At 44.7% G+C, this 288,358-nt stretch overlaps 11 protein-coding genes and 1 pseudogene across 28 annotated transcripts; 7 read left to right on the top strand and 5 right to left on the bottom strand.

Annotated features, from left to right (window-relative positions):
- Window positions 1–27,871: 27,871 nt before the first annotated feature.
- Window positions 27,872–63,743, bottom strand: LOC135898781 (pancreatic lipase-related protein 2-like). Of its 3 annotated transcripts, none has more exons than XM_065427938.2 (7): window positions 63,337–63,736; window positions 38,229–38,287; window positions 35,809–36,062; window positions 34,942–35,169; window positions 33,697–33,943; window positions 32,901–33,104; window positions 27,872–31,148 (listed from the first exon to the last, which is right to left on the bottom strand). In XM_065427938.2, the coding sequence occupies exons 2-7, from the start codon at window positions 38,260–38,262 to the stop codon at window positions 30,844–30,846; spliced, it is 1,272 nt and encodes a 423-aa protein (XP_065284010.1). In that variant the 5' UTR covers window positions 38,263–38,287; window positions 63,337–63,736; the 3' UTR covers window positions 27,872–30,843. The 3 variants fall into 3 exon arrangements, with proteins under 3 accessions (XP_065284010.1, XP_065284011.1, XP_065284008.1); XM_065427939.1 differs by lacking the exon at window positions 63,337–63,736 and adding an exon at window positions 45,508–45,645; XM_065427936.2 differs by lacking the exon at window positions 38,229–38,287 and having other exon boundaries at window positions 63,337–63,743.
- LOC135898811 (uncharacterized) lies at window positions 38,325–63,208 on the top strand (annotated as a pseudogene).
- A 10,660-nt stretch (window positions 63,744–74,403) lies between the features above and the next one.
- On the top strand, window positions 74,404–76,448 carry HemK2 (HemK methyltransferase 2). Its single transcript, XM_065427820.1, has 6 exons — window positions 74,404–74,590; window positions 74,644–74,730; window positions 74,806–74,896; window positions 75,020–75,103; window positions 76,068–76,212; window positions 76,314–76,448. The coding sequence occupies exons 1-6, from the start codon at window positions 74,466–74,468 to the stop codon at window positions 76,430–76,432; spliced, it is 651 nt and encodes a 216-aa protein (XP_065283892.1). The 5' UTR covers window positions 74,404–74,465; the 3' UTR covers window positions 76,433–76,448.
- Window positions 76,449–81,584: 5,136 nt separating this feature from the next.
- LOC135898778 (tumor protein D52) lies at window positions 81,585–123,457 on the bottom strand. Of its 7 annotated transcripts, XM_065427930.1 has the most exons (9): window positions 109,396–109,856; window positions 106,746–106,879; window positions 103,968–104,116; window positions 95,053–95,112; window positions 94,089–94,121; window positions 92,124–92,225; window positions 88,913–88,973; window positions 84,209–84,350; window positions 81,585–82,227 (listed from the first exon to the last, which is right to left on the bottom strand). In XM_065427930.1, exons 1-8 carry the CDS (start codon window positions 109,589–109,591, stop codon window positions 84,219–84,221), a joined length of 867 nt encoding a protein of 288 aa, XP_065284002.1. In that variant the 5' UTR covers window positions 109,592–109,856; the 3' UTR covers window positions 81,585–82,227; window positions 84,209–84,218. The 7 variants fall into 7 exon arrangements, with proteins under 7 accessions (XP_065284002.1, XP_065284007.1, XP_065284001.1 ...); XM_065427935.1 differs by lacking the exon at window positions 109,396–109,856 and adding an exon at window positions 123,278–123,457 and having other exon boundaries at window positions 81,585–84,350; XM_065427929.1 differs by having other exon boundaries at window positions 81,585–84,350; window positions 109,396–109,854.
- Window positions 123,458–123,602: 145 nt separating this feature from the next.
- Sf3b6 (splicing factor 3b subunit 6) lies at window positions 123,603–131,857 on the top strand. The gene is made up of 4 exons (XM_065427819.1): window positions 123,603–123,730; window positions 123,941–124,059; window positions 127,894–128,032; window positions 131,702–131,857. Exons 1-4 carry the CDS (start codon window positions 123,707–123,709, stop codon window positions 131,780–131,782), a joined length of 363 nt encoding a protein of 120 aa, XP_065283891.1. The 5' UTR covers window positions 123,603–123,706; the 3' UTR covers window positions 131,783–131,857.
- Window positions 131,858–135,550: 3,693 nt separating this feature from the next.
- CRIF (growth arrest and DNA damage-inducible proteins-interacting protein CRIF) lies at window positions 135,551–136,579 on the bottom strand. Its single transcript, XM_065427926.1, has one exon. The coding sequence runs from the start codon at window positions 136,516–136,518 to the stop codon at window positions 135,601–135,603; it is 918 nt and encodes a 305-aa protein (XP_065283998.1). The 5' UTR covers window positions 136,519–136,579; the 3' UTR covers window positions 135,551–135,600.
- A 162-nt stretch (window positions 136,580–136,741) lies between these two features.
- LOC135898777 (dnaJ homolog subfamily C member 27-like) lies at window positions 136,742–141,403 on the top strand. Of its 2 annotated transcripts, XM_065427927.1 has the most exons (7): window positions 136,749–137,095; window positions 137,450–137,532; window positions 137,642–137,711; window positions 137,790–137,951; window positions 138,058–138,174; window positions 138,816–138,976; window positions 141,140–141,403. In XM_065427927.1, exons 1-7 carry the CDS (start codon window positions 137,021–137,023, stop codon window positions 141,273–141,275), a joined length of 804 nt encoding a protein of 267 aa, XP_065283999.1. In that variant the 5' UTR covers window positions 136,749–137,020; the 3' UTR covers window positions 141,276–141,403. The 2 variants fall into 2 exon arrangements, with proteins under 2 accessions (XP_065284000.1, XP_065283999.1); XM_065427928.1 differs by lacking the exon at window positions 138,058–138,174 and having other exon boundaries at window positions 136,742–137,095.
- Window positions 141,404–144,995: 3,592 nt separating this feature from the next.
- Window positions 144,996–206,520, bottom strand: Naprt (nicotinate phosphoribosyltransferase). Of its 4 annotated transcripts, none has more exons than XM_065427921.1 (15): window positions 206,196–206,520; window positions 205,594–205,764; window positions 205,015–205,225; window positions 203,110–203,240; window positions 198,800–198,915; window positions 196,036–196,226; window positions 189,813–190,038; window positions 185,009–185,332; window positions 166,601–166,633; window positions 166,116–166,196; window positions 162,567–162,669; window positions 161,314–161,399; window positions 151,080–151,151; window positions 149,319–149,426; window positions 144,996–148,749 (listed from the first exon to the last, which is right to left on the bottom strand). In XM_065427921.1, the coding sequence occupies exons 1-15, from the start codon at window positions 206,281–206,283 to the stop codon at window positions 148,672–148,674; spliced, it is 2,019 nt and encodes a 672-aa protein (XP_065283993.1). In that variant the 5' UTR covers window positions 206,284–206,520; the 3' UTR covers window positions 144,996–148,671. The 4 variants fall into 4 exon arrangements, with proteins under 4 accessions (XP_065283993.1, XP_065283994.1, XP_065283996.1 ...); XM_065427922.1 differs by lacking the exon at window positions 206,196–206,520 and adding an exon at window positions 205,864–206,161; XM_065427924.1 differs by lacking the exon at window positions 185,009–185,332 and having other exon boundaries at window positions 206,196–206,518.
- Window positions 206,521–215,437: 8,917 nt separating this feature from the next.
- Window positions 215,438–236,287, top strand: LOC135898712 (uncharacterized). Its single transcript, XM_065427818.1, has 9 exons — window positions 215,438–215,702; window positions 215,803–215,866; window positions 218,761–218,805; window positions 221,019–221,104; window positions 225,320–225,379; window positions 226,692–226,820; window positions 227,734–227,793; window positions 233,764–233,817; window positions 235,818–236,287. The coding sequence occupies exons 1-9, from the start codon at window positions 215,652–215,654 to the stop codon at window positions 235,977–235,979; spliced, it is 711 nt and encodes a 236-aa protein (XP_065283890.1). The 5' UTR covers window positions 215,438–215,651; the 3' UTR covers window positions 235,980–236,287.
- Window positions 236,288–237,161: 874 nt separating this feature from the next.
- Window positions 237,162–250,661, top strand: LOC135898711 (uncharacterized). Of its 5 annotated transcripts, none has more exons than XM_065427816.1 (9): window positions 237,162–237,269; window positions 238,621–238,720; window positions 241,534–241,628; window positions 243,507–243,617; window positions 246,069–246,113; window positions 246,940–247,017; window positions 247,106–247,177; window positions 247,736–247,789; window positions 248,913–250,660. In XM_065427816.1, exons 1-9 carry the CDS (start codon window positions 237,261–237,263, stop codon window positions 249,420–249,422), a joined length of 1,074 nt encoding a protein of 357 aa, XP_065283888.1. In that variant the 5' UTR covers window positions 237,162–237,260; the 3' UTR covers window positions 249,423–250,660. The 5 variants fall into 5 exon arrangements, with proteins under 5 accessions (XP_065283888.1, XP_065283889.1, XP_065283887.1 ...); XM_065427817.1 differs by having other exon boundaries at window positions 237,166–237,305; window positions 248,985–250,661; XM_065427815.1 differs by having other exon boundaries at window positions 237,166–237,305; window positions 248,940–250,661.
- A 7,762-nt stretch (window positions 250,662–258,423) lies between these two features.
- LOC135898710 (uncharacterized) lies at window positions 258,424–282,365 on the top strand. 2 transcript variants are annotated; one of them, XM_065427811.1, is made up of 10 exons: window positions 258,424–258,614; window positions 259,329–259,428; window positions 260,757–260,851; window positions 263,387–263,497; window positions 269,585–269,629; window positions 270,334–270,408; window positions 270,526–270,597; window positions 271,062–271,115; window positions 272,384–272,585; window positions 281,631–282,365. In XM_065427811.1, exons 1-10 carry the CDS (start codon window positions 258,528–258,530, stop codon window positions 281,984–281,986), a joined length of 1,197 nt encoding a protein of 398 aa, XP_065283883.1. In that variant the 5' UTR covers window positions 258,424–258,527; the 3' UTR covers window positions 281,987–282,365. The 2 variants fall into 2 exon arrangements, with proteins under 2 accessions (XP_065283883.1, XP_065283882.1); XM_065427810.1 differs by having other exon boundaries at window positions 272,276–272,585.
- On the bottom strand, window positions 275,238–280,045 carry LOC139057078 (uncharacterized). Its single transcript, XM_070534865.1, has 3 exons — window positions 278,425–280,045; window positions 276,313–276,540; window positions 275,238–275,380 (listed from the first exon to the last, which is right to left on the bottom strand). The coding sequence occupies exons 1-3, from the start codon at window positions 280,043–280,045 to the stop codon at window positions 275,238–275,240; spliced, it is 1,992 nt and encodes a 663-aa protein (XP_070390966.1).
- Window positions 282,366–288,358: the final 5,993 nt, after the last annotated feature.

The following is a 288,358-nucleotide window of genomic DNA, read 5'->3' as shown; positions in this document are numbered from 1 at the left end:
GAGGATGGCTGAAAACCTAAAGCCTCAAACAAGGAGGACGACACGCCTTTTTGATCCTTTCAAAGGCATTGCAAAAACAACACAAAAGCAAATAATAAAGAACGATGACACGCCTTTGAGTTGTTATTGCATTCATCATTTTTAGCAATAAGCGCGCCCTTTAGCAAATACCGAATCCGACACGAACAGGCAAGTTTCTGACATTCTTTGGTATCCCTGTACTTTCCAGGTTTGTAGCTTGTGAAAGAAATAGAAGGTACGCACAAAGTTGTAAGCATGAATGAATGGATGATAAAATATTATTTGCAACGGTTCTTCATTCATGACGTCCTCGTCGCCTCGGTGCAACCTAAATGTTTCTCAGCACCGGCAACCCGCATCCTTAACGCTTAACTCTGTTCTTTCATCTTTAACGCTCACAGAGCGAGTGCATAGGGGTTCCCCGCAGCTTTCTTCACTGACTACTTTGAAGCTCCTTCATGACATCACAAAGCAAAAACAAACGCCACATATTTGCTTTTGTTTTGCTAGATGTAGTTATCGCGTTACTTTTCTTTCTTCCCATCGGCAAACACATCATTTACTAGTCACAGTGCTCACACTTTCAAATTGCTAACTGTGAGACCAAGACTGCGGCTCGTTCTCCAAATATTATTCGGTCACTAAAATGTAAAAGTAGACCACGTATCATCACGACATTTGACGGACGAATGACGATTGCAGGGTCAATAAGTTGCACGAGAACAGAACGTGCGCGAGCAACAGGCGGTGACAGTAAAAATCTAGATTTCTCGGTGGCAGTGCCCACAGGCCCGTGTCGCTTTTCTTTACAGAGAAGTTATAGGAAAAGGCTCTGAATATGCGTGCCGTGTGCGTTGTAGACTGTGACTGCCGTCATCCGGTGCAAATGTCGTGGCAATGCATGCACGCGTTAGAAAAATTGATGGAGGCGGGATTAGTTTGGTGTTGCGTGCTGCGTTAATGAGCAGAGGAGTTTTCGCCGAATTTCCTTTCCGAGAAAGTGCATGCAATAAAAGGGGTAGTTACAGCTAGTCGAATGCGTACAACAATCTCTATTTTTTTCTATCGTCAAGTTAATTGTTTCTGGTCGCAGTCTCAAGAAAGTAGTTAAGGATAAATCCTTCACTAACCTGGAGCTACATCTATAGGTTCAATAAATGCGCCTATAATTTCTTTCCCAATTACTGTGCAGTTGTGCACGGAGTATTCTTGGCTAACTTTAATACCTTACATTTCATTATACCTGGAACTACCGAGTATTAACGGGAGCAAGCAGAGCTCAAGCCTGTATTAGCCAAGAAGGCACAGTGTGCTCGGTTCTTTCTTACTTTTTTTTTCAAGAGAATCGCGATATAACTCTTACATCGTGTCCCGTAAATCTTTCGCGCTGTTAACGAAGAGCATTTAGGCCTGCTAAAGAAAGTTTTCTCACGCACGCATGCCCTCCTCATCGGAGCTCTGCGTATACGTACAAGTTCTTTTTTTGTTCGTGCTAGACTACATCGCTTTACGGCGCCGCGCTCAACGTTCGCTTTTACATTCTGGTAGCCGCGATCAAAATTTTCGCCACGGATATCGTCGCAATTTCGCTAAAGCCCCCCCCCCCCCCCCCCCCCCCCATCACCCCGCGTCAAATGACGGCTAAGTAGAGATATCGCGAGTGCGGGCACACGCGCGTGAGATTCGCGCATGCAGGACTCTCTCTCTCTCTCTCTCTCTCTCTCGCTCTCTGCCCGCTCTACACTTTTCACCTGTGTCGAAGAGCCGCCCGTTGCAGCTCTCCGCTTGCAGCCCGTAATCATCGCATAAGCGGTTTCGGAGCATGCATTCGGGCCGTTTATCAAACGCTGTAGATCCAGGCCTAAAATGAACGGGTTTTTCGCATAGGGCCGAGAAATTCGTCTCCGCTTATAGTTCCTGCAACGGCTGCAGCCTGTCGGTGACAACAAAAGAAAAAGAAAAGAAAAAGGAATAGCTCCGGGCCTAAATTAAGGTCCGGTCATCCATTAGTGTTCATTTTTGAACAAGAACGCCGTTACTAAATTGCCGAGAGCGAAAAGAAGAGAGCCAATGAAAAAAAAAAATAAGCCTACGCTATGCAGCAACAATCTTCGTTCTTGCTTCGACCACGAAACTTTGTGCTCATTTCCCCTACGGTGGCGCTTGCATAAATACTACGCCTGCGAGCCCTTTCTTAGAGCAGGAAGAACAAACAAGAACAAAAAAGAGAAAATAAAAACAGGATCAACAACTCTAAGGACAGTTCCGTAAAATGCCGCTCACTTAGGCAGGGGAAATGCAAATAAGCCGTGATGGCTATACTGTCCCGAAAGCCGTTTAAGCTAGACATTGACGTCGTTTATTGAACGCATGGTTCACCAGCTTGTTCCTTTCTTTTTATTCTGAACACAAGGTGACGCGCGGCTGATTAAAATGTCAACCTGCTTTCTAGGCTGCCCCAGCAACCGAACGATGAGACCGGTTCCCAACTTTTCTCGAGCAAGTTCTGTTCTTCCACAGCGTGCACCTAGGTGAGCTACGTTGCTGCCGCGTGAAGTCCGAGTGAGAATGTTAGCTTCTTACTTTTGCCTTATACTGCAAGACTTGTGCGTCACCTCTTAGCAAACGACGTACACGATATCTACCCCCCCCCCCCCGTTTTTTTTCTTCGTAGTTTTAGAACGGGGACTCAGCGGGGAGAAGAATCTTGGGTTGCTAGACGAGTATACGAAGCGCGTTTTCTTGCGATTAATAAAGCCTAAATAAATAGGAAACTTGGTCCCTAATACAAAAGGTTCGTCCTTCGTAAGAACTATTTGCCACCGGAAAGCCGCCATCGATAATTCATAACGTTTTCTGAAACTATGAACCGATACGCCTTCTTACGAACCACTCCAGCGTAAGAATTGTTCACTGAAAATTATCCCTAATTAGAGCGCTTATGCTAAAAAAAGAAAAACACTATCGTTAAATTTTCACGTCGAGGCACCTGACAGCACCGTACCGTAGGTCCAGTTGGCGACAGTAAGAATGCAGTCATAATGAGGGACTGTCACACAGCTGGAAGGGGTGCAGAATATTTGTATACACATAAAGATAAATGCAAAAGGCAGACTCGCGCCATCTATAGAGATAGATAAAAAGTGGGGAGGGGCAAGAGAAGTTGCTTAGGTTTGGGGGGGTAGTTTCTTGCCACGGTGTTATGATTCTGGCCGCATCTTCTCACCACAGGGGAGTGCCCGAGGACAGTGTATACGTATAGACAACGTGAGTAGACGCGCCTTCTCTCGTGCGTTTTCACACGGACATTTGAACTGTTCTAAGGCAGAACAGCTGTTATCATCACGCGGCCTTCCAAGATGGAACCCGCTACTACACTATTGTCCCCATATATCAGGTTAATATGCACAAGGTTTCGGGTTCGTTTCTGACCACGGCCGCCGCATACCGCTGAGCAAGCAAAAATGCACAAGCGAAAAAGGCTTGTGTACAAAGCTCTGGGCGCGGTGTTAATGAAACCTGGCTGATAGTAACTAGTCATAATGTCTATGCTACGGCATCTTTCATAGCTTCCGCGTGTTCGTATGAGACATTAAATCCGATTGAGTTCTGTTGTGGAATCCCGCACAAAGACTGGCCGAGCCCAATGCTGCAGAGATTTGACAAGCAGCGCGGATTCTACTTCACCCTTCCTCTCCCCGAGAGGAATTTCGAAACAACAACCTTCGTTTTGCACTTCGCGTTGTTCTCGGGAATGTATATCTGTTCAACCTCAGGAGGACGAGACTGGGGAGGAGGAAATAAAGAGAGAAGGCAGGGATGCCAACCAGAGATGCCTCTGGTTAGCTACCTACTCTGGGGGACGGGAAATAGGGAAAAGAAAGATGAGATAGAGAAACGGAGGGAAGGGGGAGAAAAGCCGCGGTGAGCTCGCGCACGCACGTGGAGGGCTTGGGCAAGTCAACGCCGTTCAGATATACCAGTCGATCTCAAGAAAGGCAAAGGTGCCCTTACAGCTTCCTGGGCCGACGAGCGATGGGGACGGCCTCCAAGTAACACAACGGCCGATCATCAAGTCGTCTCAATGCGATAGATAATGTTTGTCTTTCCGACTGAAATCGATGACAGTGCCCCAATAAATGTTCGATGTTCTCTTCGCCGCCGCAGATATCGCACGCAGCACTGTCGGCCATTCCAGTCAAAGTAGTGTACGCCTTCGTGAAAGCCACTCCCATCCACAGCCGGTATAGAAGCGATTCCTCACGTCGGCGCAGCCCGGGTGGAGGTCGGAGTTAGAGCGAAGGGTTCAGTTCATGCAACCTGGTGCGTCCTAATTTGTACTGTTCCACTATGTTAAAGTGAGCTTGCGGGCCGGGTGACGAAGCTGTCTTGCAGCGTCTGTCCTGGAAGGAGGAAGGGTACGCTGTGTTCTTCATGTGCCTGTCGGGAAGCTTTGTCTGCTTGATCATATCCACTGCTCCCGCAATGGCCGGGTAGCCACTGGAAAACGATTTCGTGGCCTTTTCGTTTGACATCGTGGTGAAGTTTGACAGTTTCATATGTTGGCTGTGTGTGAGCTCCACATTATAGAATAAGTAAGGGCGCGCTTGTGCGCAAGCCAAAGAAAGGGGACTGATAGAGAGAGAACAGAAAGAAAGAAAAGGCAAGGATGTGCCACCACTATTACACTAAAGTGCGCATGTGACAGCGGGCTATTTAGAACCTAACCTAACCTACATCATCAAACCTGTTCCTCTGCATGAGTTCGCACGATTTAAAGCACGCAGAATATGCTGCACCTTGAGTCCTCCATTCCAGTACATGCATCGCCAATCCTCTTTTAAACAGACAAAAAGGAGCAACACTAGATTAGTTTAGATTTGGTGAATTACTTATTTTAAAGCTCTTTCTTTCATTCATTTTACTGGAAAAGCTTGTTGCTACTATTTAAAGTTAAGGCCAAAGTTCTATTCTCTTTATTTGTGCCAGACCATCTGCTGGTAAGTCACCACCACGAACTTAAATGTACACACACATATATATATATATATATATATATATATATATATATATATATATATATATATATATATATATATATATATATATATATATATAAATCCTCGTATGTGAAGAGTTGCGGAACAAACGTTCTGAGTAATTGATAGGTAGCGTCTTTAACCTTTAATTCGTTCGGAATGCCATGTACACATTCTTTACAATTTAACAATTATCGATTATGCAAAGTTTGACTACACGCTTTTAATAGCTACTACTTCCCGACGAACACGTGCGGAAAACTTAAACTGATGCTTTCGCCCTGTGTTTTTTCTTATTTTTTTGGCGCCTTTCGTCGTTTGCCGATTCTCTGGCCACGCTAAGAGTCCGTTTGCTATTGCACTGACGCAATTTGATAATACAGCTTAACTTAAGCTCCTCCTTTGTGTCCTTTACAAGATGAGCTGAATATAGAAAGCTTTCATAGACATTCGCCACAAAATTTTCTTCATGTCACTTTCTTGAGCAATCAAGTATAAGGTACGACATCACTTCAAGATGGAAAGCGGGACTAAAGCAAAGCTTTTATAGACAGTCACCGCAAAATTTTCTTCATGTCATTTTCTTGTGCAATCAATCATAGGGTACCACATCAGTTGAAGATGGAAAGCGGGGTGAGTTCGCACACATTCATTCATTCATTCATTCATTCATTCATTCATTCATTCATTCATTCATTCATTCATTCATTCATTCATTCATTCATTCATTCATTCATTCATTCATTCATTCATTCAATGTTTGTTTTGAACAACATGGAAAATGCTGTCATAATCACGACTGTACTTGGCCACTCTGGCAAGAAAGCCAAGGTAGTTGCAGCCATAAGGTGAAGGAAGTAGAACACAAAAGGAATCAGGATAGTGATTTGGGGCGAGTTTATAGAAGTCTTTGACGCAAAAGCCGCACAAGGCATAGAAGTGCGGATATAAAACAAATTTCCGGCATGCATTTATTTCTTCTAACTACACAATTTTTTTTTCTCGCACTTCCGCGCTCTGCGATGCTTTTACGTTATGAACAGAAAATGGCATCACACCGGCCATTATACCAGCGCGGACTATAGTGCTAAAGTAAGTCAAATGAGCCCGTCAGGCATGAAATGATATGGCAAGTGAGCTGGCGGGAAAGTTACGCCCCTGCGGTACGGTGGAGAAGGAACGAAATTTATAACGAGGTCATACTCCACCACTCGTATAACTCCTATGGAATTGCTATATGTTCAGATGGTGGCATCCGTACATGCGGTGCCGTAGAGGAACGAAATTTGGCCACAATAATTTGCCCTTCCGGAAGCCGCCATTTATCAAATGGCTTGGCATAAGCAGGCGACCTCTGCGGCACTGCGAGCGAGTGTGCTAAGAGATTTATGGCGAGACTCGCAATTGCGGTAGAGCCGGGGCTTCAACGAGCGTTCGTTATGGCCGCGCTAAGCCGAATAGAAATGGTGGCTTGGAAATGTTGCATGCAAGTGACGTTGCTGGAAGAAAAAAAAAAGGGGGGGGGGGGGTATAACGAAGGAAAGCGAAGGAAGCTGGCGAAATATTAGGCTATATTTTCTGACTCCGGCAAAGTCGGCTGTAGTAGCAGTAGCGTTAAAGCGACAAATTACTTCGTGCTGGGTACAGTGTTGCGAGACTTTGAGAGGAACCGCAACGCTGCGTTGCTTAAGCGCTTTTAAAGCACCCTAAATGCGAATGTTGCCGGCGCGTCACAGCGAAAGTGACGTGACGGCTACAGTGCCGTGCAGGATACTACAAATGTGGAGCCCCGTAGGCACCACTTCGTATTCGGTGAACGAATTGCGAAAACAATCATGAGGATATTTTTGTTATTGTCGGAAACGTATCGACGTTTAACTAAAGCGCCTAGTTCGTGAGAATCCGTGAATGAAAGCAGATATAGTGAATCAGGGCATTAAACGGGATTGACCGAGCTGCACGGTAGGCTTATTATGTTCTGCTTCTGCGCACGAAAGTCATGGGTTAAACTCCCGACGCCAGCTGCGGCATTACTACGGCGGGGGGAACTCGCACGATTTCTCTAGCACCTAGATCATGTGCCATTCACGTGACAACTAACTCCATGCGGTTAAAATAAGTTCTCATCTCCCAAATGCAGGCTAGGTGAGAGAGAGAGAGAGAAGGCAGGGAGGTTAATGAGATATTAGTCTCCGGTTTGCTACCCTAGACGGAGGTTGGACGATAGGGATTAGAAAGAGGGCAGAGAAGAAAGGGTTAAAAAAATCCACACTACACCATAGGTGCAGCTTTGGGTCATAGAAGCTAATGCTAATGACAATCGTCATTATCATATTTGCTGCAAACTATTCACACCACATGTCGATGTGATAAGTTTCCCGCGATTTGCTCCAATGGTGGTTAACTGCCCTTCAACACAACTCCTAGACTTTTCTTTCAGATATATGTTATACCCGACGGCAAGTGTTATTTACTCATTGCGTGAATGAAGATACTTCCAACCACTTTAAGGTAACCATGACCTAATAAGATCTCGTAAGTATTTCTGAATGTGGAAGATTAAGTGTTCCTTGTCTGCGTGTTCTTCCTATAGGCGGGCTCTTTTACCTTTCACTCGAGCAGCATGCTAGGCTTGCGCCAAGGTAAACATCTCCAGTTTCTATTAGGAACATCTGTCTCTGTTTAAAAGTCACAGAAAATACTTGAAATAGGTATTCCATAGCTTTACTGCAAGTGGAAGCATTTCCTGTCATTGTCGCTTGTTAAATTTTGTCACCTCTTTAAGACATTCATACAACGGGAACACTCCATTTTCTCGGGTTGCCCTAGTTGCAGTTCGAGTTGAAGAATGGCACTCGCATTTCTCTTAAAACTGAGAACGCCGCTGCAGATGCGAGAAAGTGGTGCGCGGAAAGCGGTATCTCAAGCCGAAACCGATAATCCGTTAGTGAAGCGAACGGGCCACCGAACGGAGCTCGCAGGATAGACTGTAAGACAGGTTTGAAAAGAACTACAAGGAAGGCAACAAAAGAAGGACTGCAGGATACAGACAGTGCACCAACAACATAGCTCAGCGTCAGGAGGAAAAGAAATGGTCCGCTACCGGAAAAAAAGGGGGGGAGGAAGGACGTGAAGGAGAAGAAAGGAAAGAGTTTACTTTCCTTTCACAGAACACGGCGCGAGTTAGCGCGAGAAGCCTGCAAGCCCGGCGGCCAAGCGAGCGGTCAGACCTGGGCAGAGAGGAGAAGAAGGAGCGGAGCCCTAAAGAGCTCCCTTATCACCGAAGGGGTAATATGGGGATTGATAGGGTGCTCCCGACGCGAGTCGCAGGCGCGGTTCGCCAGCGAGCAGGCTAAGCCCCGGGCCTGGTCTTTTTTCTGAAGCGGAAAGCGAATGGGCACAAACGAGCCGTTGCTCCCGCCGTCGATCCCGAATCCCGAAGAGATAAGGAGGTGAAAGAACACCGCGAAGGTTGCCCGCCGATGGGTGGTACACCTGAGGGCTGGGAAAAGCAGCACAGAGAAACTTTCGGTGTGCCACCGCGATCAAAGCACTTATCCGCGCTTTCTCGCTCTGTGTCTCTCGGCGTCTCGCTCCAATGTCAGGCAAAGAAGAACGGAGTGGCCTCCGGGGATAGTTCTGCGGTCAGTCCGAGCTTTCTTTGGCTTTGATCTCACCTTTTTGGTAATGCGTCCGTCTCGGTGTTTGCAGCAGTACTGCCTTCCGCGGCACGCCCTGCAGATTCTTGGCGCTTCATGATGTTCATTGGCGCGGTTGAATAGAAGCTGCTCCGTGGAAGGGTATATGTATAATTTGTTTGGTATACATGCACCTTGTGGGCGATTCACTCACTCATTCACACAAACGCACAATGTAGTTCGCCTTATTTGTTCTACGTCTCCGTCTTGTGTGTGTATAATTGAGAGTCCAAAGCATTTTCGGCGAATGGGAAGCTGCATTCAATAGGTAATGTACATTTCCTCTCTCATTCGAAGTCGTAGCCACGGTATTGCCAAAGGCGAAAATAGAACAAAAATGGCACTGCGTATTGCGACCCGATACCCACCGGCGATAAGCTTTCAAATCAACCATAGCTGTCAAATCGCCTGTGATACGCGTTAAAGAGCCGTGAATGTACGCGCTTACATGCCGGAGGCGCCCATCGTCGGCGGAGCGCTTTTTCGAAACGCGAAAGCAAGTGTCCATTGTGTTGCTGTCATTGAGCGAAAACGCTTAAAGACGCCTCCGAGAGAAACTTGCCGACAGTTTCATGTCTGTTCGAGGATCGTCTTTTCAATTTAATCAACTCTTCTCATGACAGGCTATATTTACTCTCGTCTTTCTCGTCCTCCTTTGGCAAGCTAACTCTCACTCTATACGGTTCTGCCGCTTCGCTGTAAACATTTCTTTTTTTCCCGCTCCCTCTACGCATCAATGCTAACTCTTTGTTCACTGCTTGTTCGTATTCCTGTTTACTCAGTCCATTCTTGCAGTACTAACGATACTCTTCCTTTGATACCATTCGACGTCGGTTGGCGCTGACGTTTCAATTTTAGCCTACACTTCCCGACCAACCTCGCATCACTTCTCGCGTTCTGTTCTCTCTAGCGTCATTAGCTTCAGGCAAGCCTAACCAGGAACAATGTTGGCTTTGCTGGAGGATCTTCGAGGACCAAAAGTGCGGCGGCACGTTTTTCTCTCTCTCTCTCTCTCGAGTTCGTTGACGTCGTCGACGAGTCTCGGTGATTTTCAACCAAGGCCGAGCGGACACTGGATAGATTGCGGCAATCGAGTCTGAACGCTGCGAGTCTCTAAAACCGTGCAGTTTTGTGAAAGCTAGAACAAGCATTGGCGTATGGGCTGCCTGAATCTCTTAAAACTCATGCTCGCACAGTAATAACTGAGTGAGATTGGCTAACGGCGGCCAGTCGCGACAGTTGACGGTGCTGTTGCCAACATGTCTGACAAAAGAAAGACTCAGTGCATGGCACTTTACGAAATCGTTCGTTTGACCATTGATTGATTGACTGATTGATTGATTGATCGATCGATTGATTGATTGATTGATTGATTGATTGATTGATTGATTGATTGATTGATTGATTGATTGATTGATTGATCGATCGATCGATCGATTGATTGATTGAATTGTGGTAAATTTAAATATTGACAACTGTTGTATTGCCGGCTTCTCCGCAAACAAAACAAAAATAGTCAATGATTAAAGGACGATAACATGATGTCACATGAAAAAACGGTACGGCACTAAAGCACATTTTCCAAACATGCAAACGAAACTAGCTGTTTTGCGGCTTTAGCTGCAAGCACATCCAGCGCGAGACTCGAAGCGGAGTTTAACGCTCTACGCATACGCTGCCCATATCCTTAGTCTAAATATGCCCACAGTTATGCTATAGGCCCGCGATTGCGCAGAGCCCAGAATTACGCCGAGCGAGCTGTACTGACACGTCGGATCAGCAAACACCCTTGCAGCACGCGTAGTCGAGATGTTTCCACTACCTTACACCACGTTGCACGGATTTATTGAGGGTGGATACATATATCTCGGAGAGCACCGGGCTGACGGCTCGATTGCAACACAGCAAGCATTCTTCTCTTTAGACATGCGGCAAAGGAGGCAATGATAAATATTATATATACGCGTATAGGTGCTCTCTGTCGTACACCTCTAAAGAAGGAGGGACGCGCGGACCAGGGCTGCAAGCGCAATGAAAAGTAAGGGAGGCCAGAGACACCGAGGACGGGGTCAGCACACAGGCGACCTCTGAAAGGAGCTCCGCGACCCGAGACTGACTGGCCGCTTCTTTTGTACCGCGTGGACGCGACGGGACGACCACTCAATCTTTTAGAAATGTGATTTCACTCTTTCGAAAAAAGCAGCCCTGCGGCTGTGTCTCTTGCCCCAAGCCGCACATCTTTATGGTCCGTTACGTTTACTGTAAGAACTGTTTTATTCCTATACAACAGTATTCTTTTTCTCTTAATTTTTTTACGCCCCGTGGGCAGTTTCAATGGAGGTTGAAGCAAGAGGGCTGCCATGAAAGGACTTGTGAGAGACAGAAATGGGTCGGGTGCTTTATCTTTCAGGTGATCGACAGCCATACGTAACTTCGGTATTTTTAAGTTCCAGGAGCGGTACACAAAAGCGGCCCTGTCTGAAGCTTTCATAGGTATGGTTCTCTTTTAGTTTCAGTTTCGACGGTTCCAGAAGCCTGCTGGTTTAATTCCCTCCACTTTGTTAGCGCTGACGATGCGATGTGTGTTTTTAAATATTAGCAAATCCTCACACTTTCAGCAAGGGTTAACGTCGGTTGGACACTTTTAAACTTTGTCGCAATATTTGCCTTTCCGAAGCCTTTCTTGTGTTTTGTATTTTTTTTCTTTTTTCGTTCTTCTTTTTGCAACCTCTTTTTTATTTCTATTTCTTTTTTAGCCTTACAGGTCAATGCATGTTTTCAGAGGCGTCACGAAATACATCAGCACAGAGGTCGATAACCGCTTAAGTTTCCTCCGAGGTGCGTTGTTCACGCCTCTGAAGTAGTGGTTAGAGGGAAAAAAGTAGTAACAACATAAAGAAAGTCCATATCTTGTCACCAAGGCCGACGCAGGGGAGAACTCGCTGGCTCAAAGCAAATTTAACACGAGTTGATGGATTCCGCTTATAGTGACACGCGACACGCTGGATGGCAGTTTACCTGCGGACGCAAGCACGAAATAAAGCATGTATTTTCCTTGCTGGCAAACGGCAAGAAATCGATTCTCCCTCGGGCGTTCGCTGAACGAATTAGCACCTGAGCTGCGGCCGCAATATAGAATTGACTTCTCGCAAACCTGCAGGCAGTCGCTGAACGGAATTGGCATTTCTTTCGAAAGACCTGCGTATTTCTTTTTTTTTTCCTCGTCCTCTTCCCTCCCCTTTCCTCTCCCATCGGTTCCGTCCTACTCGGCTCCATGTATCTTATTATGGGTCGCCGATCTGAATTTGCAGTCTTCTTTAGGCTGCTTCACGTGTAGCTCAACGTTTTACCCTATTTCTGTGCTGCGCATGAAACTCGCGTTTGCATGTTTCGCGAGTGCAGATCGAATGTTCCTTATCGCGTACGAATAACACAATTCTTTTTTTTTTCTTTCGCGACCTTGTTTCACGCTTATCGCGAACTCGGCACAGAGCGTACGTGTTCGATTTCCCATGACTTCTTAATGCAGCTGTCGCGACGCGCGTTAACGGGAAGGAAGAACAGAGACGGAACGAAATTTCCTCGCCCGCACGTGTTTCCGACTCTCCGGGTGAAATGTGACGAAGTTATGAAAGGAAGAAGACTAAGGTGAAAGGAAAGAACGCTGTCACGTCAATGCCATGCGACGCGGATAGACTCAAGTTTGAAGCTCGTGGTATAGCTATAAAAAGAACATTGCGTGCCGTTGAACAAATTCGCAAAAAACGGAATAATTAAAACGCATATATGCGTTTTTGTTTCTTTCTTTACTTTCTTTGTTTCCTTCTTTCTTTCTTTTTCCTTTCTTACTTTTTTCTCTTTCCATCTATCTTCCTTCCTTCACTTCTTTCTTTTCAGTCATTAGTTAGATGTCATGTGCCCTTATCCATTGTACGACTTCAACGTGTCCATGCCTTTTTATCATTACTGGTGTTCAAACTGTTATTAATGGCAGTAAAAGACATTACTGCAGCTACATTTCTACACGCTCTCAGGTGAAAGTGTGTGGACAGCAACGCAACAAATCCTGCTTTCTCAGTGAACTGCATCTTAATTAACACTGTCGGCAAACTACATGATTTCCATGGCCCTGCAGCGCCGATCTACGATGAATAGTAGGAAAACATTACTGAATCACGCATTCGAACAATTTTCTACGCTCCGGTGTGTAAGAGCCGCCAGGAAATGGTTCTTAATAATAATAATAATAATAATAATAATAATAATAATAATAATAATAATAATAATAGCAGTACTAGTAAGTTTAATAAGAAGGCACAGTTCACTTAAACGAAAGAATACATAAAATGCATATGAACGGGTTTTAGTTGCGGTAGAGTAACGAGTTTTTTTTTTAAATTATATTGTGGGAGAAAAACAGTGTGTGTATTGCGTACGGTTCTCTGAGTTTCCAGATTCGACAGGTGACAATGTATTTCATATGTTTATTTACTTCTCTACATTTCCGTTTATCTCAAAGTCGCCCAGAAGTGGTGCATTATCGCTTTACTAGAACAAAAAACGCATCAGTTTCTGTATGTTTTACTCGGTTTAGGTGACTGTTGGCGTTAATATATCTGATATTACTTTATCTTGTTACAGGGTGTGTTTTTTTATGGTGACTCAGTCAATATCACTCACTCACTCACTCACTCACTCACTCACTCACTCACTCACTCACTCACTCACTCACTCACTCACTCACTCACTCACTCACTCACTCACTCACTCACTCACTCACTCACTCACTCACTCACTCACTCACTCACTCACTCACTCACTCACTCACTCACTCACTCACTCACTCACTCACTCACTCACTCACTCACTCACTCACTCACTCACTCACTCACTCACCATATTTAAGACCGAGAGGGTCCAACGGTTAGGACAATGATTCGAGACCCTCGGAGAATTACCCTGCAAATAATATGTGAACATATCTTGCTTTTCTTGTTTTTAGTTGTCTCGACGCCCGCCTTAGTCATCGTCTCCTGAATTCTGCAGTTAAGCCCACTTCACCAGGTTGCGATCGTATCAGCGCTCTGAAATCTCAAAGCCGCCGCAAGGCGGCGGCTCGCCTCAACTTTCATCGGCCCCACCAAGTTCGTACTGCGTTGGTACCAGACAGACGAGCAGACCACGTTGCTCACACTACGCCTACCTGCACAAAGTCGATTTACTCCGCATCGAACTGATTACAAGTGCACGGCGCCGCGCGATCGTAACCGCGGGGGAAAAACCCTCGTCGGTGACAAAACACCGTGCTGCGGGAAAGCCGCCGCTGCATGGGTTGAGCGCTTGCTTGCTCACTGGCGAAGACCCGCGAGCCATAACTCCCGACCGAGGGAACCGCCGCGTCCATGGCGGAACTCGGTGCCTTCATTCACGCATTCGTCGAGTGCAGCACGGCGCCGCGCACACCCCGACGGTGCGGCCAAGCGATTTGCCACGGAACGCGAAGCCAAGTGCGAGCGCGCTTTGAGCTGTGGCGGCATCATTAGCCAGGCGAGGTGTGCGTGGCTGGGGAGACGATGCATATGCGTCCAACTGTTCCCCTAATGGCTCTCGCAAATGCGTGGTAGTTTGCGGTCCCAACTGAATTACCTGCTGGACTTCCGCTATACCAGCAATTCCTCGCTAAAAGCTCTCGGCCGCTCAAAAATTGCGCCGCGCGACGGGTTTCCCTAATTCTCCCTGGGAACGGATCGCTGCAGTGCAGGCATTGGATTCATGCGTGAAAACAGGGAGGAAGGGAAAAGGGGAGTTGCGGGGTGTGGCGGAAGGCTGAAAGAGCACGCTAAGCAGATCCTTCACGGATGTGTGAATTTACGCCGCACTACAGGCATAAAATGTGAGCATATGTTGTTGGTATACGTGATACTGGCTATAGGGTGCTGTGTTGATGGAAGCTGGTCCAAGCTGAACGGAATTTCAGGCTGTTAAGGAGGCTTTAACCAATTTTTGGCGACATATTTTGCACGTGTCATTTCCATATTTTGCTTAAAGTCAAATAAAGTCAAACCTATTTATTCTACCTCAGCCAGAATTTGATCCGGCGGGCTTGTCAAATTAGAATGTCAAGAGAGAAAGAGTGCGAGAGAGGAAAGGCAAGGAAGTTAACCACAGGCAAGTTTCCGATTTGCTACTCTGCACTGGGGTGAGAATATACGGGTTGGAAAGAGGACAAAGAGAGAGAGAAAAAAAAAACCAGGAACAGGAACAGGTAGCAGGAAGGGCGTTCCAATCACAGGCGTTCACACAGGCCGGTCGATCTCAAGAATTGCAGTAGCGCTTGCACGGCCTTCTGATGCGATGTTAAGTCGCGTCAACGTTGTAAACTTGCTTTCTTCCGGTGCAGGCTGGTCGTCCAAATGATTCAGCACAACGGAAAGCGATTGTCTTTGCACACTGTACTGCGGGCACTGGCAAAGAACATGAAGAATCGTTTCCGCGTCACCGCAATCGCCACATGTTGCGGTGTCGGCCACCCCTATGCGAAACGACTAGGCATTGGTGAATGCCACGCCCAACCGCAGCCTACACAAAAGAATCGCGTCTCTTCGGAGAAGTCTTGGAAGTCGAAGGCTTAAAGTTGGATCCAGGATGAACTAATGGGCGTGCACAAAATGTGGTTCATTCCACTCTGATGCAGTGCACTGGCGTGCAAGTAGGCGGATCATCCATCCAGCATCTCTCCTAGACAGGGGGTTGATAGGCGGTTGTATTATGAGCAGAATGACCAGCTTGATCTTCACATTCATTGCCGATGGCAACACAGTGACTTTCAGTGACTGAAAATTATGTCATGTCCTTTCTCTGTCAGGTCGTGTACGGACTCTGTGAGTTCGAATACCAACTGTTCATGCGGACGGCGCCGTAAGGCTGACAGCAAACACTGCAGTGCCGGCTTCGAATCGCAGAAAATTGACCATTTGTCTATTGGTTCGTCATTAATAAAGTGTCAAAATAATTTGAATGTCGAAACGCTACTTTAAGTGATGCGCGACGTTATAAATGTATCACTGGCAACTTGACTTAATGAGATCAGTCAAAGCCAATGCACTTTCTTCGGCGAAATAGGTCAAAGAACGGAATAATTAATGCTTTGAAGTCACTTACGATACCTAAAAGCCGCCGTAATGGTTTCAATTCAAACCAATTTAAATTCATCATTTCTTTTTACATAAAAAAATGCAGAACAGTACTATACCCATAGCCTGTGGCTAGTAGGAGATCAGGTACATGAAAGTTGTGTTCCTCTTCGCCGAGCCCAGACCGGCCAGCTTCTGTCACCAGCAAGGCTACACCTCATAAACCCGCAATCATACCCGAGCGCAAAGTGCCCGGCATGCCCTGCCAGAGGTACGGCCGAACATCTTCTGTGGAGCTGCTCTGCCTTTGACACGATCCAAGAAAGGACACCATTCCCTCGGTGGCAACCGACCTGGCACCCTGCAGGAGTGGCTCGACCCGCCATCACATATCGGGCCCAAGGACTCACTCCAGCTTTGGCGCGCTTTTCTGGATTTTTTTTCAAGGAAAAGGAAGGGCCTGGCCGCCTCTTTGCAGAGCCGACCTCGGGACCACTACACCTCGAGGAAGAAGAGAGCACCGGTCCCCCTCCCCCTCCGCCATAGAGCACCCCTTTTCTGCCGCAAGGCTTCGCCTATTAAACGGAGAAATAAAGACGTTTCAAAAAAGTTTGTGCTAGTGCAAGTAAGAAAAAATAGTTTACGAGGCGAATCGGTGCAATAAAGAAACGCAGTTACATATAATTTATAATATCATAGATTTAACAAGTTCTTTAGCAGCATATGAAAGAGAAGAAAAAGATGCGTGTAAGAAAATTAACTACGCAAAATATGAATATAATATATCAAGGGGTTATCTTAACACTTTAATGTTTCCGACAAACACTGATGCACCTTTTTTGTGGCATATTGCGAGTGTAAGCTCTTTCTCTCTCTCGCTGTCTCTTGCGAGTATAAATATTTTATTAGAAAAGTCAGTCGAAACATTATCTACAAAATATTTTCTTATCACAGACGGAAAATGAGAAGCCTATTTCATATGAAGCGACAGTTCATTCCAATGCTTGGCTGCGAGAAACTCCAGGCGCCCTCCTTACACATCATTTGCTAGGGGGCAAGTTAAAGTTTCGAAATGTAACACTTCTGGTGATGCGATCTGAGGGCTCAAATATTGAAACATGAAATTATGGTTGTAATGTAAAATAAAGGTTACGACGGAACTGTTTTCAACTGGCGCAAGGAGCCAAATGTCAGTACCATTAGTTATCAAAGAGAGGTCTGCTGGGATGGTCATGCCCAGAATTTGTAATTATTCTTAGTGCTCGTTTTTAGTATTTTATTACGGGATCGAGATATGTCTTGTATTTCCAACCCCAGGAATCGACGCAGTACGGAAAAGCATTGTGTATGAATGCAAAATTCAGAGTGCGCAATACATCGGCATCAAAGCAATTTCTAGCTTGCAAAAGAATCCAAATATCCAGATGCCACTTCGCACACACATTGTTAATCTCTTCATGCCAATGTAAACGGCACTCCAATGCCACTCCGACAGTGACGCTAAGCTATCATGGGCATAAAAGGGCAGAACGCATACGACATAAAGTAAAAAGCAAGAAAATGATCATCAACAGAGTGGCTGTGTGTAGCAAAAAGAGTGTAGCAATTGACTAAACTTTTTCTGTTTTGCTGTAACAGTCGAGGGAAAAAATCGCCACAAGTTTCACCGTAACGATAACCTTCTTGTTGTATTCGGCAGCAAGTTGCCTATAGGCAGCAGTGTTCTTTATAACGCTACTGCTAATAGGGACAATAAAATAAAAGCTCATTTCACTAGGTAGATTGCCGTAGCTTTCTTCTTCTTTTTCTTTTTCACTCACAATACCTAAATGTAAGCCATTACCACGTTTCATGAGAAAAAAAGAAAGTTAGGCTCATTCAGCATAGAACCTGCAAGCCAAATTCAAAGGAAGCGTTCATTGGAAGACGGTAATAATTGCCGTGAGAGAGAGAGAGAGAGAGAGAGAGAGAGATAAACGGAATGGGAAAGGCAGGGAGGCTGAGCGGATAAGATTCTGGCTTGCTACCCTGCACTGGGGCAAGGGTAAGGGGAAATAACTTAGCGCAGTGGAATGCGGCTAGAAAAACATGAAAATACGAGTTTCATATTTTCCTTTAAAGAGAGTGCCGTACCCTTAATGATCGTCATACATCACAGACGCAAAAAGACAACTAAAAACGTTAACTGCTCCTGAAAGCGGTTTAGGAAGCCAGATAACGAAGAACTTCGCTGCTTCTCTGATGGCACAGATGCCCAAAGCATCCTGACAGGGCGAACGTATAGGACAGCGCATTCTCGCTTATATTGCTGCCAAGCCATATCAGGCATTCAACAGAAGGCGCTATCGTGGGGAGGAGTCGTCTACAGTCGTCGGCATCGGCCTTGCGGTAGTTCGACACCGTTAATGCGCCGAATTATATTAAGGCCTCGTCGAAGGATATTGCAGCCATGTTTAGACATCCCCGAGAAAAGCAGGCGTCGGCTGAGACGAAGCGAAGTTAGGCTCAAAGGTACCTGGCGTTCAAGTTAAACTTCCCTCAAAGCAAAAGAGAAAGGTTGAATCTGGTATCTGCCTCACCCTCTGATGCACCTTACGGCACGCTCTCCTTTTGCTTGAGTTTTGCTTTTAGTAAACCTCGTGGCCAAGCGAACACCGCGATGCATTTTGCGTGCAGGCGACTTTGTGAAGAGAATCTCCCTTATCGTCTTTAACAGCCCAGCTCTTAAGTATGGCATGGGCATTGAAATAATGCTTCTTTTTGTTAGCGCTTCAAAACATCAGAAGACGAAGGCAGTGTTGAGGTGCAAGAATGCAGTGGGAGAAGTGTTATGCGCCTATACAAAAGGCCTGTTGTATATGGAACGCTTGCTTTTGACAACGGGGTGATGTTATGTTACTCGTGAAGATGCTATTGCTTGACGTGAAAGATTCATAGATGGACTAAATTCAGCTAAATAGACAATACAGTTTTCATTCCGCTGCCACAATGGTACATATAATGTAAAAGATAGTAGAGTAGCTTTCATTTTTCTGATTGAAAACATTTTTTTTTTTCGGATAAAAGAAAGGACAACCACAATTATACTTTTATAGAAGCACAGGCAAGACTAAAAGTCGTTTTTCTTATATTCCTGACATGCACAGTGAAGTAATCAGTGCTTGTGTTTGCGATGTTTCAAAATGGCAACGAGCGTGCTTTCACGTGTACACAATGGACACAAGAGCATGTAAAAAAAGCATGTATGTGTTTTTATGTATTGATCAGAAGTTACTTCAAGTAAAATTCATGCCTGGCGTCTGCACAGAAACAGCAGAGAATTCTTCAGCAGCATGTGCTAACGAGTCATCAGAGCGCCTCTGGAATGTTAACTTTGAACGAATATTTCTTATTATGTTCGCCTCGCTCCTTGGGTGCTTTTTTTAGTACAAAAAGAAGTTTTGCGAGTAATACGCAACGAACAATCTATAGAAAACATTGTGCAAGCCCTGCAGTGTTGCATTCGATGTATCTGTCAACACGTCTAAACAGCCTTCAAAACCCACTACTGACTACGGCTACGAAAATCAAAGACAACCGATATAAGAGGATCGCTTTTACTTGCCCTTCAAATGACCTCTGAAAGTTAACCTGAGCCTACGAGAGTTATTCCGCTAAGAAATCTATTGAGAGGTCTTTTAGGTAAGCTCGGCCATTACCAACGAGAGTGCCAGAGTTTCAAATCAACACTCCATTTTTGGCCGGCCTTCCACTACGCGCTGCTTAATATTTCGTATACTCAAGCCCTGAAAGGATTTCGGAATGGCTTTTCTTTTCTGCCGATTCACTCTGATTCCTGCTGAAACTGAGCATTATTGTACAAAAGCAGCTCTCTCCGAATGCCTTCGTATATATCTTTCATTCGCTCACTGAGGAGGCCATTTCATTAAACCGGCACACCCCTCCCAAGAGGCGGGGCACATTTCATATTTAAGGTCGCTGTGCTGAATCGCCGAAGGCTTCTGTCCGAACGTGCGCCAGTGAGGTTAACGGGGACGTGAAAAAAACGAAAGTTAAAGCTCCATTTGATTTTTTTTTATTTGTGTACACAACGCGAGCCACCGAGCAAAAGCAAGAACGAGAGTAACACGTGAACACGTAAGAACTCAGCGAATTCTTTATTTCGACGCGTTGATTTTCTCCTTATCTTTTCCGAAGCTAAGCACACACACACACACACGCGTACACACACGTGCAATAAACGAAAGCTTCTATTTCTGCGACCATTACAGCGCTACGAGCAACGTCCTACGTTGGAGAAATGGATTTTCATAGGCGGAAAGTGTATGCATAAAACATCCACAGCGTACGAAAGACACACGGCCTGGCCAAGCCCCGCAGAAACACAAAAGGCGGCAAGCGACGACAACCGTGCTCGGGGCCAGTTTTGCAAAGTCACGCTTTCTTTCTTCGCTCTCTTCCTTCCATTCTCTTCATCTCTCTCTCTCTCATTCGATTCCTTACCGCGCGCGCACTCATATGCAGGAAACAGAGCACATTTTCGCATGCATAATGTATCCGGCCACAGCCTCGCCCCTCCGAGAAATCACCTCCTCTTTCGCGTGTTTTATTTCTTTCTTTCTTCCAACCATGCGCGCTACAAAGACCACCGCCACCGGCGGCCCACTACACCTCCGCGTCAAGGAGCCACGGTGCAGCCCGCTCTCGGATAAGAACGGAGGGAGAGGAGGTGTCAACGTCGAAGATTGTGCTGACTCGGCCGCTGTTCCTTGCGCGAGCATGCGGCAAAGTAGTAAAATTAGAAAGGCAGAAACGTGATAAATCTACCAGTGTTGCCGCGGGAAAATGAGATCGCGAATCTTGCATGCCCTTGCTCCGCCTGATCGGCTTCCCTCTCTCTAGCTGTCAGTCCCAGTTTGTTTTAAGTTTTATCGTACGGCATCCTACAAACAGAATGTTTTCTGCTGTCCTCACGGTGTGCCGTTTCGTCCGAAAACAACGCGCAATAGAGTGAACGAGGTGCGCCAGCATTTCGCAGTGCGGCTGGGCATAGGGGTCGCGGGAATCCACTACGTACCACCGCACATTTTCCATTTCCATCGCCATCCGCGGTAGAAATGGAAAATGGAAAGCGGCCGCGAAAAACTGTGGCGTAATAAAGTCGATTTCCTCGCCTCTTTAATATTGACGGTGCTGCTGCGCGCTTGTTCAAGCGTCAATAAAAGGTTCAGAGGAAAAATTGTGCGGCAATAATAGCAATAGTATGCGAGGCCTAAGCACGCGTGCTTTTAATGTGTTCGTTTTAGATTCGCATCTTCGTTGCAAGAGGCTTTAACCACAGTTGTTATTACATGCCGAGATTTTCACCGGGTCAGGCCCGGGCGTTGAAGCCCCAGTCAGCAGCAGATGGTCGTCGTTAGAGAGGACACAATCCCTATACATTGCATTCAACTGGAATATTTCTAAAGATAGTTTGCCTTACGGCGTCTATAATTCCTAAGACGTTACTTCGTATCCCTGTTCGCAGAAAGCCCAACCAAATTAGTAATATGGTACATGCATTCAGTGCAGCAAGTCTGGTGGCCACTTCGAATGAACAGCTACGTGGCGCAGATGATGGGCCGTTTGTAAGCTGGGGCACGTCCACAGAAGAAGGCGCAGGTATGCCTCCCGCATTCACGCCAGAAATAACGAAACACTGATCTCCGTACTTGTTCATTCCGAGATCAAGTACACTACAAAGATGTGGTTAGCCGAATGTGGGAAGACGAGCTGCGTAGTGCTGAGCTGGGCGCTGACGACGATGCCAGCATCGAGAAGCCTCGCACCACCGTACTGTGTCGTGGATTTCGCTGCCGCGAACGAAGGAACACAAACAGTCCGTAAATCAATATGCTCAAAAAACAAAATAAGTATTCAGAATAAACAGACCTCAAAGAAACAAACTTAAGGAGAAACACGCCTCTACACTGTTGCGTCTCGGGGTAGCATTTAGGTCAGAAATCCCCCAGGCACAGGGATGAGTACGTCCAGGAGTAGGAGCGAAAAAAGGGGCTTATTTCACATATTTACACTGGCTATAGGAGCTCACTCATCCAGGAGCGCTTTAAATGTCCCAGCTAACTACATGTCTGAGCACACGCATGTCAGCACGTCAGGACACGTCAAGGAACACTCACTGCACCGGAGGTATCCGCTTTTAAAGCAGTCGTGTTCACTAGGTGACTAGACTAGGGAATCTGATGACTGTATCTCGGCCAATCATAATCGTCGAATTGTTCGCGAAACCCCTCCCATTACATCGCACTATTCCGCCGGACTCCGCCTCCAAACTTGCGCGATCGCCCCACATGCGGGGCAACCCCGTGGCAATTTGGGAAATCGAAAACGACGCAGTTCCCACGGAAGTTGACAACGTTGGCCCATTGCATCAATTAGTGGGCTCTCCGTGATGGTCAGCATGTCAGGGTCAGCGGTAGTTACCGCTTCCACGGAGGGCGGCGGCTGTTGTCACCTCGAAGTGAGCTCCTTTGTTTGTGCGTCACAGTCTATGTCGGGCCCCATCACTGTCTGGGCGGGTGCTGACGAAGGAGCGGCCTTGTGGGAAGCACCTAAGGAATGTCCGTTGCCGTTTTGAGATGTAACAGTAGTTAAGCGACTGTATTTATACGACGTACGTAGTTTCTGTAGCTATTTATGAGTCACATATATAGATTGAATATGTGTAGAGGTGATGTGCAGATACAATCATGAAGCGCAGAGTGCATTTCATGTGTGCGCACGCATGTGTCTCTTATGTCCGAGTTCTTCCATGTCGAAAGTATTGCTTCGCAGTACAGTGTTCCATCATAGCTATCTTTCAGCGTGCTTTACTTACGTACCCAGACAACCATCGATTGAATTCTGTGTTCATTGTGATCTGTGTTTCTGTGATCTGTTCTGGTAAACATTGTATTTCGCTGTCTTTCGGGTAAAATGCACAAAATCATCTTTAGCGCTGTAAACTTCTTTCCTGCCTTTAACTCAGGCTTCTTTGCACTACTTATCATATTGTGGCGAAGCACCTCAAAAGACAAAGGTGGTGGTGTGATTTCAGTTCTTCGTTACAACGTGAAAGTACCGTTCAGAACCACGGCATTGCTTCACCCTTTATTTTCCCGGATATCGTTGACTTAAAATTTTCGTCCTTTTCATACACTCACCTATTTTTAAGGAGCAGTACCTTTCTGTGATAGGTGTAGTGTCGATTAGTCTTAGTTAGTTAGTTCAGCAGCTATCCTTTCCACATGATAAATATATGTGGATGATACCTTTCTAAGGAGATCTTTTTCTGCCATTAGCAAATTGAAGAATATTCCGTCAGTGTTGCTTAGTCCCTGAGCCGTTATGGCGCTGAACACGAGGTCGGGGTATGAGATTCACGGCAAAGATGTGCAGCTGGTCAAAATCAATCCGGAGCCCTGCACTGCGGCATCCCTCATAGCCACCGCGTTACTTTTTTGCGCGGAAGCACTCAATCAAAATGATGTATACAGAAAATGCTTCAAGTGAAGTCACAAGCAAACTGGTATTGACAATCATCATAATGCAGTTAACAATACCAGTGCGCCGTAGCAAGAGAGTAAATCGTTACGATGTTCTCCCCACTTCTTGCGCCAGTGAAGACGGTTAGCCTAAGCCAAGGTGTGGAGACGATATGACAAGATTGTAAGAACGGTTCATGCGTACTTTACAAGCACCTGATGACAGGCATTTGAGGACGAGAGCAAATAACCTATCGTGCACAGCACCAGCATAAACGAAGTCATTAGTCAGAGAACGACGCAACCGATGATGCAAACGTCCGTAGACGTTTGCGAGTTTAACCTCTGCCTCACTAAACTCAGTTTGCGTCCGCTTTTCAATGTCGTATGTCTTTTTTAATCTTGTTACGAATTGTCTCCCCCTCATTTTCTCGGAATTCCTTGTGTTGCTGTCATACCAACTGTGGGGATGCGCGACTTTCACTCGTCCCCTGATATGTTTTTTCTCGCATAGCTCCCGTCTCCTGTTGTGCGGCTTCGCCGCGTGGCTTTACCACGGCAGTCGTATGCTTACAGGGTAGTACGAAAGATGGCGCGAGTGTTGCTCGGCTAACGCCACCTAACGGCGGTATTACTTGGGCGCAAAAAGGAGAAGGCTCTTCCTCTTTGGCTCGGCGTCGGCAAGCGGCGCGGGTGTTCTGCGCGTGCGCCGATCCATGTTTCTGCGAGACCGTCTAGCGAGGCCTACCCCATAATGGACGAACACCGTCGTTCGAACGCGCCACCGTTCGCGTGATTGCGCGAACGACCACGCGTTGGTGTCCAGCATGGGGCGAACATGTTCGCTCGTTATCCGGTCGCGGTCAGTCGGACTTCCGCGATCTGTCGCCCGCCCATCGGCATGTTTTGTGGATAGCAACTCGGCTAGCAGGCATTAGTCTATGAAAGGTGTAATAAATGCCCTTGTGATTGTTTTCCCTACTGTGTTGTCGTTCCTTTGTCCCAAGAGCATGGGCAAGAACCCTGCACAACACAGGTATCGCTAAAGGTGCCATAAAGATTGCGCTAGGTGATCGCCACAGCCACCACGGAGGATACGTAAAGGAGCTTTTAGCTCTACATTTCATCGACATCATTGAAAAACGAGGGACACAATAGCGGATATGTGAAATTCTGCAAGGGCACTTCCTTACACATTTATTTTGGCCCGCATTTAGTGGCGGACGTCGCCGTAGAAGTGGAAATAAAGCAGAATTAAGCACACCATGCCTGGAGTCGCTATTCAAGCCACAATGTCCTCCTCAATACATGCTGTTTAGCAAGCCTACCCTGGGCTCATCCATGCCGCGAATAGGAGGTTGGCCATCTAATTCTAATTCTCGCTCAGAACAAATATACTGAAAAGTCCCAGCGAAAAACCATACTTGCTATGGAAAGAAAACTTGCTTATTTCGAATGCAATAACGTGCCGCTACCATTAGTTCAACTCCCACTGGCGTCCCTACATACGCCGTAGTGGTTACTAAAACCTTGAAAACAAGAAATTTAGCAGACTGCGCTGCTGTTTTTATCCGTTTTGATGATTTTGTCAGCACCGACGATATTGTTAACTGTTTATGGGTGATCCACCGACGACGACGCTGTCTCCAACATGACAGTCGACGCTCTTCACCACATGTTGGTTGAGACGCGCTCCAAGAAGAAGCAAATGACATAGACTATTTTAAGCGATAAAAACGATTCGAATTCGTTCATTTTGCAACCGTTTGTTAATTACATTTTGCGGATAACTCGACTAAAACTTGCGATCCCGCAAATATTGAATCAATGGGAGTCGGCTGCAGTGTGAAAAATTCTGCTTTCATTATTTCGAAATTCCGCTTCTGCATTGCTTCAGGGGGCGGAAATTCGTAATGACAATTTTGTTAGTATAATTTACTCATTCTAAGTATTTTGCATTTATTCTAATGAACAGAGAGTGGAGTGAAGTTTTCTTTGCGTTAGACTTTGAGAACCGGATATCATCATAAGTTGGATAAGTATATGTTTAGGCTTCAAGAACCTTCCAGAGTGGGAGGTTATAGGTATTATGGGCATTTTCTACACCGGGGCTCGGGCCCATAGCTAAAGACTGACAACAAGAACGATTTCCCACTTTGTGCGAAGTATATTGCCCATGTGTCTAAACCATGTAATATTTGTTGTTTTCACTGCGTTATTATTCTTGTGGTATAACTCAGGCTTTTCGAGAGCATATTATTTCAATAAAACACGTTGATTCATAGTATTTTTAGTGCTGTTGTCAAAACGTGAAAACATGCGAGCCATAACTTTCTCGCCCCCCCTCCCCCATAAACACTCTCAATCTCTCTCCCTACACACAGCGTTGGACTAGTGGCTATGACATTGCGCTGCTAAGCCCAAGGGTGCAGGATCAAATTCCAGCCGCGGCGGCCGCATTTCAATGGTGGGCGAAATGCACTAACACCTGCTTATCGCGCAAAGGGTGCATGTCAGAGAACCCCAGGTGGTCCAAAATAATCCGGTGCCCCCCGAACACGGCGTGCACCATAATCATATCGAGGTTTTGGCACGTAAAGCTTCAGAATATAACTTTGAAATGGCTCTCATTCATCATTTTCCCCTCATTTTGAAATTCTTGAATAGTGAAGAATAATGTGCAACAGGAAAACGTATCCGATGTTGCGAGCATTTATTCCGCAGACAATATTTCAAGAAGCTAGCGAGCCAACGTGCAAGGTTTCTCGTTTTCTGTCGCTTTGTTAATGTGATCGTTCTATTCTTGCTAAGTTCTGGACCTCTTATTTTTTTAGCTGCTATTCTTCGGGTAGCAGGCTCTTTACTAGAATAACTTTTCCATATTTCCACCTATAATAGAACAATAAGCAGCAGCACGAAATAAGCTGACGTAACAAGACTGCAATTAAATGCAGTTCCACGTCTGTGCTAGAAGCGTAGCAACCTTGCACGCACCGTTAGTGCAAAAGCGTTGTTTGAACACAACAACCGCCATTTTGAACTAACAGCAGCGTTACAGATGAGTTGGCGGAGCGGTGCTCGATGTAGCCCCGTGAATAGAAATACAAGTCAATACCTTTCTTCTCAAGCCTCTCCTCAGAAAGTCCGGCTGGACTCTAAAACGAAGTGAAGCAGCTTTTTTTGCGTCAGCAGTTTCCGCAAAAGCAGCTGTAGAGAAGTTTTGAATTACCAAGGCACTGGCTAAGGGCACTAAAATCAACCTAACATAGCCGCGGACCTTTAGATAACTAGATTTCTTCTTCGTATCAATGTTCAAAGTCGTTGTTCAATTTCATTTTAAAATTACTCTTTAACAAAACTCTTCAAAGGAATATTCAGATCCGGTAACAGTGAAACTTAGCCCTTGTCACAGCAGCCCTTAACACATCGCTTTTATTTAGTAGTCATACAGTTCTCTGAAATCTAACGTTCATGAAGAAACGGCAGCTGAAATGTACAATCTTGCATCACTATGCCACTGTTGGGAGAGCGACTAAATCATACGGTCCTGATTTTCAGTTTACAACGCTTTCTTTCTTTCTTTCTTTCTTATTTTCTTTCTTACTTTCTTTCCTTCTTTCTTTCTTTTTTGACTTCTATTTAGCGACCCAGTTTCGTTAGTTTATGTCCGAAGGTTTCACGAGCCGAAATTAAATTTAACCCGATGTGTCATGAAGCCGGTTATGAATGCGAAAATGAAGAAAAATATTTATTTATTTTTTACCCGCAAAGACAAGGCCTCATCAAAATAGAGGGGTAGGCAGGAGGGGGGGGGGGCAGGGGGGGACTCGGACGTATTGTTTTTCAAACGATTTGCTCTGGCCTGTTATGCCGCTATGGGGACAACTCGGACTATTAATCGACAACATCGGTTGGTGGTTGGTGCTAAATGATGCGTTTTTTTTTTCATAAAAAGTACGCTTGAAAATATAACGAAAATAATTACTAAGAGAACAAAACGGCGATCCAGGAGGACTTCGTAGTTCGTGGCCTCACAATAAAGTTGATCACTAACTGAATAGGAAGCTGGCGCAGTTTGTAACGGCGCGACTGTTGACTCCAGAGCTGGTAAGGAGGAAGTCGGCTCACGTGCAGGTAGCACGACAATAAAACACACTGGCGCGCTCGACCTAGGCGGCCGCGGTACAGTGTAGCCGCGGTATCGGCCGCTCCAGAGATCCCGCAGCGCCATAGCTTTCCGGCCTAAATAAACCGTGACTACGGCGGCTACCTCTTCGCACCGCTTCCCACAAATTGGTGACACGTACGTGTGGTTGGTGACCCAATAGATAAGAAAGGAAAAAGGCAGGGAGGCTAATTAGATATATATACTCCGACTATCTATACTCTATACTGGGGAGAGAAAAAAAAAGGTGCGTTATAGAGAAGTAAGCGAAAGAAAGGAGGAAACACGGGGCTATCTGAGACCATCTGCGTGACCGTTGTCACGCCGAGTTTATTAATGTGCGACACAGTCAGACGCAATCACATGTGTCGCACACAGGAAGATGCGTCACACAGAGACATAAACGTAACACAAAACAGTTTCACACAATCATAATGACATGGAATGTTAAAGCGATAACAGCAGTGCTGATGCACGCACGCACGCACCCACAGCCGGAAATATCTCGCAGTCGTCCGGATTTGACTGCAGTGCCACATCCACTATGACTGCTAGTTCAACGACAAAATATGTACCGAAGCACTGGATCAATACATGTGAAACACAAATACTTCGACATATAAAATAATACTCTATATGACAAGGTATCGTCGAAAAAAGAAAATAAAGGAAGTCGAGAGATGAGCACCTTTTTATCGTTCTCGTGCCGCGATAACCAACAAGAGTTCGCTACGAGTTAGGCATAAATTAGGCTTAACTCGTATAATTAGCTCGAGCACTTTCTGTGCACGCATATGTACAGGCTGAGGGTTTTCTTTTTTTTTTCTGTCTTTTGTCCTAATGTTCTTTTCTATTGTTTTTGTCGTTTCTTTTTTGCAAGTGACAAGTCAATCGAGTTCTGTGAACATGGATTGCAGGAAGCCTCAGCAAGTGTTACAACTCGAATTAAAGTGTTCGGGCAGAAGACGTATATAAGTTCGCGTTCTGAAGCCTAATCAGGCTGAGCGAGTTGCTGAGGATTCACGATCTTAAAGGTATTCGTAAAAAACATGGACAAAGAAGAGATTTTAGTGAAATATCCCCGGATGTTTTCTTCACACCCACGGTGCGCATCGTACGCTATAGCGAAGTATACGCGGGCAAGTTGTCACTTTTCTTTTCTTTCCTTTTTTTGCTTCTAAAGTTATTATATAAAATTTTCAAAATGCTTCTTTGAAAGTAACTAGACCTCTAAGTCCGCAATTCCCCTCTGGCTGTTCCTTCGCGGCCTCGTTCACCAACATCTTTCGCCAACATAGCTCGCTTTTCCTTACGGTTAGTTTTCTTGCGGCGAAACACTTTTATGGCGTAGTTAGAGGTTAGTAGATTAAGGGGCAGCTAGAGGTTGCTTGCTCGGCGCTGGATTTCTAAAAAAGAACATGAGCTTGTTGCGCTAACGACTGTTTGATAGCGGTTAGTGTATATAATGTTCAAGTAAGAACATCTTTCTTTTTTCATCGCCTGACCATTAAAAATCAGATTACACTGAGTGACGCAGTTTTGCTCCCTCAAACACAACTTTACTTTCCTCGATGCCAGTGACGGAAAAGTAACCACAATCTAGTCCAGGCAACCTATGAAATAAAAATGGAAATGACCTTTTCCGCAAATAAATCCCATGAGAAGACATTTGGTCCCATTGCTGTAATTTCGAGCAATCGCGAGAGTGAGTAAAATCGACCGCGAAGTCAAAAACATGCAAAAAAAAACATGTTTTCTAACAACCACGATTCAAACAGTTTACAATTCAGTTTTGTAAAGTAATACTGCTGTTATTCTAACATTTTTTTATATCTCCACGTTATCATTCCCTGAACCGTTGTATAAAAGAAATGGACCAAGGTATGGAAGGTCATTCTGCATATGAGCGGCTTTTCAGCAAGGAAAAAAAAAGTTCAGCTCGTGCATTTTACAGGCTTTTTAAATCAGGGATTAAAAAAACACACATTTCACCCTAGAATAATAAAAGGTGTATAAATGTTACTGCTCACTATTTCTAAATGTGAAAACTGCGGCGAAGATAGTTCTTTGTATCACAGTTGACAAAGGCGACTAGTCCTTCGTGAGCGACAGGTGCTTATGTTAAGCTAACAAGGTTACATGTATAGCTAAAAGCAAGAATTTAACTCATTTAAGCCTCTTAGTTCAACTTGGGGCATTCAGCACTGCCATAATCATGGGAATATACGCGATCCTGCTGCTTCTTTAGAGCAGGACTTGTGGGGGGAAGTAATAACTTCCTTTTTCATATATACAAGTGCGCTGCGATAGTCGAGTCAGTTACTGCAATTCATGTGACCCTGTTATGACTGCATTTCTCACACTTTTCACGAGCTCGTACTACGTGGGCCACATTGATTTATCTGTATGTTTAATTAAGAAATACCGTCAGACAGATGGGTGACAAATAGATGACTTAACCCCGTCGCTATCGATGACAAAGTAACTCGTCTTCACAGCGAGCGTCCTATGGTGCCGACGACGAGTTACCTTGTCCTGAACTTTCCGCCATATTTGCACATGCGTATATCTGCCGTTTCTTGCAATCCTGACAAATAAACTGTAGTCAGTGACGTTTGCTATCTCTTTTTTCAACAAGCATAGTAAAAATGCAATAGGTATCCCTGGTATTATATATATTTTTAAATTGGCGCGATACATGCAGATTTAAAATACTACCGCACTATCAATTATTTTTTTATTTGTCAAGGCAGTTAAGGGGTTAATGTAGGCCGGACTAATTATTACGCTGCTGTCATGTTCTAGTTTTACTTTTTAACCAAACTAGATTGCAGTCGTAAAAATACCGTATTCATCCAGAATTCCTTCCATGGAGAGAAAGTAATAGGCCTGTGGAAACTTTTAATACACCCTGAAAATAAAGCTGGATGGTCACTACATCGCAGTAACGTCGCTGCTTTATCATGAGATGTATCTGAATCCAGTAGACGTCGTTGCAATAACTGGAATCACATTTCCCACCTCTCAAGGCCCCTTCTCATCGTAACAGTGGTGACTCGGCCCTGTCGCGTAATGTTGACGTTGAAATTGACGTTGAGATTGACGTTGAAAATGACGTTGAAAATGACGTTGAAAATGACGTTGAAACTAATGCGACCTGTTTCACTCTCCTAGTCACAGTACGAGCCCTAAAGCTTTACCCCTGCTCCGGCGCATCTACAGCCGCAATGTAAGCCATCGTCGTCTCGCGAACCGTCTCATTGTCTAGCGGTAAATAAACCTCGTGGACATAGTCAAAAACGATGAGAGAACTAGAACCAGAGAAGCGGTTCGTGCCGCCATGGCTCCGCCCGGGCAGTGTGGGTACTGGGAGGACACGCTGAGAAAGTGCCTCCCGCGCAAGTTCGCGCTGGCGTTGTGCCCCATGACACCGCAGGGCGTCCGGTCGCAGGACGTGCACCGGCGGCTCTCGAAGGCGCCGTAGTCGTAGCAAGGCAGCGCCGGGTAGCTGCAGGTGCGGATCGAGTTGGCGTAGTACAATGTGGCACGGGAGTGGGAGCAGTCCAGGCCTTTTTTTTTTGCAGGGAAGAGTGAATTAGGAAAGAGAAAGGAGAAAAGAGAATTAGTTGCGTGGTTTCTCACTGCGTGGTCAGTGAACTCTAGAATAGAGAGAGAAAAGAAAGCACGTGGAGACCAAAGAGAGGCTACCGTACACTGAGTGTGTCGGATAAAGAGGGCATGCAAGGTGAGGGAGTGGTGGAGGGATTTTAAGGCTGAGGCAGAATGCGGACAAGTTTAGCACTTGAATTAGCCCACAAAACACCTTTTAAAAGCAAACAAAAAATATTTGGGGTTCTATCTCTCAAAACATCACACTGGTTATATGACACGCTGGTAATATTTTGACGACCTTGATCTCTTTAGTGTGCGTCTTATCTCGGTTCACGCTTTGAACCTCTTAAACTACTAGACTGGAATGCATCTGTTTGTAAAGAATTTTAGTAAGGGATCGTTTTAGGAGGAAAAAAGGCTGTTGGCAAATGCTCCTATTCGTGCAAAAATTGGGGCGGGTCAGTGTTTAGGAATTTGTCTTTCTTCTTATTTATTTATTTATTTATTTATTTATTTATTTATTTATTTATTTATTTATTTATTTATTTATTTCCTTTCTTATTTTCTACAGGTAGCCAGCCTTCTCAGTATGCGCATCTCATTAGTTTTTAAGCGTACATTGCAGCGTAAACCAAATACGAGGAACTGCAGATTAATATTTTATTAATGGATATCAAAAAATACGAGCACGAGGTTTACTCATCTGTAATTTTGTACCAAAACGGATATCGTACTTCTGTAAATGGCATGTGTTTGATATTCTAAAGCGGCAAGTTGTGTATGATAATTTACAGGTAGCGTGAATTTGTTACAATGTTTGCAAGGGTATTGCGAAGGCCCGACTCACATAATAATGGATATTCTTCAGAGCGGTTTATAACAGGTAAATATTGTCCGCCTTAGATGCATTAATACACGCAGTTCACAGAATTGTGATATCGTTATTCATTGCTGAGTTACAGAGTTGTAAACTTATTAGGTTCTTTTTTTTTCAATATTTTGCGATTTTCAACAACTTTTATAAAAAAGGGTCAAGAATCCTCTTCCTAACGTGACAATATTTAAACCTTTTCTTTTAAATGCAACAAATTTGATCAAAATCACTGGAGTCATTGCCTAGAAAAACTATCTCTACCTTGCAACGTACTTAGATGGGAGCCCCCGAGCTAAATCTTCTCCTTAAAGAGGAAGTATTGCAGTTTCTATCTTGAATTTGTGTTCTTCCTGACCATGTACAGCTCTGTGCCTTTGTTTTTACCCCGCGCCTGAATATTTTATGCGCCGAAAGCGCTCATAAGATTACATATTCCGCGCGCGTTTCCTACATGTAATTTCATTTGCGCACTGTATGCATGCATATACCTAGCGGCAAAGGTTTAAAAAAAATTGTGCATATCCAGCACCCATATGCATTAACACTGTTAATATCCTGCAACACTTTTTTACAGCATAGCAATTTCCGTGCCTGTGGGGCAAACCAGCAACACGCGGGAAGCAGCCAAACAACGCGTCACGTAATCCACGCGACACCACCGATTACACTGCCTCCGAGACCCGCCCACTTTTCATTACACTACCTCCGGAATCGGCAAAGTTCACTTTTGAACAATCGTCCAGGATGGGCCGACTTTACACGGAAAGACGACGCTGATCAAGCAGACACGCAAAATTACCGAACAGAAGGCTTGTAGGCAGCGTCTGAGACTTACGTCCAAGGCTTTTGCAGCCGGGTTGGTGCTTTCCCCCGTTCGGGTAGAAGTCCACGTGTCCCGATTCCGTGGTCATGCCCAGGCGACCGCGGAAGAAATTAAAGCCCATGCCCATGCTGGTGTGGATGATGTCCACAAAGTCGGCGTGCTCTTTGCGCACATAAGCGTCGAAGTACTCGAACAACGGGCCGGCCGGGTCGAGGCCTGCACGCAGGGTATATGCGAAAGCCCGCCACTTCATCGCGCAACCCTTGCGAAAATTGAGCTGTGTGGTGACAGACACGTATCCAAATGTACAGGTTTCTTGTTCACGAGTTATATACACTCTCTGCACTTTAAGAACACTCCGTAGACACTCTATAAATATATATAGTCATGAAAAAAGAAAGTCTATATAATAACGTTATATAGAGTTACAATTTGTTTATGAATAGATTATTAATAAACTGGTTAGGAAATGAACTGATTATGAACAAGTTAGAAAACTAGAAATGAATTTCTGGCAATGCTACTAAACGTGTCGCCGATATTATTTTCCTTTACGATAGAAAATATTTATTTGAAATTTGTTTCACTTAGGTTTAGGGCGGAAAGCCCCTGACCTAAGCATTCATAAGCAACAGATGCCTGCTGAAGTCACTTATCGCCTTTCCCCATATTGCAGTTGTCACAAGGTGTCCTGCAGCCTTTCTTTCTTTTCCTTTCTTTGTTTCTTTCTTCTCACACCATGAGGTAAATTCGCCATAGCAAGACGCACAGTCGCCCATTGGAAACGGCGTCACGCCCACGTACGCACCCGTTATTCTTCCCACTTTGGATCCCGTGAGCGCGAGCACGTCCTGCCCGAAGAATCCCCCCGCCTGAGCACCCAGGCTGTGGCCGATGTAGTGGATGCGCGAGGGGACCAGCACGCCGGCATCCACCAGCGTCTTGACCATGGTGGCCGCGAGCCGTGCCACTGTGCGAGTGCTGCGTGCGGCCAGGCTGTAGTTGGCGACCCGGGAGGCCCGCGACCAGTCCACGACGACCACGGTGGCGTCCTCCTGCGATCGGAGAGCGGGCCGGACAAGAAGTCGAGGGATCGATAAGGTTCTTTTGAGTTGCAAGGTAATGCTTTAACCTGGTCTGAGTATACGCTGATAAATAAATATGTGATTAGGTGACTTACTGTTCATTAAATATATGTAATTAAATTTGAGATTGATCGATCAATTGATTGATTGATTGATTGATTGATTGATTGATTGATTGATTGATTGATTGATTGATTGATTGATTGATTGATTGATTGATTGATTGATTGATTTTTCCGCTATGAGGCATGCCGAAGCGGAGGGCTTCGGATCAATTTTGATCCCTTGTGCTTCTTTAACGCGCACCTGAATCTAAGTACACGAGCGTGTCTTCCCAGCCCGCGTCAATCGGAATGCGGCCGTCGCGGCGGGGAGTTAAACCCGCGATCTTGGTCTCAGCTGCAAAAATATACGTTGGTTGTAGCAAAACTATGGTTCCTAGAATATTTTAGGGACCATAGCGGAAGTGAACGATATATTCAGCCTCTACTTGGAAGAGGGCCAAGCTAGGTTTGCAATAGCAATGAATGTCACCTGGAGCCGTCCTCGGATGATAAATATACTTATTATATTCTTGTGCGTACGATCTACGCATCTTTAGACAGAGAGTAGACGCGTCGATGGATTTTCGAAAGTGGTGGGTTTTATGATTAAGAGACGAGGTGAGCTGGGCACCGTTTTCAACAGCCCAAGGAAGTGAGAAAGCAAAAATACTTATCGAATAATATATTGATAAATACGACGCTCACTGATAACTGGAGGTATAGGTTTAGCTACAGGCTTGGAATTTCATGTGATGACGGCCATTTTCGGTGGCTATTAGACCTGGTTTTGCAGATTTTTCATAAAGAAAGAAAGCTAAGTGAGACAAAATAGTCGTTGTTACTGAAACGGGCTTTTGCTTACGCATAGTCCTCGAATTTTACCGAGAACCACCTGTCAAGCGCGCACGGTAAGTGTATACGTACCACGGCGAGTATTTCGTCCTTGATTCGCTGCACCCAATGCGCGGAGCCCTTGCTGCGGTAGCCATGGACAACGAAATAGAGGGTCTGGTCGCGGCCCAGGTGTTTGGCCACAGCGCCAAAGTCCTCGTCGTGGCGCAAAGTAACCACGGGCTCTCGCGCAGGCTCGTCCGAAGGTCTGACGCTTCCATTTTTGGCGTTCGTGTAGATCAGGAAGCTTGGGTTGACGGCCTAAACGTGGCGGAATCATGCGAAATAGATTGCGCGTAGGGCGGGGGTGATTCCTTTTTATTCAATCAATGTTTTTTAGTGTTTCGGTTCATCGCGATTTGTCTTGTGTATTGCGACCTTCTTACGCTATGCTGCGTTACGTTCCGTACCACCGAGTCGCTTGCGAATCCTAGACGAGGCAATGACATCTGTTTGAAGACAAGTTTTTTAAGCTCCCCGAGACGCTTTGCTGTGACCTGAAGAATGCATGCCATCTCACCATTTCGTGCAATGGTGACTTCCTGTCTCTCACCTGCAACCTTAGCGAGCATTAATTTACGTTCCAGTCGACCGTTAGCAGTGTTTTACATCATTGCTTCTTTTTTTAACCTCTTCACGTTGGGAAGCATTGTTTTTATACAACCCGCTTCAAATTAAGAAAGCAGAAATTATAAACAGAGCGCAGTGGAGGTAAGAACATTACTTTTTTTTTATCTAGGTCATTACAATGCCACTAAAAGCCTTATTTGCTTCAAATTTATTGCAGATCTATGGGGGCTAAAGAATAACCTAAGTAAGGAGTATACGTTGTCTTTGTAATGCAATGCGATATAAGAGCACAGAGTTTCCCGTTTCTTGCACGAGCACACGAGTGTATACCTGGGGTGAGCGCGGCCGCAGGTGAGCCAGGTTCCGGGCAACTTCAAAGACGCCCACCAGACCGGCGATCCTAATGGGAGCTGGCGCTGCACCGTCGTCGCTGGAGTACGCCGCCGCTCCGTCGAGGTAGCGCCTGAAGGCTCTGTTCACGTCTTCGATCTCCGCGGGACTCAGTTCCGCGTACTCGTCCTCGTCCTCGGCAGTGGGGCGCGAAGGTGACGAAGGCTCGCAGCAGGACCGCAGTACGGCGCTCCCTGTTTCCAATGATCAACGAAAGACGCCCGGAACGCGGTAAGTAGGTAAGCCTATAATAGCTTTAGCCGCCCTGCCTATAGCGTTATGTTGGGGCCTGATTGGAGAGATTGGAATCGGCATGCCTCGCCAGTTGCTCCATATCAATTCTACGAAAAAAAAAAACGTTTCTTTTTTAGAAAAATAAGTAAGTAATAAGAGACTTCCGCACATATAAGCGTAACACGTACAAGAATGAAACAAAAAGAAGAGACGAAACATTATCAACAAAGGCGAGTTACTAAACGAAACGTTGCCTATAGTATTTGAGCATACACGGGTACCGTGTGTCCCAGCAACGCTAGCCAAGCTGTTCAACGAATAAAAATATTAGCATAACACCGTGGACACGGTTATATATCCTACAGTGTTTGTTGTCAGATGCCTGACGATCGAACACCGTAGGTCTTAAAATTGCTCCCCCCCCCCCCCAATACTTTTCTGGAGGGGGTGGGGGGCAACACAAAAGAACTGCTCTTGCCGCAAGACGACGCTTGGCAAGCCAGAAAAAGCGCGAAAACGAAACAAGGGTGGCGACGCTGTCTTCAAGTTCCCACACCAACTGGCCCGTGACGTCATGGATTCTGACAGCGTCTGCTCCAGCCTAGCTGAGTTTTTATCGGTAATAACACAAAGTCGACATTCTGAGCGAACAATGGACATATTATGCGTCATGCGTGGGCAAAGTTTTCAGAGAATCAGTTTGTTGTGGGCTTTGGTAAAAACTCATTAAGCAAGTGCTCGAAGGCATTGTACGGCCGTTATCAACTATATTTCTCAATGTCCCGGATAACTCTACGTGCCACCGAGCTTATATTTGATGAAAATAGGGCGCGTGTTAAGTGTAAAGTCTGGCGAAACGTTATCGTTTATGACATAATTCTGAGCTTTGTATACAAATACTCAACCCTCGCTTTCTCCATTTTTTTCACGTGTTATACGAGGTTCGCAGTCGGTTTCCTCTGTGTCGTCAGTGAATTAAACAAGGTGTACGTAACTTCTATTTCGTGAAAATAAGGGAAAGGTTATGGGTAACTTGTAGAAGTACAAAGCATGTAGGTTAATTACGACCTATGCAGTAAACTACACATCCAAGCACTCCGGAACGTTGTAGATGTGTTTTATGAATGCCGCAGAACTTATCCCACTGCACCGACAGAATCGTAACTGCCACCAAGATGGAATTTGGTGAAATTTGGGCAAACGTTACGGCCACTGAGCATGTGAAGTTAAATGTGTGTCGTCAAAGTGCAGACATTGTAAAAACTGCTTCAGCAGATGCTTGAGAACTTGAGAAAGCCGTGTATTCGCTGCTTCCCAGTGTCTTAAGATAAGTGTTCATGACACCAAATTCACATTCACTAGAAATGGGTGCCATAGTCAGAGTAACATCTCTATCTCATGCCCATTTTACATAACCCTCGAATGCCACACGGAATCCGTTATTTTTTCCATCAATACACGTCATGTAAACGCTTGCATTAAAACGGACATGCCTTGAAATAGGTACAAAGGGATAGGCGACATGCACAGTTAGTCCTTGTTTTGCACGCCTCTGTGCTTCTTCAGAATGTGCATTAGTCTGAGAAAGCCAAGTATACTGGTATTGCAAATTGAGCATGCCTTAACGCATAATTTTAAAAAATTATTCAGGTTACAAATAGAATCAGCACCAGCAAGCTATTAACTCACTAGAAAATTCTGAATCACAAAAGCGTTGTTTATAACCGGATACTGCATATTTCCCTGTCAACAATTTTGCATAGATCTCTAAGGTCTAAACCTGAAATCGCAGCTTAGAAGCATTGTCACTGAGTCTGTTCCTGCGTTTGGCGGCCAGCTCTACAGCAGTGCATCGAATAATTTAGTCCGAAATACTCTGTAAAAAGCGCCAGATTCTTCTTCGATTACAAGCAAAGCTAAATCCCTGTCGTCTTTGCCAGCATTGATACCAGTCAGACTTGGGAATAAAAAAACGACATAACGCTTTTATTGCCTCATTACCACGTCCGCATTATAGTCCTCTTCTTTCCTAAAGTAGCCATTTTTTACTCTCTTTTTCTTGCGGTGGTTATATAAATTTATAACGCATTTGATAAGCACGTGCGATAAATTAGCGTGCAACATACCTAATAGTGTGTAAAGTACTGCAAGCACCCTCATGACGTTGCTCGGCAGTGCAGAGTGCCTGAAACAAAATAAGTACGAAGAAGTAACCATATGAAATGGGCACTGTGAGGAACCGGCTATTCATGCATTACACATTGCACGTCTTGTCAACTCAAGCACAGCTGTTTCTGCGGTCTGAAAAAGCAGGCACTCTGCAAGTACGTTAATTAAACCTTTAACGTGAAATTATATCGATCTTCTTTTTGTTGTTGTTGTTGTCAAGTTGATAGCACTGGACCCCCCGCACATTCGAAGCATCTCAGTGCAATGTTGTGATCTTCAAGCATGAGATGCTCGGTAAGCAATGGTGTCTTAAGCTAATTGAGCTGCATCATATATATGTGCTTGGAGTGCCTGGAGTATGCTGATTTTTTTTGACTTGCATTGACTCGGTGCGTTAAACGAAAACACTGTAGTTTCATAAATTATCCTTTCAAGTTTACCTGCCCCCAAAACAAAGCCAGTGGAAAAAAGCGAAAGTCAGGATAGGAAATAGGAGGAAGCAATAGCAGTGTCTCTGTATGCTTCTCCACCATACGGTGGGCGATGCCTACACAAACTAAAACAATTCAGACTAGAGGCATCACTGACTAAATATTCTTCCTCTTTAAAGAAGATTGCTCGCACTGATTTATTCTAATGTTTACTCAAGCCGATATCGCGAGAAGTCTAAGACTTACTGTGCACAGCATTGCTCCAACTATTGAGTCACTGCTTCGTATCATTTGCGAGACTGCAACTTTCTTTTTCTTTAGTTACGACCCCATATGGTCAACCGACAATGAATGCAAGAAAAGCACAAGGGATATCAGCTTTTAAATCTCTATATTATTTCCTTTTCATTTGGTTGTAAAGAATATATACAAAATCAATGCAAAGCACCAAATATATACTACGTAAAGTTCTTATAGCACCGTCTCCGCTGCTACTGCATGCAGTGCTGTCTGCCGGTTGAGTGACGGGGCCCGGCTGAGCGTCACAGAGACGTCTTTTGTCCCGCGTACTCTTAGAAAGAATGATTATCATTTAGGAGCGCGGTTATGGTTCTCACAGGATTCACCTATAATTACATCAACAATAGCATCATATGTCTGATTTCACTTTGAAAAACTACTGGGGCCTTATAACGTAAAACAATTCAAATCCGTTTTTATTCAAACCTCCTGACGTCAAATTTACGTAACCACTAACGTACGTAACCCACAGGGTTGTTTGAAAAACTCAATCAAACGCGCTCCTCGTTTACAGGATGTCACTTTCTTTTGCTTTCAAAGCGAAAAGCATTGCATACATTGAGCACATTTCATTATCAAATTGGCTCACAAGAGGCGAGAAGGAAGCTCAAGGGGAGAAGGGTTCGATGGGGCCTAGCCAAAACAGCAAAGTATAGATAACCGACCGAAGATAATGGTGCCAGAGTCTGCGATTGACCCACTTCTTCTTACCTAGCTTGCAGTGGCTAGTCAGAAATCACGGCGGCGTGCAATGGAACATTAAAAACGCCGCCAGAATGGATCCTCAGCAAAGAAGAGTTGGAAAAGTGATGACGAATACGTGCCGGAAGGGCCCGATAACGTTATACTGCCGTGGAAAAATCTTTGTTATACGCAAATGAATCCATGCTCCCCGGCCGCTCCGAGTAGGTAGTGCCAGAGCAATCGGTGGTTAGCCATCTTCTATTCCTTTCGGAACGGGGCAGTCTTCGGCTATTCAGAGAAAGATTCAGCTTTGATCGACATATTAATGCGTCTTTAACGTGTACTTTGACACGGCGAGTTTTCGCGGTTTTGTGACATCGCGTGAGAGACAGGCGAAGTGAACGCAGCTCGAAAACGTTTGATCAATGGTAGAGTTTTATGGCGAAAAAGGCGTCGAACCAGAAATAATTATTTTTCTTTCGTTCGGTCTAATCCTGCATAATCAATGTGCACACATCATATAATATGGGGTGTTTTCGCCGTTTTCGGGACGTCGCGTGAGAGACAGGCGAAGTCGGGGCGGCCCGAACATTTTTTGACCAATCATGGAGGACTGATTGCGGAATTAGAATAGAAAAGTTTGGAACAGCTTTACGTTATAGCGCCCCTGAACTGAATGTATTTACCTTAGTTTTTCAACATTCGTTTCACTGCCTCTGTGTCACTGAACACAAAAGGGACAGCCAACTCTATAACAGTGCCTCCCGATAAACGTAACTGGCTTCTTGCTTCACACCAGTTATAAACGAACCGCTCAACTAAATTTAGTAGGATGATCTGAATGATGCCTCGTTATCCTTATTGTCAAAATAGTGATCTGCGTCAAAAACACCTGTATATTTATCACTATACTGACGTTTTACTGATAGCGAGATATGCACGAAATTATTTATTCGCCCGGCATGTCGGGAGTTAGAAGGGCATTCACCTCTAGTCAGGACCCATTAGTTGCAATGTGAGTACATACTGCTAAGATAATTGAACTAGCACCCTTTCGTAAGAACACATCTACCGGGTTGCGTTATTGGTGGTGCTTGTTCTAACCCATGCCCACCTTCTCATATGCCAATCTCTCTCTCTCCCACTCTCTCTTCGCACGGCAAGCCTTGGACGTGACACTGTCAGTCGTTCAGACAATGAACGAATAAGCATCAGTGGAAACGAAATCCAGCCACAAGCGACACAGTAAAGTCGGTGAAGTGGCCTCGCAACGCGAGAGTTGGTATACTTGATAGTGAGATTTGATATGAGTGGATATCCTGCTCGAGTGCTGGTATAACGCCCCTCAAAGCACGTTTAGGACCTGCAATGATGGCAAAGAAAATTGCGTGCTCGGCTTACGTCGACAAAACTCGCTCGCACAAGTTGTTGCAGGCACGGGAATGGGTTAAGTTGGGCGCGTCCACTTGAATGAGCAGCGCGACAGACAACGGGAACAATGCGACAGCGTCGAGTGCCGTATGTTTTACGGCCACGCTTTTTGCAATGTTTACCTCACTAGTGGGGGAACCTGTATGCCTTGTTTGGATATTGATAGAGATGGCAAACAATAGCGAACTTACCAGAACGACTCGCTCAAACTCTGCACGTGACCAACAACTCACGCGTGCATCCCACCACAGTACAAATGTAAGATTGAAAAGCGCACCGATGCGGGTTGTACGTCAAGCGAGCTTCATAGCAAAGCTGTTCTGCGAATTCCGATAATGTTGTAGTGGCTGTGAATCGTGGTATCAAGTGAAATTATCTGCAGGAAGATATTGCATCACAAGCCCGTCTCACGAAGAATACCGCCCATTGCTCATTGTTCACTCAGAATATTGTCGGTGGTAATAGTCCTACCTTTTTACCGACATTAACATTCTTGTGAAACATCACCCACTTCTCGGTACGTCTGTATGTGTTAACTGATGCATTTCCAGCGCCTCGGAGGAAACGGAGAAAAATCTTGAGAGTAGAAAAGAACTGGACAGGGAAGACGCTGAAAGCAGAAATCCAACTAGCCCAGTTTTTTGCCGTAAGTCTGTATGTATACGCATGTATGTATGTCCATATCTAACCTCTCTCCCGCCGCTCTTCAATGAAAAACAAATTTTTTATAACTTTTCCGGTACTGAACAGAATCGAACCTGCATCACACAGGCTCCTCAGGCACAGCAGCGTGGTGATTTAGCGCAGCGCCATGAACGCGCGGGCGCAACGAGAGAACAATTCTCAGTGTTCGCACGCACCGGCGCGGCACGCATTTCGAAGGTCCCGCGCGGACTTCGTGGCGGCGCCGCAAGACGGAACTGCCTGTCCAGAGGGAACAATGACCTTAAGACGGAAGCACGTAAGAGGAGTCGGGCTGCAGTACACGCCTCATGCATGACGCGCTTTGGCGGTGGCAATATGGTGTGTCACTACATTGATTTAATGACAATCGCACTAATTTCGACATTCATTGTGAGCTGGGTTCTAGCAAAATATCTTCCACACCGATGTTTCTTTATAAGAATTAGTTGCAATCACCGAGTAACAATTTCATCAGAATGATTATTGAATATCTCGCAAAGGACAGTATACAATGTGAGCTTACATCTAATCACTTACGAGCTAATCACATTGCCATAATACAATATGAACTTCAACAGAGTACACAGTAAAACAAATCGAGACACACATTCCTCGAGTAGCGAGAACTTGCCGAGTTGGTACATGTTCCTGATCTGTCATCGCACCAACTAGGCAAAGACAACAAAGAAAGAGAAGAGAAAGAAGAGACGATCACGGAGACGATCAGTGTCTGTGATCTTCTCTTCTTTTTGGTATTTCTCTAGTTGTTGCTCTTATTCCTGTTTCCATAGTGTTTTAGTAAACCTCATCGCATTTGTGGTAATTGAAACGGCGATTTAAAAAATAGTGCAGTACACTTGACCTAAATTGAATGTTGTGACCAGCGTCACCTCCTTACTATGGTCAGATGAATCCGTGATTTATTTATTTAAATCCTTTCAGAGCCCGTAGGGCGTTACAGAAGAGAATGGGGGCATCAAGCACTGCAAACACAAATATATATACAGCGTGCGCTCCAAGGGCATTTTTAATGTCTGTCGTATCAGTAATAGACACCAAAGAGGTGGGAAAATGGTTGCAGTCACATACCTCGTGGTTACTGATGTCGAAAAAATTCGTTATTAGACCACTAGGCAAACCAGTTCAACGTAAAGAATCTCTAGCGTGAGCTAATTAATTTAACGCTGACTTCAATTAAGTGTTGTCAGTGCGTATTACACAGCCAAATAATGCTTGCAAAGCTGCTGTTATCGTTTTTTTCTTAAGAGCTGAAATGATGGGTTCTCCTGTGGAGTAGGAAAGAAGGACATTTTCATTCAATTTCTAACACAAAGTCGACTAACAAAGAAAATTCCCAACAGTCAATATATATGAACTCAGTTGGCGCTATAAGGAGTGATTTAACAGCACAGTAAATGTTTAACGATGAAAATGTCAGTATACTTGGGTATAAGCGCGCAAGGCAATTAGTGTTAATTTAAAAATATCTGCAAATCAGCGGTCCGCAGCTGCAACGCACTATTTCTGAGTTGAAGCCGTGCTCAAGCACCTTTCTAGGAGAAAATACATCAATATCCTTTCTTTTTCTTTTCCTCGAATATACGAAATTTTAAGAAATGGCTCGTTATAGATAGCGTAATTGTAGTCCTTTAACTAGATTACTCGAAGCGGACTAAGTTACTCGCACGAGAAATCGAAGAGCATAATTGAGTGATTTGGAAAATTCCATCAACTAACTCTTAATTTCCCTACTTTGCGGCACGCATTGGAATTTACGAATTGTAATCGGTTAGCTTGCAAGTTATATCCACTTGCAATGACTTCTATGAATAGCACGGATTTCGAGATATGCACTGTGAAACTGGTGGTAAAAATGCACTATTATTGCACTTACCTTTTCAATAAACCGCCATTTTATGCATTTCAGCACGGAAGTTACTGTAACGCCTGTGTATTTCGTCGCACACTTTCGGAATGACTATGTTGAAACTGGAGTCATCCAGAACATTCTTTATAAGTGGATACGTCTAGCGAACTCACCGGCCACCATTCGTAAATTGCAATATGTGCTGTAAAGTAATTAATGCAAAAATTAAGTAGCGTTTTTCCTAAATAGTTGATTATGCTTTTCGAATTCTCGTGCATGTAATGTCCGCCTCTTTGAGTAATCCAGCTCAATGACTAGATTTGCGCTATAGCTGCCGCAGGTGATTTTTAAAAATTCCGTATGATCTAAAAAAAATAATAAAGCATCCGGCATATCTGAGGCCGCATAACTTCACTAAGTAGCATTTCAATTTCATCAAAAAAATAATAGTTGTAACTCATTCTTCCAATATCTTCCGCACCATCTCATAAGCAACTAAAGCAGCGATAGCCGTTTGCCCCAAGTAAACAGTACACTCGAGTATACACTACATGAAGACTCCATTTCATTTCATGAATTGCATTTCATGGGATTTTAAGGCTTATGGCACGTCATGTTATTCCTTGAAAAACATAATAAAAAACAAAGTGGTGGCTGCTTCATGTAAGTGTTTTAAGGGGATGCGGAGTTATCTAAAAAAATATCACCGGCGATTACAATACTCCCTAGTGCGAAATTTGAGCGCAGCTGTGTGCTTTCATATCGCGATATATTGGCTGGCTCGGACAATTTGTCTCGTGCGGCACGTTGCAAACGGAGCTAACTGTGAGCTAACTGCCTCGCTAATCGCGAGATCGCGATAGGAAGCGCGTGGGTGACGCGTCGGCGCGATTCACAGCAGCCGCTGCAGACGACCTCCGCTCATGCAGCTCTTTGTTTCCATACAGACGATGCGCGCTACTCTGGAGCTATCTGGTAGCCATCACCGCAAAGCGCCTCGTGAGCAGCAATATGCTTCTCTTCTCACTCTTTCGCCATACCCTCCCCCTCCTGCGTCCTCATGGCTCTGCTGCGCCCTCCTCCTCGCACTCTCTTCCCTCTCGCAGTTTTATTCATCTACCCACTAGGCTTCGCGTTCGCTCTCATCTTTCGCTGGGCTCGTTCGCTCGGTTACGCCGACGCTCGCGGCGTAACCACTGAATCACTCGGAAATGCCGGTCTTGATGCCTTTTGGCAAAAGCGCAACAGTTGCTGCAATACTGAGTATTACAGTCACCTATAACTCCAGAAACAACACCTTCAGTTTATTTTCAGATTGGTATACACACAACGCACCAATCTACGGCCCGAGCCCATAATCAGTCACCTGTCATGAAGTTCAGCGCCACTAGTCCGCGATAAGGTAACCAGCAAATACTTACAATGATTAAAAGCGTGTCGTATGAAAGAAAGGAAGAAAGAAAATATTTAGTTCAGAAATACCTACAAATGAGTTCATTTTCACTATTGTAGGTTCAAGACATACATTTTGACGGAAGTACACATAGCTCCAATATACCTCAGGCTACATAACTTCACGCAGTGATAATGAATTTTCATCAAAAAATAATTATGACGATTTCTTCAGTATCTTCTGCAGCCTCTCATTACGAAAGGAAGGAAGAAAGAAATATCGCCTTGTTTTCTTCTTATTGAAAGCAGTGGTTCAACTCTCTAGTTGTATCTCCATATCTCTGTGCCCTTGACAAATATTTGGCGTTGCGAGACAGGATGAGAGGACAGCAACCTTAGCACGGTTTAGCCGCGTGGTTTTGCAGCAGCAGCAAGCGTACAACTTACGTGGAAAGAGAAACGAGGATCCGTCGGAGAGGCTATTCGCTTCCTTCGCTCATCGCGGACCACGGCGACTCGCCGAAACCGGCGCAAGCATACACACTGGCTCTCCTCGATAACGCAGCATCGGCAACGGGGCTGATAATAGGTCACACCTGGCGTTCTTATCGGCACTTATCTCAACACTTTTGGCACGTGTGTGTGCTCACTGTGCAGGAAAAACTCGGCACGCAATATTGCCTGGAATTTTATGAATAGCTGCCCGACTATAGTTCCTGAATGAGCTAGAAGGGTATATATGAAGTACGAAGGTATTACCGAACTTGAAAATTTTAGTCATGTTAAGGGGTTAAACGTCCCGAAGCTGCACAGTAAGTTATGAAGAACGCCGTTTATAGTGGAAGGCTCCGATTTAATTTTGACCACCTGGTGTTCCAGATAACGTGCTCCCAAAGTAGGGCAGACGTGCATTTATACGTTCCGCCCCCATTCCAATACGGCCGCAACGTGTGGGATGCGAACCCGCGATGTCGTGCTCAGCAGAGCAACGTCATAGCCACTGAGCCACTAAACTCCTGCATTAAAAGCTGCTTACAGTTCTTCAGTGCTCCTTGGAGTACATTCTGAAGTGACACGTTCTTCCAGACATATGTGCCTTTGGGTGCTTGGGTTGTCCCGTGGTGCGTCATCTAGCGCATTTGTACGTGCCCGCAGGATCGACATAGTTTGGTTATTACATGCACATGCCAGTGTTCAGATTGCGGTTTGGCCGGTCACCCCTGTGGGCATGGGTGGGCAACATGTTGGTCAGTCATTAGTCAGGAACGCAGCAGCGGACTCTTCATCGTTAGCGCGATGATGCACTCAACTAAAAGCAAAGTTAGGATTGAATCTGTTGAACCCAACTTGGCTGGCAATGGCTTCAGCGATCCGCGTAGAATCTGTGACAGGGCGCGATGCCTCGAACACAGAAGGGGCAACGACGAATTTGCGGTTTGCAGCAATATCCAAAATGATGTATCTGTGTGTTCTCTCGCAGAATCAATGACGCGCGAAAGCCTTCGCGCGTCGCTGTCGTAAAAAATCAGCTGGGGAGATGAGGAATGGAAGCCACCACTTGTCTTGAAGATCTAAGAAACGAAACCGTGCTCAGAGGTTATGAAGTATAGAACATTACTGCGACGTCAGCATGTTTCCCACACAAAGAGCTACCAATTTCTGAATGTCACTTGTGTGGGGTGGTTTCTAACGGTGAACGCCTTTTTGTTCCTCTACATAAAACCAAGTCTTCTGCCGTCAGGACGAACCTAGTATAGGCTTAGCGATATGCCGACCGAGATGACACCAAAGTGCTTTGCCCTCCTCGCAAAATGTACCACGAATGACGATGCTGGATCAATCATCAAGCTCAATATATTGACAGGCGCCGTAATCGACTCTTCTTTTTCTGATAGTAGCGGTTCTGTGACCAAACTTCACGACACTTAGCGTGGCAGCGCAGAGAGCATGCATCCACGCATGGAGGTCCTTTACACTCACCGTTGCCTCGAAGCCTTGCCCCTTACTCGCCAACTTGCTCCTTGACCCCATTCACCATGCATCCATGGAATAATAAAAAGGCAATGTTCTTCGTAGTGCGCTTCCATACACTCCACGCAGGGACCACTTCACCCGATAACAGTGTATCACCATTCCCCTGCTGCAATCGACCGCTGTGACCACCCCTGGCTACGGGGCTCGTTTTCTGGGTCTGTCTCTAAGGAAAGCACACTGCAGCACGTGCAGTGGACCGGCGTTTTCCCAACACATGCTGTGGGAGTGCCCGGATTTTGATCAAGCGCGGGAAGTGGCTCTAAGGGCTCTTCCTGCTTTCATCCTCTCGACCAGCTACCACACTTGCATAATGCCAGAAAACGTTGGCAGCACAGAAGGACACATGAATGTGGTTAGGTCCCTCCCCCTCACCCTGTTGGTTGAGCAGGTACGCAAATTCTGTGACGCAAGAGGCGCGAAAAAAGCGCGATAGAGGCGGCACGCGCCACGTGAACAGAGACGAATCAGTAAGCCACTGCTGGTGGACAGGGGACACCTGCGGCTTCGCAAACGCTGTTTCAGCAAAGCAGTGGACTCCCAAAATTTCCCCAATATGCACACATCTGTTTTGAGCTACCTGCGCGCAGCACAAACAACCCCAACGCATAGGCGGTGTTACGATTCACACCTCGCCAAAAACGCGGTCTCCAGGGCAAGCACATCGGAGCAGTACAAGAGAAAGCAGCGGACAAGAAAACGGCGTTCGGAGTCGACCCTCGGCACGGCCCGGGCGACCTGTCGCGAGAGCGATGTCCGAGCAAGGAGATGATGAATATGAGACGGATGTCTGCGATGTTTCGATGTCCGTCAGCAAGCAGAGCCACGTGTCTGTTGTTAAACCATCATTGCCAATGCCCACTAACGACATAGAGAAGCAAGTCGGACAAGCACGTGGCCGCTTCCAACCAAGCCTAAGCAGCTATCCCCAAACAGAAATGAATAATCACAAAGGCAGCTTTTGTGCACAGTGGCTTGCGAAGTTTAGCTGGCTTGAGCACAGACCAGAAGAAAAGATGCCGCGTCTTGCTCTTGTTGTCGGTCGTTCCCGCCGGGAGGTGGTATTCCGAAGGTGCATTAGGACCCGTCATTTATTGTGGACCCCAAATCAGAAGAATATTGGCACGAGCTAGTTACGCGAGCTGTCGAGGAAGAAGTGTGCGTGGTAGCTGCTGCGAAAACAAACTGTAAACGGCCGTTCGCTTAGAACTGTCTGACTGGCTTTTCCTCTCGTGACAAACTGGTGGACGTGCTGGGTACGCATCCATCGTATGCCTACGGGTCCTCAACCAGAAGCTACCGACGCCAGTACCTCGGGGACGGCAGAAATCTATCGAAGCAGCCGTCGCCTCCAAGGTCTTCCACCGTGTCAAGAATGGCGAGTTGCGCCACAAGATTGCCACCTTGCCACCCGATTACGACAAGGGGTGCAAGACGCGCACCTCTCCCTCTCCGTCGCCGCAGCTGGGAGGCGTTCAAAGAAGCGGCCTTTGCGCTGGAATCCGCCGCCTTCCTCCAGCCCCTTCGACATTGTGACGGGACGAGTTCGGTGCGTGGACAATGATTCCATAGTTCCCCAACGCGGAGCTGATTTGACACGCCTGGACAAGCCGCCGTGGGGACGACGTATTTTTGTGCTTCTCACGGTTCGGAGTGGCGCGGAACAACGAGCGACGCTCGTTCGGCAACGATAGTTTCCCGGAACGGCACCCCGCGCGGTTGCCTCTGTGTACAGAGCGCGGTTGCCTTTGTGTACGTAAACTGATCTTCAGAGCAGCTGCGAGTTGGTGATGTGTAAACGAACAGTCGCCGCGTCGTAGGAACGGCGGATCGAGTGTATAAAAACTGTGGTTGTGCGAATGCTGAGGACACACTTCTCTTGAGCAGTCTTGTTAGACTGGTTCACTTCTCTCATGCAGTCCTGTTGGACTAATACTCTTTTTCTCAAGTAGTCATGTTAGACTGAGATAATTTCTGTAAATAAACCCTTTTCCTCGTTCTCGATGAGAAGCAGTTCTTCACTTCATCAACGATCTCAGCGTAAATAAGTTGGACGACGGCATGGGCCAGCTACCTCCGAATTCATGCTGTACTCCAATCTTGGCAAAGGACCACGGACGATGGGATTGAGCCCCCAATCCTGACAACTGGCTGACAGCGGTGAGATGGACTTTGCGACATGGTGCTGTATCTGCGGTGAGTGCTTGGTTTTTGCTTTGACTCTCTAGGCTTCATTTTGTGGTTGTTCTGTTTAGAACAGTAGGGAAGCTAGATTGTTGTGTGTTAGCTAGGTTGTGTTTTCCTAGCTAGATTTAGAGAGCAGAATCAAGGCAGTAAAGCAGCAGTCATGGATTTAAGGACACTGCTGAGAGACGAGTTGTTGATTGTTGGTGAGGAACTGGGCCTAGATGTACGCAAGGAAATGCTCAAATCGGAATTATTGGAGCTAATTTCCAATCAGGCCAGTGAGGAAGATATTGAAATGGGAATGGAACTTCTCAAAAAGAGAGAGAAACGGGAAAGAGAAAGAGAAGAACGGGACCGAGAAAGAGAAGAAAGGGACAGAGAAAAGCAAGAGAGAGAGGAACGCGATAAAGATCGCGAGTTTCAGTTAAGGAAAATGCAACTTGAACTTGAAAGCAAACGTTTGGAGTTGTCTCAAGGAAGTGAAGGCGCTCTGGGACGATCAAGTGAGGCAGAATCGTACCGCATGGACAGGCTATTGAAGCCATTTGAGGTCGGGACCGACATAGGCTTGTTCCTAAGCAATTTTGAAAGGACTTGCGAGAAGATGAACTTCGGCCCGAGTACATGGCCACAGCGGTTGCTGTCTATGTTGCCGTGTGAGGCGGCGGAAATAATCGCCAGATTGAGTGCGCAGGATGCATATGATTATGCAAAAGTTAAGGCTAGTCTCCTGAAGAAATACCGCCTTTCAGCCGAAGCTTTTCGGCAAAGGTTTAGGAGCACAGGCAAGAAAGATAGCGAGGGCTATCCGGAGTTTGCATATAGCTTAAAGGCCAACCTAGTCGAGTGGCTTAAAAGCGCGGAAGCGTACGACAGCAGAGACATGATCATTGAATGCATGTGTCTAGAGCAGTTTTACAAAACCATCCCCCAAGCTGTGAAACTGTGGGTGCAAGACAGAGGTAATGTAAACACTGTGGAAAGGGCGGCTGAATTAGCCGAAGAGTACGCAACCCGTAGAAAGTTGAACGCCGAGGAGGGAAACTGGGACGGTCGAAATGGACCGCGGAAACCATTTCCGTTCAAAAAGGGTGCGCAAACTAGACGATCAGAGCCTGTAGACCTGGCGGAAAAGCCCGCAGAAAAGAGCGAGGAGAAACTTAACGGAGAAACCGCACAAAAAGAACAGAAAAGAAAATTCGAATCTGTTAGACCAATTCGCTGTTACAAATGCCACAAACTGGGACATATAGCTGTAAACTGCGAGAAGTCTAGCGTAGTTTTTTCCTACGTGGAGGAAAAAGATGAGAATATGGAACTTTTAAGTCCGTATCTCCACAACCTGCAAGTTAATGGAAAACCATGCCGAGTGCTAAGAGACAGTGCCGCCACGCTGGACATTGTCCATCCGTCTTACGTGATGGTAGAGGACTTCACCGGAGAAGTAGCATGGATAAAACAGGTTGTAGAAGAACACAGCGTGTACCTGCCCATGGCCAAAGTCAAAATCAGTGGACCATTCGGGGAGCTAGAGACTGAGGCTGCAGTTTCCAAATTTTTGTCACTGCAGTATCCCTACATCTTTTCGAATCGTTCGAATCAGTTACTGCGTGACAGAGGGCTCAAACTGGGAGAGGGCATAGTACAGGCATTGACCCGAGGCCAAGCTCGTAAGATCGCGGCGCTTTCGGCTGAAAATGCTCAAGCTCCTGCAGCTGAAGCAGAAAAGGGGATAGCTTCAATACCCGAATCCGAGCTAGGCCCGAGGGACAAAAGAACAGTTGAGGAGAGCCTGCCAGTTGACCAGCTCAATGAGAGCGTAGCACTAGAGTGTCAGAGTTCTAGCCTGCAGGAAGAGCATGCAGACGCGCTCACAAGCGAGACAGGGTCGTTATTATCACCGGCCTCAAAGAACTTTGATCAACTCTTACGCGTGGATAGAGAGTCACTGGCAGCTGAGCAAAAGAATGATGAGAGCTTAGCTAAATTACGTGACACAGCTAAAGAAGGCATTGCTAGGCGCAACGTAACGATACATGAGAAAGGAGGATTGTTGTATCGGCATTACAGAGATCGAAAGGGTAGGATTTTAGATCAGTTAGTCATACCTACTAAGTATAGGGAGGACCTTTTGAGTCTTTGTCATGGAAATGGGTGGTCCGGCCACCTAGGCATAAACAAATCAAAGGAAAGATTGCTTATGGAATACTACTGGCCTGGCTGTTTCAAAGATGTAGAAAACTTTGTAAGATCATGCGACGCCTGCCAGCGTTCTGGTAAACCAGGAGAGACTTGGAAAGCTCCACTGAAGGTAGTGCCCTTAATAACAGAGCCTTTCAGACGACTTGTAATAGACACGGTAGGGCCTCTTCCAAAAACAAAATCAGGCTACAGGTACTTGTTTACCATGCTGTGTCCGGCCACCAAGTTTCCAGAAGCAATCCCTTTGAAAGAGCTCAGCTCCACCGAAGTAGTAGACGCGCTTTTGACAGTGTTTGCACGAGTTGGGTTTCCAGCCGAAATTCAGGCAGATCAAGGGTCAGTATTCACGAGCGCACTGACTTCCACATTCTTGCAAAAGTGCGGGGCAAAGTTAATACACAGTTCTGTCTATCACCCTCAGTCAAACAGTGTAGAGAGGTGGCATTCGGTGCTTAAGCGAGTTTTGCGTGCGCTCTGTTACGAGCACAAGGAGGACTGGGAGAACTGTCTGCCGGCAACTTTGTTTGCTTTGCGAACGGTTCCACATGAAGCGACAGGGTTCTCACCAGCAGAACTAGTGTATGGGAGGACACTCCGTTCTCCACTGAGAATGTTAAGAGAGATGTGGGAGGAAAGAGGGGAGAGTCCAACCGTGGTTGAATACGTGCTAAATTTACTGGAACGGCTAAGCGCAACCCAAGAACTAGTCGGAAAGAACATGGCACTAGCTCAAAAGAACGCCAAATTCTATTACGACAGGAATGCGAGGCTTCGTACGTTTAACGCCGGAGACCAGGTAATGATCCTCAAACCTTCAAGAAAGAACAAGCTTGAAGTTCACTGGGACGGGCCCGTTAAAGTGTTGCACAAACTTTCAGAAACTAACTATGCTTTGAGAATGCCCGGTCGCAGGAAGGAAGTGAGGATATTTCACTGTAATTTGATGAAGCCGTATGTAGAGCGGAGCGGAGTCGTTAACTATACTGTCAAAGAGCCGGATGGCATTGGTACCAAGTTTAAGGAGTATAGGGCAACCTCCAACTCTGAAATCGGCCTAGAAGAAGTAGTGGAACACTCGGTAAGCTCTCATGCTCTAAGACCCGAGCAGCTAGATGAGCTAAAAGGGGTGTTAGGGGAATATCTCGACAGATTCAGCGATCGGCCGGGTAGAACCGAACTGATAACGCATGAAATTGAGCTGACCTCTACCGAACCAGTAAGATCAAAACCTTACAGGGTGTCTCCAAGACAGAGAGAGATTATGGAGGCAGAGATACAGCGCATGCTAGAGTTGGGAGTTATTGAGCCCGCTGAGAGTGACTACACGTCACCGCTAATACTCGTAGAAACCCCTAACAAGGACCCTCGTCCGTGTGTTGACTACAGGAAGTTAAATGCGATCACTAGGGATCAGCTGTACCCGATACCCAACATTGAGGAACGAATTGAAAGAGTTAGCGCTGCTAAATACATTTCAACTATAGATCTCGTGCGGGGGTACTGGCAAGTTCCCCTTTCAGAAAGTGCCAGCCGCTATGCCGCATTCATCTCGCCTGTAGGCACTTTTCGCCCTCTCGCACTCAGCTTCGGGCTGAAGAACGCGCCGTTTAGCTTCTCTAAGTTAATGGATATTGTCCTAAAGGACTTGCAGGAGTTCGCCTTACCTTATCTTGATGATGTGGCCATTTTTTCCGACAGCTGGGAACAACACGTATCGCACCTCAAACAGGTGTTCTCACGGTTGAGGGAAGCCGGCTTAACGATGAAAGCGGAAAAGTGTAGGTTTGGTTGTTCGCAGGTTACTTATCTGGGCCATGTTGTTGGTCAGGGCATGAGACGGCCGGCTGAGCTGAAAATAGCAACGATTGGAGATTTTTCTCAGCCGCGCACGAAAACGGACGTTCGTTCATTTTTGGGACTTGTGGGGTACTATCAACGGTACATTCCGAATTACTCGCAATTGGCAAGTCCATTAACAGACGCCCTCCGAAAGGGAGCACCGAGTAACGTACACTGGGATAAGGACAAAGAGAACGCTTTCCAAAGTTTGAAAACGCTATTGGTTTCTCGCCCTGTGCTTCGCGCGCCAGACTACACAAAGGAATTCATAGTTCAATGCGACGCAAGCGACAGAGGTATGGGCGTGGTACTTAGTCAGGTCGGCGACGATAACGAGGAGCATCCTATCCTCTACGCCAGCCGTAAACTAAATGTAAGAGAGGAAGCCTACAGCGCTTCAGAGAAGGAATGCGCTTGTTTGGTTTGGGCCGCCCAGAAGTTGTCGTGTTACTTGTACGGAGCGAAGTTCATCTTCGAGACCGACCACTGTCCTCTGACGTGGCTCAATCAAATGTCACACAAAAACGGCCGCTTGCTCCGATGGAGCCTCACTCTCCAAGAGTACAACTTCTCCGTTAGATATAAGAAGGGAAAGTTGCATAGCAATGCGGATGGTTTGAGCAGGCTAATTTGAATTCTGCGTTTGAGGGTCCCGCCTAAATTTTGGGGTTACTAGTGTTAGCTTTTCTTTAGGCGAAGAAAATCCCCTCTCATTCAGCAGAATTCCCTCCATTAATTGCTGAATTTGTCAGCAGGAATTTGCTTCAGAAATTGGCATAGTGAAATGTAGCATTTTTTTTGTTTCTACACTTATGTTGTTTTTTTTTTTGAAGCCTAGCGAGTCTAAAGTGAGAGCCAATGCACGTCATCTCGGCGCAGAGCCGTGTTGTGGGATTCATTTTGCAGTTGCCTGTCCTTGTTGAATGTTTTGGGGCGGTGACATCAATGCACAAGTGGTCGCTGCGAGCCAAGACATCAATCCCCCCCCCCTGACCAACAGCCGTTCTCTTCCTGCCGAGCGGTTGTCAGCGCTAGACAGTCGAGACTTTTCGGGCCATGGAGGCGCTGTCAAGAATGGCGAGTTGCGCCACAAGATTGCCACCTTGCCACCCGATTACGACAAGGGGTGCAAGACGCGCACCTCTCCCTCTCCGTCGCCGCAGCTGGGAGGCGTTCAAAGAAGCGGCCTTTGCGCTGGAATCCGCCGCCTTCCTCCAGCCCCTTCGACATTGTGACGGGACGAGTTCGGTGCGTGGACAATGATTCCAGAGTTCCCCAACGCGGAGCTGATTTGACACGCCTGGACAAGCCGCCGTGGGGACGACGTATTTTTGTGCTTCTCACGGTTCGGAGTGGCGCGGAACAACGAGCGACACGTTCGGCAACGATAGTTTCCCGGAACGGCACCCCGCGCGGTTGCCTCTGTGTACAGAGCGCGGTTGCCTTTGTGTACGTAAACTGATCTTCAGAGCAGCTGCGAGTTGGTGATGTGTAAACGAACAGTCGCCGCGTCGTAGGAACGGCGGATCGAGTGTATAAAAACTGTGGTTGTGCGAATGCTGAGGACACACTTCTCTTGAGCAGTCTTGTTAGACTGGTTCACTTCTCTCATGCAGTCCTGTTGGACTAATACTCTTTTTCTCAAGCAGTCATGTTAGACTGAGATAATTTCTGTAAATAAACCCTTTTCCTCGTTCTCGATGAGAAGCAGTTCTTCACTTCATCAACGATCTCAGCGTAAATAAGTTGGACGACGGCATGGGCCAGCTACCTCCGAATTCATGCTGTACTCCAATCTTGGCAAAGGACCACGGACGATGGGATTGAGCCCCCAATCCTGACAACCGCAATACAGCCCCCTGGCAAGCTCCGTGAGGAAGATGTCAACAACTACCGCAAGCCAAACCGAGGGGATGCCAAATGCTGCCGTACCATGCATTCTCAACGCGCCTCGCACGCCTAACCCGTTCCATGGCGACGCCTTTGAGGACGTTGAAGACTGGTTGGACCATTTCAACCGGGTCGCCGCCTTTAACGACTGGGACGATCGCCGTAAGTTGAAGAACGTCTACTTTTCCATTTTAGACGCGGCGAGAGTATGGTACGAGAACCACGAAGCCTCATTTACCAGCTGGCAGGAGTTTTACCGACTGCTTTGCGAAGCCTTCAGCACTCCCGAAAGGAAAGAAAGAGCCGAACAGGCACTGTCTTCGAGGTTCCAAATGCCAAACGAAACCGTCGCCATGTTCGTCGAAGACATGACGCGATTGTTCCGTCGGGCCGATCCACTAATGCCAGAAGACAAGAAGGTGCGTCTGTTAATGCGAGGCGTAAAAGAACAGCTTTTCGCGGGCCTCGTGCGCAATCCTCCTACAACAGTCTCTCAGTTCATTCGTGAGGCAACAGTCATGGAACGTATGCTTCGGCAGCGGCTCTCGCAGTATGAACGCCAGACCACCATGACTGCTGCATGCTCTCTCGTACCTGCAAATGATGACAGGGAGTCCCTTACCGAGCTAATACGACAAATCGTTCGAGAAGAACTGCAGAAGTCCTATGCATCAGCTCCGGCACCTCCCAGTGCCGCGGTTCTTACGGATGTCATTCGGGAAGAAATCGGCAAAGTGGTTCATCCCTCGCCGCCAACACGACCCGAACCTCCCACGTTCTCGTACGCGGATGCTCTTCGGGCTTCCGCGCCGTCGACGGGCCGTTTCTCGCAGCCGCCTGCTGGGATTTCTCGACGCTCCCCAAGTCCGATCCACCGCACGAACCCGCAAGCACCTTTTCATCCTGGTCCGCGCAAATCTACAGTATGGCGCGCCCCCGACAACAGTCCGTTGTGCTATCACTGCGGGGAGGCTGGTCACATGTATCGCGACTGCCAGTACCGACGGATTGGTCTGCGGGGATACCATCCGGACGCCCGTTGCCCGCGCTATGGCGAACGCCCGCACGATACCTAGAAAGTAACCGGCTTCCTCCTGCCCAACAGCGAAGACAGTCACGGTCGCCTTCACCTCGTCGGTACGCGTCACCAAACCGTGCTCGACCCGCCTTTGATTCCGCTGGAGTCAACGGTGGAAGCCCGCGCCGGGGAAACTGAAAACGGCGACCTCCGGGGGTGAGGCCGCTGTCATGCGAACCGTCAAATATCCTCCGCCGACGCCATCCCCTCGCGACGTACCGCTGACGCCTTCATTCGAAACTGCAAAAAGAACTTCTGCTGTTATTACTGCTTCAATCGACGGTTATCCGGTAACTGCACTTGTCGATACGGGAGCTGACTACTCGGTTATGAGTGCCTCACTGGCCACTCGGCTACGCAAGGTGCTGACAGCGTGGGACGGCCCACATCTGATTACGGCCGGAGGACACCTCGTGTCACCCATTGGACGATGCACCGCGCGACTTGCAATTTCTACTTCGACTTTCGTAGCGTCTTTCCTTGTGCTGCCCAAGTGTTCTCGACTAGTTATACTGGGCATGGATTTTCTCCAGGAGTATGAGGCGATCATTAACCTTCGTGACTTGTTCGTGACTTTTTCTAACTACGTTTCTTCGGATTCGAGTGTGGAGGATGAACATCACCGCGCGGCTTTACGCGTGGTCGATGACTGCGTGACGTTACCGCCTCGAAGTAGCATCTTCGTCCTCGTTGAATGCCCCCAAGAACAACTAGGAATAGGCATTGCCGAAGGTAACCTCGCCATATTGCTGGATCGCGAAGTCGGCGTCGCACGAGGTCTCGTAGAGCTCCAACATAGGCAAACCACGATTCTAGTTACCAACTTCAGTGGCGAATACAAGCACTTTGCGAGGCATACCACCATGGCCTACTTTGAAACGGTGGCCGATTCCAACGCCTGTGCTTCGGTAACGACAATCTCGATTCCGGAACCCAGCGATGTGGACTTGACCAGTCACATCAACGTCAACCCACAGCTAGACCAAAATGAGAAGCAGAGGCTCCTCACTCTGCTATCGTCATTTAGCGACTGTTTCGCCACCACGTCGAAGGTCAAACAGACTCCTTTAATCAAACACAGAATCATCACTGAACCGACCGTCCAACCTGTTCGCCAACACGCTTATCGCGTGTCGCAAAGAGAACAGGATGCTATTCGTCATCAAGTTAAACAAATGCTCGACGATGATGTCATTCAACCATCGACAAGTCCTTGGTCTTCACCTGTTGCATTAGTTAAAAAGAAAGATGGTTCACTACGCTTCTGTGTCGATTACCGCAAACTGAACAAGGTCACGAAAAAAGACGTTTACCCACTTCCTCGAATTGACGACTCCTTGGATCGCCTGCGCCATGCCCGTTACTTTTCTTCAATGGATCTGCGTAGTGGGTACTGGCAAATTGAAGTTGACGAACGGGACCAGGAAAAAACGGCGTTTATAACACCCGACGGTCTCTATCAATTTAAGGTCCTCCCTTTTGGATTGTGTTCCGCTCCAGCCACATTTCAACGCATGATGGACACAGTTTTATCTGACCTCAAGTGGAACTCGTGTTTAGTCTACTTAGACGATGTAGTTGTTTTTTCCACCACGTTTGAACAACACATCCAGCGGCTTGAGGCGGTTCTTCAAGCTATCCGCACCGCCGGCCTCTCCCTGAAGCCCGAAAAATGTCACTTTGGCTACGAGGAGCTCAAATTTCTAGGTCATATTGTCAGCAGCACCGGTGTGCGCCCTGACCCTGACAAAGCCATGGCAGTCGCTCTGTTCCCGATACCGAAGACAAAACACGATGTCCGCCGATTTTTAGGGCTTGGCGCGTATTACCGGCGTTTTGTACCCAATTTTTGTGAAATTGCCGAACCTTTGCAACGACTCATCAAGAACGACGTCACATTTGTTTGGGGCCCGGCACAATCTGACGCCTTCCACGACCTTCAGCAACGTCTCCAAACACCACCGATCCTTGGTCACTTTGACACCGAGGCTGACACAGAAGTGCATACTGATGCTAGTAACGTTGGTCTCGGAGCGACACTCGTACAGTTTCAAGCTGGTGTTGAGCGCGTTATTGCGTATGCCAGCCGAACCTTGTCTGCTGCTGAAAAAAACTACTCAGCAACTGAAAAAGAATGTCTGGCAGTCATATGGTCTCTCCAGAAGTTCCGCCCATACCTGTACGGACGCCCCTTCCGTGTCGTCAGCGACCACCACTCTCTCTGCTGGCTGGCGAATCTCAAAGATCCTTCAGGCCGTCTCGCAAGATGGAGCCTTCGGTTGCAGGAATTTGATGTGACCATCGTCTATAAGTCTGGCCAGAAACACACTGACGCCGACTGTCTCTCTCGCGCCCCCGTCGAACCCGCACCACTAGATACTGACGACGATTCGGGTTTTCTTTGTACTCTTCCGTCTTTAAACCTTGCTCAACAGCAACGCCAAGATTCCGAGCTCCAGCCCTTGATTGAATACCTTGAAGGAAGCCGCCCACAACCCCCACGGCAGTTCGCGCGTCACTTGTCATCTTTCTGCCTACGTGGCGACATCCTATACAAGCAGAACTTTCACCCTACGGCAACCGCTTTCCTGCTCGTTGTTCCCGCTACTCTCCGCGACGACGTTATACGTGCATGCCACGACGAACCAACGTCTGGGCATCTTGGTTTCACGCGTACTCTCGCGAGGATCAAGCAGAAGTACTATTGGCAAAAACTCACAAAAACCGTGAAGCAGTACGTCAGAAGTTGTCGAGATTGCCAGCGTCGCAAAGTTCCACCTCTGAAACCAGCCGGTCTGCTTCAGCCTGTCCGACCTCCTTGCTCACCTTTTGAACAAGTTGGGATGGATTTACTCGGCCCATTTCCCAAGTCTTCGGCTGATAACCGCTGGATCGTCGTCGCCACCGATTACCTCACTCGATACTGCGAAACACAAGCCGTTCAGCGAGCTACTGCTTCAGATGTTGCTAACTTCTTCATCAAAAATATCGTCCTTCGACATGGTGCTCCCGCTGTCGTCATCACAGACCGTGGTACGGCCTTCACTGCCCAGTTGGTCCGAAATATCCTGCAGCTGAGCGGGACAACGCACCGTACGGCAACTGCGTATCACCCGCAGACTAACGGTTTAACTGAGCGTCTCAACAAAACGATCGCGGATATGCTTTCCATGTATGTTGCCACGGACCATAAAAATTGGGACGAACTGCTCCCGTATGTGACATTCGCGTACAACACTGCCCTACAAGAAACCACCGGGTTTCCTCCTTTTCGTCTGGTCTACGGACGCGACGTCACCACTATGCTCGACGTGATGCTCCTACCAACTTCGTCGCAACATACCGCACCAGATACAGACGCCTTTGTTCAGCGTGCCGAAGCAGCGCGGCACCTTGCGCGGGAACGAATTCTATCCCGACAACGTCAAGATGCTCGTCGATACAACCTATGTCATCGAGACGTCACATACAACCCGGGAGATCTTGTATGGGTTTGGACCCCTATACGTCAAAGAGGCCGGTCAGAAAAATTATTGCGCCGATACTTTGGACCCTACATTGTTTTGCGTCGTCTAAGTCCTGTCAACTACGAAGTTATTCCAGCCGACAGTTCGCACCACTCCCGTAGACCACGTTCCTCTGACATTGTTCACGTTACCAGGATGAAGCCCTACCATTCGCGCTGACTCTCATCCACAAACTTTGTGATTCGGCCCCTGTCGTCTCGTCCGCTGTCTTTCTCATTTCTTTTATTTTTTCCTTGTGGCATTTCACATCTCCCCAACTTTATTTATTTATTTATTTGTTTGTTTGTTTTTCTTTTTTTTTGGAGGGAGGGGTAATGGCACGAGCTAGTTACGCGAGCTGTCGAGGAAGAAGAAGTGTGCGTGGTAGCTGCTGCGAAAACAAACTGTAAACGGCCGTTCGCTTAGAACTGTCTGACTGGCTTTTCCTCTCGTGACAATATCAGCGCAACTTTGCTGTGGGAGGGAACTGAAGTACTGGCGTTCCACGATGGAAAGTCCGTAGTCCCGGAAACAATGGTGCTTCGAATCTTGGAAATTTATCAATCACGACTCCCCGGACTACAGCGGGCACGACGGGTTCTGGCGAACTTATCGCAAGATAATTCAGCGTTTCCGGTGGAAACACATGAAAGATGACGCCCAGCGATATGTCCAGTCTTAGCATCAATATCAAGTCCACAAAGCCAAGTACCTTCAGAGAACAGACGAGATGGTCCTATATCTCAACATTCTGACATATCGTTCGAAGTCCTCCAGGTGAATTTTGCAGAGCTCAAGAAAGAGGCTACTGGAGTAAGAAAAAAACTATCAGCCCAAGCACTCCGTACAGATGGCTAAATAGCGATGCTGAAACGTGCGGCGCCAGTGTTTATCACAGGGTAAATCTCGACGGTTCATTAAACTCTTTCTTAATTATTGGTTACGTCTTTGTGCTTCTTAATGAGGTTACGCACACGTTCGGCTGCGACGGTGAGAACGGCGTCAGTGACGGTATGCCCGCAGTCCGCCGTTGTCGCTTGCGTTCGATGTATCGAGTTTCCTCGGTGCACGGTGTGGTTAGCAGCATACGCCCGGCATTGCCGCTTGCGATTCTTCAAGATTGCTTCAATATCAAATCTGTCCGTCACGTAAGACAATGAATGGCACATACCCCCTTAAGCAATGGCTCATACCTCCGTAAACGCGGCCTCCCCGTGATGACGACAGAAGAGAAGTGAAATTCTACGCTAGAATGACGTGTGACAACGAAACCAGCTGTGGAAGAAGACGATGACAACGACGACGATGAACGAGGGAGCAGTGGCACGAGCGCGTTCACGCAGTAGCGCCGAGGGGCGCCAATGAGCCAGCTGTGTAAGAAGACAACGACGACGCTCGAACCATTGCTGATGATGATAGCTTTAGCGATGTCCGACAACAACGGCACAGGGTCCGCACAAACAGCTTCGCTGTAAAACATAGTCTTTCTTAATGGCAATAAATCAGTGCACTAGAATAGCGGCTGCACGACCGGGAAGCGAAGACGCAAATAGTGTGATTGCCCTTTTAATTGAGCCGACAGATGTTTAAGAATACTAAATTAGTATTCTATCTGACCCCCACACCACGGCCGCCGTGCTGTGGGGGTCAGCTCCGAGTGCTGCGAAGGCCAGCTCCGAGTGCTGCGGGGGCCGTCTGCCCTCGGTTGGGGACCGTGAACCTCGCGCAAAGAAGTTTGTGTGTGAGTGTGTGTGTGTCCCGCCCGCAGAGAGGCGACTCGTTTACGATGACTGGTCGTACGTTTCCCTCACCTTGGGATCGAAGGAGGGCCGAGTGTTTATAAACCGCTGTTGTGCTGCTGCTCAGGGTTTTGCTCAGAACCCCAGGTGGTCGAAATTTCCGGAGTCCTTCACTACGGCGTGCCTCATAATCAGAAAGTGGTTTTGGCACGCAAAGCCCCATAATTAAAAAAAAAGTGAGTGATGAGAAGATGGCGATTATTTGCGACTTGTTTGAAGTAGACGATTTCAGCTCACGCGCTGAAATTCGGCTCCTGGGATCTCGGATGCCCTGGGAAAAAAAAAAAAAACTTAGAATGACCCTCTGTGGCTGGCTTGGCTATATATAGTTCAAAGAAGATCGTTCGGACACAACAGTTTTCAAGCAATTTTGTCGCGTTTTTTTCTGTTTTATTTTTCTATTTCGTTTATTTCTACTATTCCTGCAGCTGCAGCTGTTCCCGCGAAAGAACATTTTCGAAGCTGACGCATGTAAAGACTAAGCTGAGGAAAACGATGATATGACAACGATGTCACAGGAGCGGCTTCGTTGGCTGATACGACCCTTTGCAGAGCAGGATACTGCGACATCGATTTCATTTGACGATGTTTTCTTGCGCTTCACAGCAAAGACAAGCAAGCTTTTGTTGTGAATGCAATTCAACTTACGATGTAAATGAATGTGATTGAGAACATTCATTTGAAACTGCCAAAGAACACACGGACAAGTAAGAGCACAGGAGCAGCACTCACTGCCAACATGTTTTTGAAGCCTGCAACAATATACACTATACGCAACGGGCTGAAAGAGAGAAAGGGAAGGCGCCATCGTTAGTCAACTCCTGCTGCGCATGCGTCACAGACGAAAAACTACACAAATGTAAAATACACAATATGGACACAATAGAAACTGATGAACTTCTAACGAACGTAAGTTCCTTATCGCAAAGAGCTATATAAGGGGCGCTTACGCAAGTGGCTCCGAACTGGCAAATTGAAGAGGCCTCAAAGATTTCCATGGCCATCTGATCGATGTACCTACACAACACAAGTGTGCCTTCTAGGCGGGGTGAACAGCCACACCTTGCACAATGAACAGGTAGATTACTACCAGTCTTAATCTTGACACTCTGCGCATGCTCACGTAAACGTTCATTAAGGCAGCGTCCTGTTTGCCCCATGTAAGTGCAGCCGTAAGAGGTGGGAATGACATGAATTACATTGGTTTTGCAATATACAGGCTTGGCGGTATGTCGCTTACTACACAGTCCAGGCGTTTGCCCCGGCTGTCGTTGACATTCTTGCACAACCATCCGAACTTGTTAGGCGTGGTAGTACTGGACTGTGTAGTAAGCGACAAGGTACGGGCCGAGCCTCGCCGAAAAAGCTAACGTATGGAAAAAGGCACATTAGAGTCAAGGGACTCGCTTTCAAATTCATCGACGGCCTCGTTTTACATACTCTAAGACAAAAGGGGTGCGATAGGAATTCCTTTTGCGGAAATAACTGTTTACCCCTTAGTTGAGTCGATAACTATCCGACACTTCTCGTCCCCCATGCACGATTTGCTTCCGCTTTTGCACAGCCACAAGTGGAGTAAAGGCATCGGGGAGGTGAGAATTATCAAGGACTCTTAAGAACACCCGCACACGGGTATTGCCAGAATCATACCAGCAGCGCGCTGTCGAGTGAATGCCGCACTACGTTAGTTTGACGACAATAAGCAAAATAAAAAAGTTCGGCAGAGACACTTAAGACAGCTTACGTGTGGGAATTCGAAATAATTGTAGTCGCTTTGGGGAAAGCTTTCGCTTAGGCATTCATCCGTATGACGTGCTGCACGTTGTAAGCTTGCACGGCCTTCCTTCTTTGTTCCCTTGCTTCGTCTTCTGCGGCGTGCTTCCGTGGGCGACCACGTTTCACAGATGCCGCGAAGGTAGGCGCTTCGGAGTGTATCCCAGTAGACACAGCACCGATAGAATCCGAAGAGAAAATGACGTGCGGGAGGCAGCGACGCGATGTGTGCAATAACGAACGCACTAGGCACATCTCATTTTACACACTCATGATTTGCCGTCGAGCGTGCATCGCAGTAGACACAGCACCGATGAAATGCGAACAGCAACTGACACGTGCGACGCAAGGACGGAAGCAGTCACGTGACGCGTGCAATGACGCACGCTTTAGGCACAACTTTAGTCAACCGTAACCGTGACACCGTACGTTGTGGCGTCGGAGAAGCGTGCTCGTGAGGCACCCCTCAAACCCGGGCTCGATTCCCACTCACACCGAAATGTGCCAAATTTCCTCTTCACTTCCATTAATAGACGTTGCTTACAGAAACCTGCCAGACAAATTTGACGTCAATCCGAACATTTTGGACGAACATTTTGGACGAACATCCGAACATTTTACTCGTCGCGCCGCGGGCCCCTTCTGGTACCATCTTTCGGTCACACCGCCGACAAAGCGGGATTTCCGCGTAATGGGCCTATAAATGCTTTCGCATTAAAATAAAATAAACTGATCGGATATTGCAGTGCGACACACTGGAAAACGACCCTTTGTGCTTGAATTAAATATACTGAAGCGTGACACAATGGTCAAGGGTGATTTCGGAGAGAGCGAAACTATGTCATTTTCCACCGTGTTCCCGCACGCGATCGTGCTCTGATCCTCTTGTGACTGCTTCAGTGTTGGTGTAGCACTGACTTATAACGCTATACTCGCGGACAACTTTCTGTAGCTATGAAGGGAAAGTTACGGAGGCAAAGCGCGCACAAGTACGTGAGAGCGCTTCTGAGAAGAGTCCTGTTTTCATCCACGTTAGTTTAAACTCGGGAAGAGAAAACGTAAACACATTATTAGCATCAGTTAAATAAGACAAAGCAAATCACTCACTGTAATATATTTTGCGGTGTTCGCCTTCCGCGTCTGGGAAATTACGAAAGCGTTGTATACATGGAAGCAGCGTTGACTGACCGTCTGTTCCGAGCAACCAAAAGCACTGTCAAATGCTAACGGTGCGGTAACACATGTGCAGAAGGTCCGCCCCCGTAGCTTTCGCTTCATAGCCACAGAAAGTTGTCCGCGAGTATAGTCAGATATTCTCGTGCACAGCGCGCAAAATCCTGCGCTGCGCGAAACGAGACAAACGCAACAGCTTGCATGCGAGACTGTCAGCGGAGGTCCACCGCACAGCAAAAAAGCGAGAAAATAAAAATAAAATAAAAAGGCTGGTCCCGTGATGTATGCGTCACGCGATCCTCCAGCTCCGGTATGAGAGAACGCAGCGAAGGAATTTCGCTTGCGAAAAGAGGGTACAGTGTACTAGATGAAGGCCCTTCTGGTACACTGAACCCATGATTTCAGGAGGTGAGTGTCACCGCCTACATAGACGCTCTCCCCACTTGCTCCCTCCCGTTACAGTGTACCGTATCATAGGTTCACGGCACTGAAATGTTTCTATCTCGGTTATTAATGAACCAACTTGAAAAATCCTTGCGGTAGAGCGCTCCCTAGAGGGCACGTAACAACTTTCAGCGTGTACGATCAAAATTTGCTATGTGGCCTTAAAATTACATCTTTTGCAAATATCAACATAAATCCTACAACTTCATCCTGGGGTACAGTGACCTAGTATTCTAAGTCACTATACTTGAGGCAAATAGGGCACTCAAGCCTGATGTTCCATATGACTATGCATATATATATATATATATATATATATATATATATATATATATATATATATATATATATATATATATATATATATATATATATATATATATATATATATATATATATATATATATATATATATATATATATATATATATATATATATATATATATATATATATATGGAACTTGAGTGGTGCTACAAGGTAAACAGAACAAGTATTTAATTTCGACAGTTTCGATCGGTGGACCGATCTTCGTCAGGGTTTACAAAAAAATGGCTGTGGCTTAGGTAAGGTTAAGCCCAGGATGCGAAGCATACTAGCCTTTATTTTAGTTGTTGAACCACTGTTTAGCCTGGTGAACTGCTGTTGCTTGGCTATATTTGGTTCGGCTAGACGAAGAAACAACTCATGCATTACTTCTTCGCCTTCAAGAGTGGAACGCGACAGCGTTCCCGTCGACCCGCCAAGGGGTGTAAGACAATGGGCTACAGGGCAGCGACTACGCGCCCCGCATTGGACGCGGTGAGCGTCGAGCAAAGCAGCGTTCGGCGCGGCAACGAAATGTGCGCCTGAGCAAGAGACGCACGCCTTAGAAACAGCGCGTTTCTAAGGCAACACCGCATTCACTAGAGGCGCTTTTGTACCGCTTTGAAGCGTTGTACTCGTGGCTCAGTGGTAGCGTCTCCGTCCCACACTCCGGAGACCCTGGTTCGATTCCCACCCAGCCCGTCTTGCAAGAGTTGAGCCAAAGCCACTTCTCCTCTGTCGTGACGTCACGGTGTCACGTGATTTCATGGTCACCGCCGCGCCTGAGGAGCTGGGTTGAGCCCTCGTAATATGCTTCGCATAAAAATGGCAGTTCGGCCGTGGTAGGGAAGACACCAGACCGGGTACCCGGTCGTTCTTACATACATCAAACCGAGAGGAACAGTTGTGACAGTGATTGATTTTCGGCGCCTTGGCAGATTTACAGCGGCCTTTGGCAGCTATGCAGGGCAAGAGGAAGGCGGAGTCACATGTATGTAGAGCAAGGAGGTAAGTGAGAGAAAAAAAAAGGAAAAAGGAAGAAAGAAAGAAAACGGAAAGAAAAAGAAAAAAGCACACAGGAGGAGGGAGACGTAAGACGGAGAGGGAGGGGGGCGGGAAGTAGCGGCAGCTAGGTTCCCGTGCACCCGAGGCAAGGAGGGAGAAAGCGGTCGCTCCGCAGCTCCAGTGCGTGGGCTGCCGATGTAGCGGGAGCGGGTGGCGGGGGGCACAATAGAGAAGGGGCCCAGAAGGAAGACAGAAGAGCGGCAACTTGTAGAAAGAAACACAGTGTCACAGTACAAATATACAAGGCACGGCCCGTTCCGGTAGCTTTGTGGTCCAGCTATGGTGCGAAAAAAAGAAAAAAAAAATAGTTCCAAAGAAGAATATATGCACGGGATTCGCAAAGCAAGTGCGCCCATGGGCTTAGATTTAGGGAGTCGAGTTAAATAGCCTCCTTGTGGTCCAGTTTTTGAACGTTTAACAGACAACCGACATCAAGTCAGCACGTGCGTATTTCAGGAAGGGCAATATGTCACTCAGAATGACCACTTCAGTGGCAGGGTCCAGGAAACTGAATTTATTGGTTTTCCGCTCGCCTCCTTGAGGCGCATGCGGAGGGGTGAGCAAGCAGTGAATAGTCAGCGTCTTAATTTTAGAGTACATAGCATGTATTCGCGTTTCCCATGCACTTTCACGGCATATCCCGGAGGTACGTCATCCGCCCCGGACTCTCATTAATTCCTTTAGTGTACGTTCCAAATTTATGGATGAAAAAAGATTCTCTCTGCTCGCGTGCACGGGTGTGTTGGAAACCAGATTGCAAGAGCACAACGCTCACACGTTCAAAGGAGTGATCTGGCAGCCGAACGTGCCTGGAGAAGGGTAAATTGGGGAGACTTTTGACATGCGCGCGGTGATTGTTAAATCGCAGGCGGAAAGGGGTCTCTGTTTGGCCGATATATTCCTGCTTACACACCTCGCATCGAATTTTGTACACGACGTTACTGGAATCACAGTCAAGGTTTTCGGTAATTTTATATACGAAGGGCGAGTTCGATGCTTCAGCCGTGTCTGCTGTTGTCATGTGACGGCATACCTTGCAACGAGGTTTCCCACACGGTCGACAGCCCTTGGGCGTGTTTGACTTCTGTGTCCTCGCCCTGACTAACAAATCCCTTAAATTTTTGTTTCTTCTATACACAACTCGAGGCGGCTGCTTGAAGATAGTAGCGAGTCGGATGCTCTGTTTCATGATATTAAAATGGCGGGTGAGAATGGCATTGACCCGCGGAGCACCGGTGGTGTATGTGAGGACCAAGTTTGGATCTGATTGTGTATTGTTATTGCTAACCTTTTCTCCCATTATCTGTGCTCGATCTAAGCTGCGGGCGCGTTCAATGGCATCGTCTACTATTTTTGGAGGATATTTTTGGCGTATGAGAGCAGATTTCAGTTCCTCCGCGTGTCACTCAAATTGCGCAGATTCGGAACAGACTCTTCTGTATCTGTGGGCCTGGGAGTAGGGAATGCCTGTTTTGCAGTGATGGGGGTGGCTACTATAAAAATGCAGATATTGCTGACGATCTGTCGGCTTTTTGTATAGGGACGTGGAAATGCGACCGCCACTCAGTGACAGAGTGACGTCGAGGAAGTGAATACTATTTTGGGAGAAATTGTGCGTAAAGCAGATTGACGGGTGCAGATAATTGAAATCGGAAATGAAGTCTAAGAGACTTTGTTCATTGTCAGCCCACACAAAGAAAATGTCATCCAGGAATCGCTTATAAAATATTGGTTTTACGGCCGAGTTTGCGAGGAAGGGTATTTCTAAAGATGCCATAAAGATATTTGCATAATTTGGCGCCATCTTCGTTCCCATGGCGGTCCACTGATTTGCAAATAATGCTTGTCCTCGAACTCAAAGTGATTATATTTCAGTACTAGATTTAAAAGAGTCTCAACTGTGTCTTTATCTAATTGCCTAGGTTGGCTGGAGCCAGCGTAAGCTGAAACTGCGGAAGCTATGCCCTCGGCGTGAGGTATGTTGGTGTACAAAGATGCGACATCCATAGTGACCAAGTAACCCCCCGCCGGTACCGTCAGGTTTGATACCTCCCGAAGGAAATGATTTGTGTCTTTAATGTACGAGGGAAATGAAGATGGGATGTCCTTAATGAGACTGTCAATAAAGCTGGATATTTTCTCGGTCACTGTTCCATTACTGGAAACGATAGGCCGACCGGGATTGTTTATTTTGTGGATTTTGGGTAGTAGGTAGAAACGGCCGGGGCCAGAGTTTCTTGGTATCAATGCTTTGAGCGTCTTATCGGTTATCTGCCCTGCCTTGCGCAGAGTGGTTAGGGCGTCCTTTATTTCACTTTCAAATTTCTCGGTAGGGTTGCTTGGGAGTTCTCTGTAAAATTTAGAGTTTCCCAGTTGACGGAAACCTTCGGCTATGTAAACATTCCGGTCAAGTACCACCACTGCACCACCCTTGTCCGCTGGCTTAATGACAATTGTCTGATCATCACGTAGAGTTCGCAGTGCCTGCTCTTCCTCTTTTGAGAGGTTACTGCGGATGGGACGATGCCTCTCGTACTCTTTTATAATGTCTTTTTGAACCGCACAAATATACATGTCCAAGTATTTGTCGCGTGCCTCGCCAGGTGTCCATGATTTTTCGGAGAGTTCAGGTAGCTGGTCAAGACACCCTTCTGTAGTTTTTCGATCATAAAAGTATTCCCGTAGTCGCAAATTTCTCGCGAAGTCATCCAAACCTTGAAACAATTGAAACTCGTTCATCCTTCCTGACGCCGGACAAAAAGTTAGACCTTTCGAAAGGAGATTTAGTTGCGCACTCGACAATGGGCTACTCGACAAGTTTATGACATTTGAGGCGTTGCCCACTGTCTCGTGCTTTTTTCCACTGATTACTTCAGAACAATCGGTCGCCTCGGATTCAGGGTTTTGGCTTTGAGAATCAGCTCTGATGGCCGTTGGGATATTGTCACGCTCCCGTTTCTTTCTTTGTTGTTCTTGGATATTGAAATTTTTCCTCCCCTCGTACTTTACCAGTTCCAGCGCTTCCAATTCAGTGAGCTTTGACTGACACAACAGAAGCTGCTCCTCGTTTTTAAGCTGCGATGCTCTACGCACGCTATGTTGTGCCACCAGACGAGTGAGCCCAAGCGAGGCCTCCCGCAGTATAGCATTCCACTGCTCTCTTTCTTTTTCGTCAAAGGTGTCCATTGCCAGCCTCTGTTGTACCTGGAGACCCTTCGGTGCGACGCCCGAGGCTAAATATTTATTCATATTGGAGGCATGCATCTCAAATCGTATATATATATATCGTATCGTATATATAAATCGTATATATATATATATATATATATATATATATATATATATATATATATATATATATATATATATATATATATATATATATATATAACGCGTGCGTTGATGCGTTACGCGTGCGATCCCATGTCATCGCGTAAAATGCGATGACATGGGATCGTTCCCACCTACGGCAAGTTGTGTTTTCTTCCGCTTTCATTGCCATTATTTTATAACTTATTTATTTCAATTAACAAGTACAAGTAATTTCCCCTACGTTGTCCTTGGTCTCTTTGTTTGTTGGCTTCTTATGATATGATCAATAAAAAAATGGCTGTGGCTTAGGTAAGGTTAAGCCCAGGATGCGAAGCATACTAGCCTTTATTTTAGTTGTTGAACCACTGTTTAGCCTGGTGAACTGCTGTTGCTTGGCTATATTTGGTTCGGCTAGACGAAGAAACAACTCATGCATTACTTCTTCGCCTTCAAGAGTGGAACGCGACAGCGTTCCCGTCGACCCGCCAAGGGGTGTAAGACAATGGGCTACAGGGCAGCGACTACGCGCCCCGCATTGGACGCGGTGAGCGTCGAGCAAAGCAGCGTTCGGCGCGGCAACGAAATGTGCGCCTGAGCAAGAGACGCACGCCTTAGAAACAGCGCGTTTCTAAGGCAACACCGCATTCACTAGAGGCGCTTTTGTACCGCTTTGAAGCGTTGTACTCGTGGCTCAGTGGTAGCGTCTCCGTCCCACACTCCGGAGACCCTGGTTCGATTCCCACCCAGCCCGTCTTGCAAGAGTTGAGCCAAAGCCACTTCTCCTCTGTCGTGACGTCACGGTGTCACGTGATTTATTTATTTTATTTATTTATTTATTTATTTATTTTGTGATACTGTCAATCCCATCAGGGATTTTTACAGGAGTGGGTTAGAAGGGTCTGTAGACATAGTAGTACAGGCATATACATAAGAATACAAAAGGGCACTTGGCAAGAGTAGAGTTTCATGGACCTATGTTAAGAGCAATAATATGGCAAAAACATAACGCACAAAGACCTTGTTTCAATGTCATATGATATTTTGCAAGAGACAAAAGAAGGATAAGCATATGGTTATACAATTGATAGCATCATACATCATTTCACATCACACATTTCCAAAAATATTTGACAATACAATGATAAAGACAATGATAACATGTCATTTAGATAGTGATTGACAATACTGTTGCGCCAACTATTTCAACAAATTTGTCAACAGTAGGCTGATCGACCAATGTCTGGGCTAAAGCATTCCAATCGCGAACTGCTCGCGGGAAGAACGAGAAGCTGAATGTATTGTTAGTGCAAGAATATTCTTGGAGTGTTAGGTGATGCTTGTGACGGGTTTCTCTTGATGTGTTATAGGAAATATAGGTGTTAGAATCCACATGTACCTTATTATGCAGGATGAGATACAAAAATTTGAGTCGGTACAGCATCGCACGACTGCTTAGTGTGTGAAGGCCGATTTCGTATAGCATCTGAGTAGGCGAGTCGGTGCGCCGAAATCGGTTACAGATAAACCGCGCGGCTTTTCGCTGGACAGCCTCAAGAGTGGCGATTTGATTTTGGGCAAAGGGAAACCACGCCACGTTCGCATATTCTAAGATAGGACGTATGATTGTAACATAGGCCAAGAGCTTAGCCTCCTTCGTAGAGTATCGCAGGGCCCGTTTTAAGAACATAAGCTTTCGCATCGCTTTGCTTGCTACGTACTCTACATGAGCCGACCATCCTAAGTCTGATGATATGATAACGCCCAAGTACTTGTACTGAGTGACAGTGTTAAGTATAGTATTATCACAGCCATATGAAAAAGTAAGCTTGGATTTCTTTTTTGTTACTGACATTGAAACTGTTTTATCGAAGTTGATGGCCATTTGCCAGTCTTCACACCATTGCACTATCAGAGAAAAATCCTTGTTAAGACTAATTTGGTCTTGCCGGTTTAGTACTTCTCTATAGAGGACGCAATCGTCTGCAAATAGCCTAATTTTGGATTCAATCTGATTAGTTATGTCATTTATGAACAAAAGAAACAGGATAGGGGCCAAAACGGAACCCTGGGGTACACCAGAAAGTACTGGTACAGTTTCAGAAGCGTGGGAGCCTAACTGAACAAACTGGCGGCGGTCAGATAAGTAATTGCTAATCCAACGAAAAATTGGCCCATCTCCTAGTATATGTTTAAGCTTTAAGAGTAGTTTAGCATGGCAGACACGATCAAAGGCCTTTGAGAAGTCTAGGTAAATAACATCTATTTGTGTCTGGTCGTTAATTGCTTTGGCGAAATCGTGTAATATCTCAACGAGTTGGGTAATGGTAGACAGACCAGTCCTGAAGCCATGTTGGCATGGATGGAGGACATTGTTTGCCTCAATGAACTGTTTAACGGATTTTAAGATAATATGTTCCAAGATTTTGCAGCATGTACATGTGAGAGAAATAGGCCTATAGTTTGACTGACAAGAAATATTGCCTGATTTGTAGACGGGCACTATTTTAGCAATTTTCCATTCAGCTGGGATACATTGTTCAGAGATTGACTTATTGTAAATAAGGCATAAGTATTTGCTTACAGGCTCGGCATAACGTTTCAGGAAACAGTTCGGGATTCCGTCAGGACCGTTGCACTTTTTATCATCTAAATTTAATAATAGTGCGAACACGCCTGCTTCAGTTACGACTGGAGCGCTTAGTGTTTCGTTGTGCTTTATATTTTCTGGCCTGTAAGCATGCGTAATGCCGTTGTCCGGGGTAAATACAGATTGGAAGAATGTGTTAAACGCTTCCGCTTGTTTCTTTTCTTCTGTCGGCGATAACGGTTTTGTACGGTTATCGTTTTGCCTGACATAACGCCAGAATTTTTGGGGTGAGTCTTTGATAAAGTTGCTAAGTGTTGTACTGCAGAAGCGCTGTTTTCCTACTTTTGTTGCTTCCTTTAGTAGTCTGTTTAACGAGTTTATTTTTTGGCAGAAGTCTGGAACTGGGCATAATTTGTTAGATTTCCGCAACCTTTTCATTCTACGTTTGAAATGAATTACGTCACGTGTAATCCATGGGTTGTGCTTAGTGGTGTTCTTTTGTATTTGTGGGACAAATTGCCTTAAGCAGTGCATAACATGTGTTTTGAACAGCAACCAAATTTCGTCGATGTTGGCCGAGCCCTTTGAGATTAGCTCGTTAAAGTCGTAGTACTCGTGTGCAAGGTAGGTCATAATGGCGTCATCGTCTGCTTTGTTAAATGCGTACACGCGCTTTCTAGTGTTACGTAGGCGGATTTGGTTTGGAATGGTGAATGTGCAAAAAACCAGGTGATGATCCGATAGTCCTTCAAGAATTTCGACTTTGTTATCTTCTTTGGAAAAGAAATCGCTTATGAAAATAAGGTCTAAAATTGAGCTTGAAGTGCCCTGGACACGGGTGGGCTTGGATACTATTTGGGTCAGGTTGAAGGTAAACAGAAAGCTCAGCAAGGTGTTATTTGTTACATTGGATGGGCTCAGCGACTCCCAGTTAATCTCTGGAAGATTAAAATCTCCTCCCATTATTATGGCGTTCCCCAGCATGTGTTGATACATGTACTCTAGAAGCTGCTCGAGATACGAGATTTCGGCTTGGGGTGGTCTGTAGACGGCGCCAGCATAGACGTGGGTCTGGCCCAGCTGAATTCTACACCAGACCGCCTCCACACCAGGGACATCTGGCATCACTGAGTAATTTATGCCTTATTTCATGGTCACCGCCGCGCCTGAGGAGCTGGGTTGAGCCCTCGTAATATGCTTCGCATAAAATCGGGCCCCTCAGTTAACCCCCTTTCTTCTCGTTCATATATAGGTACAGAGAAATGAGAAATTCTTCAGGCTACCTTTCAAACGTAAAGAACTTGATCAAGGTAAACAGAACAAGTATATACTTCCAACAGTTTCGACCGGTGGACCGGTCTTCATCCGGGTTTACAACAGGTTTACATATTTTCTTGTAAACCCTGATGAAGATCGGTCTACCAGTCGAAACTATTGAAATTAAGTACTTGTTCTGTTTACCTTGTAGCATAGCTCAAGTTCTCATATATATATCTTGCGGCTAAATCCCCCTAATAATAATAATAAAAAAACATTACGATCCTTCTAATACTATGCGTTACCATGCATCGAAATGACTAGGCGCTACCAAAAGCAATTTAAGGAATTCACACTCACTTTCATGCTCGATAATAAATTGAGTGGTGTCTCATTAGATCAGCATAACGGCTTTTGCTTTCAGAAATTCCAGGATATATGCAATTCTGTCAAATGGAATAAAGTTGTACTTGTCTCCTTGTCAAGCAGAAACATGTACGTTCTTGTCGTGTAACACTCACACTTACTCACACACACGTGAAGAAAATATAACACAAGGATAGAGTTTAGCTCAAGGGCGAAATGTGAAAGCCGCATCTAATTGCAGGAGAGAAAACGCTGCCTCGATGTTCTATTCATTTGACACCACACATCGCAGCGAGTGGCCGATAAAGGGAATAACAAAATCTTGGCTCCATGCTAGCCAATTTCGATGGGCATAAATACTGGCAATTAAATATAATCGTTACAAAATACGGCACCTGCCTTCAGCGAGCAGACGACCGCAGGTGAGAGGTGCACGTGACGGAAGCGGCGCTCGCAGCACCACCATCAGTCAGTCATCTGAAGCTATAAACAAGCAAGCCGCCAAATCCAGCCACATCCTAAAAAGTGCTGCGTACTCTGGTGTAAACAAATCGCGGCGTGGAAGAAGCGCGTTTCGCGTGAAATCGTCAAATGGAAACGCCGATTGTCCCGTGTTTCAGCGAAAGCGATGCAGCCAGTGTGTATGAGCCTGCCGAGGACAGTTTTCTTTTAATTGATGCTCTGGAAAAGGAGCTACCAGAAATCGTCAGGAGGAGGTAAAGACGACTCACACACATCGCATTGTGTGAGACGTTTGTTTCTGTTTCAGGCCGTCACTATGCGTCGAGGTTGGCTCCGGTTCAGGGATTGTTATTGCAGCCATAGCAAAAGCGTTAGGCCGCAGTTGTTGCTTCATGTAAGTGCAGATATTTGATCGCGGGCAGCCTGTTCCGTTCATTGAAACTACTAAACTTTTTTTCTTGTTTTACAGAGCCACTGACATAAATGAAAGGGCTGCCGCTATGACGAAAAGAACTTGTGAAAGAAATGGAGCTGACGTTGACGTCGTTGTTAGCGATCTTGTAAGCAATGACTGCGTCTTTTCAGCTTATTCACCTTATTCCTAATATTTTCTTTCATGGACTTAATACGCGCGCGACCACGCTTAACTGTGACCGTGCCTGAGGTGATGCCGGTTCTTCCAGGTAGGATGCCTTGCCGACCGCCTTGAAAAGAAAGTGGACCTTCTGGTTTTTAATCCGCCTTACGTTGTAACGCCGACCGAAGAGGTAATCATTTCAGTGCCGTCACGCATATGTGAATTTTCCCCTTGTTATCGGCACTCCTTTAATGCGACGCAAGCAAAGTATAAATGGGCCTGTTTCCCCTTTATGACTGCAGTTATTAAACAAGCTAAAACGAATTTTTTCCGTACCACTGCTGTACGAAAGTATGCTCATTTATGACCGCAGTTTCTTGCGTCCAAAAAATATCTCGAGGATATGTATTTGCAGGGATTAGGAAAGCCATCTGAGCTGTATGTGTGGCCTAGTGTTCAAGCGCTAGGGGGCCCTCACCCAAGATACTTGTTCATCAGGTATACCTCTTTCCCCTGCTAAATGGCGGCCTTTCTTTCACTGCGTACCCGATCAGGATGTTTCGTCTGCCAAAGGCCCAATGTAGCGCATTGAGTTTGCCCTTGCCTTGAAGACGCAGCCGACTCTCATTGACGCTTTCTATATAATTTCACAGCCTTGTTCACTGAATATAACATGTGATGTCGGCGGGGCCGCTATGGCGGCCCCGCCGACATCACATGGGCGCCGAGGATGGGAATTGTGGGGTACCCTGTATACCCCCCAAAATTACAGCCAGTTCTGGTTAACGCTTTGGCACTACATTTATGCCCCTTTCCTTTCGAGTCCTCAAAACACGCTGACATTCTTTCCCTTGCTCGCTCCCTCGAAGCTTGACATATTGGAAAGAGGCCTTTATTATTATGCTTTTGTTAATAAATATTTTAAAAGCTTACTGTACTTGCAGCATCACATTGTGCCTATACTATTTCTTCTAAAGACCACCGGTTGCGGGTGTCGTCATGAGTGGTGGGAAGATTAGGGATTATTGGAAAAATAGTGACAAGCAAGATTGCAACACAGTGCTATATACGGCAGTACTGCCAAAACCAAGCAGCAATAACCACGTGTTCCTTAGGTACAGCAAGGATCACAGTTACTACTGCATGTCCTCTAGGTGCAAGGTGATCAGCTGTTGACTCGATCCTGGGCAGGCGGCACAAAAGGCCGCGAGGTCATGGACAGGCTGGCTCCATACGTGTCTCAATTACTGAGCGATCATGGCTTGTATTTTCTACTTGTCATCAAAGACAATGACCCTGGTATGTCTTCCATGTGTGATTGATGCTTTCAGTGCTTCCGGGTGCCCTGAATGAATGCTGCTATACTGGACTTTTCCTTTTCTTCTGTTTTCGGTTTTCAGATGGTGTCTGCAAGTTGATGTCCACACATGGCCTACAGGGAAAATGTGTTATTGCTAGGCGATGTGGAGCAGAACACCTTAGTGTCTTGCGATTTGAAAAGTGCATGAATAAATCTTGACAGCCCACATTGTTAACTTAGCTGCCTAGATGCTCAGCTGTAGTATTTGCTGGCTGCCTATCATTGCATATGGGCAACATACTTACTAAGCTCTACCATGCAAAACAGCTTTTGCATCGACAGGCAGAGACTCGTACCATAGGTAGCAGCAGAGAGATTCATATTTATGTCTGCTGGCTGGGAAGAACTATCTCGTCAAGAAACAAGCATAGTTCCTATTGTCTGGTCTCCCTCTTATTTAACATCACTGCCGACTCTTGGCTAATGATTTAATACAAAAGCCCCTTCTGAGTGATTTATGTCAATCGATAACGGGTGCATGAGTCTGGCCTGAACGTTACTGTGGCTGGCAACCAATAAATCCAATTGCAACTGTGAACACTTTTAAGATAGCTGATGTAATAAATTAAAGGTGCATGTTGCCATGGCACCTTGTGCTGTGCTGCTCCAACAAAAGCCCAGAATGTGCTGAACATGACTGTGTGCTGTTAGACAAAGCAACTACCAGTTTTGGAATTGTTTGTAAATAATTAGTTAAGTAGATTCTTTTACAGTTAAAGTTGTGTTACTACACACTCACCTCATCCACAGGAAACTAAAATCAGTCTTTTTGTTCATTCAAAAGCAATATTTCCAATTAGAATGACCCTTTATAAATAGGCTGTGAGAGCCTCTTGGCAAGTAGTAGTGCCTCTACTTAGTAACATACAAACAATAGGGCAGTGCTGCTGTGAGGAATGCAATTAGCATGAAAACTGGTTGATCACAGAACAAGTCTCTCGGACTCAAATGCAAGAACACTGCTATAAACTGCACAGTGACACAGTCTGAGCACGTACTCAGCCAATAAGCACGTGCCAGAAGCATGAGTAATACACATGTGAAAAGTAAACATAAGCTTGAAATTCGTACACACACTTCTGATAGCAACAAACCTATTTACGCATCTGTCACCCTAAGCACAGAAATTTACAACTTCCTTTAAATCTTGCATACCACTCCCATGCCACACTTACTTTCATCTGTTAAAAACTTTGCCAGCTCCATATTTCTGATACATTCAACTCTTTGCTGCAATCCCACTAAAGTTGATTCTGGATGACAGCTTATCCAAAGCAAATATGGAAACTGTACATGCAGCCCAAAATGAAGTACCTACATAAGGTGTGCCTTACTAGTAACAGGTAACAAATTTTTGCAATCTGCTAAACACTTTAGTTTGAGAGATCAGCAGGGGGAAAAAATCCAGCAGGTCCCACGCCCTGTGGGAGTCAATGTTATATGAACCAGTGTGTGGGGGAGCCTGTCTAGTTAACGAAACGACCATGAGAGGACCAACACGTAGGTGTCTGTTTCATGACACGCATGTCGTGACCTATCATTTATGTTCGTCATACACTCTTGTCATACTATGCCAGTTATGGTACAAACGAAGTTTACGAAACGACCATGAGAGCACCAAGATAGCGGCTGTTTCATGACCTACATAATACATGATATTCATGTCGCAACCAATATTTGTCATACATTCTTGTCATGCTATGCCAATTTTGGTACATACCAAGACGTAGATGGCCATCTAATGTCTTACATGACACTTATGTCATAATCCAACATTTATGTTCGTTCTAAACTCTTGTCGTACTATGCCAATTGTGGTACTACATACCAAGTTAATGAAACGGCCGTGAGAGCACCAAGACAGGTGGCTGTTTCACGACCTGCATGACACACATGGCATGACCTATCATTTGTTTGTCACACACTCTTGTCAAACTATGCCTACTGTGGTACATACCAATTTAACATAACGACCATGAGAGCACCAAGATGTAGACTGCTGTTTCATGACCTACATGACACGCAGGTCATGATTCACGTCATGACCGTTCATTTGTGCTCGTCATACACTCTTGTCATACTATGCCAATTGTAGTACATACCAAGTTAGGGAAACGACCACGAGAGCACCAAGATGGAAGTGGCTGTTTCACAACCTGCTTCCTGACCCCCATGATATTCAAGTCGTGACCAATAATTTATGTTTGACACAATTTCGTCATACTATGCCAACTTTGGTGCATACCAAGCTAACGAAATCACCACGAGAGCACTAAGACGTAGGTGGCTTGATAAGTACTGTCAAAGTGGCATATGTTCACCAAGAAATACCTCACATTTAAAAACACTTTATTTGCTCTCCTGTAGAAAACATGGAAAAGTTTCAAAGCTGCTATGCAATTTCTGTTCATGCGTGTATTTCACTTCTGTATCGTACTGACCTTTCACAATGTGAACCAAACTTTTAAGAAGTGATTTTCTACACTTCTGACATGATTTCTAAATTGCAGCTGAAAATGCTACTCTTGTTAGCATGGCTATGCCACCCGAGTAATATTTCTGTGTTTAACATTTTCGCTATGAAAGACAAGCTAAGCTCATGAAATGCGTACCTGCAAAAAACTTGGATGAACCCTCCAGATGATTCCAGCTCATACATTGCTCTTTGCTTCTTGTAAACAACACCATAGCGCACAAGAAGACCGATGAACAGCATATGGCTGTAAACATGGTTTGTAGTTTTGCCAGCAGTCAATTTTAATGCGGTATCCTCTGTGGGGTGAGTGAACATTCAGTCATGTTGAAAAGAGAGTGTGGAGACTTGGAGAGCTCAGCTTCAGCGAATGAACTATTTTGCTATACAGGCATTGTCTTGAAGCATGTAAATAGGAAAAGCCAATAGATGCAATGAAACCCATTGTGTGCAGTGAAGCCCACCTTCATTACAGAGTAAAAATTATAAAAAGAAATAATCTTTGCACTGAATTGTTTGCACACACACAAAAAAAATTGTCTTTATTGCAAGTTTATTTTTTTCATAATCCTTAAAGGGTTGCTTCCCTTGAAGAGAAGCTTGGGTGAGTTGGTGGTAATTCACGTTTCGGAAATCAACAGCACAAAACGGACAAGAACGAAGGAAAAGAACACGAAACTGGCGCCTACTTACAACTGAAGTTTATTTTGAGGAAAGTCGCATTTATATACACAGGCTAACATGGCCAAAATGTTGGCCTGTGCATATAAATGCGACTTTCCTGAAAATAAACTTCGGTTGCGAGTCAGCGCCAGTGTTGCGTTCATCTTTTCCTTCATTCTTGTCTGTTTTGTGCAGTTAATTTCTGAAACATGGCTTGCTTCACATAATGCTTCACCATAACAGCAAAAATTTGGCAGCACATAGAAGCAAACAGCATTTCAGTGCATATTCTGCAAATGCTCTCAGTAGACTCGACTTTTTCGACATGAAAAGTATGATTGGTGCAAATTGCACTCATCCACAAGTTTCCTTTGTCACGTCTCCCCATTTAGTCGGTCAACAAGTAATGGAAAGAAAGCATCGCCAAATATAAATTATGAATAATCGAGAATTGAGTTTGCGACATGGTGTGGCCATCGATTGTCTGTGGGTTCTGTGGTGGCACCAAACACATGCAAGCATTGTGTAGACCAGAAAGGGACTTCCCCTTCATTATTTCTTGTGAGAGCCCTTGGCAGTTGCGAGCTCAGCATTGGTCTTCATTGTTTATTTCTTCGCGCCTTTGAGACACGCACAGAGCCTTGTCTGCTCTTGCTCCTGACAGAGTTCATGTGCCAGCCCACAGTTCAAGCATTGTCTACACATGCTACACTAGAAGAAGAGAGATCAGGGCCAGTACAACATAACTGCTTTCTTATCATCCACCGCGCATGCCCACTTGATCGTGGTGATAAACTGGGGGGAGCACTGTTCTGTTTCTGATAAAGCGTGAACAAGGAAAACAATTGGAACAATTGTCACCCCACCCCACAGAACTTGCTCTCTTTTAAGTCAATTTGCAGGGAAAGGGAGAAGATTCTTTTGAATAAATAAGTTAGTAGTCTCTTGTCAGCCACCTCAGTTCCGAAGATAACTGGCTGCTTGTGCCATTACTGATCTGATGCAAGCAGCCAGGTACTGTGAAGCCTGGTACTGGAGCTGGTAGCTCAAGAATCGTGTATAAGGAACACTCTAATGCGCAGCGATTACTTTGCTGGCACTGCAACTGCAAGTGTGGGCAGCTGCAGGAGTGTAGATAAATGAATGAATGAATTCTGGGGTTAGATTATGAGGTACACCATATTGGGGGACTCCGTATTAAGTTTGACCACCAGGGAATTTTCAACATGCCCCCAATGCACGAGACATGGGCATTTTTGCATTTCGGCCCCATTGAAATGCAGCCGTCATGGCAGGGATTCGATCCCTCGACCTCGCGCTTAGTAGCACAACATCATAGCTGCTAAGCCACTGTGGCGGGTAGGAGTGTAGATAAATGCCAGCACTGCTAATCGTACGTCGTCTGCCGCAAAGCTAGGTGCTTGTACGCATGGCAGACAGAACAAAAAAATGCCCTAGGCTCATCTGTTCCCCTTACAAGTGCACCGAGCTGTACGATTCTGGAGGTCAAGTAACATATACACTAGAAAGCTTTTGTGGTGATGGCAGTTATGGGCTCTTGAATCACTTGGATGTGCCTGCTATTGGTGGCAGTGGCATCTATTACATGTTCAACATGTATAGGTTTGCACCACCATACGTGCCAAGCTGTGTGTTCAAAGAGTCAATAGAGTCCATCCTTGAGGGTTATGTGCCACAAGTCACCTAGTCAGCGAACGTGATTTATAACAGATGTGCAGGGTAACCACTCGGCATTGACAAACGCTGGAGACCTGCCTGCATTAACGGCCAGTCATATATGCACAACCTGAGCACTCCTCTCCAGTGTTATTTGATTTCTTGTGTCTACAAGTTGTGTTCCACACGGTAGTTCATATGATCATGCCATTCCAAATGCTGTTGAGGCATGAAATGAAACTGAGGGGGCAGAAAAAGTGGAAAAATTCACTGAAACTGCTATCAAAGTTAGTCAAAAATATTAAAAGCAGCTTGACAAACAGCAGCATGCTGCACGCTTGATGGCAGCTTCAAGACTTGATGTCCGCAGAGATCTGGTTCAAAGTAAAAAGGCAGATCTCTGAGCTTGCATTAAGGCTCCATTTACTTGGAGGACATGCACTTAAACAGTGCAATGAAAATGCCATTCCTCTCAAAAACTGCAAGCAGCTACACGAATAGGGATACACCAAAGAAGTTTTATTATCATTTTTTACAGAGCGATTCCAAACATAAATCCAATGAGTCACTAATGCTGTCATCTTCATCTTTATGATACACTGGAACAACATGCCTAACAGCACCAGACAAGTTCCACGGTCCATACGTGCACTCCCCATCCCCCAACCCTTCCCTATTTCCAATCTTACTTCAGAAATTAATCAGTGACAAAGAAACCTTCTAAAGGAACGTAGGTTCATTTACAGCTTGTATTTCTAACAGGACAGATTCACAAAACTTAAGTACAGGACACTTAGGTCTTAACATACACAATATTTCAAAAGTCAGCCACAGGGAGAAAAATAACTCAAATAACAATACAGAACCTGTAAAGAGTTCCCAAAATATGACTCTAATAAGAAGTAATTTGAGGACGTATCGCTGAACTTGCAGTTACAAATAAGAAAAATAGAGGAACCAGCGAAATAGTGTGTACTGTTTTTCAGCACGTCAAATGTTGCATAAAAAAGAACTTTTCAATAAGGGCTTCAGGAGCGTAATGTGAATTGACCACAAGTTTCACGGTCACAATGATTGCCATGCAGGAGGTGTTCGATATTAAAGTGCCCCACCTATTGTGCACACATTCTTGCCTGTGTACCTGAAAGGAGATTCACTCACTTCAGTAGTGAAATATGCTCCAGAATGCAACACAAAGCTGCTGATAATCAATATCATTGCTATATTAAGAGATGCTACCCAGAAGTTCCTGGCATTCTTTTGTAATTAAATGTCATGCACTCTAATAGCAATGAACCTCATCTTTGAAAATGAAAGTCTGCAGTGAAAATCTGAAAACAAGTACAGCTCAAAAACTCAGATATTTTTTGTCAATCTCTTCTGTATTAACTCGCACCACCTCTGGATAGCATTATCAAATTTCTGAAGTTAACTGATCATCACAAATTTGTCACACAGTGGAGTATAACTTCATTATTTACATATTTCCAAAGTTCCTCGAGGTACAAATTTGGCGAAAGCATTTTACTAATTGTCACTGCTACATTCAAACATTACTGAAATTTAGCAAGTTTTCTATGCAAAGCACTGTCATTTACTCATTGCTCTAAAAGTATTGCAGGAAGTTGCATTGTAAAACACTGAAAACATGTTTGCTGTATGACATATCACAATGCAAATAGGTAAAAAACGAATACACATTATAAAGGCAGCCACAAGTACATTTTCAAGCAAGCCTTCAACCAAGTGAAAAAAAAAATCTGCTTGATATTTCACATAGTTTAAGGATTACAGTGCTGAGCCGACTTTTAGTAAAAATTGATGTGAAGCTGTGTTCAAGGTAATGACTAGTGGCAGCCTCATTGCCAAGCCACTGTGTAGGTTCCACTAAGCCCTATTAAAATGAAAAATCACATTGAGTACGCTTGTTCGAAATTAGCAGCACAAGCTATCGAAGAGATCTTGGCAAAGCTGCAGGGCTGGTGATCATCAGATTTTATTATCAGCAGCCTTTAAATAGCACCTAAGCAGACAATTGCACCTGGTGATTAGTAGATACAATGTAAATTTCAACATGTTGCCTCCAAAATTTTTCACCACACTGCAGGCAGCTGCCCTGGTTCTGAACGCTTTGCATCATGCATCACTTTTGGCGAGTATTGCTTTTTTTTATTATTTCCCTTCAAGAAAGTCTATTTTTGCATGCTTAATTTCTAACATGGCATTTTGCATAGAGGCTGCTTTATTGATACACTGTCCGAAACTAGACTTTTTCATGCAGTTCAAAATTCTGTTGCAAATTGGCCTTTAACACTGAGCTACAATTCCAGGAACTTCATGCTAGCATCTCTGCATCAGCTCACTGCAGATAAGTGTAGCTATCGTATAACCGGGAATGGTCATGCACCGGTTAAGACGTACACCTAGACTGGTGCATTACGCACATGGCAAATACGGCAAACACAACAAGTGTGCACGTCATCAATCACGGGTTTACTACGCACGAGGAGAAACAAAACGTACACATGCAACTAGGAGACAGAAAAGGTACACAGTCGGAACGTCTTCATCTTTTTCCAAATCTTTCATCTGCCATCCACTCTCTTCAATCACTCTGTGCACATAAAAATATATGTAAATATATATATATGTATATATATAGATTGCAGGACAAGCAAGGACACGGGCCCCAAACGCTAAGGCATGTGGTGCCAGAGTTGAGTTTATTACATTGCAGCCATTTCTTTTCCATGGGGTGACAACGCCTAAATGAATGCCAGGGAATATTTCAAACTCGCTGTTTTACAGCTTTAGACGCTTTACTCCAGAAGCAGACAGGCAGATGTGTTGTTCTCCGGATGCATAGCTGCTATTCGCCGTTGCTGTTCAGGACATACAACAACAGCCACTTGTGCACCGAGAGCTGCACCTCTGCCACTTACAACTGTTGCTGCAAACATTCGACGGGGTTTGGATGCTTTCTCTAAGCCATTTTTGTTTTAATACACTGTTCACTTTGTAGACCAAGAATAGGGACTGCAAGCAGGGCCGTCCACATTGGGAAGAGATTTTAAGAGGGAAAAAATTGGGGAAAGCCAAAGTTCACCCCGAACAATTATTACCCAGCCGCTTTTAGGACAGCGGCTTCTTTTCCTCGGAAATGGGGCTCGTTGCAGGTGTTGCTGAGACAGAAGTATTGCTTGCATGGCTGTTGAGTGCGTCTTCAAAGCTGTTGACACTGCTGCTTCGTGACGACACCTTGGACTGGAAATGGACAGCAGGTTGTTCGAGGCAGGGGAAAATATAGAAGGGGAAGAGTAAAGGGGGGGAGAGCAAGGGAAGGTGTAAAGCAAGTTTAGGAAAAGACCAGTCCTCTTGGGTATTTTTATTGCATCATTTTTAAAGATAAATTTCATGACCAGCTCCAGCTAGAAAAGTCTGGACCATCGGTCTGAATGTTCCAAGTTATTCAGAGACCGTTTCACAAATTTCTCCACATTTTACGCTATTTCGCAATTAATGGTGGCTCTGGAATTGATACAAGGCATACAAAAGGCAACTATTGGCTAAAGTGAAAAGTGCTCCACAGTACCTAAAGTCAGAGTTCCCTACAAGAATTACTAGAAGACCGGCGCTACAATTATTCAGCTACCATGGGAATGATGAGTAGTGCATGGATTTGTCCAAGTTTCCTACTTGTGTTTTCAGACATTCTCGTGGGGTTACCATGCTCGATTGTTCCAAATTTTCAAGAATTTAAATTTTGCTAAATGCACAAAGGCCATATGTTTCTGAACACATCCCTAATCATTCCTAAATGTAGCACTTACAATGCAAAGTTGCAAATGTTCAATTTGCAATGCCACAAAGCCATTTGGCCAGCAAGACAGAGTTGAGATGGATCAATGCACTACACATCATTCCCATGCTGGCTGAAGTACCATACTGAGCAAGTCTCTTGGACGCTAACACCCGAGTTCCTCTAGTTATTTTTGCAGAAGACCGCCCCAAGTGTCACTTTTCACAGAGAACAACGCCTTCATAAGCAAGAAAATGGTGCAAAGTACGGCAATTTCACTGAGTGTTTTTACAGAAAAAGCTGCCTATCTGTTCATGCCTTTTGAGGGGATGGCTCACTTTTTCCACCGTGCCCAGTAGAACATGACCTTCAAGATTGCCAGCACAGATACATAAAGACACCTCTTCATTGCAGGCAATCTTAATTGCGGAAGGACTGAGTGGCACCTCCAGTGACAATTTTCTCAAGTGATCCCTTGGCATAAAACAGAACACTGCAATGTGTCTAGAAGGTTAATCTAACAATTAGATTGATTCAGTACTTAAGACGCAAGAAGCAGGCAGCCATGCATGCTAGCACTTGACTGTAGCACAAGACAGCATTACGGGGCATATATTAAAGTCTCCCAATTTGTAAAACACATTGCCTGTATACATATGCTTAATATCTGGCCATACTGCCTTTGTACAGAGGTTGGGTTAATCCTAATATATGAAAAGGAAGCAAATATACCCATTACATATTAAGTGTTTAAACCATGTTCATGATGCCGAACAGCTATGTTCTAAATCTAAGGGCAGCATTAGCAAAAAGCCAAGGTGTTCCTACTTGCGTTCGAGATATTAAAAAAAATGGGATGTTTCATCGCATACATGGTTTATGTTTTGAAGACATATGCCATTCATGCTAAGGTGGGAAAAGCAAAACTTCAGTTGACGATACCGTAGTTGGTAAGCATGTCTATGCATAAATTATGAATTGTTTCAGGCTTCTCATGACGAAAAACATGAGTAACTGATGCATAAGCTGTGTCCATTTCATATGGTGCATGAAGTATAGGAACCACGGCATAATTTTACTGAGTTACCTTTATGGATATAGCTGCATTATGGAGATAGCTGCATCTTATCAACATTTATTGCCAGTTTGGAGCAGCTTCCACTAAAGCCCATATGTGAAGACAGTATCAATATCATATCCTACATTATGGTCCTTGTCTCTAATGCACCTGCTAGTTTTTAGGCCTTGTTAGTAGCACCTTTAAAAGCAGTATTTCAAAGTGCATAACCACAGCCAACAGTATAGTGGTGGATCAGAGTGGCAATTATCTGTCGAGCACTGTCTTTCAGCTTAGTTGAGAGAACTTATAGTAACAAATGCACAATCTAAGGAAGCTACAGAGACTACTTAACTAAATGATGTTGCAAAAGCAAGGTTATGCAATGCCCTTTAGCAAGAACACTCATCTAGAGATGCAGCTAGATTTGCATCCAAGAACTGCTAGAGAAAAAAGCAATGATGTCCATGCCACCAATCTGGCAGTGGAACAAAAAGAATGATTGCTACTGCATATTTATTTTGTGAAGTAATGAGCCCCCTTTGAACATGTTTTTGGCTTGGAAGAGATTTGCTAAAATTAATGTTCATTCAATTCCATTTAGGACAAACTAAAGCGATGTCAGAATTCTGTTCTCAGATTTAGCAAACTGAACTTCACTGTATATATGCGATGCTAAATACAGGTCGCCGAGCTATTCAGCTTTGACGACCTGCATCTTCGAGGGAGTCCACTTAAAGGGATACTGAACAAATCTTTTGCTGCCGAGATTTATAGCGCAAATGAAAGACTGGGTGCTGAAAGTGGTTGACACAAGCATGTTTCCAGGCAGAAACTAACGGAAAATAACGAATTCAATGCACCTTTCACAAAATACCGCATCTAGCAGCCGTGCCGTGAACTAGAGGAAATGATGCGGCGTTTCTGTGACGTTATGTGTACAGGTTGCTGGCATGCCAGCCACTGCCCGCACCTATCATCCTGCATAGACGGCAGCGAACTCAACTACACAGTTGCTCGTGGCCGCATACTTGTTTCCGCAAGGGGAGGTTGTGCCCAAGTCTTGAAAGTCACCGTCTGTGTTGTGTGCTGCTTCTTGTGTGAAGCACCAGGCAGGAGAATGCCTCGGCGCTGCTGCGCATGTGGGGAAAGTATGATCGGGCGAGACAAGCTGTGTCAGACGGTAGAGCCGAGGCTATAGATTAGCGCTGCGTGCCCATTCGCAGCCAACATTGGTACCGTCAAAGTGCTCGGAACACTTCGATGACAGCGACTATCAGACGAGCCCTACTTTGCTGCATAGCTGCAGCATGTCAGCGAAAGGGCACTGTGGCATCGTAGCAGCAGGGTCTTTCATCTAGTCAGATAGATAGTGATCTGAAGAAGGAAAAAGATGCTTGATTCTGCAACCCCAAGGGAGCACGTTCATCTGGTGATGAATCTTCCGCGTAACGCTATGGGAGAGCTTTATACAGCATCAGCAGTGGATGCACCACAGGGCTGGCGCAAGCAGAAGGTGGACTGGAGCGGACAACTAACGGATGCCACAGGCGTTCTATGCGTATGCTCGCTATTGTGCAATAGCCGACTGCCTGTATCGGTGTGTGAATATTGTTGACACAATGTGCAAACGGCCACCCTGTTTTTGTACGGTGTTCAGAAAGTTAAGCGCAAACAATTTTGAAACAACTTCAACACCTTGTTACAACGATGCCTGCTGTAGCTGCAAGCAACGCACACATGACGTCACAGCGGTCAGCGCGCAGCCCCACACATACCAGCGTTCAGCCGCCGGGTGCTCACAATCCTCCAAAAATACAGCCATTTGTTGAAAACCATGTGAAATAAGCGCTGCATATCAGAATAGTAGCGTCTTCCGAGGCGAACTTCGATGCTTCCCTCATTTCCTCAGATTTTTGTTCAGTATCCCTTCAATGCAGCCAGTGATTTGGCTGCATAGCTTCCCAGAGACATAAGTGAACATTACTGTTCGAATTATCCAAATTTAGCAAAACACAAGCACTAAGCACTAAAATGTCAGTCCATTTCATTGAAAATCTCGAGACTATACTTAATAGACTACCTGCGAGAAATGTTGCAATCCAAGCAAGCAACAAAACAAAACCTCAAGAACTGATAAAAGCAGCTGTAATGTCTGTGGTGTCCAAAGTATATGGCTGACTGAAGAAGATCCATGTGCAGCTTATACTCCTACATGAGGCAAAAGGAGTTCATTAAGTGTGCATTAGTACCTTGATGTTAGCATTTAATGGGCCAGCACCAGAGTGCCCTATAGCAATCATTGTATCAAACGCTGCAACTAAAACTGGATGACATGCACAGACGAGATGGACACCCAAACACAAAACAAGAAGCAAAAGACAGGTCATGGCTTTATTAAAAAACAAGGTTAGAAAAAAAAGTAGACAAGAAGACAAGCAGCACCAAGCACAAGAGAAAAAAAATCACCGAAGTGGCTCGGTAAATGCACAGGCCTTCACAGTACTGCCATGCAGAAAAGTTGCAACAACCACGTCCCTCTCAATGCCTGCATGTTTGTAGGAACTCGGGAGGACTAAATGCAGCCACACAAATTTACAAGCTGCTTCAAGCAGAGAAAAAAAAGGGGGAGAGAAGTAAAAAATTTAGCAACGAGACAGCCAGCAAGGGCAAAGGAGGCTTCTATATATAACCTATCGAATGGCCGGACATCTAGACTTCAAGAAGGGGTTGCTGGTGCCCGAGGTTCCTATGAAAACAAGCTATGCTTTGGCTCAAGAGATCGACTCCTGCAACAAAAGAAAGCATACAAGTGACATTGTGGCATTACACCTAGCGTAACGAAAGGGGCAAGGCAAAAAATAACAGAGCCAGCAAAATGTTTCTTAAAAAAGAAAAGTAACACAATGCGGAATCTGTCAGCGCAGATGCAGTGCAGATGCAACATTCAGTATCTCTCTCGTTACGTACCTTCACGTTGGTGTAGACCGAACCAACTTTCTCCTCAACTGACTTGAAAGTGGTGGAGTTCCTGCAATAGAAATAGAACAGAACAGATCATGGTCTCCGCCACCAAACATTTGCCATATAATCTATGCACCCTCTTCTTATAATGCCAAACTGCCCTTCCTCATCATCAGCCTATTTTAAGCCTGCTGGGGGATGAAAGTGACCGAGAGATCGTCACTCACCCCCCCACAGTTCTCACATAAACCAAATCCACCTTGTGCCTCTAAAACGGCTAATCTAAGCACTCTTATTCCTTCATTGATAATTTGTTCCAGAGTTGACTGGCAGTGCCAAATTGATCCCTTGGGGTAGGAACTAATGGTACAGTTGATCAGTCACTTTTGCATGCCCTGGCCGCACACTTTACATTCACCAGCTCAAAATAGAGCATTCGGAACACATTTGCCCAGCTCGGTTGAGCACCTTATTCCAAGTCTGAGCGCTTGGAGGCGCCCTCACCTATAAGCTCAAAGCACGAGATAGATTATTAATAGAGTTCCGGTTACGCAACTACTGCCAATGCTCTGGGAAGAGCTGAACATTTGGCTTGGGCAGCATTTTTCTGGCTCCAATCTTGAGAGGGCTCCACATAGCAGCAAATCAAGTTGTAGCATGGTAGGCACCAATCTAAATGTACCATATGCTTCATTAGGATACTAAGCCAGCTCCAATGTGTCTGATGAGGCTGGCCCTATCAATGCTATAGCCCTTATATCCTCTATGAACACCTTGATTGCTGCTCTTTCTTGACTTTCTAACGCTGCCAGAGTGCTCCAAAACAATCAGTTAAATGTGAGAAAGAGTATACAAACCGGCAGACAGAGTGGTGCTACAAAACTTAGTCAACTAAGGTTTACTAAACGAAAAGCATTCATGCTAGTTGCATTCAATGCCTTTGTCCCATACTGCAGAGTAGCATTTCTGAGCTCGAATGACTCAAATTCTGGTCCCTTTCGGTCCCAAATGCTAACCCCTTTCGGCGCTTTTCACATATGCGAGGGGTCAAGGCAACGCTCCATTCAGATAGGTGGTCACTGACCACTCATGGATGTGAAAAGCACCGAAAGGCATTAGCATCGGAAAAAGGCATCGCTACAATGCGAAAGCCCTGGTGCGATTCACTTTTATTTAAGACATTTTATGGCATTGCAGTGTTCCTTTTTGAAATTACTTAAGTAGCTTGTAACTCTGCTGAAACATCAACATAAATCTATGTGTTTTTCATAAAGAGGCCTGCAGAAAGCAGTTGCCTCCACAGCAGCCATTTTAAGTGCTACTGTTTGACATCATGCATGCAGAGTTTACTTTTGTTAGAAGAAATGATATAATCAAGAAAGAGAAAGGTGCAATTTTAAGCTTGGCCTGTCACTCACTATGAAGTGCTGATCATTTGTCAGCAACAAAACAGTTCTTTCCAAAGTTATATGTAAAATTTCATGAGCAAATTTTTCTGCGCAACATGTTTGACCCGCAAGAGATGGCAGACCTTGTACTGACAGCAGAAATAAAGAGTGAGTGTGCCTGTTGGCACCAGCATCCCTGCCACACTTTCCCTCACTTTTTTTTTTCACAGGACCACCAGCTTCAGCCATGGTATGAATGTAAATCCAGGACTCTGCATACGCTGACCAATGCAAACCCGCTTGGTTTTTCACACCTATGTACCAGCCATGCCTGGCGAGGAATGAGTGTAAGCACATAAAAAATTATCACCAGTGCATGCTAACTCCTTACTAGGCACCTTGGCAGGTGTTGCCTTGTACAGAGCTTATTGACAGTGCTTCGAAAAGCTTATTAAAGCCATTAAACACATCCATTTTCCTTTTGTTGTAAAATTAGACTGAAATGAAAAAGATGAAAGTGCTAAAAGAAGAAAGATTAAGTCTGGTGTTTTATGTGCCAAAACCACTATCTGATTATGAGGCACACCATAGTGAGGGACACCACATTAATTTTGACTACCTGGGGATCTTTAACGTGCACCTAACGCACAGGACCACAGGCGTTTTTGCATTTCGCCCCCACCGAAATGTGGCTGTGGCGGCTGCGATTTGATCCTGCGACCTTATGCTTAGCAGTTACACCACAGCCGCTAAGCAGATACAGAGGGTGAAGAAAGTGCTCCCTAACACAACATAAATTTGAGCCAGTGAAGGTGAAAGCTGGTCTCCACCATGCCACAGCTGCATAGCTGCTGTGGCGCACAGACAGTCACGTCCTTTGAGAAGTCTATTGCTAACATGACGTCAAGAGTGTGGTGACGTAAGTGCCAGGACCCATACCCGATTGGTGCAGATGTCTGAACCTGCACACGCTCCTACACACCCGAGATTGTCTCACAGACATGTAAAAGCACATAGAAGGGTGCCTGTATGCAATGGCAAGCCTACGTGGAGTTTGGGTGGGCAGCCACTTTGTTCAGGTGTGCAGGATAATTAGTGTACGTGTGTAAGAACTAGATGCAAGAAAGCCTACTTACAGAATTTTACATATTTTCTATAGTCTGCCTAACAGTGCCCCAGTGTATTCATAGAGAGGAGAAACGAGTTAGCTGTTTCATTTAGTGATTACAGTACTGTGTCAAAGGAAACCTCAAGAGACGGAAGAATTGCATTTCAATTAACTGGTGTTTCGTTAACTTGGAAGATGTGCTTGCACACTATATGTTACACACCTCCTTAACGTGGTTGTCAGATATGTTAAGCAATCAAGTGAATGTAGCAGCTAGTTTTTTATAAAAGCAGAGAAAATGACAAGGTGCTCTAGCACAAAATTCACAAAATTTATTCTCGAATCACCACACGTTATGCATTAAAACTTTGCCAATTATCGCTTCAAGTTCCTGCCACTGCTTTTTAAGGATGGCTTTCTCTGTGAAAGACAGGTTCTGCAAAAAAATTTCACATCCTTGTCCCTCCTGAAAAACAAATCTTTTACACTGCCAATTCTGCCAAGAACACCTTCTGTTGTTCTGCTCACACAGAAAATTTTTTTCTGACTATGGAAAGTCCTGTCATCATACCCAAATACAAAACCAACGAACTTAGAGGTGGTCGTCCAGTTTGCAAGTCCCAGTTAGCGATATTATATTGTATTTGTGTCAGTCAGTTTCACCAGTGGATGTAGAAACAGACAAAAAGTTTTTTTTTTAAAATAGGATATAGCGAATTACTTCATCTCCCCCAGCTTCTTGGAGACACTGGCACCGAGGCTTCCAAGAGCTGTGGTAGTCTTCTCTCCGGCTGTCTTGATAGTAGCGCTGGTCTTCTGATAACTGAATGTGATTCAGGGGGAGGGAAGAAAGAAAAGGGTGCCAATCAGACATTTGTGAGGTGCTAAAATCGGCTACAAATTATGTATGCTAAACGCATGCTGTGTTATTAGCAGGGTTTCAATTCGAAATGATCTTTTGCTACATGCAGGATGTTAAAAAAAAGAACTTTTCATAGCATGCCATTTACGAAAACAGAGGTCAAAGATGAGTTATACCTGTAAGGAGTGTCAGCATTAAATTTGACCTCATGTAAGTACATGTATTATGATCACAAAATAAGAGATACCCATGTGAGAGTTTCTACATTTAGTAAAATTTACATAATGCAAGCACGTGGACACCAGAGAAGTACTGCACGCGTGGTTTAAAACTATGGCCTTCTCCTTATGCTTGCCTAGCATGTGACACCCTGGTGTCCTAGCAGAAAGTTCAACACTGGGCCAAAGTAAAATTTTTCTTACAATATACACACACGAAAACAACAAATGCCCATTAGGTAAATGCTTCACTGTCTAAGGTGAGCTAGGGCGCATTTCATAGAAAAATTTACTTGCAAAATAACTGATGTAAACTTGAAAGAACCAAACTTTTTAAATTTTGCTGGCATGCATATGCAAACTTTTTTTTTTCTTTCATTTATGTTAAGTTGTAATTAGCTAGTTCTAACTGAGCAACAGCACCATTCCAAGGAGGTCATAGCCTAGGCTTGTGCGAATATAATTTCTTTTTGATTCGAAGCAATAGTAATAATGTTGAATAATTTCGAAGCAAATAGTTCGAATGGTTATGGGGTTTGCATAAAACAGTGACATTATGGCCAGAAGTTGACAAATATGAGAACAGAGTTTTCATCTCAAGAACCCTTTACTTTCAATGCACTGTTACTCAGATATTTCCATGCAAAAATGCAAGTTCAACATATTTTACAATGCCAGCAGTACAGAAACCTTGTTTTGCTCAGTGCTGTTGTTTAGCCTACTTCAAATTTTGTGATAGTTGAGGCCATGGGAGTGTTGCGCATTTGCTCATCATACGTCATCACGATGCTGCAAAGTGCGACCTCGAATGCGGGACGCCTACAGTTTAGGCTGTGTAGCACAAATTCGGCTTGGTACTTTGTTTACATGCAAGCTTAGCCTGTTCCGTCTAGTAAGCGCAAGAACGAAATTGGTAGGCAGGCTAACTGTAGTTGTCGGCTAGTCGCCTGCAAGTGAATTCTACGAGTTGTGTTAATGGCAATGCGACTTGTTCACTCAAACCCAAGCAGGCAATTGTATAAGCTTTCCAATTTATATTCCGAATATGTACTTCAAAAATTTCGAATATGTGCTGAAATTTGAATCAAAATGAACAACGAATTGTATAGTATGCGACCAAAAACATGAAGCTTGAATATTTGCACAAGCCCGGCATGGCCCTTTTAACTCAGATTTGTAAGTCTTGTCTTCATAGAAGCACATCAATTTTTCTCCTGTTTAAGAAAAATTTGGCTTACACAAAGAAACTTCAGATAATTTTGACCACTTGTTTCAGTGCAAGAGAATCGCAGAATGATGCTGTTGGTGACAAACCAGGGGGGAAAAAAAGCAAGCGCTATATAGTGTATCTACAGAGGTGCACACTGTTTTGGAAAATGTTCCGATTCTGAGCAATTTAGCGTCTAAATTACAGTAGTACATTTATTATGGTATTCCCAGCTGGCATGACTAGATTTATGACAGCAGCAGCATACTCGAACTAACTTTTACACAAAATAAGGACACACTATCATTTTCAGAGAAACCAAACTACATGTAAAATACAGTATACAAAGCAGGTCCAAGTAAACGCAGGCATAGAAAGGTGCAGCAGCAGTCCACGTACGTGGTAGAGTTAAAGAGGCCCGGGAAATTTTGACTGAGAGCACAGACATGCAAGGAAAAAAGAATGAACACATTAAGCAGGCACATCAGAAGCCACAGCCCAGAAGTCAGTCAGTGTGTTAGAACTGTCAAGTGCCATTTGTGAGCTCAATTTCACTCCCAAGGACAGAACTGCAAGGCACAAGAGAAAAGAGCCATCTTGAGTACACAATGAAATGGTCAAAACATGGGACTTTAGTTGCACACATCAGCACATGACAACAGTCATTAAAAGCATGTGGACAAGGACACTGAAGTCAGGCATGGTGAGGCAAGGAACTCTTCAAACAAGGCAATGCTTTCACTATGCATGGTGCACAACGTGGATGGAAAGAGAACAGTTTTATGTAATGAAACTGAGTTAGCATTTGGTTTGGTCATTTTTAATGCAGAGGCGACCTTCACACATTCAGACATACGTAGATGCTGAACAAATTGCTGCAACTAGCATTACTTGTGCACCATGGTGAAAGCAACCTTGTTCTCATAGTTCGTGTGCACGGGTCCTCACATCAGCTTGCAGCCACTTAGCATGTTTTCTTAATCTGGATAATTCACATTTCCAGCAGGCACACTCCCCGGTGAATCACTTGAAACTGCTCGAAAAGAAGTTGGCACCAGTTTCAGTGCTGTCATCAAGAGTGACAAGCCCTTGTCAGCGTGCTTCTGATGCACTCGAAAGGTTTCTCTGTGCTGACTTTGCCCTCTCTCTGCTAATCACCTTAAGTGTTAGGCACACTGCAAAATTTATGCTCATGCATGTCGCTGCACTGATGATGTAGGTCTCTGTGCACATACATGTGCAAGGGAGTTTCCAGGCCGGAAAGACAGCGAATGCAGTAGACACGGGCCATGACACAATGGCATACAGGAATGAATGATGGCTAGCGTTGCTGCCAATTAATTGCACAGGGTCAGGGACTCACATGGGAGCACTTGCGATAGCAGCATTCCATTCGACCAATTTCCCACTGACATCTTTAAACCTGAGTCAACAAAAGAGGCAGAACACTTCCTCTCAGATGAGTGCCTACATGATAAGATATGACCAGCTAGCTGAAGATAATTACCATATTTACACGAGTCTAGTGCACACTTCTTTTTCTAAGAAAATGGTGTATGAAAATTGCCTGTGCATTACAATGGGATACGAAACAAAAACTGTGATTGCGGCGAGCCTGTTATCAGAGCTGTCGAACACAGTGCAATCGCCATCAACAAGACGGTGACGAGGCACGTTTTCCTGCTCGACTACGATCTGAAGCACTTATATTGGTCAATCACTTACAGAGATACTATCACTTCTGCACGATTTCGTGCAACTCGTCACCAGATACGTCAGTGGGTATGGCCGCCAGCGTTTTGGCCACTATGCCAAGTTTGGTATCTGCGCACAGTGCTAGAAACACTGTCGGTTGCATACTTTGACAAGTCCAATACAGAGTCACGTAAGATTTTGCGACAGTGATTCCAGTATCTCTAAAAGTGATCGCTCGAGAATACTGCCCCAATATGCTTGGTATCTGTGGCCAATGAAACTAAAATGGTGACAAACTACAACGTGCCACTATCGTTATGAAAACTCACTTCAAAGAAGTTTCCCTTCTGGGAAAGTAAATTCTGCACGTCTCATGTTTTCTGAAAGTGAGGGGGAAGCTACATTTTACTTTTATAGATTGGGGGTGTGTTACATTCAGGTCCACTTTTATTTTCTTGCTTTAAACCAATGAAAATTGGGTGTGTTAGAATCATGTAAATACAGTAACCACTTAAGGCTAGACACATCTAAGCAGCGTCTTTCTCCGAGCACTTGCTTTAGTTATCAGATAAATGCTATTCATTCCCGATACCGATTGTGATTCAGTATCTATGCATGTACAAGCCATAATGCACCAATAGATGAGCACATTAGAGCATTTCTGATCTCAATGATGCTAAAATAAAAGTTAGCCTCTCTTGTTTTCTGTAATTTCAAGCAGTACATAATGAGCCATAGATACCAGAGGTTATACTCCCAAGGTGCAAGTGTTGCAGCATGAAAAGGTTTTGTGAGAGGATATTTGCTTTCACCCCCAAATATATGGCAAAATAAGCAACACTGTTGCAAATGTGGAAAAGTGCAGACTTTGAGAAAAAAGCACACATCGCATAAGTCGAACTTTATAAGCTTTACCGATATAACACCTTGCCCTCACTGAAATCATAAGCAGAAAACTCTTCTAGTAATTTTCCAGAATTTTGATCCAACAGCCATAACGCATTCACTGCACTATTTTCAAGCCCAGGGCACTGTCGACAGGAGTGCACTTGACAGGGAGCTAATAGATTACAGGCAAATGGTGCCTGTGAAATTCATCGCCAATTTTTTTATGCTTCAAGTTGCTCATAAATATTAACTAGTATCGTGACAACAAGCACACAAGGCAAAGCGACACCAATAGTTTGATGCAATAACACTGTGCGTGTACCTTTAGGTTTTGCATAAGAGCACAAAGCTGCACAGGACTGCACGAAAATTGCACGGGAGGCGAGTTCAAACATTTATTCACTGTGGATGACTTAAGTGCTGAAAATACAGAATTAAAAAAAAAAAATTACAGCGTACGTTTTGAGGCTAACAACAGCAACCTGGTGCAAGTTGCAAATATGAGTGCAAATAAGCAAGTCTCTGCACCAATTTTTTATAAGCCGAAATACGGTACATACAGGTAATTATGTACAAATATATGTACTATTCTATGTACCTTACACTAATTTTACACATAGTCCCCACAACAGTTCCCATTTGTCCCATTGCAGCACTAAATTTGAGATGCCCCTGTGCCACCTTGTCAATCAGCGACGCACGCGGCCTCCCCAAATGCTCTTTGTCATGCAAGTCTTCACGGCCATTTGCTAACTCACAACACTGCCACCTCACACTTCTCAAAGCGAGACATCTTTCCCCACATGTGAACCGCATTGCCCTGTGAATTTTGATCGCCATTCATCCCGTGCTCCATAGAAAACGAATCACACTTCGTTGCTCATACGCCGTGGATGTGTGAAGCACAACCGGCAATTTGCTTTGTTATATTGAAACTGCATTATATATTAAATTTCGATCTTTTATGCAAATAAGTACAGTCATCGACAAGTTTTTCTTAAGTGGAATGGTCCGCAAGACTTTCCTAATCATCGGGCAATAGAAAAAAAACAAATTTGAATGAGGGGAAAAAAAATGTTTTGTTGAATTTGAGAGTCCGCGATGAAAGGCCTGGTTTTATACAGTGTCGACAACTTCACATCAGTGGTACGAAGCGAAGCCAGCCATGCTTTCTCGTTCATTCCACCCCCGTACATGACAGTGTCGCCCCACACTGGGACAATACTACAGTAAAACCTCATTAAGCCGTACCCGCTGAAATAGTAGTTTTGTTTTAAAAGTAGTAAAGTCAAATCACCGACTCAGAGGCCATTAACAACACAGTCGAAACCCGCAATAACGAAATCGCCGGGGAAAGCAAAACATTTCGCTTTTGTGGGAATTTCGTTAGCGCGAGAATGAGGCAGAAAAGACAGGGAAGGGAATTGGCTTGCAAAAAAAAAATATATTGCCAAAAGTCAGTCAGCTTACTTTGCCGAGCCTTGCCTTGCAGCAATTTTACTGCTCTCGACTCGCACTGCAAGAAGTGGTCCATTGCTACGTCGTCATCATGCTCACCGAAAAATGATCGAATTACATGGAAGGCATTTAACACATCCCGCGGGTTCGCAGTCCTCTCTTGATTTGGTGTCTGGTGGTCGTCAGCACCTTGGCAAACGCGACTTACGATGACCTCATTAGTCATCTCTTTATGGAAGACAACACCTTCATCCACACGAATGAACTCATCGATGCTGAGGTCATCCGGAACACCATCTGTCATGGTAGAAAGTTCATTCCATGTGTGGGCCAGCGATGGCGGCACTGCGCCGTCGGCACTGTCAACTAGTGCACCTTCAGGCAAATCTTCTTGCGATGCCACTGGATCAGCGCATGATGCTTGCCGAGTGGCAATGAAGCCGGCATGATTAAATCAATTAGCTATCACAGCTGGCGACGTCTCAACCCATGCGGCGGCCATCATCTCAAGTGCCATGAACATGTCCACAACGGTGGGACGCTTCAACTGGAGGTTCAGCAGCAGACGCTGAATCAGCCTCTTTTTGTAGGCGCACTTGACGCTACGAATGGCGCCTTGATCAAGCGGCTGCAGCACGGAAGTGCAGTTCGGTGGAAAAAAAACCAAGCGCATGTTTCTCAGTTCCACGTCATCGACATGATGTGCACTGCAATTGTCCAAAAAAAGTCAGACCAATCTGCCTGCCTTCCGCATGTCCGTATCGAAGGCCTCGAGCCAGCTGCCAAATATGGCCCGGGTCATCCATGCCTTCAGGTTCGTGGTGTACTGTACGGGCAGCCAACGATTTCCCCTGAAGCAGCGTGGCTTCTTACTTCTGCCGATTACAAGCAGTGGCCGTTTATCTGTGCCGTCCATGTTGGTGCACAACAAATTGTTACACGCCGCTTGCTGTGTTTTTCCCAGCGGCATTTCTGGCCTTTTAAGTCCAGGGTCTTCGATGGCAGCATCTCGTAGAACAAGGCCATCTCATCTGCGTTGTAAATGTCCGAGGGCTTGTACTGGTCCAATACTTCTTTGTTGGCCAGCAGCCACGACGACGGTGTCAAAGCGTTGACGGCGGCTGCCTCCCCGGAAATGACCTTGGCCACTATGTCGTGGCGGGCTTTGAAACGGCTCAACCAGCCAGGGCTAGCCTTAAAATCAGTGTGCCCGAGAATGCATGCGAAGTCCAGCGCTTTCTGGTGAAGAACTCTGCCAGACAGCGGCACTTTGTTGGCACGCTGTTCACAAAACCATGCAAACACCGCCTTGTCAACCTCTGGAAAAGCCGCAGCGCTCACCGTTTTGTTTTTCGCACTGATACCATTTCCGAGCGTGTCGAGAATGGAGACCTTGTTTTTCAGAATCGGCGATATCGAACTGCACGCAATTCCAAATTCTTCGGCAATATCCATTTTCTTCCTGCCCTTTACAGATTGGGCAATTATTGCAGCCTTATCCTGCAGTGTCATAAATTTCCTCTTTTTGGCTGGAGGCAGCATCTTAGCAGGCTGTCAAAGCAAATGGTCCGATTGGCACAGAGACACACAATTGACGCACTCTAGCACCAACGACACTGAGCACATGACCATGTGCAGCGGTACACAAAGCCCACTGATACTAAGGCGTCATCCGGGTTATCGGGGCCTTCACGTGTAGTCGATGTCGATTTGGCTGTCACGCACGCAGGCATTTCGCTCCGCATTTAGCACAAGCTGTAATGGCACACAGGATTAAATAAAATGTGCTCACTGCGAGATCGCCTACGGTTCTCGTCTTTTTTTATTTGTATCATTTAAATGCTAATTGCATTTTTGGCCCGGACACTGCACAGTCACCCATTGCGACGGGCGAACGAAATGATGGCGGCGGCCACGCAAGTGTGCTGTGGCGGTAGTTAATGCAATTTAAGCGCACAACGAATGTATTTGAGCAGTTTCCGGACACAACTAGTGTTACATGAGTAGATTATTTGCCGACTGTTGTTTCAGAAAATTTCGTTGATGAGGGATTGCTATAGAAAAAAGTTTCGTTGTCGCGAGATAGGAAATGCATTGACTCCTATGGCTGTTAGCCGGGAATCCGAAAATATTTCGTTGTGGCGAGAATTTCGTTCCCTTGGGATTTCGTTACCGTGGGTTTCGTAATGTGTTTTGTATCTGCATAAACCGTACTAGCTTATTGCGTACGTATCGGTTAACACGTACAGTAGTGTTTCCACTTTTTGTCATGCAAACATGGCGGTGCGTCGTTTCTATCGGGTGGCCCGGCAGAACAACAAACCTCAGAGATCAGAACAACAGCCTCCAAGCGCTCTGTGTGTTCGCGCGTGAAGCCGCATCAACATCAACGTCATTCCGGCACCGTGCCAGACCCGAGAGCATTGTGGTGCCGTGAAAACAAGGACTCGCGTCATGCCGAAGCTCGGATAAAAAAGACACCGGGTGCTCAGCATAGAAGAAAAATTAGACATTGTTCGTGCTATCGAACGTGACACAAAGAAGTCAGCGCTGGCTTGCAACAGGGATCTGCTGTTGAATACGGTGTGTGGCATTTGGAATGCGAAGTTGCTTGGCAGTGCTGCTGCGACCGCAAAGAGATGTCGGCTACAAGGTTCGACTTTTCGCCATTGTTGCCTTTGTTGTTGCCGAAGTGTCGACTAGCGACAGTGATGAGGACGACACCCAAAGCGACAGCACGGGCAATTCAGGCCCGACAGTGGCAGAAGCTGTGCGTTACGTCAGCCTCATGAATGCAATCGTCACGACGAGAACAGCATCCCGCAATGAAAAAGGCGCCCTGCGACTTCTGCAGCGCTACCACCCACGTGCACGGAGAACATGCAACGCCAACGAGGAATCTGCCATGCATGTGTTTGCCGAGAAGAGGGGGCTGGCTGAAAAGCTGGCTTGCAGCTTCAGTAAGTTTGAGGCCGTAGTCGTTGCTAGCTAAGCCGCCGCAGCATCAAACGAAAATAACTTTTGTCGCGCGAAGTGAATAAATACTGAATTTTTTCTCCCCCTTTCATCGCACTCTTTCCGAGTTCCGTTTTTGACAGGTAAGTGGGCAATCTCATGCTATTTTGGTTAAGCAGTACTACTGTTTAACTAGGTTTCACTGTATCATGAAAAGTGCCGGCAGTGAGGAGAAAATGCTTCATCTGCTTCTCACTTCAATGCTTCTGCAAAACTCGAGATTGCGCAACCTCTAGCACTAAACGTGTAGAAAGACGGCGCACAATGCCATGACATCTCAGCTCGCCTAGTTCTTGCACACGTGGCAGATTACCTCAAAAATAGGGTGTGCGGGCTGCATATGCGCTCAGCCATGCACAGTCATGGCCGCACTAGAAAAGAAGGTGCGCCAATCTGCCAGAATGCTTAGATTCCAATGCTCTTGTAGGTTGTGTAATTGAAGCAGCATATTCACAATATAAACATTCTACCTCTTCCTGTAATATTGCTCTAACAAATGCTTCCACTGCCACCAGCGACTGGTGTTACATACAAATGGAACATAGTTTATTGAAGCAGAATTCAACAGAGATATTTTAGCATAAAAATAACTTTACAGTCCCACAACAAAGCATTCCTAATCAAATCATCAAGAGGCAGCTGACTTCTATTCACCATGTCTTGTGCCTACGTTCCATCTTTTATACACAAATATTATAGTCTACGATCGTTATAACGGACCCGCATACAACAAACTTTCCGATATACGTAACAGACCATATTTCAACCTTAGTTTGGTCTGCCTACTTTATTATAACAATGAAGTTCGCTTTTAATGGACCATGCTACAACAAACTATCGGTTGCAGCGGACAAAATTAGCAGCAATTTTTGTCAGAATCGGGCATATAAAACGGACTTTTGCCTTGTCGACTTGGGCTGGCAATTGACTTGTGAGGGTCAGCAGACAATCGTGGCTCAATATCTTACGCGCGAGGGAGGGACGAAAGCAGGGCGGAAGCGTGCAGCGCTATGGGTCCTTTCGTGCACGAGGCATAGAGGGGAGGTGAGGGAACGAAGGAGTACTACTCTGGTGGCTGCAGTTAACGGTGCGCCTGCACGGGCACTGTGTCTTGAAAGCGACCTGGACAAAGTGCGGCCAGTGCCGGTAGCTTCACATGTGCTGTGCTTTCGACTGTGCTTTTTATTCGGCGCCGTTTTTGTAATCATGCTTAACCAACTAGCCCACCAACACATGTGCTTTCGACGTTTAGTTCGCGTTGAAGCGGGAGACAGCAGGAAGGTAAATTCGCTTGCTGCTGCTGCCGCATTCATGTTGCTTAATTTGCTATCACAATCCATGCTTCGCCTTTTGAGCGAAACTGCAACTTTTTCGTTCATTATTTACTTTGGACGTTCGTCACTCACTGTTTGCAATGAAGCTCTTAGACATAGCGGTGAAAGTTTTGGAAGTGAGTTGTCTCGGATATTACCAACTTCGAATAAAACATTTTTTGGTGGGTTATCAGGCTCTGTTGTAACGACAGTCGACTACATAAAGCACCCAGACGTTCATGTTCTCATGCGTTTCTCTTGAACACTTCCTTTAAAAGAATGGAGTCCATGTGCTACACAAAGCTATTTCTTCAAAAGAACTATTTTTTATTGGACAGCTGCCTTCAACCATATCTTGTTCACCACTGCGAAGTGGCCTGCGCCTGGCCTTACAAATTGCTCTAGTTTATAAACTGCTCTGGGAATACAGGCCCATATGGTAGCACAGGTCGCATTATAGAGGTCCTGAACTACCTCTCGGGCTCGGTTAGAAAAACAGTGCAGATGGCATACGCTGCTGTGAACATCACACCCAAGTTTTGATGTCGTACGCGGCGCGTGCAGCTTACAAGCTGTGTGCGAAGTCGCCTTTCTCTCAAACGCTCTCTTACAGAAGCCTGCTCCTCACTCTCTTTTGGACGCTTTTTCACAATAAAGCAAATTCTCATACACGGCTGCTATTGGCCAATAGCTGAGGTCAATCGAGAAGGGTGTTTGGACCAGTGCACTTCTTCCTACTGTTACTGTGTACATTTCCTTGATGCAGTTTAATAAACAAGATGAAGTAAGGGAAAAATCTGCTTTCGAATTTCTATATTTACATACTTCCGGAAGAAGGTAACTATAGTCTGCTCACACTCGGCTGCCCGTGCAGGAACAAAACTTTGGCCACCCTGCTTATCAGTGTTGCAACCGTTGGGTCTAGCTCATTTTGACTAGTTTTGACACTCAACTAGCCTCGAACCAAGTGAAACTTAAAGCCAGACCACATGCACACTTGCCATCGTGCTCATCTCCTGGCTGCTTCTGGTTAGATGCCTTGACAGACTTCTCTTGGTATTGAGCTATTGGTAGCACTTCAACATGTGCAAGTTGGATGTGGCTACGATCTGTCAGTCAAGCTGGTGCAGGATAAAGCCAATCCACACACCGTAGCATGGCCAGACTGGAGCATACGAGCACAAGTGTGCACTAAAGCCCGGTTGTGCACAAAGCAAACGCTGCGCATATGCATTACAGTTACATGTAGCCGTGGTCTGCTACGTAGCATAGATACTGCGGCCACCGTGGTGGGCCGCGACGAGTCCGCTGGCCGAGAGCACTGCGGCTCGCTGAGGATAATTACACTTGGCCAGTTTGGCGCGTTGTGGCTGCCAAAATTCGTAGTGACGTCTATGTGAACATCCAAAACCAAATTTGGACTGCGTGCCACAGTGACATTTAGTATGCAGAGTGTTGTGGGCACTCCCTACTCCACCATAGTCTCCAAAAAGCGAGCCATGTGCAAGTCATTGAAGAAGGAGCGGAAGCACCATGCAGGGGCTGTTTAATTCCAACTACTTCTGCTGAACACATTGAATTACGTTTTGCAGCAAAGTAATATTTCAGAAATAACCTATTTTAACTTCAAAGTGTTTCTGAGCTTCAAAAAGCGGTTTAGGTCCCCTTTAGGATTGTATTCACATGTGGGGATTTTTCTGCGTTTTCTGGAGACCCCGAGCCCCAATTTTGGCATCCATGATCGTAGCCAGCACTTCAACAGGCCATGGCTAACTGTGCTTCAGTTCACATGTAACGAGATACCCAGCTGCTTGGAGCTTCATTATTTCTTCTTCATATAGTCACATGTACCAACTTCTCGCCACGTCACCTTCCATTCTTCAGAAAGAAAAAAAGGGGTGCCCCTTACGCCGCAGTGTCCTGGATGTTCTTGATACCCTGCTCCATGTCATCCTTGAGCTCCTTCCAGACACTGATGCCCAGCTGGCGCTTCAGCTCCTGAGACCTGGCCACCTTGGTTGCCAGCACAGTCCTCAGGGACTGGATCTCTTCCTCCACCTGCAGTGCGTGCAATGAGGATGTAGTGTGCCCATTAATGGGACACTAAAGAGAAGCTAAAGCTTCACCAGTAACCTATGTTACTATGTATGTTATGTATGTATGTAACATATGTTACTATGTAACCTATGTTACAACAGAGAAACTGTCACTTTTGCCATGAGAGGAGGCTAATAACAAAAACGAAAGACAGAGGACGCCTTCATGAAGTTTCCACATCAGCTCGCAGAGACGTCATGGATTTTGACAGCATCTACACAGAAAGTTGCTTGTTTGTCGGTAATGGAGGACTATTGTAAAGACTGGAATAAGTGCCCCCTTCTTTTATATAGTGGTTTCTGCCACAATTGCAATTGTGTGACCAATATGGAACAAAAAAGGGGGGGGGGGGGGAACGAAAAGGAAAGCGTTGGCATTTTTGTTGTTATCATTGTTAACATGCACATTTTGCAAACTCTGCGCAAGCCTGCTTTACAACTATTTTTAGGCACAAAATTAGCAGGCCTGCATTGCTGGCCTGCAAGTGCTGCATTTCAAAACGATGACATATAATATGCAGAAGTGAATGGGAGCATGCTTAGGGTTTTTGCAAACAAAGTTAAACGGTGCAAGTGTTCACTTTCACTGAAAATTTCATTCAGTGGCCTCTATGCTTTTCATGCCAAAAGACAAGTGGAATTTTCTCGTGAGCATCACGCTTGAATTCTCCCAGTAATGGCCGGTGCGATTCATCACAAAGGCAGTTGAATTCACTCATAATTGCACAAGTTCATGAAACGGAAAGGCTAGACTTTCCCAGGAGGAGTTGCATTTGTGAAAGCTTTCAGCGCTTGTAATTATGAGCTTTTAGTACTTTGTAATGACACTACAGCGGAAGGACAGTTATCTGCTAGGACAAGTTGGCAGGACACGAGAGATCTTTTTCAGTCCCTGCACTCTGTGAACACGGTGCAAGATACCTGAAGCTGCTATTGCCTACAGGCCAGCTACAATGGCCGCTACACGTGAATGCGTGGTGTGTAATGCAAGTCACCCAATGACAGTGTTGTGAACGCCTAGTTGTGCATAACAAATGTTTGGGCATCACCCATGATGAGCTCTGGGATGTCAAAAAGTGACTAGCAGCTGTCCTCGGACGAGAATCATGACAGTTCATGTGCGGTTGCAGTCTCTGATGACAAATGAGCGAACTGACCAAATAAAGTATGCTTGTTGAAAGTGGCAAACGACCACCATACATTGTTGCACCCGTGGTTGTGGGACCGACGACACAAAGAGAGGGAGCCGGCGAACGGACGAGAGGCGCCCCACTGCAGCACGTCCCGGCCGGCGCATCTACTAACAACCTGATCCGTTCCACCGGCTTTTCGGCGAACAGCCGACCCAGCGCGAGGCGCGGGCGCCCCCGACAAGGACGAAGGCCTCGGTGTGGCCAAAAGAGAACGTGGACTTTGTGTAACTTCTCCCTTTCTCTTCTCCCTTCTTTGATCTATCTTTTGTAAATAAATCAGTCTCGAAACGTATCCCAACGAGTGAAGTTCCTTCCTTCGAGGCTCCTGCGTGCACGGCCGACGCCATCCACCTTAGTTAACACGCAGCAAAAGTTAGCGGAGTCCTCCAAGAGCAACAGCAATTAGAATCAGCCCAGCGGCGCGAGCATTCATTTACAATGTTTTTTAGTTAACTGTATGGCAGATTTCTACTTTCTCATTTGTACATATCTCACAGCCAGAGGTGGACCTATATTCAGATTTATATGGTACGTTGCATTGTAAATGAACAACATTGTGAACCAAGCAAGTTCCAGGAGCTTTTGTGCCAAAACATATGAAAATACTTTGAAATCCAAGATGTCACACTGCCGTACTGGCAGCTTGCTTGTCCTGCAAAAAAATTTAAAGGAACAAAGTTTGGCCTTCAGTTTCTCCTGTAAAGTCAACTTTTTACTGCCAAATGAAGGATATTAAGGTTTTGAAAGAATAGTTGACCTGCCTAAGCAAATTTAGTGCTGCTCACTAGCATCCACTTGAAATGGACACAGTACCATGCAGGAACACTGGTCAAGAACAGTGAGAATTTTCCTACAGAAACTACAGTTGACTTGAGCTGACTCAAACTTGGGTGATTCTAGATGCTAATTCATTCAAACAAGGGTCCTGATGTGATCCCCAAGACTTGGGACCATTGGATCAATTTTACACTGCATGTTATTGCACTGTATCGATCGTATGGATTTAATAAAGCTTGAAAAACCAAAAAAAGGAAAATCACAATAATCTTAGGCTGGCTCATTACATATTAAATGCACCTTGAACTTGCTCAATTAGAATGAAACCTTCAGTTAATTCAAACTTCTGGGATTCACAGGGCACCGAAGTGGCCAGAGAGTTAACGAGAGGATGTTCATAAGAAAAGAATGCCCAATAGGCTCACGCACAATATTCGAGCTGCTGTACATGTCAGCAAGTGCTGCTGGGCAGGTGCCGGCAAATTGGTTATGCATTTGCACCTCTGATACTCTTGACATGCACTTTTCATAACCTTTCAAAACTGCAAGCACAGTGGTTCAATGTGTCTGGTACGCTGCCTGGTGCCGACACAAGACTTTAATGCAGCTGCAACGTTTCACCTGTGCCAGCTCATCCCTCAGCACAGCCTCTTGGCGAGCCTTTTCTTCAGGGTCCATTCCCGACAGGTCATGCACTCCACTGTCTGGAGTTGCGTCGGTTGTTTTCACGTCAGCACTCGCATCAAAGAAGTTCTCTGCAAAGAGCAGCCCAGAACAAAAGCCATCAGCATTTTACTTCGACACGTGCAAATCTAAAGAATGCTTTGCACAGGTTACCTTTGCCTCTTAAATTGCACTGCACGGGAAACAAAACACACCTCTAACAAAAACTTTCTTAGAGTAAAACAGACGATTAAAGAGTCTTAGTGTAATACAAACAATTCAGCCAATTAACGTAGGGTAGAAAACCGGATGCGCATCTGGTTCACCTTCCTGCCTTTCCTTCCTTCTTTTCCTCCTGCTCCAGACATTGACAGTGAAGTGTGTGTTTCTTGTGGACTGTTTTCAAATATGCTCAAGCATTGCTGCTTATGCTTGGCATTATTTGGTGGAGCGGGCACTTTGCACAGCAGAATTATGAAAGCGCTGACAATGCCTACCACAGGGCTACGAGAAGCTTTAGGCAAACTCAGTTAATGCAAACTCCCGCACCAGGTAAGTGTGCGGAAACATCAGCTAGGAAGTCGAGCCATTCTAGTGGCAAGAGTCAGGAGGTCACTCGGACAGTTTTATTTTGGGACCTGCTTCTGTATTACATTTGTAGTTTATTAATGTCTAATAAATGACTGATTTAAGAAGAGTGATGAGACTTCTAGGTTATAAAGAAAGACTGAGCAAACTTAAGATTCTGCAATTTGGATTCCAAGAAGGGCCTTGCTTCCATAAATGTAGATCCAGATTACATCATAACCGACTTGCAAAGACTATAGCAAATATAAACTGCGTGCACTTTTGTTAGTGTGTAATGCTTCAGTATCATTTGTGCATCCACTCTGCAAGAACCTAATAAAGCTAGCAGTCTGAAGAAAGAAGGGGAGGAGGGGACCCTACAGGGCCGCAGATCAGATTTATATAATGTAGCTTACTGTCTCAGAAAATAGCTGTTGTGTGAGACGCTGTAGTGGAGAGCTCAACTAATTTTGACCCTGTGAAGTATGAGGTCATTTTTTCATGTTATATGAGTGTCTAAGTCCTCTAAATGCTAAGAAAAATACTGGCAAGCACCAGAATGGCCTAAGTAATATTCTACTATAATACTTGTTTCTATGAAACAGTTTCAGTACCCAGGAGCTAGATGCATCATGACATCACTAGATACACTGATCCGCTCTATTCTTCAATCGCTGCGCTCTTGTGTATATTTTCTTTTTATAAGCAACACCCTCATATGTAGCCTTCTTGCTAAACAATGTCAGAAAATTTTGTTCTCTCATGTTACCTCAATTATGTTGGCAGCACTAGGTCCAACATTTCAAGACACACCTTATTATCAAATGAAATATAAGTATTTTCTGACATTCATAGGGATGTCATCCTTTTATGTGCTAGAAGTGTGTGGTATAGATTCTACAACTTTGAATATACGTGTTAGCACTACTTTAACGCTCAGATGATCTGTAAAGGAGCAGTTTTATGTTGCACCCAAATTTTAATGCAGCTATAGCTGCTGGAAGCAAGGCACACAGACAAAAGGAAACAATTCAATACTTTAACGTTGCTGAAGACAAAATTAATTATTGTCCAAGACACATTAAAAACCAACTCGGGGCAACCAGCTCTAGCAGATGCAGGTGCATAAAGTTCAGTTGCTATGCCATAGTGCTTGAGCAAACTGGGCAATCATCCAATGTACACGCAGCAAAAGCCACAATCGAATGACAAGGTGTCAAGTACATATGCCAGGTCTGTCATACTGCAATGAAAGTGTCTGCAGACAATGCTAGCGTGTTCCACAGTACATTTAGAAAACAGTAACTCAACAGCAACTGTTCAATATTTCAAGAGAGGTTACTGAATTCCATGATTAATAAATTAGCAGCATGAACTGCTTTATGTTAAATACTGTAATGAAACCGACGAGCACACAAAGCCCTTACAATATGCGGAATTATCTCCTACTGTACTTTGTAATGAGATTTTTTTAACTCTATATTGAAGTATTTTCTGAACACATCCATAGAGCACAGCAGTGTTCATACATGATGTCAAACGCTCAAGTTAGTCAAATGCTCAGCAGTAAAGTGGTTCTCACGGCAGTGCACAACATTTCAGTTGAATAGTCTGGACAAATAAGGCACAAAAATGAACTTTCAAGACAGTAGACATACCATATGTGCACCAGAAGGCCATGAAATAAAAAACCGTATGCCATACTCATTCAGTCACCTAGCAGCTGTTCATGAAGTGCAACCCGGTGCAGCACCCAGCGCCATGAGAAAGACCAGTAAATTGTGCTCATAAAGGCAAATAACGTTGAAGCGTCTCACATCTGGTAGTACAGTGCGAAAACATGGCACTGTGATAAAGGACTGCGAGAACGAGGCAACAAACACAGGCCGAGAGCGCGAGCGTAGCCGACGGAGGGGATCGCAAGGCGCACATCTTGCTGCAGTCTTGGTCGTCGCCGCTTCGGCCGGCGTGTTTCAACGACGCAAGCAACTGGAAGCAATAAACGGACCGTCGTGTCCTCGCGTCGTAGTAAGCTTCTCACCGTGGTGCAACTCCTCAAGCTCCTCGCCGGCTGCCAGTCTGAGGAGACTGCGCCCTTCGTCGTCGAGCGTAGGGTCAGTCGCGCCCACCTGTCCGAGGTCCTGACCCGAGTCGTACGCGGGTGACTCTTCCTCGCCGCCCTTGCAGTCGGGCAGGTACGGGTCCTCCTCATACGTCACGGCCCCGGCGCGGTCCATGCATGCGGAGCGCCGCGCCGCTCGCTTGCTCGCAGACGACGCGCGCGCGCTCTTCCCGGGCCAGCCAGATGACGGCGGCCGCTTGAAGAACCGACTTCGCTGCTGCTGCTGCTGCTACTCCGTCCCGCACGACGGTCCACCAGCGCTCGACGTGGCGAGCGAGCGAGCGGCTCCCAGGCAGGCAGCAGCGCTGTACGCACGGAACGCGGTCACCGCGACGAGGAGGAAAGGCACGCCGACGGCATCGTTGTACCGGAGCACAGCCCCGCACGACGTACTACGTCCGTCCGTCGCCGCGGCCGACCCGAGCACCACCGCCACCACCGGTCCGGCCGTCACCCTTTCTCACAGGCTCTCCTTTCTTCTTTCCCCATTGTTACGCTACCTGGCTGCTCCGTTCGACGCAGCGTACGCCGCCCTCGCCACCGACCGCACCGTCGAGTACGCAGAGTATGACTCATGCGCGCGCGCCCTTGCTTTTTTCAGGCATTTCCCACTCTTTTCTTTCTGCGACGGGCTTCTCGTCGTCTTCGACCGGGCAGGCAGCTCCTTTCGAAGCGCTGCCGCCGTGGTCGCCTGCTCTCCTTTTCGGTTCATTTCTCGCCCGTTCGTGTTCGCAGCTCGCATTTCGCTGTCTCGAGGAGGAGGCGCTGACCACGGCGCCCAATGCAGAGCTGACGCTGACGCCAGTGCTGGTGACGAGTGTGCGTTCTTCCCCTCCTTCCCTCACGTCTTCGTCCATCCGAGCGCCGCAAGAGGCCGTCATGGAGGGCCGGGTCAGCGCGGGCCTTTGAACCGCGCTCGGTCGCGTCAACTCTTCTTCCTCTTCTTGACAACGCGGCGAGCCGCCCAGCCGAGCCTCTTTTTCTTGGAGGTCTGCACGCAGACGGGCAACGTGGCCGAGCATACATTATGCGACTAGCTGGGCGAGATGCAATCGATCCGCGCCTGAAGAAAACCGGACGGGATGTAACAGCAGTAGCTATATCTTGGACACTGGTTAGATAATGTTAGGTTACAGAAGTACTGAGTGCTCAGCCGCTACTGAATCAATTATAGAGTTAAGCAAGAGTGGTTCATGGATGCGCCTAAGTTAGCGACGTTATCCATGTATTTGCTACCGCGAACTGTCATATTTAATACGGCGTTCTTTTCGCCTTTCGTCCTTGTATTTACTCATTCGCTGTTCAGTCTACAGTGTCGAGGAAAGCATCGACGCTTGGTGTCACGAACATATTCCCCCCGTTCCCCCTTTTTTTAACAAGAGCAACGTAAGTACATTCTACCGGTGACCAGGTGCCATGAACGCTAACAGACGTGGTAGAAAATTCTCAAAGCTACCGAGAAAACCTGATTGCAATCAAACCAATGGAATGGCAAATCTACAGCACTGCAGTGCATCTGAACGCACGATTGTAGTAAGCTGCATAAATCTTCTGAAAAGGATTCTTTCCCGTAATATACGTATGTAATCGAACCGTGTCTACATGAAAACGATGGACTGTGTCGATTTATTACAAACATTTTCGCGACTACTCCAGGCACATCACTGCACACGAGCGCAGAGCTTTACTGCCGTTCACTACCAGCTGCCGTCGCCTGTAAAAGTACTACATACAACAAGGACAGTAAACAGCTATTTAGAAATTCAGTTTCTACGGACAGTTATTGTTGCAGTTGAGCTTCGATGCATTTGCGCTGCAGGTGTCAACGCTGTCGTTTGACGAAATTGTTTCGTCGAAGGAGGAAGATACGCAGCTTAAAGGGCCACTAAAGTGAAAAATGATTTCTTCTGCATCAGTAAATACAAGTTCTACAACACCAAAAACACCTCTCTTACAACGATAAGACGTTTGGTAAGCCAGAAAAAGCGCAAGAACGAAATACGGGTGGCAACGCCTACTTAAGTTCCCGCAACTGGGGGCAGTGACGTCTTGGATTTTGATGGCATCTTATAGGGTCTACTAATTATATATAGCGGTACAGATTGACTACTTGTGTTCTAAAGGAACCAAATATTCAACATGGCAAGTTTCGGGAACCTTTATTCAGCCAATGCGGCCCAAATGCGAAAACATACTTTGGAATTCCTGACGTCACGCTGACGTACCGGCGCTGAGGTTTCGGCACGAAATTCGAATACTGATACTTGGACCTTCATTTTCTCATCTAATAATAAAACTTTTTTTGAAATGACTGCCTGCAGGGTTCTCAAACACTGCTTCATTAGTCTAAACTGATTTAATGATTCGCTTTAGTGTCCCTTTAACTTTCTCCAAAGTTAATCAGTTTAACTAGAATATAAGCAAGTGGACTGCTTGTCCCAAGAGCAAAGCTCGCGTTGTTCCCACGAAGCCTTGAAAATCAAGAACTTGGCTGCTCCAAGTTTCAGCAAATGTTGAGAAAATGCATGTCAGTGCATGCAGGCTCCCTAATTTCCTGAAACGCCTCTTAATTACCAGCTCATAATGGGGGGGGGGGGGGGAACAGCAACAATGACAGTTCTGTCGTAACCATATAACGATTATATAAATAAATTGTGAGAACTCGCGCGCTTTGCACAGTGTAGACAAAGCTCACGCCTGTCACCTAATCGCCTTGACGACCAACCGAGAGGACTTCCTACCAGACAGCCAAACGTATCACAACAAACGGCATCGTCGTGATCCACCGCTGACGCAAGTCGAATGGATGACGCTCGCTTAATCCAGCTAAACGTCTGCGGCGGTCGACGATGTCCAGAAAGGTCATAGGCACACCACAATCAAGAGTCTCCCACTACGGCGTGCCTTATAATCATATCGTCAGAAAAAAGCCAGAATAAAAAAAAAAGCCTCAGTTCGGAGTCACCTGTGAGCTCTTTCTTGACATCCTTCATCATATAAGTGTTGCGTTCAATGTGCACAAATCTAACACGTTAGTCTGCATATTTATGCAAAATCGTTGCCTTGTCCATATAAGTTTCGCGTAAGTCCTTTTCAAAAATGATTTAATTGAACGTCATCTGCTTAGTTGCCCTGTGTAGTAAGGACCAAAGGAGGCTACTGTACAATAATCATTAACAATAAGCTACCGCGCAAAAACAAAAATGCAGAGAAGCGTACCAAGCACCAGTCTTTGCTATTGTACACGTCGTGCCAAAAACGCGCTTTTTAAAATTTATTTTTAATAACGGGAAACACTGTTACTGCACTTGGAATAACGCTCAGCTCTGACCCGTACTGTCGCTTCCCCGCATGACCGAGAAGGTCTACGCTAAAATAGACCGACGCACGTGTTTACACGCTCGAGCCGTCCACTTCCGCAGTGGTGTCGGTATAATTTTACGCGTGAGCTGTCTAGCGCGCGCTTTTGTTTGAATCTTCGCATTTTCATTTATTTAACACAGCAAGTTTTGCGAGTCTTAACAATACAGCGCAAAATAAATCAGAGGTTCCTTAATGAAGGCTTTCATTTTAGCTTTCATTGTCAGTTTGCTATTACTATAAGGTGAAGTCGATAGTATGGCGAAATCTCGTCGGGCCAAGAAGAATCGCGGCGAAAATCAAGACAGACGCCAACCAAGGTGAAAAGTTTCAACCCCCAAACTGGAGCCGAACTGTGAACAATGCTTCCGTGTGGGAGCCGAAACGTGAAGTCCTAATATTTTTTTTTTTTTTTCGCCTAGGTCGGCGTCTGTTGTGTTTTTCGCCATTACTCTAGGGGTATTCAAAAGTAATATTTTCGAATCGAATACGAATGTTTACTTACAAGAAGAAAGAACACACCATTTCCGTGCGAATGTGGCGACGAAATTTATCAAAGAATATTATGCTCAAAAAACAAGAAGCAACAAATCAATGGCGACCACAAAAATTCATATGCCGCTTGAGAGGACGGAAATGAGCACGCGTCCACATATCGCCGTCTGTTTGCTCACGCGCACCTTATCGCGTTTCCGGTAGCTCAACAAGAAGCGGACCCCGTGTTCGGAAATGGAAGATGATTTTCGCAACCAATTCGGGTCTCGCCACGCGGCTGGTCTACAAGCAATAATCGCAGTGATAGTGCGCTGCGCAGAGAAAACTAGGTGACGTGACCCTGCGGGCGAACTATGGGCAAAATGCCGACATATGCACTACTTGTAAATAAATGTATAGAGTTTTTCCCTACCATTCTATCCTCTCATTATTTCTCTCTGTCATATATATATATATATATACTCCTGCACCCCATATCCACCTCCGCTGACCGTCGCTCAGGCTGTTAGCAGTATAGCGGACATTGTGATTCCGACAATAAAAGTCAGCAGCCAAAGCTATATACGGCTACACTGTAGCCAACATCCAACTTCCTCTCTGCCTCTTTCCTTTATAAATTAACCCTTTCAAGTCAGGATGTACGTAAATTTTGGTACGGGACTTGCTTTTATCACTTTTGTCCAGTGGAGTCGAGAAACAAACCACAGACGTAGCAGATCTGCGAGTAAACTGAACCCTTCCGCTTACTCGCTGTGGCTCTCTTTAACTGCCTGTGTACCGAGTACTGCTACACACGACCGTTTTCCTGAAGACACTACCACGCTCGGCGAGCTGCGCCTTTTATTACACATGTAGTAATGAAGAAATAATCGTGCTTCTCGTAATGCTTTTGGTCAATAACGTGTTCACGTGCTTTAAAGCGGTTATTCGATCAAGCTTATATATATATATAAAGAACATGCTACATAAATGGCTGCTCGCTATATCGATGTCTAAGAGCTTATCAGTTACAAAGACTCACTAGATAATGGCCAGAGCAGCATCACAACACTCAGAGGAGTCCGTCAGTCCGTCAGGTAAACGTGTCAGTCAGAGTGACTGACACGTCTACCGACAGTCCATAATTCGCAACTGAATGGATTCCACAAAACAACATATTCTACGACTACTACTCCCGCAAAACCAAGGCGACCGCTTTAAATAGTTTCAAACCTCGAGTTTGGATCACAAATTTCGCGCTGTCAGGGTCTGCGAAAACATCGAAGTTTTCGCAGACTCCCGTATGCCGAATAATAAAATCAAACTAGAAACCAGAGCGTGCGTGACTTGCGCTTTACGCACGCGCGCTCGGCGGAACAAGTCGACCTCGAACATACCTGTCCGGCGGGAACGGAAAACGCGCTAAAGGCGGACACCAGGGGTGCGATCTTGTACGCGTTCTAAAATAGAACGGAGGCGGTCCGTTCTACAGAGCCGCACATGGTTGGTCAGTTTGAACGGTGAAGAACGCCATGACGTCAATTGTGAAGTGATATCTGCTGTCAATCATTCCGCGTTGCCTGCTATCGGACAAACGCAACGGAACGGACCGCCAATTTCGCAACGGAAAGAACGGACCGCCTCCGTTCGAGTTTGGAACGCGTACAAGATCGCACCCCAGACGCTGTAAATCCATACCGCGTCGAGCTTCGACGACGCGGAACTTTTTGCGCAGTCAACGCTAACGTAACTGTGTGGGCAAGGCATGCCTGAATCACCGAAATTTGCAATTATTTGTTGTCTTGATTGAAGTGCAGAAGCGATGAGGTAAACCAAAATATAAGTGGACAAAAAAAAAAAAAGAAACTTGCCGCCAGTGAGAGTCGAACTCGCACCTTTCGCACTACGCATGCGTAGTAGCTTCACCACTTGAGCTACGGCGGGGGCTGTCCGCATTTTTTGGAAATTTACTTAAGTGTACGAGACCTCGCTTATTGCCAGTGAGGGTATCGACTACGGCAGGTTTGATGCCTTCAGGTAGTATATATACGAGGGTTAATTTTATTGGTCAGCTGCCTGCTAAAGTTCACGTACTGCATGACACCATCTGTCAAAAAAGATGTTCCACATCCGCCCCCCATGGACAAGAGTGGCGCTGACTAAGACTCCCAGGGTTAGAGCATATAAGCATAAACGTATACCCAAGAACGCGGACGCAGGAACAGCCTCCGCCGTATACCCGAGCAACGGTCGCGTAGTGCAGAGGTTGAAAATTTTGCTCAACTCTTTCGATTAATTAATTAACTGCACATATTGTAATTTACGAATTCTAGCCGGTGAGCTTACGAGGCATATCCGCTTGGAACGACATTAAGCATTGCACGGGTTTCGAGATATATGTGCCGTGAAACTTGCGGTAAAGATGTACTGTTGTTCCACTTTTGAACAAAGCGTAAGAAGGCGCATTGAAGCACAAAAGTAACTGGAATGACCATGTATTTCGCCCCCACACTTTGGGAAATAATATCCCGAAACTGGCGTCATCCTGAAAAATGGTTCCAAGTAGATACGCCACGCGAACTCACCGGCTACAATTAGTAAACTGCAATATGTGCCGTAAAGCAATTAAGAAGTTAATTAGTGAGTTTTTGTTCATTATTCCAATCTGCATTTCGATTTATTGCGCAACGAACGTCCCCCTGTGAGTAATACAGCTGAATGACTAGAATTATGCTACCTGCAACAGACCATTTCTGCATGGTCAAAAAAAAAAAAAAAGAACTCGTATGTGAACGAGGTCGCTCTCTACAACACGCTGACGTTAGACACCAGAAACAAACAATACATCAAGTAAAACTTCATTGCACGCATCCAAGGGACACGGCCATTAGCAGAAGTGTGTCTTCTGCGGTAAAAAGTGGGCTCTAGTTGGTTCACCACTGCGCGGAACACACACCATACGAATTCTCTTTTTTACAGTCGGCGGCGTCTCTTCCTCGTTCGTCACGACGGAGCATATCCATAGCGAACGGTAAACACTCAAGTCCCATAGTACTCGCATGCACTTCCCCGAGCACAAGAGCTAGTTCTTAAGTCGTGAAGAACTGGAGATGGAGAGAGATATATGACGCAAACCAAGGTATAATTTGCTGCGCATGATCAATAAAGGTTGAGGTCTGCACTTCGTTTTGTTTGCTTTTTTCTTCTTTTTTTGTCGTGATGTTTCAGCGCAGTAGCGTAACCGTCAAACGGAAGAAAAAAATAATGCAGATCTAACGCACATGCTGGAATATCTGTAAAGCAAAGCTTTTCATGAAGCGACTAATTAAGTGCTTACACTAAACGCGATGAGTACAGTGCGCAGCAATTGAAACGCGATACTCGTACATGGCCACCGGTACTTTGTTGCACCACCGGTGGACGCGGGTGACACTGAGATGATGCATTTTTGTACCACATCAAAGCCAGAATGTTTTTGGGTGCATTGCAACTGCATTCGGCCTCCTCATCGATCACCCAGCGATCACCGGTGGCGCAAAAAGCGCCGGCTGCCATGCTGTCTGAGTATCGCGTATCAATCGCTGAGCGTGTACAAGTGCACTGTCATCTTATGCAACGTGCTCGCTTTATTCACTTGGTTGAACAATGTTTGTTCGAACTTTATTGTGATGCAGTGTTTACTGGCTACACCGATAGCAAGCTACGATGACAATGCTAACAGCAGTTCAAGCAAATGCGTACTGTAAAAAAAACGAAAGCAAGAAAGAAAAAAGCGTCGACGGAGTGATGTGGCGAAGAACGAAGGCCACGTGCTTGTCGAGGGAGGAATTGTGAGGAGGGGTGCACGCAGAGAGAAGCACGACGGCGAAAGACAGTGTTGGTTAGGTTTGATTCCAGCTTTAGTGGCCAAATGGAAACTGCTCTCGCGGAAACGTGTTATATACGCGATGCAACGCACGCGCCAGTCGTCTGAAGTTTGGCACAAGTATACGCGTGCGACTGATTAGATCGTCGGGCTCTTGCGGTGGGAGACCCGAGGTTGAATTCAATTCTGGGGTTTTACGTGCCAAAAAAACGACGATTTGATTACAAGGCACGCAGTAGTGGGGGAACTCCTGGATTGATTTTTCTGGCCACTGCAGGGGATCTTTAACGTGCCCCCAATGCACGAGACAAGTTTTTCTTTTCTTTTTTTTTCGCACTTCGCCCCCATAGAAATGCGAGCGCCGCTGCCGGGATTTGATCCCGCGATCTCGTGGCTTAGCAGCGCAACACCATAGCCGCTAAGCTACCGGGGCGGGTACAGAACATCGAAGTTCGATTTCACATCGAGCACGTATTTCGTTTCTTCTACTCGCAGCAAAGCAGCAGCAGCCACGCGGTTAGCAAAGTTCGGGCGAGTTCGCCGAGAAGGCCTCGCTTTAGAAAGCAGACACGCGAAGCACTTTTTCGTCGACAGTGTCAGTGCGATATAGGTGTTCGCCAGTCCTACGGTCAGAGGTCTGCAAGAAGGGCACGAGACGAATTCGTAGCAACGTGCCCGCGACTTCGCATTTACCTTGCGTTCCGGTCGCCAGCTATCTCTCCCAGGAAGCGTCGAAAAACAACGCAGCGGAAATGGACGACGCGACAAAGCTGCGGGACATAGCTGCCACCCGTACAACCACCCCGACGCACATCGGGGAAAACTTCGAAGATGATAGTGATCTAAAGAAAGGAAAGATGGCTACCACTGAAAGTAAGCTTCGCCCGCCGGTGATGTGACACCTTTCTTCGACGCAGAGAGCAAGGCGAATCGCCAGGTGCTACGCAGCCAAATAAATGTATACCTTTTCAAAGGAAGGGCCAATGAATGTACTTATTTCCTTTTGTAGCCGTTACCGACTTTGTACTACCACAAAAGCCTACAGGTGGCATGTGCTAAGCGATCAGCTGGTAAAGGCAGCCTTGTCTGCCGGTCTACAGCCCACAGTCTGCCGAGCGGCAGTGCCGTGTTATCACGTTTTTTACTCACTTTGTTTTTCCTTGTGTTGGAGCAACAGCTGCATTTTGCTTAGGAACGTGCATGCGAACAAGTATGTTTGACAAATGTCGGCAGATAACGTCAGCGAACGGCAGCTGCTTATTATTCTAACGTGCATGCTAGAAATACATACACGGCTGCAGCTTGAGATGTATAAGCGTTAGTGTGCTAGAAGAGAGTCTTAGGTTAGGAGACGCAAGAAGATTGCGTATGCGCAAACCGCTCGTGTGCCAGCAAAACCCAAGCAAGCCTTATGTGCGCAACGGAGTGTTCGCAAACCTTCTCTAATTATATGCTGTTCTTTTAAGATTGGCTGCAATGTTTGATGCATTGTTGCACATCGTGCTGACACTGCGGTGCTTCCATATAGTTAATTTTCGAGCTATTCGTCGCGAACTGTAGATTTAAGGACTTAAGTGAACATAGCGCGACAACGAATAGTAGGTTTTTCTTAGTAACCGCTAAAAAGTAACCGCTACAAATTTAACTTCGCTTCCATCAGGAAGCCTTCGCGAATCGGTTAATGCGAAAGCGCAATCCACTTTAACCTCGCATTTGAAGCAAAACACACACATAAAATCTGGATTTCTTTTAATTTTTTTTTCGAAACTTGACAGCGCGACACGGACAAACTCTAACACAACACGTCCGATATTAACATTTAACTCGTCCAGCTTACCGTCTTCTAATATTGGGTTACGTGAACCATTAGGCCTGTGGACAATTCGTCGGAGTCTCGCTTTTTTTGCAAGCGGAAAAAAAGTACCGCTAATACGTGCGCGCAGATGCGCCACAACACCTTTATTCAGCTGCGTGCTAGCGCGAGCCAGGCAATAGAAATTAGCTGCCGAAGCGACGTTCCAATGGTGTGCGCCACGCCGAAAAAGCTTGCAAGTGCGAAACATGAGCGAAACGGGGGCATACAGAAGCCAGCCGAACAATGGAGTAATGCAGCGGCGAGCGCGAGGCAGGAAAGCGTCAAAAAAAAAAAGAATAAAAGAAAGGAAAATAAAGAATGAAATGAAAGGCAACGATCGAGTGCGTCCGGGTGAGACGTGCGGTAACGTTCATGTAATGCAGGCAAAAAGTCCGGATCGAAACATAATGGTCGGTTTCGAAATTGCGCAAATATTCATAATATGGCTGTCGGCAAGCGCTATCGATCGGTGTAACGGAAATGAGTTTCAGTTTCACTCGCGGTACCGTTCGTGATTAGCATCTGCACGATAATCTGTACAACATAAGCGCGATCAGACGCCGTTTTCGAAACGACACGATTTTCTTCATTGTGGACTTGGGTTAGGTTGGTAATAATCCGTGTCGTTGTTGACCGTACGAATTTCCGATTACACGAAAGCTTGCGTATACAGACTCGAGGCATTCCCAATTATGGGCGTGGAGTTTACCTATTTAATCCGTTTTCGATCATACGAAGTTCCGATTACACGAACACAGCCAGAACAATATTCCGTGCACAATTAGTCGTACATACGGCGGGTAATAAAAAACCTCGCAAGGAACACACTTCGGGGTCGCGTATGCGTCGGCTCAAGGGCATGAACTCGCGAAGTTCCCGTTGCTACACTCTTGAAACAGCTATACCCTTTGGGGTGTATATTTGTCCCACAACAATAATCGTCGTCTGTCTTGCTTGCGTTTCCTTTCTTGAAAACGCTGCGCTCGCTACTTTCCTGTCGAACGCGCGTGCCGTTCGTCACTTGGAAGTACCGGGCTCGCAGCATTCAAGAAAGGAAATGCGGGCAAGTGAGATGACGATTATTGTTGCGGGACAAGATACACTCCAAATGGTGCAAAGTTTTGCCAAGAGTATCCCCCCCGAAAGCCCGCCGCCTATTGACTCCACTTTAGCGGCGTGACGGGCGGTTAGTGACGTAAGGATCGTTCGGGCACAAAGAATCAACGGCAGACCACATTGGAGTAGCTTTACGTTATACCGGCCCCGCAGCTGCAACACAAAGCGCACCCAAATTGCGCAGCTCGCTCTTCTCCTCGGCACCAGCAATCAAACCGGCGAGGCAGCGCGCTCCACTTCCGCTGGCCGCAATCCAACAGCCGCTACCAGAAGCAGCGCCGGGATGACAAAAAGTTCCTCGAAACGCCAACAGCCCCAGGGCGAAAATAGACGCCTGTCAGTTGCCCTCGCGAATCGTGCAGACAGCTCGATAGTATACAGATCAACGCCAGTCACTGGCCCCTCCGTCGTGGTCGGGTGCTGACGCCTAGCTTTCCACGCCCGTGGCCGCCTCTGGCAGTTGCCAATCCGAAAGACAACGCTGCGGTACGCGCGCTCTGTCACTTGACGCGACACATTTTGACCGCTCGCTTTCTCCGCTTATCTGACCGAGTGTCCCCGCGCGTTCGGATACCGACTCGGTGGCCCCCAACGTGCGAGAAACAATTGCACTTAAAATGTTGCGCGGCAGAGTACAGTTGACAGAGATGCTGATACACATAACGTGCATATCAACAAACGTGGGCGTATTCGCCTGCAACATCTTCCGGAGAGCATCCACTTTTTAAACCTACTGGCTTCCGTTGCGTTCTTCTGCTGAGCATCTCGTTTTTTCCCACACATTTATACGTACTTACGTGTACGTGTTTGCGTGTGTGTGTATGTACTAAATGTGTACACCTTATGCAAATTCATGTTTTAATATTTACTTTGCTAAACACTGCTTTTGCATTTGCTTTCCGGAGCTGCTACTATATGTTTAGAGGTCATGTATGGGCCTTTCGAAACTGGCTAAACTTTTTTTTACAGCTTTATGGTATGAATGTATTATAACTCTCCCAAGCCTGTCCTGTCGTGCCAAATTTAGAATGCACAGAAAAGCTATCTCGTCTAGACAAGCGTAATGCAACCGACAAAACCCCAAAGTTAGCCTATGTTTGCAGCATACGAGAAAATGTGAGGTGTAGACCAGAGACGTGGTGTATCACCAGCCAGACATCTCGGCTTCCTTGTAATAAGAGATTCTGCATGCGCAACACTTGGCATGAAGCTCCCCGGAAGAAATCTTGATAACGCACGATAAGTCTGACAGTTAAGTAAAATGATTTCGTGCAACTTTTTGGTAGTTCCCTTGAAAACAAACATCACTGACATTACTGAAGTAAAACTGCAGTACGTAAACTGCTCCCCTGAGGTAATATTTATTGCAGTGATAATTAGACAAGAGGGGTCACAACATTTGTAATTTTAAAGATAAGAGATGTTTATTTGTAAAAATATTTTCATACAGGCATTTCATGAGAAAAGTCATGGGTATGTGTGATCAAATGAACTGACACAGGGCTTCAATAAAGCAAGTTCACATCTCGGTACTTTAAGAGATAATGCACATTGCAGCATTGCTGCCTGCAACAAAAAAAAGTGGATTTTTTTCAATTATACTTGCACAATTCCTCGAGGTCTAATTAGCATAATAATTACATTTGTAAAGTAATTTTGCTATTTTTCATTCACTTTGGCGGTGACTTGCTATTAACATAATCACAAGAATGTTGTGGCTTGCCACTCCGGTGGCGTGCTTACTCCATGTTGCAATATTTGCATTTAGTGCCTGCCCATAGATGTTTACTGGTGTGGTGTGACGCTTCTAGAATTTTATTTATGCATGTTTCTCTAGTGCATGTCACGTAAAAGTATCACTATTCCACGCACCACAGATATAAGTTCTTCGTTGCACTGACGGTAAACGCGCCTCGAGACAATGAGTAGCTTAAGGGCAACTAAAAAATAACAGCTATCTGCGGTATCGGTCAATGAGCTGAGGGGCACGCTGATTGCAACCACAGGCAACGCTGCAAAAATGACATAAAAAGTCGACGCTTAAGCTCAGAAACACTCTGCTACAGTAGCATGTCTAGCGTATTACGAGCTTTCGATTTCCACAGTGCAAACAAAATTATACTGTGGGACGCGCAACATGACGTTGCTTTCACAGATAAAGGAAGCTTTTACGTTGTACTTCACTTCATTACAGCTTTGTTCGCTAGCAATAACGACACCAGATAAGACATTCTCTTGAGCGTTTCGCGACAGCTGCGGTCGGTGAATTAAATTCGCATCCTAAGCTCGCTCGCCGGCCGCTTCCGTTTTGCACAGAGTGCACCCGCCCACACGCTGCGCCAGCATGGCCGTAACAGTCAAAAACTAAACCAGGTCCATAAAGAAAAGACCGCGCCGGATACACCCGAAAACCGATCACACATCTAGGCTGCAAGAGAACTACCTCATGCAAACAGGTTCCTTTTGTGCGCGGGTCTGGGAGCGAACGACCGAGTCACCGGCCACGAGTCATTGCACAACAATGCCTATAGAATCTGCCAGCACAGTGGCGTCGGATTGCCGTAATGAATCTTCGCGTACGGGCCGAATATTGGAACCAACTCGGCGTAAGCCATTCGAAATTTGCACAATTAGATAGTCACGGTGAAGGCTACCTTGGCAGTCGCTAGAGCGCTATTATGTGCCACCGAATAAAAACCCGAGAAGCCTGTGCACTGATTAAGCGGGCGTGCGAACAGGTGCTCCAGCATGCGGCAACGTGAACCACGTGAAAAGTGCAAAGGCACAATTAGCCTCATGCGCAAGAGCGGTCAAGCGTTTAGAACAGTGCAGCGCGACACAGCTTCGCTACTGCGGAATTTATCGATTTTAGTACGCCTCCCACGGAGCGACGTGAATTTCCCGTTTCGTGGGACGCCTTTTGCAGCGCATTTCGTTAGAAGACAATTCTCAATTTGGTTCTCAACCAAACGGCGACTCACGGCGTCAAGTAATTTTGTAAAGGACCAACTAAAACATAACAGCTGCTAAGCTTTCTCGGAGTAGGGAATGCCAACTCGACCGGTGGAGCAGCTGATACCTAAGCCTACACGACGACGTTGTTTGAAGGAAAGCTCGGCAGTTGCTCTTACCGCTCCCCGACATCGTGAACGCCTTCCGTTCTTCCCTTGGGGTAGTAGACATAGACGCAGGCGCGGTTGTCAAGTGCCGGGGTGACGATTCTTCTACGGATTTGTTTACGCCGACGCAAAGCTGCTGCCGCTTACAACACCCTCGCACAGTCAACCGAAGCGTACTCGCGACGGCTACGAGCACGGCTTACGCTGACTTCATATCAACCACTGCTACAACTCACATTAATCTATTACAAAAAAGTAAATCAGGAATAAACTATTTTAACTTAATATGCCGATGGTATTGCTCCTTAATTATTTATTTAAATACAAAGTATGGTTCATTGATATAATTTGTGGTTACGATCAATGTTTGCGTTAACAGCCAAGCCGAGTCAAACTAGGCCTTAATGTAGTCGGTGCAGTCGGTGAAAACAAAACGCAATCATGGCGATGCAAAGGAAAACTAGCGTAAGTTTCGCCTTTGTATTGTGCTGTATCTGTTTGTATTGCATTTCTTAAGAGTGCTATTTCAAATATAAAGGTCTTTAAAACACGTAGGTTATGTGCCCTCGTTCTTTTCTCGATTGATCGCAGGGTGTGTTGTCACCTGCCTAGGTGCCTGTGGTGTTTCCACACTTTCATAAGCGTTCAGCTAATTATTTGCTTTTTCATGTGCAGGTTCGGCTGCCGCCAGAAGTGAACCGAATATTGTACGTCCGGAATCTCCCGTACAAGATCTCAGGGGAGGAAATGTACGATATCTTCGGCAAGTACGGAGCCATCAGACAGATAAGGGTGTAAGTGACACTTTCATGTTGTTTATTACAAGCAAATTCACTGATCTGTTGTGTTGCTAAGCACGATGTCGTGGGATCGAATCCCGGCCACGGCGGTCGCATGTGTATGGGGGCGATATGCGACAACATACGTGTACTTAGATTTAGGTGCACGTTAAAGAACCCTGGGTGGTCCAAATTTCCGGAGTACCCCACTACGGCGTGCCACAAAAAAATCAGATCGTGGTTTTGGCACGTAAAGCCCCATAACTTGTTTTTTTTTTAAACTCTGATTCACTCCTGCCGTTTTGATCGTCACACTAAAAAGCTATTGTTCTGTGAAAGCTGGTCCTCTTATCTCAATTGTTCATATATATATATATATATATATAGAGAGAGAACGATGTGTAGGTGATTATACCGTCTGGGGCGTAAATTGCTCAAACCAGTTCGAAATTTCTAATTGCAACCAATTGGATATTTCCACTTGTGTTTCAGGATACCAATTGGAAAAAATTCAACAGGTCCAACAGGACCAATTGGTTTTTTGAACACAATTGCACCCAATTGGTCTCTGAATTGGTCTCCGACTTTGGGACCAACATGAAAACCGAAGGAAAGAAAAAAAAAAAGCCTAGATGAGCCCTAACCTTGATGTGAAACATATATACTTGAAACTCCTTTTGAGAAGCATACTCGTACATGAAAACACTATGGCGATTCCCTTCATTGACATACCGAACACTCACCACTTCTATGAGAGATGCATGTCAGGTGCTATATATGTGAACAAAATTTGGCTGACCAAGTGGTGCCAGTGGTTCATGAGAAATTGGTAAAATTTCCAGATAAATATTTAACTTGACTGAAAGCTCAATGCTTCGCTCCATTGTTATTGTTATCAACTATTCTGTTGTTTTGCAAGATTACTCATCGACTTCTAATTAAGCCCATTTGAGACAAATTGTCATACCAAGCTCCAGTGATGCCCGACTGGAACCAACTGAAGTTCTCATGATGCCCAATTGGAACTTGGGCCTCCGATGGTGTCCAATTAAAACCAGTTGAATCCCATTGAAAAATTCAACTGGACTCAATTTCTTTCTTCCTTATATATATATATATATATATATATATATATATATATATATATATATATATATATATATATATATATATATTTTTTTACGAGGAGCTGACAGTAATGTAGCGCTAATATGATAACCCAGTACACGTTCCCTGTGGAAAATTTCACGTGATTTTAGCAATCTTGTGGACATTGTTCACACTCTAAAACAAGGCGTTCGGTGTATTAAGCATGATGTTTATGTTTTACTCCTGCGAAACAATGAGGTTGCAAATTTGGCTATGTTTGATCAATCAAGATTGATATTAGCATTCGTAAAAATAAACGAACATTGCCATCTAGCTAAGGGTAGTACAAAGCTGCAGAGGAAACCTTCACGGGTTTCTTAGAATGAGAGCTTTGCAGTTGAAGAATTCGTCCTTGTCATGGGATCGAACCCTGCACCAACCCCTTTGTGGGGTGGTGCCTGAATCTGAACAGTATGTATTTTACTAGCTGCTTCTCAGAGCGTTTTCTGTGATTGTGTGCATGACGTTCTGCATAACATTCTGAAGCACTATTCGTAGCTTACATGATGCTATTGCAAAAAAGTCAATTATATGGTGACTTCTAACATAATCAATGTTCCTTCATGTGGTGGCCATGAGAATGTATTTGTGAGCGGTTAACAGAATCAGATATGTGGCATGGAACTGCGCATGCATGTCCTCTCATGCTTGTGTGCCTGCCCACACAACCACTTTCTCGTCAGCCTGCTGTCAGAATTGTGATGATTGCAGCAGATTGCGCTAGGAGAGCACTGTCTGTTTTGGCTGTTGTAATGAAAACAACAGTGCTCTCCTAGTGTAATCTTCTGCAATCATTGTGATTCCGACAACAGGCTGGCAAAAAAGTGTTCGTATGAGCAAGCACACAAGCATGAAAGGACACGGATGCACTATGCCATGTCTCAACACAAGATACTTGCTTTGTTAAAGGGCGCAAGAATGCGTTTAGCATGCACTCACAGATCCTGTATTATTTTGTCCTCTGCTGTACATTTACCACCATTAAAAAAAGACAAGTGCCAAGTGAAGCTTTTGGGCACAGGGAAGCGTATATCTCAGACTAAGCATTGCTTCCACCTATCAATGCCTAATTCAATACCATATCAATACAGTGCAGCATTGAATGCATTTGGCTGCACAATAGACATCCTATACATGTTTTCATACTTATCAGACAATGCTGTGGGAGCTCTGCAAGTAGTGCAGTTGTAGAAATCTCGTTCTATGCTTTTTATTGCGGTAGTGCAGGTGTTTATTTATCTGCAATGCTTTCTGTGGACTAACAACTTCATATATTACTGCTGCAACTTGCAGACATAAGGTTACATGGAGTCGCATATTATTTGCACACCTCCGTGCTTCCAGTATGTGGCATACTATGTTAAGATTGCTAGTGCAAGTGGTGTACTGTGGCCACTCGTCACAGAAATGTGTCACTTTGCTTGTTCTATGATAAATAGCTTCAGATTTTGAATGCCTTCCATGTAATGTTTACATCATATCTGGCAATGTAAAATTATGAGATTGAGCTTTACATTGAATTACATGACGCCATAACAGTATTGATCCTTCATGCGTGATGCACAATTTTTTGTTTGCGAGTTCAAGCAGTGCGAGAAGTCTCTTTAGTCTTCATAGAGTTGCTTGCTGTATGAAACTGAGAACCATATGGTGCTCTTCTGCCTTGAAACAACTGACACCACATTGTCCGACTAGCACTTTGCAGCCTGAGGGGACTTGTTGCACCGTGTGCACTCCAGATGAACGCTGGTGAAAACTACAATTAAGCATCAAATCTAGGTACCATAATGCATGCAATGAACATGAAACTATGAGAGAAAATTTCGGTGCACAGAATGAGATCTACCATTAGGGACATCTGCCACATCACACTGTGCTGCCCGTGCGAGCTTTTTCGGCAACATGGAGTGTCGTTGCTAATGCTTTTAATCGCTGGTTAAAAATCTGAAAGAAATGACCAGAAGATGTCTGTTCCTCTTATTTTCCACCCTAAGAGAATTACCACTGAGGCCAAACACATATATGACATGTGTGTATTAATTAACAACATTTATGCAAAATTTAAAAACTAAAACAGTGTTCCTTGCACCTTATCAACCACATACCAAGAACTATTGCTTTTGATGTACTCACTTAGCACCAAGTCTTCCTCGGAGATAGTTGAGGCAAACATTGTACAACTGCACCTCGTTCGCTGGTATTTAAAATGAGCAGCAGAATGTGTGGACAAGTCAGGCTCTTGCTTTCTGCTAGCTCTTGTCAAAATCGTTTCTGCATGTGTAAGGCTTGTCTTTGGCAACTAAAGGGCTATGTTCAAAATAATTGCTCTGATGTACAGATCAATTGGTCATTCTAGGTTTCTATGTAATGTTATTGTTTCTAAATTTTAGAATTTTTGGATGATTCCATCAAGCTTATGGGTCTACAGCATTCTCATTTGAAACTTTACTGTAAATTTGATACTTGTAAAGTGGGTTAATATAACCTTAAGTAAATATGGCAATTAGGCATAAAAATTGTGTTACTTACTTTACAGAGTGATGAACATCGTGCTTTTAATCATGCCCTCCTATAAGTGCATTGACAATGTTATAAATCTGTTAAAGTTAGCTCGCGAACCCTGTGTGCTAATCGTTTTGTGTCAAATATTTTGTGTTTGAGTACTGCAAGTTCTTACTAATGTTTCTTTTTCACATGCAGTGGAAATACACCAGAGACTCGTGGTACGGCTTTTGTTGTTTATGAAGACATCTTTGATGCCAAAAACGCCTGTGATCACCTGTCAGGTTTCAACGTGTGCAATCGCTACCTTGTCGTCTTGTACTACCAGCCTACTAAGGTAAGGGCATTGTTCACTGCTCAAATTTCACAGTGCAGTGTTCTTGGGCAACACGGCAATGTATTTCAGCACAAAATGCGACTGCAGCATAATTTAAGGAAATCATTTCTTAGAAGGTAGCTTTGAAAAGCGCCCACAAGATGTGTCCTGAATGATTGCAACCTCAGAGTACCTGTACAGTCATGGCATTGTATAGAGTAATTTTTGCACACCACCTCCGTTCATTAATTATTATTTCATGCATCTGTATCAAAAGGACAGTGCCGTCTATGCATTTCCCTCCGTTGTTTTTGCAAACGCTTTCAGTATCTCTTTACACATTCTCTGTGTACATAGGCTGCCAATGATTTAAGTGATGTATTTTCTTTAATTTTTATGTATTTGTTTGTTCCGGCACACTGGTGGCCATGGTGCAGGTTAATGTTTAGTACGTAGTATAGTACATATGTGTGTTCAACTAATGTAGTATGTCCTACTGCAGCCTCTGCTTCAAGATTGTTCGAATTTTTTTCCTAGTGTAATGGTCTCCGAACTTTTGTTATTGGTGATGCTTTTAGGACACCACATGTACATGCTCTTTGAGTGTGTGGTGAAATATGTATGAACTGCTATCTCTGCACATTCGCTGGCATGAAGCTTTATACCAAAAAAATTGGTGCTTATCGTTTTCTTCATGGTACCACACCATTTAATCATTCTTCTACACTCGACATTCGCTGCTGCTCATGCGTCTGCATAGAGATTCCTACTGAAAATACTAGAGAGAACTCTAGTGCTGCGATTGTTCGACTAGTATGAGAGTGATGCGTAGTGCATGAACTTGTCTGATCTTTGTGCTTCTGGCTTCACATGTTCTTGTGGTTTTATTCACTGCACTTTATCTGCCTCCTTGGCCTAAATTTTGAAGCGGCACTATTTTCTAAACGCAGAAGGCAGTTAGACTTTGCAAACATACATAACGTAAGGACCTGCATAATACGGACCCGCATATAGTGCAAGGCAAGATATTAGGATATCAAAAAGAGGACTAGTGCAGTTTCATCTGTGTTAAATACAGATGAGACAAACTCATTGAAAACATATATAGTATATAAATTGGACTTTGTGCTTCAACCTTCGTCACCCCCAGTTTTCTGCAGCTAAAATCAAATTCCTCTAGAAGGCAACTGAGTACTGCTTTTGTGGTCCTGACATCTTGCTCCTTCACTGCACAGAAAAAATGTGTTTTCACAATAGCGTGCACTTCACATGGTTAGCATGGTAGCTCATATGCTGCCGAGGTGATCACTGGCTCGCTATGTCAGCATGTTGTGATGGCCAAGCCCACGTCGTCTCTAGATAGTATCTCCTTTAAGTTGGAGGACGATCATAAAGGTGGTAGCCATGCAGCCATAACCAAACTAAATTTTTGAGCCTATTGTTCAGCTAAAATATTGGTTTGGACCCGCATATATGTAGTTATACAAAGCGGGAAGTTGAGACCCTAATAACTTGAAAAAAATTATTGTATTATATACAGGTTCTTATAGTAATCACTGTGAATTGTAGCATTTATAACTCAATATTTTGTTGGAATATGAGTTTGCAAAGTTACAAAGCCGTTTGAAGCCAGAAGGATAAAGTTTGGGAAAATCTATATACTGCCCATCGGAACATGCTGGCTGAATCGCAGTGCTTGCAGTTCCCATAGACACTAGCATTAGCGTTCCCTCTAGTGATTTTTTAGGAAGCTTAATGTGTGTCTGTACCTCACTGTTTCACGCTCGCCCATTGTAGTGAACATTTTGCCTCCACATTGCAACCCTGTTGTGCCCAGCATTGCACTTTAGGTTGAGGAACCCACTGCGAGCACTGAGCCTTTCACACCACTTGCTGCCGTTTCTTTATGGAATTGATAGCCTGCCTCAAATTCTAAACCTTGGCACATACTCAATTCTTACTTATGTACACACCCACTCCACTATGGTTTAAAACGACAGAAAACTGAGCAAGTTGGTTGGAATTCATGACTTGAAAAGGCAGGTGTGCAAAACTTGCACGCAAGAAATACAGTGTTTGTGTAGTCCTTTTTTGTTGCTCTTGTGTCAGTGTATCATATTCATATTTTCATACCATGAATGCACTAGGTCTCTTTTGCATGCAACAGATGTGTAACTACCTGCTTCTCTGCTACTTTATAAAAGCCAAGAGATTGGTGTTGCCCAACATTCACATCAGTTGCATTTATATCACTGACATCTGGCTGTTCCACACTAGTTTTTCATTCCCAAAAAACATTGCAAGGAACTGTAAACGACTAATTAGTTTAAAGGGATTCAAGTAAGTAAAAGACGGAGCCGTGCTTGGGGCTGCATGGGTGCAGTTTGTCAATAATTCCTGGTTCAAGATAGCTTGCATGTGAACATGCACAGCCACACTGAGGGCAATGCATTCATCATTTTCAACTTATGGAGCACAAAGGCTTCAACAGATGCAATTGCTAGCAATCGCCATTGACAGCCCTGCAGAGTTGCTGAGCAAAATCAAAGATAACATGCAACGAAACGTTCAGTGGAGTGCACTCCGAGATGTGTTATCTGTAATTTTGTTCATAGGTCCTGCAGCATCTTCGCAGGTGAACACAGCTGTTGAAGCCTCAGTAACTGGCAAGACAAAAAAGATCAGGGCAGTGCTATAAGTGTGGCAGCGCTTGCTCAGGTGACAGCTATCTAGAACCAAGTGTTATTGGTAAACGGCATCTGTGCAGCCCAAAGCATCGCATTCTAGCGCTTTAGACAAGTGTGCTGACTGTACAATGTCTGTGCACACCACTGTTAATGTAGTACCTTGAGTGTGAACAGCAGACCTTGTGGCAAAATCTCATGACATTGAGTTGGACCAGAGCACATAAATCTGTTACAGCAGTGACTAACCCTGTCTACTTAACTGCCTGCTGTAAAGGACTCAGAAGCAACATAACTCTCTATGAATGTATATTTGCTCAATCTCTTCTTTTTCCACCTGCCACAATGGCCCAGTGGCTATGTTATTCTGTTGCTAAACACAAGGTCATAGGGTTGATTACTTCCTGGCAGCCACCATTGTTTAAAACATCATTTTATATAATAATTGGGATAATGGCTTTCATTATTCAAAAACTATTCAATGTTCAATTCATATTTGATTCTGTTTCAAAAATCACTATTTGCACACCCCTACTAATGTGCATACTTTCGTTCCTACCATCTGCAGTATGCGCGACTTAAAAATGTAATGCTTAGATCAGCATTCACACCACCTATAGTGACCAGATTTGTTGTTACATGATATGGTACTCTAGAGTAATTGCACATATGGAGTGCTCTACTTGGAAGGTTCCCTGCCGCATTTTATTCTGTGAGCACTGTACGTGAAGAGGCTAAAGCTTTGCAAAGTCTTACGACAGATAGGTTTGGCACCTTCTCAGCACATCTTTTTTGCCCAGAGCCGGTAATCTTTGCTATTTCTCATTCCTCAGGTTTACTGTGCCAATTATTGCAACAGCTCATTCACTGAAACCATTTGTAGTAATCAACTTAGAATGGCTTTGGTCCTTGTTGAATTTGTGTTTGTGCGCAAGAAGACTAGTTCTAAAGGTAATGTGCTCCCCCCCACCCCACCCCCTCTTCTCTTTTTTTGCCTCTGTTGCAGGCCTTCAAACGAGTGGACCAAGAAAAGAAAAAAGAAGAAATTGACAGAGTCAAGAAAAAGTATGGTGTGTCTGATGACTGAAGTCCGCAAGCTCCGAGTCCTGCTGTTCACTGATCATCTGTATTCAATAAACAAAACCATATGTTCACAGCTTCACTGATTGTTTTTCGTGCTTGTTCCCATGTCTGAAGAAAACAGAAATTATGTACTATTCAATGTATTCTCTCAATGAGAGATAATAAAATGTAGATTGAACTCTCACTAACATTGGTATTGTAAACTGAGAGACGTGCCAATATGGTAGTTTCGTCAATTTGATTTCTATTTTATTACAACACTGTTCCAAGGTACCAAAGAGCGCTTGTGGCTTTATATAGCAAGATTATTAGTTCAACTTAAAAGGGTCAAATATTGGACAATTAGAACTCTGGGTGTCACCTGCGGTTAAATTACAAGCGAAAGTGTTGAAACATTGGCCATGCTCAGAAAATCATGAAAAGCATTGAAGCCAGCTATGATCGTAAACTGTTTCACAATTTTCATTTCGGCATCACTCAGTGGGTTTGTTTAGAAATAGGGTATGCGAGGTATTTGAGGATATGGCTTCGAATCACCATAGGCATTAACAACCTCATTCCATCTGCCTATGTGCTTAACTTGTCTTCACCAGTCTCTCACTCATCTATCTAGAGCATTTACTTCAAGGTAGCTGCTTCCGTTCCGATACAGGAGATGAAGCCACATGCAGTCGTAGTTGCCTTACATGCTGTTCACAGCAACTTGGAGACTAGCAGCTTCTTGAATGTGGCAAAATCCTTCCTTTTCCAGATGGGACAAGATCTCGTAGCCAATTGTCATCTGTGGCAAGTGGTCAGATGTCATTCAGGCAGTTGATTTTCTTCAACAACTGGATGCTACTAGGGGTATGAACCTTGAAAAGCCAGTGATGGCCTTTGCTGAGCAGCTTTAGGCGGCAAAGTCAACAGTTGGGCTTTCTGTACATGAGGTCATTAGGTGCTACCCCAAAGAAATAGATCTGCTGCTCCTTGTAAAGCCTGCACAACTTAAGAGTGGGTGGCTGTGAAATTCTTTGACTATGTTGCCCTCGATGTGGCATCCTAGACCAACATTTAAACCTGCTGAACTGTATGCTAATATGTGCGACTGCAATATTAAGAATGTGTAAGTTGACCTGTCCATGCCACCAGTTAACTTATGCTGAAAAGAAATGTAGCTTTAAAATATAAGGTACAAACTCAAGAAGGCGCACCTCCGTCCAACAGCGTCACCAAAGCTTGGCTTGCTCTGCTCGCGCTGCTGGTCGCTGGTGTCTTTCAAGACGGTGCTTCACGCTGCCTCGCCGTTCCTTTATCTTGTAGCGTCCTTGACGGACCGCCAATAAACCTCTTATCAAAACAACTAATGCCAACTAGGCTTTGTATCTAGATATCAGTAGCTTCAACATTGTTCACACATTGCCTGTTAGTGACAATGAAGGACAGGAGGGATAGAATAGTTGACCTCACGATTTTCAGCAAAAATTATAAGGGGAAATCTGGCACTACCATGGGAATGATGGATTTGTCGTACATGGATTTGCCTAATCTTCATTCTTGTGGCTTCAAACGTTCTTGTGACATTATTTATTACACTTTCTAAATTTTTAAGCACTAATAATTTTCTAAACACAGCAAGGCAATTAGTTTGCACAGATGTGCAGCCATTGCTGTTTGTGGCATTTGTATAGCAATATGTTGTTGAAAATAACTGATGAAGCCGCGAAGCTGTCTCAAGTCAGAAGGTTGAAGTTTAAGCAAATCCACATAGTAACCATCAGAAGCTCTGATCATTCCCATTCCAGTTGGATGGCCATACACTCGCATCTTAAACTAGCACCAGAGTTCCTTCTAGTAATTTTTGTAGAAGCTATACGGTTGACCAGCTTGTCTGTGGTACTCCAAACCGTACCCGGTAAAGATAAAATATGAGTGGACCTAAGGAGGGTGCAGGAGGTTGCATGAGCAATATTCCCTTTCTCTACAACACAATGGAACTTTCAGTGCCAGGAACCGTTACTGGTTATCGGAAATATTTCTTTGGCTATCCTGTAGTTGTGAAAATGGTAAAACAAACACACACACAAGAAAGAGGAAAACAGCGACAGACAAAGTCAACCATGTAGCAACGATTGCAGTGTGTAATGTCATCCCAATCCTCAGCACAACATCACTGATGCCATAAGTCCAAAGTTCTCTGGTTCTGAAGTGCAGGTAATGAGAAAGTAACATTCTCGCTTTTCTCTAAGCCAGACAACAAAGGCATACAGTCCAACCCCTCTATGATTGAAACACTATAACACTGAAACAACCTGTATAATGAAGGACTTCATATGAGCAGCCGAATTCCAATCTGCCATATGTGTTGTGAATGCCTCTACAGTGCAACAAAGGATTATAGATGACCCCAAGGGTTGATTTGTTGCTTTACAACAAATGTATGTGGCCGCACCACCACTTCGGTCTGAAACTATTACAGAGTGGTGGTGCGCATAGGAAGTGCCATTACATGTGAAGGAGGATCCAGGACTTGCTATCATAGTCACCCTCCGCTCCTTCTTTCAAAACACGTGACGATCTGCTCTGAACTGACGACTGGCGACATCGTAGAGGCCGTAAGGGATGAAATGGAGGCGAAGGTCACGAAGGCAGCAGTGGTGATGAGCCTGCCAACTAATGCATAGTTTTGATGAGGCAGGTAATATCGGTAGCATTCGATGCTCTGCAGCTGTACCTCACTTTCAGATTTTGCCACTGAGGACCATGCGAACCTTGTTGCCATAGTGTTGGGTGCAGCCACATATTCCATCGAATTAAGTGTGCAGAAGAAAATTGGCGACTTAATTCATGAAGTATCTCTTGAATTCATGCTAAATAAACAATTTTGTTTTGCCTTTAGACTGCTCTATAGCGAGCAGTATGTGTGTGATAGTTATGACGACGTGACCTGAATAACGAAAAAGTTCGAAGGCCCCAAGCACTTTGTTATAAAGGCGTTTGACTATACTGAATGTAGCCACACAAGTAAAGTACACCAATAACATGTGCAGTAGGGCTAGTTTCATCTTTTATGTTTTCACTCAGTGCTGCTGTTCCTTCAGTTCATTATGCAAGCTTTCTTAAACATTACTGTAACTCTCTGCACCCATGCAATGGTCATTAGCAGAGCAAATCACAATTGGGTAGTTCCATTTTTTGTTTGCCAAAATTTGGCATCAACTCTGTTTTATGACATCTCAACTTTGCAATCTCCTTATGTATTTGGATCCTTGGTCTCCAAGTCACCATTAACTTTCTTTAATTCTGAAGCGTAATGTCATTTATGTAAACTGGTTTCGCCAGTTGTTGCCACAGGTCGTGATTTTACAAGGAGCTGCTCAACCGTACCCTTGGGTTTTGTGTCACATGGTGTTTTCCTCCATTGTTCATACCTTCTGCCACAAAGAAACCATTTCTGTGTATATAAATGATATGACCTTTTATGCTAAATATAGTTTTTATCATTATTATGGTGTTTAAGGCATGGAAGCTTCATATTGCAGTTGTATTGGTGTGCGACAATAGTCATTAGTGAATATTGCAGGAGCTGAAAGCAAATTGCCGGTGGATTGCGGGGACGTAATTTTGAACGATACTACAAGGCATGCATCATGACAGTGGTAGTTATTCACTACACTCAGAAGCATAATCTACCTGCTTATCTTGGACTTGGTAGTTCCCGCTAGTGATTCGTTAATTTATTCTCTGGCAACACTACAGCCGCAAGTGTAACACATTAAATGAGCAAATAAGCTAATTGCTGATTGCACTTTATTACTATTCTATCAGCACAGCGTAACATTCCTACGAGTCTCCTTTTTCGGTGAGTTCGTTTTCTTGTACCGTGTCGTCTTTATCTGAGGCAACCTTACTCTCATCGCTGCCTGTAACTCCTATGGCCATGAGTTTGGCAAGCATCTTTTCCTGCTTGGCTTTCTTGCGGGCTTCCTTTTGTGCTTTCTTTCTCTCCTCTTCCTTCATCGCCATCACCTCTTTGAATTTGGGATCAGAAGGCTCCACGTTGTAGCCGATGTACTCGCGGACCTCCAGTATCATCTGCTCACGTTGCTGTCGTTCTTCATCGGCCTTGGCCTTCCTCGTGGCTTCTCGCTCGAGCATGGCGATCCTCGCGTCAGCCAACTTGGCCATGTTTTTCTCGACCTCCTCTTCCCTCTGTCGTCGCGCCTCCACCTCGGCCTTCTGCTTGGCTCGGTCTTTGTCCCACAGATCTTGAAGCGTCGGGTAGAACTTATTTTCTATGTGCACCAAGTCCTGCAGCTCTTCCTTAGAAGGCCACAACAAGCCCGGGTTGATGCCCGTAGCGCGACCGAACTTGGCGTAGTCCTTGCGCATGTAGCTGATCCTATATTCATACTCGTACTCTGGGAAAGTGTACTCGAGCTTGACGCCTCTGGAGTACTTTCGTGGAACTATACGGGACACGTCGCGCTTTCTGTCGATCTCTTCTTTGGAAAGTGTTCTTACACCGGCGCTCGTAGTCAAGCCGATTGACGCTTCCGACGCGGAGCCGGTGCAGCAACGAAGAGAGTTCGCCGATAGCTTCGGCGAGGACAGAAATGAATTCCGACAAGCAACGAACATGTTCAGCGGTAATGTACAGTCAGAAGTAAAGCGATGTTTTGAACTTGAGAAGTTATGTGTCTTTTCACGAGAACGCGAGAACGCACCAGCCCAACTAGCAGGCGCACCAGCAGAACACATGCAAGCACGCACGCAAGGAAGTCACCATTTTGTATTGTGTGAGCTTCGATGGCTTGGATCACGGTGGCTTGCATGTGGCTTGGGTTGAGCTATGATAGTATAGTGTATAATAGTAGCACCCCTGAAGGTGATATGTTCAACAGCGCCATCCTAACCAGTTGAAAAGTAAAGAGAAAAAAGGAGAGGAAACATGCGCCAGCGCAGCGTTCTCTGCGTGGAGCGCTAAAACGGCTAAAAAGCTCTGGCGTAGTCGGTGCGATACCGATAGATGAGAAGAAATGTTGGGGAAACTAAATATTGCACTTGATCACTTCAAGCACAAACTAGAGCAGTTACAGCAAACTGCAGCGGCGGTGGCGTGCAGAGCGCGGTTGTGCGATCTATTTTAAGCCGACCCTGGGAGCCTTAAACCGTTTTCGATGCTCTCGCAATTCCAAGAGCAGAGGTGTAGATATTCGAAGTATTCGCGCGGGCCTCGTGCGTGTTTCAGGTGAAGCGAGCAATGGATATACACAGCAAGATAAGGCGACGTCGGCACGTCAGAATCATTACAGTTGGAAACGTAGAAGCCGGAAAGGTACTAATGCATGCAAGACGCACGATTTGAAAATGTACTTTATTGCTCTCTGGTTTGAGAGAAGAGCGCACCGATTAAAATACACGACAGGAAGTATACAGAGGGGCTGTGCTGATAGTACAAACGCGCCTTCCCTTCCCTGCAGGTTGTGTCTATCATTCCTCTGTATTTAATCATTCCTTTCTGAGCTACAGCACTTATGCCAACTCAAATCAAGTGAAAAAAAAAATCGTTTTACACTCGTGTGAATGCTGAAAAATTGGGTGATAGCAAAGTCTCTGAGCGTTTAAATAAGCCAACTAACTCGATCAACGCGCGTACGCGCTGATGAATTTTTGTACGAAACATTTACAGACCAGCATAATCAGGCGGTATTGCGAAGGAAGATTTTCTTCGAAGTACCAACCAACAGTAGGAGTAGACTATGGAACAACCAGGTACGCAGCTACTATTATTGTAGAACAAAAAAGAAACGAAAGAAAAAGTAATACTTTCTACCTAACTCAATCGTGCCGGTTCTCACCTCTTCATACTTTATTGCCACAGGGTTTCTATTGACGGCATCGAAGTTATGGCGAACATATTCGACCTCTCTGGACATCCTGTATTCAAAATAGTAAGTGCTGGTATCCATATATGATATTTAGAAATATATAAATACCCAACCAATTTCTACGATTTTGATTTGTCTTAGGTACGTATGGAATTCTACTCAAACATTGATGCTGTTCTCCTTGTGTATGACATCAGCAACAGTTCAAACACCGAGCACTCAGAGTCACTCGAGCGATGGCTCCACGAGATGGCAGAAGGCATGGACAACACCTCAGTGGTCTGTGTTGTATGCAGAAACAAGGTATACAATTAACTGAACAGTGCTAAAAATTGCATGCCCCAAAGCAGCAGCTTCCGTAGTCAAAAGGCAAACTTAGAAATTTTTCTTCTTCTATATTTACATTCAGAGTGACAAAGGGACACGCATGCAAAACAAGGAAGTTGAAAGATGGGTGGATATGCACAAATTCTCACACTTTGTCGTCTCAGCCTGCAATGGCACCGGCATCCATGAAATGTTTCAGGTATGTATGTATTTTGCTCACATACCTGGCATTTCGCTATGACAAAGACAAATGTCCAGCTTTACAATATGACACACAGGTATCTCATCCACCAAAGCAAGTTCAGGCAGTTATTCATTTTATTTTCAGGTTGCACTTCTTGTCATTATCTTGTTTTACAGTCTGATGTTGAATGGCACAGTGCGCATGAAGAAAACATCTTTAGGGGAATTAGAAAGCTTCTGGCATTCATAATGACTAAAACATCACATATATGCAAGGAACTCTGAAAGGATAAACAATTGTAAAAAATTGTTTAACCAGCAGGACTTATGACTAATGTCTTGAGCTGCAAAGAAACAAAAGATACTAGTTCAGTTGCATAGAACAAACTATTCTTTTTTTTTTGTGAGAATGTTGTCTTCATTTCAAATATTAGGTTTTTTTTGCAAAAAGTGCTTTAAATCATTTTTCAAAATTGACCATGCCTTATAACTTAGTTACTAGAATTTAGTAGTACGGTTTGAAAAGAGGAAGCCTGCAAAGGTCAAGCACAGCTATAGCATAGATCCAGAGTTTGCAAGATGCTAATGTATATGGACAAAAGTCCAAAGATGTCAGGATGCAGCAGTGACAGTAACTTTCTTTTGCTGTTCCCACAGAGCCTGCTGTTGCAAGTTCTCAGAGTGCAAGACACCGGAAGAGACCCTGTAGCACTGTGGTCTTCTTGCAATTACAGCAAAGAGGAGCTTCAAGCAGTCCACCAAGTGCGGTGGTCTCGGTCAGAGTACGAGAAGCTTGGTGTTGATTCAAAGGCATCTAGGTAAGTGATAAATTGTACGGGTGCACAAGACAAGACATAACCGAGAGACAAGTGTGAAATTTAGTGAGGAGAAGTTCTTGTCCAGTCAGTCAACTATACATACCAACTACACATATTGTGAGCCAGCAAAAAGTTCTAAAGAGAAGTTTTGAAGAAGAGTTCTAAGCACACAAGTCTACAAGTTATAATGCCAAATCTATGATAACACTAGACTTTAAATGGCACTACAGAGCAACAATAAGTTATCTTATCTGGCTAAGTACATTTCATTTTGCAAAACTCGCTTCGCATTTATTTACTAGCAAAATGTTGCTTATTGGCAGAGAAAATGAAGGGCAAAGTTCACATTCTTGAATTTTATGCCCAAGCTGCAGCGTCGGTACATTAGTATGACATCACAAATTTCGAAGCATTTCCTTTCTTTTTTTTAGGGGGGGGGAGGAGGGGCCATAATTTTTCAGTAAAAATTCTAAAAGTATAAACATACTACAGCAAACCATTGTTGCCTTTAGAATGCAATGCATTCATTGTTTATTGATAAAGAATTAACTGGATCCAAGCATATGCTGTCCAAGTATGCTACGACGTCACGAGCCGCTACCACGGCAACTTGAAGCCCGTCTTTCTAAGTATTCTAGAAATGTATATTATCAATCAATTTTAACTTAAAGGTTAAGCGAAAGAATGAAACAGCTTAAACTGATAAAGTGTTCTTTCAAAACACTATTTTACTTAATTTGGCAGTAACAGGTTAAATATTAGAAGAGAATATGAAGGTCCAAGTTCTACTTCTTCAATATTACACCGAAATTCCCGGATCAGCATGTCATTGCGACATCATGGATTTCAACTCACTTTTTTGTATTTCAGCCATTGTGGTGCAGTAAAGGTTGAACTTGCCAAGTTCAATGCTTGGCTCTTTTACAATGCAATGCAGTAGATCTTTACAGACAAAAACTTCACTAGGCTCGATCAGGCGCAGTCAAAATCCACGACGTCACAACTGGCTGGTACAGGAAAGTCAAGGCATCGTCGCCACCCATCTTTCATACTTGTGCCTTTTCTGGCTTACCAAGCCTCCTCCCACAGTAGGAGTGGCTTTGTTAGCATTGAAGGAGGACAGCTTACTAAATACAGCTCGAATTGTTTTTATCTTTAGTGTCTATTTAACATGCTTCTTTGGTATACCATTAAGCTGCCATGTAGCATCATTAAATCAATAAGCAAGCTAAATGGAATAAGCTAACTGAAATAAACTGTAATGCACACGTATCCTTCTGAATGTGCTGCTTCCACCCATGCTTCTATACACATGGTGAAAACTGATCTCGCAAGAAAGCCTGAAAGCAATACCAGAAAAATCTTAACATATTTGCACTGACCTGTCTCTACTGCTGTGTAAATGACAGGCTTGCCTTCAGAGGATATCATTTTGGGCTTTACTTGGTCTCGATAAGTGGCACGTTTATTAAGCATTCATCTACACACCTCTGCCAGCTGTGCCCAATTTATTACCATGCATTTCAACAAAGAAAGCAAAAAAGTGCAGTAGAGATGGTTAGCTTTATGGGAATATACAATCTACTTTGACAAATGTCAGAATTACTTAAGGGAACATGTTGCGATTTCGCAACGGATGTTAGTACTCGCAAGTTTCACTGTACTTACTTCAAAGGTACGTTGAAACCCTGACAATACGAAATCTCCGAAGTCGAACTGACAGATAAGTCGAACTGCTCTGTCAGTTCCAGCAAAGTCCTATGTATATGAATAGAGTAAATCTCTCTCAAATTCAAACGCCAAGAACGGCGTTATAGTTATTTCGAACAATGTATTTTCCTCCTGTGAACTGCTTTCCGGACAAACCCGAGCCAAAGGCGAAGGTTCGGTGCGTTGCTGGCTACCGTAATGTTGCATGTCATAAAAATGACGAGAAAAGACGAATGGGGAGCCGAGACTGAATTGGAGCAAGCAGGGCATCATGCGCCCTCCTTTTTCAGCAATTTAAAAGGAGCGTAAAAGAGCGCCCTAGCTTGCACTTGATCATCTGCCCCCCTCACTTTCAGCACTTGCTCACCCGATTCATGAATGGTAATTATGACTGAAAATGTGTGCCAATTAACGTGATGGTGAAGGCACTACCATCATTACTGGCCTTTGCAGGGATGACATCAACAGGTCATACCGGCGCCTAGCAGTCCTCCTGCACCCAGACAAGAGCACAGCACCTGGTTGCGAAGAAGCCTTCAAGATGCTAGTGGCAGCGAGAACTGCTCTGCTGAAGCGTTTACTGCACTGAAAAGGCCTGCCAAATAGTGCACTTACGAATACCCTAGCAAGAATGCCACACCCTGTGCCCATCCTTTTGCGAGGAAGTTGCATTATTCATCCTTGGCAGGAAACACGAGACTGGTTTCACTTATCCAAGGTTGAGCTGAAAGGTGTCTGCTTATCGCACAGTGTGCCTTTAGTCACCTGCCCTACCTCTGCCGTGGTGGACATGGCATTCTTCAACTAAGAACAAGGTTACATGTTTAAGTCCCAGCTACAGTGGCTGCATGCCAGCAAGGGCAGTATGTCAAAGCACTAGTGCACTTTGATTCAGGTGCACATTCTTCACTCCGTGGGGTCAAACTTGATCGGAGGCTTCCTGCTACAGCCTCCCTCATAGCCCACTGTGCAAGTCTCGGATGTAAAAATAAATTGGTCGGTTGGTCAGTCGGTCAAGTGTGCATTTTGCAAAATGTTGACTTAATGAATGTTTATTTTACAAGAGTTGCCCAGCTTGTAATTTAACAGTAGTTGCGTGGGAAGACAAGTCCCTTTTAGAAATGATGGCCCACTGACATCTATTGTTCAACCACTATTCATCATCTCAGGTCTCCGTCTGCCTGTGAACCACTCCCCCTTGTGTGGATTTCAATTTGTTAATGTAATATACATCCACATTAACAGCATGACAGACCAAGCCTTGAGGACATTTTGGAAGCATTCGAAAAAGGTATGTAACAGAGGCTGAACCACAAAAGTGGTTTCAATAACCCCACAGCAGTTAAACTTTCGAGGGGCTTTGATGGAACTTGGTGCACCGAAACTAACCAATGTCAAAATGCCAATAAAGAAAGGTTACAAATAAAAACATTTGCCACTTTGTACACACTACCATTTTATGAAGGTTAGATAAGTGGGCTCAAGAAGAAAGAGTTCAAAGCAAGTTTTTAGTTACCAGCTCCACAAAGCATTAGCTCACTGCCTGTACAAGACTAATAGTGTCTCCCTCACACACTACTGACCGATTCCTGCAAGATTGCCAGTGTCACTGGCCTGGTGCATCAGAGTGGTCAAGACTACAGTAGAACCTTGATAACATTAATTTACCAGGATTTCTTAAAATATGCCATATGAAACCAAATGACCTATAAATAACCATCGCCAGAGCACCATATTAAGGGCAAGACTTCAGTGTTAATTTTTCGTGACTCCTGATCACTTTATAAACTATTAGTATTTCGATGTCGTCAAGATGACTCTTCTGGAATCAGTGAAATCTCATGCTCATTTTTTCGCCTACATTGCCAGCACTTGCAAATTAAGCTCTTGAGAGTATACTAAGTGACCTTGGAAAGTGAATCCATGGGCAACGCAGCTCAGCAGAATAAGCGGATACTCAGTCATACCCATGTGAGCACTTTTCAAGTGTGCAGGTCTCTGCCAGAATCATGAATGACCAAGACTTCGAACTCTAACTTCACAACTGTACCCATGCTCCTCTGGACTATGACAGGTCTTGTGGTGGCTCAGAAATTCGTATCATTCACTGCAGCCTGGGAGACTACTAAAGTCATCACAAGATAGAAAGCATTGTACTTAAAGGGGCCCTGAAACACTTTTCTGACTAACTATAGAATGACATCACTATTAAATTACATTGCCTCACGAATTTGTGGCCACAATAATTTTTGTAATGCTTACAGCACAAGTGAAGTTATCAGACCAATCAGTGGCTTCCTCTCTCATTTCATTTCTACTAGCGCATTGGAAGCTATACTGGGGACATGCTACGGGGGTACAAGCAATGCCTTACTGGCTCCGCCCAAAAGATGAACGCGAGACGGCTCGTGGCGGCACCTCGTGCCAGCTGTGGCATCTATGCTATGCTTTCCACCTCAAAGGCCAAGCACAGCAGATGCAACAGCACTCAACTGTCATGTTTAGACCGGCAGTGCAAAGATGAAGTGTTTTTTATGTCTTTTTGAGATTGCAGGCACATACATTTCTTCATTTATTTAACTCAAATTAGCAATAATTGTAACACTGAGAATGTTTTCACGATCACACAATCAGCCAATAGCTGTTGTGGATCCAGCTGCTTGCCATAACGCTGCACGACGACATTGCCAAAACGATTTTTCACTGCTTTTGACACAAGATTCCAAATTCCCTGCTGCATGCAGTGCAATATTTGGCTTGCACGTTCACACGGCCCTCATTAACAGATTGGCACCATTTTCTTAGCAGGTTGTAAAAGTGTTTCAGGGCACCTATAAAGGGGTCCTGAACCATCCCTCAGGCTTGGTGAAAATATATAGTCCGCAGATAGCATACACTGCTGTGAACATCTCAGCCAAGTTTTGCGGCTGTACGTGGCGCGTGGAGCTTGCAAGCAGAGAGCAAAGTCACCTTTCTCTCAAACGCTCCCATTTCAACAGAAGCCTGCTCCCCACTTTCTTCTGAACGCTTTATTTCATAATAAAGCGGATTCCCATATACGGCTGCTATTGGCCAATAGCTGACGTCAATCAAGAAGGGTGTTTGGATCAGTGCGCTTCTTCCTACTGTTACTGTGTATATTTATTGACGAAGTTCAATAAACAGGCTGAAGTAAGCGAAAATGTGCTTTTGAATTTCGATAATGATTACATACTTCCAGAAGAAGCAGACTACCATTTGCTCACACTCAGCCGTGGCCTCCTGCGTAAGAATTAAACTTTGGCCACCTTGCTTAACGGCGCTGTAGCCGGCGGGTCTAGCGAATTTATACTGGCCTGGAGCCCTGTGAAAATTAAGGCCAGACCACATGCACGCTTGCCAGCACGCGTTCACTCCTGGCCACTCCTAGTTAGCCGCCTTTGCAGACTTATTGATAGCGCTTCAAAATGTGCAAGCTGGATGTGGCCACTTATACATTGGTCAAGCTGGTGAAGGCCAAAGCCAGTCCGCACCACATAGCACAGTCAGATGAACATATGAGCATGAACATGGACTCAAGCCGTCGTGCACAAAGCTAGTGCTGCGCATAAGCACTACAGTTACATGCAGCTGCGGTCTATTACGTGGCGTAGACACTGTGGAAGCTGCGACGAGTCCACTGGCTAGAGAGAGAGATAAGTCATTAGAGAAAGGTAGGGAGCCCGATAGGCTACCTTGCACAAGGGAAGCGGGAAAGGTGATTGAAAGAGAAGGAAGAAAGAAGGTCACAGTCTCCACTGTTACGCACACAAGCGTGCGCCACTGAGTCAGTCACAGGTGGTCATACAGGCTGGCTCACTGAGGACAACTGCATTTGGCCTATGCTTGGTGCATTGTAGGCACTAAAATTAAATGTAGTGGCATCTATGTTAAAATCCAAAATCAAATTTGAACTGCACGCAAGTTACTTTCAGTAGGCGGAGCGTGGTGGGCATGCCCAGCTCCGCCATAGCTTTCGCAGTGCAAGGCATTGAAAAAGGAGTGGAAGCATCGCAAAGGGAGCGTTTGATTGCCAAAAACTTTGCTTTTGCTGAATGCACTGAAGTACTTTTTGTGAAACTATTTCTCAAATACACTGTTTTACCTTCAAATGCATTTCTCCATTTTGATAAAAAGTGGTTCAGGGTGTCTTTAACTGTGACCGTATCATCATGACTAGAGTACAGGATTGGTGTGCCATTAACGGTGCAAAGTGTTGCCACAAAGAATGCCAGCAGTACTGCGAGTGCACATTTCTGAATGCTTAACCCTGTAAAAAATGACAACCATCTGTAATAAAAACTAGCATTTATTGAACAGATAATAAAAGAAAGTGAAGCCATTTATACACGGATGATGTTACTTTCCACACTTGGAAACCATCATGTAAAAAGAAAAAAAGTCAGCAAATCTGCAGATATGTGAATAGGTAAAAGAAAAAAAAAACACTGAATAACATTGTATCTACACAGTACTGACTAGGACTAGAGAAGTCATGCATCTGTGATACACAGTAAGTATACATAAGCTGCTGCATAGATACATTTCTCACTCAACAAATAAGTCTCCACAAGCACCACTAGCGTGTTGCATGTTTGCTAATCTCAAAAGAGTGCACGCCAGCTCCTGAGATAGCAAAGGAACCAGTCAATCGGCGTTAATAATAAAACCCTAAAAGAAAATTTCACAGCTCAATTCAGATCTGTGCATAACGTCTTCCTAGAAAATTATGCAGATTAGTAACACATCTGGTTACAAAAATACTATTGCTCTTGGGATAAAATAAAAATCTAGCTCTGCGCTTATGATCGCCCATTTTTACCATACTTTGTTCATACCTCTGAGCAGGTTGCAGACCGATCACAAAACAAGTTTGATTCCAAGTGCTTAAACATACCACCAGTTTATATGTGTGAAAAGTACATTTTGCCTTTCCATAACAAGCAGATCTATTCAAGTGCACATGATAAGCTATGAAGGCAAGATAAAGAGACACTAAAATGCAATGTTAAGGAAGCATAGATTGGTAAATATTTTTCAAATTTATATCTCCATTTATTCGGCAAGAAAAGATTGATTACTTGCAGGGAAAATGGAGGCCCAACTCCTTTCTTGAATTTTGCAGCAATACCATCGCACTATACTCATGAAATGAAATGTGACAGGAAGCTCTAAAGCAGAACATCCGATATGTGCCATTACTCAAGAGCACCATGTCACGTTGCTACGAATCTGGTCGCTAAAGCTGATGTAAACTCTGATCCAAATGTCAAAATTACACCTATGTCATCTGAACTGGAGACTGTGGAAAAGAAAGTACGCTCATCAATTAGCCCTTTCAGTTAGCATTTCATTCCTTCAGTATAGTATGTCGGTGTGACATCACAAATTTCTATATATTTACATTAGGCCAGCTTTTGCACAGTTACAGTTTTAGAAACCTTCCAAGTTGAGTCTTTGGTTCCTTCAGAACACAATGAAATCTTTCTTTCTCATTAGACAATTGAGTAGACCCTAGCGGAGGCTATCAAAATCCATGATGGCATGGGTTCACTTGATGCGAAAACTTTCAAGATGGCATTGCCACCTGTCTTCGTTTTTTTTTTTTTATTTCTTGCTTCCAAGCCTCCGCTCCTGGCAAGACTGACCTTCTTGCTATTTGAAAAGCGTGATTCACCAATGAACCTTAAAATAATACTAATCTTTAGTGTCCCTTTAACATGTTGCAAGCAGAAAACACTTGGCGTCAACTACGTTGTGTATAAGTACTTCATAATACTATGGCTGAAATCAGCTAATGTGGAAAAGCACCAAAGGCTACAAGGTGAAAGCATCAGAGGTTCAAGTAAAAAAAAAAAAAATGAGGAAACAACAATAAATAAACAGTAAAGCTCTTCAAACTACAATTCAACATTAGAAACAGAAGTATTGCTTTAGAAATCACGTACGTAATTATCACCAACCATAAAATACATGCCTAAAAACCATCTAGGCATAACTGATATTTCACTGTGCAGTGATGTGGGTCTTTTTTCCAAGGGTATATGTGAAGGCTACTAGGGGCATTAGAGCTAACATTTCCAGGTACTCAACCTTAATACTTATTTGATACACCAGCCCTACAGAAGTTTACAAAACATGGAAGCCACGAGACAGACTTCACTGCACTCATGTTCAGTGAATATGACTTTAAGGTGGCAACTATCATGGGACATATTTTCCAACAAGGTGTTGCCTGGCACCAATGTGTAGATTTACACTTTACATTGCATGGTGACAGTACTGCGATTGCAGCAAGCATGGCTGTCAGCTTAAGTGGCTCCCCGATGGTGCACGCATGGGGCATAATAAAAGCATGATTATAGGACAACATAAAATTGATGTGCCAAAGCAATACACCTTAAAATATATATATATATATAAATACCAGAACCACAGTCATCAAAGTAACTGATTTACATGACGCACCTTTCAATCCTTGGCTGCAAGAAATTAAGTTCTGTGGCTCTCACCAATTGGAAACACCTACGAGTGCTCATACATGGCTCTCTGCATTACCCACATTCCTCACCCTGAACGATGCTATCTAAGCACAAAAACACACACTCAGTATTCCTCAATCAAGCCAGAAGCTGAGACCTGCCCCCATGTTCTGGGATGGAGTGCAACTCCGTGACAGACTTGCCCAAAAGGAAGTACTGCGTGCATTACCAACAAAGACCTCTGTTCTAGACACAGGTTATAACACCACTTGGGACAGGTATACAAACAATGCTTGTCTAGCAACACAAACTAGGGAGAAAAAAAAATAGTGCTTTTGATGCTTGGTATTGCAAGCTCAGAGAATGCCAATGTTTGCCAATCATTTCTCTCTCTTAAAAACCTGTTGCAAACAGCAATGCATACTGTTCTGATAAGGAATCGAAAAACAAAGCAGAAACCTTGCAGCAACCCATCGAGTCATATGCTAGTACCTGAAGTTTCAGTTCTCTTCATTTGTTGAATAGCGCTTGGTAAAAAGCGACACCCAGAGTAGACAGAGAGAGAGGGAGAGAGAGAGAGAGATGCTACTTCGTGTAGTTACCCCTTTTAATTGTACATGCCACCGTGGCAAGTTATCCCTCTAGAAAACAATATAATGGCCTGCCTATATTGAAGAAGGAACACCAACCACAATTAAACAGCTTTCTTTTCTTCTTTCTAAGAATGTTGTCAAAAATGCAATAAAGATTTACTAACTATTATCAGGGCAGCCTCTTAAAAAATATAATTGCTTGTAGTGTTCAAAAATGGCAGTGCACCAAAAAGTCCATGCAGAAAGACATCTTTGACTTTTTGCACGTGACAAAGAATCTGCATTAGCACCAACTAAAGTACGCAAAGCATCTCACATAGACACCAAATGAAACACCACACTATGTAAATATAGCTCACTAAAACATAAAATCAGCTACATGCACAAAGATAAAAATACTATATATAAACTATAACATAGGCAATGTGTAGTGGAATGCACATTACATCTGCAGTCCACCATACCAAACCAAAGCGAAAGCCTAAATAAAGGAGTTTTACGATAAAATACTTCTGTATAGAAAATGCAGCAATTGCAATATGAGTTTCGATTCCACATGAAAAAAAAAACTGTGAAAACTGCAGAAAAAAAAAGTGTGCATGTACCGAATTAACAGCCTCAGCAGCTATATGATCGTGCTGCCTCGCATCAAACTGTGAGCAACTGTGCAAAACCAAATCAACGGTTGGATTATTTTGATTTGTCTGTTACCACATCTGGGCTGCTGGTAACAAATACCAAAGTGGCATAGATTTGTGATCGTTTTAACAATTCGTTAATCAACAAGCGTCAATGCACAGTCCATGACATTTGCAGCACAATGGTCTTCGTTTGTCGTTGGGTGCAGATAGATGCCTCGAGACGGTCCAAACAATGCACCGTTTCCTACGCGTTAGGAAAGCTCTCCGATGGGAGCATTTTGCAGCCACAGTTCATGCATGAACATGTAGAGGTTGTCCGAGACAGAGACCTGTTTCAGAAAGATGGCGACAAAACAACATGGTGAATCACCACCAAAGACAATCTCGATGTTGAGAAGCTCACAAATATAGATATAAATTATATAAACAAAACATGACATACAACATGTACTTAAAAAAGAACAAGCACCAGGGAATGTTCTCCTTCAAGGAGTAAGATGAAGGTATTGTGTACAGCTGTGGAATGTTTGTCCATGCTCCCATAGCAAAGTTTTTGCCAAGGTTTGTGTCTGGCTCCTTTATCATTTGAGGAATAAAACATAGAAGCTAAATGGAAAGTTACTTTATGCTTACTTCGAGAGTGATCTGATGTGTGGTAGTCTGTGTGTAGAAATGTCTGTTGTTGACGCCCATGTTGCAAAAGTTCAGTGAATGCCGGAGAGCACTAGCACAACACATTTCAAGGCCATTTGCGGCAAAGTGACCAAAGATGCTGCTCAGATTTCATCAAAGACAACTGCAGTTGCTGTGCCACCTTGCTGTCTTTTTTGGCCATCAACTACAAGGCTGCTCCCACACGTGCAAACTCAAAATGAGTAGCTCCCTCTTGTAAACATACCTTGTACGGTGTTGGGTTCAAGGTTCGCTTGATATCTGGCCGAAGAGTCTTCAGCGACTCCTGGACTCGGTTTCGTATGGCGTCGAGTGGAGGCAGATCTCTGGCAATCTGAGTAAATTTACACATCAGAGGAAAGTGCATAAATGTGACGGTAAATGTTATAGCATGTACTGCAAAGCACGCAAGTGCACAGGGCAATTCAGCAACTGTCAATGTTTGCTAGCCAAGCTTTATGAGAGCAGTGGATGTTAGAAATTATGTGATAATTGCCAATAAGTACTTTGGGTAAATTTTCCTAAGCCATACAGTCCCACATGTAGCAATTGCCTAATTGAAGCTGGTTAGTGCTCAAAGTAAGCTCACTTAGCAGGAATCCTGAAACAAGCACCAGTTTTGACATATTCATTTCACACTACTATCTGCCATGATATAAACTAGAGTTAAACATATTTTAGTCCATCAATGTGTAAGCAATGGTATATGAAAAAATAAGTGGAACACCAGTGCAATTTTTGCTACAAGCTTGCAGACGTATATCATGAAATTGGTACCAGTCTGATGAATACAACTAGATGAACATTTCTTGAGCCCTAGCCACCTTCAACTCCTGAATTGCAATATGTGCACTAGAAGTAATTATAGGTAATTTAACCAATTAATAATGAGCTCATTGATAATTATTACCAAGTTTGCAGAGTCTGCCACTGCTATGAAGTCAGACCAGCCAAAAAAGTCAGTATTTTGTTTCTAAGCTCCAATTTTTAACAATTAGTGACCAGTTGTCACTGAAACGGCAAACTTTACAAAATTTCATGCACTTTAAATGGAAAGCACTGCCACCCTACAGACTTCACCATTAACTACATACACCAGCAATGCACTTATGTATTTAACAAATAAAGAACACAATGCATGAAGCGTATCACTGAACTAGTTAACTGCTATTAGCAATCAGCCATATCAAGAAATTGTCATCCTACAATTTTAAACAAAAAGTATGTACTGCGGCAACATTGCAGGGACAATTCCCAATTAAGGTGCTTATAAGACATGCATATGGAACAAGCAATGGATATGCATATGACAAAAATTTACGAATGTTTGCACCAGGAAATTTGGTGAATGCATAGGAATGCTCATGCTAGGCACTGCCAAATGGCAGCTTTTCAATATTCTTTAAATGAAAAGAATATAAATGTTGCCAGTGGCTAATCTATGAGGTCAAACCTTGGCATGGTAATGAATAATCTCGAAAGAAGGCTAAGGATTGCAAGACAAGCAATTAAAGAAATTGATAAACAATAGAGCAAGTTGACAATACAGATGAGGGAGCTAACACAATTACTTTATATTTTAGTTGAGATTAAAAGCAAGTTGAGTTGAGCACATGTAATATAGGACCGATAACCGATGGTTTATCTGAGTAATAAAATGGGCACACAGGCAAGTTAAATTGTATCAAATGGGAAAATCTGCAAGCATAGAAAGGTTAAGTAGTACTGCAAATTGGGCTAGTTGGAATTAATTCATTTTCACAAACAACACTCAGCCCTAACTAAGCACTTGGGAACGAAGAAAGAAGTGCCGGGGTCGTTCACTTCTGTTATCATCCCTTGTGTTATTGCCGAGTTTTGTTTGTAATAATAGAATGCTCATCGGCTGACACAAGAAAGTATTAATTAGAGATCACCGAGACAGGCCTTTGTCCTGTAATGGACATGAAATTGCCTGATGATAACCAATTCTAAGAGAAGAACTTGCCTTGCCATGGTCCCACCAGAGTGGGCACAGGTCTTCAACATAGTCGGGAATCACATATGCACGCTTCGACTCCTGTTTTACAATGACAAGACGATGAAAACATGATCATGAACAACACATATAATTATCTTTCAAGTTCTTCTGCCACTCTACACTACCAGCAATCGCAAGTGTGGTTTTTATTGTAGAGTAAAAATGTACATTTACATAATCACTATCTCCAATACCCCTGTTCCACTTTCCTTGAACATGACTGCATTACAATTAAACTAAACATTTACATGCAATATTTAAGTGCATTAAGCAAGGGCTGGTAATGCTACACTTGAATGCTTTCTTATTTACAGATAAATCTTAGCCTAATTTGCACACATTGTGTATTTTGATGTGCTGATTCCAAAACTGAAATTATTCTTATCCTATGACAAGCAGTACCTGATATATAATAGAAATTGGGTTTTTTGTTTAGAGGAAAGTTAGAATCTAGAAAAAAAAAACTAACACAGAGGTCGAACACAGTGGTCAAATGGAGTGGTTGGGATATAGAAATAATCTAGAATGCCTAAGGTGTGCACAAACGTATAAACCAATGTCTAAGGTCAATTTGAAGTAGAATCAGAATCCATCAAAGTTGCCTGAAAAACGTTTGACCTTGAAATATGAAACACATGACTAATTAAAAAATTTTCCTGTTATACTAAAACTGGGCTTAGCGCACACTCCATGTACTTGCCTTTTTGGTAAAAAAAGTATTCTTACGATAGCTAAAATAGAGCAGAAGCTATTTTCTCTCCAATATCGCAAATGTGCCAAATTGTCATTTTTGAGAAATCAAGGAAAAATATTTCAAAGCGTCTTTACTGTGACAACTTATAAATTCTTATGGAAATGAATGGTCTTTGAATCTTATGAAAATTAAGGGTTTTGGAGACACGAAAATCACTAAACTGAAAGCATAATTTTTGGCCCCATTTTCAGTCTTTAAGAGGAGCCTCCCTCACACCCCCTAAAACAATATATATTGGATATGGAAAAAGTATCAGTTCACTGTTCCAGGGAGAACATGGAAACATTACCCATGGATTACTGCCAGAGTGACATTCACTTGTACCCGTTTTGGCACATGTACGGTAGCTCAACCTACTTATAACAGTATTGAAGTGACAAAAAAATGTCCATTGTTATAACTGGGTTGCATGAGAAAAAGCAGACGGAATGCACATCTAAACATTTTTAATTGTACAGAAAGAAGTATAGTCGAACCCACTTACGGCATTACCAGTTTTAACAATGCTCTGATGTAACAATGAGCAGCCACGGCATGGTGAACTTTTGTGTGTGTTCTATGGTAAAAATAAAATGGTTACGAAAAACATCCCCACGACAGAATTATTGGTCAAAACAATTAAATCTAGCTATGGGTGTATTGGTCAAAAGGAAAAGAAAAACAACTTCAAGAAAAAGAACCCTTTCACCCCTCCGAAACACAAGTTGACTCGACACCACCTAGGACAAGTTTAAGGCCTTGGCAGTGCTGCTGCGCCATCATGGGTTGGAGTTCAATGGATTAAGGTCACAGTAGCTTTGCCCCAAGAAACATATTCGCAATATTTTCATTTCCTAATGTTAAACTTCCGGTACAGCAGAAAATGTGTGGGTGTGTATGCATGTATACGTTTATGTGGCTGTGTGTTTGCCTGTGTGTGCATGTTCTTATGTGCGTATGTGTGACATGTTTGTGCATACTCTCATGTGCACATGCATGCATATTTTCATGTGTGCGAGTAAGTATTCCATACAGTCTGTAGAGTTTTGCTTTTACATGCAACAAATCTCTTCATAATTGGTGCAATTATTGCGTACGAAAATGATTTCTCTGTTATCTATTTCAACAGCAGCTGCTGAATAAACCTTTCTATTAAATGCTTAATTTAATGTTTAAAACATTTTTGTGAACATCTTATTAAAACGAACCCTTCCTTTCACTAAACTGCTGTTTTTGACTCACTTTTTCAGGCAAATGTAGACGGCTTTTGTACACACGCTTGAAGGTGGCATGATGGAGGTGAGAATTAATATTGCACCAGCTGAGACAGTGTTCACATCCTGAAAGCAGGGCTTGGTATCATGGCACCCCCCAAACGACAAAAGTGACTGTTTGCAGCATTTGATGAGCCACAACCACGCTGAAATGCGAGCAATGTGCTCGCATACCAGCGCGGCCGTGAACGAGCATGATGGCCAGGGAGAGAGGCATTTTTTCAGTTGCATCTGGTTTATGGCGTAGCATCACAGATTACCACGAGTGCTGCAGTCTTGAAACATGTTACAGGTGGTGTTGGTTGACTGTGCCAGCAATGTCGACATCAAAGGGGTGGAAGGGAGATGGCACAAGAGAGAGACACACGAAGGTCTGGCTATGACGAAAATGTGTCATAGGGTGCATGGCGCAAAGGCAAGTGTAGCGTAGGTGTGTGGGCATGCAGGCAGGTGCGGCAGCACACATTTTTATTTTGTTTATTAAATAACTTTTGTGTTGCTTTTTCTTTTGGCACACAGACTCAGTAGCCAGATTCAATTGTTATAACTAATAACAGAGCATGGGAGCATGGTACTAAGCGGTTTATTTTACGATAGAACACACAGAAGCGGCTGCTCATTGTTACATCTGATATACTATTAAAATCGGTATTGTTATATGTAGGTTTGGCTGTACATGAATGTGAGTCGTAATATCACACAAAACAGAAACATAATCCCAAACGATTCTCTTTTTCTGCTGCAGTAAACTTCAGGCATATAGCATGATAGAATAAATAAGACAGATTCACTACGACATAACGCAAAGGATGACGGGCAGTACTGGAAACACATGCACAGCAATGACTCGCAATTAACCTTGTTGTGAGAGTAACAGAAGTATAAACATCTGTCATCACTCCATGCACATGCAGGTCATGCAAATACTGACAACATCAGACAATCGAAACAAATGGAAGGGGAAAATAAAAAGAAAACATGACAAAGGTAACAGAAAATGTGAAGTACAAAATGCCGATGTCACATCACATCTAGAAAACAAAATTAATTTCCTGGCAAGCTTACAGAAGACTTGATCATACTGTCATCTTGTACATCTTGTAGTATAAAAAATCTGAGCAAAATCATGCTTAACTGTCCTCAAAGAAGAACAATGTAGAGCCGGCCACAGAAGTTTACAGGAGATGGGCTCCATGACAAAAGTGAATTTATGTTCCATTAGAGCATGGCAATTCTAATTTAATGGATCGCTACGTAGGTTGCAAAAACTACTGCAGATATAAAACTTTGAATCAGAGGCCATGTGCCCAGGGTTCATGAGAATGTAGACATTTCGTAAATCCTTTGTCACAAACCTTAGTGGTCAACAGTGTGCACACAATTTCAAAAATCTGTTCCCAGTTCCAAGAAGAGTAATGGTTTTCCAGGTGAGACTATGTGCCCTTTAGAAGAAATTGCATGTGCTCTTTGAGGTAGGCAGTATATCAGTACGGTGTCCTGAAGGGTGTCAGTGCTTTGAACAGTCTTGATGAAGTGCTTCGGAGGTTCTTCATCAGAGTGCCAGTCAAAAAGTTACCTCAACATGTTTTAATGTAGAATGCATTCTACGCCTACCCATGAATTCAGGTAAGCGTCCATCTTTGCTGCTGTCCCGTCCCCCGTTTTGTCCTGTATATGCAAATAGTTCAGCACACGTGAAAAAAAGGAAAGAAGAAGAAAAGAAAAGAAAAATTGGAACAGCCCAACTACGACAGAGGACAGTTGGAATGTCGGTCCAAAGAGGGTTAAAGGAAAAAGGTGTAAAAATGGAAATAAATAAATGTTATGCTGCTTGTAGAATACCTGAATCTTGACTACTGGGCCACACTGCTGACATGCTTCCTATTACAAGTAGCAAGTCCTTCTGTGTGTTATGACACAAATATCGCTTACTATCAAATGACTTGCATGTAAAAAGATCAATTGGCTGCATTCTCATAACTTAAAAACCAAGCATATCCTAACCAACAAGGAAGGAGGACACAAAAGTGCAGTGACAAAAAAACAGAGAAAGACAATGAAACTGTGGGCAGCAAAGGCAGATGAAAGTGCGGTTGCTTTCGCAATGACCACTAACTCGCATTGTACACTATGCCAATGTGACAGCAGCAAAACTAATGACTGTGTGCGTCAGCATTCATATATGCACTACAAAATTTGGCTGTCTACAGAAATGCATCCACCGCTACGAAAGCATATCCAAGAAATGCACAAACTCTTGTGTATGCATAAATATCCTGATGGCGCTAGCGTTCACCGGCATTGTTGTAATTCGCTCAGAGCTCTATTGTGAACTGAGAAAGTTTTGCACATTATTTTGGTAAGGCTCCCCATGCACTGCAATGCTGTGCTGTCCTTGATCCATACATACATCATTAACTGATTCACAACAATGCACAGTGCATCGGTACACTGCCAGAGCAGACAGGACATGCGTAATTGTATTGTTTATAAACTAATGCAACTGTTCATAAAACATAGTTCTTTAAGTTTCATTATAAACGACTTCAATTAACATGCATTGCAAGCTGTGCAGAGCTACAGCTGCAAAAATTGACCAAAATTTTCAATGTCATGCTCAGCTGTGGAAATTTTTGTAGAAGCTGCAGAACTGTGGTATTCTAAACAGAAGAGGTTATTGATCTAAAAAGCCATAGACCACATCACTTCTATTTACAGCCAAAACTATTTACAGCCAGCCAGTGCCTCGATGCTTCTCATCAGAATTTAACTGACTCATCCACTTCCACTGAACCAGCCAATCATGTCACACTGCTTGGAAACTGACTCTGCCTGAGCGGGAATGTGAATGTGACCCCAGATTTCTCTTACTCCTCATATAGATGGGTTTGTGCATCTATGACAAGATGGTGCCACTGAATTGGCAAGTGGAGGAGCAATGACAGAAGTATGGAAAAACTAGACAGATACCTTGAGATGAGCAAGGAATGTAGTTGCAAATGGTCATGACACAGCACACCTTAAACAGACAGTTTTCCCATTACATAATCTGAGGCTACTATTAGCATAGAGTTTCTTACTGAAACTACAAGAGGCAACTCTGGTGCTACAGTTGCCAACCACTGTGTGGTGAGATTGGTAGTAGTCAAAGCTTGTTATTAACGAAGTTGTGCCCGACGTGAAAATATCTTAATTATTGTATTCATTTGTTACATGCTGATATAGGTGAGAAACATTTTAGATTTACTTTGTTATATCTGATAATTCGTTATATCTGTGTATGAGAAAATATTGTGCTGTCAAACATCCATACAACACATTTGGCATGGCTATATTCAGTAAGCAAACTGCAACCTTTATTTTTATTTTATTTTTATTTTTTGGCATCAAGTGGCCCACTGAGCGAAAAAGGCAGCACTGTTTGTAGCAGCAAAACTTCCTATCGGATGCAATGCCATGTTACAAGCATGCTAGGCGCGCTCGTGAGTATGGCTCGCACTAGCAGGCCAGCCTCACGAGCCTTATACGCTCTCGGGCCTAGGCGGAGCAGAGTTGGTGAAAGGGTACACCTGCTCCCGCGGTGTTGCATGAGGGGAGAGGGCAACACCATGTCGTCCTCGCTCTCACTCTCGAAAGCCTGTCCTGGTTTATCCTCATGTTCCTTGCCCTCGCAAGTTCTTGCCTGCATTATAACTGTGCCTCGGTAAGGTCAAATAAAAACGCACAAGGCGTCTCAATGCACTCGTTTGCCTGCGAGGAGTTCACAACCTGAAGGACCGCTCAGTGGCATTTAATCGTACATTATTGACTTCGCATTTACAACTCACAAGAAGTGCTTAGGTGTCCTCAGATTTTTGCGGTTCAGCTTTGTCGAGTGCGAGATGTACAACATTTCATTATAAAGCAGCAGAATGTTCTACTTTGTCAACTATTGAATTCTGTTATGCAATTTCAACTGCAAAAGTAGTATCGACACTTCTGAATAAGCATGTCACTACATCTGGATGGCGTTCGGGCAGCGACATTCACCACGGGAAACTGTCTTAATACCATATTTATTCGATTCTAACATACCCTCGATTGTAACGAACACCCGGTTTCTGCGAGCAAAAAAAAGGGAAAAAAATACGCTCTATTGTAACGGGCACCCATTTGCCATGACATAAAAAAAAAAAAGTCCTTTACAGCGCCGCAAACCTCTATCTTTCATACAGAAATACACACTTTCATACATATCATAAGAAGCCAACAAACGCTGACACCAAGGAGAACATGGGGGAAATTACTTGTGTTTAATAAACGAAATAAAGAAACGATAAAATAATGGAAATGAGAGTGGATGAAAAAACAACTTGCCACAGATGAGGAACGATTCCAGAACCTTCACATTTCGCATGCAATAATTCAAATGTCTTTTGCATCCTGTCGTGGACGCAAAAATGAAGCAATGCATAATGAAGTCCTCAATAAAATTCGATTGTCAAGCCACTAGAAGTACAACTGTTTATGTCTTGTATCAGTAGCACCTTTTTTTTCCTATTCCGAAGCTTTATAAAGCATGTAACGCTACAGCGCCAAGCTAACGCACTTAACAAACCAAGGTCTAAATGGTCAAAACATGTTCTTTCAACGTTCTGGATGCCGTTGCTTTCTCGTCAGGGCTTCAACATCATACTCCAATACAAACATTGTTTCACCCGCTGGCCCAGCGTGCTATCGCCACTTTGAGCAACAGAACAAAGGCAGAGAGCTTTGCGTTGCACTGTCCCGCTGCAGGTTATAACAACTGCTCTTGGAGCGAAACCAAAACTGCCGAAAAGTACTTGTAGACTAGTTCACCAGTCAACAGAATGCCAATCCGTAGCCTGTACTTCCCATCATTCCCATGATGGTTGAACGATCGCAGCACCAGATTTCCCTCTAGTTATACTAATATGAAACTCCATGGTTTGTTGGCTTCATATGATATGACTAATAAAAATCAGGCCCCTCGTTTAACCCCCTTTCTTCTCATTTATACTTTCATACAGAAATACAACTTCCTCTCATTTGAAAAAAAAAACAAGAACTTACTCCGAATGCACTGAAGTTGCAATAGATAAAAGAAGTCGCAGCCTCGCCCGAAAGGCGAAGCATCGATTACGATAGCAAATTAGTAGACAGCTACACGAAAAGTGAGGATAGTAGTTTTATCAGCCGTATAAACTTTTAAACATTCACTTACTAGCTAAATTAACAAGCATGGTGTCACGCGTGCACAAGCAAACAAACACATCTCACTCAATGACCACGGAAACTCTGTATCAAAACACTGGAGTGAGGAAGTGCGGTAGCAAGAGCGAGGGAATTGACCTTTGTGCGGCCTCTCGCTTCAACGCAAACCAAGCGACAAGAACTCAGCACGATGTGCCTAGATGTGTAGACACATCTGTCACATCAGACAGATCACATCAGACACATCTGTCAAAGACCGCTTTCAAGATAGGGGCCACGCAGCTGCACCGCACGTAGCAATCGTCGGTGTAGAACACCTCTCCTATTTGCGCCAGTCCCGCACACAAGTTTCAGGAACTCCGAACACCCGTCATGCGGCCCAATTTCTATCGTCTCTGCACATGTGATCGCTTTCCTTTTAATTGCAGCATCGTGATGAACTCGGCATGTCTTTACAGTCGGCACTTCCATGCTGATAGAGCAAACGCAGAAAATGGGAAGATGGACAATGCACTAACCTAAGCCAAAAGGAAGCATTGCCTAGGCACACATACTGCAGCACATGGAGGAAGCTACGGCAGCTAGGCTCGAGGCGCGTACGAGGCGGACATCTTGAAATGCCGATGGCGATTCTAATGCGCACACAATTTTGGGACTCGTTTTATTGGCAAAATAAGTGTGCGTTATAATTGAGTAAATACGATATTTTAAGAAGTTTTTATTTTTAATGTTCCAAAAACATTTCAATGGCAAAAATTTCATGGTAGATAAGGCTAATCATTGCAATAGTATGTGGGAAGGCATGAGGTGATCTCTTTCCAACATCTTTATTTTACTTGTCATTCGTATGTAGGCGACCACGAGCCAGTGTGCTAATGCCCAGATTTTGTTCTCGCGTGCCACTTGGCTCGAGCGTGGGGTGCCATCTGGAAGCAGAACTTCGTCTTCCTCAGTCTGCCGGTGTCCGCAGACTGATATGCCGGCAGACCTCATTATAATGAAGTTGCATCCATTATAAAAACACCTCCATTATATCCAATACTCGTCACTATCATGTACAGCTAAACCTCAATATAATGAACTCAGTATAATGAATGAAGCTTCAATACACTGAAGCAAATCGCCAAGTTTACCATCTTCACTATTTATTTATTTAAAGATACCTTACAGGCCCCTAGAGGCAGTGTATAAGGGGGGAGAGTACACTCAAAGATTATAAAATAATTAGAATACGTATGTAAATACATATACAAAAAGAAATACAGTATAAGAAATGTGCTAACATACAGTAATGTGGTGTTAAAATTGTACAATGGTCAAAGCGAATGCTTTTGAATGCGAGAGGTCACAACATTATCAATAGAATTACAGAGCAAGCGGGACATATTTGGCTATAACAAAACAGTATTTAAGGAAGAGTAGCGCAATGACAATGGGAAAGCCAAGAAAAAATAACACGTTAGGTTATGTTGAGTTTGAAAAATGCGTTGTTAGAACATGCCGGAAATTTTCCTGGTCACTCTCATAAGCGATGGCGTTAGGAAGAATGTTCCAAAGGCGAATGGCTCATGGAAGAGCGGAATAGTTAAATGAATTAGTCTTTCCACAGATGTGCTTGAAATCAAACTGATTGTACAACCAGTATGACCTGTAATGAGGTGCTTCAAGAGGCAGAATTGATGGCGCTGTATTGTGGACATATTTATGAAATAATGATAGCAGGGCTATCTCACAATGGTAATGCAAGGGGTGTAGTGAGAGGCCGAGTTTAATTTGTGTTATGCTTTTGTTAAAATCATAACGTGAAATAAAATGCACAGCCCTATTTTGAATAGATTCGAGCTTTTCGATCAAGTATTTCTGATGGGGAGACCAGATAGATGCGGCATATTCAAGCTGAGGTTGAACAAATGTTAGATAAGCTAATTTAGGAATGTCTTTAGTATAACTATGCAACTTGCGTCTTATGTTCCCTAATGATCTCTATGCATTGGCGCATATGTATGCAAAGTGCGTTGGCCATGAAAGAGTTGAAGTTAGGTTAACATCAAGATATTTGTGTGGAGTATCATGCACAATAGTGATGTTATTTATGTGATAAAGAAACATAAATTTAGTATGCTTGAGGCAGAAAGAAAATTTTACATTTACAAACGTTAAGCATCATTAGCAAAGTGTTTTACCAAAGAGAAATAAGTTCTAGATCTTTTTGGAGGATTGTATGACCCTTGGGACACTTGATGGCACGATAAAGAATGCAGTCATCTGCAAAAATGCGCACGTGTGAGGAAATGTTATTGGGCAAGTCATTAACATATATTAGAAATAGTCATGGCCCAAGAACGCTGCCTTGTGGTACACCTGAAGTAATGTTCGAAAGAGGAGAGGAAAAATTATTAACAGCTGTGAATTGCTGACGATTAGAAAGAAAATTGCAAATTCATGTTAGTGTAAGAGCAACTAATTTAAGAGCAGATAATTTCAAAATGAAACGGCAATGCGCTACAAGGTCAAACGCTTTTGAAAAGTCTAGAAAAGTACAATCAGTTTATAGATCCGCTTTCATGTTAGTATGCAAATCAGTTAATTCTAATAATTGCGTCTCGCAAGAGCAATGCCGAGATATGCATCCATATAGAAGTTTACCTGTTTTTATCATTAGTTGACAATTGTGAGAAATGTTCTATATTTACTTTTTTGTATCCAATTCTTTATATCCCTGATCATTATATCGAGGTTCGACTACAAAAAGAAAAATCTTGTGGGACAATATAATGTTAGAATGGGAAACAGAAGATTGTTTGAAGCCAGAAGGATGAAGTTTAGACAAATCCATGCCTGGTACCCATCATTCTCATGCAGGATGAAAAGCTGTTCTGGTGGCTACGGCAGACACTAATGCAAGTCTTTTCTCTAGTACCTTTGACTATGAGCAACTATGACCACTACCACACCACACAGGGTGTAGCCGGGAACTGACCTGGAAAGGATGCCGACAGAGAACCCTTTTTCCTTTCTCAGGCGGTGGCTCGTCCATTTTCTGCATTAGATCCAGCAGCGCATAACCTGCACAAAAGCCATCCATATGTGGGACTGAGAGTATATGTGGATTTGTGCTTGTTGGTTATGCAGCACTGACACACAGTGTAGTAGAAACAATGTGAATAATGACCGAGAAACAGACCCTGTACTTGCTTCCGACACATTCTTATTCAACATAAATGAAAGAAAAGCACATGTAGAACATTGTTTGCAGTTAACAAAAAAAAGCAAGAAAGTGAGCAAAATTGAGCACAGAAACAACATATGAAATAAAACTATTTGAAAATTCCGCTGGTAATAGTAACTATCTCGAATAAGGGGAAATCCATAACACTTGTCTTTGATTTCACTGTTCATCGGGCTATTTACACTAGCACATCGCTTTTGTATTTCTATATGTTTGTTGCCTTCTTGTTTACAACTTAATGTTTTTTTAGTTTAGTTTTTTTCCCAGTTTTAATGGCCAATTCAAATTTGAATGGCACCAAACAAATCAAGCACACAACAAGAAAGATGCACACTGTGCTTTTCGTCTTGCCATACTGTTTTGGCACCGTTCAAATTTTGTGCAATGCACAAAACCAACTTGCATTGCTGTAAACGAATGCCTGTTTTCACATATATGAATGCACAACTTAAAAGGACACTAATGAGAAATGCTAAGTCAATTACACGGGTAAACTGCACTTGTTGGAATACCAAACAGGCCAGTGTCAGTGTTTACCCGAGGCTTGTCAAGCCTGAAAAAATATAAATGTGGAAAATTAGTGGCAATGGTCTTTAAAAGTTCTCACGCCAACTCCTTATGTTGTCGTAGATGTTGAGACCTGCCTACTGGAGGAAAGTTAATTGATAATCAATTAGGAAACCTTGCATTAGCAAGAATAATACCTGGCAACCTTTGCTAGATAAATATGGCCTAAATTTGTGAAAATAAAATGCAAATGAGGACTTCACACAAATGTAATAACCAAAGAGTGCAGTTTGGTCATTGGTCATGAAACGAGAACAGGAAGTTTCCCATTCACCAGGATAAACTTATTTAGTGCCTCTCCTTAGTGTCCCTTTAGAAAGTGTCATCCCAGAATGGATAGCTCTTCAAGCAGTAAAGCAGTACCAGTACTAAACAAGTACCGTCTTACGCAACAACTTCCACAGCCCGAATGCCACAATTTACTGTCTGGCTCTGACCTTGATGTCCGTACAAGCGGTAGCAGGCCTTCTTGCCAGGTATTGTCACCTTCTGGATGTCGAGGCTGAGCTTGATGCAAGAGAGGTCCTTCACCTCCACTAGCTTTATGAAACAATAATAGAGATAATAATAATGAAAAGTTTTTCAGTTGAACATGAATAGTGGCCACAGCAATAAGAGTACAGTATACAACCCAAGTGCAAACTATTTCAAAGTGTCCAGGCTTGCACCACAACCATAGTACTAATGCATTTAATATAAGCTGCAACATGTGAACCGTGGCTACAGCAACGCTCTTGAGAAAAAAGTGGAGAGGGCGCTGCCATTTAAGCAATGCACAAACCCCCTTCTTTCAGTGATCTGCTTTCTTTGCAGAGCAATAATACTTTGGCCCACTGAGCAGCGATCGCTTCATCGTGGATAAAAGAACCAGAATAGTTGCAAAGCTAAGGCAGCATGTGCCTTGACGAAGCACAATACGCTAAGGGGTATGGACTCAGAGGCTGCTCTGTAGGCCACTGTATTATCTCTCTACGAAGATGGCAGACAGCATAAAGCACGAGGCTATGTGCATTTCTGGAATGGCGAAGCCCTCTCCACATTTTCTCAAGAGCGTAGCTGCAGCCATGGCTTGCGTGTTGCAGTTATAAATTGCGATACATCGCAATACATTGTTGCCAGGGGAGAGTACCTGTACACACGCAGCCCAACACATTGTGGTGCCAATACTTTAATTAGTAATTAATGAGGTATTATACCCCAAGGCTGTACTTTTGATCAATAATTTGAATTTTCAGTTTCCATTGATTGGCTAAGCAAAGAGGGTAGGGGAGGTCAAAACTCAAATCAAGTCACGTGGTTTCATATCCAAAAACAACAGCTTGTGGGCTAGGAGGGACGTTGCATAGTGGGCTCTCCAGATAAATTTCAACTGCTTGGGGTTCGTTAAAGGGCGACTAAACAAAAAATCATTTGAGCGTCATTAGTAAATTACCCTTCAACAATAATAAAATATTCACTCTTGCAGTGAGAGCATGCCTTGTGGGGCAGAGAAGATGCAAGAATGAAAGACAAGTGGCAATGACAATTTGAAGTTCCTTCACCAGTTTACCATGACATACACTTTGATGGAGTCTTCTCGGGACTACCTAACTTTTTTAATCAGTAACGATGGACTGCACTGTTTTCTAAAAGAGCCGAAGACTAAACTAAAACAAATTTCAACTACCTTTTCTGGGGCACAACGGTAGAAATACTGAGAAAATACTTTAAAATTCATGACGTCACACTGACATGATGGTGCTAGAGTTTCAGCACGAAATTCAAGAACCGAAACTTTTACTTTACTTTTTTTTCTACCACAGCGGTGACATAATGGTAGATCATCCGTCTCGTATGCACAAGGTACCGAGTTCAAATCCCAGTGCTGTTGGAAACCCACCGGCTTTTTGTAATGGATACATATGTTTCCTGGCCTGGTGCTCGGCTATTGTGGGGGTTTCACATCTCAAATAGGGGCCAAATAGAGATTTACAAGATGTCTCTAGACGCATGGTTTTCCAACCACAGACAACCCTGTTGAAGAGCATCTGCCGTGGCTGTGGGAGGCAAGTGCTGCTGCCGGGTACCTACCGGTAAAATAGGTACAAGCACACTCCTGGCCTGGTGCTTAGCCATCATGGTACATCAACGCTTGGAAAGGGGTGCTTGTCTCCAACCCGAAGGCGTCCCCACGTCAATAGGTGCATTTGGGGCACCACATAAAAAATGGTCGCCATGGGAGCAGCTAAAACATAACTTTTTTTGTGTGTGTGTTCATGAGGGTTTCGACAGGAATTTAGGGCACAGGCTCCTATCCCAAGCATATCACCCATGAAGGAAGCCGAATGCCAGGCCAAGGCAAACTTGTGCCCATTTGAACCAGTGGGTACCCAGTGGCAGTGGGAATCAAACCCACAACTCTTCGCAGCCAAAGCGGGCACTCTAAAACTAGGCCACGGCTGGGGTTGCCACAAAATTAATGAGCATAGTCTAGACTGATTTAGTGCTTCTCTTTAGTGCTTCTTTAATGCACATCTGAATCTAAGTATAAGAGCGTTTTTGCATTATGCCCCCATAGAAATGCAGGCACCATTGCAGCTGGGAATTTCCTCAGGACCTCGTACCCAGCAGCAGAAAGCAATCGCCACTGACTCGCCATGCTTGTAAATGTAAATGGCAAACTCTATTATTCTCTTATTTTAACATCACATAGCTGCCAAGTGCATTGGCAGAATATCCAAAGCTCCAGTTAGACAATGTATTGAGAATCACAAAGCAAAAGAGAATGGATCACTGAAATTTGATCTATTGAGATTCTAAAGGGATGCCATAGTGAAGGCTCTCGTAATTATGACCGCCTGGAATTGTTTAACGTACACCTACACCTAAAAGTACACAGGCATCTTTGTATCCCACCACTTTCATCAGAATGTGACTGCAGCAGGTACGTAGAACCCTGTGCTCTGGAGCAGCAGTAGAAAGCAACTATGAAGGGTAACACAGTGGAGTGAAAAAAGGTAATACAAGAATACTCGCAGAAAAAAAGCATTTAGAGAGAATTAAACCACATCAATACGATTATAACAAGGCTGTGTGGGCTAGAATAAAGACCGTGACTATGTCATTTATCCATGCAGTGGCATAGCAATGGGCTGTGCCTTAGAGTCAGAACCCCACCTTCTCCTCAACGCTTTTCTTTAAAATATGATCCAATTCTTGTCAATGAGAAACAGTTTAGGAACATGAGGGAAACAACCCCCAGAATCAACAGCATGCTGACAACACGCCCTCTCTCAAGCCACGACTGTGCAACTGCGTCAGAGGCGAGATCACAATAGCGGCACTGATATAGCCAGATGGTAGAATGCATTGGAGAACTGTTGGAATTCACCCACATTTCTTTATCATTTGAGTGGGTAAAGCCAGTGCAAAACATTAGGCATACAGATGCCTTACTGTGAACTACACATTTTACCATGTTTTTCACATTTACAAACATGTGACTCAAACACAACATCCTCACAGTGCAGGCGCGCTTGGCCGCCATGGCCTTAGGAACAACTAAAAGCAGTTGAAATGTGCTTAGACAGCCTCCTGTTCTTGTTTCCCTCCTCAATTAGTGAATGCTTCTCCATATGATTAAGGAAAGCTAGCACAATATTAATGTTGGAAGTGGACCGCTAAGAAGCATCCACAATATATGAAACCACTGGTCACAGGACTCAAGGAAAGATCCGAGTTTCAATAGCAGTGGACACGCGTGACATAATATTGACTTCCACCTCACAGATAGAAACTAACTAAAGCAGCAGCAATAAAGAAAGCTCTCATTGTATCCTGTATAAGACTGTCCTGTTTGCAAAAGTAAACTAATCTGCAATGCTAACTTCAGATATTCTGGCAAATGCTTACATGCTGAAGCCATCTCTATAACATCTGTAACTGCACTAATTTGGAATAAGTCACTCAGAGCAATGCGGTTATTTGCAGTTTGTCTTAATGCTTACCTTGTAGACACAGCCAAGGGCAGGTTGCTTTTGACACGTTACTAAGTGAGTTCCAATGCCAAAACTATTTATCTTGTGCCCCTACAAGGAAATTGGAAAGATGGAATTGTGTCCAAAAAGATAGCAACAATGTTCAGACATAAAATGCACAGTATTGTCCACTGTTAAAGGGAACGCTTAATTAGCTTACTAGCACAGTTTACTACTCAAATTAGGCAAGGTGTCTGCAATTATCTTTATTTTTATACCTCATGCATCACATCGGCCAATGATTCCTTTATTTAAAGCAAATACTTCTTGAGATACACAAGACTGAACACTAAATTAATGTTCCCATTAAGAGTGGAGTGTACACCTGTACAGCAAACTGGAGCACTGCCTGCTTTCTTTAAATGTGCGGGACTAAACTACAAGAGCAGGAGAAAAAACCCTGCATTAAGAAAAGACGTTGCAGCCACTGATAATATCCAAGCAAAGGTCCTTACACATGTCAAGCCATGTTTTATACTCTTCCATGCCTGGAAGAAAGAAAAGGAGAGAAATAGTGGCAACAAAACTCAGCATAGCTGGCTTGTCCATTAATAATGTGCACAAGAACGGCTCATTGCAGCTTAAAGAACTTCAACACTGAACATTTCCAAACCAACGAATGCAATGACAAACGAGAGTCAAGTGAGGGGTGAGTGGCTTGTTGATATTTAAGCATTAAGCAACATGCCATGAGCTTTTTATTACAGAGTGTAGGTGCGCAACCTATCATGCAGCATTGCACCATCGAGCAGTGCAAGACCAAAACTTTGTAAAAACACAGTGCATGAACTATTTCCTGGAATGTGTCAAAATATGCATTCCATAATAAGCTTAATATTTGGAAGCCCTTTGCTTCTTTCTTCCAAGGTACTACAGTATAGGCTTATTTTAAGCTAACTTGTATGAAGAGTAGGTTTTCAAGCTGCAATAATGCTTGCCTTAAAGGTCAGCTTCACAGGCTTCATACGAAGTAGAATTATACACCAATAATTGTAAAGAGTCACTCAAAAAACGTTTTCTGGCACCAACTTCTTTGATGAGGGTTGGTTCTTTGATGAGGAGTAAAAATGGAGGGGCAGACAAATCAGATGATGATAGACATTTTTGCAAGAGGGCAAGAGATCCTCCCTAAGTAGGAATTCTCTCCTCCCAACCGACATTTCCAAGTGACACATAAAAAAGCTGTGCGTGACATACTTGCTGCAGACACATAGAAAGGAAGGTGATAAGTGAAATGTTGGGGAGCAAATCGTGCATGATGCATGCTCTATGGCACAAATACACTGCCGAAATATACAGTGGAATCTTGTTGATACGATTCTGCATAATAAATTTTCGGGATAATACGTTTGTTTTTCACTTCCCGGACAATTTCCAAAAGGAGCAATGTACAGCTAAATTTTGATATAACTAAGTAGGTGAAATTGGCAATTTGCTTTGTTATATCAAAATTTTGTTGGATTGAAATTTGACCTTTTATGCAAATATGTATAATCGCCGATCAATTTTTCTTGCATGAAGAAAGGCTGCAGAATTTTGCAAATTATCGGCCAATAAAAAAAAAAAAATTGAATGAGAAGCTTTTTGTCGATGAATTTGGAAGTCGGAGGCGAATGATACGGTTTCATGCCATGTACGTTGACGATTTCTTGCCGGTACGAATTAAGCGAAGCTAGCCACGCTTTCTCGTGCACTCCGCCTCCACAGCTGACAGCGTTGCCCGCACTGGCCCGACGCGATCATGAAAAGCGCCGGCAGCGGGGAGCGAATGCTTCGTCTGCCTCTTGCTCCAACGAGTCACCAAAACTCGAGATTACGCAACCTCCAATACTAAACGGAAAGACAGCAAACATTATGCTAAGCCATTTCAGCACGCCCACTGTTTGCACACGCTGCAGATTACCTCTAAAGCAGGGTGCGCGGCTGCGTGTGTGCTCACCCACGCTTACAGCCGTGCACAGCCACAGCCGAGACGCGCGCCAGAAATCGCGAAGTGCCGCCTTTGCTTTGGGTAAGTCATTAGTTTTGCTTTGCTTAGGTTATTTTGAGATAGTGCACACGCTCGTTTTTTAATAAAGAAATCGACAAGTGCAATTTGACTGGTCTTAGTGCATTAACAATTGATAGTTCCAAGTTATCATCATGTTAACGGCAAAAACACTACTCCATGAAACTCGTGTGGCACGGTTTGGTGTCGTGCATATATAAGCGTCTGTAACAGCTTCTGGAATACAGTTGGAAGTTGGCGCTCGTCCTGTGTACTTGTGTCTTTCTTGGTCCATGTTTTTTTGTGTTACTCGTCAAGGTTTTCAGCTATGAACCAACTGGCCCAAACAAAAGTTGTATTTAGTTATATTTCATTTCATTATATTGAGGTTCAATTGTATTTGAACATGGTTATTGTGATTGCGTATTCACCTGAAGTTGGATAATACGACTGTAAAAGTGGGCTTGTACTTGTCTATATAAAACTCAGAATTTTATATTGTAGTGTACTTGATTAAATTACATTTCAACGACTCACGAAAAACGTGTGAAGCCCCAGCCACACTGGAGGAAAACACACGCAGTGCACTAACGTCTGCTAAACGCTGCTGCAACAGTGTGGCCACACACACCCACTGGTGGAGCGTCACTGCTTAGTTGAGTAAGGAAAGTGCGGCTTCTGTTTTTTAACTCCCAGAATAACTTTTTTATGCACATTGAAAAGAAGCACGTTCAGCGCAAACTAACGATCTAGTTAAGCGTTGTGGAATAAAAGTGCAATTGCTGCTGTTTGTGTGGCGTCGAGTGACGCTGCTTCTCGTAACGTGTCATGCAGAGCAGGTTCACTCAATGCCTTGTGAATTTTTACTATTGAGCTTGTCACCGAGTATGCAGATTTTCATACTTTTGTGAGCTTGCTTTGGATAATACGATTCTCAGATGTTACATTTTATTTACTGGCTCTCGTGATGATTGTAGCAATGAGATTCCACTGTAGTTCTCGGTTTGCAAGTCCAGAGAATACCACTGCTTGGAGGTATCAGGGAGGAAAAAAACTGCATAAACTAACATAGCCACTGAGTGAACATAGAGAGGTATGGCCACGTGGGTCGCACCAAACTATTAGTTACATTTGTGGTTACTGTCTAGCGAAAATGAAATTGGTTATCATGACTATGATGCACACAATGCTATGTCTACCTCCTTGTGCACAAGCAGCAATGAAAATCTTGTGTGATGCATACCCCATGGCACCACTGGCACAGTTACTTGAAGGCGGCTGTACTTCAAGTAGATCATTGACACTTTGCAGACCTTGAAGGTAACAGCACTAAATACAGGAGCAAGACCAGAGCAGACAAACACAATGCTCACAACCACCGGTTTTGCTGGCACAGTTCAAATTTTAGTGCATGTCGACGTCAATATTAGTATAAGGAAGCACCATTAGCTTCAAGTTCTGAAATGTTCCAACCGGGTCGATTCATCATGCTCCTATACCCTTTGCCTCTGCCAAGAAGTGTTTCGTGTGGCTCTCGTGTAATGGGCGTACACCACAGTACACATTTCATTCGGAATAATAATATGTGCTCTTCACGCAGCACAATATAGAAACACCAACAGTCAGAAGCTGACTGCAAAAGTACATTACAGATGCATTCTACTAAGTTTTCACTTAAGGGGGGGAAACGGTGTTTAGAAACATTTTTTTTCATGCTCATTTCAAAAATATAATTACTTTTTAAATTGACTGAGTGGTTCCAGATATAATTAAAAATTTCGCCTATTGTTTATCGGAACAATTGTAAGAAGAGTATCAGCCAGAATGTTTATAAAGACATATCGCTAGATACTACAAAGTGTAAGCAACACAACTGTAGTGCTACATTATTATATTGCAGGTATTACCAATTTTACAGCAATTTGATGTTTGATCTCCAGACATGGCAGCCATGTGGTACAATTAGCAGCCAGATTCTAAAGCTTACAGAAGCAAAATAAAAAAATCTGCTCCTAGCATTGCGTAGTACACACATGTAGTTACATGCCACTGTTAAAATTATGGTTCTATGTGCCCCGGAGACAGAGATCGCGCATCGGCAAGCTTAAAAACAACAAAAATGGGATTCTGAAAAAAATTTGAAAAATCAAAATAACCTTAATTTTATAACAGAACACCACAACATTTTTGAAATATACAAGTGCTATCGCATTAGTAGCCTCAAGGAATGTAGTCTGTCTGGCTAGTGTCAGTACGGTGATGCCTTCTGAACACCCACTGCAAGTTTTCAGCAGACGCATGCCCAGCAGTTGTAGCCGGCTCGTTAGCCCCGGCAGCGATGTCATCAACGCAATCTAGTAGTTCCGATTTTCGGTGAGTAGCAGGAGTTGACACTAATGCAATACGCCGAAAAAATTCCGGCTGCAGAATAGTAGCATTGTGCCGAAACGTCGATGAAATGCGGCCGTTGTCAGGAGTGCTTCGGGTGACTAGACCTAACACAACATTGGGATCTCCGGCATCGCTCGAATGCGGCAGCGAGCGGGTCCACCGTAGTGTCGGCACGCACACACGTTAAGTCACGTTGGTGAGAACAACAGCATCTATTAGCGGAAAGAACTTGGAGTGGCGCCCTCACGCTAGTGACGTCACGGCCAGGACACCGCTCGCTCCAGCTTGCTCGGCTGCAGAGCACACTCGTTCCCTTCATGTATGTTAAATATTATGCTCCGAAAAAGAAGCGAAGCTGAAGTTAGAAACGAGCGTGGAGCCGAGTGCGTGCCTGCATTTCTTTTAGTTGTTTTTACAAGCGTCGAATAATGACGTTCTCTACTTCGGCTCCGCTTCCTGGTTTTCAACATATGGTGCTGTGACCAGGATATCAGATCTACAGTTGAAGACCCCTGACAATGAAGCGAGGTACCTGAAGAGGACGACCGACCGACGCGATCAACGCAACGACGCTGCGACAGAATGGAACAATGACCCACGTCATCATGAGGCCTCCGATTGGAAAGACTACGATGGAAGCAGGCTACCGTTCGAGCGGCGGTCACCAGGATGATCAATGACATGATAACTCTTATGCAGACGGAACCAACATCATCTGGTGAGCTGACCGACCATTTTAGCCTATTGAAGATAAAGGAAACTATGCTTACGGACCTTGATAACCAAGTAAAAGAGCATGTTACCGATGATAACATTGGGAATGAGCTTCAAAACATCGGACAGTATCAAGAATCTATCATCCTCGCGAAATCCCGCACTGAACGCATTTTATCCGCTCTGCAAACAACGACTATTCACGCATCTCACTATGACTTTCATCAAGCACACGCACATGTTAAGCTACCTAAGCTTGATGTGCCGAAGTTTCATGGGGACCCCATTAAACGGCCAGAATTTTGGGATCAATTTGAGTCTACTGTTCACCAGAACCGATATATCACAGATGTAGACAAATTGAAATATCTTCGGAGCTACTTGAGAGGTAAAGCGGAGGGTGTCATAAGCGGCCTGTCGACAACTAATGAAAGCTATAGCACAGCTATAGAAGTTCTCAAAGAAAGATGCAATCAGAAGTCACTGATTGTTAACGACCACATGCGTCGTCTTCTAAACCTATGTAAAGTTCGTTCTTGCGAAGATTTCGAAGAGCTTCAAAGGTTGCATGAAGAAGTGCAGACACACCTGAGATCCCTGCACAACCTTGGCGCCGAAGAAAAAGACTATGGAGCTTCTGAAAACTGCTATAATACACAATCTTTCGCAAGAAATGGTACTTTATTATACGCAGCATATCTTGTCTTCGACAAATACAGCTGTTGCTAGTGACAGGCTAAATGAAATATCTGTTCTTTTAGACTTGTTGAGCCTTGAAGTAAGAAGCTGGGAACAGACTATAATGATGACTTCTGACAAGAGAGAACAAGCCTCAACCGCAAAACGACCATCCAATGAGCATTTCCAAGGTTCTGCATCTATGTTAACCGTGAAGCTGACTGCAGACAGTTGTATTTTATGCGGAGACAAAGATCACTCGGCAGATGTCTGCCCTCCGGAACTAACAATACACAAGAAAAAAGAGAAACTACGCAAATTAGGATGCTGTTTCCACTGCGCTAGACAATTTCACAAAGCTAAGGAATGCCGAAGCTGGAAGAGACTAAGCTGTGCGAAATGCAAGGGATGGCATATCACCACAATGTGTGACCCAAAATGGAAGCAGAAGAATACAGAAATGCAGACAACTGTTTCCAGCTCGTCAACAAACTCGCTAAAGTACACAGTTCTTCTGCAGACTGCCCAAGTTCGGGCTCTGGGCACTGGAAGCAAATGCTTTGTAAGAATGTTAATTGATTGTGGCAGTCAACGCAGCTTCATCACGGAAGAATTGTCAAGGAAGCTGAAAGCCACTGTGTTAGCCGAAGAGCAGCTCACCACCTCAAGATTTGGAAACGTTTCAGCACCACGGAAATATTATCGGACAGTACAAGTCACGCTGCAGAGCCAGTACAACTCAAACTAACTTGAAGTAGAGGCTATAGAAGTTCCCGAAATATGCAATGACTTGTCAGCATTGACAGAGACAAATGTACTTGCAAAGTTGAAAAGCAAGAACTTGCGTTTGGCTGACGTCAACGCAGTTAAAGTCTCGCCTGAGCCTGGAATAAGCATATTTATAGGTGCAGACTATTACTGGCAGCTCATCAGCAGAATTCATCGAGTGGACGACTCCTTGACCGCCATCGAAACTATCATAGGATGGACACTTCATGGAGATACCAGAAGTCCACCTAAGTTCTACAAGGCAGAAACCGTGAGGCACTTCAACATATGCCATGCGGAAGCCAATGTTTCCCAACAACTGAGGTCTTTCTGGGAAAAAGAACATCTGGGACTAACGAAGAGAGATTTTTGAAAGGTGACAAACACGTCCTGTAGAACTTGTGGAATCAACTATTAGAAACAATGGTCGCTATCAAGTTGAACTGCCGTGGCGCTACAACTGTTCCCAGCTTAAAAAAAAACAGGATGTCACATTAAAGAGGCTGGAGTTCTTGCAGAGAACGCTACATAGAGAACCAGAGTTTCAGAAGGAATATGACATTGGCATTAGGATCTACTACAACAAAGATTTCGCTGAGAAGGTCGCAATGGACAGCACGAGTGAATACATCACGCACTAGTATATGGCAAACCGAGCAGTAGTGCGTTGCAATGGAACTACAACTAAAGTACGGGTGGTATTCGACGCCTCTTCTAATGCTTCAGACTCACCTTCGCTCAACGATGTCATGTGGACAGGGCCGAATTTCAACCACAACATCCTCGACTTACTGCTGAAGTTTTGCAGCTTCAAGATTGGAATTTCCACCGACATCGAAAAAACGTTCCTTCAAGAGTCCCTGGCTGAACATGACCGAGACGCATTTCGTTACTTCTGGTTTGAAGAAGGTTTTTCCAATACTGAAGAACTGCGCATGACAAGAGTTCCTTTTGGCGCTTGCAGCAGTCCCTTTCTCCTCGCTGCAACTCTGCGACAAAACTTCTAACTGATATCGGATAAATCGGAAGCTGGACTAGATAGCAAAGCTCTACATTTGCTATGCGTCGCCGACCTCAGATCTCCACTTCAGAAACGAGGACTACCAAAAAGTGGGAGCAAGAAGGAACTCATTGAGCAACTGAAGCTGCAACTTAAGATAGAGAAACTGGACGAGGAGTCTGTGAAAGCTGAAGATCTTGTGCCCAACCTCAACCTCCAAGATGAACTAAATTACTTTGTCAGGCAGTACTTGGCAGCCCAACAACAAACATATGCAACGCAACTTAAGGAGCGCAGACTGGCTGAGAAGCAGGCCTGCAGCAGTGTTCCAGAACAAGCGGGTGGTGAAGAGCCTGCTGCAGCACCAGTGGTGTTTAGCCCAGCTGTGTATGAGAATGGCAGCCACCAAGTGTCTTGCGAGCATCCACGCAGAGGCCGCACCTGCCAATCTTCTATAAATCCAGGAGGGGATACTAGCCATAGACCCAATCAAGGAAAATTGCCTGTGGAAACAAATAAAACAGTGGACCCTTGCAGAAAGAGTAGTCTTCGCCAGCAGAGGCCATCTCCTCCTAGTCCTGCCAAGAAAGGTCGCACAAAGCCAGCAGGAGCAGGGGAGCACAAGCAAAGTTGCCAGCCAGAGTCCAAATTTAAAAGCAGCCAAAGTGAGTGCAACATGCATGACATGGTGCAAAGGATTGTACAGTCACCTCGAAAAGGAGCAGTAGCACCTGCTGTTTCTCCCCCACCAATTGAAGAGCGGCAAGAACAGCGGTACCCTTCGAGAAGGAAACGAGAGCAGTCTGCCAGTGAAGAAATGGTCACTGCTTTACAGCCTAAATACACAGTAGCCATAATCAATGACGAGAAAGAGTTGTGTGATGCAGAAATATGCCAAACAACACCAGCTGGCTACCAGCACAGAACTGCTGAGAAATGTAAATTTGTGAGGGAGAAACATGCATGGATAGAAAATCAGTCCCCAGGACTTAAGATTGCAAATAGAAACACTCGGAAAAAAAAAAAAATCAGGAGATCATAATCAACCACTATGGCATTAAGCAAAGACACCATTGCTGAATCGAGCCAATTAGATCCAAGCCAGCAAACCATACTGCAGCATTCATCAGGGCCTGCTCTGTCAAACTTCGAAGAAACAAACAACCCCCATACAATGCTCTGTAGTAGAAGCGAGTGAAAAAAGGGGAAAGCCATTACGAATGCTCATAACAAGGACTGGCACGACAAAGAGTATCATCTCTTGCAACCGTGTAAATATGCCATGTGAACCATTACTTGAAAATGCTGCTGCATGCCATTTGAACACTTCATCTGCACAAGTGCCTTGTAATGTGCAGTCAAGTGAACTAGCACTTCAATCATCTACCTTGAAGGATCGCCAGACAGACACAAAAGATACCCAAAGCTCAAGCCATTTGTTAGAAGCACAAGTTGGAGATGACCTTTATGAAACACTAAACAAATTACATATAGCAGAGACGGATACAGTGAACTCTCACTTGAGTGAACTTCAAGGGACCGAAGGAAATAGTTCACTTAACTGAAAGTTCACTAAACTGAATATTCACCAGACCAACATAAGACATGGCATACAGAGTCACAAGTTTGAAGTGCTATTCATGGAGCAAAAGACATGGCATCCATAGTGTTAGAAATGTGTGAAATGGAATTTGTACATATCAACAAGTACAAGGTTCATAACAGTTATAATGCTGCCTTTCTCACTTAGAATAAAATCTGTAATCTTCTTCTGCACTTGTACTTCTAAAGCACAGGAAGTAACAAAACTGTCCAAAGAGTCAATGTTTTTGTACATTTCTTTTGGCACAGCTTGCTGTTGTGACACAAAGTCTCTCAACTTCCCCCTGTACCCTACAACCTCAGCTAGAGTTGTTGTTGTTGTTGTTGTTGTCCTAAGTGGCCATGGCACGTACAGCTAGAGTTATAGGGCTTGAAACTGGTTCGGCAGTTGCCTCTTCTTCGTCTTCTTCACCTCTTCTTCGAAAGAGACGACAACCATGCCACGACTAGCTGGTCAGAAAAAAACACACGCCACGTGGTTTGTGGTGTGACAGATCGCCGCTTTGCTCTGGCGGCATACTAAGTGCCAGCGATGTTACATTGTTCATGGCCTCCGAGATTACATGCTTGCTCGTTTTGTGGGGGGCGATCTCGGAGGCCATGTCTCGTTGCCGTTCATTTTCCGCGCGGCCGCTTTGCCCCAGGGGCGCTGTAGCGCCAGCAACGTTACATTGTCGCTGGAGCGGCGGTTTTATGAGGGCGGACATCGGTTCTGATCGTAAAAATAAGCCTTGGCCTTCTGAGCGAGTTCGTTAAACTGAAATATTGACTGCTCCGAAATTCGTTTAAGTGAAACATTTTTGCATAGAATCTATAAGAAAAGTGCCGGGGATTTTTAAAAAGTTCGTTAGTCTGAAATATTCGATAAAGCGACGTTCGCACAACTGAGAGTTTACTGTAGTAGGAAAAAAGTAACGGAGACTGACAGTGAGAAGGAATGCCTTAGCTCAGTGCACTGTGACACAATACCAGGATGTGCAACATCTGAAAGGAGTGCACCTGCTTTGGAGGAACAACAAGATTGGAATGATGAATGCTTAAATAAGGATTCTGATATGGGAAATTATAGAACAAGCACACACAAATTGTTCGGCCAGGAGCTGTTAAATATTATGCTCCGAAAAAAAAGTGAAGAAGCCGAAGTTAGAAACGAGTGTAAAGCTGAGTGTGCGCCTGCATTTTTTTTGTTGTTGCTTTTACAAGCGTTGAATAAAGAAGACGTTCTATACTTCGGCTCTGCTTCCTGGTTTTCAACAATGAATGCTTGGGCTATGGGTGGCTCATGATGTCGGCTTCCTTCTGCTGCCATGCCTGAACCACAGTTTCTTCTTCAAAAATGCGCGAGTCGAGAAAATTTGCAGTTTTGATATCGCAAGCTACGTAGCGTTCAAGGGGTCTACTGGTTTTGCAATGCATATATGCACCGTGTCTGTCCATAAATTTTGCGTAAGAAGAATGTCTGCAAATTCAACACGTGAAGTAGTATATGACGCTTCGCTAAACAGTTAATATTCCCTTAGTACTTAGCTATGACAGACATTGCATTTTACATAAAAGAAAAATCTCGGTATTTAGTCTCAAGATGTGATCCGTGTTAGAAAGACACTGATCATTGAAGCTGTCATCATGATTCTTATTACTCTGCTGGGTTGTTCTAGTCAAATATGGCCACTTTATTAATGTGTAAAAGAAAAGAGTTAGGCACACAGTTCATATGAAAAAGTTTGCTGCTACTTTCACTACTCTCTGAAACAGGCCCCCAGAAGACGAATTTCTCATGGCTGCTAACATGATGGCTTGTCATGCAGAGTATTTACATAGTTAATTCACAAATACCATAGTAGTAATAACATGAAAGAAAAGTTTTGTGGTTAAGATCGAGAGCCAATCAATTGCAAGCGATAAAATGTTTCATGTTGGCCCTCAGTAGCCTTCATCGACAATATGGTACATCCCTCACACAACGGTAGCAACTGACAGTCGTTATGGCGAGGCATGCATTGTTTGCGAAACCCATCAGTTCACTACAACTTCGAATTGAAACTGTGAAGCAGTTTTTTACAATACCGATTGCAATGCCTAAAGAATACTTGACATACTACGGCGCAGCTTAGGGTTCTTATAAAAAGAAAATTGAAGCACCTTCTGCCTCACCATGTCTCAATCCAGCATTGTTTAACTATACAAACGGAGAACTATCCACTTCATCAGTACATAAGAGAGAACCTCGCAAACCTTCATAAAGAAGACACCACAGGCCTTACATATATCACTTCACCCTCCACCAGGGAATTACGACATCTTCAATATGTCCCATACTACTAACGAATGACATTTTGGCTTCTTTCTGGCTGTGGCCACACAATCCAAAAGGCATATTTCACAAAAAAATTTGGGCAGAGCAGTTCGTCAAACAGATTCATCATCTATGTTCCTCAAGCAACAAATACCAGTAAATTGCTGAAGTGAGTTGAACGTATAGCACGGAAAAGGGATTATATATTGGTACATTCCTTTTCATATTCTGCAAACAGCTGCACGCCTCAATTAGCTTTACTTCAAATTATCGCCACTTAAAATAAACACATGAAGAACCGCCCAATTTTGAGAAGCAGTTAAATAAGTGGTGCTGGTAGAATCTAAACTGCAGTGCTAGTCAAGTCTTCGTGTTACTGCTGAGCGTTTCAGAGAAGAAATGCAAAAATTCGTTATTATACCATGAACCACTCGTCGTGAGCAAAACTGTTTTAGCAGATTAAAATCAAGGTAACTATTGTAGAAGTCACATATAGCCAGCGTTAGTGACATACTTGTTGCAATGCGGCAGGTATGGTATCATAACTGGATTCTTATATGCAAAATTTTTGCGGTTGTCGAGTCGCGCATGAGAAACCCGTGATGAGCTGGTCTGCGCTCCTTCGGCTGACACTGTAGCGTCGCCTTTGAGAACTGCGTTGTTGTCTAAGAAATAAGCTCTTTGATTGAATTTTCGCAAATGAAGACGTCGCAAGAATATGTTTGAGAGGACCGCGATAAGTATACAAGCAGAGGGAACGAGAGCAAACAAACGAAAACGCTGCAGAAGGCGCCCGGACACCGCCTGAACTGGAGCAGATGACAGGTGCGAGTCCATGCCCTAACGTCACGTGAGCGGCGCTTGCAGCACCCCTGTGGTTCGTTCTCGGGGCTAATAGTTAGACCAATGGTTCGACACAATGGTGCAGCCAGCGTAACCAGACACAGCCAATGGACTCCGACGCACCTCGCATCGAGCGACGCTCGCCCGTGCGCCGATAATGGTGGACTATAAACATGCTTTTATCGATGTTATCGGGAAGCGGCGTGATGGAGTGTAGTTTCTCGATGTTGTACGCCGACTTCCTCTTCCTTTTTACTAAATGTGTACTTCATAGAGAACTTTGGAGTCTAGGTCGGCATCGCTGTCAGCGTGGGAAACCTCGTTGGCACGCGTGACGTGTGCGGAGTGGCCGCAGAGCGATGCAGATGATGCCAGTCTAGCCAATGGCATGGCTAGCTGAGGGTCACGTGCCTTTGTCGACCAATTACAGCATGCATTGGGTCTTCTTTTTGAGGTGAAATTTCTTCACTGCCAATGTGCGTATAAAGCCTGTGGTGGCAGGAAAATGAAGACGAGAGACTGCTCTTTCAAACGATATATGGGTTGGTGCAACCGAACAACTGCGGGGGGCCATCATGTGGTGCGGAACAAGCAATTTTTTTACAGAAACTTTGGCTCATCTTTAGCCAACACCAGTGCCAAAAATTTATATTATGGCTGAAATATTGATTTAGAATGTGCAAAACTTGGCAAAGTGGTAGAATAATAGTTAGAAATTCCGAAAATACCATTTTCAAAATATTGTTTTTCTTGCGATCTCTTTGTCTCTAAAACCGGTGTCTCCCCTTAAGCAATCACAGCTGGCTAGAAGCAAGCACATTATATTTTATTAGGTGGACTTTCTAACCATTTACATACATTGCAGAGAAAGCTATGGGTGGCATCAGCCAATCAAAACAGAGAACCAGAGGATGGGCTCCTCAAATGCCCACCTCCAATCACTTTCTGCCCAATGCCAACTAAATGGAAGCTTCAAGCAAGTACAGTCAACCACAAAAGTTTGCAAACCACGGGATTTCAGAAAACATTCCAATTGCCAAGCAGCCTGTAACAGTACAGTCACCGACCGTTTATTCGGACCTCCCAAGGACTGCTTTGGACCTCACAAGGACTGCGGAAATGTCTGAATAAACAGGCGTCAGAAAAAGCAGATTAAGAAAAAAAAAATCTTTTATTTCCACGCACTTATTCGGGTTCAGCAGTAGGCTTGAAGAAATCGTGAATGTGCCGATGCACGCTGTTCCGTTCACACGGAATCAAATAAGCCTGAATCTCTGAGAGGGTCGTACGGTTGAAAGCAGTCACTGCTTGTACACGTTTCGCATGCGACGGCAGTGTAGCACATAGTCTGTCATCTTCCGACTCTGAGTCATCGTCCGGCAGTGCAGCAGAAACCTGACGAATGATCTCGCTGTTGTCGAGTTCTGCGCATGTCAGCACAGCAGTGTCAGCACCTGTGAAACTGTCAAATGAGACGGTGTCTGGAACCGCAACGCAACCACTGCGCAGGTCTCGACAGAACAATTTCAACATCAGTAGGGAGCACATCGGAAGGCAACAAATACTAGGCCTCCCAGCACCCGCTTGCCGGCATTCCCCAGTGCAGTCTGCGCGGGCACTGTCGGCGCCATTAGACACTTGATGTGATGTTTCTGTATGCCACGTTGGATCACCGCAACCTTGACACATCCCACAAAGCAAACACCACCACGCCGTCACACTGACACCAGTTGCACAAAAGAAAAATGTGGCCTATTCACAACATCATGCACGAAAAAAGAAATAAATCAGCTGCTGGACTGTCTTCACATGGCTTACTAGCTGAGACTGGAACTGCTGTGGCCGCGAACCAGGCAGAAATGATGATGATGAGCGGGGATTTGCAGTAGCACCACTTTGTGCGGTACCAATGAGGCTCCGTTCAAAACAAAAATGGCGTTCAGCAAGTCAAAGCGTGCACCGGTCAGAGTGGTGCATGGTGCTTTCGATCGAGTTGGCTCAAGGAGTGTCCGAAAAATCATACGAGAGGTTGCAAGGTGTCCGAACTTTCGGCAGTTGTTATACATTATGGTCTATGGGGAGAATGGCGGTGCCGCGAAGCAGAGCGAATAATCGAGCATGTCCGAATTTTCGGAGTCCGAAAAATCAGTCGGTGACTGCAGTCAGTAAAACAGATCACAATATTCATCACGTATACTGGTAAAGGCTGTAAATGCAAACACTAGGCTGTTTTGTGAGGCTGTGTAGATATCCAGCTTTTTCTCAGATTTCGTGTACCATAAAATTTTGTGATTAAGTGTACATATTCTTGGCATACAATGGTGAGCCTTCCTTTCTGCTTAGAAACATACAGCCAGCCCTCGTCACTGATTAACGAACACAAACCATACCCTTTGCTGCATTGTGCGTGGTTGCCGAGACAGAGTGCAACTAGCGGCAATGTGTACATCATCAGTTTCAGTGCATACAAAAGGCCACAGGAAGTTCTCTATCAAGTGGCTGCACGATTGGCACAACAAGTCACAGGGCATGTGACTGAGTGCTAGTATTGATGCAGCATAAACTTCAGTAGAAATGGTATAAATGCTGTGTAAGCATTGCAAGATGTAAGCGAGATTCTTGTGATAACATTTTGGTCTTGCAGTTGATGATGATGAAGTAGAGGTTTTAGTAGATGAAGTAGAGGTTTGAAGGAGAGGTTTTTAGACCAAAGGGAAGCACACATAGAGCAAGTATTTCGTGCTTTCATTGCATAAAATTCAGCTCTACATACAGGCATAATCAGAACATTTAGGGCTCTAAGATACATGCATAAACTAGTCATGAATGAATTTGCATGTTGTTATGCCATTACCACAAGCCAGGATTCCGAATCTACAAGATGCAGAATTTATCCTGCGAACGCCCTTTGGACAAACCCGGGGCTGCGCCGAAAGGCACAGCGCCCTAATTCTCCCTTGACAAGTCAAGATGCTGAGCCGTCAGGCAGCGGTGTCCTGCGGAGAAGCATCGGCGAGCAACATGTCCAAACATGCAATTAAGTGCTAGACAGCTCGGCGCCGTACCTCCTTTTGCCTGGAGGTCACCACGCACGGCAACTTTGAACCGGCTGGCCAGCGCGGTCGCCGGTTGGACCTCTTGGTCGACCGTCGAGTGCTGGCTTTGTATTGGGCCGTTTAAGTGACAATGGTTTCTCGGGGCATTATAAGCCCTCTCGGGGCATTATAAGCCCGAACGCCGCCGCCTGGGAAACCGGATCCGCCGACCCACCGGGAGCTGAGTGCTGCTCTCGAGTGGAGTGAGATGTGTCACGCAATGCAGTCTCGCCGGACGTTGCCGTGCGGGAACAGTCGCGTTTGCTGTGAGCTCTCGGCCCCCGTGCCGATCCGATCTTGTCCTGTATAATGACCTGTATATAATGTATAAAGTCCCTTTCGTTATTCTCACCGGCGCCTGACTCGGAGTCTTCGCTACCAACGCTCCGTCACAAAACGGGTGACGAGCGTTACGGGACCACCTCAAAGTCGTAATAGTGGTGGCAGCGGTGCAAAGTCGTAACAGTGGATGGCAGCTACGGGATTGACCAGCATCGGCTACCTCGGCGCGGTGAGTGCCTGAAGTTTACCTCAAACACCAGACTTTCTCTGACACAGGCTATAGTAGCTTAGGGAAGGATTTGGTGTTGCATTGTGTTAACCTTGTGTGTTTCAAGCCTAGTGAGAGTGTTTTGAAAACCAGGGGATGCTGAGGGGGTAAACAGGGCAGTGTGTGAAATACTTGCATATGTCTTACTAGCAGCTTTATAGTAGCATACGGCAGTTATATTCAAAAAGGGTAAACAGCAGGAGGACAGTGTGAATGATGGAGAAGTACAAGGTCAAGGAACTTCTCCAAATTTGTGAGGAGTTGGGCATTGAGTTGGGCTCAACCAAAAGAAAGAATGCGATCCTTGAGGTCATGAGGACTGTGGACGTAACGGCTGAGGAAGCTGAAGAGGCCTGGGTGGATATCAATGAACGTCGGGAAAGGGAGGAAAGGTGAGAAAAGGAACGTCGCAAGGAAGAAAAGAGGGAGAAGGAACGTTGCGAGGACGAAAGGAGAGAAAAGGAACGTCGCGAGGAAAGGAGAGAGAAGGAGTCGTGAGCATGAGCTTAAAATGAAAGAGTTGGAGACCCGAAATAGCGCGCCGGTGCCTAGTCTCACTTCTAACGTTCCAAGAATACGCGATCAACTTCCACTCTTTGTCGTCGGAGAGGATACGGCCAACTACCTCGTGAAATTTGAGCACGTGTGCAAACGGAATAGCATTGAGCGATCCCTCTGGGCACAGAATCTGTTAGCCTTGCTTCCTGGGGAGGCATCAGACGTAATAACTTGCTTATCGAAAGAGCCGTTTGAGAGCTACAGTGATGTGAAGGAAGCGCTACTGCGGAAGTACAAATTTTCGCCCGAAGCTTTCCGGCAGAGGTTCCGGTGTGCAAAAAAGGGCAGGGAGTCGTATGTTGACTTCGCGTTTCGTCTAAAAGCCGACCTGGTGGAATGGCTAAAGGGCGAAGAGGTTTACGACGACCGCGACAAAATCATCAAATGCATCGCGTTGGAGCAGTTCTACCGTTGCATTGATGAGGATGTCAGGCTCTGGCTGCAAGATAGGCTAAAGGAGGTTAAGGTAGAAAAGGCAGCAGAGTTAGCGGAAGAGTATTACACCTACAGGCAGTGCGCGTAGAAAAAGCAGATAGGAGAGATGGGTTTTCCGGGGAGCCCGACGAACGGAAGGAAATCACGCGTCGCGAGTTTCGGGAAGACAAGTCCCTTACCAAAGAAACTGTAAGGGAAGGACAAAATGCATCTCAGAATGATAGCGATGGTCCCAAACAGCGAAACGATACAACGCGTTCTTTTGAAAAACGAAAACCGTTAACCTGCTACAATTGCAAAAAGCAAGGGCACATCGCTGCGAACTGCCAAGAGAAAATTGCTTTTGCAACAATACAGGGAACGCACAAAAACATATGACTATTGGAGCCCTATGTGCAGGAAATTAAGGTAAACGGTAAGAAGTGCCGAGCACTTAGGGACTCTGCAGCAACTATGGATGTTGTCCACCCGTCTTTCGTCTCCTCGAGTGATTTTACGGGAGAGTGCGCTAGGATACGGCAAGTGGCCGAGGAGGAGAGTGCCTGTTTACCGATCGCAACGGTTATCATTGGAGGAGAGTTTGGGAAATTTAACACAGAAGCCGCTGTGTCTGCCGCCCTCCCGGAGCATTTTCCCTACCTCTTCTCAAGTAGCTCGGAGCAGCTGCTGAAGGATCAGGGCAAATCATTCTTTGCCGACATGGCGTACATGGCCCTCACGCGATCCAAAGCGCGCCCGCTGTCGAGGGAACTTGACTTTGTGTCGGTGAGCGAGCAGCGGTGCGGCACATGGACTGATCAAGGTAACTTGAGTGGCGAGCAATCACGGGAGAGGCAGAGCTCGGAGGCTGGCCTGGGTGAGCGTGTCCTGGAAGTGAGTGGGAGTGACACGTGCAGTGCTAGCCGCGATATGGACGCAACGCCGCAGTTGGGCGACGCGGGCTCCACACTTGCTCCGGTTTCCGCCAGCTGGCAGGAGCTGGCTGCAGTTGAAAGGGAAAGTGATTCGTGAGCAACAGGAAGACTATTCAATAGCCGATCTGAGGAAGAGCGTCAAACGGGGAGTGAAAAAAAAAGAGGGTTTCATTTTACAAGGAATCTGGCTTATTGTACCGCCGCTACACGGATAAGCAGGGTCGCAAATATTAGCAGCTTCTAATTCCGCGAAAATATCACCGGGAAAAATGAATGACCTCACTTGCTTCCTCAGTAGTACGTTTTCGGTCCAAGTGATTTCAGGGGGACCATTCTATTTGTCATTATTATTGCTGATTATTAATTGTTTGATATTTTGGTGTGTTGTTAATTTGAAAACTGGTTGTTTGAGCCTTGTGTACCAGATTGTACACCTGCCTCTTGTTGCAGCGGGAGCAAAAAGGGGGATAGCAATTTAGTTAGGTTGATTTGGATTATGGCCTTGTCTGGTGTTCGACGGGAGACAGAGGGCACTTGTTAGTGTTGGGTGTTGCCTTTTGCCGGTCGGTTTTGCAAGCTGAGAAGCAAGGGCTTAGGAACAACCCTAGTGGAGCTGGTCGAGGTGCCTTGGCGACAACGCGGTGAGCAGAGCTCCTGTCCTGGCGTGTGGGACCTGGGCACGTGAAGTTACCTGGTGTCCGGATACTGGACGTGAACTTGGACGAGCCTGACGAACGTGCGCGCCTGGCATCCGAGCCACGTGGAGGCAGCTCGTCTTCCCGGCGCCTTATCTGATGGCGGGGATGCTGTTGCGCCATTACCACAAGCCCAGATTCCGAATCTACAAGATGCAGAATTTATCCTGCGAACGCCCTTTGGACAAACCCGGGGCTGTGCCGAAAGGCACAGCGCCCTAATTCTCCCTTGACAAGTCAAGATGCTGAGCCGTCAGGCAGCGGTGTCCTGCGGAGAAGCATCGGCGAGCGACGTGTCCAAACGTGCAATTAAGTGCTAGACAGCCTGGTGCCGTACCTCCTTTTGCCTGGAGGTCACCGCGCGCGGCAACTTTGAACCGGGTGGCCAGCGCGGTCGCTGGTTGGACCTCTCGGAGGACCGTCGAGTGCTGGCTTTGAATTCGGCCGTTTGAGTGACAATGGTTTCTCGGGGCATTATAAGCCCCGACGCAGCCGCCTGGGAAACCGGATCCGCCGGCCCACCGGGAGCTGAGTGCCGCTCTCGAGTGGAGTGAGATGTGTCACGCATTGCAGTCTCGCCGGACGTCGCCGTGCGGGAACAGTCGCGTTTGCTGTGAGCTCTCGGCCCCCGTGCCGATCCGATCTTGTTCTGTATCATGACCTGTATGTAATGTATAAAGTCCCTTTCGTTATGCTCACCGACGCCTGACTCGGAGTCTTCGCTACCAACGCTGTGTCAAGAAACGGGTGACGAGCGCTACGGGACCACCTCAAAGTTGTAATAGTGGTGGCAGCGGTGCAAAGTCGTAACATGTTTGGTGGTTCATTGTCTAGTATACACGGAGCATGTGCAAGATAGACAAAACTATGGCCGTGAATGCTCTAGTGTGTATCAAGGTCATGTTTTTATGAACGCGTTAGAATTAGAAAGCACATTGGTTTCTTCATAAGATTATTCGTTTTTCTCTATTAGCAATGACATACAATGCGGAAAACCTCTTGCACAGAGCCATTTCTTAAAAGAGTACTGACACATTTTTAAAGCTGCGTAAACTATGCCTCATGCATTTTGCACACAAAAGTGTTACAGTTAACAAGTACAGAGGTTGGCAAATATATTTTAATTTAATACTAACGTTGGCCTTAAAATGTTGGACCTGGTGTCATCAACATGCCTGTCACATCATGACACCGCATAAACTTTGCCGATGTGTAGCAATAAGGCTGGGTATCATAACATTGTTTATACAACAAGCACGAGTGCTGCTTGTGTTTCTTCTGGTTGTGCTCCCATGTAGCAGCCACAGCTCTTGCAGGAATGCAGCGAGCCAGTTCATTGTGACGTCATGACATGTCCACTTCTCGGGTACCGAAACTGGTTTGAAAACACAAGTATTATGGTAAATTATTTAGGCCACTCTGATGTTTGTCATTACATTTTCTAAGGTTTAGCTGGATTCAGCTAGCTTGGGCTTTCATACACACACACACACAAAAATAAAAAAGAATATATAACACCATAAATGTCACGTCATTACTCATTTAACCCTTTGAGGGTCAATGACCTATAACGTCATTGACCCTCAAAGGGTTAAACCTATAACGTCATCGACCCTAAAAGGGTTAAACCTATAACCTGACCCTATAACGTTGCGTCATGTCTAACACAAACAAACATGGCTAGCGAATTTATAATCATTTGCTTGCTGTTCGGTCCATCGCAGCTTGTTAATAAACCTACGCGAATAACTCAACACTTATCAGATATCCTAGATCTCGTCTTAGCGTCGCACCCCGATAAGATGCCTCCTCTTACGTACGTCAGTGGTCTTAGCAATCACACCATCATTCATGCCACGTTTCTTTGCAACATACTCAAAAGTAAAATATCAAAGAAAGTACTAACACTATATGATAAAGCCGATTATTCAAGCATTAATCGTGAACTTTCTATCTTTCATGAGCAACTTGCCCTTACATATCAGCAGCGGTCGACTGAGAGTAACTGGGCACATTTCAAAACAGAAATGCTGCGTTTAATAGGTCTTTACATTCCAACTATCATGATAAATCAAAGAGCGCGTTCCCCCTGGTTCAACACTACTTTAAAGCGCTTAAACAATAAGAAAAAAAAACGATTATTTTGTGTAGCCAAGTGCTCAGGTTCTTTTTCTGCCTGGGAAAAATATAAAAAGCTACTAAAGGATATAACTCATTAAAAGCACACACAAAACGTAATTTCTTTTCTACTACCGTCCCAAACATGTTGCACTCTAACCCGCGGCGTTTTTGGAAAACGATAAAACCCGAAACTAATAGCTCTATTTCTCTATGTGATAATTCTGGCTCACCCATTCCTGACTCAAATGTTCCTGATGCCTTGAACCTTGCATATTGTTCAATGTTTACAAAAGAACCTGCCAATGAACTACCAGATTTACCATTTTTCGATTTTACACCAATGGAAGGTATTAATTTTAGGCCGGAAGGCATCGTTAAGGTAATAGATGGCCTGAAGTGCTCACATCCTGTGGGACCGACGGCATTAATGCCAAAGTGTTAAAAAATACAAAGTATGTCTGTAGTTCGATCCTCTGTATCATCTTTCAGCAATCACTTGACACAGGCATAGTTCCAAGAGACTGGAAAACAGGGAAGGTCATTCCAGTCTTCAAGAAAGGTGATCGGTCTTCCCCAGGTAACTACCGCCCCATTTCACTCACCAGCGTATGCTCCAAAATCATGGAACATGTCATTTACTCTCATGTTGCTATCTTCCTAACTTCAGTAAAGTTCTTTCACCCTAATCAACATGGCTTCAGGAAAGATCACTCATGCGAAACGCAGTTAGCTTTATTTATTCATGATATTCATTTAAACCTCGACTCTAACATTCCAATCGACGCCCTGTTTTTAGATTTCGAAAAGGCTTTCGATAAGGTTCCACACTCTCGCCTTTTACTAAAATTATCATGCCTAAACATCCACCCGCTTGTTCTTAACTGGATCCAGTGTTTCTTAACTAACCGAAAACAGTTTGTATATGCTAACAACCTCACATTTCCCGTTTCCTCCGTTCTATCTGGTGTACTTCAGGGCACTGTTCTTGGGCCACTCCTATTTTTAATTTACATTAATGACCTGCCATTCACTGTAACCTCTGCAATACGTCTTTTCGCTGATGATTGTGTCCTATACCGCCCCATCAATACCGTCGCAGACGTCTCTACTCTTCAGGAGGACCTCTTTAATATTCAAGACTGGTGTGCTACATGGCTCATGTCCCTAAGCATTAGTAAGACTGTGCATATTTCATTCCATCGTCGACCTAACTACATTCCCCCTGCCTACAAGATTAACAACTGCACTATATCTACTACTGACTCCTTCAAGTACTTAGGAATTCACCTATCCAAAGATTTTCCTTGGACAAATCACGTAAGCCACATAATTAATTCAGCTAACAAAATTCTTGGTTATCTTCGCTGTAATCTCTTCATGGCACAACCACCCATGAAATCAGTTGCCTATAAAACGCTTGTGCGACCAAAACTTGAATATGCATGTGCTATCTTTGACCCTTACCAAACTAATCTCAGTAAAGCCCTTGAAAGCGTTCAAAACCGTGCTGCTAGATTTATTCTTTCAGATTACTCATATCACAATAGCGTTTCATCACTAAAATCTAAACTAGACCTATCGCCTCTTGTCTCTCGTCGTCGCATCTCTCGCCTATGCCTCTATCACAGGCTTTTTTATTCCATACCTCGTGACAGCCAGCTGGTCCAGCTGGCCCATCGTGTTCGTCGAACAGGCCATCCGAACTCTGTAATCCCACCACAAGCCCGCACCACTACGTTCCTGCAGTCATTCTTCGTCCGAACTGCCCGAGACTGGAACGGCCTTCCCAGACAAACTGCACTCATCTGCGATACAGCACGCTTTAGATCTGCCATTGAGTGTTCCGACTCATCTTTCTAATTTCCACATCATCAATCCCGCCTTTACATGCCCACCCCTCATGTAATGTCCTATTTTGGACCCTTGAGGTATTAATAAATAAATAAATAAATAAATAAATAAATAAATAAATAAATAAATAAATAAATATGCGGCGCCGCGAACAAGTCCAAAAATGGTTGATGCCATATATTTATGGCGCCGTCTGTACATTTAGAAAGCGCGCCAATTTCCTAACTTTTTCTTTTCCGTCATGTGCTGCCACAATGTGGGGATACAGGGAATTTTTTTCATGCGCCTCCCTCTCTCGGTTTTTGTTGCATGGTTTGTTTTAGAGCTAGCTAGCTCCCACACGTCTATATACTACCGCTTGCGCATTGGCATGCATGTGGGCGGGTGGTGGTTTGGGTTTTGTAACGCGGGCGGTTTTGGCTTCTTGTACTTGCAAAACTGATGGCTATCTCATTACTAATCGCTCAAAGGGCGACCGCTTGTTTCTCGCTCATTTAGTGCTCACAAGGTTGCGCATAGGAAGGATGCCACTGTGTGTGCGTTTCCATTGCTTTTATTTTTTTTTTTTTACACTCGCAGAAACTAATTGCCTCTGGTTGGCGATAAGATGAAGATGCACTGTGCTTTTTTGACGGGCATACAACCACATAGTTTTATTGAGTGCGCACACCTACGCAGTTCGATTACGCTATGGATGTACATATTAGTGTAAGAACAGGAACATACGAGGCTTGCGAAATATTCTCGTGTGCGCATTTTCATGGCTTTGAACTATGTGTATAAAAATGTATGAAATTTGTAATCCTTATAAGTTTATTTCCTTTTTGATTGTTGTTATTCATGAATGAAGTGCACATATATACCAACGCAAAATGTTTTTCTCACTTTATGGTCACCCCAGAAAAAGTACGGTAAATTTTTTTCTAAATAAGTCCCTAAGAATTCGAATCTGTAATAAAAGAAATCGACCCTGGGCGGTCGCATATGGTGAAAAAAAATCAACCCTCAAAGGGATAATGCTTCTGCTTTGGAGGTAAACTCACAAGGAAATGTAACAACCATACAGCCAGGCACTCTCTGCTACCACTTGCCACGAAGCCTTAGTCAAAGTAACATAGAGACACAACAAATGCAAAAAAGGGTACTTTTTTAAAATTTCTGGTTCTAACCTGCTCATTGAGTGAGATGATGGTCTCCTCATTGATGTCATTGCTGGCCACAATGGCGAGGCTCCTGAACCACTCCTGGTTGTACTTGTCGGCGAGCTCACTAAAGAAGTGGTAGGCGCACGAGGAGAGATAGGCCAGGTCACCGCTGTCAATGCGTATGCCCAGTGCACGGTAGCCAAGGTCATTCAGTGCCATGGCTACAGCAGAGAAATTCAGCAGTCCACTCCTGCGTCGTGGTTGTCAGAGAAATGTTTGTATTGTCACATCGTAGTGACGGGAGAAAACCAAACAATTCCAAAAGTGCAAGTTGTGTTCATAAAGAAAAGCAACGCTCATATCACAATTATAACAGTCAGCACAGTGGTCTATCGTTGAATCTGACCTGGCAGATTAAGTCCATCAGTATTTTATTAGGGGTGTGCAAACACGAAACTTTATGCACGAATCAAATAGTGACTGCTATTTGATTCATATTCGATTTGAGAATTCGCTATTTGAAGCTGTTGAATACCGTATTTACTTGCATAATGAACGCACTTGTGTAATGAACACGCCCCCAAATTAGTCACGAAAGATCTTAGTTTTTCCTCGCGCAATGAACGCACCCCCAACTTTGCTACTGTGCAGTCCCACGATCGAACAGCTGTGCTGTAGTTTTTCAAAGAGACTACAGTCTGACTCTTGCACATGTGTTTAAAATAAGTGCACTTAATGCTTCACGCATCCTTTCCGCCAGTGCCGGTGCAAAGGCACCTTGCCAATTCAAGAGAGAAAAAAAAACGCATCTGGCTCTCTGCCACATATGCAGTTAATGTACTTTACGCCGACGTAATAGAAGAGCATGCGCATGAGATGTGTGGCCGAGCAGGGTGCACGGGAGAGTTAGGGCGGCCGGCACTTCATCGGCATAGTGGTCACAGTCAGGCGTAGTGTTGAATTCGCATGTTTGTGGCTCGCTTTTCTGCCTGCCTTGGCTTTCGATGTGTGTGATGGGCCTTAAGTCAAGTTACATGCTTGCTATGTGATAGAGTTTATCTGCTCACAAAACAGAAATGCTGATCGGACACTGATAAACTGACATGCTGATGAGCAGGATGGTCACATAAAGAGACACACACAGTGTGCTAGTCAAAAAATTTGGAGGATGCTTAGGCTTCGCCTTTAATGGTGAAATGCAAGAGCATTCAAAGATCCCCAACTGCTTCTCATGCTTCTCGGCAACAGCAGCATATGTAACCATAATGTTTACTGGGAAACACTGGCGGTGAATGCTATGCATGAAGACGGGCTTTCTGGTAGAAATGCGTCTCTTGTGTGGGCCGTGAGGCGGCGGAGCTGAGTGCCACCTGGAGGTGTTGCAAGGAACCAGGCACATTGCTCCGTGGCCTCCAAGATATTCGCGCACCGGCACATGCAAATAGCGGACACTGTGGCCAGTCTACGAATGGTAGAAACGCTGGTGAAGGGGTTTGAGTTTTCACGTAACTGAATTATGTTTTCGCATCTATATTCAAATTACAATCCAATGCTATAATGTCTGTAGGTTGTGTGTAAATCGTACTATGCAATTTTTCTACGTATTTTAGCTTGAGAAATTAAATTATTTCAGTAACTTCCTTGCACAACATGGAGAGCCTGGGTATGCATGGTTCGAAAATCTTTTTGCCGAAACGACATCTGATGCTGGATGCCAGATGCTGACGCTGGATTTTCTGCGATATGGGGCCCTTAATGCTATCGCATTAAATGGTACGAACTTCTACATGACGCTTGTGATAACAGCAGATGTCCGGAAGCGGCTGTAAGGACAAGCTGTGGCGTGATGAGAGAACGCTGTTTGAAGCACGCGTTCAGTTTCGCCGCATGCGATTGTCTTAAGCTCCGTTGACTTCACGCAACTCACACTGTTTCTTTATTATATGGTGGAACCATGATGCGGATGAAGTGGCCAGCGACCTGAACAGCAGGTCTGATGGTTTCAATGTGAAGTGAATTTACGGTTTGCAAATGATATACATGTATATTTACTGCAAAGATAAGTTACCTTATGCACGTTCCAAATCATTACCGTCTTACTTTTCCATTTTCGCTGTTTCGAAAATGTCTCCATGAAATTTACCCCACATAATCAACACCCCCACCCCCAGCTTTACTTTGATATAATAAGAAAAAAAGTGCGTTCATTACGCGGGTATATACAATATTTGTTTCTTTCGAACAGAGAAGGAATACAAGCACTTATTAACAGTTATTGGGGTATCAAGAGAGACAGAACGATAAATGTGAGGACTGTTTCGAATGATTCTGCAACAGGATAGCTGCGGTTGTTGCAAGGGGCAGATAACTTTGGCTCAATATTTTCGACTCAATAAGAATGGCTCACTTTTAGGCAGCCTATATACGAATGTGTTCCAATTTATAATCAGCCTGTCTCACCATGTTAGCATCTCTTTCAAACAAGTGTGATGCTGTCCTAATACACCTCTCCTTCTGTGAACACAACAATGTACACGCATCTGGTAACATGCAGTACCCTTGTTTCATTACATTTATTGTCATGGTGAGCCCATTAGTTGAAAGCAGCTGTTTATCATTTACAAGCTCCTCAGTTGTCTGAATGTTTAATGGTTATGGTATTACATGTTCATTTCAGTATATATATATATATATATATATATATATATATATATATATATATATATATATATATATATATATATATATATATATATATATATATATATGTATATAGCCCTTATTTTTTTTGCTAAACAGACTCGCAGCAAACCTCTTAAATTGTGTTTCTTCAGAAATGAAAAAAGTATTCTATATTTGATTCAATATTCGCAGGTTGCCTTTCTCTAATATTCGTATTTGAACACCACTGCTATTTATACAAGCACCACTGTACGTTAGAGTAAAAACTATTGCTTATGTGTGTTTGAGAATGCACATTGTTCATGTACACTCAATCTGATCAGAAGTGTATCTTTTGCTACAGAACTGCTGGCAATGTGCATAAAAATGTTTAAACAGTAGGTGTGTCTTACGTTGAACAATAACTTGATAGCAGTGACAATCCAGAGAAAATGGAGACGAGCATTAAAAACAATAATGCATACCATTATAGTGCTACATGGTTTGGCCATGGATATTTACTATGCTCACCTACTGGGTGCAGCAGCAAAGACATTAAAGTGATGTCTTAAGAATAGCACTGTAAAGACAAAGAGGCAGTACATTTTTGCACCAGCAAATGTCGAATTGTACAATAACAGACATTACCTTTATAGACAGAACTGACACCATGACAATGACGTGAAGAAAATCATACGGGCATGCCTTATTTTCAGAAGCAGCGACACTTGTGTAAGCTAAGCTCTGGCATCTCTCCATCACACTGAAACTGAAATCTCATTCATTGATGGCTCAAGCTGAACCTTTCTTTAACTGGCTGCTTATTTGCATTTTTAAATCTTGGCATGTGGTGTTGAGGATATTCTGTGCTCTTTTTTGTATTCCACACATTATACTTCCGATAAAAAATTTATGTGTGTGGTGGTGCCCTTCGACACAGGAAGATGGAGTCTCTTGAGCAGCAGCAGCAATAAAGCAGACTGGCTTTTACCCTGACCAGGGTTTGTGCCCCATGAGCCTAATCTATACAGTGGCGACTTGGAATGGCTGAACACAATATTTCCAACGAAGAAACTGCGTTTGACGCATCATCTCCACCAGCTTTTCAAGCAACCATTGTTCGCCTTCCTCCTTTCTGGGCACAACATCACAAAGTCTATTTCATAAACGCTGAAGGACTGCCTACACTGTATCACATCTCAATATGTTTGCTTCGCCCACATCTAGTCCTCCCTTCCTAGTGACATCACACTGTAAGTGTACAATGTCCTCTCCAATCCACTTGCAGCAAACAAGTATGACACTCTCAAGGCACTTGTCCTTTAGCATACCACACTGTCCGAACATAAGCATCTGCAACAGCTTATTTCCGAGGAGGAACACTGTGACCGCCGTCCTACACAACATCTCCGTTACAAGCATGTCCTGTTAGGGGATCAAGCAGCAACTTATAACTAGCAGTTCCTGAAGGAGCTTTTCCTCCAGCATCTACCAGCGTTCATACAGATGATCTTGGCCATGGGGTAAGACTTCTGTAAACCCTGTCGGCTTTGGGTGTCCCCACCACCAAGATTATAGAAGCTGAATGCTCTCCCATCACACCAGCTATAACACAAGCGCACAATCCTGCGGTTTCGCCACACGATCCATCTAGGTAAGTCTGGCAACTCAACTAACGAGATCAGGGCACTGCACCAAGACAACGCAACCTCGGGGAACTTCTTGCTTCCATGCTTCCACAAACCCATCCAAATGGTGACCACGGCTCGTGCTCTGAATCCTCCAGGCGATCCTACACTAGTTACACCAGCTGCTGCACTCAATCTTCTCGAACTGATCACTCAACCCGCAACGTGGCACTTGCTTTTGCTGGTACCATCAGCATTTCAGTGCTGCCTGAATGCACTGCACATGCCTGTGTGCCTGGCCAGAAAATGCCAACAAGAACCACTAATGGCGATGAGCAGTTCTCTGAACATTCTAAGTCATCGACACCACCAGCGGGGTGAAGTTTCTTGTCGATACTGGCACCGAGGTCAGTGTCCTGCCCGCAAATTCTGTTGACTGCATCCTCTCCTCCATCTGTCATCTTGAAGCGATGAATGCTACGATTATTCCTGTGCACCGACACCGATTGCTGCTTGTAAGCCTACGCCTGCACCAATCGCTCCGTTGGATTTTGTGCTGAGTGCACCCTTTCCTCCATCTGCCATCTTCAACCGGCGAATGCTACGAGCATTCCCATGTACTGACGCCAATTGTTCCATTGGATTTTCCTCGTCATTAATGTAAGCCATACTATACAGGGAGTAGATTTCCTTCCCCACTTCTCTCTTCTGGTTGATATGGCCCAAAAGAAAATGCTCGACCTTAGCGTAGGTCTCTCAGTCACGGGTGCTTCTTGCCTCTACCTGTTTGCATTTACACTGTGTGCCAGTTCCAACACCACACGGGGATTTGCTTTACGTATATCTGGGAGTTTCCCTCCATCCCCGCTGCACTAGACTGGACTAAGTCTGTGAAGCATGAAGTCGTCCATGATATCATCACCAATGACCAGCTGACCCACCGCCATCTCACACCTGAAAAGGTCCGTACTTCACGTCAGGAGTTCAAGCATACGGTTGAGATTGGAACCGAGGGCCTGTCATCAAGCAGCTGGTCAGCATCCTTGCACATGATTCCAAAAAAAGCAAGTAGGGACTGACAGCCCTATGGGGATTACCGCACTATAAACTTGGCACTTGTTCCAGACCACTACCCCTTACCCAACATCCAAGACTTCATGATGGACTTGTGTGGATGCAAAATATTCTGTAAGCTTGAGCTTGAGAAGGCATGCAACCAAATTCTCGTTGCTCCAGAAGACGTCCCCGAGACCGCCATTGTCACACCATTTGGGCTGTTCGAATTTACCGGCATGCCCTTCGGCGTTAGAAATGCCGCGCAAAGTTTTCAACGTTTGTAGAGAGTGAGCCATTCCTCCGTGCCCTTGCCAGATTTTCCAGAGAGGGAATGCGGCCCTATCCAGAAACCGGGTGCACTCGCAGGGGCTGCCAGAGATAGCTGTCCCTCCCCATTGTGCGACATCGGGCTCCCCAATAGGAGACAGGCAAGTGAGGGAAGGGCTTCGATGTTGGAGTGACAGTGGCTGCTCCATCTTCCTTTGTCACGTACCCCACATCTCCACTACAAGCTGCTATAGGTGAATGGGGTTTATCTACAGGCATCAATGATGGCACCGAGACTGCCACTAGCTTTAGGTTTTGAAAAGTAGCTGTAGTCTTCGAAAGGAGCTCTTCTCCTTTCCCGGACCATGCTGTAGCAATATATGTACAAATGGATGTTAGGCATGAGCATGAGCACTGAGCCTGAAAAAAAATTTTTTTTCTGGCAAGCAGGATGTACATATAGTTGGACCTTCCATGACTCCCAGAAAAAAGCTCATTAAACCATTTAAGGGGTCATGACCTGCAGTTTGAGAAACATTTCTTTAAAGAATGCGTGCTTTCTAATGAATATGACTGATGCGAAGAATGTTTTCCAAAACTCACAGTCAGACATGTTTTCTAAGCGCAGGACTCACCGAAGGACATCGTAGGTGTCAACCAATGCGAGAAAATTTTGGGGAAAGGAAACTGCATACGAGATGAACGCAGCCAACTCCCCACTGCTTGCCTCATCTTCTATGGTCTTGAAAAGGCCAGTCAGTTCTTTCCGCCATTTGCAGCACAACTCCATGAAGTCTACTTCATCTCCTCCAGTTGCCTTCAGTGTCTACCATGCAAGAAAATAAAGACAACAAAATACGAACTTAACAAGGAAAGAACTTTGCAACTTACTCCCAATCCCAAACTGCACTAATTGTAGCATTTTGCATCACTACCGCCAAGTGCAAACACAACACAACTATGTCACAGGACCTTTTGTATTATTTTTCAAAAAAGTCACAATTATGCCCACAAGGAGAAGCATTGATTGCGATAGCAAATTAGTGGACAGATATATGAACTAAGGATAGTAGTTTTATCGGCTGTATAAGCTTGTAAACACAGGCATACTAGCTAAATTAACTAGCATGGTATCACACGTGCATAAGCCAACATGAACACACCTCACTTGACTTTGGAAACTCACTGTCAAAATGCTGTAATGAGGAAACGTGGCAACAGCAGCGAGCGAATTGACCTTCATGCTGCCTACTCGCATCTATGCAAGCTACGCTGCAAAAACAACGCAGCACAGATTCTGTACCTGTCGCAGATGGCTTTCAAAATAAAGCGGCCTAGCTGCGCGCGCGGCCGTCCAGGCCACCTGGAGTAGAATGCGTCCCCAAACTACCCTCTCCCCGGATTCATGTGCGCGACGGACGACGGCGCTGTTCCTACCCATTGTCCTCCCTCATGTGCCCAAGATAGAGCCGTGATCGTGGGCTCACCCTTGCAAGCTTTCATTCGCACATACAGCATGCAGTGCGCGGCGATGATATTATCACACTTGGACTTTATATGGAACTTCACGGCGATGCCGACACCAGAAATGCGCCTAGAGTGTCTGGGCATTGCGTGGCTCATTATTGTTGCGATAGCAAAAATAATGAACCACACAATGTTACTCGTTTATAACACATAGTTGCATTTAAGACATCTGTTCCCTTTTCGATAGTTTACAGCATCTTTTGCACATATGCACCCAACTATACTGAATATACACTGAAACTGTATAAAATGCTTCATGCAACATGAATCAAACATTTAAAAGAAGTCCATTTTGGGGAATAAGACCAGCAGCATATTGTTTGTAGCTGTCTTGATCAATTAGGATTAATGTTTGAAGTGATTTGGTAGCTAAGTAACCAGCTTGGCTTTTGCAACTGTTTTACCTCAACACCAGTAAAGAGCTGGAAACTGGTTTTGCTGTGTCTAAACGTCTCTTGGGTTATGCTAACAATGGTGACCATCATCTTCACAGTTCAGTTGTCCTCACTTACATGTCGTCATCACACCACCTTGTTATTAGCTTCAGTGTCATCATATGACAAAAAATAAAAATTAAAAAAAAATTAAGCTTCACCGTCACAAGGGATCACGATTCTGTCTCTTTGGCAATGCACAATTTGGAGGCGGACATGCTAATCAGAGATGTCACACAGCTTTGACGTTTGGCAATTTGTGCATCTGTGCATGTAATTCAGAGACCATAGCAAGAGACACTGTAGTGAACAAGGCAACATTGTATACTTTGCGAAGACATTCTTAAGATGGCGGTGTTGAGATGGTGGTGAGAGCCTGCTGCTGTTCCAGAAAACATAATGTGCTCAAAGCAGGAGGGATTGCTGAAGTCTGTTCTTTATGGCTCCTTGCTGCCACTTGTTGCTGCATTAAAGAGGCCCTGAAACACCCCTCAGGTTTTGTGAAATAACATACTCTGCGGGTAGCATACGCTGCTGTGAAGATCTCTGCCAAGTTATGCTGTCGTACGCAGCACATAGAACTTGCAAGCGGATCGCAAAGTTATCTTTCTCTAAAACGCTCTCTTTTCAACAGAAGGCCCTGTCCTCACTCTTTTCTAGATGCACTATTTCGTCATCGGACGCACTATTTCATCATTCCTTTAGACAGGTGGCCGATAGCTGACATCAAACTGCAGTTGGCTACATGGCGTAGATACCGCAGCCGCCATGGGGTGCTGCCACGAGTCCACTGGATAAGCGTACTGCAGCTCGCTGAGAACAACTGTGTTTCGCTTATGTTTAGCACAATGTAGGCACCAAAGGCGGAAGTCATGGCATCAACGTTAACATCTAAAATGAAATTTGAACTGTGTTCCACAGTGACATTTAGAAGGTGGAGCATTGTGGGCAGGCCACACCGTGCCACAGCCTTCGCAGTGCAAGGCATTGAAGAAGGAATGAGAGCACAGCGGAGGCCGTATTTGATTGCCAATAACTCCACTTCTGCTGAATGTATCGAAGTACTTTTTGCAGCAAAGTATTTCTGAAATAGCCTATTTTCACTTCAAATGCCTTTTTCCACTTAGATAAAAGTGGTTTAGGGCCCCTTTAACCCTACTGTTATGGTAAACTTATCCTAGCTTAAGGCCAGGTGCAGAAACAGTGTCTGGCTGCAAATAAAGAAACATAGGTCCTGCACTCAAATGCAGTACACACTCATACGCTGCATGTCTAGGAACCAAAGCACTTACTTTTCCAGTTTGCCCATAAAAAAAAAAAATCATTGAGAATGCGAGAAGAAACCACAACACAATGGTAAGGACTCCCTTCTCATACAGAAGAAGGGTGGAGCAGTAAAATCACTGAGGCTTAGCACCAGTTTTGGTACGATACTTACTCTGAGTTTGCAATCTTCCAAGCAAGAAAAACTCATGATAAAAGCATGGGCATGGGTTCCTTTCAGTGGAATATTGAATAGCTTTCCTGCCAGCACATTGCTTGTCCCATCAAACCCTGGAAAACAGAACTGTTATGTGTAGAAAGCACAGCATAATAGATCTCTTGCATCTTCAACAGACATGTAAACACAAACAAAGGAGCTTGATCCTGTCCATACAATATACCCAAGAATTTCTTCCTAGCAGCTACCAAATACTAGACTGTGTGCTGCAATAACAATGCTAAAATTATGTTTCATTGACACATCACTCTAATGCAAATGTCCACAAGCAATACTGAACAATATTTAATAGGATGCACTTGAATTACATTCCCATGCAACATTCACCCAGCAGCTCTTTCAATAGTATGAATACGTTTGCGTGAATGACTGTCTTTAATGCTTTGCAAGCATGTTCTAAGCATCTAGTTTGTGCAATGGCATGTTTAGCAGGGCAGAGCACTAGTAAAACAATGCTTTGCAAGTCACAGCAGATGCAAGCATAGCAAGCATAAAATGCTTATAGGCATCTTAAGGTTAGTTTTTGCTGGACTCTCTCTGTCCATAGTGTGTCAGTGGTAATGTGGAGCATTGCCAGTGTCGCTGAGCCTTGCTTATAAGACCTCGACACTGTTTTTGAGTCTTGTGTCATGAAACCTTGGCAATGTCACAGGGCCATGCTCACAAGGCCTCGACAGCATCATTGAGTCTCAGTATTGTAGAAGCACAATAAGCTGGGAGAGTTGGTATGACTGCATCATGAAAACTAGTGCACAAACCAGGGCGTTGAAACAAACGCGAAACCAAAACCGTAACCAAACTGATAATCTTGGAATGTCACTGAACCGAAACCAAACCAGAACAGGAAAAAAAAAAGCAACAGTTACTGGTTAAGCACGAAATGTTTCATGGATTTTGGGTGAGAACAAGTGCTCACTAGACTTGCGAGTCTTCCGAATAACTACTTCTGCACTCGGTGCAACTCAGTTACAGATTGTTTCAACTCCCTTGCGATATGTGCGAGTACGGGAATAGACCAGGGCTTTGCGCTGGTTACTACGGTCACCTCAGCAGAGACTCTTGCACTTCTCGACTCGTCTATAACACTCATGTACCACACGCAAAATGCTGCCTGAGGGGCTCTGTGGAATCAGCATTTCTGTTGAAGCTCCCCATGATGCCGCTGGTCAGCTCATTACTATAACTAGATAAAGTGTAATACATCCACACAAGGATACATCGAGATCAGGAAAGCTAAGGTCTTCGAGGAGGGAAAATAAGAATATCAGCAACTTTAGCTGCATGGCTTAATTATAGTATCTATAACACTGGCTGTGGCTAATGGTTACTGTCACTTTCTCAGTGCACGATAATCACAGCTGTAGACAACACACAATATCTGTTTTCGTTACAAGTAATACCTCAATACATCCTTGGCACTTCTAAGCAGCGCACAGTGCTTGTCGAGTTGCAAAATCTTTCTTGGGGCACAATGTGTGCAATTTAGATACTTTTGTCCGCCCTTATAATCCAGCGCAAGACTCCGCAACATGTGTAGAAGCACAACAAAAATTCATGCAAGGCTCAGAACAAACCATCCATGTCCATAAGTATCAATATCTTCACCTACTTATAAAAAAGCAGTAAATACTATGCGAATTGCTGGCATCTTTTCTTGCTAAAGACTGGTTGTGTGGAGTTGTAACTTACGTAACACAATGTGAATTCACACTGTCTTAAATACCACAGATCATATGCCACAGTTTGTTAACAATCACTGCTGTGCTAAATACCCGATGCAAAATGGAAATAAACTGCACTGCTGCCAAGGTACTGAGGTGTGGAAACATCCTACGCAGACATGGCGATTTTCACTAATTGCCTCTCTCTTTATTAAGTATACAAACATTTCCCCCATATATGTACAATCTATTCATTAACTGCACATTATAGCGAAAACGTTTCAGCATAACTTATCTCATGATGACTGTTGACGTTAATGTGATAAGCATTCAAGCAATGCAACAGGACACTATATTGCTACAGACAGTTATTAACATTCTATAGTGGTGAATCTGAGATTTTCATTGCCTTGGCAATATGAGGCATACACTGTCTGCAGGATCAGCCCACTTTTCACCTAACTTGTTCGCCAGAGTCAGCCATGGCCACTATGGCATGATGCCGCTGCAGTAATAACGGAATGGCGAAGATGACTCAAAATTCCAGAAATAGGCAATGAATGCTATTTGAATTTTTAAAGTATTCACTGGCACTTTGGCAATAAATGTGAGAAATGCGTTAGCAGTCCATTGCACCTCTTTGAGATCCCAATTCCATGATCCATCGATTTAAATCACATTCACCACATCGCAAAGTGTTGTACAGGAGCTCATTCGACATGTCCTGCCTCTGAGGTGCGAAGTATACCACCATCAGTTGAGTGTGTGCGTGTGTAACACACACACACACACACACACACACACACACACTGAATGAGAAAACAGGAAAAATCAACGGGCCAAATTTTTGTTAGCAGAGTCGCCTTGCATCCTTGCTTGTTATCTTTTTTATGACTATATACTGTATATACTGGCTTGCCACACTTCACACACATACACTGTTTTCCACTTTTGACAATAATAATGCTAACGCATTAGAAGGGCCCAGAATTATCCATGGTTTTACATGTACTCAGTATGGATGACTATAAATGCAAATACGGGAACAAGGAAGCACAGGGATGGATGTGCTGAGGCACCACACCACGTGCCGCACACTGCCACGACAGCTCCGATTAAAAAGGTACCTTTATCTGTATGCCCGCTGTAGCTGTACAACATTAAACTCCATTAATAGATATTTATGTAAGAACAGTGATATCTGTGTCCCTTCCATTCACCAGGGAGCCCATCTATGCCTCCTCTAGACAAAACTAGCACATGCACCATGTGGAGAGGTTGATAGCACTCTGCAGCATGTCACATGGGGCAAGATATAATAGACTACGTTGAAGCATTGTAAATTTTTATTTCTCCAAACTGGAGCTGAACCGGAACAAAATCAGAGCGAATTGAACTCAAATCTAAACCGAACTGGCATTTTTTTTATGATGCAATATTGTACAGCCTTTCTGTCATGTAGCTTCACCGTGTCAAAGCCTCACTGGTGTCATTAAGCCATGACCATAAAGCCTTGACAACATCACTGAGTCTCAGTGTTGTAGAGCCATGCCCAAAAGGCCTCGGAAGCATTGTTGAGCCTCTGTGTTGTGGAGCTTCATTGTGTCAAAGCCTCACTGGTGTCATTCAACCGTGACCATAAGAGCTTGGCAGCATCACCGAGTCTCTGTGTTGTTGAGCCTCAGTGTGGTGGAGCTTCATTGGTATTGTAGAGCCTCACCCATGTCGTAAAGACTTATTGGTGTCAATGAGCCATGTTCACGAATATTATAGTGTTGTTGAGTCTCATTGGCACTGTAGAGCCCCATTGGTGCTGCGAAGCTTCATTGGTGTCACTGGTGTCGTAAAGCCTTGTTGGTGTCGAGCCCTGCTGGTAGGGATGTCAACCGTGTCATACAGCATCAATGCCATAGTTGAATGTCAGTGCAGCAAACAAGAAGGGACAAAAACAAGCCTGCCCTACATCATTTGCTGCGCTGATATAAGGTTAAAATGCAGTACTAACTCAGCTAAGCCACCACCTTGGTATCCTGGAGCCTTGCTGGTGTCACAGAGCTCAACTGGTAGTGCCTCCACAGTTCCATAGCACCTCGGTGTCATGGAGCTTCATTGGTATCACTGAGCTTTGCTGGTAGAAACTTTAAAGCATTGTTGAGCCTCATTGGCGTCAGATCTATGGAGGTGTTGCGGGGCTTGGCTATTGTTATAAAGCCTCGCCAGTGTCGCAGTGTTGTGGAGGCTCGCCAGTGTCGTAGAACTTTGCTAGTGTCATGGAGTCTCAATGGTGAAACTTGGCAATGTTGGTAAGGCTCCCTAGCAACCTTACTCTTACTCAGCACCTTACACTTCATTTCCAGATGTGAATCGGAACAAATGCCTGTTACGGCCAACTCAGAAATAGATATTTACAGGTGTAAACCACAAATGTACCTCCCCTTATGTAATGCCTACAGGCCCCCCAAGGTGAAATAAATGAATAATTAATCATAAAGTAATGCTTTTACTGTTAATCCTGCTGTTTGTCAGCTATTTAAGTATGCTGTTAAAAGATATTGCCAATTTTATTATAAAAACGCATAAACTCACCACCAAGGTAGGTGTACTTGGATGCTGACAGTCCTCCATCGGGACCTTGAGCTCGCCTCAGACCAAATTCAAGAAGGCTTATGCTTGACCCAGCCGCTAACCGGAACCTCGCAGCATTTGTGGTCACTAAACTACATTAAAAAGATGCAACATGCAGCAACTTCATTAAAAGCTCAATGATAAAGCTATGGGAGGTTAACAAACATTGCCTGCACCTATCCTAAAAGCCCCAAGACACTCGTGCGTCACTTATGACCTAAGAGCATAAAATATCTCCATTTGTAGAAGTAAAGCAGTGCATACATTTGTACTGATGCCTTCTGCTTGATTGTTTGCCACTCTTACCATCTACCATTCATGGCTGGCTGATCCTATTGATAATGCGACCGAAGAGTCACTTTGACTACTGATGAAGCATGAAAAAGAATTGCATCAAAAAAATGCGTTGCTACATATTTGCAGCCCAGCAGATAATAAATGCAGCAATATGTGCCACGTCTAAACGACTTCCACAGAAAAAAAAAATGCAATGCCTTAACAACATGCAACCAACAGTTAACAGATTGCTAAGTGAACATGGTCTAACACTAAATATATATATATTTTTTAATGGGGATTTATGTGTCAAAACCACTATGGTTATGAGGTATGCCGCAGTGAGAGACTCTGGAAATTTGAACCACCTGGGGTTCTTTAACTTGCACCTAAATATAAGTACACAGGTGTTTACGAATTTCGCTCCCATCGAAATGCAGCCACCGTGGCTGGGATTCAATCCCGCGACCTCGTGTTTAGCAGCCCGACACCACAGCCCCTAAGCAACCACGGCGGGTTCTAACACTAATATTAGGTCATTTCATAAGTGTATTACTCCCTAGAAGTTCAAAAAACACTTAACTGACACACTAAACTTGCTTAGACAGCTAGAGCATCCATTTCAAGTTTATTTGCACTCTATTGGTGAAAAAACGTCAAAGCAGAGAAGGTGACAGCTATACATTTCCCTTTCTGAATTTTGTGCTTAAGCCATGTGCCAATGACATTAGTTCATAATAAGAGATTTTATAGTATTTTCGTGTATGTGGGCACTTTCGGAGCGGGAAACGTATACGTATCTTGCAAAGTCGGGCGAAAGTTAACTGTTAAGTGCAGAGCAATTCCTTTTTACAGGTAAAAAGTTAACCAGCATCAAGAAGCTGCCAAAATCTACTGAGCTATGGGGTGGTGGTGCAAGAATTTCAGAACAGTGTTGCCAGTAACTTTTCGTTTCTCCATGCTTCTTTCCCTAACAAGTGATTGCTCAATGCAAGACTGACATATCTGCAACTACAAAACCATAATCTGCCAGTCTAGGTTAATTTACCATTTCAATTCAGTGCCCCGTTAACTAGCTTCCGACCATGACACGTAGTATGTAGCATAAAGTTTTCTCTTTCTCAGGCAAGGTCACAATCAGACGAAACAGAAAATGATGCTCCAGCCAGAGTGGAGCACCGCTTTGACCACTCATGAATGCGACAAAGCGCCAAAAAGTATTAGCATTGGGAAAAGGCATCACAAGAAAATTGCAGCCCAGGTGTGCCCTGTGTCACATCTTAACGCTGTCTGGTCTCAAATTATGCACTAACTAGCCCACCTAATCATGTCACTGCTGTTTGCATTTGAGGGCCAGCACCGTGTTAATTTTTAACATGTAAAACATTGTTGCATTAATGCAAATTTCTCCATGAGCTGTAAAAATTGCAGGTAGCAGAGAGTTTTAAATAGAAATTCAATACATATATGTGAACATAACACTTGCAAGCAATAGTTACGATCAGTAAAAAACAGCAAACAGCAATAGAAAAAGCCATGCTTTGTATTCAGAACAGAAGATAATGGTAAGTGCAGTCATAGACAACTTACCTGGCATAATTTACAAGGTTTAACAGTGTGGTTTCGAAGAGCTGCAACACCGCAAGTGGACCTTCCACTCGTATTAGTGGCACCCTTGGGAACACAACAGTTCCTTCTGGTACTGCATAAAGCTTCACTTTTTCCGCAGTTAAAGACGAGAGGTAATCGTAGTAAGCAGGGTCAACACTGGCTGGGAGAATAGTCTTCAAGTATTCGATATCTGAAAATATGTTGTTTAGTTGCATTCAGCCTTATCTAGTAGCGCAGTGAGAAAGCAAAATAAATACTAACACATCACTTCAAAACATACTGCTGTCAGGAAATTGCCTAAAGAACATGCAGTCAAAGCAGGCCGGATATTGTCCAACATGGGCCGAATAAAGTTGTTCTCTCTCTCTCAGGCCGAAATCAAGCAAGGAACTTGGAAAACTTAACGCTTCCCGGTAGTTGGCAAGAACGCTGTAATTCAGCAGAGCTGATGCAGAAAATGCCTCGTTTATCAAATATACGTAGTGCCGCTGATTGCACAGTAGTTGATGCGCTAGAAAATCACATTTCGTGCGAGCGAGGTAGGAGACATTAACTCACCGCTTTTGGAGTAACGGAAGGCTTGCAGAAAGCGAATGCAATCCTCCAAACCAGCGAACACGGTGAACTCTCCTTGAAACGGATTCTTCCTGAAAAAAAGGTCGAACACGGCGCCGTCGTCGTGCTTGCCGCTTTTCCAGTAAGCGTAGGCCATCGTGATCTGGTAAAGATCTGAAATGAAGCGAAACTGTGTAAGGTAACGTAACCGAGGCGTCGATATCGACGTCCACTTTAAATATGATACAAAAGCGTGCCGCTATAGATTTATACCTGTAAGAAGCGCCATACCCAGGGATCAGAAACCAAAGCCCGCTCGCCACTGAAGCACAGGGTATGCAACGCTCGCTTCCTGGCAGCTCGCACAGGAGCCGCTGCTCCCCCTTCCAGCCAAAACACAATACAGCGGGCGTGAATGAATAAGTGTCACGCTGCCCGGGGGCTCGTCTTACGCGCTCGGGTCCAGCGCGAAAAAAGAAAGTACTAGACTCCGCTGCACGTAGTGTATGCCAAGCCAACCCGCAGCTTGGCCTCACACTCACACCGCCGCACACAACGCATGCAAAACTAACGCTTCTCCATTAACTGACACTTCCCCTGCCCACCTGTGAGCAAGGGCTGGACGACGCCAACTCGCAACGAAGTTGAAGTCCGGGCTTCGGGCCCATGATGGGATCCTCCCACAAGTGCCATGCCAAGTGTGCCGTCTCTCCGAAAGTGTCCCGCAATTTTGTAGCTGCGAATAGTTATTGTCTTATCACGAGTCGAGATACATGCACACGCCTGTGTTGCTGTCGCAAACGGAGAATACTGCGAGCAAACAAGTCCCTGCCAAGGTTACATAGACTATGGGGCAAGGCGCACGCAACCAACGCACAGCTGCGCTAGTTGTAGCGTGCGTAGGCATTCATATGCAATGTGCAATTGCGATTGCCATTGCGATGGGGCTGAACCAAGTGAGAGAGTTTCCGTGTGGCGCGCAATTCGCCGGTCCGGAACTATCGGCGTTTGTTCAGCGCGATATCGGTTGATTCATAAATCTTTCTGCTAGGAATTACAGACAAACTGCTTACATATTTAGATGTGGCTAGAACGAAAGATCGAGCCTGCTGGCGCGCGCGCATAACAAGAATCGTGCCTGCCGATACTTGTATAGCCTTTGTGTAACACTGCATGCTTTTGATCAAGCAGAGTTCCAGCTTCTCATTACCAAGGAGTTCTGCATGCAGCTGCCAGCGACATGGTCAGCGCATCTGCAATGAACATTTTCTTGTATATGATGCATGCCGCGATGAAGCCTGTCGACGTAACAGACATCTGCAAAGGACGTATGCGAAAGCTTCTCAACTCATTGTTAATGTAATTGATTTGGGAACAAATAGTACTGCATCAATAAATGTCATCCCAGTTGTTCCCCCTGAAAATTGCGCAATGTAGCCGCAAAACTTCACTGGCAGCTGTAAATGTAAAAAAAATGTACTCAAAATGAAACAAAAAGTAACAAGGAACAGGCCCCCTTGTAGATTTCTTTGTTATGTGCTTGTTGCGTGTCTTCGACGCTGGCGCACTTTAAACGCCGATCCAATAAAAAACTTGAAATCGCTCCGTGCTATCGAGAGAAAAACAGTGCATTTAAGAATTAAGCAGTAAAGTTTGTTCAAAAGGTTGGTTACTTGCCCTACGGCTTCAAAAGGAATGTGTTACACATTATTATGATCGAAGCTCTGTCGCCCGCATAAAGTTATAAATTAAAGACTGCCGCACTCGTTTGCGTGGTGCTGTTAATTGGTTTCGAGTGCTCAATTATCTCAATTCACTATGTAACCAAAAACAAAACGCGGCCGTGTCGCTCCCACAGAGTACACTCCAGTTTCTCCAAGATAAGGTCCAAGATATCCACTCTAAGATAGGGTCCTAAGCAGCGTTTAAAGTGCCCCGGTTTTCCCAGTCACAAGATAAACGGTCACCCTAGTGTATTCGGAGTCTCTTGACGATGACTCGGATAATGTAAGCTAGGTTGCTGCTTCTTTGTTTTATTCCATTCCCAAGACCAAGGTCAATTGCCTAGGTGTTTCCGGGAGGGCTGAGTCACTGGCAAGAGCGAGAATGCCAAGCGTGCCAATCGCACAAGTGCGTTATCTGACACTATCATATTCGGGCCATAGTGCTATAAAGGAGGCGATAAAAAAGAACGATATCAACGTGACATGCGTTTTTGTGTTAGAGACGTTATGGTGCCACCTGAAAAAAAAAACATGAAATCGGTCGTTTTTCAGAGCAAATATTAAGCCGAAAGGCGTCTGTATACGGAATTGTTTTGCATTTAAACAGTGCATCTTTGTGCCCAAATTATACTATTTTTGTAGCAGCCTTTGTTCAGACAAGCTAAAGATCAATACCTAAGCAATTCATTCGTTAATTTAATCTCGCCATGATTTTTAAAAATTACTTTATTGACCTTATTTTCTGCCTGGCTCTTGCTTTCTGCCTCATTCAGCAAAAGTGCAACTAAAAGGACAGCTAAAGAGCGCTTAAAAAGAAAAGAAAGAAATATGCAAGTGTATTAGGCTGTGGAGGTTCTTTCTGCCACAATGTTTGTTTTTTTTCATTTTCGTTCCTGTAACACACAATTAGTTCTTTTTCCCTCCTTGAGTTAAATTTGTTGCATAGCCAAAACCCAGTGCAAGCTAAGGTTTCAAGATTCTACAAAACCGACGATCGCGTTATCAGACCTTAACCATCCCCTTTTCCCTTGGAACTATAAATTGTACTGCACACGTGAAATGGAAATTCCCCTCACAAAGTCGCACTGCTGTATTACACTGTTAACATTTTATCTACACGGGTCTGGTTTGGCGCGCCATCCCCTCAACGCCATATTTGTAAACAACGTGACGCCATGGACCATTTCCTCTTTACGATCCCGGACGACGCAAAGCAAGGATAAATACTTCACAAGCGTTTAGGCATGGGACCGGGAGTGTATTATATGTCAGTCGAACCCGCTCAGACACCTTCACCGTAGTCTCTACGTGTCAGAACAACATAATAACGGCATCCTTCAACACCACCTCGTCATACGTGGCAGAGACTGCAGCCATAGCCTTGGCCATTGGGGACGCCGAGCGCCAAACCAATTAGGCAGCCATATTACCCGACTCACAAGCGGCTTGCCGCCTGTTTCAAAATGGAATGGTACCCCACTCAAAAATAAAAATTTTAGGCTATTAGGAATCACTCAGCCGGCTTCGTCTCAGTGGAAGCACACAAGTTACTTATACACAGTATTAATACTCATAATTACGACCAACTAGATAGCTCACACCTAGTCTGGTTTCCGGCTCATCAGGGCCACTCGGTCAGCCCCAGTGGTTGCAATCCTAACGAGCAAGCTCACTCTGCTATGCGAGATCTCAGATGCCGCGCATAAGATCAGGAACTGCATAGGATGACTGCGGCTCCTACAAAGACCCACTTACTAGTTTTCACGAGGTCACCTCACACTATAGGGACGGCAGGAGGTTTTTTCCTCCCCCCCCCCCCCATCAGAAGCTCAACCGAGCTCAGGCAGTCACATTAAGAATGATTCAAACTAAATCTTATCCCACACCTTTTGTGCTTAACAAAATTGACCGGGATTTTCCCGCGGAATGTAAAAGTTGTGGACACACTCCGTGTCTATTTGATCATATGTACTGGCTGTGCCCCAACCAAAGGGCTTCGGATCTCAACAGTGAGGAGGACTGGAGTCGGCGCATATCCAGCGAAGTCCTCCAAGATCAACTCCTGGCCGTCCGGAGAGCTCACGACATCGGGAAAGCCTTTGGCCTACCGGTGCCTACGTGGGCGGAACCACCGACTTAGCCTGGGGGCTTGTGCCCTCGGACCCTAGTTTCTCTGGACTAAAATAAAGTTCTTGCCATGCCATGCCAGGCAATCAACTAGAAGAGCACCACACTATCATACGCTGTCCGACATACGAGGGACTGGCAGGAAACGCGTGGGCAGACGTATTGAGCGAGGATTAAATGTCCGAGCAAAAGCATGGCCCAGCGACGACCTTCCACCGAATTCTCATGACATCTTCCTACAGCAAAGGCAGGAGCGGACACGCTTTAGACATCCTCACTCCAATTTAAACAGCCAACAGGTGAGGGACTGGCGTCGTGTTCAGACGAATATATACCCCAACCTGCATCGCCTACACAGAATACACCCCACGAGGTTCACTGACGAGTGCCGGTGGTGCACAGACACATCCACACTGAAACACATCGCGTGGGAGTGCCCAAAGAGGCCTCCGCACGAAGACAGCCCCAAATACGCCAACATCCACTAGTGAGGAATAGGCAGTGGCATGCATGGCTTGCGCATGAGGGTCGGGAGAGCCAATTGGCTCTTCTGGACCAAGCCCAGCGAGCCGCTCGTGCCATGGGCGCCCTGGAATAGGGGCCACAACAATCATGCCTTATTTAATTTATTTTCAATAAAGCGTTTACTTACTCACTCACTCGCTCTTAACCAGTCATCAATTTATGAACTAGAGAAACAGGAAGTTCAACATTTCATTCTGGCAACTACATGTACTCCTTAGCAAGGTGCTCCTGTAAATTCTCAAAAGTATATCTCCTTCACGTATCTCTGCGTCGTGTTTCAGTCGAAGGAACGCCTGCATGGTCATTTGCAAGCATCTCTGTGACACATGGTGAATGCTACGCTAATTTCCTAGAATAATAATTGAATCGTTCACAACATCGCCGATCGTATGCGCCTGTAGCGGAGGCCCGCCATTTACTTTGGACGTGCCCTGGTATAAAACAAGTCCGCGCGATAGTGTAAGGTGTGAAGTTAAAAGTGACCAATCTGAAGACTGTGAACGATGCTTATCATAATCATAATCATAATCATACCCAGCCCATTTTATGTCCACTGCAGGACGAAGGCCTCTCCCTGCAATCTCCAATTACCCCTGTCCTGCGCCAGCCGATTCCAACTGGCGCCCGCGAATTTCTTGATTTCATCACCCCACCTAGTCTTCTGGCATCCTGGACTGCGCTTCCCTTCACTTGGCACCCATTCTGTTACCCTAATAGTCCAACGGTTATCTAACCTGCGCACTACATGACCTACCCAGCTCCATTTTTTTATCTTAATGTCAATTAGAATATCGGTTATACCCGTTGCTCTCTGATCAATACCACTCTTTTTCTTTATCTTAACGTTATGCCTTGTATTCTTCGTTTCATCGGTCTTTGCACGGTCCTTAACTTGTTCTAAAACTTCTTTGGCAGTCTCCAAGCCTCTGCCCCGTGTGTCAGCCCCGGTAAAATACACTGATTGTAGACCTTCCTTTTCAATGATAATAGTAAGCTTCCAGTTAGGAGCTGACAGTGCCTGCCGTATGCGATCCAACCCATTTTTATTCTTCTATTAATTTCCTTCTCATGATCAGGGCTACCTGTGATTAATTGAGCCAGGTAAACATAATCCTACTCTAGAGGCAGAATGGCGATCCTGAACTCTTGTTCCCTTGTCCGGCTATTCGTCATTATCTTTGTCTTCTGCACATTAATCTTCAACCCCACTCTTGTGCTCTCTCTGTTAAGGTCCTCAATCATATGTTGTAAGTCGTCTCCAGTATTGCTGTATAGAACAATGTCATCGGCAAACCACAGGTTGCTGAGATGTTCGCCGTCGATCCTTACTCCTAAGCCTTCCCAGTTTAAAAGCTTGAATACTTCTTCCAAGCATGCAGTGAATAGCATTGGAAAGATTGTGTCTAGTTGTTTGACGCCTTTCTTTATAGGTATCTTCCTACTTTTGCTGTGCAGAATTAAAGTAGCTGTGGAATCTCTGTAGATATTTTTCAAGATATTCACGTAAGCGGTTTGTACTCCTTGATTACGCAATGCCTCTATGACTGCTGGTATCTCCACTGAATCAAATGCCTTTTCATAATAATGAAATCCATATAGAGAGACTGATTGTACTCTGCGGATTTCTCGATTACCTGATTAATGACATGGATGGGATCCATTGTAGAGTGTCCCTTCCTGAAGCCAGCCTGTTCCCTTGGTTGGCTAAAGTCCAGTGCTGCCCTTATTCCATTGCAAATTATCTTGGTGAATATTTTATATAATACTAGGAGTAAGCTAATGAGCCCATATTTTTTCGATTCTTTAACGTCTCTGTTTTTGTGGATGAGTATAATGTTTGCATTCTACCAGTTTTCTGGGACCCTCGCAGTCAATAGACACTTCGTGTGCACTATGTCTCCGTAAGCACTATGTCTCCTCCATCTTTGACTAAATCGACTGTTATTCCATCTTCTCCTGCCGCTCTTACTCGTTTCATGCCTTGCAAGCCCCTTCTGACCACATCGCTAGTTATAGCAGGAGTTTCCGTATCCAGTTCAATACTGCTTCGAATGGAGGCATTCCGACTCCTCTGTGTACGGTACAGGTCAGTATATAATTCTTCCGCTGCTGTTACTATACCTTCGAGATCGCTGATGATATTACCCTGCTTATCTTTCAGTGCGTACATCTTGATTTGTCCTATAACGAGTTTCTTTCTCACTGATTTCAGGCTGCGTCCATTTTTTACAGCTTCTTCAGTCTTTCTCACGTTATGATTTCGAATATCCATTGTTTTCGCCTTTTTGATCAGTTTTGACAGTTCCGCGAACTCTATCTTATCTCTTCAGTTCGACACTTTCATTTTTTTTGTCGTTTATTTATTAGGTCTTTTGTTACCTGGGAGAGCTTGCCTACTGGTTGCCTTGGTGCCTTGCCTCCCACTTTAATTGCTGCATCTTAAACCAACCCAGTTACGGTTTCGTTAATTACCTCTATGTCATCTTCATCTCTTTGTTCTAAGGCTGCATATTTGTTTGCAAGTACCAGCCTGAATATGTGTGCTTGTACCCTTACTACCTCTAAGTTGACCTGTTTCTTCTTGACCAATTTTACTCTTTGTCTCTTCAAATTGAGGTGAATCCTAGCTCTCACTAACATGATCACTGCACTTTACCCTACCTACCACTTCTACATCCTGCACTATGCTGGGATCGGCAGAAAGTATGAAATCAATTTCATTTCTCGTTTAACCATTAGGTCTTTTCCAGGTCTACTTTCTATCGCTACGCTTCCCGAAAAAGGTGTTCATTATTCGCAGCTTATTTCTTTCTGCAAATTCTACCAGCACCTCTCCTCTAGCGTTCCTAGAATCGACTCCGTACTTGCCAATTGCTTGTTCACCAGCTTGCTTTTTCCCTACTTTTGCATTGAAGTCGCCCATTACTACAGTATACTGAGTTTGCACTTTTCTTATCGCTAATTCAGCATCTTCATAAAACTGATCTACTTCATCATCATAGTGACTGGATGTTGGAGCGTAGGCTGGTGCTACCTTTAATCTCTATCTCTTATTAAGTATGATTACGACTACTGCTACCCTCTGATTAATGCTGTAGAATTCGTCAATGTTGCCCGCTATGTCCTTATGGATTAAGGATCCTACTCCGTATTGCTTCTTATCCGGGATACCTTTATAGCAGATGACATGGTCGTTAGTAAGTGCTGTATAAGCTTCACCAGTTCTTCTTATCTCACTAAGGCCAATATATCCCAAGCAATGTCTTATAGCTCCTCAAGGAGTCGCTCAAAGAGTCGCTTTTGCAGTATCTGCATGAAACATTGACCTCCATGCTTGTATGTAATTTCATTCAATTTCGTCGTGCACAGTGGTCACACTAGGGTAGGTGTTATCTCCGATGTCGTGATTGACATCAGCGACGAAGAGCTACGAAGGCTTCTGTCTTCAACAGTGAAGGTCATCGATTTTCCTCGCTTCGGTCGCTCGACGAGCGTCAAGCTTCTTTTCGAGGGAGACACGCTACCTGATCATGTCAAGGTGGGCTACGTGAGACACCCAGTGCGTCCTTATGTGCCCCGACCATTGCAATGTCACAAGTGCCTAAAGCTAGGCCATGTCAGCGCTGTCTGCACAGGCCTGCCGGCATTCCGCTGTGCCGGCAGCCATGACATATCTTCATGCACAGTAAGACAAACGAAGTGCTAGAATGGCGACGGACCCCACGAGGCCAATTCCAAGGATTGTCCTAAACAGAAAAAGGAGAAAAAAATACTGAACCAAACGAGCAAGACAAGTATGTCCCGCAAGGAGGCGGCAGCGTCAGTGCAACACCGAAGGAGACGAACGCGTCGTCGGCGTGGACAAGCTTTAGGTCCAGACGAGAGCTTCCTGGCTCCAATGCCGCAGGTCCAGCAGAATGTAATTGAATCGGCATCGATAGATCTCTCAAAACCATTGCTTCAAGCGAGCCGCGCAAGCCCAGAACCGAATGTATGGCAAACGCCGCGCACACGGTCCTCAGACTGACAGTGCGAGCAAGGACAGTGCACTCAGATATCGCCATCGGACTCTGTCATCAAAGCCATGCTGCGACAAATAATCGCCGCCCTGCAGCTGCTACTGTCCGGTTTAAACACGCCAGTGGCGCTAACAGCGGCAAAAATTATGAACGCTATAGACAGTCTCTTCGTTACGCTGCAGTAACTTATACCTCTGCTCGCGAAGATGACTGTGCTGTGTTGTGAAGTGTACACGTACGCATTACACAGAAACATTGTGCTGTGCAGCCCTCATCATATTCACCATACCACCACCATCCTTCTTCTTCACATCCTATCTCTGTTATTCCCCAAACCCCTTCCCCAGCGTGGAGTAGCAGGCTAGAGGCATTTCACTCAGGCCGCCTCTCCGCTTTTCTGCCATTAAATATTATCTCTCTCTCTCTATCATTCTGACATTATGCCGCGACATTATGCCCAGGGGAATAATAAAAAAAAATTGAAATCGCTTTATTACCTCCAAATTTGCTCTTCTTGTAAATCATGTTTCTTTTCGTTTCTGCATAAGATCATTCGTAATAGGAAGCTTTAGCTCGGGTACTCCTATCTAAATACATGTAAAAGGAGAATTAGTTTTTCTCGGCAGCCACTGCACCAAATTTGACGGGGTTTGTCGCATTTAAAACAACTTAACATCTAGTGACTGTTCGTTTCGAATTATTATGTTTGGTCGTCAATATTTTATTAAAAATTGGGAGAAATCGTAAATTTTCAGAAAACGAAACTATCAAGTTTGCACCTCTGTACCTAAGCGATGCAAAATGATATCGCAATTCTGTGAATTGAATCTAATAGTACATCTAAAGTGGACAAAATTGATACGTGACACATGAAACTCAAGAAGTCAGTAATATGAAAATACAACTTTTGCTGAATCCTTGTACACAACGTAACGAATTCACATAATATATAAATTGACATACCGAATTTGTCCGCTTTGAATGATATAATGGACGCCATTTACAGAACCGCGATATATCTGTTCTTGATCCAGAGCTATCAATTCGTATACTTCGTGCTTCTATTTTTTCAAAACGTTCGAATTTTTAAAAAATTCGTTTACCAAAATTCAAGCCCTAAATCAAGATTCCGCTTTCAACAGTCACTAGAATTTAGCTTTATTTCTCAAATGTAACAAATTTAATTCAAATCGATACAGGGGTTATCTCAGAAAAGCGTTTCTGCGTTTTACATGTATTACAATAGGCCGCGTCGGAGTTGGGCCTGAGCTAAAGCTTCCTCTTAAAACAAGTTTATTTCAAAATGATTTCTACAATTCCCTCCATAGAAAGTTTTCCTCTCTTAGTTTATCTTTTACACCTTATATTTTCTCTCCCCCACTTTAACCTCCACTTTCATGGCCGTTCTCTCGTAGTGGGTAAAATCCAAGCAAACAAGGTGCGGTGCGGAGAAAAAGAAGATCCTTTCTCGTGCGTCCTGTGTGAGTCCTGTCAGGTTTTGGCGTATAACCTGTCGAGCACAACCACAGTGCCACACATTAGCATCTCTTTCCGCGTTGGCGCCGAAGGAACCGAAGACGTCAAGGCTCTCTTAGGAGCGTGACCGGTCAGCTTTCCTCCGAGCAACAATTCACGCCGTAATAGTTTGCGCTCTCTTGCCACAGACATGACTAGGAAGGCGGTGCTTGTATCTGTGGCCATCATTTTCATTTACCTCGTAAGACATTACTTTCTATCAGCCTTTCCGAGGCGATTTGCACTTGCATAAACTGTGCAGTGTAAGCAGTGCAACTCTCTCTCTCTTTCTCTCTTTCCAGATTGTTCACTGCGTATTCTTGCATTACACCTTCCGGAATGTGCTCCTCTGCCTCGACAAATACAGTAAGTGTAGGGCTTCGTATCCAATAGAAATTTAGCGTTGCATAACCGGAACTATTCGATAACTGCCGTCTGTTAGCTAATTGCAAAAAAAAAACGTTTTAAAATTTAGTAGGTATCCTGTTATTGAGCACAAAGGACAGAAATAGTTTTCTTTCTTTTTTTTTAAGTGTTAATACTGTTTCGCAGAAGGCCGTTAGCGAAATGAAGCTTGACTATAGTTAGGAGCCTGCGGCCCGCTACCAAATGACTCGGTCAATAATTAAATTAATATGCAAGCAGAAACAGCCTTAATCTAACCTGCGCGAGGTGGCTCAGTGCCTGCTGCTTTCTGCCTTGAAGCACGAGCTGACGGGTTGGAGTACCACGCACAGTTTACCAGCCACGACGGCCTCATTTCGATGGGGGTCAAGATTAAACCAGAGCTCTCCACTACGCAGCGTCCCCCATAAGCAGCTGCCCAGTTTCTGGGCGCTACATCCCACAATTAAACATTTGAATCGTTTTACATACAGCTCAACACCATCGGATGACCTGACCCTCTGAGAATGTCCACAGAACGTGAAGCTCTACATGCAAATAAATTGTGGAGCTTAACGTGTCGGAACTGCACAGTGATGTTACGAGGCATGCCGTAGTGAATGATGCTGGATTAATGGTGCTGGACCACCCGGAGTTCTTTAAAGCGCGCCAAATGCGCGGCGTACGGGCGTTTTTCTTTTCTTCTTCTTTCTTTCTTCTTCTTTCTTCTTTGTCTTGTTTTTCTCGCCTTCACCGAAATGCGGCTTACGCGGCCTGGATTTAATCCCGCGACCCCGTGCTTACAAAACAACGCCATCACCGCCAAGCCACCACGCCACTCAAATATGTTATCTCAACGCGTTACAAAACATGCCGAATGCATAGGTCTCCAATTCGCTTTAAGAGGGAGTCAGTTTTGGCGACCTGCATATTTATTTCGCTTTCAAGTGGCCTAAAGCTTGGTTTGATGTTCATTCGAGACAAATAAAGCGGAAGAAAAAAGGAAAACACGAACAAATTTATTCTTTGAATATAATCTCACGAAAGAAAAGCTTGAAAATTTTGCGTACTCTTGAATATAGCGTGAGTCTACTAGTACCAATATTTTTCATATATAGTGTAATAACTCTATGTTGTTCATCCTTTTCATTGTATATATTCATCATTATCATAGATGTGATATTCTTGCGGGTGTTCTAGTTTCCTGGGAGCTGCCTAATAAAACCATCGGTTCGACCTCTCTCTTACAAGCGGCGGCGCAAGTTTTTCAAATATATAGATGTATTGAAAGCATCATATACGTTGCGGGCAGTTGGCAGGTTGACATGGATGTATGCATTGTTCTGTAATTCCCTGTGTAGGTCATCCCAGAGATACAGAAATGATTTTTTTTTGTCGTAACTGTAGCAATGGCTTGACGGAGGCCACTTATGCAAGAGGTGGAGTGTAGGACGAAGGAAGAATGGGACTTCTGTAATGGATGAGGGAGACGTCGGGTAGAGCGGTCGTGGGCCGAGCAGGAGGCCAGACCATAGTATAACGACAGACTTCGTAGAATTACTGCCTTCTGCGGTGTGTGTGTTTACAAGCGCTGCATTTTTTTTTCTTTTCTTAAGTGAAATAATAGTACTGTATTATTTCAATTATTTAATCATTTATTTACTTGCCGTGCCCAGAAACAACTCTAAGGTCTGAGTGCTGGCGCACGCATATACATGAAAAAAAAATAACGCAACAACAAGAACATTTCATGTAGCGATAGTTTCTCGTGTTGGGGAGGATACGTAGCAAGAAATGGTGCATATAAACATAGGGAAAGGATAATATGCGCAATCTAAGAGTATAAAAAGCGAGCGAAGAAAAAAAAGATAGGGACATAATAATCGCGAAAAGATGGATAGTAATTCGCAAATAAACAGTTTCAGCTACCATGGGAATGACGGTTAGTACGTAGATTTCTCAATATTCGTGCTTGTGGCATCCGACGTTCTTTATTACGGTTTATTTCTTCCAAATTTTCAAGCATTCGTACACATACTAAAGCAATGAACGCAATAAGTCTCTTCGCACACGAATAATCATCCCGAATTCTTGTATTTATGACGCAATATTTCGTTGAATGTGTTAAATCTGCAAATTTATAAAGTTGTTCGAAGCCAGAAGGATGATGTGCAATTGCGCTTCTCACAAGTTATCACTGCAGCATCCTGTGTTATTTGGTACAGAAAATACAACAGCCTGTATGCCTGCTACATTAGCGATCTCTCGGACGAAAGCGAAAGGGGGTTGGGGGGTTTCAAGGCGGCTGTGCTGGTGCTGAAACATCATCTCCCCACTCCCTGTAAATTTTCCATATCCTCGCTTTCCTGACTACACCGGGAAGGGGGGGGGGGGGGGTTGACAGAAGACAATTGGGCCCCGCGTGCCAGGCGACCTAGCTACGCCACTGGGCATCCACTGGTTGATCCTGAAAATTTTATTCGCTATGAATGCACGTAACCAAGTGGGTGAAGATATTGTGCAGGAAGCGATCACAAATTGGAACACTCGTCGCAGTAACTGAGTTAAAAAAATTAGTCAATGAACTCTGGCGACCTGCCTTTTGAATGCGCAAGGGATTTAAGTTTGCATTTGTATCTTCGAGAACAGCGACACAAACAAACAAACAAACAAACAAACAAACAAACAAACAAACAAACAAACACTTGTTGAAAGTATCCCCTCTGCGCATTTGTGGGGAACGACATTTCAATCTTGGCACGCGCGTGGGCTTGTGTGTATGCGCGTGTGTGTTTGTGTGTGTTCTTCATAAAGGTGTTCAATCCTCATCTCTGCTATCGCGTTTTTCTGTTTTCCTTTTTTGGCATCTGCTGCAGGGCTCAACAAAAACACCAACGCCCAAGCAAAGGAAGTCTACAGTAGTAAGTAACCGTACGGATTTGTGATAAAAAAATTAAATTAGCGGGTTTCACGTGCCAAACCACGATCTGATTATGAGGCACGCCGTAGCGGGTGACTCCAGAAATTTTGCACACCGTTGTTAAGATGTGTGCACAATGACTGATCACGATCACAAGAAATCCCGAGTTTTCGACAGCGCACATTCGCACAAAAACAAACAAACAAACAAACAAACAAACAAACAAACAAACAAACAGACAAGCTAACAGGTGAGTAACTGTCATATCAGGTATAAATAAATAAATAAATAAATAAATAAATAAATAAATAAATAAATAAATAAATAAATAAATAAAAAGTGACAGGTTTTCTGTATAATCCACAACTATACATTTCGCTTCAGTGTGCCAGCAACAGCTATGGCGTAAAGATTCCCGCGCTTATATCAGCATATGGAGGTACCAAACTGAGCGTATCGTCATGATACGTTGGGATTTGTGCGGTTAATTCCGCTCCTTGATTTTCCCAAGGGCATCGCTAAGGTCGTGGCTACGACGGCCAGGTGTCTACGCACCTCGATACACAAAATGACTCTTTTTAGAAGATGAGGCGTTCGTAAACGTGCACTGCTCATGAACCGTGGTGTTTCTCCAGGAGGCGCTCACCAAGCAGGCCTTATGCAGCAAGTCGATCCGAGGCCAGAAATGTATGAGGCGACGCCGAACTGGCAGCGTTGACCCGAATAGCGGCGTTAATAGCTGCTCGATGCAAATCGCGCCGCGCCGGTCGCCGTATTGTGCGCTGCGAGAACAGCCCGCTCAAACGCGCTGCAAATTACCGAGCCCGAATGGTCTAATTTGTCCGGTTTGCCACCGAAGCGACGGGGCCTCGATTAATGTTGATGGCCGGTGCCGCTGTGTGATATAGCCATGCGGTCATACTACATATACGACTGGCTGAACACCTTTTCTCTTAGCCAAACAAAATCCGGTCGTGCTTTGCGGCGGTTCTGTTTCTTCGATTATTATTTTTTTTTGTTTCACCATTCATCGCACCCACACCGTGTGGTCGACCCTGATGATAACGGAAGGGGGGCGGGGAAGGGGGAGGAGGGGTTCAATTATTTACAAAGGGCAAAGAGAACGGAATATAACAATGTTTATAAATATGGCTTCAGGTCTCGTCATCGGTGTTGTCACCGATGCTCCAGCCAAGTTTTTAAAAGTTACCCCTGTGGCACTAAGCACAATTCTGACCTTTGAGCTAAATAACTCAATAAGGCGACCCATTACTTCTACGAGAAATCTAAATGGCTAATTGAATAATTAACATAATTGCATTATTATTCTTTTACTTGCATTATGGCAGCATTTCAATTTATGAATTCTAGCTAGTGAGTTTTCAAGGCCCATCCACTTGGAACGGATCCTGAGGATGGCACCGGTTTCCAGGTCTACACCGCCAAGCTTGCGGTAAAAAATGCGCTGTTGCTCTTACTCATTAAAGAAAACGCTGTCCTGTGCATTGAAGCACAAAATTAACTGGCACGCCAATGCACTTTGTCAGAAACATTGAAGATTAATGTCTCGAAACTTCTTGAGAAATCGGTCCAAGCGGATACAACTTGCGAACTCACCCGCTACAGCTCGCAAATTGAAACATCTGCTGTAAAATAATTAACTAAAACGTTAATTAGTATAATTGTGTCAATTACTCAAACAAGTATGTTGCTTTTTCGGGAATGTCACCGCCTCATCGAACAATTTAGCTCAAGGGTTAGAATTGTGCTCTGCCACAGGATATTTTTTTTAATATTTGGCACATCTAAAAAAAACTGATATAATGTGTAAGCAAAGACCTCGCTACATATTATATAGTATCAGTGGAAAAATGATATGGTTACGCATCGTTTGACACCAAGTGCACTGAAGAAAGACGCGCAAGATGCAACAAGCTTTGAGTGTAGAGAATTGTGCTTTGAGTGAAATACGGTTAATGAATACCGGCGCATGCACTGGGGGTGAGGGGAGGAGGTGAATTGGTGCGTATGTAGATGGAAGCACTAACACTATATAGTGATACAGTGGCGACACTTTGTAGCTGTGTTTCTACATGTCTGCCACACTTCAGAGCCGCAAACCTTGACGAAATTTAAGAGCAGCCACTGTATCTTGCTTGGTCCGGACTATTCCCAGTGAATACCCTACTCTCACTCCTGCATCTCAATTCACAGGTAGCGTAACCTTCTACGGCATTCGAACCGTGCTCAACGTCATCAATGTACTTGTCGACGTCAGCGCCCTTACCGCCCTGCTCATGGTAAGTTCATTCAGATGAACGCACAAAATGAAGCTTCAAAACATGAAAAATCAAATTCTCGGGTCGAATTTCGTGCCAAAACCACGATATGTTTACGAGGCACGCCGTATATATAGTGGGGCACTCCGGATTAATTTTGACCACCTGGGGTTCTTTAACGTGCACCCGATGCATGGCGTTTTTTTTTTTTTTTCGCTTCGTCAAAATGCGGTCGCTGCGGCCGGGATTCGATCCAGCAGCGCACGGCCGAAGCCACTATACGCCACTATAGCGGGTATGATGTTTCAACATGTGGTCCTTGGTTTTTTCGTAAACAGCACTCCACGTGAAACTGCAGGTCCCTTGTTATTTTAGCATCCTGGGTCTCACACGCACAGTGGCAGCGTATGTGACGCTGCTGTATGTTGTTTCAAACGACGGCGTGTGAGTTTCAAAGCGCTCTCTGCCCTACACGATTCCTGGGCCGGTATAGCGTATAGCAGTCCCCCTTTTGCTCTATTCTATTCCTTTCTTATCACCAGCCGCTCTCGACCAAACCGATACTGCCGATAACGGCGGATCGCCACTCGGACTACTGCAGACACGTGGTTAAAAAGAAGAAGAAAAAAAGAACTCAGATGTAATCGTTATGTTATGCCAACCGTGAGTACTATCCGACGTTCCCGCTATGCACGCGGCAATGATGTGGACATAACAATAAAAGTAAAATATTTTCATTTCGCTGTAGAGGTAAGACTACAGTCGACTCACGATGAAACTTGATATCGGAGAACTCGCAATGTCAGTGAAACTGAGTTAATTCACAAAGCTTAGTTGATCCGCTCAGTGCATTTCGAATGGACTTCTCGGTTAACCCTGTAATGGGCGAATGCAGTTCCGCATCGAGGAAAATTAGAACAACCCGCCAACCTTTGTTTCCGGCCACGGACAGCAAATTTGTACACGAACAGCTATGAAATGCTATTTGAGATTATCTGAGGTATAAGAGTGATTAACTAAACAGCAAATGGTTTGCTGAAGTATGCACAGCTAAAAAATTATCTCCAGCGTATTCAAAGCGCTACTGCAAATTGAGTGTAGTAACGCGTGGTAAAGTAATAATCTTGAGGTAACGAATCAGCGTAGCATATAAGATACTTGTTGGACGATACAGGGCTAATTAAACCGAGCTTCTTGCTTCGCCTGTCGAGCACTGCTAAAATAACGTGTCCTCTGAGTTTTCTGCTACTTCTATATTCACATTTATGGATGGGTCTCTAGGACTGCAGCATTCAATTCAATCGAAGAATTGTAGTCACTGGTAAAACCTAATTCTTGCTAAATTAATCGAAGTAATCAAACTATGGCTGAGACCGAACATTTCCTTGAAATGTGGCGTGCTCATTGGGTAACCGACTGACCGACCTTACTGATTGATTGACCGATGGATTGGTTGCTTTATTGATTGATAGCTGACTGAGTTTAGCGTCCGAAAGCAACACATAGAGGGAAGCTGCAATGGTGGATAGTTTTGTAATAAGCTGCGGTCCTTTGTCAGCGACCTAAATCAGAGCACACTGGCGTTTTTACACTGTCTTTATTACTGGTGAAGCGATGTATAAAGCTCAGATTTTCGAGGATCATGTGTTTGTTGACCTTCGGAAGGTCCGACGCATTTCCGGTCGGTAGAGAAAAAAAATCAGGAAAAAAATTATCAGAGGAACGACATGTGTAAGAAAGGACGAGAAAGTATTAGAACGCACTCAGTGAAGGACGTAGAACCGGTTCTCTGTAACGTGCATATGATGAATTTCAGACGGAAGTCTATTCGACGTGAGTCCGTCTCCGTTCAAGGAAAAATGAGGGAAAAGACAGTGCTTTGCCGAGAGAACGAAAGCGCCGGCTGTTTCCAGCTGATTTGTGTAGACAGCTAAAATAGTTCTTTTGTTCGATTTCAGCTTGCTTTCTTTTCTTCGCTAATCTTTCTTTTTTTTCAACTAAGAAACTCAGTGCCAGGTTAGCCAACTTGATATGGATTCCAGATAACTCTGGCACAGTGGCTTGGTGAGAAAAAAAAATGGCTGTGGCTTAGGTAAGGTTAAGCCCAGGATGCGAAGCATACTAGCCTTTATTTTAGTTGTTGAACCACTGTTTAGCCTGGTGAACTGCTGTTGCTTGGCTATATTTGGTTCGGCTAGACGAAGAAACAACTCATGCATTATTGCTTCGCCTTCAAGAGTGGAACGCGACAGCGTTCCCGTCGACCCGCCAAGGGGTGTAAGACAATGGGCTACAGGGCAGCGACTACGCGCCCCGCATTGGACGCGGTGAGCGTCGAGCAAAGCAGCGTTCGGCGCGGCAACGAAATGTGTGCCTGAGCAAGAGACGCACGCCTTAGAAACAGCTCGTTTCTAAGGCAACACCGCATTCACTAGAGGCGCTTTTGTACCGCTTTGAAGCATCGTACTCGTGGCTCAGTGGTAGCGTCTCCGTCCCACACTCCGGAGACCCTGGTTCGATTCCCACCCAGCCCGTCTTGCAAGAGTTGAGCCAAAGCCACTTCTCCTCTGTCGTGACGTCACGGTGTCACGTGGTTTCAAGGCGACACCGCCGCGCCTGAGGAGCTGGGTTGAGCTCTCGTAATATGCTTCGCATAAAACACAAGATAGCGAACTGCACCGCAGTAAACGTAGCGAAGTGATGCAACCATGAATGAGCTGAGTATGTCAAAGTGGACGATGCGATTGCTCAGACGCGCGGACGGTTATCGTTATCGCACACGCGCGTGCGAACAGGCGAGTGACTGGAAAAACAATGACACGGCAGCAAAACCAGCGTCGCACTGAAGGTAGTGCGTTCTCCGTGACAATATCGACACGTGTACTTGTCTTTATCGGGCGGCACGTTTCACCGCCTAACAAATGTTGTCGCACAGCGCATGCCGAGACTGCATGTATGGGAAGATTCTGGAATGTTATCCATGCTTGCATCCGCTGTCTGTTGTCGCCGAACCTTGCGTATGCGCGACGCGAATAGTGTAGAACTTTGTGGAAGGCATGCGGGTCCCAGCGATTGCTCTGGAACATTCGACGACTGATGTATAAAAGCCGACGCGCTTAACCTGCTGATCAGATTTTCGCCGATATCGCCGAGTGTGTTCGCCGCTATCGTTGTTCTTTCAGTGTAGCCTGCTTTTGAGGGCACAAGTTCGCCCAATAAAACGCCAGTTTCTATAATCAAAGTTTGGTTGCCTTCTTCACCGTCACTACTACGTGACAATATGCAGTACAAAACTTGAATTTTCACGATCACCACGACCTCCATAGTTGTCATCATCATCATCATCATCGTAATTATCATCATCAAGCAGATAACCTATATAACCTCTGTCACTAAGTTTATTTTTTTTTTCAGCTAAGCACGTACGACTAAAATCATTGTGCAATCGGTTTGGTCAACTATAGGACCATAGGCAACTATAGAGGCAAGAAGTTTAATATAAACGGGACGACTGCTGGTACTCTAGGAACCCGGAGACGAGGTCCCATGATTGCATTCCTCGAATTTCTATGTGTTCTAGATTGGGGCCTTGCATTAAAAGAAATATCAAAATAAACTGCGCTACAGAAGTAACTAAAAATCAACACGAATCATAGACAAAACAGGACACGAAACGACGTGTGTAAGTTACCAACCGAAGTTTATTCTTTGAACGTAAACTTATATCCAGACGTAAAAAAGAAAAGACATATGAGAAAGTATATTCATGGGTCACGTGATGAACATCAAACGGAAGAATGCAGGTATACAGTTACAACCTTCCATTACAGGAAATATATCTATTCTGTTCAGGCGGCGAAACCGATGGCTCACTAACGCATATGTCTTTTCTGCGTGTATCTTGTTCCGTCTTCGTGTTTTCCAGTAACCTGTGCAGCGCAACTTACACTTGCTTGAAAGAACAAATATAGCCAATCTATATAAGTCTAATCAACGTGGAGAAGTTCACATTGCTGCACGTTGGAGCAATGTGGATTTTTTTAAAAAGGCACTACCGCGTCTCGAACGTGTGCCAGAAAGTACTTATTGGTTACCCTGATAAGCAATGTCTCTATTTACTTCCCTTCCTTTCTTCATGTGTCCAATCAACGAAGTGTCATAATCACTTGAAACAAACAAAATAGCACAGTCCAACTTCAAATCTTGTTGACACAGCCGTTTTCATCTCTTCCGCAGACGCTGCAAAATGGTTTCATAACATCCAGAAGCGGTTGGATCCTGGTCCGATGCTGCTGCGTGAGTATAATACAAAATCCTGGGCCACGTCCTTCTATGGACATAACGCACATTACTGTTTCCCTTTGGCGCTTCTATAGCTCCTGGCTTTAAAAACAACAACAAAGGAACAAGCTACAGTTTGCAATATGAATGTCTTATGTATATTAACCCCTTCACCATTCACGTCTAACACATCTGAATGCACTGTACAGTTCATAAGCGTATGAGGAAGTTCTTCGCAGTAAAAAGAACATAAAATATTGCGGTCCCAGTGCGATTTCTGTGTCGGAGGTAAATAAACATGAATTATAACTTGAGACTGCTGATGTTACATTGGTAATGAAACCATACTGCGAAACGATGCTGAAACATAAGAAGACGGTATACACGTGCAATGCAAGTCATTGCGGGCATCAAATTTCACCTATTCGATTGACGGCAAGTTACAACTAACTAATTTGTTGGATTTAACGTCCTGATCAAGCTGTGCCCTTAAGCGGTGAGAAAAGCTGTGAGGTAGGCCCCAGAAAAAATGTACAGTTTGGAGTTCTCTAAGGGCCGCCGCATTTTCATTAAAGAGGCGTTTTTGTCGTAATCTGCGAGCTTATCTGCAGAACGGCTATAGTTATTATTCCTGAACCACCATGTAGGATATAAATATGCATTACAATCGAAATATGCGTGTTGTGAACGCGTATCCTTTAGTTATGATTTCCTTGTTCTGCGCTTCGATGTCACTTTAAAAAAAAAAATATGCCGACCCAACGCATATGCTGGAATATACGTGAGGCGGTTAAGAGCTATATACAGCTAAAGGCAATGCGTAAAATTGTCTTTATTTCCATTTCATGTAACGTGTAACCTCACACAATATTTATGTTTACGCACCGCACAGGTGGCAACCACAAGGTGGCAACCTTAATCTCATGCAAAGTTTATATTTATGCACTGCATGCACCGTTCACAAGCTACATGCGGAAATGCAAACACCAAATCAGTCGCAGATGCACAGTGTGAGGCGTCGACGCTGGCAATGTCGCGAAGCCGACGCATGATTCTTGCCGAGGAAAGAATTGTGATGAGAGGTGTGTGTGTGTGGAGGGAGGGGGGGACGTAGGCGGATGCACGGAGTAGTGTGAAACATATCTAAACGTATTTGATGTTTCTACCCACCGGCTGTGTCATGGTGGCGCATGCCCATTCTGAAAATAAGGCTTCGCTTTAAAAAGTTGTATACAAGGTAAGTTGAATTCGCAGGGATCGATCATCGATCACTATAAAATGATCTCCAGACTTCTGGGCTCAGTACAACTTCTCACGCGTTGTGCAGGATGTGCGGGACGCCTTGGCCATGTACCTGGGTTGCTCCATCGTGTTGACCATCGCATCGGCTCTCTGTCGGACCGTCGAAATCTACATTATGACGTTTACGCCGTACGACACTACCGAGTGCTGTGGGGTGAGCTACTATTTCCGTTCGCGAGGTAGCTCTATCCGCTCGTTTCTTCCTCACTGTTGTGCACGTTTAGTCGAACTGAGTTGATCGTATACGCTTGAGACCTTGTAACACTCCTTATTCAAATGTATGTGTGACACAAAAATGATCGCTTTAGCCAACTGCTGAGTCTATTTGAATAAGATGTGTGCGGCGATTGAAACAAAAAAATGTAGAGTGGCTCTTGGGAGCACACTGAGTTTTTAATGCGATGAGCAAAACGAGAACAAGGCATAAACGGGAACCAACGATTCGCGTTGATTATTTCTCACGTAGAAGACGCACGACATACTAAATAGATCCCGCGAGCACGGAAACGACCACCAGAAACACGCCGAGCGTATACAGCTGGCATAAAACACGGCGCGCTCGCCCAATTAAGCCACCATGACAATTGCCTATAGATGGCGCCACTGTCTAAGCAATATGGCGGCGCCCATGAAAAAAAAATTATATGCTCCATGCAGGGGGAAAATGCACAGGAACACTAATTTCTAGAATTTAACCTTGTGTTCTTGCCCGCATCTAATTAAGAACAGAAAAGACATATGTAAAAAAAATTCGGTGCTTCGCAGAAAGATGCTCGACATTCACTGTAACCGTTCTACAAGTCAACCACTACCGGGAGAACTTCTGTACTATATCCTAATATTTTAATATACCCTAATATGTCCTATTATATCCTAACTCCTCGGGCATTATGGCTTGTCATAATAATTGGCATAGTATGACAAATTCAACGCAATAGCAATACCAGCTATGCCAGTCTTGGTGCTACGAAAGTGGTTAGGTTGTGTCGACCATGTTGCATTGCGTTTCCTGATTGTGGAAGTCGCTGTTCCAGCATGTTCACAGGTGTGTTGCTATTCTATTCCAGCTCAAGTGGTTTCTGCACCACAGGGGAAGCTTCTACAACCCAGAGTACAGTGCGAATACAGTAAGTCGCAGTGTTCAGCCTCCAATATTATTTCCAGTCGACGTCTTCACGTGTTGAATTACGATAAGTTTTACGCATTGATCATGAAATTGCGCGTTAAATTCTGCTAGTTCGCCTGCAAAAGTGGCGCTTCACCTAAGTGCGTAGTCAACGTTCCTTGTTATCTTGGGTTGCAGTTCTGGGCCTCAACACATCCCTAACCAGAAAGGGTGTCGAGAGCTTTGCTTCATTAAAACTTCTTTCTGGGCGAGTTGGCGCATACTTGATTTGAATATTGTAACCGCGCTAACACATGCATCCACAAAGTAACAAGGACAAGACACTGCGCTTGTGCCTCGTTTTTGTTACTTTGTGGATGCATGTGTTAGTGCGGTTACAATATTCAAATCAAGACAGCTTTGCTGGTTGAAGCGAAGACGAGTCAGAAACCGAGCGCTGGGTTCAGCAGTATTAAACGGTCTTTGGGGCAACCATTGGTTAAGCATAATATGAATTTTTAATTGAATGGAGATGCATAGCGCAGAAACAGAAACAAATACCGCCGGTACCTTCAACTAAGTTTTATTTCAGATAGCGTCGGTGTACATATCGAGTTGCTGGCACATAAAGCATAAGTCATTGGTATGCGTTCTTTCTGTGTCAGGAAGCCATAATTCTTTCTGGTTGAAAAGGGCACCGGCACATGTTTTTAGAGTTGAACGAACTCTACTACGCACTTCTTGTTCGTAAATAGGATGACCCTTCGTAAGTGAGACGATTTAAAAGCATGGATTACGTTAGTGAAACGCAGCCGTGCAAACAGGACCTTTTGTTGCATCAATCGGATATTAATTGAGCATAAAATTTCGTTGACTGATAGAACATCGTCCAACCTTTCCCGGCACTGTCCCGATTTCAAGCGCACTTCAAAGTTTGCTGACAGTATAGTTTTGTAGAGACACAAGATTGAAAAAGTTCGCCTTATGGTCGAGGCCAAGCATATCGCTAATAGTGGTAGCACGTGCGTAAGTCAGCCATCGATTATCTTGCGCAATGAAGAATTATCTTGCTTAGTTATATTTAGGGAGTGCGCCCACCTGTTTATTGATTGACAGGCTGTCGCGTTGCCTTCCCTTAAGCAAGCGCTGATAAGTCTTGCATCTTCTTTTCCACCATTGTGCGCGTCCTTTCAGTTGATAGCCGTGTTTGTCCATTTCGTTTTTGTTTGCACGCCTAACTTTCGGCATCATAAACCCCTACCAACTTGCTCAACGTCCAGACGTTCAAGATTTATCTCATACGATGCTTTAATCAGGTTCCAATCCTGATTTTCAAATGTCGGGCCTCTTGCAGTATATAATCTCTGCTTCTTCATGTCAGACAGCTGATGGAAGTGTTTTATCGTTCATATCGCCTATAAGGGTACGGTATGAGTGAGTGAGGTTTCAATTTCTTTGCTTAGTAAGGAGGAGAGGTTCTTGCGTGGCATGTTGCAGTGACGCGACCATTGATGACGCAATCAATGACGTAGTCATTGTGACGCAATCATTTGTGAAGCGGCACGTCACCAAGGACTAAAAGCGCAGCTCGACGTTTGTGTTTGTCGGCTTAGCATTCGCGTCATAAACAAGGAATACAAACTATATAACCTTGGACAACTTGCTGTGGCAATGCAGGTAAAAGTTACAGGGGCGGAACGTCTACACATGTTTTACTGCGCCAAGTAGTCCGGCTGAACGTGACAGCACTTTCGCTTTCTCGGAACGGCATTGGAATCAGCGTAGCTTCCACATGCGACGGTTTCGCATTTTTCCAAACGCGCGGAAGATAAAAGCAGAAAACAAAGTCAAATTTAGCGCTCTTTGGAGTATTTGGCCTTGTTTAGTTGCTGTAAATTACATGTTTCTGTTTTCTCTTCCGCAGGATAAATTAGGAACACGGAATTTTTTTTTTCAGGAGCGCATTTAGTCATGCACGACTTGCCTCTGTAACATTTCCTTCGTTGCTGCAGAAAGTTGGTTTTTCTCTTGTTCTTGTCGTTGGTAGCACACATATAATCATGCAGTTAATGGACGACATTTGTCCAAAAATTCGAATAAGCGCTGTTGTATTACGAAAAGAGGCGAGAGAATCGACCACATACAATCGTCACGTCATGCACAGTCTTAAAGTGGCGTCGCATTTATTATGACGCTGGGACAGCAAAACGTAGGGCTCTTCAAAGGCGCCATAAAAGCTGTTGTACAGCTTTTATGGCAGCAATTACTAGTGCAAGCAACGGCCGCCGCTTCGAGTAAGTCAGTCCAAGTACTACAATTACACTACCTGCAACAAGTGAGCTTCAAAAATTCTCTGTGGGCTGAAAAAAAAAAATATGTTTGGATATGTGGACAGTTCCTTTGTCATTTAGCTGCGCTGCAGATGCTGAAACAATATTCTTTGAATAGTTGAAAACAAATTTATTTGAATCTTAGCACAATTTACTGAGCTATTTAAAGAAACGAAGGGCATGTACGGTGACTCAGATTCAGAGAACGAATCTGTATACGCAGCGCACGAGAAGGGTTTTTTTTTTCTGCATCATAGCTGTACATGTAATGGCTGTAGGTTTTTGCAAATTTAATGGTTTCATTACAATGCTCCTTAAATAAGTCAGTATGAGTGAGTGCCGACGCTGACAGTGCAGCTTGTATACGCCGCGCCGCAGCTTGTTCCCAAGGCTCAGCACACAAGTGTTTTTTGCATTCCACTCCCATCAGAATGCAATCGCTGGGGGTGGGAATCGGAGCCCGCGTCCCCGCGCTCGGGAGCACAACGCTTCATACCCACTGCGCCACCGCCGCGAGTACTTCTGCTGTGTAACCAGTTTTTACTGGAGAGATCATAGGCCGCTCTGTGCAGAGGATAATAAAATCTGTGACGTCACAGGCAGCTTTGGCTTAGCAAGCCTCCGTTCACACCAACCCATCCTCCTCGTAATTGAAAAAAGTGTAGTGAATCAATTCAGATTAATTTTATAATTCCCTTTTAGTGTTTCTTTTTTCATGTTTTATTGTTTTGACCGTGCTCTAGTTTGGAGCCACACCCGCAAGCGAAATTTCTGCATGCTGAAGCTGCCTCGCACAAGCTTCGTCACGGGCCGAAAGTTAGAAGGTTCTTCAATCCGAGATGCGTGAAATATTCCCATTTGCTTTCAAATGCGGAATGTCGATCAATACCATGAAATCAATACGTCCCACATCGTAAACTCAATGTACATTCAAAATTATTCAGCCGGAACGACAGTACACGTCAAGCTGGAAGCACACGTACGTGGTAGATTTCTTTCGGGCACTGTGTATGGACGGCAATTGCTCAGTTCGTATGAGTCATTGTTGGCTTCCTGTTTCTTTATATATCGCAGTGAAGTGTGCCATAACAACTAAATAATGTTTCAAGTTTAAAGTTTATTACAGGAAAATTAATACAAATTGTGTCCAAACACTCGTTTCATTCTCTGCATTGTGGCAAGATGGCACGTAAACTATACCCACACATTAAAACATATTTAATTTTCTCTACAGTGAAGGACGCTGGCTTAGTATTGTATATAGCCTCACACTCTCCCCTCGATACCTCCAGATGCCCGGTGCTGCAGTCAGGGAGACGCTTATTCTTTGGGCCGCCATTGTGAGTGATAAACACGAGCAGGCTCTATAGCACAGCATGCCCAACCATGCGCTGGCATGTTTTGCTATGTTTTCCCGCTAAAATGGCCACATGCCAGCCGACAGCTGTTTGCCTCTCTGCAAGCAGTGTGTCGGCGTGTACATTTCCGGCCACCAGATACATCAGCGCAAGATAGGAGACCTGCGAGGTCGGCCGCTGCTTGGCGAGGCTGACTGCTCGCCAACATTTCACCCTAATCGTAACGGTTAAGCGTAGCAGCTATGATTCAAGTCACACAGTGTATTTAAAAGAATGTGCCCAGCGCGCACATGACTATATATAGTTATCCGTTTTTCACGCTTACGAGCTACAGCTACAGCACCATCGTAATAAGCAACGTCGCTCGCCTAAAGCCATGCTACGTAGGCGAAGACAGTCGGATGTCTCGAACCAAGAATGAGATACCGGTTAACAGTGGCTGCGACAGCTTATCCGAGCGTATGATTATACATATACACTCTATAGCGTTAGCGAGGCCACACTGAAGCCGTGAGATAGACGACCGCGCATAATTGCTATACGAGTGCACGAGATATCGCAGCATGCTACGCTTCTTGGTTTGCTTCCCTCTTTTTCGTGTATATTGCCCGTACTTCGCTCTGAGGGTATCCCAGAATGATGCAAGACTCAACAAGTCATAGCTCGTGCAGTCAAGGACTCTCAACGTCGCCGCTTTCGCTTTGCAGTAGTCAACGCCACGTTCGTGGTGCAAGTGCAGCAGCATGTGCCAATAAATTGAATTAAATACTGGGGGTTTTACGTGCCAAAACCACGATTTTGGTTATCGGGCATGCCGTAGTTGGGGACTTCGGAATAATTTTGACCACCAGGGAATTCTAAACGTGCCCCCAATGCACAGGACACGAGTCGTTTTTTTGCATTTTTCCCCCATCGAAATGCCACCGCCGCGGCCGGGATTTGATCCCGCGACCTCGTGCTACAGCTGCACGACACCACAGACGTGAAGCCAGCGCGGCGGGTGAGCGCGCCAATATATTGCACCTATCCTGTTATACGGGAAAACGACCTTGCAGTCGCAGGTCACGTTATGCCGCGAGCAGGCTACGTGTATGTCCGTACACCACCGCAAACTCAACGAGATCTGTAGCAGAGCGCGCGCGGCCTGCAGATACGAACGTCCTGCGGGCACGTTTATCCTTCACGGTGGTGGTGCTAATCAAGTGTGCGCAAAGGGCTGTCGGCATTATACAAAATGCATATATATAGTGCCCGAAAAGGCGAACTTTCGCAATCGCCGTTCACCGACGCTTGTTACTTGGTTTGCAGAAGGGTTGAAATCCGGGCCAGTTGGTACATAGCTGAAGGAAAAAAAAAACGGTTACGAAAGGCAAAGGACAAGGAGTCGTTGTGGTGTGAATCTCTCTTCGTATCCTTTGTCTTTTGTGACTGTTTTTTTTTTCATTCAGCTTGTTACTTGGCTCAGCGGGAGGCTCGGAGCAACCACCCTAGAAGCAAATATATATGTTTTGGTGGACGTAAGCGTATGCGCCAGCGTCGAAGAGGACGCAAGGCTGACACCGTGGAGTCGTTGGAGGAAGGTCAGGTAGACGCATGCAGGCTGATAACCGTGGTGACGACGCTGCCGAGGCCGCACAAGAACCAGTGCTGTTTGCGCTTGATGCACCTAACAATGTCCTAAATAATTTGACGCATATTTAACTGAATAAGACAAAGGAACTGTAGGATTTCTTTTAGCAAGTTAGATTAAATGTCAGATTTTGTGCACAGCGCTAGCAATCAAAACGCTCTGGTATAGTTGCTATGTCGGGGGGAAACGAGGCAAAGAAACACGCACGTGCATTGTTTCTTTGGTCTCGTCTTCTCGCGCTATGAGACTTACATCAGAACGCCTGATCGACTAGTTCAAGTATGAGCTGTGCTAAGAAACGCGCCAAACGGCTTAAATAAGGGCGCATGAAATATGGCCCTTTGTCTAAGACAAGTGCGAGAATTATCTTCTTTTACACTTCTGACTCTATAATGTTTGATAACGTCTGTTCATACGAATTTAGGCGAGCATATTTTCTTGGTCACTTGGGAAGTGGCTGGAGCACATGCTTCACCGTCGCATGCAGGCAATGCATGCGCATGCGCATGGCGTAACTTTGTATAGCGCGCTGAAGAGCTGTCTCAGCAGCCACACATTTGAACACTCGGTACCAATTCCACGAATCCGATCAAAGGGCTCTCATTTCATAGACTGCAGTATTATGATCTTCCGGTAATGCAGCACGTTTGTTTTATTTGTATACGTGATTTCAGGTGTCGAGGTACGTCGGATTTGCCATCATCAGCTTCCTGATAACCGGGTTTAAGGTACGTTGTGCTTACATGAGTGGTACCTCCCGTTTCTTGCTACGTCGACAATATCGCAAACCCTGTTATTTCCTCCGACGTTCATCTATGCGAGTGTTCTGCAGTGAAACATGTGGCGCAAGGCACGTACGTCTTAGTGAATTCCTTCGTGCGTAGCCTGAATCACTTGTTGCTCTGGTTTGCGGAAAATAGAGGTGAAACTGGTGTTCTGAAATGTTTAAGATAAATCGCGCTTGACATTTTTTGGGCCAAAAACAGCACTTGCTTACGGTGAGAAAGACGCGAAGGCGTTTAATCGCACTCTGCGTGGTTACATAATTGGGGTAGGAAGGACACAGTGAAGTGCTGGCGGACCAACTCAAATTAAATTATGGGGTTTTACGTGCCAAAACCACTTTCTGATTATGAGGCATGCCGTAGTGGAGGACTCCGGAAATTTCGACCACCTGGGGTTCTTTAACGTGCACCTATATCTAAGTACACGGGTGTTTTCGCATTTCGCCCCCATCGAAATGCGGCCGCCATGGCCGGGATTCGATCCCGCGACCTCGTGCTCCGCAGCCTAACACCATAGCCACTGAGCAACCACGGCGGGTGGCGGACCAACTCAGGGCTGTCCAGAGGGCCCGTGTGATGGCAGAGTGGCTCGGCCTCTCTGTACCGACGTGGGAGCGGCCCGCATCAGTCCCAGACTGATCACTCAGGACCTAAATAAAGTTCTTCATACCATACCATACCGCAAGCTTTAGCAGGTGCGGGTCGACTAGGTAGAACGTCGGCCGTGAATACCTGGATGGCGGACTTGTTTCAAATCCTCTACCCAATCCGCGTTCGTGTGACGTAGATAGATTTTCTACATTACGCTGGTTGAACAGCGCCAACACAAGCATTTCCTTTCCTTTATCAAGTGTTTATGACGCTTACTCGAATCCGTTCTAGTACATGCTGCAGTGAACCGCCGGTTATGCTTGCTTTTTATACTGTGCTCTAGTAAAGTCATTGTTCTGAATTTTCAATGTCTGGCACTTAGTTCTACCCGTGACCCCCCCAAAAGTTATGAGGTTTTGCGTGCCAAAACCACTTTACGATTATGAGGCACGCCGTAGTGGAGGACTCCGCAAAATTCGACCACCTGGGGATCTTTAACGTGCGCCTGAATCTAAGTACACGGGTGTTTTCGCCTTTCGCCTCCATCGAAATGCGGCCGCCATGGCCGGGATTCGATTCGGCGACCTCGTGTGCAGCAGCCCAACACCATAGCCACTGAGCAACCATGGCGGGTGACGTGTGACCCACTGTGGTTTCACCTGACCCACATGTGGATGTCCTCCTCTGACCGGAGGACAACTCAAAGACATAATCGCTTTTGTATTTCGGTTCTTATTACCAACTGATGCATTTTGTCCGGGGAAAACTTTTTTCATGGCAAGGTTAAGGGGTGAAGGAATGCATATAAGTGGAGAAAGTTGCCGTCCAGTCATGTCCATCCAATCAACTCTGCAACTTCCTAAATAAATAAATTGAATGTTCGTAACTGTAGGTTTTATCAGCTTTGCTGTCGTAAAACCACTGTTTTTTGCCTAAACACGGGGACGAAGGCGTGTAGTACCGATTGGTAGGTTGGCATGTTGGTGCAACGTCCTGAATTTTCGTGTCAACTGGCGGCATCGAAACGCGCTTCACGAGTGCAGTTCACCGTCTGTGATGACAAAATAAAATTAGCATCAATTTTCGCAAAGCCCGAAGGCAAGAATGCGATTAAAGTGTAGTTCCATGCGCATCTGACTTCATCATATCTGGGATAAATATTTAACGTAACCACTTCCGAGCTCATTTTGACAAGGCTTGTTAAGTGACGCGCATTTCAATATACAAGGATTCGCACGAGGATAACATTCGCTTTTCGCCAATTGGGCGCACACGCGCCTCTTGTCTCATTACACGTGTGCCACTCGTAGGTAGACCCCTTATACTGTGTCCACCTCTGCCTAACATTTCAGGCTGTCGTCATGTTTCGCTTGTTCGAGCTGTACGACGACATAAGCGAGACGGTCAGGTTGAACACGCTAGCCACCAAGCTTCGAGATCTGGTTGCCTACGACAAGCCCAGCTGCTACGGAACTCCTGCCCGATCGAAGGAGGCGACGTCGTTGGCCATGTAGACGAATGCTGGCCGGCCGTGACGAGGCGCCTGATTGCGCGCCGCCCCATGCTCTACCTGTGAACTATACCTACCGCGTACGACCGCTTAGCATTAAATATGTGTCCGTCATACCGAGTGCGTGCCACTTTCACGATGCCACTTCGGCTAACGGCAACAATAAACGCGTTACCATGAACTGATACTCTTCAAACAATGACGAGCAAAGTAAATTTGGTACAAGTTCCAATAAGTGTCTTGTTTCTTAACAGGAAATACATGGGAACGTCTCCGAACCGTAGAGCGCCACCATTAGACGTTTCTGCTTTATTTCTGGAGTCGTGTTCTTTCTCTACATTTTCCACGCACGTAAGACTGACAATAAATAATCACGCTGGCCAGCCTGTGCTAACATCGTCTTCTGAATTCCATCATCTTTGTTTCCCATGGAATAATAATTGGTGTCCTTCAAGGAAACTTGAAGTTTCCTTTATAAAATCTGTATGTCGTATACCGCCTCTAAATTTTATTTACGCAGGTCAGGTCTCGCTGTGTCCCCTCTATGTTCTTTTTGCAATGCACCTGAATATACTGAGCATTTCTTTTTCTCGTTCCGCCGAATTTTCAGACAAAGAAAATTTTTAGAAAATTAATGTCGACAACTTGGGGCGAGCGGTGGGATGCCATGCTGCTCAGCGAATGCCCGAAGGACCAAATCTGGCTTGTCCAGCTGGCCGCCGCCGTCACCGCCGAGACTCAAGGTCTGGCCACCTCCGGAGGAAGGGAGGCTCCGGTGTTGCTAGTCTCCCGGCCCCCCGCCTCTCTTGACCCCAGCAAGGACTTCAAATAAAGTTTTCTCTCTCTCTGTCGCTATCGCTAACCTCGCCAACCATTCTTTCTTTGGGGGCGACTTCACTGGGATCCAGCCCAAGAAATGCTTTTCTCGCAGTTTACAATTTTATTAGAGAGAGAAAAAGAGTATCTTCTGGGGGACTTTCTAAAATTAACAAGTATTTCTATTCACTTCCTTATGTAATTACTTCCTTATGTTCAATTACTTTATCTCAAAATTCTTTAAAATATCTTAAATTTATAAACCACACTTCTTTGCTCCCACGCTCTACTATTCAAATTTAGTTTTCTTTTTATTGTAAGCATACCGCCTGCTTCTTGGCCGTTCTCCCATAGTGGGTATGCGCCAGGGTTAGGAAACAAGACAAGACAAGAAGAAGTGTTCTATGCCTTTGAAAGCGCTTGGACGTTGAACTGCCTTGGAAGGGCGAGACCAAAGCGCAGACTCCTCATGAGCAAGGTGGTGGCTCTCAACTTGATAGTGACTGTCTGCTTTGTGAGTCGCTTTTTATGCTCATTGGGAAATGCTTTAGATGCTAGGCGCTGCTATCTTGGCCCACAACATGGTAAGCGGCAGTGATATATCTGTCTGGACGCTTGAAGGTACCAGCTGAAGGTCTTGCATTAGGAGTATGTCTATCATGGGTCGGTGGAGCTTCCGCCGACTTTCTGGGGAATTCAGTAGCTGCTACCGCAAAGCATAAATAGCAAATGCTTTGCCAGCATAGTTTTCTCGCGTGTGAATGATAATAGACGATGTTAACTGGTGGTTAAAATGTGACAATAGTTTGTTTCGCACATTTTCTGCGAAAGAGCGAGGAAAGTGAAACTATGTTTTGATTTTCGTGGAAGGCGACTATCTAACAGTCTCGGCTGAAACTTTCTGCACACAGTACAACTGTTACATACACTGTTACCTGCCATATTTTAGGAGATGGTACGCAGCTGACGCATGCCATCTCCATCCATAAACCATATGCTTGCACTATCCATAAACAATATGGTACAAGCTACGTACGAAAACCTCACAATAAATCACAAGGAAACCAGATTGGAAGGAACCAGTGGATATTTCGATGTGTGATGCCCACCTGTTCAACATTTCATAAATTGATATTTGGTCGGCAAGCTTCGTTAGAAAAGCAGTTTCTGAGGCCCACGTCTGTGGTTTTTAATTTACTGCTGGGGCAGTGTATGATGTCAATTTATTATTATTATTATTATTATTATTATTATTATTATTATTATTATTACTACTACTACTACTACTACTACTACTACTACTACTACTACTACTACTACTACTACTACTTGTCTCTCAATAGGGTGCAAAATGTTTAGAATTAGTATTTTCTCCATCTTGACATCTTTCAGAACGTGTTGTTCCCAGCTTCGCACTTTCTCTTCAGGCTTTTTCTAGCTGCACTCCTTTCCAGACTTCACATAGTTTCTCTTTCCTTCTATACATGTTCTCCGTCTTTCAAATGTGTGTTAATGCTGTATTTGTGCTCATGTTTTAGCTGTTAATTCCAGTTATTTTTTTGTTTCTGTCTTTTCATTCTAATCTCTTTTTTCCATAATGTTTAGTTGCAGTCGCTCTATATTTGTTTACCTTTTTGTTTTTCTGTGCGCCAGCACCTAGACAGACCTCAGCGTTGTTCCTGGGCACAACAAATAAATTATTAGCTAACTGATTGATGGATTTATTATTATTATTATTATTATTATTATTATTATTATTATTATTATTATTATTATTATTATTATTATTATTATTCCTTCATAGTCATTGACTTCTGTTTTTCCTACAGTGTGTCAACTGCTTTTCGGTGCTCGAGAATTCTCAGTCACTGGCACAAGGAAACCGCCTCCGGGTCAGCTTGAGCAGCGAGTCGGCGAACTCCTTCAGCGGTAAGACCGTTCTAAATGCACGAACGTAGCTGGCATCCGGGCGAGGCTCATTCGAGGGTCAGAGCAACTGTTCGTAGGAGTCACGAAAGCAATTTTCTTGGTCTTATCAGAACCAGACCTTCGAACCTATCTTCCTGCTTCCTGCTACAGGCCCTACCGTTTTTCACCGCAGTGGTCACCACCAACTTACAGGGTCATTCCAGCCAAATTACGCCAAGCGTTCAACTCGATCGTATTCGATTTCGTTTAAGAAATCATCGCTCTCATTATCAAGAAGGGTTTCTAAAAGTATTTTTTGTAAGCACTATCTTGATATCTTGGAGAGGGGCAAATAGTGATGTTCAAAATTACGATAACTTGGCACCTCAATATGATTCCAAAGTTTTTCCTGGTAGATAATGCCATTTTATTTCTCATTTACATGATATGAAGAAGTACAGTGTTACAGAGATTTGAGGCTTGTTATATAATGTAAACACTTAATATGCGGTACACTTAATAGCAAGGCATAGCGATCATTGCTTCAGTAAGATTTACCAAAACTTTTTTGTAGATCGAAAAAAGAATGTGTGTGAAGATGCGTAACAGGCGGGACTTCCGTCATCTGTTCAGATGCTAGTTTTTTGCTGGTATTTTTTGTACTGCAACACAGGATGTAGTTGATTGAACAGCGTGACGCAGTGAAATTCGTGCAAAAAATATATATATATACTTTTCGTCCCACCTACAACGTTGCTCCATATTGCAACTTCACTGCAAGACAGTACTTATTGCAGTGAAGGTGCAGTACGGAGCAAAGCTGCAGGCAATGCAATGCAAATTCAAGAACATTTTGATGACATTGGAAAAAACAAATATCATTCCACTCAGACATTATGACATAACTTTTGTATAATCATGTTGTGAAATGCATTGTATATTGTGCTGGATGTATGAGTAACATGAGATAGTGTATTTGCCAGCGGGATGCAGTGAAAATTTTTTTTTCATCAGCTCGCTCCACCTGCATCGTTCCTCCATACTGTAGCTTCACTGCATTACAGCTGTTATGCAGTGAAGGTGCAGTATGGAGCAAAGTTGTAGGCAGTGCAATTCGTCGGAGATTTGAATGAAATAAATTGTTCCTGGCATTAAGCAAAAGCAATATTCCACTAAAAAATTCTGATATGATTGTTACGTTATGCTGTGGTGAAATTCCCCGCATTTTGGGCAGGACGGAACAATTATGCTGGGATAGGCAGTCGGAAACACCTAACCGGACGTTTTCAACTGAAAAGTGTAGTTAGTGCGTCCATAGAACAAGGTTACCGCGTCTCACATTCTGCGTTGGGGACGGGACCAGTCTTGGAAGGGTAAACCAGCATTCTTATATCGCGAACTGTGTAGTCGGTGAGAGAAACCCAGCAAATGCTGCCTCACAATGAACGGAGCTGGTGGCGCCCTCTGATTTTTCTCAGACAGAACATATAGAGATCGTGCCAGTAGTTACCGGGTGCCATCGACGCAGCGCGAAATATAAATAAAAGAACACATAAATAATAGTAATAACAAACATAGAAATCAATGAAGGGAAACCTTACTGTTCCTAGTGAATAAAATTTATCATTTATCATTTATCGTATCATTTATCAAACCAGCATTCTTATATCGCGAACTGTGTAGTCGGTGAGAGAAACCCAGCAAATGCTGCCTGACAATGAACGGAGTTGGTGGCGCCCTCTGATTTTTCTCAGACAGAACATATGGAGATCGTGCCAGTAGTTACCGGGTGCCATCGACGCAGCGCGAAACATAAATAAAAGAACACATAAATAATAGTAATAATAAACATAGAAAGCAATGAAGGGAAACCTCACTGTTACTAGTTAGTAAAGTTTATCTTTTTGCAGCGAAGCTGTTAGGGGGAGCTCGGCAGTGGTTTTCGAGCGGCGTCGGCAATAGTAAAGGAGAGCCAAGTAAATTGAAGTTACGGTTTTCGCTGACCAAATATTCACTGTGTGTGTTATGTTTTGGGGCAAACGTAGTTGAAGCTGAAGCCAGTCAGCTAATTGCTCTTACTCTTGGCACTACAACTTGGTACGTGAGCGTTGTTCGGCAGGTCCATGTACTTTTTACCTGTATATGTATCCCGTGTAGCATGAAATTTTCACTGCTCCAGCTTTCTTTCTTTCTTTCTTTCTTTCTTTCTTTCTTTCTTTCTTTCTTTCTTTCTTTCTTTCTTTCTTTCTTTCTTTCTTTCTTTCTTTCTTGCTTTCTTTCTTTCTTTCTTTTTACTAGTTGTTGCAGTAATAGCAATACATGGCCTTTTAGGTTGTCTTATGCATATTAGAAGGCACACTGGAGCAGTATGCCGAATCAAATTCTAGAGTACAATACTGAAGTAAGACCTCTTTTATAATGTTTTATATTATTATCTCTATTCACACATAACAACCTTCTAGTAATCAGGGCCCGTATTCACAACAAGCTCTTGCGCTAGAATAGTTCTAAAGGTAAAATTTGGGCCAATCTTGATGCTGCAGATATCATTAGCGAAGGCAGCCGGCCAATGGGAAAGATCACGTATGAACGAAGGGCTTTGTGAATTCGGCCCCATGTTTTGATTCGCTTCCACGACGTAACTGCAGCGATGGTGGCCTGCATTTTAGCGGTGAAGGTCAGGCCAATGATGTGCCATTTTTGGCTTCGAACTTGAGGTGGGCTGGCACTTACGAATGTCTTACCTGCCCGCTCTCTCCCTCTCCCCCATTCCATAACCCCCCACACTCCTTCCCCCGTGCTCGCGCGCAACGAGTTCCCTTCCCCCATCGCAGGTCTCGCAGTTCTGGCCGCAGTGCTGTACGTAACCATATTCTCCTCAACACTCAGCTGCATCTCCGACGTGGTCTTCATCTGCTTTCAATGCACGGTAATGTCTCTATAAGCTCGCTGTGAAGTTGTTTGTTCAGGCGTACTGAAATGGTATAAATGGGGTCTAATGGCTAGCTAGTGTATGACAAAAAAGAGTGCGAATAAATAAAGGATGAGCAAGAAACGCGGCACCAGCGCTCGTGTCCTGTTCCTTTTTCGTCCCTTGTTTATTCGCACTATTCTTCCTTAGAATGGAATGCCAACTCTCCCAGCGTTCAGTACTTCTAGTGCCTGCTATCGAAACCGGCAAATGTTGCCCGACAGCAGGTTGCGCTGCAAATGTGGACAAGGGCATATAGAAAGCGAAAAAAAAAGGAAAACAAACTTGACAGGACGCTCGTTTTAATTGTTCTTGCTGTGATAGAACTAAAGGGCCTGAAGAAAGCAGCTTTTGATTAGACGTCCCTGCCTAAACAAAAAAGTGTAAACACCAAATGCTGAGTCAGTGTCCTTCGCTGCCAAGGAAGAAAGCCTGTGGATGTTGTTGAGCATTCCTGCTCACCTTACCGTGGATGACGTTTTAATGGGCCTTCATTAGATGTGCGCGTGAGAACTGTTCAAACTGGGAAAGTTACCTTGCTAGTCATGTCATGCATTTTACAGAATAATTGGCGCACACATCGGCTTGGGTCACGCGACATTAAACTCTGTTTTCTATACCTGAATACACGTATATTCCTGATTAAATAGCTAGTACAAAGTCCATACTGCGACGGTGCGGAACATTATGTTACGAACAGATATCTTCAGACTTTACTTACACGCGGTCCGCTGATGAATTTTAATCTCGGTGGGTAAATCTTGTATTTCAATAACCTGGAGAAAATACCTTTCTTCCCCTTCACTATTTGTCGTTCCTGTTTCAAGCAGTCACTTAGTATACTAAGTTCATGCTCGTGTACGTACTAGTGACCTCTCGCCAAGGCTTTACAGCTGTTGGCAAGCACTGAAATAAACAATAAACAATAAGCACACTGCGCAGGCGAGCATCGCTCATTTGACACTCGCAGATGAATGGTTCATGTTGGAGGACGGAAGCGCAACTTGCACGGGGAGGACTCGACTGAGGAATTCTCAACGTTTATCTTCATAATAGCGTTAGGCGATATAAGGTGGCATGGTAAATTGATACGAGCTGGCCCACAGCAGCAGCAGCAGCATCAGGTTACCAGGATGACTTTAGATGCACCGTTCTACTTTGGTGTAGGGTGGTTGTTGAAAACAGTGCGACACCAACAGAATATACATGCGAACTGACGTTATACCATGTGTACCAGCTAACGTTAGCCAAGCTGTCAAATAAAAGAAAGAATAACAAAACGTTGTGCAAGATACAGTTATAAGAGCTACGGTGTTCGGTCGTCACAGGTCTGACGACCGAACACCGTTAGCTGGGACACCCTACACCCATAGCGTTAGCTGGGACACCCTACATAAAAGGGTAGCGAGTGGATAGGAAGCCAGGAAAACTTCACCAGCAGGTAGAAATAAATTCTACGGAGCGTGCGTGCGTGCGTGCGTGCGTGTGTGTGTGTGTGTGTGTGTGTGTGTATGTATGTATGTATGTATGTATGTATGTATGTATGTATGTATGTATGTATGTATGTATGTATGTATGTATGTATGTATGTATGTATGTATGTATGTATGTATGTATGTATGTATGTATGTATGTATGTATGTATGTATGTATGTATGTATGTATGTATGTATGTATGTATGAATGAATGAATACACTTGTGCAAGTTACGTGCGTATGTATGTGTAGGAATTCCTCCGCGTATTCCTTCGTGGCTATGTGCTTCCAATATATTACCGTAATACTGTATCGATATACGGTGACTCTTCCCTAATTTGTCACTTACAAAATTTTCAGGGGAACCAGAACTGTTTCAAGGTTTTCTTACTCTGGAATGCCATCGACATCTTAATCACCTTTGTGTGCGACATCACGCTGTATTACATGGTACAGTCCGTGACCAACGAGGTGAGCTTGGCGTGGGAAAAACATAAGGATATAAACATACGTAAACTGGTATCTTTTTTGATCATACCATGAGCATTGTCACCCAAGAGATTAGTAGTTCGCTTATATTATACCCTTTTATGAAAGAATAAACTGCGACGAAGTATTAGTGAACTTAGAGGTACCTCTACTGCTACGTGACAACATTCAAGCGTCTAATTTGGGCAAATGCTAATACTGTGTGTATAGCTATGTGCTCGTAATCAGCCACTAAAGCTATATGTGCGTTCAGGCTGACACAGTCTTGCAGAAACGATCTACACTCAAGCGAGTTCTGTGCACTGAAAAGAAACAAAAGCTAGGTTTCTTGCGCCCGGGATAACTATATGAAAGGAAACTTAAAAATTGGCGTTGAATAGACCATGGCAGATAAACGCCTGTAATAAGCAACCTAAATTGAATGATCTAGGGGAAATATACTTGGGCCACACTCACAAGACATGGGTCGAATCCAGACGTTGCAAGCAAATAGTTGCTTTCAAACAGATATCACGTTGCTTCTTACTTTGCTGTCGAGTGCACGCAATACCTTTGTCGCAGCTGAAACGCAACATTGACAGGCCTGTTTAGATTAATTTCGCGATGCCTGAAGAGGCAACAATGAAGCAGGTTTCTTTCAGATTTTCCACTACGCAGAAGAGCTCGAGCATTCGTTGCACAAGCCTCGTGTCATTACAGTAACCTGTTATCCTTGACAGCAGGCATTAAAATTCTAACCACGATGCGTTGCGCACGCCGAGAGCGACACTTAGTTTCCCAACAGGTATCCTGTAGATGCTTATTATGTTTCTTGTTGTCCTCGAGAAATGTGTTAAATTCAAACCACGGCCATGAAAACAGGTAGTTCCTGTGTTTTCCACCCAAAACATTAAGCACACCCGTATAACCGGTACATAAAATAAAATAAGCAAACCGAGGTGTTAAATAGCAATGAATGGTGCCAGAACTCGCAAATCCTGTTTGATGCGTCATTTTTTATGACGCACGATGACATCATTAATTTACTAGCGCTTCATTTTTTTTTTCATTTTATATTGCATGAGAAGCAAGAAGTTGAAATTAATGGTGTGGTATGCAGCCTTGCGCTGTCTATATTCATCATCGGCTTACCAAAAAAGCGTAATATGCATAGACAAATGCTAAATCAAAGGAGCTTGCTCAGCAGAAGGGGCTGAGGAAAATAAAATAAACAGGGCTGCAGCCACGTTGCTATAGAGGTTGTACGCAATTAAGGCCTCCATGACGAACAAATACAGCGAGGACTTGTCAGCGACCGTCCCTTTATGACGCGTGTCTCCACGACAGCGATCGACGCAACTGCAAACTTTATGCCAGAGCTTCTCGAGTGCACTTTTACGTGCTGGATTCTGCCGTTCTACAGTAGATAACTGCGATTGCTCTGAAGAAGCTGGCATTCCATCTTATGCGGGGGGCCACGACGTCTGAGGAAATATTGTATTTGATCAATGCCGCCCTTGATGACATAATATGCTTGCGCTGTAGTTTTTCTGTTAATACTATACACTTCGCGACGCTCTGAGCCCCATTCAATAAAAAACAAGGGGGCTATACAAGGTGTCCCAACTATCATGCACCAAGATTTAAAGATACGCAAAAGCCACGTAGCTGGACAGAACGAAGGAAATGTTTTCTGTCCCTTGGAGATAGATTATTATTTGCATTCCGCGTAATTGCGTGTTTAGTCTTAATTAACGAATTAACTTCTCAAGTACAACAAATGAAAAGTGTCAATGAGAAAATTGTAGAGGAACGCGAAACACTCCCGATACAGCTTTCCGTTGCTAAATACGTGCTACATAAAAGTGTTTTTCCGAGCGTGAAAGAAGCCCCCGAATACACGCAAAGTGCTTCGAGCGTCCATTCGCGCGGCAATATTGCTGTATGTTCATCTATACAATTTTCTCATTGACAGTTTTCATCTAGCTATAATATTTGAGAAGGTGATTAATTAAGGCTCATTATGTAATTAGGCGTAATGCAAAAAATAATCTGAGTATCTCCAAGCGAAGGCAACCTCTAGCAGGATATATATATATATATATATATATATATATATATATATATATATATATATATATATATATATATATATATATAGAAGCGAGAAGAAAAAGGGTGAAGAAAGGGAGAGAACAAACAACTTGCCGCTGGCGGGAACCTGCGGCAAGTTGTTTTTTCATCCACTTTAATTTCCCTTAATTTACCGTTTCCTTATTTCATTTATTAAGCACAAGCACAAGTAATTTCACCTATGTGGTCCTTGGTGTCAGTGTTCGCGATTTCTTTTATTAAAAAAACGTCAAGCTATTAGATTCTAAAGATGAGCTCTCTTGCCTTTCTTCCTCTATTTGTTTATTTTTCTTTCTGATGTTTTTTTTTTTTTTTGCTCAGGGTTACAAAGCCTTGCATACTGTCGCCCAAACCGTTGAGGAGGAGGTGAGCATGATGTTCTTCTAGTTATATTACAATCTTGGTTTTTTATTGCTTCATGAAAGGCAAGCTGAGCTCAACAAAACGTTTGATTTCACTCATACGCCAAGAGTATAAATGCTTGAGATATGTAGTTTGGCGCAAAAGATAAAGATGTGCTTGAAAAGGCATCGTAAAGGTTTCTAGATTTCATAAAATACTTATCGCCCTATATATGTAAAACTATGACGAACAATTTATGTCTAGAGAAAGAAAGAAAAGGGAAACCTGAGCGTATATTCACAAAAAAAGGCGCTTACACGAGAGCTGGTTGTACGAGCAGATGTCAGCCAGTCATGATGAGTGACATAGTTTTAGCAAAGGCCAATACAAACAGTGCTTATGAATAAAAACCTTTGCGAATTCGGCCCCTGCCACCCACGTGAGACAAACCAGCTGTAACATGTTATGTCGCCGTTCTTCAAAGGCCGTATCAATTTTTTTTATTTCTTTCGTTGCATAGAACACGTGCGAAATATGCCACCCGAACACAATGTTTGCATATGTCCTCTTAAAGTCTCATGTATGGTGTTAACCGTGAAAAATAATTTTCATTTAGTAGCAGGAGCCTCTCACATGTCATGTGCACCCTATTATGACTCGCCAGGTTCGTTTAGAAAGAGGCGACAGCGCGGAGCAGGGGAGCAATAAACATGTACGAAAAAAAAAAATACGTGCACCTAGTCATTGTCTTGAGAAAACTGGACGTATGTTAACTTTGCAGCCTGCTGCAGTCTGCTGCGGTCATCCAATAAAAACAATTTAATCTTTTTCTTTTTATGCGCTATTTAAGATTACTACTTCCACGTGGGACTATATACAAGCAACTCTTGTGGACAAATTGCCGTCTGGTCGGGAAGAAGTCGATCCGGTAAAACACGTCAAATGCTACTTACAGTGCATTGAAAACCTTTCCGTTGCTTTTATGCGAGTGTGTTTGTGGCCACTTGATTTTGCAGGATGAAACCCCTACAGAAGTCATCACAACGAGGAGCGAGTCTTACCCTAGGAAGGTCATAGCATTCGCAGAGGTTGGTATATGCGGCTCTTCCTAAAACGTTCAGTTCTTGTGTTCTCGCCAAGGCCAGCTCCTATATACGGGGAGAATAACGCTTCTGATCTATAGTACGCACGTGTCCTCCTGTGTAAGGGGCGGGTCACCAAGTACGCAAAGGATCGGCATTCTTGTTGACCTGAACCGGCTATTGCGTCCTGGAGCTGAACATGAGGTCCCAAAAGTTAATGCGGAGCACTGTTCTATCGGACTTAAAATCAATCAATCAATCAATCAATCAATCAATCAATCAATCAATCAATCAATCAATCAACTACCTTTTGCTTTGTTCAGCTGCATACTGATGCACATGATCGCGCTCGCGCATATATTTCTTTTTTCTGTTTCGTTTCAAGAAGACATACCTCTAAAGTAGATTCACGCGATCTGATGGGCCATTGCGCACTGTTTTAGGGAGTGATTGCGCTGGATTTAATTTATCCCCGCTGCTTAACGGTGTAATTGTCCTTCCCAATATTTTCACTTTGTGCCATTTATGTGTGAGTATGCAGACTGGCAAAGTGCTCCATTGCAGACGCTGCGCCTGAAGCCGTCGCTGTCGTACATCTTTCTTGCAGCACTGTTTAAGGTAAGCAATCTCTCTCTCTCTCTCTCTCTCTCTCTCTCTATATATATATATATATATATATATATATATATATATATATATATATATATATATATATATATATGATCATATCATATTATATTATCACATTATTATAGAGCCATAAACCAAGTGCACAACACTGAAAAGAATTCATGGGCATTTGCAGCCTTTTCCAGGCGCCCTGCTTCTCTGTTGGAACTATTGCAGTGGAGTTATTTCACTAGCAGCCTTCCTGTAGGCTAAAGCTGGCGTAAGCCTGTCGGGTTCCAAATTTGCAAAGCCCTGAGATTATTGATGGTCACCTTAGCTATGCAGCGTTGTATGACAGCGCTTAGTCGTCCTCCAATAGTAGACCATTACCACGTGCGATAATGTTTGGGAATTCGGGTTTTGATTGGCTGCCACCAATAAGGAATGGAGTTCACGTGAAGTCGTATGGTTTAATACAGTCGCTACGTGAGCTGCATTATTGCATTTATCGACAAGCACAGCAAATGTTGAACATGGATCTCATTGAGATAAAGCTATTTAGAACACATCTATATATAATTATATATATCAATTTATATAACAGCATTTATAGATTATGCTTACGGTTGTGATCTTAGGGCGTAGTCGCAAAGGAGTAGAACTGTTTATAAGAGATATCAGATGCCTGTCCATCATCATGTCGAATGTATCAATAGCGAAAGCGGCGGGCCTGTGGGAAACAGCGTGAGTACGAACTAAAAGCTTTGTGAATTCGGCTCTTGGTTCCTAAAACCAATGCTTGTACAGCATGCTATAATGTGCGATTGGTATAAAGGAAAGACTTCTTTTGCTCGATTATGATCGTTTCTTATCATCCACCGCGCTCACGACTGGCCAATCCTATAATGACAATGTAGACGAAGTGCAAAAGAAAGAGGAATATAATTGGAATATAATCGTTACGCTGTCGAGGTCTTGTGTAGTTTTGCTGATGAATTCGTGCGTCGAGTTATGAGCCCAACAATGTCAATGCAACATTGCATTTTGAGCCTTTGGTATTAAAACAAAAATTTCTTTAGGCTTTCACTTTCAACGCCTTGTAATTTTCGCGCTATATAATTATGGAGCGCAGGTGATGGTGCTTGCCATGTTCCAGCAGAACACGGCGGACCACGACGATTTGACCAGCAGCAGCTATCCGCAGGACGTCAGCAGCACCTCCCTGTCGCACATCGCCGTCTGGAAGGCAGTGTACGCACAGCACCGCTCGAGGCTTCGCACAATCCGGGAGCGCACGCTCGAGATGCAGTCCTCGAGCCCTGGCGAGGGATCGCAGCTTGAGCTCTCGTACCCGGCCACTGGGGGCCGCTCAGGTCTTGCGACACCCGGAACCGAGTCCGACAGAGACGGCTCGGCGGGGTTTCCCAACCAGCCACAGAATGACGTCGGGCCCTCGGCTAAGCCCGAAGACGTCCCCAACAAGAACGAGAACGCCAGAGCATTACCAACAGGGACGCGCCATCTTGGTGGCGTAGATCTCTCGTCAAATCTTGGAAACCGCCAGCCCAGCGGAGACGTGGACGCCAGTGTGTGGCAATGGCCGCGACTATTGCTGAATGAAAGTCCGAGCACGTCTCGCTAGAGGTGTAGAGACTATAGGCGTAAGCGCTCGCGAACCGCGCATGTTAGTTATCTCACGGTTATTCATGAACAATCCTTTGGGTTAGATATACGCGGCCCCTGTTCGTTTACCTCCACAGTACGAGGCCCGATTTGTTTTCCTGATAAGGTTGGCTGGGTGCTACAAACAATTGGGCTGAAGGAATGCAAACGAGTGCAAGCGAAACTTTCTACTTCGGAAGCTCGCTCCGCGGCACTGTGCGTCGAATAACCATGCGTACATTTTTTTAAAGCGTCCTCTTCGCCGCTCGAGAACACAGCGAAGTACCCGCCGTGAATACATTTACAAATGCTCCGTTTTGGCCACCGACGTTAGCAAACGTTCTGAGTAGTATTATACCAAGTAACGCTAATGGGATGCTCAAGTGCATTAAATTTCGTCCTTGTCTCGTTTCTTTCCTTTCTTTCTTCTTTTGTTTGTTTCCTCTTTTGCAAAAATGCAGTCAGGAAGATTACACTGGATTTTCGATGGCGTGCTACATGTTGTATGTGCAGCGTTGTATGTGTAGCGTTGCTAGCTGACATCTCCACCAAACTGTTGGCCCACAACGTTTGCGAGGGTCAGTTGTACGCACTTTACCACATTTGTTCTATGTTCTAATTGCGAACTTGTAAAGAACCCAAGTATGGAAAGTGGGCTGGACATTTCGTCGCGCATGAAACCACTAGAAATGGGTATGATGCTATAGCTTCTCCGAGTGGCCGGCTACATTGTGGTCCGGCTAGCACAGGAATGATTCGCAGTACAACTAATCTATCTGTAACATCTTTGAGACGGCTATATGGCTCAATACTTTACTATTCTCGACCATAATTCTTCACGGATATTTTGTTATATCGCAACGACTAGTTAAGCAAAACTGTCGCGTGAGAACAATTCTGTTCCTCTCAGAAAAGTACAGAAGATCAAAAATACGGTGCTCCAGGGCAGGGTTTATTTCGGTTTTTACCAGGGCTTAGTGACGTTGCTTGTTGAAAAGAACTTGCGCTCCGGAGCCCCCATTATGAAAGTTTCATGCTTCAGTTTCATACAAATTCCGTCCACTTTTCTAGTAAGCTTTCTTGAAGGGAACATGTTTGATAATGTTGCGCTGATGACCAAAGCTTCACGCTTCAGTTTTATATAAATTCCGTTCACTTTCCTAGTAAGCTTTCTTGAAGGGAACATGTTTGATAATGTTGCGTTGATGATGTTATGTTGCCAATAAAAAAACTGTGATACATTAGCAAGAACTATTCATGTCTCCAAGTACCCTAAAGAAGTTATTTATACCACGTATAACGGGCCACAATTTACTGTCATAATGACCATCTTCGCGAGCATTTCATCCTCCCACCGCCATTTATTCCACGTAATAGACAACACACACACACACACACACACACACGCACACACACACACACACACACAAAAAAAACACGTTGATGCTCCTCATCAGTGGAATACTGCATATATTCGCATGCTTTCTACCCGAAAACATTGATAGTGTGGAATTGCCTCCAGGTCACATAGTCAGCTACTGGCATTATTGATACAGCCCTTTTCAATTTTTTTTTCTTTTTTTGCCGAATGATAAATTACAGTGCTCGAATTATTTTGTGCTTTTCGTGTAAATAATCGCCAGGAATTCCTTATTTTCAAGGAATATTTCTGTAACTTGTCTTATTAATTTAATGCTGTCTTGTACTGCGTATATCGGAATCTACTTTGTTCGAACTTTTTTTGCTGTGTACCCCAGCGCTGCCACGTAATGTTCGACGTCCCGGATTTCAAGGTATTTTTTTCATATTTGAGATTATGTAGCTCAGTAAAGGTTCTTGAAGTCCTTGACTCTATTTAGAATGCAGTGTTGCGCATCTTTAACAATAACCAATTCACTGGACCTGGGCAGGCGCCATCGAAACCCGTGACGTCGCGTCAACCTGGTGCGGAAACTTCAAGACGGCATCGCCACCTGCCTTTCATTTTCGCGTGTTTTCTGCCTTAACAAGCCTCACTTACCGTAATAGTGATTTTTTTTAGTGTTAAAGAGTAATTTACTAATGCAGCTCAAGCTATTTTTCTTTTCAGTTTCCCTTTAAATTAGTGCATGCTTCCACATAGCATTTATAATTGTATGAAGCGTCTATTTAAAAGCCCAGTGTGTGCCCTTTAAGGCGTGGCAGTAAGCGTTTACGAGGGTGTCGAAAATCCCCCGAGGGTGACTGCATTTCTTTGTTCAATTTTCTTTTACTCGTTTATCACGGTTCTGTCCAACTGCTCTTTCTATCTACTAACGCGTCTGCACCAGAGTTCGAGAAAGAGCTCATCCGCGTGCAACTATTCTCCATTCCTGTTCGTGTCCTGCGAGAAGAAAATAAGAAGGAATTGGGGCAATCGGCCGCGTGCCACAGGCCGAAAGAATAAATTATTAAAATTTTAAGATCAAAGGGGTGCGGTTAGGTTGGAGGAAGTGGCTAGAAAACAGGGAATGATGCTTTCATAATTAAAACGCTCTGTATAGTCCATCCTGAGATCTTTGGTAGTTCTCAAGCATTAACGATGTTCGTGGGATGTGGTTCAGTGCTTTTCTTCCTCCTGTGAGGTGACATTGACCAGTTTCCGTTGCAGACTAAATTTTTTCCGTTGCAAACTAAATTTTTTCTTTTACAACAGTGGCGTCTCGTTTTGTTAGATGTAGAAGCATGGCAAGATTATAGTTGTTAAGTAAAAATTGTGGATCATACCCTCCATGGGAGATTGCCAAAAAATTGAATAGGTTATCTGAAGTTATAATCATAACTAAATTTTAAAGGCTGATAAAGATTTGAACTTTGTTATTCTTTCGTTCGGAGCCTCGGCTCTGGGATTCAGCCACGGGATGTTTGTAACGGCGTCCAGGAATTCCTTTCGAGTCCAATAGAATGCCCGGTTATAGTTGTGTCGTCTTTTGCACTTTTTTATAATGATTACTCATGCATACTGTTGCTCTTCTTCTCATTCTAACACGTAATTTCGCCTTTCCACATCATTTACTCTATATCAGTCCAAAAGACAACTTGCAAAAGGCAATTAATAGTTTTATTTTTTCTCACGTGTCGACATTTACCTCACTGTTCAGAATATTCCTCATGAGCCATATTTATTTTATGCTTTTCATTGTAGTTACAATTTCATTATTGTTCGGCGCTGTTCACATTGGGCGAAGCCACAGCAATTTGCACTGGACTCCCAGAATCGGCTATTTAAAGCTTCTCTTGCTTTACGCTGATGGAGCCGTCTTAGCTACTGCGTTTCCTGTTCTTTACCTACTTTTCACCACGAGTAAATGAACGATGACCTTTTATTACTCATCTTCTCGAGATTACATATAAATAACTTTTTTATTGCTAAGTTTGGCATTATGGGTAGTCCTTTCTACTTTCCCGCTGCGTGACGTAAGTCCCTGATGGATATATGCCGTCAGCCAACCAACCACAACCAACCGTCGAATAAAGGCTCGGCAGTCCTGGCCAATCCGCTGTATTGGGTACGTGCTTTAGTTCCAGTTCATCGTCTCACTTACTTAATTTTTCACTTACTTCTTGGCGCTTCTCCTACCAGAGAAGCAATGCGTTGGAAGTTCTACTGGGCCAGCTTGACGTACCCTCGAATGCTTCTATGTTTCTGAAATGTTTCTGAACGATACATACTAGGGACACGCACAGAAATGTATGCAATGTCACAGATAACTTCATTTCTGAATCTGACTGACAAATTGTTAACATTATTGAGCTCGTATTTATGATTTCTGTTACATTTACGTTTATTTATTTATTTATTTATTTATTTATTTATTTATTTATTTATTTATTTATTCTGAAACATGAAATTATATCATCCGTGTCTGTCTGTTCAATCTCACTCGTTCTGATCTTCTTCGCTCCATTTGTTTAGCTTTAAAAATATTGCATTTTGCCTGCGCCACTCGATTATTGGCCAATACCCATTTGTGGGTATGCGCCATGATTTGAGGTCATCACCATCGTCACCAGCAAGCGGCGACACTGCAGCGCAATGGTTTATTCGAATGACCCAGTCACAGGGCCTACAGTAAGGCCGCCAACAGGCCACGATGGCGGTCGCCGACGCGAAGTCTGCAGCGGCACCCGTCTACGCGGCTGGGACCCACGTTGAGCGCGCTGGACCCCCGGCCTCCAACAAGGCGTCCCACGCTTCGGCAGTGCCTATGGGATCTAAGTTCAAAGCCACGACCTCACCAGAAACTGGAGGTACAGAAGAGCATGGAAGCCGAGTTGGTAGGAACTCTTCATCGCTCAGCTTGCTGGAGGCGGTGGTGGCTTGACCGCTTGTCACGATATTTTGATCGAGTTATGGTACTGGTTTTGCCTCAGTTTCATATTGGAACATCTACGCAGCGTTGTTTTGCCGGTCCTTCTTTATAGTTCACAATGACATGCACGCGGTCCATGGCAAAGTGCACTCAAGCCGGCAAAGTACCTTAATGTACCATCATTGGTCTTCGTAACGATTCTCTTCCAACCCTATCTGTTTTCGCACTTCAATGGTTAGAGCGGCGCCCCGTCTATAATTCATCACCGAGATCAAGCAATCGCGAGTGGTGGGTAATACGGCAGAGATAGAATTGAGCCAAAGGATTCCTTGCGTTACACCGGTCCAGGAAAAACCAATCTCTTTGCTCGAAATGACATGCAAATCGATTAACTTTCCTTTTCTGTTTTTTTTTATTATTGGCTCTTATAACGAACATTTAGTATTCCTCGTATCTCTGAGTGAACTTAGTGGCCAACAATAATATATGATAAACTCCTATTTCAATAAAAAAAAAAGGAAAAAGGCCCATTTTTTCGAACCTTGTGAAGTAAATATTCAATTGGTCAAATACTCAGAAAAAAATTTGAAAGTTGTTTGTTATTTCTTTATACCTTTCTTTTTCACGTTTTGTTTATTTATTTCATAATACCCCTAAAGGCCCCCGAAGCGGTATTACATAGGGGGTACCGATACATGAAAAAATGTGAGCTTTGCGCGTTACGGAAAAAACAACTGAAGTACACAAAAGCTATACAAAATTTTTTACAAAAGAAAACACAAAAGTTATACAAAAGTACGATATCTAGCAAAAAACAATATACAAAATACATTAGTCAAGTGAAACTCAGATAGAAAATACAAAACTGTCTGAGAAAATAAATTAAGGGAATTAAATAGGCACAATGTAAAAGAAGTAAACCGGGGTGTTGCTCGAAACTGCGTCAGTTGTCACGTTAAGAAATTAATGAGACATGAATCCACTTGTACAATGTGCACGCAGAACGGTAAGAGAAATGATCAAAACAATATATACACTGAACAACGTATGAAGACACGGTACATGATGAATATTTACACGTAATTATTGCGTAAAAGTTCCTGAAAGGTTGCGAAATCGGTTTGAGTAGCAATGTATGATGGTAGGTTATTCCATGCAACAATTGTTCGGGGAACGAAGGAGTTAGCATAGTTAGCTGAGCGACAATTGATGCGTTTTATCTTGAATATATGGTCTGTGCGTGGAAAGAAGGCTGTCGCTGGTTCGAAGATACGGTGAAGGTGCGGATGATGATGAAGTTTGTGCAGCAGTGAGAGGCGGGCAATTCTGCGGCGATGAAATAAGTCGTCAAGCTGAGCGCGAGCTTTTAGTGCTGAAATGCTAGTATAGTGTGAATAATCAGAAAAAATGAAACGGGCCGCGCGGTTTTGCAGTGATTCAATTTCTTGGGTGATATGCATACTCGATTTTGGGGCGTATTAATGTGATGTATGCTAGTCTGCGTAGCTTAGCTGGAGCATGCTTAAGGTGGCGGTTTATTCGAATGACCCAGTCACCGGGCCCACAGTGGGGCCGCCAACAGGCCACGATGACGGTCGCCGACGCGAAGTGTGCAGCGGCACCCGTCTACGCGACTGGGATCCACGTTGAGTGCGCTGGACCCAGCCATTGATTTCGAACTATGGCTAGTTGCGAAATCTATTCTTTCCCGTAACATTTGTACAGCAGTACCAACATGGTACAGCACCATGTGATGAGCCCGCACAAGCACAAACCACGATCAGATTATGAGGCACGACGCCATAGGGAGGGACTCCGGAAATATGGACCACACGGGGTTCTTTATCATGCACCTAAATCTAAGTACGCGGGTTTTTTCGCATTTCGGTCCCATCGAAATGCGACCGCCCTGGCTTGGATTTGATCCCGCGACCTCGTGCTTTGCAGCGCAGCACCGTAGCCACTAAGCAACCAAAGCGGGTGCATGTTAATTTTGTCCGATGTGTCAAAATGGGGGAAAAGAAGACGAAGAAAGAAAAAAAAGGAAAAAGAGGAAAAATAAAGTCTATCAATAACTACAACAGGGATGTAACACGCTTATCGCAACAAATAAGTAAAGGGGAATTGACGCAATGATAGTGTTGAAGGGCAAGGGACAGAGTCGTGTTAATTGTTTGCTGTGATCCATGACCTTAGGTACGTCTTCATTGCTTTTATGGCTGTTACCATCGAGTTCACAGTTAACCAATTACAGTTCAATGGAACATAAAAATTGGAGGGCGCTTCAACTTCGCCTTTAATAGTGAATTCCATTAGCATATTCGGTGTGGCCGACGAACTATCCACAAGAGCACTCCGATATGGTGGAGCGCAACAGTATGGAATCTGCGACTGAAACACAGGCACTCCCTCCGGCGCCGTAATTGTGTGTCGCAAACGTCGGAGACGCAGCGAAGCCCGCAATCCCTTCGGTGGCAACGCATCGAGCCAGCTTGTGAAGCGCCTTCGGAACTGCATTTCATCAACGAATATAAAGGCTGTTAAAATGCGAGTTTCGCAAAGGGCAGTCGCTGTTACCTCTTGATCCGAATGCTGTGGAAACGACGTCGTCGACGAAACGCGCAACTTTCGGTCTCTTGGCCGGCGGCCGAAACGCTATGTCGAAAGCTTGCCAGAATACACCATAGCTTCCGAAGCTTCTTTGTCGCTTGAGTCCCAGCTGGTCGAATCGGATCTAGAGCTGGTGAATCATCGCTCTCCGCAAGCAGTAAAAGCGCAAGTTCACGACGCGAGGGACCACTCATTCGCGTGCACGGGTGTGCGCGCCTTAGCGGTGCGTTGGCTGTGGGTGGCCTGACATCAAGCGACTTCCGGTCGACTTCGTCAATTTTCGCGGAGTAGAGAGCGCTGCTCCGTGGAGTGCATCTAGCGGTGGCGCTGCTTCCAGTCATCCAATGAAAAATACGGGAGGCACTGTCAGTCTCCCAATGGAACAGACTTGCTCCGCAAGCAGCAGGAAAACTACTACCGGAAATGCACGGAATCTGCCACTGGAATTCACCATAAGAGTGGAACGAGATAGCGTTCAAAGATCCCTGACTGCTTCTTACGCTTCCCGGCAACTGCTGCTTATCTAGCCGTAATGTTTACCGGGAAACGCGGCGTCTTGCGTGGGCCGATCGCGGTGGCTGTGCACAGATGCGCCACACCTCAAACAGCCGCTAAAAAAGGGGGTCCTGTTTGAGTTGCCGCGTAACAGAATTTTGTTTTCCCTTATATTGAAATTGCAATCCAACGCTATTATGTCTGTAGGTTGTGAGTAAGTCGTACTTTACGAATTTTCCCGACGCATTTTACCTTGAGAAAGTAAATTATTCCAGTAACGCCTATGTGCCACGCGAAGGGCCTGGGTTGGTTCGGGATGATTTGTCCCTCGCGGACAACGCTGCCAACGCCGACAGCAGATTTTCTGCGACACGGGGCGCTTTATTAAAGCACGAGTCATCGTTCCGTAATTAGTACATAATCTGGGAATAACAGATTTACGACTCGACGTACGGTCGGTTGCCTTCTTTTTCTGGAATTTTAAAGGCACCGGAAAAAAATATTGCTTATATAAAACACCTAATGTGAACTATTTAGCTACAGGAAGCATTTCAATATATATATATCTCACGCACAATATGTAATAGCAGCGGCGATTATTCTTATGACGCAGTAAATTGTTTAGAGTTTATACGGAGATGCTAAACCGTAAGCAGACACGTCATATTTAACAATTGACTCACCTAAGCCTTTATAGACTAGTTACGTACGAACAAGCTTGAAATGAATTGCAGCGAATACAGAAATTCACTGACCATGCATCCCTAAACGATTTGCTACATGTTCTAAATGATAATTCTAAGACAGCGTTAAATCAGAAATCATTCCTAAATACTTAAAAGTGTGTGACAGAGCGAGCAGATAAAAGTGACAGATGTGACGAGTACACATATGTAGATAAATTGGATGGGGTGGCTTAATGGTCATATGAGGGATACTATGGAAACACGCGAGAGTTGTTTTTGATGAACTTATGCAGTTTCAGTGGCACTAAAGACTTTCATTTTAGTGATCCTCTACGATTCTCCCTTCCTCCACATAAGAAAAGGAGGCTAATAGAGTGGATTTATTGTGAATATAATCAACGCAAAGCAGTGTCTTAAATTACGATTTCCTACAGAAGCTTTCGGACCGCGAAATTGGCGTAACCACACGATTTTGTCACAGGGAAGTCATCCACACAAGACGTGTGGCACCACCCTACTGAACCCTTGATTATCTGGTTTACTTGGGAAACGGCAATATAAATTGTAATTTTTGCAGCTGTCACACTCAAAAAGCTACTGTGATCAAAGATGTATCAGGAAAACTCACGGGTTTGGCGTCAGTAACTCCAAATAGAAGGGGGGGGGGGGGGGAGAGAATAAGCCACTGATGTCTTCTCTAATAGTAGAGATCAGTGGAATAAACTTCATCCAAAGCAGCACGAGAGCGAAGCGAGCGCGGGTGGCTCCTCCGACCTGCAGTGGGTTGTCTCCTCACTCGAGGAGTCCAGCGTGCGCGTTTTGCTTCGTCTTTCCTTGCTACAAACGCAGTTCCATCGCCATTGCGTCACGCCATGCTAGCGTTCTGCGCTGCCGCAAGCGTCTGCAGGACAGCTCGGCAGCACGTAAAAAGCGTGCAAGTTGTTTTGCGCCGAGTGTTCTTGAATGTATATGCGTGCTAGAAGTGGGAGAGCAGTACAATCTTCCATGTCAAGGCCAGTCCTTCTCAACATCATCGCCATCGGTTGCTTAGTAAGTCTCATCCTCGCCTGGTTGGACTCCGTGTAGATGCTTTTCGTAAATGGTTATAGCGCGCGTTTTGCTGGAGCCTTCTGAACGCTAGATACTCAAAATGTTGTATCTTAGGGATGTAGCTGCCAGCGAAGCGTCCAGATTTTTCTTGGGTGTCGGGTTGAACACTGCCTGGTAAGAAAATCCAGCCTGTTGTCCTTGTTGCTTGTTGTACTTGATGCCTTGTTACCTTGTCTTCTCAATGCGGACGCGAGTAAACAATATTGCATATGTGGGAAGTAGACAGGTGTGGTCGATGTGTGAACCACAAAGCAACTTGTCAAAGCGACAGAAAAACAACTATGATCAAATTTTGACATGAAATTCTGCCGTGCATTGCAACTACAGGTCAGATCTTCTGTGGCTATTGCAGATCCTTATTATCTTCATTGTAGCCAGGGGAAGAGGTTCTGCCTGGCTATCGTTTAACTTTTACGTGAAATTTAACGTGAGCAGCACATGTGAGCTTGTTCCCGCTGTTGGTTTCCTAGGGAACTTAAGGTAATTATAAGCATCGGGGAGCGAAAGAATTAGCACATCTTATTTCGCGTTTCGTTTTTTCACCTTCTTTATACCCGTTGCTTACGTTAAAAACAGTGTGGGAACAAAAGTGCACCACTTCGCGAAAACATCGGATAGTAATGGTCTTTGTTTATGTATACTTTTATTTTTCAGTGTGCGAACTGTTATTTGGTTCTTGAGAACGCGCAATCGATTGCTGAAGGGTATCGCCTCCGAGTTAATATGCGGAGAGAGTCTACGAGAACTTTTCGAGGTGAGCCTTCTTCATGTCATACGCGACCGCTCTTAGGAGCCCTTGGTATTTACTGTCAGTTGGGTGCGTGGTCAGAACTATATTTCTCCGAAACGTATGGCTGCAGAATATGTTCAAATTTTGCACCATATACAGGAGATGGGCCTCTTTATGTCAGTATTTTAAACATATACTCACGTGACACATTGACAGCTTCAGCACCAATCAGGAGGCGTCAAGAAACGCGATTTCACTCGTGCTGGCAGCACTTCTTTTTTTTTTTTTTCTACAAGCCTGCGCGATCTGCTTAGTATGTTTCAGTTTCTAAGGAACAGGGGCGGAATGCACACGTAAAGGTTTTTGCCCGTAAGTTGCTCTTTGTCATAGGGCCGGTCGCCTTCGCTAATAATATGCCCAACATCAGCATTGGCGGAAAATTGCTCTTACGAACAATTATAGCGTAAGGAATTTTTGTAAATACGAGCCCCGAAGCTGGAACAGTATATGCATAGTATGCATACTGAAGCTGAAAGCTATTCGAATAGTTTTTTTCGCGCTATAAGGACACTAAAAACAAGTGTTGTTTATTGCTAGCCCGACAGTTAATATTGTTGGTATGACAACGTAATACGGTAAAAAAAAAAGAAAAGAAACCGTGAGAGCGGGACTAAAGACGGTCTTATATTTTAGTCCTTGCGCTGTTTATCGTATTTAACTGAAGTTAACTTTACAAACAATAATATGGCGACCGAGTGAAAAGAAAGGCCTGCGAGGGGGTAATGTGGCACACGTTAAGGATCCTTATACTGGCATCGGGTGATAGAAATTAAATACAAAGCTTTTTCCTGCCTTGTGCCTCAAAGTTCAGGTGTTGCCCTGGGTCGTAAAAATAAAGGAGGCTAAATGAAGCTCGGAGCCCTTGGTGCGTGCCTATCATCTTCGTTCTTGTGTTTCTTCCAGTTAGCGCTACTTAAGACCATGCTTATAGCGTAAACAAACTAGCCCCATTTTATGTTTTATTAAATGAAATTAAGTGAAGAGAAAAGCCCACCGTGGTGACTCAGTAACTATGGCGTCCTGCTGCTGAGCGCCCTCTCATGGGTTCGATTCCCAGCGGCAGCTGCAGTCTCACGGCGGGTGCTGAATTCAAAGCTGGCGTGGTGCACGCTATCAGACCCCAGCTGGTGTAACTTTATCCGACACCCTTCGCAACGGTGTCCCACACACTGCACTGTACAGTTTCAGGACGTTAAGGAAGAGTTCTTTAAGGGAAGATAAGCAACGGTCGCCAAGCTCGCAACATGTGCGCAGACAACGAGGACTCGGTACTTTCGTCTCTTCTCTCCCAGGCTTCGCCGCCCTGGCGGCAGTGCTGTACGTAACCGTATTCTCGTCCACACTCTGCTGCATCTCCGACGTAGCCTTCCTCTGCTCCCAGTGTACCGTAAGTGTCGTCAGCTCCCGTGTTCCCGTTCCCTTCGGTTTTTCAATATAACATTTTTCACTATGTGGGCAAGCTAAGAGGTTAGAGCTATTCTTTTTTACAGTAATTCGCTCGGTTACCGATTCGATGCAGGCCAATGCAAGAAATAAAACGTTTCTTCTATCTTTTGTTATACCTGTTTTTCTTTATATAGATAACTTAAGCAAGACAAAGGAAACTTATCTCGCGTACGAAAAGGCTTACGAACATACTATCGAGTTCATAAACGTTAGCGTTCGCAAGAACTGTTTGTCATCAGTCGGGTGTCCCTTGAATAATATAGCAACTATCATGATTGGCTGTTCTGTTATTATGGTCTCCAGCCCATGCTAATTGCAATGCGAATATCGGTATCGCTTCCATTCTTCAGTTACCTTACAGATAGCTTACGTTGAGAATATGCCAATGCAAACACTGTAATAAAGTGGATATTTTAGGATCCATGAGAAGGAATACCGCATAAGAACATCGAGCGATATATAGAGGCCTCCTGTGCCCTTCCAGTGGAGCACCCATTACGTTGAAATAGATGTCCTGGAGGTCTGATTATACCTAGCTCTCAGCAGCGATCGTTGATCGACGTGGTAACAAGCTCGGTAATCTTTACATTGCATGGTTCTAGCGTTATGATGCTGAGCACGAGGTCGTAGATGCGATTCTCCGGCCGCATTTCTATGGGGGCAGAATGCAGATACACTCGCCTACCTTTCTTTAGGCGAGTGTCGAAGAAACCCAGTTCAAAATTTAACCGGCACCCTCTACAGCGCGACGTCTGTCACCTTCCTAGAGAGAAACCCCACAAATCAGATCATGCGTTTAAGGAAAACTCGAGAAATTACAGGTTGTGGAAAATTGACGGAAACTCAGCAGCCACGGTGTCACTCTTGGTCGCGGTGTCGTACTTACATGGTGGTCAGAACTAGTCGAACCACAGGTCAGAACCACAGAACCACATCACTTGTGAAAGGTGTGCGGGTTACCCTTTGCATTCACCATACGTATTGTTCAGCTTTGGGGTGCGGTTTCCCTGGCGATCCTGTCACTCCACACGTCTGGATAGGCAGCCCGAAAGTTCTCTTTTCCCCAGGATGTTGGAACTTACAGCATGCTACCAGAGCTCCCTTAAAATAGCCTGTGGTCAGCCTGGTGTAGGCAAACTGACAACAGGCTTTTGGCATCGTATACTTTCGACGAAGTGCATAAAGCCGTCTGGCAACAGTAAATTATGTAGGGAAGTCGTGGCATCGAAGACCCACGCAGCATGCCCCATCCATAAATAAGCAGTTCTTGGTGTTTGTTTTCATCCGTTCCCCCACGGTGCCACTTCGTGTGTTCCAGCTGGTGCTGGACGTGCTGGTGTCGTTCCCTGGCATCGTAATTTGACAACCATGGCAGTGTTATACAATAGACAATCGCTACAACACAGGGGAAAGAAAATGTAGATGCCACTTTGCTAATTCCGTTAGGTATACGCAAGCACGCAACTTCCAAGAATAACCAGTGTAAATTATCGTGTCGTTTGCATGAACTATGCCAGAGACTATTAGAGCGTACCTGCATATCATTCGTTGTATGCTGCAAACCAAAAAGCTGTAAGCGTTCAGCGCGAAAGTCTGACTATATGGGGCGCCCTGCTGAGCTATAGCTGGCGGTCCTTCGTAAAACAATGCGCGGCCTAAGTTCTGCCGGAAGTTTTTTTTTTTTATCTATACAGAATTTTTAAAGACTCACTGCTGCAGATAGCACAATTCTAAACGTTGAGCGGGATTACTTGAACAGAATAACACAAGAAATCGAAGCGCACGATCCACTTATTACCAAAATCTCACTAATTATATTTCCAACTAATTAAATTTATGGCAGATATTGCAGTTTATGAATTGCAGCTCGCGAGTTAGCAAGGCGTATCAACTTGGAACGAATACTCGGGGTGACACAAGGTTCGACATATGCGATGCAGTTTATGCAGTTTTATGCATTGAGACGCCAAAGTAATTTGGACGCCGATGTATTTGGTCGCGTCTTTTGAGAACGAATATCTCGAAACTGGTGTCATCCTCAGAATTCGTTTCAAGTGTATCGCCTTGCGAGCCAACCGGTTACAATTCTTATATTGCAATACGTTCAGTAAGGTAATTAGTTCAAATATTAATTATCTATATTTTGTTAATTCGTTGTATGTATGTCGATTTATTGTGCACGTAATTCCGACTCTTCGAGTAATCCAGTCTAAGGAGTCGGATTGTGCTATCTGCCACAGTCGATTTTCAAAAATTCTGTACAGCAAAAAAAAAAGAAGTATTGTATATAACGCAACAATTAAGGAATGTATTTCTGAGTCGAACATCGGTACCGATGTCCCGCTCACACAGACAGTCCATCCTTATGTATTAATCTTCCACTAACTCACAGGCTTCTGTGCGCATTTCTGTAGAATGCGTAACGCGTCTACTGCGACCGTTCGCTTCAAAACAGCCGCCATCAAATTTTTTTCAGGGAAACCATGTCTGCGTCAGAGCCTTTCTTCTATGGAACGCATTCGACATCATCGTCACCTTCGCGTGTGACATCGCACTATACTATCTGGTTCAGTCCGTATACGACCAGGTAAGAGGAGCAACGTCATCAAAATATTTAGAAACGACGATTTGCTGCACAGTTCTTCAGCAGTTATGCCGCCTCATTGGGATTTAAATCAGAACTCAGCTCCAGTGTGTGTAGAGGGCGATTAATTAAAAATTAAATTCTGTGGTTATGCGTGCCAAAAAATTATGATTTGATGACGAGGCACGCTTTAGCGATCAGGACTCCGGATTAATTTTGACCGCCAGGGAAGTGCGGTTAAGCCTACAATACTAAATAAAACGATTAGCTGATGCTGAGTAAGCTCTGCGTATGACAGTGTTGCTAAGGGGTTTCCTGAGCCGTGTCCTGCATTAATACGGTCACTTTTTCTCTTCCCTCCGGGGATTATTCACGCATTCTCAATTGATTCTCTGACCATGCTTTGCATGCAGGGAGGACATGTTTCCCCGTATATTTCCACTGACTCCCATAGAGCAATGCAGGGTAGAACGTGTTTTAATTTATGTCACATGGCTAAAAGTAAAAAAAGGGGCTGAGTTGAGTCACTGCGATGACGTTCTCAACACTCGAGCTACTCCGTCTTGACAAGACCTTATTCTTTGTTAAAACAAGTATATGACTGTAAAAAAGTGATGCAACTTATTATGTCTGTTGAACATTCCGCTCACGTTTTTTACGTCACACTGCCGCTGAGGGATACTCGCTATTCCAGCTCTATATACTTTACTGTCGCCTATTCTTTTGCTGTCCGAGATAGCGGAAAAATACTGGAATAACACACTGGCACGGAAGGTAAAAGAAGTAAAATAATAGAACGGCTGCCCAACTAGGTCGTTTTGCGCTCTGCCGCAACAATGGACAAACAGAAAGGCAAACTGGGTAATCCTTTACACCATGTTCATGGGTCCAGAGTTGCTCTACATTAGAAGAAGCCACAAGGGCATTTCTATGACGTGTACGCTTCAGAAAGCACTATTTTTTCTAACCTAATCTAACCTTAACTTAACGCCAAGGAATGAAATTCGTGCGTTTTATCTTTCTTCCTTACTTTTTTTTGAACTGGCGCATAGACGCACGTAGGCTTTCTTTATACGTAAGCGCCGCGATAATATTCTAGAACGCTTCCCTAGTGCAGTTTGAAAAGCAGTTGAAACAGACGTTTGGGCGAGTTGGTAAGACATATTTGAAACGGAACAGCGTGGTTTTCACGGGAACAAGCAGGGAGAACGACACGGACCATGTCGTGTTGCCCTCCCTGCTTGTCCCCGTGAAAACCGCACTGTTCCGTTTCAAATTTGAAAAGTAGGCAGGCTCATTGTTCACGCGTTGAACGTCAATAACTGCTTGTTGACTGCGCAGAAAAATTACATTAGATCAGCGAGACTAATGCTCAAGAGAATGTCTAATCAGTGCTTAAAACTTTGAAACATATATGCATGAACGTTGACTTAGGTCTGTATAACACGTGCGTGCAACATGTGCTGAGAGTAAAGTAATCAATTTCGTTTGTCTTGACATATCCAGAGAAAGAAAGTTCACTTGGTCATCGGAGTGGCCAAATGAATAAGGACTAACGGGAGGGTTAGCCGTCGCAAAACAGGCGAAAACAAATGACGTTGGTTATGTAAAAGATATCTCGTTACAAACTGAATAATTCACGTTAATAATAAATTTTCAAGTGCAACTTGCTTGAATTTGAACGTGTCCATATGCATTTAGGGAGATATGGCTGAATTTGCTATCAACACTGAGAATTAATGTTAGAAACTATAGTATAAGCGTCAGTGTTCCCTGCGCTAAGCAAAAGTTGTGATAACCTTTTATAGGTCGATCTTGTTTTCGTAGAGAGGCACGCGTCTAAGTCGATGTAGCAGCAAAGGCCATCACGATGTCTGACCACTTGAAAAGGAGTCGCGCAGAGCAATTATGCATGCAGAACTGCAGTGTTTTTGGAACAGCACAGTGGGAAGAAAAACAAGTCCAAAAATTTACGATAAGTGAGTCGACACATTTACGTGCTTCTGGGCCAAAGCGAAGCGCCCGAGTCGCGCAACTTTTCAGTACATTTCAGCTTCAATGTGAATGATAAAAACTTTCAGTACCTTCAGAGGAGACTGCAAGGAAATCACACTTCATTGTGTTTGAATGAACTTCCAATAAATGCCTACCTCTATGATTCTGCTGTCATGGCTATGGTGGCTAGACCACGGCGTTCGAATGCTGAGTATGAAGTCGTCGGTTTCATTCCCGTCAGCGGCGGCCACATTGTGAAAGTGGCGGAATGCAAAAACGCTCCTCCCCTGAGACTGAAGGCAAGTTACTAAAGCCCTCTGTGGTCAAAATAATTTCCTCACAAACCTTAGAAAGAATAGCCCCCCACAATCAATCAATCAATCAATCAATCAATCAATCAATCAATCAATCAATCAATCAATCAATCAATGGACCAATCATCATGTGGCGCAATAAGGCAAATCTTTCGCAGTCCTGAAAAGATAAGAGCTGCTTTTATTAAATTAGGCACTTTTTTTTAAGTGTCGGTGGAATGTAGCAAGATTCGCCGCTGCGGCTCCGTTGTGATGACGATAGGCTGCTGAACACAACGTTCAAGTGAAGTTTAAGTTTATTTCATTTGAATATACGTTCTTTCACATAAACAACTTCAGGAACCCAACAATATTGTTTAAGGGTAGCAAACCAAAATAATTATAAGTATACAAAAATGTGAGCTGCATTGACAGCAACCAACAAGGCGAACAGTTTTATCACCGTGCAGGGTTAATCAGTGACACCCTTAGATACATTTAGATAAGTGCAAGAAATGAAACCATGTAATATTAGAGTTCAGGTTATTACAACTCAAACCTCATAAATACCCCAAGCTAAATCAACCATAATTAGTGCGCACTTTTGGTAATACGAAACGGTCTCTAGTGGTTTTATTATTTAATGCGGATTGAAGCGGGGTAACAGTCCTTAATCGAATGTTCCTCTATATAAGCTTAGACATCGAGGAAGGAGCATTATATGTAGTTAGTTCATAGACGTTTTTATATACGAAGGTATTTAAGTAGGCCTGCGGATATTGTAGTGGGCGGGCAGTGTATTAATAAACGAAAAGCTTTTTTCTGTAAATTCAAAATGGGTACTAAGTGCGTTTTATTAGTGAAGCCCCAAACAGCTGTGCGATAATTGATGTGTGAATGAACAAAATCGTAGTACAGGTTAACTATAAGATGTCTTGGGCAACAATATGTCTGCATCGAGAGACAACGTGCAGAGCATAGGAAGCATTTTTGTATTACAGAACGCACATGGCATGTGAACTGAAACGACAGTCGACTAGCGCACCCAGCTAGGACAGCTTTCATATGGCTCTCCTAGCTAGATATATATATATATATATATATATATATATATATATATATATATATATATATATATATATATATATATATATATATATATATATATATATATATGTATGTATATATATATATATATATATATATATATATATATATATATATATAGGCTAGATATATACCTAGCCTATATATATCTAGATATATAGATAGGACAGCTCTCATATGGCACTATTGGTAAAAATCTGCGATTTTCTTAGCTTCAGAGTGGAACACAATAAGAACAGTTTTACTTAGGTTCAGTCTAATAGCGTTTGCTTTGCACCAGTGATGCAGAAAGGTTGCGGGTTTGATTCCTAGCCGCGACGGCCGCATTCGGAATGGGGAAGGAATGCAAAAACGCTTGTGTATACTGTGCTTTGGGTGTGCATTAAAAATAATCTCTGCCAATTCACCCCTGTGAAGGTGGTTGGTCAGCAAAGCTGTCGATACGTTGCGCTTATTGTAGGACAACTTGTCAAACACTGATCACATGATGTACAATGATAACTTACATTGCCATTCAATGTGATATACGACACAAACGCACGTTTCAGTGCAGTTTACAAAACCTTCATTTTATATGTATTACTTTGAAGTCACTACTACAACTGCTTTGTGGTCGCTATGATACACACATATGTTTTCAGTTCTTATTTGAGTTAGGACCATCCTTCAACGAATCGATCCTTACGGGGCAGATACATTCTTCGGCGACTCCGCCAAATATGGCAGCGAAGACCGGTTTGCAATCTCGGTCGCTGACGCGCGCGGAGCACTTATCAGCGCCGCGTCAATCTACACTAAACACGCGAACGAGGCGGAGGAAACCGCAATAGCCTTGGCTCTTCAAGCCGCAATAGGCCCGACGACCATCTTCCCTGACTCGCGCAAGGCAGTTCGGGCTTTGTCGTCCGCTCTAGTTTCTAAACACGCAGCCGGCGTCGTCAACAGATCCTTTCGCATTACTACGGGCGAAAAAACTGGAGATCATAGCATAGCGTGGTTCCCGGCCCACGTCAACGGTAGGACTAACCAAGCGGGTTGCAACCCTAACGAGTGGGCCAACTGCCTGGCACGTGAATTCACGAACCATGCCCAAGCTAACGGTCCGGCTCTCCCACACGATTGTTCCTTCAAAGATCCTTACCATCTATCACGAAATTACGTCTCATTACAGACACAGCAGGAGTAAATTCCCTCCCCCCAGCCCGCAACTGAACAAGGCTCAGGCCGGTACTTTCAGGCTCTTACAGACGAGATCCTAACTCCCCCCCCCCCCCCCCTCCTTAGAGCGCTTAGTTGGATAGACCCTAACTTCGTGCAGTCGTGCTCCAAATGCGGTCACGCATGCTGCTCCTTTGACCACAGGCTATGGCGGCGCCCGTACAAAGCTGGCTCCTAACTTCAATACAATTCTAAGTGGGACGCCTTGCTGAAGAGCTCGGAATTCACACACCAACTGCAGCCCGTCCAGAGGGCCCGCGACGTCGCAGAGAGTCACCGCCTCCCGGTCCCGTCGTGGGCGGAGCCACCAACTTGATTAGGTCGCCTTCGGCTCCCCCCAATCAAGTTCTTCAGGACACTCCAATAAAGTTCTTGTCACTGTCACTGATTTGAGAAATATTTTTGCCCGAAGTAAACCCATGCATGACCCGTGTACGGTAGCTGGTTGAATCGAATTGTTGAAGCAACCGAGGCCAAGGTCTTCCACGAAGTGAGTGAACCACTGCTTTGTGTCCGGCTTTGAGAAGCCTACGTTAAAGTCTCCGACAACGACCATGGGCGAGGGATTGGCGGCAACGTACGTTGATCAACGCGGCAGTGCGCACACCTTGTCATCAATCGTGTGGTTTGATGGCTGTTTTTATTTGTGCGTTTCGTATTGAAACGGAAGCTCTGCTGTAAGTTCGCTTCACGCCTCTGACTTAAGTGGGTACGAGGCATTAATCCTGTCCTTGCACTGCCGCCGGGTTCCACCCCCTAGGTTTTCTGTCGACGTGAGGGACGCGAAAAAAATCGTGGGGCCCTATCTATAGACAGATTAGCTGTAAAAATTCAAGTTGTCGAAATAAATGTAGAGCTCTCCACTGTGGCGTCCATCGTAACCTAGTATGAAAATTCGGAAGGTTTAACTCCATAATTTAGGAATCGAAGAGGCGGACATTACTTACATGAGAGATAACAACGCACAATATGCTGAATTATAAAATTGCCTTAACCTTCACCCTAAACCTCTTACGGAACATGCCTTTATAGATGGCTTTCTCCGCAGACCTTAAGATCAATATAGACGTGGTTTAGGCAACAGCTAAATTTTATAACTGAGGTCTTTCAGCACACGAAAAGGGACAAACGACAGTGGCAAGACGTGGACACGGTTTTGTTGTTGCCACTGTCTTTTGTCCCTTTTCGTGCGCTGAAAAACCTCAGTTATGGAATACCAACACGCCCTAACCTACGCTCTTTCAAGCTAAATTTTATTCCTGGAACTTCACTATATTTACGGGGTGGCCTCAGATTGAGAATTTCATAGCGATACCACTTCGAGATCTGCTAAAACCAACCAGCTGGATGATTTTATATATCTCGGCCTGTATGCATGTTGCCGTTTTCGTACTTGAGTCCAGTGTACCGTGCACGAAATAGCAAAGTGCAAACAGCGCTGATAAAACTTATTCCGGTGTTCTCATTCTTATTCAAGGGCTACAGGGCCTTGCAAAGCGCCACGGAGACCACAAGAGAAGACGTAAGCAAGCCATTTTTGGTCTTCTTTGTTCATATACCATCTCTACCAATATTACTCACTTAAGTATCTGGAGGCTATCGCTCGATGACTGCCAAGAAAACCTAATGATGTTAACGGCGACAGTACACGCCACGAAGGCCGGGGAGAATGTGCCTTTAAGAGCTCTCGTAACGCATCTGCACTTTAACGAAGAAGATGTGGTTTAAAGTATTCTAAAACCCTCTGCTACGACGGCCCTAAATACCAAGGTATATAGCCGAGGTGGGTCAACTGGTCAGTTATTGTGAATTCAATGATTTAGCCCGTCCTAACAATCGCGCAGTACAAAACGAAGAGAAATGGATCAGCGGTTGTAACGCTCGCAGCAACAGCGATGATATAGGAGAGCAGTTCGTAACTATGTTGCACCTTTGCATCATCCTTTTTTCACTGGCTCCCTCATACGCATGTTCTATTCTTACGCAGAACCACCGAAGAAAGTAGCTGCTTTTCTTTTAATGAAAAACACTTTGATTTAACAAAAGCGAGGTCAGACTATGAAGGATCGAAGCACGGGAAGAGACAATAAAGCAACTAAATCATTCCAAGGACGCTGCGAGACGTGCCGATACTATAGTATTCACTTAATTATAATAGGCATACGTGTAGTTTCGCCATAGCGACGACGTTACAACCGATTCCATGCCTAATTTTTTACTCTTCAGACAACGTCGACGTTGGATTACATGCAAGATAACATAATGGAGAGATATCCTTCAGGACGTGACCATTTTGATTCGGTAAAGTATACAGTGCTTGTGCGCGCCTGCGCACTTGACCTTGAACACTAACAGGTCGAATTGTCGACATTTAGCAGTGCTCATGTATACGCTACAAGGTCAACTTGGTTTTTGCAGGATTACGAGACCACGACTGAACGCATCACTACAAGAGAATCGTTCCCCCGTAAGGTCGTGGCCTTTACAGAGGTCTGTGTGCCACATTCGGTGCTGCTTTTTTCATACGTAACTTTCTTTTTCTGGCGTTAGTCAATTTGTCAAATAACGTGTACGTGTCGGCATCTTCGCGATGACCACCCGTTGCTAGAAATTCATTGCCCTGAGTCACGAAGCGGTCCGCCAAAGAATGCTGTATGCACGTCACTGCATAAGCACACGCACCAGCCCGAACATTCCTGTAAGACAGCTATTGCAGTTAGTTATTCATTACATTACAGTTATTCGAAAAAGAAACCTTAAGAAACGAAACACACACACACACACACACACACACACACACACACACACACACACACACACACACACACACACACACACACACACACACACACACGCGCGCGCGCACACACACACACGCACACACACACACACGTACTGGTTTGGTTTAGATATTGAAGTCATTCTGAAATGAGCGTAATGCCTCCTCCTTGCAGAAAATCCGGTCAAAGCCGTCTCTTCCTCAAATTGTTCTTGTGGCGATATTTAAGGTAAGTAACCTAATTGCGTAAGAAAAATTAACCAAGACAAGTTGGAGGGAGTCTTTGATTTGCACGTCCAAGCGATGCCGGAGAGAAACTTGCAATGGTGACACGTTAAGCACGTGCATTCATTGGATTTTAGTCATAAATTACGTTGAAATTGTTTGGGAAAAGAGTCCCACAGCGTAGGAAGACCTCAGGTCTCCTCAGGTCAGACCTCAGGTGAGACCTCAGGGAGAATTCAGGTTAACCGGAGCCGTCCATGTAGACAGGCTTGTTTCACCTCTGTCTGGCGGATTAGTGAGCCTAGTGGGTCTAGTGCCATGGTCATTATGTAATTTGCTTTTTATATTTACTGTTTAATGTTAGCGTAACTTTCCTCGTTCTGTTTGCACTTTACTGTATCCTTTCCCTGTACCCTCTTCAGGGGTTCATTGCCTACAATCTTCTGACGATAAGCGCTAGACCACTTGAGGATCAGCCTATTGGCTGATCCTCAGCCAATAGGGCCACACTTCAATGAGACGGAATGCAACACCACCCTGGTATTTAGATTTCGATGCACATTAAAGAACGCTTTTCTTTTTGTACGTGTGCCAGTTGCTTGCTTGTTTAACATGTTCATTTCTCTATTTGGATAGGATCATTCATTCGTATTGACCATATATGGATGAAAGGGAAACGGGGCAAGGATTATAGGTTTTTAAAGATCGTGAGCTACGGTCGCTCACGTTTTCACACAGAAGCACGCTCTCTAAGAATGTTTCTTGGATGCCCGGGCAAGGTGGAAGGTGCCGCCACGAGCGAATATCCGCGGTCCTAAGTGTCGCAGGCAGCACGTTCAAGGCTTTGTGTCTCTTCTGCCGTAGACCACGACAGGTACACAACAGAGTCGACAGAAAGCCCCAAGCGTTGCGCGCGAACACACGCTCGTGCATGTGTGCGTGCGGCACATTCAGGAAAAACCCGTGTCTCACATTAGCGGTCTACATACTGCGCTCTGTCCGAATTGCTTAAGATCCCCTCGACGAGCCTTGTTGACGTTCTGTCTTGACACGCGGCAATGCCACGTGACAGCGCCTACCTAACGCGCGTCGACAAACACCGCGAGACGGCGGAAATTCCGCATAAATTTCAACTACATGCGACGATGGCCCACTCCGGCGCAGGTGCTGGTGCTGATCTTATTCAAGCAGTACAGCGATCGCGAGCCCGCGGCAGCGCCCGCCGGCAGCGACCACGAGTCGAGCAGCATATCGCACGTGTCCCTGTCGCAGATGGGCGCCTGGAAGGCCGCCTACGCGAGGCGCCGCTCGACGTTGCACTCGATGCTGGGGCGCACGCTCGACATGCAGGCCCAAGGCATCGGCGAAGAGCCCACGCCGCGTTCCGTCGACGCTCCGCCGTGCGCAGCTCCAGGAACTCCCGAAGGAGTGCGCGATGGCTCACCGAGCTCGGGTTCTCCCCGCAAATGCAAAGGTGATGACGACGAAACAGCGGTCTAAGCGCTTCGTGGCTGGCGCGAACGTTTTGAAACGTTATACCCCACGGAGAATGCTGTCCTGTTTGCGGGATTTTTTCGAAGCTGGAGTTTACGTAAATTTTTGAATACGTGGGATGACAAGCGCAGCGCTTAAGCTTCTATTGCTGGTTGCGGGCATGGTGTGGCGATTCGCGTGGTGGCTTATGTCATCATGCCAATTTACCCGACTGCGTCATCATCATCATCATCATCAGCCTGGTTACGCCCACTGCAGGGCAAAGGCCTCTCCCATACTTCTCCGACAACCCCGGTCATGTACTAATTGCGGCCATGCTGTCCCTGCAAACTTCTTAATCTCATCCGCCCACCTAACATTCTGCCGCCCCCTGCTACGCTTCCCTTCCCTTGGGATCCAGTCCGTAACCCTTAATGACCATCGGTTATCTTCCCTCCTCATTACATGCCCTGCCCATGCCCATTTCTTTTTCTTGATTTCAACTAAGATGTCATTAACTCGCGTTTGTTCCCTCACCCACTCTGCTCTTTTCTTATCCCTTAACGTTACCCGACTGCGTGATTTGTGTCAATTTCACAACACTACCGCGGCAACGCAATACTACAGCGTTTTATTTCGTACTTCTTGTACACAAGACTTGTCAGCAGAGGCGTCGCAATAGACGTAGTTCGCTGTGAGCTTGAAAGTTTGTAAGCTTCTTCTCGTGAGCTCCGTTAGTCTGCCTAAACAATTTTCAGTATACCGGCGGTAGCGTCATGACGCCGCTGTGGGATTTTGTTGAAAGGTGGGTAATGTAAACAATTGTGCGTTCCTCGGAGATGATATGGCAACCGCAGAAAAACGACAAAGCTAACAAGAATATCGTATCTGTACTGGACAGAAGCAGACAAACGCTGACGAAGTCGAACAATCGAGTCCGTTTAATGTGCAAGTCAACAATGTCAATCTGAAAGCAATGCTTCGCAACATTTCTCCTGATGTTCGAACGACTGCTGATCCTAACACCTTTCGAGTAAATAAGTGAATTTTGACTGCTACCGAATACCACCTTGTGTCCATCGAGCGAACTAGTCGATATGACGTCATTCGACCCAGAACGGCAAATCAGAAGAGCAGTCCCTCGAAAGGACAACCTGGCGGAATTTCGTGAACGAAACTGCTCTGCTCCCTGAATAAGCGTATTTGGGCTTCTTAATTCACCGAGTTGCTGCGAGCATTATTAAATTACTCCTTCCGCTTTTTTCTCTCTTTCTTTGAGGATGTAGTATTACTTACTGTCATTCCTTGATAATTTGACGTACTCTCGCACTTTTGAGGCTTTCGGCTTATGGAAAGGTAGACTAGTTAACGTGTTTTTTGCCCTTGCTAACGGCGAACCACAGCTCAGCAGCTATAAAATTTGTTGATTGGTAGTGCAAGGCGGCGTCTTGAGCAATATATCAATTTATCTGATCACCATTTCCTTACCTCTTTATTGAATCAACTAAGTAATTTTTTGCAGGATATCGGTGTGATCTTTAGTATAGATATACTTTCATTATTAGAAAAAAATACATTTTAATGCATTTTTTCAGAGAGGTACGTTTGAATAAGTACCATACATTTCCGCATGATACACCCCACTTTGAATATATTGAGGGTTTTTTTTTTAGATCATATGCAGAACTTTAAAGCATCGCCTGTTTTTACAGGCGATGCTTAATTGCAATGTTTAATTGCGATGTCTAAATTGCAATCTTTGAGCTGGGTTACTCGAAGCGGGGCCATTACTCGCACGAGAAGTCGGACTGGCTAATAGGCTAATTAACAAAATTCGCCAATTCACTTCTCAATTATTTACTTCACGGCGGACATTACAATTTATGTATTGTAGCCAGTGAGCTTGCACGACATACCCACATGGAACAAGTCTTAAGGGTTTGAAATATGCTGCGTGAAACTTGCGGTAAAAATGCACTAATGTTCCACTTAATTTTTTTTTTACAAAGCGCCATTTTATGCATTGAAGAAACTGAAGCATTCATCTATTTAGTCGCACGCCTTGGGAATGAATAACTTGAAATTGGTCACATCCTGAAAATTTGTTCCACGCGGATACGCCTTGTGTAAGTTGATGTTCGCCTCGATGTCAGTGAGGGAAACTTGTAGATATTATGGATGTCGCGAAGTCACGTTACAGTAGGCAAGCCAGTGACGCTGATTGCAATGGGGTTAACTGTTTATTAAGATATAATATGCAAGCGATAGAAAGGAAAGTATTTACACGGACATCACTACGAGTAACATGTTAGAATTTTGGTCTTCATTCTCAGCCGAATCTCCACCGAATCCCCACCAACGGCCCCGCACGCACCTAAAAGCATTCCCAGCAACCCCCTCGCCCCATCGTTCGTCCAATCACACTGCGGGGCGCGCAGTGTGCACACAACGGGGCTCCAAGGTGACACTATCGGGAGTTCCAATACGTCCAGGTCGTTGCCACCAATCCCTTGCAGTGCAACGAGTCCCCTTTTGTCTCACAACCTCGCAAAAAAACACACTTCCCGAAGAAAGCACTTCCGCGTTCTGTTCGGGCATCTGGACAGCTTGCGAATGTCTCGGCACAGTGCGGTTAAGCGGCGAGGGGCTGACTTCAAGGCCAGGGCATTGCTTCCGCGAACCGGGTGGCGGAAGCCCGACACACAGTCACCCCTCCTACGCGCTCTTCGTAGCCCGAGGGTCCCCCACCCACGATGCTATAAGTCGCCGCCGTCTTGGTGTCGAGCCACTCGTCTCCTTTGACCACCCCGCGCGACAATTGCATGCAGCTGTCCGCACAAACGACGCCGACTTCACTCCTCCCCACCAAGAATGTCACGGGGATACTTGTTGTCAGCGTGACATTTTTCACACACACACCCGCACACACCACGCAGCACATCACGAACGGTCCTTGCAATTCACAAAGGAAGGGCACAAATCTGCTGTCAGGTCCACCATGCATCCGCGGTAGAAACAACAAAAATAGCCTCTGTCGCCGTGAGGTCTGTCGACAGCAGCACCCGCGAACACTAGAATCGGGCACGTGCGTCCTAACCCGCATGCACTCACACACAAGCCTATACACACAAGCAATTAGCAAAGCCACCGTAGATGCGCACTTCCCGTATCAGGCTTTTACTCCCCCTCCCCGTCATCTAATCGCGACAGCGCATCTGCACATCGATTTGCCGTTCCTTTTATGTGAACTATCTCTAATTCATACTTCTGAAGCGCCAGTGACCAGCGCATCAGCCTTGGGCTGGTGGATGCGGAGCCGGCCAGAAACGTTAGCGGATTATGGTCGGTGGCCACCTTTATTTTTGCTCCAAATAGCCAGGTGTCCAGCCTCCCCAGCGCCCACACGACCGCAAACGCCTCTCTCTCTATGGCTGACCACTTTGCCTGTGATGCTGTCAGCTTTTTACTCAAGAATGCGACTGGCTTTTGTTCTCCCTCCACAAGCTGCGATAGGCAAGCCCCTACCGCTATCTCGGAGGCATCGGTTGTCAACAGAAACTCATTATCATGATCAGGCGCCACTAACTGCGGCAGCGATGCTAATACGTTCTTTACAGCGCAAAATGCATTTTCTGCCTCCTCATTCCACGGGATCACCTTAGGTATCCTACGGGCTGTCAAGTCAGTTAGCGGGCGTACCACCTTAGAATATTCGGGAATATATTCACGGTAATAGTTAAAAAGACCCAGGACACTCCTAAGGTCCCTCTTGGTTTTCGGGGCCTGCAGTTTGAAGATGGCACTCACCCTATCTGGATCGGGGGAATGCGTCCCGGATCCGACGACATGACCAAGATATTTCACCTTTGTCTGTGCGAACTTGCACTTAGCAGGATTCGCCGTCAGACCCACCTGCTTGAGAGTGGCCAACACCTTTCCCAGGTGCTGCATGTGGTCTGCCCAGGTTGTAGAAAATACAGCCACGTCATCAATATATGCCATGGCATATTCTGAATGCTCACGTAAGACATCATTCATAATTCTCTGAAAAGTTGCGGCCGAGTTTCTCAGCCCGTACGGCATGACTCTCCAAGCATACAACCCTTTAGGTGTAGCGAAAGCGGTGAGTCGCTGTGACTCCTCTTCTAGAGCTATCTGCCAATACCCCCTAGTCATATCTAGCACCGATATGTAGCTGGCACGCGCTACCTCGTACAACAACTCAGTCATATTCGACATAGGAAAGCTGTCAGGCTCTGTCATTGCATTTAATTTTCTGTAGTCAACACACATCCTTAATGAGCCGTCTTTCTTGGCTACACACACTACTGGATGTACAAAGGAGCTGTCTACCGGATACACGAAGCCCCAGTCTTGCAGTTCCGCAACCTGTCGCTCAATCTCCTTGCGGAATGCCACTGGCACCCTGTACAGGTGTGCTTTCTCCCGTGTTGCATTTGGAAGCAGTGCAATTTTATGTGAACCTACCAAGCATTTACCGGGTCGTTGAGAGAATACCTCCTGAGCTTCTCCTAAAACTCTACGTAGCTCGTCACACTGTCGCGCCGTTAACGTCTCGTTCGCCACTTGGAACTGTACGTTTTCTTCCTTCACTCTAGGACAGGGGGCATGCATCACTGCACCGAACTCTTCGTCCGATTCAAACACTACGCCTACATTATAGGATCTCGCCATGTATGGCCGCAGGCGATTCGCATGCACCCACTTCGTTCCCTCCTCAAACTGAACAACATAACTGTTGTCCCGCTTCTTCTCCTTTATTACCGCTGGCCCTTTCCATTTTGGCTGCAGCTTGCCTATCTGACTACCATCCAGCACTAGAACCTTATCACCTATGACAAATTGCTTTTCCCTCGCCCTCAAATTGTACTTCTCCGCGTACCGTCTTTGAATCGGCTCAGAATGTTCATTAACCTTAGCCGATGCTTCTGCCATCTTAGTCCTGAGATCCCTCAAGTACTGCGCTGCTGGCTTGTTCAACCCCGTAGGTAGTGTCCACTCCCCAGTCCATGTTTGCCGAAGGATGTCAAGCGGCCCACGCGGTGCTCGGCCAAACATCAATTCGAATGGCGAAATTCCTGTTATATCATGAGGCACTTCCCTATACGCCCATAACACCCACGGAACGTAGCGGTCCCAGTCCCCTTTGTGATCATGGACGACGTGCCGGAGCATTGCCTTAAAGGTGCCATTCCACCTTTCAACAATTCCGTTGCTTTGCGGGTGCTCTGGAGTGGAAAACCGCATCTTAACCCCTAACCGCTCCATGAGTTCCTGTGTTAACCTTGACACAAAGTTGGTGCCTTGATCACAGCAAATCAGTTCAGGCGTCCCGTATCGCGAGAACACTTCTATCAACGCCTGACACGTCGCTTTCGCAGTGAGGCTCCTTAAGGGAATCACTTCCGCCCACCTTGTGCATAAGTCCACCACACTCAAGGCATAGCGGTGCCCGCGTATCGACGCCGGGTCAAGTGGCCCTATACAGTCAATGTATACAACCTCAAAGGGTCGCTCAGGCCTCGTCAATGGGGTGATGGGCACGTTGTCTTTAAATGACGGTCGTGCAAATGTCTGACAAGTATGACAAGTTCGACAGTGGCGCTTTACATCCGCAACTATAGTAGGCCAAAAGAATGCGCTCCTAAGCCTTTGCTTCGTCTTTTTCTCAGAGAAGTGGCCGCCACTGGGTCTATCATGCGCAAGCTCTAAAACTTCTTTCCTTTTTGACTCGGGCAACACTAATTGCCTGTGCCGTTGGCCGTTAATCCTCTCGTCATGAAAAAGCATACCATCCTGTACTTTCATTCCATGCGTACCGTCAACTGCTTGCTTCCATGCTTCACCCAGCGAGTTGTCCTCTTTCTGCTCAACCCTGAAGCGGGCAGCAGGAGATGCATCATCCGAACCCATAGCTTCGTTTCCAGCCAGGCCGACGGACGCAACCATAACATCCTCCTCCGCCTCTTCGTCGTCATCGAGCTCTGGACCCCATTCCGGCCAGTCTGCGACTGCATTTTCTGTGGTGATAAACGCTTGCTCGAGAGTGGCTCTATCCTGTGCTTCTTCCTCCAGCTCCATTTTCGCACTTTCCAGAAGTTCGTGTGCTTCTGGCGTTAACAATGCACCTATGCCTTTCGACAACACATCAGTGACTGCACACAGAATGAGCACCTGTTGGTGTCTGCATCCATCCTCTCCGGCTAGGGATAGTGGTAGATAAAGCAGGTCCGCGTCAACAACCTGACCAAATGCGCCCTTTAACTTAATTTTACCTGAACTCTTGCCCTTACAAGCCTCGGGTACCGTCTCTGTCCTCAACACAGTTATCTCTGCACCTGAATCGAGACAAGCCCTGACGGAATTTCCCCCAACTTCCAAATCGACCCAGTTTAACACCTCCGACGCGGCTTGCTGATTTACCTTATCACACTGCTCCACCTGCGGCCGAAAACTGTCAGATACAATTATCTCCGCCCTCGCTACGATTTTGCTGTTCTCTTCCTCGGGCTGCACCTTCTCGAAACCGTGCCGCGGGTCTGGACAATTGCTGGCATAGTGTCCAAATTTCTTACATTGGAAGCATCGGATAGCTTCCGTTCGAGTTTTCTTGCCTGCATTCCCTGTTTGGCCACTCGTCTTCCCCACGCGTCTGTCTCCTTCACAGAGTGGCTTATCCGAACGTTCTCGGGTCCAGCCCACGCGTCTGCTTTCCTCATATGTCTCGGCTAGCTCGGCAATTTCGCTAGCAACAAGCCAGTGCGTGACTTCATTCTGCATCACATATGTCCTTACTTCCTCTGATAATATTTGTTTAAACCTATCGGCGATAACCAAATCTTTTAAATCCTTCAAGGTTGTGACATCCCTACTCTTTAGGTAGTATGAGAACAAAGTTTCTAACCTGGTCGCCACCTGATGCCATGAATCATCCTGTTCTTTCTTTACAGAAAGGAATAAGCGCCGATACTCATTAGGAGTCATTTTAAGTTCCTTTAGAATTTTTTCTTTGAGTTCAGGGTATGGCATTACGCTACCGTCCGACTCGCTTGCTACAAATGCTTTCATCTTCTCATTCAGGAACGGCAGCAATATCACTCCACGAATATCCTCGGGGATTTGCAATGTTTCGAAGAGAGTGTCCACGCTTTTAAACCATGCGGGCACTGTGGGATCCGCCTCTGGCATTGGAGCAAGAACTGCCTTCAATTCTTTTGCATACTCCCCCAGCTTGATACCCGACAACTGCCTCTGCCCGCGCTGTGCATCCACCAGCGGCTGTAGCTGCATTTGAGCGAGTTTAATTTTTTCCATCTCTAGCATTAGTCTGAGCTTCTCAAGCTCAAACACTTCTTTTGTGAGCAATTGCTCACCTGCTCGAATGGGTACATTTTCCCCTTCTTGACCAGACCCTGCGTCAGCCATGTCGCTCTCCGCCATCGTGAGATGTCACCATCTCACGATGGCGGACATCACGATGGTCGACATCACCTGCGCTCCTGCGGTTCTCCCCGTCAGCCTTGCCGACTCGAACTCCGCGGCGCTGAGTCGCTGTGCCACCTATGACGTCACCGGCGCTCCTGCGGTTCACCCCGTCAGTTGCTGACTCGAACTCCGCGGCGCTGCGTCGCTGTGGAACTCTTGACGTCTTCTGCGCTCCTGCGGTTCACCCTGTCAGTCTTGCTGACTCGAACTCCGCTGCGCTACGTCGCTAGTCCACCTGTGGCATCTCCGGCATTACTGTGGTGAGCGTCTCCGAGATTCCTGCAGCTCCGCTCAGCAACAATGAGCCTGCTGCAGACTGTCCAGCTTGCGGCTTTGCTCGTAGCTTCCTGCGCCGTCCTTCCGACGCTGTTGTCGTGTCCTTTCTTGGGGCTTCCAAATGCTCCCCCGCCTGCTTGCTCTCCGCCCAAGCAACCAACACGTCACTTGCCTTCAGTAGAAAGACGTCGCGATCCTGCCGACTGCGCCAGTTGATGTTCGCCTCGATGTCAGTGAGGGAAACTTGAAGATATTATGGATGTCGCGAAGTCACGTTACAGTAGGCAAGCCAGTGACGCTGATTGCAATGGGGTTAACTGTTTATTAAGATATAATATGCAAGCGATAGAAAGGAAAGTATTTACACGGACATCACTACGAGTAACATGTTAGAATTTTGGTCTTCATTCTCAGCCGAATCTCCACCGAATCCCCACCAACGGCCCCGCACGCACCTAAAAGCATTCCCAGCAACCCCCTCGCCCCATCGTTCGTCCAATCACACTGCGGGGCGCGCAGTGTGCACACAACGGGGCTCCAAGGTGACACTATCGGGAGTTCCAATACGTCCAGGTCGTTGCCACCAATCCCTTGCAGTGCAACGAGTCCCCTTTTGTCTCACAACCTCGCAAAAAAACACACTTCCCGAAGAAAGCACTTCCGCGTTCTGTTCGGGCATCTGGACAGCTTGCGAATGTCTCGGCACAGTGCGGTTAAGCGGCGAGGGGCTGACTTCAAGGCCAGGGCATTGCTTCCGCGAACCGGGTGGCGGAAGCCCGACACACAGTCACCCCTCCTACGCGCTCTTCGTAGCCCGAGGGTCCCCCACCCACGATGCTATAAGCCGCCGCCGTCTTGGTGTCGAACCACTCGTCTCCTTTGACCACCCCGCGCGACAATTGCATGCAGCTGTCCGCACAAACGACGCCGACTTCACTCTGGCTGCAATTCGTAAATTGCAATATGCGCAATAATGTAATTAATTACAGAGTTAATTAGTTGGTCTGTGTTAATTCGTCCACTATGCATTTTGATTTCTTGTGAAAGCAATGTCTGCTTCCTTGAGTAATCCTGCTCAATGAGTAGAACTATATATGCTATCTGCCACATGTAATTCCTAACAATTCTATTCGGTCTACGGAAAATGAAAAAAAAAAACACCCGGTATATTACATAGGCGAAATGTTCCTTTCATTTTTTGTTTGTTATTGTAATACCGGAGCCTCTGCCTTCTTTCGAGACGGCCATCTTGTTGGTCGCCCAGGTTTATCTGGCAACCTTCATAAGCACGACCACGGCAAGAAGCTTGACGAGCAGGTGGGCGGCACCAGGTCGACGACGGCGTCTTCTACGGCCGCTCCAGACGGCGGCGTCAGACCCGCGGTCAAGACACCCCCAGCGACGTCCACGACAGTTCTCGACAACCGCGGGGCGTACTGCCGTGCAGACAGAGACACCAGCAGGTGGCCCGAACGCTTGGGCCGCGAACTATCCACGCCCAATAGTGGGAAAATGTCATCCACGTCCGAAGAGCCCACCACCTCTTCCAAGTTTTTCGTCACGGCCGACGAGACACCTGATCCGGCCGCACGACCTCTGGAAGGGCGCTCCGTTAAATAGGAACGAGTCGCGCGAGCGCGTCTTCGAGGCTCGTTCGTTACTTTCGCAGTTATTTAGAATGCGTATTTCTACGCGCCACTTAATTTTGTTTATTTGTTATTTATTTATGCGGCACCTCCAACGGCAATGAGGCATCACAATAGAGTGAGAGCGGTACAATTGTCACAACGTTCTCAATTATATCAGCAGTACTTCCTTGAAAATACACTTTAAAAAAGTTCAACAATATGGATGATGTAACATGGGCTTTTGAAAGCAACACTGGCCAAAACATGGGCTTCAAGGTTGTCTAAATGAAGCAGTATTCACGACATCGGAAGGCAGTCCGCCCTAATCAAGAATACTTTTTCGAAATAAATGAATAAAAAGACCTAAGCTTTGCTTTTTGTTACTTTCACCGCTATTACCTTTTCCTACGATCATTGAATTGTGTCTTCCTCTCCTTTATATTTATCGTTCGTCCGCAGGTATAATTCCTATGGTGGGACTTAAAATCAGGTCAACTGTGTTTTAGACTGAAGAACAGTCTCTCAGATCGTTTCGCGATAGACAATATAGGATCAATGCATTCAACGAATGCCGCGTTGTCTTGTTCATACGTAACTGCTCGCATATGTGCCATTATGTGAAAATATTTATATCAACATTTTGTGTTGCTGGAGCGTGTACGATGCGTCTAAGCCTTGTCATTTGTCACCAATCACTGCGTTCTTTTTTTTGTATTATATGCTAGAAACACCTACACAAACCGCTTCGGTGTACTCCGCACGCTTGTGTACTTCGCCACATTACAGTGCGGGCGTACCAGACATTTTCTTGTTGCGTAAAAGCAAAGCGAGTGATTCCTATTGTCTCGAACCTCCTGTTTCTGTCCAGTCGTCGCTCGATAAGAACATCATCTTTTCTTTGGGGCTCCTACAATAGCGGACTGCACCGCGTTAGAAGAATGCGAGAATAGGAACATGTGGTTCAAGAGAGAGTTATGTTGAACAGACGGTGTATGTCGCAGCTAGGCACCGTGTTTCTTTGTCTTCCTTGTCCTATTCAAAGGCCTGCTTCGGCGCTAGAATAACAAGAGCACGTGACCTGCGTAGCGTTGTAGAGGGTATCCTTGTAAATTCGTGCTCCTGCTAGGAAAAAGAAAAAGTTTGTGTATGAAACCTATACAGCAGCATCCGGCGCATGGACGTGCTCATGTTTGCAAACAATGGGCGAGCGTTCTCAGTTTCAAATCTCATTGTTCGCCTTCTGGCCGCCTTGGGATATTTGTTGCGTAGGTAGAGGCCACGTGCACGGTAGATGCAGGACGGTTCGACGCGCGTACGATAGAAAATGCCAATGTAGCTAAGCGAGATATAGAAATTTATTGACAAGAAAGACACGGAAGTTGGCCTGAGGCACATTCCCATAGCTTGCAGCTACACGGCGCTGGGGAAAGGAGATAAGGGAAATAAAGAAGAACAAAATGGGTGGTGATGAGAGAAGGAAGGGACAAAACGCCTACCGGACAGCTCTACTCGCAGCCTAACGTATAGACCCGTACGTGTAAAAAAAAAGTGTGACTGCTCAAGCACTCCGTACAGATGATTAACCAGGGAAGCTGAAACGTGAGGCTCCGGTGTTTGTTGTTTGCAGTTGCTGCTTGCACTCGGCTGCACTAGCTTGTTATTGTGCCCTGGCTGCGGCATCGGCACGGAGAAGACGAGTTCGTTCCCGGTTCTGCTCGCGGCGTTGCTGATCGAAAGCTGCCTGCTCCTCGGGAGTATGTATGGGGCATGGCCTACCCATTTCGGAGCTGGAGAGAAACTGCGGCGCGCTTGGCTGCGACGGACAGCAACGACGTCACTACTGGCGCAGGCAATCGCGTGCCTAACTTTTTCTTTTTTTTGCTCATGCACATGGGGTTGCGCTAGAGGTGGTTTCGGCGTACAGGCGACAGACGGACGAACGGACGGACGGACGGACGGACGAATCGGCTAGCCATATACAGCTTCCCTGTAAAAATCAGGAGACGCCTGCGTGTCCTGAAACCCAGATTTACACTCACAATGAAGGCGTAGTACAGTCGAACAGCTTGCACCGAGCGCCACTATACCGGAATTAAGTGTACAACTAAGGATTGCCTGTGCCACCGGCCGAATTCCTATCTTTCATGCGCATTGTGGACGCCTATACGAAGACCACTCGCGAAGACCACTCCGACGAATTCGCCTGTTACAACGAAGAAATCAAGGCATCCCGACAGCTAATTGATTGCTCTAGAACGGATGCATCTATCGGTGCCTCCACTGCCCTACGCAGCCACAACTCAGCTGCGGTTAGCGCTATAGAACTAGCGAGGAGTTTAGCGTGTGTGCCGATCACAGCGAGTGTTTTAGTCCTGCTGCACAGCTCCAGGAATGACTAGCAGGTCAGAGGCAATGTTCTCAGACCGACCATATCCCACATTTCATCTCCTTAAACTTTCTCTCTCTCTCTCTCTCTCTCTCTCTCTCTCTCTCTCTCAATCTCTCGCTTTCGCTCAACTCAACTCACGCGCCGCTTGTTGCAACACAGCAGCGGTAGTGACGGCTCACGAAATGCATCGAAGTTGACAAAGTCGTTCGAGAGTGACGACCGACAATGTCGTTGAAATCAAGGACGGCGAAAAGGGGAAGATCGACGAAGACTGCTAACAGTGGTAAAGAGCCTGAAATTAACAACCATTTTTAACGGCAGTCGTGGAAAAAGGGCATTGGAGCCTCGCATCAGTACCTTGCATCGTTCTCGAGTTTCGCCTCGGAGCATGCGTAAACCTACATGACATAGGGTCGGTCGCACTCGCACATTCCGTCGGAGGGACTGTGCAGAAGAAAATTGGCGACTTGTTTCCCTAAGTATTTCTTGGATTTATGTTAAATAAAAGTTCTGTTGCGCTGGGTGTGCTTAGCGTGCTCCACCGAGCGCCGTACGTTGCCTGATATTTACAACAAAATGAGTTATATAACGAAGGATTTGAAGGCCCCGAGTGCTTCGTTATAAAGGCGTTTTACACGTACAAGGTCATCTGACAGCGCTTGGCTGTAAAAACGCGCGAAAGTATCAGCCATCCTATGTTGATGTTCCGCGAATTCAGAGGCGCATTTATGCGACGCAGTTGAGTCTCCAGACTCTGAGCTGTGCCATGTGTATAACTCAATAAAGCAACCTCTATGCGTTATTACAATTCTGTTTTGTCTTCGCTAGCTTTGTCCTTTCGCTCCCTGCGCACGATCTGTGTTGGAAAAAACCCGGTTTCATAACAGAGCTTTGCGACGGCACGAAGTGATTCTGCATCTGCTCGCGTCGCGCCAGACAGGCGACTTGCCCGCCGAGATAAGCCATGAACGTGACGCGCGACCTTTGGAGCCGACATGATATCCTTGCTTCTTTGACCTCGGTGTGTACGCCAAGAAAGCGCACGCCTTCCGTTTTCTATTTCAAAAAAGTGTCACATTGTAACACGTGGAAAAAGCCTCCACTTTCATAGCTGGTTTCCTCAGTGGTCAAATAAATTGTGCTCGTTTTCCTTAAGTGAACTAAATTGGAAACGAGTTGACATTACAGTTCTGCAACCGGTTTTGATACCCAGCCAAGTTTTACTTAATCCAGACTGTGTCGCAACACACGTGCAGCCCCTCGCCGATCAACGTGAACAAGCGCTCTCCGCAGAGGAATATAATCAAGGTCTCGGCGACAGTTCTTCGTGAAGGACGATGATGATGATCATCAGCCTATTTTACGTACACTGCAGGATGAAGGCCTCTTCCAGTGATGTCTATTTACCCTTGTCTAGCGCCAGCTGATGCCCATCTTGTGCCCACAAATTTCCAAATTTCATTACACCACCTTATAGGGTTGCTAATCGTCCCAAATTCAGCGGGACAGTCCCGAATGTTGAGCGAATGTTCCGAGTCTCGCTTTGAACCAGTCGGGATGGTCAAATGTTCCTACTTTTGCTTTTTTTTTCCCTGCTGAATAACAGTCAATAAACCGGATTTTTTTCTATGATGCCTGGCAGCTCGGTTGGACATTCTATGTTGCATTGACATAAACACAAAGGTGGTTTTGTTTTTTTCGTGGCTCTAGTTCAGTTGTGGGGCCCTAACCATTGACAGTAATTATATCTATGGGCAGCCGTGTTAGCTAGGTAACGACTACACCTTTCTCGATGTAACTCATGATACAGTAATCTATTTTTTAAGGATTCGTGCAAACTAGGACATCTTTCAACGGAAGCATGAAGAAAAACCGTGGATTAAAGAAAATAAAAAAAATGACCTTAAGTGCAATAAATTTGCCCAATTGAGGTCGTGTCCATTGCGAAGATGTGTGTATGTCGCAATTCTGTTGCCGCTGACGTTTTTTAATGCGTGGTTACAAGATACATCTACGATTCTAAGATGATTGCATGGATCTGAGATGGTTGAAATGCAAGACGTTTGTAAGATGGTACAACGCAGCTGCCCTATAGAGACTCCTAACAGACACTACAAACAAGCGAATACAAAAGGACGAAACTGCAGATAATACCTTCCGCACTTAATCACGCGTATGAGCCTAAATAAAAGGAGTTGCGACAAATATCACCACTGAAAGCTGGCAGCAACCTCGTGCGCATGCGTCCAAATACTGGCGCTGCATTACGCAGAAATCGCTTTCCACCGATGCAGCTCTTCCCTTTATTACTCATTGCAATGAAATCCCGATAAATGCAGGCGAGGTGTCCGGCCAGTCAATGCCAAGAGCAGACAAAATGGAAAATGAAAATAATCGTTATGCAGTACGCACGTGCTTAGATAACGTCTGTGCTATTCGCTATTCAAGTTTATCGTGCTATCAGTGAATCAAAGTCGCTCTGAGCCTCGCAGTGTTCGATTTCTGTAGGACTAAACGTCACGTTTCACGTTCGTTTCCGGGCTTTCATGGAAAACTTCGAGCTTTACAGACTCACTCATTTAGTACCGACCACCGACATCGGTGGTCAGCGCTTCTTAAACCCGCCGAATTAAATACTTTTGAGTGTACATCAGTGCAAGTGTTTGAGCCGTTTGAGGGCACTTGAATAGCCTTGATCTCCGAGGCAGCCAGTGTTCCAATCTTTTCAAGTAATAAAGAACACGATTTATCCCGGTAAGGTGCGCGCTATGCTATTTGCTCTGCACTGAGATGCTCGGAGATCTGCTCATGCACTCCACCCATGATGCGTCGATGCTGCTAGTTTGGATACAACAAGTGCCTAGCTGTTGGACTTGCGTGTGCTACTATAGCTATATTTGAACTCTTGCAGACGCGAGGTTGTATTGCCGCTCTGATCACGGAGGCAAGCGCGCGATCGCGGCTGCCCAGCGCTCACTGTGTGTCAAAGCAGTAAGAGCTTCTTAAAAGAAATCCACACGACAACATCATCTCGACGATTCACATCTTGCGCTTTTCCACACTGCTTTTCGAAAGCAGCTGTTCCTATGAGTCACCCCAATGACACGACTATGCAGTGAGACAGTTCATAGCAGCTGGATAACTCGACTTCGTTTCCCCGCGAAACAACAGTGCTAATACGCACGTTCTGCAAGGGAATGTGCAGGCTACGAAATAATATTAACTGAGCAGCTATATATGTCAAGAACTGAGTGTTTTATAACACTCAGTTGTTAGTGCGCCTACGTGCTGTCTCGTGTTTCCCTTCTTCGTGTGTTGTTTTATTCGGCGCCGTTTTTGTAATCAGAAATAATATTATCGTATAACTTGTCTGCAATAGAGAACAAACATTTCAGCATACAATTACCATTGTTATCTATAATCTCGCCATTGGATTGGAGTTGATTTTCTTCTAGGATGGCGCGTGCCCACTGCGGGGGAATGGCCAAGATTGGGATGGTATTAGGAAAATGCTATTAATACTGAAATTGGTAAAATTGTAAGGGGGAAATGAATAAAAATAACATGTAAAAAATTTAGGAGAATCGCCCTGAAACAACTATGAATTCCTCCACGGCTGAGCAAACATCCCTGAAGTAGTTTCCAAAAAAATGAGACTCCTAGAGAAAGAACATACAGAATAAAAAAGTTTAAACCAAGTTGTCTGGACGTTGCGTCGCAATCTTATGATGGTGATGATGATGGCCTCATGTTATGGCTCATACCCACACTGGGGGATTGGCCAAGAATTGCGTGCTGAAACGTTCACCTACCCCCGTATTCAGAAATGCAACTTAAGTTGAAGCCCGTGCTTGACTTGATCCGAGTGACGCCTATCGGAAACGCGCCGAAGGAAACGCAGTGAGCGTCTTTGGGCACGTTAACGCCAGGCGTCATCTAAATCAAGTCAAGCATGTGCTTCGACTTAAGTTGCAT

This window comes from Dermacentor albipictus, chromosome 3 (genome assembly GCF_038994185.2).
Source record: "Dermacentor albipictus isolate Rhodes 1998 colony chromosome 3, USDA_Dalb.pri_finalv2, whole genome shotgun sequence".
NCBI classification, from domain to species: domain Eukaryota; kingdom Metazoa; phylum Arthropoda; class Arachnida; order Ixodida; family Ixodidae; genus Dermacentor; species Dermacentor albipictus.
The sequence above is the reverse complement of the archived record's forward strand: the minus strand, read 5'-3'. Positions and strand labels throughout refer to the sequence as shown.

Bases quoted from the DNA above. Each gene is read 5' to 3' on its own strand.
- LOC135898781 (XM_065427936.2), bottom strand. From the start codon at position 63,391: ATGCCTAAGCGAAAGCTTTCCCCAAAGCGACTACAATTATTTCGAATT. The intron at 36,063-63,336 runs GTAAGCTGTCTT...CATTGGAAACAG, and splicing joins ATTATTTCGAATTCCCACAC to GGAGCGCCGTACTGCGGTCC. The intron at 33,105-33,696 runs GTGCGTACGTGG...CCCTGCGTGCAG, and splicing joins CAAAGTGGGAAGAATAACGG to GCCTCGACCCGGCCGGCCCG.
- HemK2 (XM_065427820.1), top strand. From the start codon at position 74,466: ATGGAAACGCCGATTGTCCCGTGTTTCAGCGAAAGCGATGCAGCCAGT. The intron at 74,591-74,643 runs GTAAAGACGACT...TTTCTGTTTCAG, and splicing joins CCAGAAATCGTCAGGAGGAG to GCCGTCACTATGCGTCGAGG. The intron at 75,104-76,067 runs GTAATCATTTCA...CATGTCCTCTAG, and splicing joins TTGTAACGCCGACCGAAGAG to GTGCAAGGTGATCAGCTGTT.
- LOC135898778 (XM_065427930.1), bottom strand. From the start codon at position 109,591: ATGGACCGCGCCGGGGCCGTGACGTATGAGGAGGACCCGTACCTGCCC. The intron at 94,122-95,052 runs GTGAGTCCCTGA...CTGTGCTCTCAG, and splicing joins GCTATCGCAAGTGCTCCCAT to TCAAAATTTCCCGGGCCTCT. The intron at 84,351-88,912 runs GTACGTAACGAG...GTCCATTTCCAG, and splicing joins CGGTCTACACCAACGTGAAG to TCCAAGGTGTCGTCACGAAG.
- Sf3b6 (XM_065427819.1), top strand. From the start codon at position 123,707: ATGGCGATGCAAAGGAAAACTAGC. The intron at 124,060-127,893 runs GTAAGTGACACT...TTTCACATGCAG, and splicing joins GCCATCAGACAGATAAGGGT to TGGAAATACACCAGAGACTC. The intron at 128,033-131,701 runs GTAAGGGCATTG...CCTCTGTTGCAG, and splicing joins TGTACTACCAGCCTACTAAG to GCCTTCAAACGAGTGGACCA.
- CRIF (XM_065427926.1), bottom strand. From the start codon at position 136,518: ATGTGTTCTGCTGGTGCGCCTGCTAGTTGGGCTGGTGCGTTCTCGCGT.
- LOC135898777 (XM_065427927.1), top strand. From the start codon at position 137,021: ATGGATATACACAGCAAGATAAGGCGACGTCGGCACGTCAGAATCATT. The intron at 137,096-137,449 runs GTACTAATGCAT...AAACATTTACAG, and splicing joins GAAACGTAGAAGCCGGAAAG to ACCAGCATAATCAGGCGGTA. The intron at 137,712-137,789 runs GTAAGTGCTGGT...GATTTGTCTTAG, and splicing joins GACATCCTGTATTCAAAATA to GTACGTATGGAATTCTACTC.
- Naprt (XM_065427921.1), bottom strand. From the start codon at position 206,283: ATGGCACTTGTGGGAGGATCCCATCATGGGCCCGAAGCCCGGACTTCA. The intron at 205,226-205,593 runs GTGAGTTAATGT...ACATATTTTCAG, and splicing joins CTTCCGTTACTCCAAAAGCG to ATATCGAATACTTGAAGACT. The intron at 149,427-151,079 runs GCAAGTTCTTCT...AAATTTACTCAG, and splicing joins TCTGGTGGGACCATGGCAAG to ATTGCCAGAGATCTGCCTCC.
- LOC135898712 (XM_065427818.1), top strand. From the start codon at position 215,652: ATGACTAGGAAGGCGGTGCTTGTATCTGTGGCCATCATTTTCATTTAC. The intron at 215,867-218,760 runs GTAAGTGTAGGG...CATCTGCTGCAG, and splicing joins CCTCTGCCTCGACAAATACA to GGCTCAACAAAAACACCAAC. The intron at 225,380-226,691 runs GTGAGTATAATA...CGCGTTGTGCAG, and splicing joins TCCTGGTCCGATGCTGCTGC to GATGTGCGGGACGCCTTGGC.
- LOC135898711 (XM_065427813.1), top strand. From the start codon at position 237,261: ATGAGCAAGGTGGTGGCTCTCAACTTGATAGTGACTGTCTGCTTT. The intron at 241,629-243,506 runs GTAATGTCTCTA...CAAAATTTTCAG, and splicing joins TCATCTGCTTTCAATGCACG to GGGAACCAGAACTGTTTCAA. The intron at 247,790-248,912 runs GTAAGCAATCTC...TATGGAGCGCAG, and splicing joins TTCTTGCAGCACTGTTTAAG to GTGATGGTGCTTGCCATGTT.
- LOC135898710 (XM_065427810.1), top strand. From the start codon at position 258,528: ATGTATATGCGTGCTAGAAGTGGGAGAGCAGTACAATCTTCCATGTCA. The intron at 259,429-260,756 runs GTGAGCCTTCTT...CTTCTCTCCCAG, and splicing joins GTCTACGAGAACTTTTCGAG to GCTTCGCCGCCCTGGCGGCA. The intron at 269,630-270,333 runs GTAAGCAAGCCA...TTTACTCTTCAG, and splicing joins CGGAGACCACAAGAGAAGAC to ACAACGTCGACGTTGGATTA.
- LOC139057078 (XM_070534865.1), bottom strand. From the start codon at position 280,045: ATGGCGGAGAGCGACATGGCTGACGCAGGGTCTGGTCAAGAAGGGGAA. The intron at 276,541-278,424 runs GTACGCATGGAA...CAACCTGGGCAG, and splicing joins ATGGAAGCAAGCAGTTGACG to ACCACATGCAGCACCTGGGA. The intron at 275,381-276,312 runs GTGAATATATTC...GGGTGGTCAAAG, and splicing joins GGGTCTTTTTAACTATTACC to GAGACGAGTGGCTCGACACC.